General features: G+C 43.2%; 5 protein-coding genes and 2 long non-coding RNA genes across 15 annotated transcripts; 2 read left to right on the top strand and 5 right to left on the bottom strand.

Annotated features, from left to right (window-relative positions):
* Positions 1-51673: 51673 nt before the first annotated feature.
* Positions 51674-93040, bottom strand: LOC309615464 (protein POLR1D-like). The gene is made up of 3 exons (XM_082365143.1): positions 92907-93040; positions 67023-67097; positions 51674-52076 (listed from the first exon to the last, which is right to left on the bottom strand). The coding sequence occupies exons 1-3, from the start codon at positions 92930-92932 to the stop codon at positions 51809-51811; spliced, it is 369 nt and encodes a 122-aa protein (XP_082221269.1). The 5' UTR covers positions 92933-93040; the 3' UTR covers positions 51674-51808.
* Positions 91432-93040, bottom strand: POLR1D (RNA polymerase I and III subunit D). Its single transcript, XM_082365146.1, has 2 exons — positions 92907-93040; positions 91432-92004 (listed from the first exon to the last, which is right to left on the bottom strand). Exons 1-2 carry the CDS (start codon positions 92930-92932, stop codon positions 91629-91631), a joined length of 402 nt encoding a protein of 133 aa, XP_082221272.1. The 5' UTR covers positions 92933-93040; the 3' UTR covers positions 91432-91628.
* Positions 93041-94063: 1023 nt separating this feature from the next.
* LNX2 (ligand of numb-protein X 2) lies at positions 94064-181720 on the top strand. Of its 4 annotated transcripts, none has more exons than XM_082365055.1 (12): positions 94064-94554; positions 96107-96267; positions 131921-132027; positions 137372-137893; positions 149026-149252; positions 150409-150608; positions 155310-155678; positions 159422-159559; positions 163030-163207; positions 167962-168193; positions 177567-177725; positions 179479-181720. In XM_082365055.1, exons 4-12 carry the CDS (start codon positions 137487-137489, stop codon positions 179612-179614), a joined length of 2046 nt encoding a protein of 681 aa, XP_082221181.1. In that variant the 5' UTR covers positions 94064-94554; positions 96107-96267; positions 131921-132027; positions 137372-137486; the 3' UTR covers positions 179615-181720. The 4 variants fall into 4 exon arrangements, with proteins under 4 accessions (XP_082221181.1, XP_082221180.1, XP_082221178.1 ...); XM_082365054.1 differs by lacking the exon at positions 131921-132027 and adding an exon at positions 96828-96994; XM_082365052.1 differs by lacking the exon at positions 131921-132027.
* LOC309615472 lies at positions 156812-236969 on the bottom strand. 2 transcript variants are annotated; one of them, XR_014236844.1, is made up of 8 exons: positions 236686-236969; positions 235630-235719; positions 223362-223589; positions 222853-223181; positions 206454-206562; positions 205872-206262; positions 182072-182170; positions 156812-157143 (listed from the first exon to the last, which is right to left on the bottom strand). It is a non-coding gene; the product is annotated as an uncharacterized lncRNA (long non-coding RNA). The 2 variants fall into 2 exon arrangements; XR_014236845.1 differs by lacking the exons at positions 205872-206262; positions 206454-206562; positions 235630-235719; positions 236686-236969 and adding an exon at positions 235557-235613.
* Positions 236301-250189, top strand: MTIF3 (mitochondrial translational initiation factor 3). Of its 3 annotated transcripts, none has more exons than XM_082365130.1 (5): positions 236301-236645; positions 246390-246591; positions 246669-247153; positions 248448-248605; positions 249938-250189. In XM_082365130.1, the coding sequence occupies exons 3-5, from the start codon at positions 246694-246696 to the stop codon at positions 250154-250156; spliced, it is 837 nt and encodes a 278-aa protein (XP_082221256.1). In that variant the 5' UTR covers positions 236301-236645; positions 246390-246591; positions 246669-246693; the 3' UTR covers positions 250157-250189. The 3 variants fall into 3 exon arrangements, with proteins under 3 accessions (XP_082221256.1, XP_082221257.1, XP_082221255.1); XM_082365129.1 differs by having other exon boundaries at positions 236302-236645; positions 246693-247153; XM_082365131.1 differs by having other exon boundaries at positions 236301-236657; positions 246390-247153.
* On the bottom strand, positions 244061-246383 carry LOC309615473. Of its 3 annotated transcripts, none has more exons than XR_014236847.1 (5): positions 246001-246383; positions 245608-245713; positions 245367-245477; positions 244862-245003; positions 244061-244609 (listed from the first exon to the last, which is right to left on the bottom strand). It is a non-coding gene; the product is annotated as an uncharacterized lncRNA (long non-coding RNA). The 3 variants fall into 3 exon arrangements; XR_014236848.1 differs by having other exon boundaries at positions 245367-245474; XR_014236846.1 differs by having other exon boundaries at positions 245367-245713.
* GTF3A (general transcription factor IIIA) lies at positions 250141-265995 on the bottom strand (the record flags this gene model as incomplete). The annotated part of the gene is made up of 11 exons (XM_082365769.1): positions 250141-250408; positions 251021-251080; positions 252117-252346; positions 252912-252992; positions 254572-254645; positions 255635-255723; positions 256095-256191; positions 259107-259207; positions 260788-261060; positions 261203-261212; positions 265979-265995. The coding sequence occupies 11 exons, from the start codon at positions 265993-265995 to the stop codon at positions 250277-250279; spliced, it is 1164 nt and encodes a 387-aa protein (XP_082221895.1). The 3' UTR covers positions 250141-250276.
* Between the last annotated feature and the right edge of the window lie 22363 nt (positions 265996-288358).

The raw sequence follows: 288358 nt of genomic DNA, 5'->3' as shown, positions 1-288358 counted from the left end.
TGGGTGGGGCCTCAGTGCTGGTCAGTGAAAGTGTCCTTGTGAGGACACCCAGACATCCTTCCAGGCGAAAGAAGGGACCGTTGATAGCACCTTACAATCTCCTCCGAGTCTCTCTTCTCCCGAGGAAACCTGAATTACGTCTCTGGAGCTCCCCTGCAAGCCCCCTTGGGTTGGACCCGCGCTCACCTGGCGGCCCCCTAGACAGTGCCTTAAGGAAGCTCAGGACACCTAGCCAGGCTGCGTGCGATGCAGCTGAGATGCGAAGGGCGGTTGGAGTTACTTGTAGAACCATTGGCAGAGCCCATTTTTCAGTCCTGGCTGCATCAGACACAAAGTCCAGCGTGTGCAAACAAGTTCTAAAGAAAGTGGAATGTTCCTTCAAATCAGAGGACAGGGTTGACTTAGGCTGATCACATTTGCTGGCAGCCCAGCCCAGCTCCCGCAGCTCTGGAAGGGCGTTTGCAACGAGGGGCAAAGGGCCAAGTACTTGGCAAGAGCCCCCAGCCCTTGGTGGAAGCCACGAGGGATCCAAACGCGACGCTCTTTTTCCGGAGGTGCAAGGCTAGCTCCCAGAGAGGAGGATTTGAGTGTGGCTAAAACACACCTCTGCTTCAGGGAACGTTACAAAGTCCCAAGTCACCTGGGTTCCAACGTCACCAATGACTCTAGCAAGATACTTGGCAAAATGTGGAGAGAAGCAGAAACTTTCATGTTATAGTTCTGAAATTGCATCCAAACACTTCAGAAGAAAACTGTGGCCCGCATGTTCGGGTTAAGAAGCTGCTGACATCAGTGGGGGAAGATACTGAAAGCAGAGAGCCTGGCGAATAGGCCCAGATGGAGCGAGTAACGGCAGGGAGCGTGCGCGGTCGAAGGCTGGGGGGAGGCTCAGATCACGTGAGAGCAGGCCTGAATTCTTGCTGTTAATAAAGCCAGTTCTGGAGGAGGAGGACGAGAAGGAGGAGAAAAAGGAGGAGACATTTTTCTACAAGCCTGTAGAAAAACATAAGGCCACTGAATTAGCAGCTCGATCCCTGTGTCTTGCTTTGGTGGCAGATGCCACGACACGGAGCCAGTGTCTGCCGGCCCTAAGAGATTGGGAGCGGCCACGTCCCAGCCCCCAAACTGTGTGTCTCTCAGCCAAAGTGGCAGGGTCCAGCAGAACATGCTGGTCCGGTATTTTGCTCTGTATTGAAAGTTGGGCTGGGTCTCCAAGGAAGCACGTCTGAGTCCCCAGAACCCAACATTTTGCATAAGGAGAGATGGGGAGTGACCCTAGGGCTTTAGGAGAAGCCACCCTTGGCCTTGCAGGAACTGACTCCACTTAGATGGGCAATCTGACTCTTGCCCAGGAGCAGGAAGGGTGCCAGATCAATGCAGGGGGAGGCCAACGTAGGAGGATGAACCTACTTTGTAGTCATAAGAGATAAGAACTCACTAAAATGGAGTCAGGTTTTTCTAAGGTCACCCCTGGTTCTACTTGTAAATTCAAGACCTGGAAAGGCCAGTCCCCTGGAGCATGGGGTCTCACACCACCAAACCGTTTTCCATCGCAGCAGAACCATTTTACATTCTCACCAGCAATGTACAAGGGTTACAATTTCTTCATATCCTTGTCAACACTTGTTATTTTCCTTTTTTAAAAAAATTGTAGCCATCCTAGTGGGTGTGAAGTGGTACCCCACTGAGGTTTTTATTTGCATTTCCCTAATGACTAACAATGTTGAACATCTTCTCGTGTGCTTTTTGGCCATTTGTATATCTTTTTTTGGAGAAATGTCTATTCAAATCCTTTGCCCACATTTTAATCAGGTTATTTGTTTTTTTATTGTTGAGTTGTAAGAATTCTTTACATATTCTGGATACAAGTCCCTTATCATATAAGTATATAACTAGTAAATATTTTTCTCCCATTATATAGATTGTCTTTTTATTTTCTCGATAATGTCCTTTGATGCACAGAAGTTTTAAATTTTGATGAAGTCCAATTTGTCTGCTTTTTCTTTTGCTGCATGTGCTTTTGTGTCATATCTAAGAATCCATTGCCAAATCCAAGGCCATGAGATTTAGCCCTATGTTTTCTTCTAAGAGTGACAGCTGACTTTGACTAGAGGACTGAGAGCTTTTCCAAACCTTCCTTAGACTCCAGAGCAGTCTAGGATGCGTCCATTGCATCCTACCTTTCTTCCTCTCTCCTCCACTCGGGGTCAGATCTGCATCAAGTCTGACAGCCCTCCCGCCTTCCCCGGATAACTGCCTAGTTTCTCTCACTTCCCTTAATAATATTCTTGGCACAGTGAATCCTGTCTTGGTACTTGCTTCTCAGAGAATCCAGACTAATAAAACAAGATGGAGAGATGTGTCTATTTAAATACTGGGAAATATTTCAAAATTTGTCAGTATTTACCGAGAGAGTATTATTACTTCAGTTTCTAGGATCCTGTCTTCAGAAAAAAACTGGGGAACAGATGCAAACAAAACTGAAGCTTATAGAGAAGATTGCTCCAAATAACCCTAAATTGGGGATGAGAGTCCGGCATTCTGCTGAGCATCTAGGTGAGGCTGGTGTCTTCACCCTTCCCCCACATATATTTTGCACAAGTTGATGTAGGGGGAGGGGTAGTAACTCTTGGAGGTTTGGGTGCTTAGGTCTGGGCCAGGGGCTGATGGCAGGGGTTGTGCAGGAAGATGTGCTCTCCCTTTCTTCATGGAATGTGTAGCCCTGGTCTCTCGCACTGAAGGCTGGAGGGGACCGTTGCCACTTCCAGCAGTGGGCACCTTGACAGCACCAAGACATGGTGACTTTGGCGGGGGTCGGCTGTCACAGGGACACCAGCAGCAGTGGTCGTGCCGAAGCCCCTCCCTTAAAGGACCTGTGAATAAACAGACACCCATCAGGAAGATGAAAAAGGGGAAAAGCTTGCCGACGTCCCCACACACATGTAAACCACCCCCTCGAATCTCCCAGGAGAAGACTTTGAAGAGAGGTTCAAGGATGAGGACCAGCTGATAGGAACTGTTGAGCCTCCAGAATGAGGTTGCTCTGTTGGTTAGCGCACTTCTGGCTGCAAAGAACAGAAAACCTATTTCCAGCTGGCTCGACATTAAGGACTTTGAATATGGGACTCAGAGAAGTGCAGAGGTGGAGCAGCTCCTGCTGAGACACGTCAAGGCCTCAGCGTGGATTCTCCCCGATTCTCCGGGCTCTGTCTCCCTGTCTGTGCTTGAGGCTGAAGGCCCAGAAAGAGATCCCTTTTCTGGATGTTGTCATGCCCTGGATGAAAAAAAGAAGCCACTCTTTTTCTAAGAGCTGGAAAGCTTTTCCCAGAAGCTCCAGCTGATGTTGCCCCACATTCTGTTGGCCAGAACCATATCTCAAGGTACAGTCCAGGACCCTCCCCATTGGTTTGCTCAGACTACTCAGGGTCTGCTCTGAAGCTGACGGTGGGATTTACTTCCACTTAATTGTGTAGGGAAGTGGAGAATTGTTGAATAAAAATAGGGATCTCTTGGGTAAAGGGAAAATTGGATTTGGGGTAGACTATCCATAGAGTTCATTAAATGACAAATTTTGGTGTTATCGCTTGGAGCTTGGAAATACGAGTTACATTCAGGACAGCCAAACATCCAAAACAGCCTCAATGTGTGCTAGGATGGTTGCAGTAGCTTCCCTGAAGTGGTCCCTGTCTTCCACTTTTGCACCCCTACCATCTATTTGCTCTCCACAAGGCAACCAGGGTCATGCTTATAAAACGTAAACGAGATCCCTTCCCTTCACTGCTCACAGCCTTCCAGTGGCCTTCCATCCCCTGGGAATCATATCAGTAATGCAAATAGCACTGACGCTAACAGCTAACACACTTCGCTGACTCGTCCTGCACGGCCTGGCTCCAGTCTCCTCTCTGACCTACAGTTGCCGCCTCCCTTACTGGCCTTTGTGTTGTTCCCTGAAAACATCAAGCTCATTCCCATCTCAGGATGTTCACGGTGGGTCTTCTCTGCCTGGGTCCCACTCCTGCCCAACCTCCTTTGCATTGCTTGATCCTTCATTTCACGGCAGTCTCTGCTCAGCTGTCACTCCCTCCCAGAAGCCTTCCCGGACCAGCCTCTTCTCCATCATGCTTCCAATCCCTAACCCTACTTCATTTCTCTCTTTAAGTATTTTTAATTGAGAAATATAGCACACATAGGGAAGTGTATACATGTATGTTTACCATTAAAACAACACTATTAAGTGAGTACCAAGGTGCCCTTCACTAAGGAGCAGAGAATTGCCAGGACCTTGGGTTCTTTCCCAGTCGCGTGCTTCTCTCTCCTTCCCAGACTTACGCATACCCATACTTACGCATAACTTTTAGGTTAATCATTCCCTTGCTTTTCTGATGCTGTGTATGTATCCCCACTTGTATATCGGTTTAGTTTTGAAAAACCGAGTAGCAAGCCCCAAATTAGTTTTGCAAGAAAAGGGCAATATTGTCAGTGTTAGATGAAGGTGCCAAGGGGGAGAGAGTGGTGTAGCTTCCCCATGAGTTTACAGGAGCCCAACTCCTCCTCCAGGGCACCTGACAGGGCTGTCATGTGGGCCAGGTCCTGGGTATCCAGCAGGGATTGGACTGCTCTGTGTTTCCTGCTCTGGTCCACCTCCATCTCACAAGGGTAGATCGAAGCAGAATACTTCCATCTGATGGAATGGATGTCTTCAGCTGATCCAGAGAGCAGGGCATGGAAAGGCATAGAAGGAAGAATGACAATTCCCCAATTTTTGTCTCTGGCCTGGACTTCTCCCTTATACTCCAGACTTGGATCCATCTGCCTAATGACATTTCTGCCTGAATGTGTAATAGGCGTGTCAAATGCTACAGGTCCCAAGCCATGTTCCAGTCTTCATTCTTTCTTCTCTTGGCGTCATCCATAACTCGCCATTAATTCCCCTCTTTCATATTCTGCATGGAAATTGTCAGCCGATCCTATTAGTGCCACCCCAAGATTACAGCAGAATCTGACCTCCTCTCACCGTTCCCTGCCTTCATCCTGCCCAACCTGCCAGTAAATCCCTCCTGGGTATTTCAAAGCCTTTACACTCATGAGGGCAAGGCTTTTGTCAGTTTTGTTTACTGTTTTATCCTCAGATAAATTTGTAGAATTCCTCTCTTCCTGGTGTCTGTTTCATTCCAAACGACTTTCCTATTTTGGGGGGTTGTTGGGTGTCTCTTAGTCCTTGATGTCTGCAAGTGATTTAGAGTTGAGTCTGAGAAGCTCTTTGGAAGCTCTGGCTGTGAGTGGACTCGTTGACTTTGAGTTTCACTCTACAGCGGTCTTGGTGGATCTGTTGCTGAAGAACCTCCAATGTCAGGATCTTTATTTTAGACTCTTGGGCTAAAAGATTTCCCAGTCTCCTGTCTGGAGGGTCAGAGTCTGGCCAGATGGGAGAATGTAACTGGTAAGGGTTGGGGGTGGGCAGTGGAGCAGGGTGGAGTGTGAATGCTGAAACTTTAGCATTTGGCATTCATTAAGCACAAGCTTCCCTAATCCTCCTGTTCTTAGAATCGCACTGTCTCACATTCTTTCGTCCAGAGTTACTCTTCACACTGCAAACATCTAGTCTTTTACGACGGGTTAGGGGCAGATGCCAAGTGGAGTGGGATGAGAGTGGGGCTCTTGGGAAAGAGCCGCTTCTTAAATGGCTTCACCTGTCCTCTTTATTTTAATTTCTCTCCTTCACGCCCAGTTCCAGAGATACCCGGTGCTTCTAGCCCCTGTGCCTCTTGAGAGTTCTGTGATACAACTTGAGTAGATGTGGGGATTCAGCTTGCTTAGTTTTCCAACATTGGGTACTATTTGTCTCTCCAATTTACAACTTCTTTGGTTTTTTGTTTGTTTGTTTGTTTGTTTTTGGCCATTCTGCGAGGCATGCGGGATCTTAGTTCCCCAACCAGGGATTGAACACGAGCCCCCTGCAGTGGAAGCGCGGAGCCTTAACCACTGGACCGCCAGGGAAGTCCCCAATTTACAACTTCTAAATTTCACTTTTGTTCGTCTCCTGTTCTCCTGGATTCTACAGGGTTATGTCTCACAAAAGCCACTTTACGTGGTTTTAGTGGTGTTTCCAGAGGGGTTAAATTGGATGCATGTGTTTAATCCATTATATTAACCTAGAGCTCCCTGCTTCATCTTTTTTTATATAACGGTCATAACTTGACACCCTGTTATATATTTACTCTTTTTTTTTTTAACATCTTTATTGGAGTATAATTGCTTTACAATGGTGTGTTAGTTTCTGCTGTATAACAAAGTGAATCAGTTATACATATACATATGTTACCATATCTCTTCCCTCTTGCGTCTCCCTTCCTCCCACCCTCCCTATCCCACCCCTCTAAACACCCTGTTATATATTTAATTGCTTATTTATTCAGATTTTTTAAAAAATTAATTTAATTTAATTTATTTATTTTTGGCTGTGTTGGGTCTTCGCTGCTACGTGCAGGCTTTTCTCTAGTTATGGCGAGCAGGGGCCACTCCTCATTGTGGTGTGCGGGCTTCTCATTGCGGTGGCTTCTCTTGTTGCAGAGCATGGGCTCTAGGCACGCAGGCTTCAGTAGTTGTGGCTCATGGGCTCCAGAGCACAGGCTCAGCAGCCGTGGCGCATGGGCTTTGTTGCTCTGCGGCATGTGGGATCTTCCTGGACCAGGGCTCGAACCCGTGGCTCCTGCATTGGCAGGTGGACTCCTAAACACTGTGCCACCAGGGAAGCCCTAATTGCTTATTTAAAAAATTTCCCCCATTGGAATGGTAACTCTTGGAGGACAAAGACTTGATCTGTCATGTTACTGCTAGTACCTAATATATAGAAGATGCTCAACAAATATATTTAAATAAATGAATGTCCTAAAGGGGAATTATTATATATATAATGATACATATATGGGGTGGGAAATTATGCAGTCATTAAAAATGTGTCTGATGAATTTTTAACAATGAGGGAAAACATCATAATATAATGCTGAGTGAAAATCACACTTTATAATTCCAAGATATGGGACGATTCCAATTTTATTAGGCAGATAGATAGATAGATGACAGCATTTAAATAGAGTGAATTTTAACAGTGGTTCTCTCAGTCTTATGGGATTATAGCTAAATTTTTTTTCTCTGCAATATTTTCCTACATTAAAATAGTTTCTACAAAGGATAAATTTATGATCAGAATAAAATAAATGAATAATATTTTGGTTGCTTCCATGTCTTGGCTGTTGTGAATAGTGCTGCAGTGAACATAGGAGTGCATATGTCTTTTTGAATTATGGTTTTCTCCGGATATATGCCCAGGAGTGGGATTGCTGGATCTATGGTAGTTCTATTTTTAGTTTTTTAAGGAACTTGCGTACTGTTCTCCACAGTGGTGGTACCAATTTACATTCCCACCAACAGTGTAGGAGGGTTCCTGCAAAGACGCTTGTATCACTCAAGAAATTCCAAGGATTTAGAAGTCATTCACCAGGAACCAGGGACAAAGGCCACATTCTTTATTATATACCGTGAACATAGTACGTAAAAAATTCTTAGGGTTTTTATGTCATCAGTATGAGTCTGCAGTGTTTTATGGCAGCCAAAAAAGATAACAATAACCAAAACAAAAATTCATGGTGCCCTGCAACATTGGAATCGTAGTATATTCCTTTGCTAAATCTGCCATAACAAAGTAGCACAAACTGGGTGGCTTAAACAACAGAAATTTCCTTGCTCACAGCTCTGGAGGCTGGAAGGGTGAGATCAAGGTGATGGCAAGGTCGCTGTCTTCTGAGGCCTCTCTCCTTGACTTGTAGGTGGTCGTCTTCTCTCTGACTCTTCACATGGTTTTCCCTCCGTGTGGGTCTGTGTCCAAATTTCCCTGACTTATAAGGACACCCATGTGGTTGCATTAGACCTCATCCTAGTGACCTTATTTTAACTAAATTATCTTTTAAGAGACCCTCTCTCCAAAATACAGGTACATTCTGGGGTACTGGAGGTTAAGACTTCAACATATCAATTGGGAGGGGACACAGTTCAGCCTATAACTCTCTGCCCTCTGGTCCCCCAAGTTCATATCCGCTTTGCATGTAAATCCATTCACCCCATCCCAACAGCCCCCAGATCAACGCATGCCTGCATCAACTCTAAGTCCAAAATCTCATCTAATTATTATCTAAATCAGGTATGAGTGAGACTCAAGGTATGATTCATCCTGGGGTAAAATTTCTCTCTAGCTGTGAAACTGGACAGTAAGCTATGTGCTTCCAAAATACAATAGTGGGACGGGCATAGGATAGACATTCCTGTTCCAAAAGGGAACAATCAGAAAGAAGAAAGGGGTCATGGGTCCCGAGGGAGTCCAAAGCCAAGCAGGGCAAATTCTACTAGATTTTAAGGCTCAAGAATTTTCCTCTTGGGCTCCACGCTCTGTCCTCCAGACCCCCTGGGATGGTCTTTGGGCCCCACCAGGGAGGCGGCCTGACCCCTCTGGAACTGAGGAGGAGACGGCCCTGGCCCTGGGTTTCTTAAATTAGTGATGAACAAAAACAATGGTAACTCTTTTTTTTTTTTAATGGTAACTCTTTTAATTCAGCCACAGGAAAGGAAGAAATTGCCTGTTTTGTTTTTCTTTTGGCCGCACTGCGCGGCACGTGGGATCTTAGTTCCCCGACCAGGGATCGAACCCACATCCCTGCACTGGAAGTGCGGAGTCTTAACTGCTGGACCACCAGGGAAGTCCCAGAAATTGCCTTTTTAACACAAGGCCGTATGCCTACCATGGAGGGTAAAAGACGAAGATCCAGAGGTCCCTAAGCTCCAGTGTCCTCATCTGCAAAAGATCGATATTGAACTCGAAACTCTGTTCCAGAAAAAGTATGATCTGTGGAAAAAATATAAAGAAAGGCAGTAACTTTCCAGGCGTGTTAAATATCATTATAGGTTTTGTCCTAAGAGGGGGTGAAGAGACCACAATCCTCAGGTAGGCAGAGCAAAATAGCCTGAGGGGAGCATGGGACGGTGGCCGTGATCATGCCCCTCGTGGTTCACGCCACCACCCTCTGTTCTAGTCTTCGGGACCATGCTCTGGGGATTTGTACATGGGTGCGATTTCCCTGAGGATAAGCTGAGCGAACACTTCACTTTCTTGGTCTACTTTCCTGACTTCTGTTATTTATATCTGTCCCAAGAGATATATTTATTCTCTTTTAAAAGATAGTCTCAGGAAAATATCTCTTATCTTACGGCAGTAACCCCCAATCAATGCTTAGTAATACTTAATTTAATATATCTTTTCATAGCTCTCAGCCAAACTCACAGATTCGTAAGAAGAGGTGACTGGAAGATTTTTACACAAAGTTTCCCTCAGAGGGTGGGCTTTGTGATCACACAGATCTGGGTTATATTCGTCTATCTCTTTGCTGTGTGACCTTGGAAAGTTACTTGACCTTTGAGTCTCAATTCTCCCCTTTATCGAGCAAGGATGAGAATATCTCCTTCAACAAAGATGCTGTATCATTATACTGTCATCGCCCCTGGCAACAGTTAGAAGTGAACTTTCTGGGCACAGAAATGAGTCTCCGTGACTTTCGAGAACTCTGTCCTGGAAGGTTTGTGATTTCTAACAAGCATTTTCATTCACCCCCTGGGCTTCTTGACTCCTTCTTGGTTTTTGACATGGAGCCTCAGTGTCCACTTGGTTCTGCTTTCTCGGGTACATCATTTCCTCGAGGTTCAGACTCCTCCACTCCATGTCACTGGTGTGTCTGGTATCTTCTCTCCTGGCCCTACTGTGTTGATGGAATTAGTTGGAAAAAAAATCTCCAGAATTTAGCAAGTGGTATCAACAGTTGGATTATGTTATCTTTCTATAAAGAAATGGGTGGATGGTTTTTCTTTTCTTTTTTTTTAAGAACTTTTTATTTATTTTTGGCTGCGTTGGATCTTCGTTGCTGTGCGTGGGCTTTCATTAGTTGCGGCGAGCGGGGGCTACTCTTCGTTGCGGCGCACGGGTTTCTCATTGCGGTGGCTTCTCTTGTTGCGGAGCTCGGGCTCTAGGTGTGCGGGCTTCAGTAGTTGTGGCATGTGGGCTCAGTAGTTGTGGCTTGCGGGCTCTAGAGTGCAGGCTCAGTAGTTGTGGTGCACGGGCTTAGTTGCTCCGCGATATGTGGGATCTTCCCGGACCAGGGCTCGAACCCGTGTCCCCTGCATTGGCAGGCGGATTCTTAACCACTGCGCCACCAGGGAAGTCCCGGTTTTTCTACTTTTAATTGGAAAGTGCAGGAGAATGATGAAGGCTAAAAATGGGAGAGAGAGGGAGAAACGGTGGGCTAAGGTGGACTTGCAGCTGAAGGGCACTTTTCTATTTTTTTTAATTGAAAATTCCTTTTCTTCCCTCGCCTCCCTCCACCTCCCACCGGTACCCCTCCCCACTTTAAATGAGCACTGTTTGTGGCCATTTTTGCCATAAAAACACTCACAAGAAAAAGATAGGGCTTTGAAATGCTGACATGCCTCAAAACGTCCAAAAGAAAATTTAAGCTCATTTTAAGTCCAAAAGTGCATATTGACTAAAAGAATGTTAATTCACTCAAGAGAGTTCTGAGCAGGAACAGAGACCCCAGGACAGAGCAGTGCAGAGCAGAGCCTTGCAAGGCTGCTGTATAAGGTGAACAAAACTACCTCTTCGGGAAGAAAATCAAGTTCAAGACAATAGCTTCCTTCAACCTTAGCATTTGTTTCATCCTTGTGTAAAATGAAACACAAACCCCAACTCTTCTCCAAAAACCTTGTCTAGCTGCAAGCCAGACTTCAAACAGCCCTAAAATGTCCTTTGCCTTCACACCAGAGAGTTCAAGGAAGCCGAAGAGTGACCAGGAGAAGATTTTTGTATGGGAACTTTAACTTCCCATTCCATTTGACTTTTGGTCTTTAAAATACAGGTCAAATCAATGAATTTAATGAAGGCCGTTGAACACAATGGCTTTGCCTTGCATTTTGACCCACATAAAGGGGAGGCAGTCCAGGTCACAAAGCTTTAGCAGAACTTTAAGTGGTTAGTACACAAATGTGACAGAACGTTTAGAATCTCAGACTTGCAAGACCTATTGACAAGCAGTTAGAAGTATTTGAAGTAGCTGCATGAATGAACTTTGATAAGGTAGCACTATTGTCTGCCATTGTCTCTTTCTCTTCATATGAAGACTCCCAAAAAAGAACAAGAGTCAATGAATGTGAAATGTTGTGTCCGTTTTACTGGACTCTGGACGCCTTTCAGCCCTGTGGACTTTTTGTGGGGAGTTCATGCTATTTAAAAGTATTCTTCCCTCTGAGTTTCAACTCTTGCAAATGGCGACTTTTCAGTCCACTACCCACCCAAGTCTTTTCCAACGGCTTTCACGCCCTGAAGAGCTCTTTAAGTTAAAAGAAGTGAAGATTAATTTCAGTAGTTTTGCTTCTTCTCAACACTTGGAATTTTCGAGAGGGAATGCATCTTTCCTGACCCTGTGGCGATGGAGGGGTGGAGGTGGGGGAAACACGGGGCGGGGGGGATGAGCCATGTTCTTCTGAAGCCTAAAGATGGTGCCCCTCGTGCCAAAGGCATGGACGGGAAGCTCCCTTCTGGAAAACTGCCCATCACCTTGAAACCCGGGAGAGATCAGGAGACTCAAGGAAAATCCAAGAGTCAGATTTTTAAGTGTGTAGCGAAGTGGACGTTATGGGGTTGGGAGGTCTTTTCTACCTAAAACAGCTCAGGAGTTAGTGTAAGCAAGGCCCTCCATTCCAAGAAAGGCTTGTTTCCCAAGATCGTCGATACCTGTCTTTATATAGTTTTTATCAGCAAACATCCATTTTTTCCAGGCTGTGTCTAAACTGTCCGTTCCCCAGAGGGCTCTGCCATTGTTTGAAAACACCCTCGTCTGTTGGCAGGTTGCGTGGAAACAGTGCTGGGATGCCGCAAGTCTACAAAGACCCCGTCTGAAGAGCCATGTGTTGGTTTCACAGGGTTTCATAGTACTAAGGTTTGCTAAGTATGCTTTGGGGGGTTTTCTCAGTAAATCTCTATGGATAGATTTTATTGTATTTTACCCTTTTGTCTGTTTTTTGTGTGTGTGTTTGAAATTTCTCCCTTGTTCATTGACCAGTAACTTTCTGTCACCCATCTTTGACTTTTCTCCTTACATCTGCATTTAAGCTGTCATTTACTTCTGCTGTTCCCTCCTCTCAATATCTGACAGCCAAAGCCTTCATGCGCTTTTATCCCTTTGTGTTTGCATTATGACATAACCTGTGCAAAGTGGCCCAGCTCCCCAATTCTTGTGTGTAAAATTTGCAACATTTTTTGAGACGGGTCAGTGCTCATTTTTGGGATCCTTTCTTTATCTGAGTACCGTGTTAAAACTTTTTGCAGATGTGGCCTATTCAGGAGCAGGCTGTGGCTGCATGCAGAGATGGGGAAAAGAAGAAAAGGCCTTCCCATTTTGTGATTGCCATAGTAACTCAAACATTGCCAGTGTGTGTGCTGGTCCGGTCAGCCGCAGCCTGTGAGCTTGATTTCCTGTGCAATCAAGCCCTCTACCGGAGATCATGGCTTGTGTGACACCGGGCTACACAGAGGACAGTGTGCTTGTTAGGCCTGAAATTAAGCATTTCACTTTAAAATAATACCCATTTGTATCCATTTTGTTCAACATAACAACAGCTGCTGTCCCTGGAATGACAGACTTGCCTTTTTAACCAAAGCTTCATATGACATTTATGAATGAGGCCGGTTCCATTCACTTGCAGTTTGAATTCACAGTAGTTATTTTTGCCGGTTTTTTTCCTTCCCCAGCATATGGGTGAAATTCAACGTGATTCAAGTAATTATATACACAGTTCGTGGGGAGGAAAAAGCCTGTTTTGTTTGTATCATCTCTTTTAAACTAGTTAGTGGGCTTTAGTTTTGTTTTGTTTTTTCTCTAAGAAGGCAAAATATAGAAGACGAATTGATGGTAACTTTTAAGATGTTGATTGCCTCGAAATAGTAAGCGATAAAGAAAGAAAAGGCAATGTGGTCACTAGGTTTTGTTTATTCGCTTTTGGATAAACAACTAAAAACATCAATCCAAGTTTCTCAGTGGGAAAGGGGCAGAGAAATCCTGGGCAGAACACTCCTGCTGAAGTTATTAAAAAACTACAGCTCCGAATTCTTGTTTTGCCTGCCAAATGCTTAGGGCCCAGAAAAATGAACAAAATGACAGGGCATTACCCAGGTGAAAATTCCTGATTTGGCACAAAAGACCAAATAGAAATTCTCTCAGAATATTCTGTAGTTTCACAATTGTTAATATTAAGAAAAATAATCAATGTTGTCATCAGGTTAACCAATAAATGCAGCATAATGGGGATGAACAACAGCTATATTGGTAGCTCTTCTGCTCTTTCTCCTCCTCTTCTTTCCCCTTCTCCTTCTTCCTCTCCTTCTTCCTCACCACCACCACCATCATCCTCACCATCATCATCCTCCTCCTCACCATCGTCACCATCATCATCATCCTCACCATCCTAACCATCATCCTCCTCCTCACCATCCTCACCATCATCCTCACCATCATCATCCTCCTCCTCACCATCCTCACCATCATCCTCACCATCATCCTCACCATCATCACCATCATCATCATCCTCACCATCCTCACCATCATCCTCACCATCACCGTCATCATCACCGTCATCATCCTCACCATCATCACCATCATCATCATCGTCACCACCACCACCACCACCACCACCATCATCATCATCATCACATCATCACCTTCATCAGATAAACCCAAGTCTGGCAGAAGACACCACCTTTTATATCATATCACTGAAAGCCTTCTCTCCCAACCTGAGGATTGGAGAAGCAATAAGAAATCAATTTGAGCCTAATTCTCAATCTGTAAACCATTCAGCTCACAATAAAACTTGACCCTATGAATTCCACATCACTTAACAATGCTCCCCAACCTGAAAATAAGAACCTGCAAGGGTGATTTTCATAATTAGGAAATTTTCATCTGTCTCAACATGGAAAAACATTTAGAAAATGAAAACGTTTACCTCTAGTCACAAAGTTTGAACAAGTTATCCTGTCCTTCCTCCATAGCCCCGATTTATAGAAAATAAGATCGAAAAGCAGCTTTCATAGGAGCAATTTCAATGGAAAGCATCTTTCTTCGAGACCCACAGCATTTGTTTCTCAGATCTTTTGACGTTCCCTATTTCATAGAAAAAATCACATCCATACAAGCTATAAATTTAGACAGGAAAACTTCTCCAACTCACATGATGGTTTTGATTTTTGTAAGAAATTGATTAAGTGTATTAATATATTTAAGCAACAATAAATAATGAAGGTTCCTCTCATCAGAAGATGTGGGTGTGTGTGTGTGTGTGTGTGTGTGTGCGTGCGCGTGCTCACGCACAATATATCCAGACTGCTGTAAGTCAAATATAAAGTCTGGCGTAGAAAATATTCTATATGTAAAGTGCTTAGAGATGAGTTTGACACATGGCAAGCACCATAATGTGCTTGTTTTTTTAAATTATCCTAGTAATTTTATCCATCCATTTAAAATTCACTTGAAACCAAAATGGGAAGGGAAACACTTGGAAAAAGTAAACTCTCCAATAACTTCTGTACTTAAGAACCAATGGAAAACTATAAGACACTGATGAAAGAAATTGAAGATGATACAAACAGTTGGAGAGATATACCATGTTCTTGGATTGGAAGAATCAACGTTGTGAAAATGACTATACTACCCAAAGCAATCTACAGATTCATTGCAATCCTTATCAAACTACCAATGGCATTTTTCACAGAACTAGAACAAAAAATGTCACAATTTGTATGGAAACACAAAAGACCCTGAATAGCCAAAGCAATCTTGAGAAAGAAAAACGGAGCTGGAGGAATCAGGCTCCCGGACTTCAGACTATACTACAAATCTACAGTAATCAAGACAGTATGGTACTGGCACAAAAACAGAAATCTAGATCAATGGAACAGGATAGAAAGCCCAGAGATAAACCCATGCACATATGGTCACCTTATCTTTGATAAAGGAGGCAAGAATATACAATGGAGAAAAGACAGCTTCTTCAATAAGTGGTGCTGAGAAAACTGGACAGCTACCTGTAAAAGAATGAAATTAGAACACTCTCTAACACCATACACAAAAATAAACTCAAAATGGATTAAAGACCTAAATATAAGGCCAGACACTATAAAACTCTTAGAGGAAAGCATAGGCAGAACACTCCATGACATAAATCACAGCACATCCTTTTTGACCCACCTCCTAGAGAAATGGAAATAAAAACAAAAATAAACAAATGGGACCTAATGAAACTTAAAAGTTTTTGCACAGAAAAGGAAACCATAAACAAGACGAAAAGACAACCCTCAGAATGGGAGAAAATATTTGCAAATGAAGCAACTGACAAAGGATTAATCTCCAAAATTTACAAGCAGCTCATGCAGCTCAATATCAAAAAAACAAACAACCCAATCCAAAAATGGGCAGAAGACCTAAATAGACATTTCTCCAAAGAAGATATACAGATTGCCAACAAACATATGAAAGAATGCTCAACATCACTAATCATTAGAGAAATGCAAATCAAAACTACAGTGGGGTATCACCTCAAACTAGTCAGAATGGCCATCATCAAAAAATCTACAAACAATAAATGCTGGAGAGGGTGTGGAGAAAAGGGAACACTCTTGCACTGTTGGTGGGAATGTAAATTGATACAGCCACTATGGAGAACAGTATGGAGGTTCCTTAAAGAACTAAAAATAGAACTACCATATGACCCAGCAATCCCACTACTGGGCATATACCCTGAGAAAACCATAATTCAAAAAGAGTCACGTACCACAATGTTCATTGCAGCTCTATTTACAATAGCCAGGACATGGAAGCAACCTAAGTGTCCATCAACAGATGAATGGATAAAGAAGATGTGGCACATATATACAGTGGAATATTACTCAGCCATAAAAAGAAACGAAATTGAGTTATTTGTAGTGAGGTGGATGGCCCTAGAGTCTGTCATTCAGAGTGAAGTAAGTCAGAAAAAGAAAAACAAATACTGTATGCTAACACATATATATGGAATCTAAAAAAAAAAAAAGTATATATATATATATATATATATATATATGGTTCTGAAGAACCTAGGAGCAGGACAGGAATAAAGACACAGATGTAGAGAATGGACTTGAGGACATGGGGAGGGGGAAGGGTAAGCTGGGACGAAGTGAGAGAGTGGCATGGACTTAATATATACACTACCAAATGTAAAATAGATAGCTAGTGGGAAGCAGCTGCATAGCACAGGAAGATCAGCTGGGTGCTTTGTGACCACCTAGAGGGGTGGGATAGGGAAGGTGGGAGGGAGACACAAGAGGGAGGAGATATGGGGATATATGTATATGTATAGCTGATTCACTTTGTTATAAAGCAGAAACTTAACACACCATTGTAAAGCAATTATACTCTGATAAAAATGTTAAAAAAACAAAACAAAACTTCATGAAATGGCAGGATATGAAGTATCATGAGAAAAAGGTAGCATGATCTTGTTGTTGTTTGACTTTTTATTCACTTGTTATTTATTTGTTTTTCCTGAATAAACTCAGACAACTACTCACAAAAAAATAAAAAGAACCAATGGGATTGTTAAGTTAATTTTTAGCTATGTACACCTTAACTAATAGATATTTATGCATTCACTTGTTCATGTATGCAGAAACTTTATAGACTAAATGTAGCACAGTGCTGGGCCCTGAGGCTAAAAGATAAAAATAGCCCAGAGACTCACGGAGCATATACTGCAGTGGGGAGACAGCAAAACAAAAAGGCCCTTCACAGCAGCGTGGCACCCGTGAATGGAGTGCGTTCAAGGGCAGAGGGAGCGCCTGATGGTGACGGTGGGAAGAACATCACTCAGCTGAAACTGGAGGCTGATTGTAGTTTAGAATTTGGATCGTGGAGGAGGAAGAGAGGACAGGAATGATAGAGAAAGAATTCTAAATAGATGAAACCAAATGCACAAAAGCTTGGAGGTCTGAGAGAATAGAAGACCTTTCGGAAATATAGAATTCAGGATAGCTGGCGTATTCCTTAGTTTTCCCCACAAATTTCTGAGTAAGTAAAATCACTTATTTAATTTATGCAGCAAAGATTTTAAAAAATTTTTTAATCTTATTGAAGTGTAGTTGATTTACAATGTTGTGTTACTTTCTGCTCTACAGCAAAATGACTCACTTATACATATGTATATATTCTTTTTCATATTCTTTTCCATTATCGTTTATCAGAGGATATTGAATATAGTTCCCTGTGCTCTACAGTAGGACCTTGTTATTTATCCATTCTATATATAATAGTTAGCATCTACTAATCCCAAACTCCCAATCCACTCCTGCACCTACCCTCCCCCTTGGTAACCACAAGTCTGTTCTCTATGTCTGTGAGTCCGTTTGTGTTTCATAGGTATGTTCATTTGTGTCGTATTTTAGATTCCCCATATAAGCAATATCATATGGTATTTTTCTCAGTCTGACTTACTTCACTTACTATGATAATCTCTAGGTCCATCCACGTTTCTGAAAATGGCATTATTTCATTCTTTTTAATGGCTGAGTAATAGTCCATTGTATATATATATACCACATCTTCTTTATCCATTCATCTATCAATGGACATTTAGGTTGTTTCCATGTTTTGGCTATTGTGAATAGTGCTGCTATTAACATTGGGGTGCATGTATATTTTCGAATTATAGTTTTATCCAGGTATATGCCCAGGAGTGGGATTGCTGGATCATAGGGCGACTCTATTTTTCATTGTTTTGAGGAACCTCCATACTGTTTTCCATAGTGGCTGCAACAATTTACATTCCCACCAACAGTGTAGGAGTGTTCGCTTTTCTCCACACCCTCTCCAGCATTTATTATTTGTAGACTTTTTAACGATCTACATTCTGACCCGTGTGAGGTGGTACCTCATTGTAGTTTTGATTTGCATTTCTGTAATAGTTATGCAGCAAAGATTAATGCAGCACTCCTATTATAAGCAAGTTACTTTTTTACTAGAATAAAAAATCAATCATAGTCTCTGCTCTCAAAAGACTCCCAATCTGCCATGATAAGTCTAATAAAGAAAAAATTGCAATCCAAAACGAAATAGAAAATGCCTCTGGATTTTCTACAGCCTGGCTTTTCTGTACACATTTAAATGATTGAGGATTAACTATGGTCACTCCTAAGCTCGGACTCTCGTTTACTCTCTATCTTCATTTTGAAAATATGTCGTGTCCCTGTGAGCCATCCATCCCATCTATGTGATGTGTGCGTCCTCTGTGAGTGTAGGAGCATCTTTCAGATGGAGTTTTGGGGAAGAGCTTTGGGCAGGACTGCATTTCTGTGGCTAATGAGGAAGCTTCAAACAGCAGTGGGACAGAGCAGTGCCAAAGCCAAGGCCACGGGAGGGGAAAGAACAGCAGGGGTGGAGGCAGGGAGTCCAGCTTTCCTCTCCTCTTCCTTCTCTGTCAGCTCTCCTCATCCATCCTGTCCTCCCAGGTCCCTCCCCAACGCACACACACGCACACACGCACACACATACGCACACACATACATACGCACACACACACGCACGCACACATACGCACACACGCACACACACATGCACACACACACACACACACACACACACACCCCTCATTTCTCCCGCAGAGCCTCTTTGGTGCCTACAGAGCCTCTTTGGTGCACATGGATTTAGCATAAGCAATATTGTTCCCAACTCGTGTTGCTTTGTGATGGCTTTTGTTAGTTCACATTCACTTGGGTTAACCCAGCTGGTCAGTCCAACTCTTCAGGGCTCTGTCTGCAGGTATCATTTCACACGGTTTTAATATTGTTTCACCAAAAGCCTTCTTTCCCAACTTGACAATTGGAGAAGCAATAAGAAATCAACCTATTTGAGCCTAATTCTCAATGTGGAAATTCACTTCAGCTAACAATAAGATTTGGCCCCATGAGTTCAATGTCATGTAATACGTCCTACTCTGTGCTCAGAATGAGTCCAGGTTACGGGATGGAGGGCTGGACAGGGACTCAGGGGGTGTAGACCCAACCCTGTGACACTCTTGCACAACAGCCTGTACAGCACTTACTGAAATTGTCATTTAAATAATGATTGGGGTCACTGCTTGTGTCATATCTGTGTCCCTTGCTAGAACATAGCTCTAGGAGGGAAGATTTCTGTTCTCTGCTGTATCTTCAGGGCTGAGCGAAGTGCCAGTAAAATAGCAGTCACTCAGCACTTATTCACGGAATGAAAAAGGGAATGAATCCAATACCACTGTTTCAAACTCTCTGGAATCCATCATGGCAGCCATAACACCACCTCTTATCCCCACTGAGAACCCCTCTGGACATAACAGACACTCACCCAGGTCTTTCTTGTGCCACCCACGGTGCCTACTATAACAAAGAGGCAACATCCATCTCCATTTCCCATCCGAATCCGAAAGATACCTGGTTTTCCCCTTTCTGCATACTGTACACACCCCTCTGCCCCTCTGCACCCAGCTGTCCTAAGTTGTGACAGCCCCACTGCTGTGACATCTAAGGTAAAAGCACTGTATACATTTAGACAATTCTTACTCAGCTGCATTATCTCTCGACCAGTGGTTCTCAGCCCTGGGGGAGCTTTAACAAATGCCTGATACCAAGGGTATAACCCAGCTGATCAAATCAGAATCTCTGGAGCTGGACCCAGGACTCAATATTTTTTAATGTCCTGTAGATGATTCCAGCATGTAGCAAAGGTTGAGAACCCCTTCCCGGAAGGGTTGTCATAAACTCCGAGTTTGGGGTTCTAAGAATTCCGTGATCAGGAGCCCTCAGTGAGTTGGGATGGGAGGGCTCATTCGGTGTGTATCTTCCCCACACCACCTCCCCAAAGAACCATGAGTTGGGCCTGTTCTTCCCAATCTGGATTGGCCGTGGGAAGCAAATGCTTGTATCTTGTAAAGCTCCGAGCCACTTCTTTGGGATAGTAGCTGGACATTTCCGAGGACATGGGAGGGGAAGAAGCAAATGAAGAATGTGGGTACAAAGGGTAAATTTACGGGGGAGGTGGAGGATACAGCCAGAGAGGCAATGAGACAAGCAGTCCCAAGAGAAAGGCTGTCCAGGAGACCAGGACGCGGAGCTCATTGAGCAGAGGCAGCTGTAGTTGTAACCTGACCTTCCTAGGCTGTGGGTAGTAATGAGGCCACTATAAGAGGATATGGCGTCAAAGGCTCCTTGCTTCTGCCTGCTGACAGGGGTGTCTGGGCATCAAGCCTGGGAGAGTCTAGCCTGGGCTCACAGGTCAGTCTACTCTTCCTGGGGCACCTGCTCTGCCAGGTCCACCTGTCTCACCCACCATGCTGCCTGTTCCCCATGGCGCCCTCACCAGTATGCTGCCCCTTTACGTGTCAGAGCTGCAGGATGGTCATGGCAAAGGCGAGGGTGGGGACCTTAGCAGAGGGCAGTGTTTTTCAACTTTGCGGAGGGGCCTCAGGACCCACTGCAGTTGGGGGGACCCCAGGCTGCCAGTTAACAGGGCACCACACATCGCCCCTGCTGCCCTTCAGGGGTGCCCTGCTCAGAGCAGAAGGGTGGCAAAGTTGGCTCTGGCCTGACTACCCTGATGGGAGGATCCCATAGAATTCACTTGTAGAAGCAGAGTTAAAAAAAAAAAAAAAATCTAAAACTATCACAACTAGATAAGGAAATGAGAGTGATTCTGTCCCAACTCATCCCCTTTTCTTTTCTTTTTCTTCTTCGCCTCTGCAAAAAGCCACAAAAGGGTTAAATACTTTGCCACGAGGTGGGATAAACTTCTCAGATCTGTGCTGTGCCTGATTGTCCTGGCACCGCACTGGGTGAGGGGTGCCCCGTCCTTTGTTGATTATAATGGTACATCTTCGTTATCGTCCTAATACTCCTTTAAAAAAACACCCTAATCTTTCTCTGGTGCCAGTGACGGCCACCATGCGGGATGTTTTCTTTCTCTCCCCTCTGTCCTTTCCCTTCACCCCCTATTGTTGCCATAGTCACGACGGGGCGATAGCACGGGTGCAGGGCTGTTTCTGTACTGTACCGCCCCGAGCTGATTGTTTAAATCTGTATTATTCCACTGTTCTGAAGATTTACATTTTTAATGGCTCATTTATGTAATCCCATAAATAAAGTAGCAAAAAAAGCATCCCACACAAATGAGTGAATTGGAGTTTGAAAAAGGCTCCTGAGGCAGGTCAGCCAGGGTCTCAGCTGCGGGGCCTTGATTGGTGTGGCCAGTGTAGCCAGGATGGCAGTGGGCTTAAGACCACCCAGTCAGTGCCAAAATGGGGCATTACCACGGAATAGCGGGATGGTGCTGGAGTTCAAGCTCCCCTATTTATCAGAGAACACAGTTCTACTGCAAAATCCACTTTAGTCTGAGACTCATTTACCTTACTGCTTTGACAGCTGCACCTCTCCCCGGCAGAGAAGTTTCTGCAATTAGCTTTTTCCTTCCTAGCAGCTGATGCTGTGTGTTTCCCCCCCGCCCCTCCTTTCTTCTTCTTAACCAGTATATTCCTGGGGCTGCTAAAGTCTCTCTAAAGAGCCTGTGAATTCGAGCACCTGCCTCAAGAATGTATTTGACACACTGAACAGAGATATAGTTGGAACAATTCACTGTTAGGCTTCCCTCCACCAGTTTCTCTCTTCATGCTCCCTCCCCTGCAAATGAAAGTTTGTACTAATTAGGCACAGATGAAGAAAATGGCTAAAATGGAACCGAATCAGCACATGTCCGACAATCTTTCCAGGTCCCTGCCCGGCTTAGATGCGAAACCACAAGTCACTGCGTCCCCACTTGGTAGATATCCTGGCTCTGGAATCCTTGATTGACACTCACTATTTAATGCTCTCACTTGAAACAGTTTTGCTTTCGGATATTATAGCAAAGCGTGACCCCGGATCAGAGTCCTCTGTCTCTGTCTGTCTCTAGTTTCCCTGTATCTCTGCAGGGGCCTCTGCTGAGACCTGGACTTCTGTGGGCATGACTGTCTCTCAGAAACGCACAGCGGAAGTTTTGTGAGCGTCGGGGACCCAGGCCGTAGAAAAACAGAGGGATTGTTAAGTGCTCTAAATTCACATAAATCTCATATTGTAGCCAAATGTAATCAGAATTAAATTGACTAAGACGGCAATCCCAAAGCAAGAAAGCATGTAAGTCCCAACTTTCCCATTTCCCTGCCATCGAAAAATGACTTTTAAACTTTGCAAAATCAAGATTTTAATCTGTCATCCCCATTTCGGGCATTTGTGGGAAAGACAAATGCACTTTTAAAAAAATTTACTTTATTCAAATGTGGTGGATTTACAATGTTGTGTTAATTTCTGCCGTATGGCAAAGTGATTCAGTTACACATATATACATTCTTTTTCATATTCTTTTCCGTTATGGTTTATCACAGGATGTTGAATATAATTCTGTGCTATACAGTAGGACCCTGTTGCTTATCCATTCTCTATATAATAGTTTGCATCTACTGATCCCTCCTCCATCTCCCTCTCCCTTGGCAACCACAAGTCTGTTCTCTACGTCTGAGAGTCCATTTCTGTTTTCATAGATAAGTTCATTTGTGTCATATTTTAGATTCCACATATAAGTGATATCATATGGTATTTGTCCTATTCTCTTTCTGGTATACTTCACTTAGTATGATAATCTCTAGGTCCATTCATGTTGCTGCAAATGGCATTATTTCATTCTTTTTTATGGCTGAGTAGTATTCCATGGTATATATGTACATCTTCTTTATCCATTCATCTGTCGATGGACATTCAGGTTGTTTCCATGTCTTGGCTATTGTGAATAGTGCTGCTATGAACATAGGGGTGCATGTATCTTTTCAAATTATAGTTTTGTCCAGTTGTATGCCCAGGAGTGGGATTGCTGGATCACATGGCAACTCTATTTTTAGTCTTCTGAGGACCATCCATAGTGTTTTCCATAGTGGCTGCATCAATTTACATTCCCACCAACAGTGGAGGAGGGCTCCCTTTTCTCCACACCCTCTCCAGCATTTGTTATTTGTACGCATTTAATGATGGCCATTTTGACTGGTATGAGGTGGTACCTCATTGTAGTTTTGATTTGGAGAAATGCATTTTTTTCTTCCATCTTCAGAAAGGGAAAAACACTATGTAAGTCAAAGAAGAATCATAGGATTTGCTGTCCGTTTTCCCCAAGAAGAAGAAGGGCAGGAAGGCAGGAGGGAGGAACACTGGAATTAGAGCTGGAACTGGGGCGGCGGGGGGGGCTCCGTCTGGCCGGAGCGTGTACTTGCTGGGGCACCTGCGGCGAGTCCTCCCTCCGGAGCACAGGTCCCGAGGAGTGAGCAGGAACTGCCCCGGGTTCACCAACTCAACCGCCCTGCTCAGGATGACGCCTAGCGGGGGTCACGCAGAGCCACTGGCTGATGGAAGAACCTATCCGAGCCTCACTTCAGTCATCTGTGTAGCCCGTCTCTGAGTGTGGTCAAGAAAACAGCAGGAAACGATGCATGTGAATGCCCGGTACGTACATCCATGTGCAGCCTAAAGAGGACGACCGCAGTGTGAGTCATTATTTACAGTGATGGATGCCTCCAGTGGAACGGGCAGAAGCTAGTCTTGTCATTAGGCTTTTTGTCTTTTACAGTATTTCCTGTGGGAAACCTTTAAGCATCACTCATGAGGTTATCGTTCCTTAACAGAGAGAAGGACATTCCATAATATCCTGCCTTTCATATGGAAAGGTGATGCTATATCTTTAAAAATTTCATTATTGGGGATGGATTTGCCCCGAATCATCTATTAGTCCTGTTGGTCCTCTTCGTGACCAGGACCCAATGATGAGCTGAGATAACTGTGGCTAAAAGGAGTTTCAGGCCACGTCACGCAGTTGTGTCACTTTTAAAAATCTTATATTTATGGAGATTGAATTAACATTCATGATCTCCTTACAGAGAGTTCTGACTAGTAGAACTAAAATACCAAACTAGGCCATACCAAATTACCATTAGCAAAACCTTGAATTTAGTAGCAAGCTATTAAAATGAATCAGTGTATCTATGCTGCTGCGATTCCTGGATATTTATCTCTTTAATTAATCACGATGAAGTCGGGCTGAGCATTTTCTTTCTTTCTTTTTTGGCTGCATTGGGTCTTCGTTGCTGTGCGTGGGCTTTCTCTGGTTGCGGAGAGCGGGGGCTACTCTTCGTTGTGGTGCGCGGGCTTCTCATTGCGGTGGCTTCTCTTGTTGCGGAGCACAGGCTCTAGAGCGCACGCTCAGTAGTTGTGGCACACTGGCTCAGTAGTTGTGGCGCACGGGCTTAGTTGCTCCACAGTACATGGGATCTTCCCGGACCAGGGCTCGAACCCGTGTCCCCTGCATTGGCAGGTGGATTCTTAACCACTGCAGCACCAGGGAAGCCCAAGCTGAGCATTTCTTGAGGCTTCTGTGTCTCCAAGGCCCCAGATTATATCACTTTCAGTTTTGACATTAACTCCTCTTGATGACGATTTCTTGGACCAAGCAAATCTATGCCAGCCTCCCTCCACCTGAACAAAAACCCTCCAGGACACAGCTGGGCTCGTGCTCCCAGCACAGCTGCGTGAGCTGCAAAACAGGCAGCCTCCACCCGCACAACAGCTTAGATGCCAGGAGCCTTTCTGTCGCCTCTTGCTGGTGCCACTCAGTCATATACTAAAATTGTCACACGAACTTGGGCCCAGGTGAGAGACAGGCCCCAGCCAGGCCACCAGAACCTGGGGCTTCAGGACTCCATCTCCCTTACAGATCACCAGCATTATTCCCATCATGCCTCACTTCTCTTATTATTTCCAGGCCACCCAGGTCACCCATCACCATAAAGATTCTTATCCTCATAGGGTTCTATAGTCACTGAATGCCATGGCTTTCAAATTTGTTTGACTCCAACCTACAGTAAGGAATACATGTTACACCTATAGCTAGTACACACATAACACATGCACACGCACAGACACACACACCACATGCACTCACATACACACATTTTTAGAAATTTACGGAACAATGCTTATCTAAAGTTGATCAGATATGGTCTTATATTTTCCACTCTATTATATATAAGTATTCTCTTTCAATTTTTTAAAAGCTCAATCATCTCACACTAAATCGATTCATAATGTGTTAAGTCGCCTTTTTGCTGTAATTGAAACCTGGCTTCCTCCCAAGGATGCTGCTTCCACTGTTTCTCCTGGACGCCGTCTCTTCTCCTCTTTGGTCCTTCCATGACTTTTCCTCCATCTTCCTTCCAACCTCCCAGCTCCTTAGACTTGCATGCCATCAGCCTCTGTCCCCAACTACAATCTCCTGGTACTTCGCCTCATTTGTTGAAGACTCTGGCCCTCGGGACACTGTTCATCTCCTCAGAAGCACCCGTGCACCAGCAGCCAAGTTGATGCTGCAGTCAGCACTGCGAACTCTCAGCTGCCCGGCGTCTCCTCTGCTGTGATCTCCCCTCGTCCTCACTGAGAACTGCACCCCCTGCCAAGCCACGTTTCCCACTCGCTACCCCTCCCCCTCCAGCTGGCCATTGACTCTAATGCCCCCCAACATTTTCAACCCCAGGAGGACCTCAATACTTCACTTCTTCCCTGTCAGTCACTCCTACTTGTCCTCTTGCAGGGCAGATTCTGTGGGATAGACTCTTTTTTTAAAAAGTTTTTATTTATTTATTTTTGGCTGCCGTTGGGTCTTTGTTGCCGTGTGTGGGCTTTCCCTAGTTGCGGCGAGCGGGGGCTACTCTTCGTTGCGGTGCGCGGGCTTCTCATTGCAGTGGCTTCTCTTGTTGCGGAGCCCGGGCTCTAGGCGCGCGGGCTCAGTAGTTGTGGCTCATGGGCTTTGTTGCTCCACGGCATGTGGGATGTTCCCCAGCAAGGGCTCGAACCCATGTCCCCTGCATTGGCAGGAGGACTCCTAACCACTGCACCACCAGGGAAGTCTCTGTGGGATAGACTCTTGACTTCTTTCTCCTCCGTTATAATTGTCTGTATTATTGGGAGGAAAAAAGCAAACTCAGCCCCAGCTTTCTGTCTTCTCTGGACAGGCACCTGAGCAGCTGAATGAGTCTTCAGAAGAGCACATGCCACGCAGACAGGTCGCACTTCAAATTCATGACCACGAATGGCGCCATGCAGCTGTCTCACTCCATGTCTTTATCAAATTGGACTTCTGCTCTCCAAAGGGACTGTTCCACACACCATCCTCTCTTGCCTCAGACCTCCAATCCCCCCCACCCACCCAGATATTGACCTAGCCCTGTGTTTCCATTGCTTCATTGAAAAACAAAAGCAGATAAAAAAGACCTCATCTTCCCATGACCATCCCTTTCAGCCAACTCCTATCTCTGCCTGTATCCACTGCCTTTCCTCAACTCCTAAAGCCGATACCTCCACTTGCACAGAATTCCACTCCCTCTCATTTTTTTGAGGTCTTGGCTCTTAAACTTCCCACTTTCTCTCTTGCAGCATCAGTTTCTCTTTGTCCACTGGGCCATTCCCTTTAACCTACAAAGACACTGTGATATCTTCCACCTTAAAAAAATTTGACTCCATGCTTTTTTCCAACTACACCAATATTTTGGTTTTCCTTCATAGCGGTTCTCAAATTTCCTATACTCAGTGTCCTTACTTCCTTATCTCCTATTTTCTCTTTACTCCAATCAGGCTTTTGTCTTCACCTTTCCACTGATAATGCTCTCATCAAATTTGTCAATGACCTCCATCTTGCACAAATCAATGATCTATTCTGTCTTCTAAAGAACAGATTTTTCAGATAGCAGGTACTCAATAAATATCTGTGGAATGAGTGAATGAATATAACTCCCATCCCATTAGTTTACTGAATTCATGGTTGTGCATTACAAAAATAGATGAAGTTCAATTTTATACCAGGCTAATGAATTTTCATGTACTTATTCACTTCTTATAAGGTTTTGTGTATATTTAATCCGTGTCAGCTTTTTCCATGTGAATTTCCAGAGCTATGATTTCTGACCTTGCAAAATTTCAAAAACATTTTTTAACATAAATGCTAAAATTTCAGGATAAAGGAGAACTGATTGGACACATATTCATGTATAATTTTATATTGGACCTCAGGTACACAGTATTGGACTAATCATAATTCAGAGTTTGAGATAATTCTCATTATTGTCCATGCATGGCCTTCTTTAATTAATTAATCACGTTTTAATGATGTAGTAATCATTCATGAACCCAACACCCAACGTGAAGGTTATCTCGTGCTAATTTGACATATAAATTGTTCCAGTCATGGATTATAAGGAGGAGGAAAGAAGGAAGGAACTAATATTGCCTTTGTACTTTGTATCAGACTCTATGCCAGATACTTTATCTGCATTATTTAATCCTCACAATAACTCTGAGAAGTAAGCATTATTATGCTCATTTTCCAGATTAGAAAACTGGTTCAGAAATAGCATTTGTCTAACTGCTCATAGGAAGTATTAAAGCTGGAATTCAGAGCTAGGTCTGTCCAGCTTCAAAGCACAGGCTCTTTCTGTGTTAGCACACTGGCCCTGTGGGAGAGCAGTAATACACAGAAGATAGTTGACCTGGCATGTTTGGGACCCAGCCTGTTCCGTGTCACTAGCCTGGCTGGGATTTAGGTATCTTAACTCCAAAGAAACAGGAAGATTTTAAAAAGTATTCCTTATAAGATATGATATGTAATATAGCTCATAAGATGTAGGAAATTAATGTTTTAAAAGTACATACATCTTAGAAATCTCATAAATAATTATTTGAAGAAATAACAGCTGTTTTGCTTCATTCACAAGCATTGGGGGATATCTGAAAATGAAAAAAAAATGAACACAAACCTCATATTTTTAGTGCCATAAAATATTTTGAATATCAGTTTTCATACCAAAATATCTGAATTTTCAGGGAACATTCATTTCCTTTAAATTGCCCACTATGAAAGAATTTGATGCAGTAGAAAATGAAATAAAACAAAACCAAAACTATAAAGGCTGTATATGACATCTTTTATTTACAGGAGAATTTTTTTTATTAAAGTATTGTTGAGAGGCTTCCCTGGTGGCACAGTGGTTAAGAATCTGCCTGCCAATGCAGGGGACACGGGTTCGAGCCCTGGTCTGGGAAGATCCCACATGCCGCAGAGCAACTAAGCCCGTGCACCGCAACTACTGAGCCTGCACTCTAGAGCCCGCGAGCCACAACTACTAAGCCCGCGTGCCTAGAGCCGGTGCTCTGCAACAAGAGATGCCACCGCAATGAAGAGTAGCCCCTGCTCACCGCAACTAGAGAAAGCCCACGTGCAGCAACAATGACCCAACACAGCCAAAAATAAATAAATTAATTAATTTTTAAAAAACCAAGTATAGTTGATTTACAATGTTATGTTAATTTTTTCTGTACAGCAAAGTGATTCAGATATACATATATATACTTAAAAAAGAATGTGCTCTACAGTATATTCTGGGTGCTCTACAGTAGGACCTTGTTGTTTATCCATTCTCTATATATCAGTTTGCATCTACTGATCCCAAACTCCCAATCCACCCACCCCCTCCCCTGCTGGCAACCACAAGTCTGTTCTCTATGTCTGTGAGTCTGTTTCTGTTTCGTAGGTAAGTTCATTTGTGTCATATTTTAGATTCCACATATAAGTGATGCCATATGGTATTTGTCTTTCTCTGTCTGACTTACTTCACTTAGTATGATAATCTCTAGGTCCATTCATGATGCTGCAAATGGCATTATTTCATTCTTTTTTTATGGCTGAACAGTATTCCATTGTATATATGTACCACATCTTCTTTATCCATCCATCTGTCAGTGGGCATTTAGGTTCCTTCCATGTCTTGGCTATTGTGGATAATGCTGCTATTACAGGAGAATGTTCATCCTTACATAGTGTGGTAACCTCACTCCACTCCAGGATTGACTGTCACAGCATCCATGGGGCTGGTGGAGGGGGGGGACAGGGAAAACTCCTCTGATGTCCCCACCTGTGTGCATCTTTTCTTTCTACTTTCCTGCTCAGCCTGTGTATTGCCAAATACACAGTATTCAGTAGTCCATGACTTTTGTTCTATAAAATTCATAGGTTTGTACTACACGAAATTGCCTCTGACAAATCATTTTTGTTCTGCCCTTTTTGATCCGTACACCTCTGTCTGAATTCCATGCACTGGGTCATGTCATAAACTGATGTTGTAGGCCAGTCTCCGAACCTCTCTGACTTTGTGTCCCCTCTATAAGATGCAGATGATCATTTCCACAGTGAATTGCATTTAGTCGTCTTGTCTATTTGGTCATCTTTAATCAGGAACTACCCAACCAATCATTGTCTTTCGTGACACCCAGGTATTTTGTAGAACATTCCCCAGTTTGGATGTTTCTGATGTTTCTCCATGATCAGATTCAGTTGCACACTTGTGGTAGGACAACCGGAGAATTGCTGCATGTCCTTGGAGGCACACGTGTTGCTTTGTTCCCTGGTTGGTAAAGTTAACCTTGACCTTCGGTTCAGGTGGTGGTGTTACCGAACTCAGGTTCAGCTGCTCACAGCTAAAAATCCAATAATTCGAGAGACAAGTGTCAACAGAAAGGAAAGGTGCTTTAATCAGAAAAGGCGGCAATCTGGGGAGAAGGTGGACTCATGTCCCGAGATCAACTCCAAAGTTTCTGCTCAGCTGTGACAATTTTTAAAGGGAAAAAGGAGGGAAGAATCTCAGTGAGTCATCAAGGCAGGAGGTTGGGTTCTGCATCCTTCTCCATTGTGTGCAGGCTGGCTGACTCTACCTTCAGATGTTATCTTGCCCATGTGATCTGCCCGCAGGATTGCTAAGGGGCGCTGATGGGGGTAGAGAGCTAGTCATTCTTTAACTACTTCATTCTTTATTCTTCATTCGTACTTCTTTTTATCTAGAAAATGAATTAAGTAGGTTCTTTCAAGGTTAGAGGGGAACTGAAATGGGCAAACAGGAAAGGGGAAAAAGAGCTGCTTTCAGTGAGGCCAGGCTTCTCCACTGGAATTTAACTATTTTCCCCCTTTGTAATTAATACATATCCAGTGGGGGATATATGTTGAAACCATGCAAATATCTTTTTTCTCACGTTGCTTTTGCCCACCAATTTTTGCAGCCACTGATGATCCTTAACTGAAACAATTCCTGCCAAACGGTGATTTTCTAATTCTAGCATTCTTCCTACATCTGGATATTTTCCAAATAAAGCAGTATCCCCCCCCCCCAAAATTTTTAATACAATTTTTTTTTGGCTGCACCATGCAGCATGCGGGATCCTAGTTCCCCAACCAGGGATCAAACCTGTGCCCCCTGCAGTGGAAGCGTGGATTCTTAACCACTGGACCACCAGGGAAGTCCCCAATTTTTAAATGACAAAGTTAATCAATTATTTAAGTTCCTCCTGAATATATTTGAGTATATCCAGCTTTACCAGCCTCTTGGACATCATAGCACGTGTGAGTCAATTCAACAATTAAAGGGCTCCCTGAGCCCATCTTCTCCCAAGCCCAGCTAGGAAGCATCTTCTCACCCAGCATCCAATTGTTGTTTGATATTGTTGTCATTGTTTGGGGAGGGAGGGACTGTTGAACAGGAATTATCAAAATGAAGGAAAAGTCCAGCTTAATTTAGAGTGAGCCAAGTTTTATTCCTTCTGTAGTTTAAGTATTAAACTCAGCCAAAGAATGATATCATCACAAAGAATAAACTTAATAGAGTCAAAGAATTTACAAAAGAGATAGAACACAGGGTGTAGAGATTCTCCCAGCTAAGTAACTTATTTGATATTTATATTGCAAAGTCAATGATTTAATATTAATTAGTAAGGCATTAGGTAGATGTCACTAATAATTTTAAAAGATGTTTTCCTTTCTAATCTTGCCCTGTTCTTTTCCTCTTTATTTCATGCAGAGACATTTACGAATACAACCTTCAAGAAAGTTACAAACAAGGAAAAAAATCTACATTTTTCTTGCATAAAAGGGTTTTAGAAGAAGTGTAATTGTATTTTTGACACATTTTCATTCATATTCTAGACATTTCTTGTTCATTAAACAAACACATTTTTAAAAGGTTTGTACTGAGAAGTGGCTATTTAGTTCCCACTATTTAAAATAGCTAGCCTCTTAAAGCCATTATTTGGCTGACCATGTAGTGAAGTCATTTGAATGATTACTGTAAAACAGGATTTAAGAGGAAAATAAATGAAAGGGGAAAAGTAATTTTGTGATCATTTCAAAGCTCTAAACACACGGGGCCGGGTGCCATGACAATTATTCTCTCTTGCCTGTAGGCACAGGAAAAGTGGAGGGATTTCCTTTGAAAAAGGAGCTCCTTCTAAATCAACAGTCAGTGGTCAAAGTAAACACCACTGAAGATTATGTTTGAGAAACTGCTTACAACTACTGCAAAGGCATTAACAAAACAAGGAGCTGGGGTGCAAATGCAGTGGAAGGCCTGAAGGAGTGTGTTGAAAAACATCCTGTAAGTCAGGCCATCCATGGCCAGGATCCAGACTCTTCTGCAAGGATGTCCTGCACCTTATCTATTTTGTGGTTCTCCTGAAAAATAATTATTAGGAGCTACCCGGATAGAATAAACTAAACAATGTAATCGGTAACTAGCTTGCAGACAAACACACACAAAAACCGATTCTGTTTGTTGGGAAAAACGCAACCCCCTCCTGCTACATTATTCCATTGATGGAAAAACATTTACATCTCTTTTGTTAACTAGTTTTCTGTAGAAATTTTATAATCGCCGGGCAACTCTATTTCACTGCTCTCTTAGAGGAGACTGAGCAGCTAGACCCATGTTTTTATTCCACGGCCAAAAAGAAAAAAAAAATTTTTTTTCTGGGCTTTTTTTTTTGCAAACTTTCGTCTATCATACATCAAACCTGTCAAGCTTTTTCATTAAAGTTCATGGTTTTTAAGTTCATTGTAAATAACTCAAACCGATTTTACAAAAGAGAAAAAAAAAGTCTTGCCCTGATGTTGGGCATTACAAACTGTAATAATATCCCTTGTCAAATGGGATTTCTCAAGTGGCTTTGTAAAGGGTGGGGGGGGGGTGGGGGGGAGGATTTAGCTAAAGAAAAATAATTTGAGGTTAATGTTATACTTGGATTGTGGGTTGACTTCTTTTATTTTCTTAAAAGTCTAGAATTTTTGCAAAATGTTAAAAGGAAATCCAGTAGCTATGTTTATCATAAGTATGTGTCAGATTTCATTTTGAGGTCCTTAAGAGTTACCTCGTGGGAGAAAATTCCAACAATAAGGAACATTCACTGATTTGCTGAGAGCTCTGTAAATTTTTAAAGTAAGCTAATCTCTTGGATGTTTCTTTTCCAAAGTAATGAAAAAGGCCTTCCCCCACCCCCCCCCGTCAATCAGACCGGGTCATTGCCGCAGGCCAAGCTGTATCGCTCAGGGTTCATTCCAGGAAGCAGAGCCGTGACAAGTGATACATAATAGAGGACTTTTGTGGGCATTGGGCTTTTTACAGCTGTGAGAGCTGGTGAAGTGTCCATGGGAAGCTTGCCTCTGTTGTCCGGTGGTGGGCATAACCTTGCTGTAGGTCAGCAGGGCTGGCCGTCCGGGAAGAACCCAGACGTGAAACAGGACAGAGCAAGATAAGCCAGACCTGCAAGAACCAAGCAGAACCCGCGAAGACAAACTGGAACCTGTGTCGCTGGTCCCTCCCCTGCAGGGCCTGGGCTACCTACAGAAGAAGCCGGCCCTCTCCTTAGTGAGCTGCACGTGGACCTGGTCCGGAACTCAGAGGAGCTGTGGGAGCTGTGGGCCCAGCCGCTGCCCCACACAGAGAAGGAGGCTGGCACGTCAGCGGCCACGGGCAGACGCTGCGGCAACATCTGTATCTTTGCCCCGATCCTGGGCTTCGAGGATGCTGCTTCACTTCCCCCTTTCAAGTCAGGCAGAAGTTTTCCTGCAGCCACCCTTCACCTGGAACCATACAGGGAGGGAATTCTGGGAAACTCAGCTCCAGCTTAGCTAAGGTGGTCCTGCACAAGACCACCCCCGCCATCTCCTTCCCATCTTGCCAATCCCCTGTTGGCTCTCTTCTCCTTTTTCCCTGAGATGTTCCTCATGCTGGGCTGTCAAGAGGCAGCTCCAGGTCAGTGCAGCTGAGGAAATCATCTTGACATTCTTCCTGTGATAACACTATCTGGACAGGCCCCAAGTTTTGGGTACTTCTCAGTTTGCAAGAATACATAGTCAACCTTATTCTAGAAAATGCAAATTAATCTATAGTTATAGAAAGGGTATCAGTGGTGCCTGTGGACAGAGGGTGTGGAAGAGGGTAGAATGATGGATTAAAAGGTGCATGAGAATACTCTGATTGTGATAGATAGGTTCATTATCTTGATGATGGCTGTAAGTTTTACTGGTGTAAATATATGCCAAAGCATATCAAATTATACCTTAAAACATATGCAGTTTAACATATATCAATGATATCTCAATAAAGCTAAAAATATCAACTATGTAAAGGCTCTGAAGAGTGAACCACAGCAACAAAAAAATCATTCAATCTGAAAAGGAACCCCTCCCCCCTCAAAAAAAAATGTTATCAGAACTTCAGAGACTATCGCCCAATACAAAAAAGTCTGACATACGTGGACTTGGAATCTCCAAAGGAGAGAACAAAGAGAATGAAGCACGAGAAATATTTGAGGAAACAATGGGAAAAAACTTTCCAAATCTGTGGAAATACATAAATTCATAGTCATGAGAGGTTCAGCATACCCCAGACAATAAATACATAAAGGAAGCTACATTTAGGCACATCATCTTAATATTATAAGTAAAAAAATAAGTAGTTTGAATACTTGCCTTTTTGTACAAGTTTGCAATAAAATTGTAAGTAACCTTGAAGACTTATTTTTATGCAGGTATATAAAAGCGTAGCATGGGAATGGTGCTTATGAGTTCTTAAATTCACTGTTGAATTGTGATTTTTCTTCACGGAAGGGGGAAAAAGACATTAAGCAAAAGGTAAAAACCTCAATAAGATTTTTCTGAAGAGTATTATTTTGGTAATAATATTAGTACATATTCATTTTTTATCTCAGTGATACAGATTTATACCTATTTATCCTCAAGGAAACTTATACATCACTATTCAAGGAAAAGTATAAGTGTTTTTATTGAAAGTTACAAGATTATTACGAGGAAAATAAAACTTAGGAGGTGCTTGAAAACAGTTAATTATGGAAATGATTAGTTACTTGAGGTATTATTCATTTACAGAAAATAAAAGTTAGAGTATGTGTGATAAAATAAAGAATATGTGGCATGCTTTTCACTGAAAAAGTCCTCTGGGTCCTGGAAATGGACAAGTGTTTCAGAGATCTTTTCAGCTTTTCCCATGACCCAGATGACTCGACATCTTAGCAAGAAGATCAGCTTACCAAAATTTCCATCAACAGAAATTGGAAAACTTTGTACTGCACCACTTTTTTGAGATATTTCAAGCATCCCTCCTCTGTGACTGCTCTGAAACAAGTCATAAAGAAGTGGTGACCTATTGTCATTTTTATCACACATAGAATATTTCAAACAGAGGAAATGGGCCGCGTAAGGAACATCCACAGAGCCACCACCCAGCTTTATCAAACTTTAACGTTATGCCATATTTATTTCCACATTACACTTAAACAATTGTCTTCGTTTTTCTTTTTTTACTACTGATGTCTTTTTCTTATTGATTTTTACATATTCCTTATAAATTCTGAAAACAAATCCTTTCTTGGTTTTGTTTCAAATAACCTCTCCTAGTCTGTGATTTGTCTTTTTTTTACAAATGGATTTAAATTTTTCATTTTGGGGTAATTACAGATTCATATGCAGTTGTAAGATATCGTACAGAGAGGTTCCATGTCCCCTTTACCCGGTTTCTCCCAATGGTAACATCTTGCAAAACTTCTAGGACAATATCACCACTAGGACATTGGCATTGATACAGTGAAGACACAGAACATTTCCATCACCACAGCGATATCTCATGGCGCGCTTTTATCCTTTTCATTCTCACTCTTTCCTTAAAGTCTCTGGCAACCACTAATCTGTTCTCCATTTCTGTCATTTCAAGAATGTTACATAAGTGGAATAATATAATATGCAACCTTTTAGGACTGGATTTTCCATTCAGCATAATTCCCTGGAGATTCAAGCAGGTTGTTGTGTGTGTGTGTCTGTAGTGTGTTCCTTTTCACTGCTGGGTAGTGTTGCGTGGTGTGGATGGACCACATTTTGTTTAACCCTCACTCACTGAAGGACATCTGGTCCTGTTGTTGGTTATTATGAATAAAGCTGCTATAAATATTTTTGTACAGGTTTTTACGAGAACAGAAGTTTTCATTTCTCTGGGATAATGCCTGGAAGTGCGATCACTGGGTTATATGGTAGTTGCATGTAGTTTTTTTTTTTTTTAATGCCAGATCATTTTTCATTCCCACCAGCAATATGTTGGTGATTCATTTCTTTACCTCAGAATTCTCCCTGTTGTCCAGTTTGGGTAATTTGTATTGTTCTATCTTCCAGCTCACTGATGCTTTCATCTGGCTCCTCCACTCTGTAGAGTCCGTGTGTTTTTTTTAATTTGGTTATTGTAATTTCTGTTTGGTTCTTATTTAGACCTTCTGTTTCTTTGCTGAGATGCTCTATTTTTTTATTCATTTTGAGAGTGCTTAGAATTGTTGAGGCATTTTTATGATGTTTGCTTTCAATCTTAGTAAGAATTCTAACGCCTATGTTATCTTGATGTTGATACCTATGGATTGCCTTTTTACATTCAGTTTGAGATCTTCCTGGTTCTTGATATAATAAGCAATTTATTATTGCAACCTGGAAATTTGTGGTTTTATATTATGAGATTTTTGTAGTTATTTAAGTCTTATGTGTTCGCTGTCTTCATCTCATACCACCCCAGAACTGGAAGGAGGGGGCTTCCTCACTACCAGGTAGGAATAGAAGTCCAAGCGTTACCGACCCTTTCAAGTCGGGCCCCAGCAAGGGTCCTCCTGCTTGGTGTCACTGTGCCAATAGAATGAGACTGAGTTGGGTTCAGAAGCAAAGGAAAGCTTTATTCCCTGATCAAAGAACGGAGAGGTGTAAGCTCCCGCCCTAGAGCACACGCTCTCGTGATAGGCTGTGGGCGGGGCTGCTTTATAGGGTTCTCGCCGTAGGGAGGGGGCGGGGTTGTCCGGCGCAGGCGCAGCGCAGCCGCTCACACTCCACATCCAGAGCCGGGCGCGGCGTCTCTGCACGCGGCCCCTGACCTGAGCGTCCTGCAGCCCTTCCGCTGGAGGAACTCCGGTCTGAAGTGTCTGGTGCGAGGCCTCCGCATGTGAGTCGGTGCAACTAGACTCAGCACAAAGGAAAAGAAAAAAAAAGGTTAGACTTTATTTTATTACCCAGATTCTATTTTTATTTTCCGGGAGTTGTGAATGGGCTTTGCTGGTGACGATTCCCTCCTCTGCCTTTTGTCCTGCTCCTCATTGTCGAGGCCACTGAGGGTCTCGGGTCCGTCTTCTGTAACTGCTTCCTGCTGAGTGTGGGCATTGGTGTCCTGCAGCCACCGTGAGGTCTGTTTGGTGGCCCCCAGTCTTCGGCCCTGACCATCTCCCTGAGCGATCCCCGTTTGTCTAACCTCTTGGAAACAAAGGACCCCGGAGAGTTTAAGATACGTGCCCAAATATCAGCAAGAGAATAATGGTCACCTGTCAAATTTTCCTGACAAGGCAGGGCTCCAGGTCTTTGGCCCCGGTGCCGAGGCTCACTGCCAGGCCTGAGTGTCCGTGGTCGAACTTTGGTTGTTTTTCAGGAAAGAAGCTGCAGGTCAGAGAGTGGTTCGCACGAGTAGTCAAGGGGGCTGTGGCCCCAGGTTTCCTCTCCAGAGGTTGGGTCTCGGGGGCCTCTTCCCTCGAGTGCAGTGTCCCCACGGAGTGACCCCTGCTACTTCTGGGCAGAGCAGGTGGTGAGGGTCACCAAGCAGGGTCCGTTCCACTTAGGGGTGAGCTGGACTTGCAGGCTGCCAGTTTTCCAGGTTTTTAGATGCACTCAGGCTCCTGGCTGGAAGGGGTTGGGGGCCGGGTCAGTGGGTGCAGGCAGCACCTGGTCCCCATATTCCGTGAGAGCTTTCCCAGTTTCTCCTGCCTGGAGGGCACACTTGGGCTGTTCCATTTTAGGGGGGCTAAGGTGTCCCTTCTCTTCAGCTTGGGGAATGGGTCTACCATACAGGAATTCAGGGGCACTTAACTTATCCTTGGGGCCAACCTCACGTGGTGCAGGGCAGTCGGAGTTCCCTGACATAGCTTGGCTAAGACCCATTTGAAGGTCTGATTGGATCTATTTTCTCCATTGATTGGGGTCTCCAGGCTGCATGCAGGGTCCATTTTATGCCCAGGGCACTTGAGACATTATCACGTTGTACGACTCCTGGGAGCCCAGACCTGGGGATTATTTCTTTTCAGTTCTGGAAGGGAATGCTTCTGTCTAACCCAGAAAATGTGTTTACTAGCACCAAGAGACACCTGAAGTAGCCAGCTGCCCCCAGCATGACAGTGAAATCAATGTGCCAGTCTTCTCCAGGATATGTCCCTCTGGTCTGAATGGTCCTTATCTGGGGGCTTTGGTCGGGGCGATCAGGTGTTAGGGTTGTTCATTGTGCAGATGGGACCTGTCTCAACTATCCGACTGATTATACTGTTCATGCCAGGAGTTACCATGACCCCAACTAACCAATTATATAGGGCTTCCCTCGTGTAGTGAGTTCTTTGATGAGCCTCCCTAATGGCTTGACAAGCTGCAGTTGGGGAAAGAAGCACTGCCCGTGTTCATTAACTAGCCCTCCATGGCTTCCTAGATCTCTGTTGAAGTAGCTAAATCTGGGAGGGTCAGGACAGGGGCCTGAAGTAATTGCTTTTGTAATTCTTGAAATGCCTCTCCCTATTCTTAATTCCATTCAAAAGGATCATCATCCTTCCCTTTCAACATTTCATGTAGAGGCCCAGCTATTAGACTATGGCTAGGGATCCAGATGCAGCAAAACCCAGCCACCCCTGGGAAACCCCTAAGCTGTCCTCTAGTTCTAGGAGGGGCGAGGCTGCAAATGCTTCTTCCCTTTCCTGGGGTAGGCTTCCCTGACCTTCTGTGAGAATGAAGCCCAGGTAGGTGACTCTAGCTTGTGAAATTTGAGCCCTTTTCTTGGACGCTTTATACCCTTTATTGGCTAGGTGGCTCAGGGTGGTTACAGTATTTTTTCAGAGGCCTCCTTAGTAGGCCTGGTGATCAGAATGGCGGGTTCCCTCCTCCAGATGTAGATCTTTTAGGCCTTTAGCTATTTCCCCAAAGATGATGGGGGAATTTTTGAATTCTTGGTGCAGGACTGTCCAGAAGTATTGTTTTTGTTGCACGTTTGGGTCCTGCCGCTCAAAAGCAAAAATTCCTTGTGGCTTTGGGCTAATGGAATACAGAAGAAGGTGTCTTTTAAAGCTAATACAGAATATTAGGTCCTGGTGGACATAGAGTAGCTAGCCAGCAGGGTGTAGGGTTTAGGGACCACTGGATGTGTATCCTCTGTGGCTTCATTACTGCCCTGAGGTCCTGTACCATCCGGTATTCCCCACTGGGTTTCTTTATGGGGAGAGAGGGGTATTACAGGCTGACTGGATCAACTAATAATGCCCTGGTCAGTTAGGTCCTGTATCACAGGGGCAATGCCCAACAAGGCCTCCTGATGGAGAGGGTACTGTTTTCTATTGGGCCATGTATGTCCGGGTTTTAGATGCACTGTCACGGGACTGGCTCCTACAGTTCATCCCACCCGTCCCTGGGCCCAGACCTCAGGATTTACTGTCCAGGGAGGTTTGTCCTCAGCCATTAACATCATCCTCTTGTGCCCTTTGTCTACAGGGACACCAACCTCCAGTTTGTCTCCCGTTAGGTGGACAGCAGCCCCCAATTTGTTAGATATCTCTTCCCAGCAGGGGTACAGGACATTCGGGGACATACTGGAAGGAATGGGTGAGCATGTGTTGGTCCAATTTACATTCTGGTGGCTCTAAGAATGCCCGTTCTTGGGCCTTCCCTGATACCCCCATAATTTTACAACTCTTGGGACCCACTTTGCCTGATCTGGTGATCAGATCTGAGTAAGTGGCACTGGTGTCGACTAAGAATATATTTATAGCTTTTGTTATATTAACCTTCGTACGTGTCATTTTAGGTTCTCTTGATTTGTTCTTAAGAATTCAGGTTACTATCTGGGGTTGTTTTAGTTCCATATAGCTTTGTGCCCACTCACCTCCTCTACATTGTTATTGGCAAAATCATTACGTTTCTATATGTTACAAGACCAACAATCACTGTATAACATACAGTTTTATACACTTGCTTTTCAAATAATTTAAGAGGAGAAAGGAGAATAAAGATGTATTTTTACTGTATTTTATAATTACATAGTTGCCTTTACCAGTGCTCTTGGTTTTTTCATGTGAATTCAAATTACCCTCTGGGGTCAGTTCTTTTAGCCTGAAAAAATTAAGGTGTGTGTGCTAGAAACAAACTCTCTCATTTTTTTAATCTGATAATGTCTTTGTTTTGTCTTCATTTTTTAAAGATAGCTTTGCTGGATATCAGATTCTTGATTGACAGTTATTTTCTTCTTTGCACTTTGAATATGTTATCCCACTGCTTTCTGGCCTCCACTGTTTCTGATAAGAAGTAAATTGCTAATCTTATTGGATTTCTTACAAGTGGCAAGTCTTTTTTTTTTTTGTTTGGTCACTTTCAAGATTTTCTCCTTGTTTTTGGCTTTCAGCTCTTTTACTGTGTTATGTCTATTTGTGGATCTCTTTGTGGAATTTGTTGTGCTTCCTAGATGTATAGATTAGTGTTTTTCAATAAATTAGGAACGTTTTCAACCATTATTTCTTTAAATATTTTTTCTTTCTCCCTCTTCTCTTCTGGTACTTCTATTACATGTATGTTGGTGTACTTAATGGTATTCCACATTTCCTGAGGCTCTGTTCATTTTTCTTCATTCTTTTATTTTCTTTGTTCTTTGGATTGCATAATCTCTATTAACCTATCTTCAAGTTTGTTAATTCTTTCTTCTGCAAGAAGTTGGGCAAGAAGTTCTCTAGTTAATTTTTCATTTCAATTATACTTTTCAACTCCAGAACTTTTACTTGGTTCTTTTAAAAATTTTATATCTCTTTATTGATACTAGCTATTTGATGTAACATTGTCAGCATACCTTCCTTTATTTTGTAAATCATGGTTTTCACTAGTTCTTTGAATATACTTATAACTACTTTGAAGTCTTCATCTGTTAAATCCAACATCTGGTCACTCTCACAGGGAATTTCTGTTGCTTTTGTCCCCCAGTGTATGAGCCGTATTTTCCTATTTCATTGTATATCTCTTACATTTTGTTGGAAATTGGACATTTTAGATAATTTATAATAGCAATTCTGGGTTCTGGTCCCCCCCAACCACCACCATTTGCTTGATTACTTGTTTAGTGACTAGCTTTTATTTCAGTGAAGTCTATTTTACACACACACACACACACACACACACACACACACACAGTGTTAAGCCTTTGGTGTTGCTTCTCAACCAAGGGTGTGCAGCCTTGGGTTTGCCCACAGCCACCTTGGATGGCAGTGCTTTGGCAGGGCTCTTTTTAGCTCTCTTTTCCCCCATCATACCCTGCTGTTAAATGCCACAAATTGTGGGATAATTGCTCTATTGTCTTCAACAATGCCCTGCGGCATCAATTGTTCCAGAGACTAAACCAATCAAATTCTAGCTTCTTTGAAGGAATAGTTCCTGAAGTCAGTGTTTGATATTTGTTATTATCCTAGGAGAGCTACTCCCAGCTTCCCCTCCCCCCCAATTCTCTCCTGCAAACTAGCAGTCTTCAATTTAGCCTGTATCGTCAACAAATCTACCAGTATCCTCTCAATTATCTTTCACCACAATCTCCACTGTTTTTGAGTGCATCATTAGGCTTGAACTTCTCCATGTTCTGTTGCAAAGAAAGTCAGGTTCTTTGGTAAGAGATTAGGAGGTATCTATTTTATGTCCTGCTTCTTCCTCCAGGAAAAGTCTCTGAGCCCAGTGTGCAAGGAGGGGGCATGGTGGGTGGTTCTCTGACAGTGAGGATGAGGATGTGGGCAAGGGTCTTTCATTTTTGAAAGATTTTAACTGGGTAAAAAATTCTAGGCTGATGATTGTTTTCTTTCTGTATTTTGAATATATTTTTTCACTGTCTTGTAGCTTCCATTGTTGAGATCTGATTTGAATCTTATCTTTGTTTCTCTGAATATGCTGTCTCATTTCTTTGGCTGCCTTTAATACAGTTTGTCTGTCTGTTTAAAGCAATGTGATTTTGATGTGCTTTAGTGTGGTTTTCTTCATTTTTTTTAATGTTTGAAACTCATTGAGTTTCTTATGTCCATGCATTTATACTTTCCATTACATCTGGAAAACTTATGGTCATTATTTCTACAAATATTTTTCTCTATCCATCACTGTCTTCGAGAATTCCGATTATATTTGGTCACTTGAATTTGTCTCAGAGCTCAATGATGCTTTATTCCTTTTCTAAAAAATCATATTTCCCATCGTAGTTCATTTTGAACAGTTTCTATCGCTATGTCTTAAAGTTCATTAGTATTTTGTTTTACAGTGTCTAATCTGCCACTAATCTCATCTGATATATTTTTCATCTCAGACATTATAGTTCCATCTCTACTTGATTTGGGTCTTTTTTATATCTTCTATGCCTCTGCTTAACATGTTCAATCTTTTCTCTAGCTTCATAAACATATGAAATAATATTTATTGCCTTTAGCTATTCTGTCATCTCTGATAGAATCTCTGAATCATTTTCTGGTGATTTATTTTTCTCCTAATGATGGCTTATATTTTTCTGCTTCTTTGCATGTCTGCTAATTTTTGATTGGGTACCAGACATTGTGAATTTTGCCTGGTGGGGCTATTTATTTTGTAGTCCTGTAATCATTCTTAAACTTTGTTCTAGAGTGCAGTCAAATTGCTTGGAAACCAGCATCTGTTGTCTCTTGTATTCATTCATTCATTTATTTATGGATGCAGTGGGTCTTCGTTGCTGTGAGCGGGCTTTCTCTAGTTGTGGTCAGCGGGGACCACTCTTCATTGCGGTGCATGGGCTTCTCATTGTGGTGGCTTCTTTTGTTGCAGAGCACTGGCTCTAGGCACGCGGGCTTCAGTAGTTGTGGCACGTGGGCTCAGTAGTTGTGGCTCATGGGCTCTAGAGCACAGACTCAGTAGTTGTGGCACATGGGCTTAGTTGCTCCACGGCATGTGGTATCTTCCCGGACCAGGGCTCGAACCTGTGTCCCCTGCATTGGCAGGCGGATTCTTAATCACTGCGCCACCAGGGTAGCCCATCTCTTGTATTCTTGATGATAGCCATTCTTACAGGTGTGAAGTAATATTTCATTGTGGTTTGGATTTGCATTTCCCTGATGCTTAGTGATGTTGAGCATCTTTTCATGTAGGAGTTTTATAATATCAGGTCTTATGTCTTATGGTCTTATGGTCTTTGATACAGTTCAAGTTCATTTTTGTGAGTGGCAGGGGTCCAGTTTCATCGCTCTGCATATGTCTATCCAGTTTTTCCAACACCATTTGTTGAAGAGACTCTCCTTTCCCCTTTTGGCTCCCTTGTCAAATATTAGTTGGCTATGAGCAGGGGTTCAATTCTAGGCTCTCTATTCTGTTCCATTGATCTATGTGTCTATTTTGTGCCATTACCATACTGTTTTGATTACTGTAGCTTTATAGTATAGTTTGAAACCAGGAGGTGTGATACCTATAGCTTTGTTCTTGTCCCTTAGGACTGCTTTGCTATTCAGGGATTTTTGTTGTTCCATACAAATTTTAGGATTTTTTTTTCTTATTTCTGTAAAGAATTCCATTGGTATTTTGATGGTATTGAACCCATAGATGGCTATGGTTAGTATGGACATTTTAACAATATCAACTCCATAACAATATCCATAAACACAGGATGTCTTTCCATTTGTTTTCTTCAATTTCTTTCACTGAAGTCTTGTAGTTTTTAATGTACAGATCTTTCACTTCCTTGATTAAATTTATTCTTAACTATTTTATTATTTTTCATGCTATTGTAAGTGGGATAGTTTTCTTTATTTCTTTTTCAGATGTTTCATCCTGAGTGTATAGAAATACACTCTAATTTCTGTATGTTGTCTCTGTATCCTGCAACTTATCCAAAATTTTTTATTCGTTCCAACAGTTTTTTGGTTGAGCCTTTGGGATTTTCTATATACAGAATAATATCATCTGCAAATAGCAACAGTTTTACTTCTCCCTTTCTGATTTGGTTTCATTTTATTTCTTTGTCTTGCTTAATTGCTCTAGCTAGGACTTCAAGTACTATTTTGAATAAGAATGGTGATAGTGGGCATTCTTGTCTTGTTCCTGATCTTAGAGGAAAAGGTTTCCATTTTTCTCCATTGAATATGATGTTTACTGCTGTCAGTTTGATAGGTATAGTTCCAGATGGTTTTCTAGGTACATAAGCTAACACACACACACACACACAGTCTCTCTCTCTCAAGAGTAACACACAAATGGGATCATATTTTGCTTAAAGTGCTGCAGCTTGCTTTTTTCACATAACATTTTATCATTTCCATAACGATGCATATATATCTACTTAATTCCTTTATTTAAAATTATTTTCAAAATAACGTACATGGTTTGAATTTCAAAAAGGTACAGTAAAAAAGGAGGCCTGCCTTCTACTCCAGTCCCCCCACTCTGCTTACAGTTTCTTGAGTACGGTCATGTCCAAAGATATTCTATGCCTATGTAATGATGTTCCATTTTCTTACACAAACCATAACATACTACACACCATTCTGTATTTTGCTATTTTTCACTTAATCTATCTAGGAGCTTCTTATTCTTTTATTTTAACACTTGCATAGTTGTATTAGCTAAGGTTCTTTGGTTGCAAGCAGTAGAAACTTACACAATGAATTAAAACACAAAGGGAATTTATTGGAAGGACAGTGGCAAACAGGTTCAGAGCCAGACTTTGGGAAAGATAGGATGAGGGTTCTTTGGGGAGCTTGGAAGCAGGAACACAGGACCATCCAATGACTTTAGCTCCACCTGCCCTCTCTCTGTAGGTTTCTGTTCAGAATCTATTAGCCTAGTCTGCACCTTCTTTGGTCAGGTCCCCTGCTTGGATGAATCTTTTTTTGGCTTCAGAGTTGAAGTAGTCTGTTTGACTGGCACAGCCTGGCTCATGTGACCACCCCAATTTGGGGGTGCATGTATCTTTTTGAATTAGCGTTTTCGTCTTTTCAGATATATGCCCAGGAGTGGGATTGCTGGATCATATGGTAAATCTATTTTTAGTTTTTAAAGGAACCTCCATACTGTGGCTGCACCAATTTACATTCCCACCAACAGCGTAGGAGGGTTCCCTATTCTCCACACCCTCTCCAGCATTTATTATTTGTAGACTTTTTTATGATGGCCATTCTGACCAGTGTGAGGTGATACCTCATTGTAGTTTTGATTTGCATTTCTCTAATAATTTTGCCAATTGTTTTTTATTATTAATTTATTTTATTGAAGTATAGGTGATTTACAGTGTTGTGTTAATTTCTGCTGTACAGCAAAGTATTTCAGTTATATATATATATATATATATATATATATTCTTTTTCATATTCTTTTCCATTGTGGTTTATCACAGGATATTGAATATAGCTCCCTGTACTATACAGTATGACCTTGTTGTTTATCCATTCTCTATATATTAATTTGCATCTGCTAATCCCTAACTCCCAATCCATCCCTCCCCCACCTCCCCTCCCCCTTGGCAACCACCAAGTCTGTTCTCCATGTCTGTGAGTCTGTTTGGTTAGATAAGTTCATTTGTGTCATATGTTAGATTCCACATAGAAGTGATATCATGTGGTATTTGTCTTTCTCTTTCTGACTTAATTCACTTAGTATGATCATCTCTAGGTCCATCCACGTTGCTGCAAATGGCATTATTTCATTCTTTTTTATGGCTGAGTAGTATTCCATTGTATGTATGTACCACATCTTCTTTATCCATTCATCTGTCAATGGACATTTAGGTTGTTTCCATGTCTTGGCTATTGTGAATAGTGCTGCTATGAACATAGGGGTGCATGTATCTTTTCGAATTATAGTTTTGTCCGGATGTACGCCCAGGAGTGGGATTGCTGGATCATAGGGCAGCTCTGTTTTTCATTTTTTGAGGAACCTCCATACTGTTTTCCATAGTCGCTGCACTAATTTACATTCCCACCAACAGTTGTAGGAGGGTTCCCTTTTCTTCACACCTTCTCCAGCATTTATTATTTGTAGACTTTTTGATGATAGCCATTCTGACCGGTATGAGGTGGTACCTCATTGTAGTTTTGATTTGCATTTCTCTAATTTGCTAATTGTTTTTTGAGAGTATTTGTATCACCATACTTGTCAGCAGAATTACTTAAAAAAAAAAAAAACCCTGCTAATTTAAAAGGTGAAAAAAATCATTTTAATTTGCATTTTTGTTTGTTTTTTAGATGATCTTTTTTGTATATTCATTGGATGTTTGTATTTTCTGTGACTATTTCATCTTTTGCCAAAATTTTATTGTGTTCCTAGTGTGTTTCTAATAGTTTTACATGAGCTGATTTATATATATATATATATATATATATATATATATATATATCTATAAATATATTTTTGAAACACATACATATTTTAAAGATTCATTAGATATATACATATTTTTAGAACTTAACAAAATGGAAAACTTTTCCTAAAAAATGAAAATGAAAGCATCTATGCTGTTTTGTGCTGATGAACAACCACCAATGCTTCCCATATGGAAGATTGAAATACGGGCATGGCCAAGATATTTTTGAGAAGTAAATCTCGTGCTGCACAAATACTCTACACCCTTGAATTTGGAAGACATGAACGTGGCCCAGTAGAGTTTGAGGACAGGAGTTAAACTGCTCCAGTCTGGGCCCAGCATGTGCTTGTCATATGCGCTTGGTTCTCTTAGTGTTTACTGAATGAGTGAGTGAGTGAGTGAGTGATGGTTTGTTTTTTATGTAGGATATAGGATTAAAAACCTGAGACTCCCCTGGTAGTGCAATGGTTAAGAATCTGCCTGCCAATGCAGGGGACACGGGTTCGAGCCCTGGTCCGGGAAGATCCCACATGCCACGGAGCAACTAAGCCCGTGCGCCACAACTACTGAGCCTGCGCTCTAGAGCCTGAGAGCCACAACTACTGAGCCTGTGTGCCTGGAGCCCATGCTCCACAACAAGAGAAGCCACCGCAACGAGAAGCCTGCGCACCACAATGAAGAGCAGCCTCCGCTTGCCACAACTAGAGAAAGCCTGCGCGCAGCAACGAAGACCAAACGCAGCCAATAAATAAATAAATAAATAAATAAAATTTTTTTAAAAAGCCTATAGGATAGGGACTTCCCTGGTGGTCCAGTGGTTAAGACTCTGGGCTCCCAATGCAGGGGGCCTGGGTTAGATCCCACATGCCGCAACTAAATATCCCGCATGCTGCAACTAAAAAAAAGATCCTGCATGCCGCAACGAAGATTCCGCTCGCGGCACTGAAGATCCTGTGTGGGGCAACTAAGACCCAGGGTAGGTAGGTGGGTAGATAGATAGATAGATAAATAAATATTAAAAAAAAAAACCCTGTAGGATTGAAAACCAGTCTTGCTGTTTTTCCTTTGTAAACTGACATCGAACTTTGAAAGACTACCCATCCGACTGATGGATCTATAATTTGGAGTAAATAGAGGTTCATAATTGGACAGTGTATACTAGTTTATTTTGAGAGGACTATGCCTGAGGAATTAATGAGAAAAAACAATTCGGGAGAGACAGGGGACCACCGCTGTGGGCAGGCTGTACATTCACCTGGTGGAGAAACATCTTCCTCCAGTATTTTATAAAAGATGTTCTATCTGGAGCATATGTCTCACTTAGGAAATTTTTATAAGTTATATAAGCCAGTGGTGAAAATACAAGGCTAAATAGATGGGAGAAATTGCTCATGTAATCAACTATTAATAATGCTCTTAAATCTATGTTTATTATTGGGCCTTTTCATAATGCCCAGGGCCTCCTACTGAGATTTATGGCATGGCAACCCAAATAAAAATTATTTCTTTATAAAATCCCTCTGAATTCTACTTGCTATGTTGTCGTGCCAGTTTAATGTACATTAATTAATTAACTTACTTTTTTAAATGTGTTCCTGTGTGTGTGAGTGCCTGTTTCTTGGCATTGTTTTCCACGCTGAGAACAAGAGTTTCCATTCGGCAGACTCTCCTTCTCATTCTCTATACTCGGATGAGCCACGTGGCAGGGCTCAATCTATGATCTGTAGACATGCCTTTCCAAGGCCAAAGGTGGAGGCAGAGGTAGTGGACCATAGGATGCTGTTTATAGTACCACAGAGACCTTGACTCTAAGACTTTTTTATTTATTTATTTTTTTAATTTATTTTTGGCTGTGTTGGGTCTTCGTTGCTGCATGTGGGCTTTCTCTAGTTGCGGTGGGCGGGGGCTACTCTTCGTTGCAGTGCGTGGGCTTCTCATTGCAGTGGCTTCTCTTGTTGCAGAGCACGGGCTGTAGGCTCACGGGCTTCAGTAGTTGTGGCACGCGGGCTCAGTAGTTGTGGCTCGCAGGCTCTAGAGCGCAGGCTCAGTAGTTGTGGCGCACGGGCTTAGTTGCTCCGCGGCATGTGGGATATTCCCGGACCAGGGCTTGAACCCGTGTCCCCTGCATTGGCAGGCGGATTCTTAACCACTGCGCCACCAGGGAAGCCCCTCTAAGACTTTTTAACTCCCAAATCTTGCTATTCTTGTGGGTGGAAAAAAGACAAGGTTAAATGTGAAGTAACCTAAAATATGTGCTTCACATGGAGAGTTTAGTGTCCCCTCGTTATAGTCTGTCGGCTGCTGTTTAACCGCGGAAGCACGGAAGGGTAAGAGTTTTTCTCTGGGATTAAGCGGCTGTCTAAACTGGCCCACGGAGATGCTGCTGCAGCGCAAATGTCCCCTGCACAGGGCTTCTGCATTCAGATCTCCTCGGGAGTAAATTTTAACCAGTGAAATGCGTTGGTTATAAAAGTTCTTTAGGCTCTTAAACTGGGAATCCTTGGGACATAAGTGCATTGAGACATCCCAGTCCTGTGTTTTGAGGGAGCTGAGTTTGGATCAAGTTCAGCATAAGGTAGAAGACAGAATATAGGTTTTTGATTCAGACAGTCCTGGCTTCCAATAGGATTTCTGCCACTTCCATGACCTTGGGCAAACTTTAAACCTCTCCTCGGTTTCCTTATTTGTAATGGGAGTGACGGCATCTTCTTCATAGGGTTGTAAGATAACCACGTGGACACGGGGTTTTAAAAGGCGTATCTTAACTTTCTCACCGTGCACACACAGAATGGTAACTCAGGTAATGACTGTGTTAAGCAACCTTATTGTGGTAATCACTTTGCAATATGTACTTCTATCAAATCATCATATTGTATACCTTAAATGTACACAGTGTTATATGTCAGATACTGGATATCTCAATCAAGCTGGGGAAAAAGGGCCTCGCAATGTTTGCCCATAGGTGACAGACAATGAATGTTTTTGTCCACGCAGGTTCCCGTATAGCCTGCAATACCTTGTGGGTTTAATACTCCTTAGGAAAGTGGCGAGGCTTCACTTTATCTGAGGTTCACCTCAGGTAATGTCTATTCAACAAGCACTGATTACCTACCAGATATTCTTTATGATCCAAAGACAGTGGCAAGACTTCTAGCAGTGACAGATATTATGTAATAATATAAACATGTAAGTGCCACGTTAAGTCACATCGATAATCAATGACAGAATGGTAAATTCCACCTTGTAGATCTGAGGCAGATCTATGCACCCCTCGCCCCCCACCCCCCAAAAAAATCACAGAGAAATTAAAAACTCCCTGGCCACCTGCCAGAATCAGGCCTGAGGAGACGTCCTCAGTGCGTAGCCTAGTCTCGGGAAAACTACCCACCCTGGCCCCCTCTCCCTCCACGTGTGGGCTGTTCAGAAAGACCGGCCACCAGCAGGTGACGGGACATGGCAGAGACCGTGGCTTCTCATTTACTTTCTTGGAGATGATGTTTTCTAAAATGAGGTAAAACGGAAAACGAATTCTGCTAGGTTGCACTTAGGTTTAACTCCTGCCGCTTTCTAGTGGAAGCGTGCAATGCAGTTCCTAAGCTTAGGGCCAAACGTGCACTTCTGTCTCTACTTGTTTCAAAACCAGAGATTCAGCGCAGACATCGTTTTTTTTTTTTTTTTTACTTTTTTATTTTTGGCCGTACCGTGTGGCATGTGGAATCTCAGTTCCCCGACCAGGGATCGAACCTGGGCCCCCTGCAGTGGAAGTGGAGTCCTAACCACTGGACCGCCCGGGAAGTCCCAGTGCAGACATCCTAGTTTGCAGATGAGGAGGGTGCCGTGCAGAGAAGTGGCCCAGGTGAGGCCCCACAGTGAGCCAAGGGCAGAGGGGGGCTGAGATTCAACCCCCTCCACCTCCTGTCCCGGGCTGGATGATCTCTTAGTACGGTGCTGCCACGCCCGTGTGTTCCCCGCAGAAGCAGGAGGTGGCTGGGTTTGCATCTCAGGACCAGCCCCTCCCTGATATCTACTGTATACATATGGAACACAGATGGATAATTTGCTCTTGACATTTAAACACAGGAAACCATGGCTGCTTGTGATGAAAGTTTTAAAGATTCTAATAAAAATTTCACAAGTGGGACAGTGGTTTTTAAAGGGAAAATGGTTTTGTGGAACACTTGTCCTTTAACACAATTGTCTGAGAAAGTAAGTGTCATGAGGCTAAAGCGCTTCCTTTACTTCTGAGTGGAAGAATGTGCTTATTATAATCATCCCCTTTTTTTAAGAATAATGAGCTTGCCAGTTTGCTCTAAATACAGAGCACATAGACAAATGACACAGTCCAGTTTTATTTTACTTAATTAGAAAAAGAATGTTTAAAAACCACAACTCTGTGCTGTTTCTGATAGATATTTAAATACAAAACATTTCAAATTTAGCACAAGTGATATAGGCTAATGCGTAACTGGATTTGGATTAAAGTCATATGAGCCAAATGATTCCTCTTGAATGTTTGAAAGGAAAGGGTGTTTGTATGAAGTCATGGGGTGAGGCCGGGGTCTGGGGGAGAAGGGTGCAGAGTGGGCAGGCTCTGGGCTTGTGCCCCTGAGCTTTCGGCTCCGAGCAGACTGAGCAGGTGTGGCAGAGCAGCTCGGCGGGGGGGAGCAGTACGCGTCCGTCCAACACCCCAAAGCTGGCTTTGCGGACGTGCTCCTTTCTAGCGCTTAGACGGGGTTTTTTCTCGGCTGCCAGGAAGCAGGGAGTGGGGCTGCGTTGAGTGATTATCTGGGAGCGGCCAGGCATAAGCTCAGATGCTTTGGAAGACTGGGGGGGGGGGGTGGGTATGGACAGAGAGATTCTTCTCAGATTCTTCTTCCTTTTGTGGATGGGGGAAGAGGGTGCTTGGTGACATTTTCTTGAGAATGCAAGGAAGAATACAGGTTTGAAAGGTTTATAATTGTATGTTAGAACAGAGCTACACCGATATTGAAAAAACAAAAAAAGGCATGGTAAACACACTTTTATTTAAAATTCAGATTTCTGAAACAACCGTACTAAGAGTGGCATCATAGGTCTTTAGCTAAATAAGACATAGCACGAAAATAACGTTCACTTTAACTTTTGAAGGTTTTTTAAAAAGCACCACTTAAAACGTACATATCCCCCCAAAAATTAAATGTAGAAAAACTGTTCTTTCTCAGGAATGAGTTTGAGAACGCACAGGGAAACCACAGAGACAATTTTTTAACCTCTGGTTATTGATAGGGAGCACTAAATTCAAGAGGATTTGGAGATTTTCCTACACTGTTCACTTAAAGGACCACAGGTGCAGCGCTATCAGAGTTTCTTGGTAAATTTCTAGCCCTTTTCACAAATATGGTTACTGGCCAGATTTCTAAAACTTAAATTTGTCACCCAAAAAAGTAAAGTATAGGATTTACAAGTATTTTATTTTTTGAGAAATTTTGAGAAAGGACCACAAGCGCAGCACACCAAAAAATAAGTGGAACCAGTTTTAATAATCTCTGAAAACTTTTAAGTTCTAGATTTATTTTGAAACCAACTTCCAAACAAGACAGAATAAAATCAATACATATGTATACTACACCGCTGAAGCAGCTTCAACTTGCCAAGACATCTTCAGAGCGCTCCCTCTGAACTCTTTCCTTGGAGCCTCGGGTGATCTTCCGCTGTCACAACAGCGGCCCTGCTGGAAGATCCCTCTTGGGTGTTTGCTCTGCCAGCGCGGGCCGTCCTCAGCCCCATCTCTGCACCAGCCCAGGCCCGGGTGCTGGGACAGTCGCGCTCACCCTGCGTCCCTGCCTCACCGCTTGCTGGACCGCTTCTGGGACTTCTCCGGGCTGCCCCGCTTCCCCGGCGGGGAATGACGGGCAGGGCCTCGAGCGTGGCCGCTGTGCTTGTATGGGTGGGTTCTGTGCTTCTGCCGGCTTTCCTCCTTCTGGTCCTGGCTTGTTGCAGGTTCCTTACTGACCTCTTTTTGTTCGTGGTCTTGGTCTTTCTGGGAGGGCAGTGTGTTCTTAATTGTGTTAATTAGAAATCTTTTATTTGTACCAACCAGAGGACACTTCATCCTGGGGGAAAAAAAACAATCACAAATCAAACAAGGACTCCAAAGCGGAACCCTCCGATCGTGGCAAGCTCCAAAGAACTCTGCTTCCACAGAATCGAGTCTCTGAGTTTGTTCAGCTTTCCTTGCATGCCACCTAGTGTAAACTCTGAGCACAGAGGAGAAAACCCAAGACACTTAGAATTCTGGAGACAGACTGGCTGGACCTTATCTGAAGACTTTTTTTTTTTTTTTTTTTTTTTTTTTAATCTTTTTTTTTTTTTTTATCTTTTTTTTTTTTTTTTTTATCTGAAGACTTTAACCCTTTCTTCCTTGTTGGGACTAACTTTCCCAACAAGTACCGCAATGTTACGTATAGGCGTTGGCCACAACCCAAATTACCTGAGTCATTTAATAGTATCTCCTTATACCACAAATGCCTGATTTGACTAGAATCTGCATTTTTAGTTAAATTTATGGTGGCTTGTTTTTAAATATCAAAGAAGAAGGATCAGTCCCTCCCTGAGGAACAAAAAAAGTATACCTTGCTATATCGTGAATACTGGAGCTACATGATCTACTCTAGAAATAAAAAAATATCTAAAGAATCTATTAAATGCGATAATCACCTTTTACCCTCTAAAAAACTTAAAGTTTCTATTTCAGGACTTTCTGTTTCAGAGTCTGTGCTCTGTCCCGGAGCACTGTTCCCACGTCTACCCTCTGGGTGACTTTCTGTGCAGTGTACATTTCAGGGGCTTCTGAGTCAAGTTCACCCAGGAGGAAGGATGTAACTGGTTAAATCGTTAATTTACATGTTTAGGTATATTTATATACTCAGTATTTGTTTTATTTTTCAGGTGTAGTAAACCTTTCATTTTAGAAAAGAAAACCCCACACAGATGAAAACCTGAATACTTCTCTTGGCCTTGAGCCAGGGAGGAAACCGATCCGTCCTAATCGTGTTACTCAGGGTGGCTGGTAGTAAACAAAAATGAATGTAGTATTCCATAATCTCCATCTTTGTATCAAACTTTAATTCAAGGAGAATCCCACGCAATACCTCAAAAGCAACCCACCAGCAGCCCCACTGCAGTGATTTTCTCGCGGAAGAGAAATGTAAGGGGTCACCAGCCAAGTGTCCCTGTTATGGCGGTCAGGCCACCTCAGGCAGCCAGAATGGCACTGAATCTGTGAGTAAAAGGAGGAGGAAAAAAAGAGAAGAAAATGGCTCCTGCTGCGAATAAGCAGCTCTTGCGCCTGCCTGGAGAGAAAGTACCCGCGAGGTCTCGGGAGCGGTGTGTGCGCCCCTGTGCCGGTGTGCTTCGTGCTCAGGCTGGGAAGACTAACGGGGAACGAGCAGCAGTGAGGAGAAGGACTCAGGGAGGCAAGGACGCAGGGAGCCGCAGAAGCGGTCGGAACGCTGGGTGGGGACGGCACTGGAGGTTTGCTTTTCTTTCATTGCTGAAGTTCAGAAGCCACGGTGATGAGGAGCAAAGAAGAAAGGCAACCACAGAGAGCAAAGAAAACCCACGGGTCTGCGTGTGAGACTGGGGGAGGCTGAGCTTCCAGAAAAGCACGCCAGCGTGACGCTCCTCAGGGGCCCCAAGGCATAGCCATGTGTACCTCCCAGAGGTACAGGATCGGGACACCTGTGCAGTTAGGAGGGACGGCCAGGCTCTGACCTCAGTGACTTTACAGGATTATCACCGCATCCAGGCACTGACTGGCTGACGACACCTGGACCACCGCAGTCGCAAGCTCAGCAGAGATTCAGAAGAGCACGACACACGCGTGTGTTACAGAGCAGCACGACTCCGCCAGCCTGCGGGAAGGGACTGCCCTTCAGTGCGGAACACAAGGAGCCCAGGGGCCCCTCTTTGCCAGCTGTGGCCAGGGCTTACTGCAGGAGCTGATCATGTTCGTGAGCAGCGGAGCGCCCATCTCTCGTGGATGGGGCAGACTAGGAACGGCTGGTGCAGAACAGCCAGCTACAGAGGAATCCTGGGGCCTTTTCAGTGCAGTGGGTCGTCAGCGCTGGTAAAACTGGTCAGTTCTTGTCTGGATTCAACAAAGAAGGAAGGTGATTATTGCCAGATAGGACAATAACCCAAGATACTAAGACCTTTGGAAACTGCTGGCGCCTTCAGCTGCATTTTGCCGTCTTCCACGTGAGGTCATCTCCAGCACCATGTGCCTGCCTGAGATGGACAAAGCTCCTCCTGGGCTAGAGACCGGCAGGGGTCATGCTGTGAGTGGGGACCACGTCGGAGGAGGCATCCCTAGCTCCCCGCAGCTCGTGTAACCCGCCGACTCAACACAGGGACCAAAGAGCTAGCGTAGAATGAGGTGGTTTTCTGGAACAAAGTCCACAAGAAAACTGGCCTTTACATCACTTTTTCACATCAAAGATGCGATTTTTAATGCTGGTTGTGCCTGGTTTGTGTCCACCTTCGAGGTGAAAAGTCAAGCATGGCTTGGAGAGAACTTGGTTTACTTGGGTGGGGGGAGGAGTCGGGGGGGGGTATGAAAGCGACTCCCCCAGATACGCCAGGACACATTTTAGAAATGGTGACAAGTGCTCACCCACACTCCACTGATAAATGAGGCAGGACAACGAGATTGGGGGGCCGGGGTGGGGGAGCAGTTGAGGGCAGATGTGAAGGGACACGTGGTAAATGATTCCACATAAAGAAAGTATAAAATCTGCACTGAACATATTGAAGCATAAGGAGAATAACATCAATGCTGAATGTGAGGAAGTCCCTGGCAGAGAGCGGCTCTGGCCTGTAATGTGGCCATTAATGTTGCGGAATCTCACCGCCAGTTGTCCTACGGCTACAAAGTCATACAACACAGTATACACATGGGCTCTGGAATCATACCGTCTCTTAGGCCAGACCTTGGGCATGTTAAATAATCTCCCTGTTGTCTCTCATCTATTAAATGGGGACAACAGTGACTATTTTAGGGGACCGGACGCAGATCACAGGAGTGAGGATGTGCTCAGAACGACGCCTGATACGCAACAAGCACTTAGTAAAGGCTAGCTCGGTGCGCAGCCTCGTCCCCCGACTCGATTCGCTTTGTGACCATGGGAAAGTTACTTAACGCCTCTGTGCCTCACTTTTCTATTTGTAAATGGAAGCGATAGAAGTATCCACCTATTGCAAGGGTCTAATGAGATAATGCATAAAGCACTTAGCACAGGGCCTGGCATATGGTAAATCTTCAATAAATGTTACCTATGGGGCTAGGATTTCTTATGCATAATTCCAAAATTTGAAAACCAAGTTCTTTTTCTGATACGACAACTCATTTGGCAGCCAGACCTGGCCTAACCTGATGCTGGGCACTTCTTTCTACTCTGTATCCCGTTTGAGGGAAGCGTTCATATGCTTTGCTGAGGAAATGATCATGTGTTGAACAAGTACCATTGGGGTATTTGTTGTGCACACTGTCTGGGCTATAGTACCTATCTAAAATGTGAAAATATCTAAATTTAGCAACTTACCTGGATCCGAGGGCTTTACACAAGGGATTGTGGACCCATATTATTACTATTCACTCTCCCTTCATGAAAAAGAATATATATAGCACTCAAGTTAATATATCAGGGATTTGTCCATGATGGAAACTCAAGACAGCTAAGTCTCAAATCACCTGGGATAATAAGTTAATCAAGAACAGAGAAGAATGTCTGACGTTTCTCCATGAAAAAAAAAATGATTGAAAAATGAAAAGAACCTGAGCCATCAAGGAAAAACGAAAAAGATGTTTTACAGAAATGTTCATAAAAATGGTTACAGTTTTAAAGTTTTGGTACTTCAGATGGTTAAACTTCTGTATCTGCAAGTTTCACTTTCCAGGATATCTCAATTCTCCATTGATACCAGAGTCAGTGGGCTACTGGGTAGTACCTCTGAGCTTATAATTTGCATTTCCTAACGGTCTGTAGACTCTGTTTGTAGATGGTCCTCAGGTATAAATAACACTGGAGGCTGGAGTAAGTGGGTGATCTCGAAGGTCCTTCCACTTTTGCGTTTCTCCACGCATGTTCTGTATGTTGGCCCTTCAGAACGTGACCCTCCTCTCCTTCATCACATTAGGAAATTATTTCATTGCTCTGTCTCCTTGTTTCTCAGCTCTCTTAGTGCCCTGTTTTTCTGTATTTGAGATGACACAGTAAGCTAGCGTTAGATCCTCAGCCGTCCTAAAGCCTTCTTTATATCAGCATCGCGGCAAAAGCCTGAGCCCTGCGGCACGGGCACAGGCCTGGCTGCTGGGCGGGTCTGTACCGGCTTCGTCCCTGGCTGCGCCCAAGGATGTGGGGTGGGGACCACAGGAGGCCACAGGATGAGCAGCTGCTTTCCTGTGGAACTCTGACCCCAACTCTGTTGACTTTCTCACGCTGGCTAGTTACTTTTGTTTTGGGTTCATTTTTGATTTTAGAAAGTTATACTAGCTCATGTGGGAAGAGCCAGATTTAAGGTGCTAACAACATAAATGGATATAAAACTCTAAATGGAATGAGACTGGTTAAAACTGCTCTAGAAAGTACCCATGACAGCACCGTCAGACTCAAGAGCCGGCATCCTATCCACGTTAAACCTGACAAGCGAAGCGAGTCCCTTCACTTTCAAAGCTGTGAACCCAGAGGCTGAGAGGAAGGGCTCCGCCTGCTACGGGAGAGATTAAGATGGGCTGAGGCCAGGGCTGTAAGTTTCAGCCTTCTTTCCCTTTTTCTCAAGTAGGCACACTGTGTAACACTGTGTAACGTCATTTGCAAAAATGAGGCTCTTTCTCCCCGCAGGAATCATACTCAACTTATGAAAACCAGTAAATTATAAAACAAATCTAGAGAACAGAAGGGGAAAGATAAATGCAGTTTCTTTTTCTTTCTGATTTTCATACTTCTGTCTCTCTGCTGCTGAAGGACAGAGGCAGTAACAGCTAACATTCTGCAGATACAGACCTGCCACGTTTGTGTCTAAAGTAGTTTCATGAATGTGACCCCTCCAATAGTGACACATGACCGCTAGCCAATAGGAACGACGACAGCGGTGTTGCTGACACTGACGGCGAGCAGTTCCCTGTGCCCTTGCGTTGCCAACGCCTCACTTCATCTCTCCGCCGTCTCCCCTCTTACAGATGCACAAGAGCCAAAGCACCTTATCCAGGCTCCCAAGTTGGAAGGACGTGGAGCTGGGATTGGGACCGGAGTCCGCCTTCCCAGCACCATCCCAGCTGGGACAGAAGGAGCAGATGAGAGAAAGGCACCTGCGGAGTAAGCAGATGGCCCAGAGCAGGCAGGGAAGGAAACCGCAGGTGAAAAGCTGTCAGCGCGCTGGCCGCCGGGGCTGCTCCGTTCGGGACGGACTCCTAGAAGCAGATCTAAGTCGGCTAAGAGCTCCGGCCATGCAGGAGCCCAGGTGAATCTGACACAGACAAGGACAAAGGCACAGAACTCCCTGCACACACGTGACTTGGAGATTTGTGAAGTACATCAGGCTGTGGGAAACTAGGGTCCCTCTTCTTCTGTTTAGGGAAATAGAGCCTCGGGATCGTGGAAGCCGGGTTCAGTGCATTGCGCCCCGATTCATTCTATGGCCAGAGCCCTTTCCACGCCAGCAAACGGCATTTTATCTTCCATTCTGCACGTTGCTTTGCATGATCACGGATGTACGTCTAAAAGTAACAGCCACAGAAAGCAGCACAACTACCCTTCCAGCGCCCCAAGGAACCAGGTAATACTCTTGACCTGATGCTGTGGTTGGTTACAGCTTACCTCGTTCAACACGCCGCAGTCACCGTAACCACCCACGGCGCCACGGGTTATACTTTGGCAATCAAGTGCCTTAGTCATCTGAGAAGGTCTTTTATAGTGTTTTAATCCCCACAGCAACACCGTTAATCCTTAATTACACTGCATACTGAGGCCTGAGGCAGGTTTTCAATATGCTCCGTCTCCACCACTACGCCCAAAAGTAATGAAAAATCGTTGACATACGTGTACATATATATCTGCAGTATTTATTTTTAAAAATCTGAGAATCTTTCATACGTAAGGCACTATGCTAGGTCCTGCAGCAAAAATACATACCAGGCTACCTGTCTGTGTTGACGCTGTTTAGGAGACGGCCAGGAGGAACAGGAGGTGTGGCCAGGCGAGGGTCAGAGGCGGGGGTGTGAGTAGCGGGGCCCTGGGATGCACAGGGCACGATCCCGGCCCCCTCCTCCCTCAGTAGGACAGGTCGTTTCCGCAGCCGCGTAAGCCAACGGGAGCGCATTCAGGGCTCCCTGATCCACTTTCATAACCAGACAGGAAGGGGATGGGAACGTGGGAAGCAGGGGCAGGACGCACGGCGCTCTGCGTGCTGACAGTAGCCACAGAAGGAAGGCTCTAGACAAGAGGGATCCGTGCTGGTCCCATCAGCAGTTAACCAGGACTTGGGAAACCTCTTTGGGCTCCATGTTCTTTAACTGGAAAGTCAAGGCTCTGGGTCTCCGCGGCCCTGAAATACTGCCAGGAGCCTCACCCACGAGTCAGTCTGAGACTCGAGCCCTCCCTGCCCTCCCCGCTGGTCCCAGCCTGTGGTCTGGCGCTCAGCGGCGGGCTTGTCCGCGTCCACCTGTGCGTGAGCAGCTTCGAGGCCGGGACAGTCAGGCTTCTGAACCGCTGCCTGCGCCTGGCCTCTTAATGTACCGACCGGTACTGAGCAAATCTTCAAACTAGTAGAAACACCACGTGCCTCAGTGGAGACTGGGGCAATGATTTGCTTCCCAGTAATCGAAAACTGATTACGTAAAATGGAAGAAAACGTAGGTGGTGCTCCCCCTTATCACCAGGTTGACCCCCAGCCAAACAGGGGAGCACCCAAAACGTTATTCCCCTTACAACAACTGGGTAAAGAAAACTGAAAAATCATTTTCTCTCAAATTCAATCTTTGGAAGTTTTTGTACCAAAACGTAAGCCTCTCCAACGTATAAGGCTGAAATCGTACAGGCAGTAGACTCAAGCATTATCCTGGGCAAAGATCAGCTGACGTGAATGTGACCAGAATAAAAACAGCTTTGTAGACAATGAAGCTGAGCAAATTTCTGAAATTTGTGCTTATAAATTCCTCTATGTTGACTGAAAGGAAGTCACATGGGCCAATATTTCAGCTTCTCTGAGGCTTCTGTCAAGAACAGCTTCTCAAGAGATACTTTTGCTGAAATACATCCAAGGAAGTATATAGCACCAAATGGTTTCTTTCTTTACACTACAAAAAATGGCATCCCAGTTGCATTTTCTTTAGTTCAGCAATCTCTTTCTGGCAACGGCTCAACTACCTCACTTAAGATCTCTCTCATGCAATATCCAAGAGGAGAAAATAATGTCACTCACTCTAGTTCTGTTTCAAATTCTAAAGCCAATGTGAAGATCTTCTAGATGCTTAGAAACGCAGACCATTGCCCACTAGTAACTGACCGACTGTCTGCTCCTTTTGGATATCTGTCCACTTGACAGGGATGGGTCTTGGGACTCCTGTGGCTGGCCACCTGGCCACCTGTCTGCTCCTGGGAGGAGTGTGGGAATGCTCTCAATTCTGCAGAGCAGGTTGGTATCATTCTTTTTAATAAATAGGGATTAGCATAGTGTTTTTCACATTTGTGTGCACTTTAGAATCAACTGGGTATCTTTTTAAAACCCCAAAGCTCAGGCCATACCCCTAACTAATAATCTTTGATGGTGGGAAACAGATACTTGTATTTTTGGAAGCTCCTCAGATGATTTCAAATGTGTGGGTAAATTTGGGAACCACTGGATTAGTGGTTAAAAGTTTTATTTACACACATACACACACGCACTTATTTAAACAGATGTAGAACCAGGTGTTCCCCTGGAATGAGCAGGATGGGAAAGGTGTTCTTTGTCCCAGCACCGTGGGCAGAAGCAAGTCATGGTTTTCCTTGGACCAGACCTCCCTTCACAGCCCATCCCTGTTAGGTGTGCTGGACCAAAAGCTGCCTCAAGGAAAAGTTCTGTGAGACTGTTTGAGCTGCAAGGTGACCTAGCTGGGTATTCAGATGTAAGTGAGCCGTCACTTAAAAGAAAACAACTAACAGTATTCACTGCTGACGATAAAGCTGAAGCTTTCAAATGAAAGAAAATTAGACTTTTGGAAAACAGTGAACTTGACAGTTTCCCAACACTTAAACGACTTTTCTGATGAGATGAGTGGTGATATTAACAAATGTGTTTTAAAAGTATTATATAATGAAATGTGTCAACATTTGGAGGAGCTTCATAACTCAGCGAACCAATATTTTCCAGATGACCAGTTCATGATATTACGAAACCATGCATAAGTGGAAGATCCAGTAAAAGTGCAAGGTAGACCAAGGGATTTTATTGTAACAGCATATGAAAAGTCCACACTATTAAAAAGAATGTGAAGAAACTACCACTTGTTGAGGTTACTTGCAAGTAGTGATGCAGTATAAAAGAATGCCACAATTTTCTGAAAATGCTATTGAAGTACTTCTTCCTTTTCCAAATACGTATCTGTGTGAGATCAGAGTCTCTTCATATACTTCAACCAAAATAACATATCACAACAGATTGACTGCAGAGGCAGATAGGAAAATCCAGGTGTCTTTGATAAGCCAGACATTAAAGAGGTTCGCAAAAATATTAAACAGTGCCACTCTACTGAATAGGTAAATTTTTGCAAACATAGCTATTTTTATAAAAAATATATTATCTACACATGTGACATGTTTATTATTTTTTAAAATAAATCAATAAATACTTTAAAATTGCTCAGTTTTAATTTCTAATACAGTAAATACCGATAGATATAACCCATGTAAAAAGTTCTGTGGGGTCCTCAATAATTTTCAAGAGTGTAAAGGATCCTAAAGACCCCAAAATTTGAGAACCACTGTTAATGAGAGTTGAAAAAAAATAGCAGTGTCAACAGGAATGCTTGTCTTGTCACCTCATGGGAGAGTGTGAGTTTCCCATCCTGTTCTCCCAGGATCCACCTCTTATAAATCTGGAGCGTCTTACTTTGTCTGCCATTTTTTACTCTCTTTTCAACATCCTTCTCCCGCCCTTCTTGGGAAGAGGCTGCTAGTTGCCCCCCCAATATCCATTCTTCCTTTCTTCTATAGTAAAAGAACCTCAGATTTTATCTGGCACATGACTGACTGGGAAAAAAAGACTGAGTTCCTGGCCTTGTAGCTGGTGTAGACATGAGACTAAATTCTGGCCAATGGGGTCCATGTAGAAATGGCACAGACGACTCCTGGGAAGTGTGCTTGAAGGGGCCGGGGGCATGCCTCTTCCTCTTCTTCCTTTCTGCTAACTAAAATGTGGAAAAGACTCACACCCTTTGGTTGGGAGATTTGGAAAACTGTAAGGAGCCCGGGTCCTCCATAACTCTGGAACAGCCCATCTAACTGATGTGATACCCAGAGAGGAGGTCAGTCAGTACCCGACAAATCTCAAGCTGTCCTGTGCATATGGCAACTCTGCTCAGGAAAAGCAGAGGTGATGTTGACAGACTAGTTCTTTGACCCTCAGAAAGTTCTACCAAGCCAGTAAGTGGCACTAAGGTTGTCAGGATAAATGACTTCCATCAGGAGAGCTGCCTAGTAACAAGTGATCCCCTTCAACACTCCTCATCTGGCAAGAACCCTGACTGATATTTTCTCATCCACTTGTCAAGTCATCTGAATTTATGATTTAGCTTTAGGCTGATTCTTTCACAAAAGGTATTAAAATGGACCAGTGACTACTGTCAGCCTGATCAAGGTCCTGCCTTACACCAAAAACCAAAGCAGCCTGCCCCTACCAAAGTTTGCACGAATCTAATTCATATTAGTAGAGGCACCTTATCTCTCCTCTCTTAAGGACAGAGGGCTGGAAAGAAGATAAGAGAAGTAAGAAATAACATGTATTGGTGAAGATGTGAAGAAAATGGGACACTTGTGCACTGTTGGTGGGAATGTAAATTGGTGCAGCCACTACGGAAAGCAGTATGGAGCTTCCTCAGAAAATTAAAAAATAGAACTACCGTATGATCCAGCAATTCTGCTTCTGGGTATTTACCTGAAGAAAAAGAAAACACTAACTCGAAAAGATATCTGCACCCACGTGTTCATTGCAGCTTTATTTACAACAGCCAAGATATGGAAACAAGCTAAGTGTCCACTGATGGGTGAATGGATAAATTGTGGTATACACATACAATGGAATACTATTCAGGCATAAAAAAAGAATGAAATCTTGCCACGTGTGGCAACATGGATGGACCTTGAGGACGTTACGCTAAGTGAAGTAAGTCCAACAGAGAAAGACAGATACCGTATGATCTCACTTACATGTGGAATCTTAAAAAAAAAAAAAAAAAATCAAGCTCATAGATAACAGAGAGCAGATTGGTGGTCACCAGAGGCAGGGGTAGGGGAGTCAAGGGGTCAAAAGGTAAAATGAAAAAAGCCAACCACATAGGTGGTTATATACACCAAGTCAGGAGATCTGACGAATCAACAATTAACTGGAGCAGTCAACCATTTAAATTTATGTTCCTCCTTAGTTCCAACTAGAAAAAAAAAGGGATATGCTCATTCTTGTAAATACAACTTCTAATTTTTAAGGAATTATAATTCTGTCACTGACAAATGAGATTTGTAACTGCAATTTAAAAATAGCAATGTCATATCTAAAAATCTTGCGGGATATTTAAAAATATGGCATTTAAGTTTATACATGAAAAAAACTGTATTTGAGGAAACATTCATAGAAATGGTAGAAAACGTTGACCATTCAATGAGTATCCTTTGTCTGAAATTGGCATTGAAACTGATATTCACTCCACCTGGCCTGGTACATCTAGAATATTTATTTTAGTCCAGACCAGTTAGATGGCACTTTATATGGCAATAAAAAATCCAAACAAACGAAAAAAGAAGTTAAGAGCAGATTTAACTAACATTTAGTAACTGACTGCTCCATGCCGGGAACTATGCTGAGTGTTTCCACATACATTATCTCACCAAATTTTTACCGTATCCTTCTAGGAGGTCGCTATTTCATTGAAATCTAAAATGATTACAAATGTTACACAAAGATTGACTCACATTGGATCATTTCATCTTATTATACCACTGCATCCATAAATACATCAGAATGAACTTCTACAAGATAATAGCTTTTAAAAAATAAAATAACAGCAATACTATTATCACACCTAAAAAAAAAATCAACATCAATTCCTTAATATCATCAAATACCCTTGTTTCAATTAGTTTGGATAAGGATCCAAACAAGGTATACACGTAGATGTGTCCCAAATCTATTAAGTCATAGGATACTTCTCCTCCTTTTCTCCTTGCAATTCATTTGTTAAAGAAACTGGTTTGTCTGTCCTGTAGAATTCCCCACATTTTCATAATTTTATCTCTATAATGTCATTTAGTATGTTCCTCTGACCTCTATTTCCTGCAAACTAGTAGTTCTAACTAGAGACTTGATCAGATTCACATTCAAGTTCTTTACAAGGATGTCTCATAAGTGGTGGTACCCTCTTCCTATTGCATCTTCTCGTGGTATAAAGATTGATGGATGAGTCCAGGTGTCGTCAGCCTGACCCACTCATCAGAAAGTTCCCCATCAGCTTCTCATCTGATAGATTTAGCAACCATTGATGATCTTTGACTAGATCCAGTGTATCATTAGGGATTGTAGAATAACGACATTCTTTTTATATTTAGATAAGGTTTACTGAGGTATGGTTTATACAAACTAAAATTTATCCTTTTAAGTAAATAGTGTGATGAGTTTTGACAAATGTGTGTAGTCATGTGATCATCACAAGCGTCAAGATATAGAGCATTCCCAGCACCCAGAAAAGTTCTGCAGTAAATTCAGTCCTTCAGCCCCTACCTCCTGGCAACCGATGAGGGGTTTTCTGTCCCTATGGTTTTGGCTTTTCTAGAAGGTGATATAAATGGAATCTTATAATGTGTAATGTTTTGAGTCTGGCTTCTTTCATGAGCATAATGCTTCTGAGATTCATCCATGCAGTGTGTATCAGTAATTCTGTTCCTTTTCGTTACTGATGAGCATGGGACATGTGGATGTTACAACTGTGTATCCACTCATCAGCTGATGGTCATATGTGTTGTTTCCAGTTTTGAGCTATCATGAATAAAACTGCTATGGACGTTACTGGACAGATTTTTGTGTGGGCTTACATTGTCAGCTCTCTGATAGGTGGTTAGAAGAAGAATTCTGTATGGTGAGTGCATATGTATAAGAAACTGCCATTTGTTTTTCAGAGCGGCTGTATGATTTTACATTTCCACCAACAATATGTGAGCACTCTCATTGTTCCAAATCCTCCTCCTTATTTGATGCTGTCAGTCTTTTTTTATTTTGGCCAATCTAGTGCATGTGTAGTGAATAAGTAACTGTGGTTTTAATTTGCATTTTCCTGATAACTAATGATTTGAGCATCTTTTCAAATGCTTATCGGCCAATTTGATATCATTTTTGGTGAAGTGTTTATTCAAATCTTTTGTCCATTTTTAAATTAGATAGTCTGTCTTGTAATTGAGTTGTTATTCAAGTGATGATAATCTTATTCTATAGTCCTACATTTAACAGTTGCAATTCTATAAGGAAGTTTTCTTTCATCAATTATTTTGTAACTTTGAAGTATCACTTGTACAAGGAACAGGATAAATGCTTGGCTCTTCCTCACTATTTACCAGTTTTACAATAATTTGGCCCCTTAGCCTCATCCAAAAGTTTCTTGATGTGATTTTTATTATGACCTTATGGATTTTAACATATTTTAGGTTATCTCAATCATTATTGCTTTATTCTTTGATGATTAAATTATCCCATCTTTGACTAGTGGGAGGCCTTTCAAGTTGGTTCCTGTGTCTTTCTGACATGACTACACTAGTCTTTGACAGTTTTACTGTCTGATCTGATAAGATTTTCTGGCTCTTCTTATACATTTCCTATCTATGTAGTAAACAGTTTGGTCTTGCCCACAGAGAGGTCTGGCCTTTGCCCTGGCTTCTGGGAGGTAATATCAATTCTGGGAGGCAATGTCATACCTGATAGAAACGTCTTTGTTTAGGGTGGAGCTGGCCACAACTGACAGTCTTACAGGAAGGGCTGGCCATGCCAGAGACAAACCACGTGATTGAGGGTGGGAATTTGGGGTACTGTGGTATTGGTCAAACTGGAGACTGAGATCAACCATGTGAGCAATCAATCAATCATACCTAAGTAATGGAACCCCAATAAAAACTTTGGGCACCAAGGCTCAGGTGCGCTTCCTTGGTTGTCAGTACGCCAAGTGCATTGTCACATGTTGGTGCTGGGAGGGTGATGTGTGGGTCCTGACCCCACGGAGTGGACAACAGCAGCTTTGCGTCTGGAACCTTTCCAGACTGTGCCCTTTGCAGCCCTTATTTTGGCTGATTTTAATCTGTATCCTTTCCCTGTAATAAACTGTAACCATAAGTGTAATAGCTTTCTGTGAATTGTGTGTGGTCTAGCAAATTACTGAAGCTGAGGATAGTTTCGGGAGCTCCCGGAACTTGCAGTTGGCATAAGAAGTGAGGGCAGTGCTGGAGGCTGTGACAGCTAGCTTGCAGTTGGGCTAACTCCAGGCTGACAGCGTCAGATCGGCAGCCAGTTATTTCTCGAGGCATCTGTCTTCTTTCAGTGAGAAATGGCATTACATATACCGCAGTAGAATTTATACACCACCCCTGGGTGCCAAGGATACTCACTGCTACTGAGTGGCTGGTCATTGTTTCCAGGACTTTTCTGTGAACGGAGCTAGAAAAGCTTTTCTCTCTCTCTTTTAAAGAGAAAATCTAGCACAACTTCATACTGATATTTCCAATTAAAATTTAGGAGTACAGATTTTTATATCTTTGATTTTATATTTGTATCTTTTACACTGAAAATCTTGGTATCTATAACAAATATTTACTTATTTGCTTTATCCTACTATACAATATTTTCAGAATAACAATATCAACATTATTACCAACAACGTGATAACTGGAAACAATTTAAGATTTCTTTCTAGTTCTTTTTTGTCTTTGGAAATACAGTCAAATTTCGGATCACCTGAAACAGTTCCTCCATGTGTGGCTAAGCCATCTACTAAATGGCTTATTGAGGTCCATTTATTTTATGTGGCTTGATGTTTAGGAATTGCCTTTTCCCTCTTATTTCTTTAACTTTGACTGAACCTTGTTTTATATTTGACATAAACCCTGTGCTTGGTTCTAAGAGTCAAATCCACAGAGATCTAGCTTCTACTCCTGTCCCATTTTTACATTTTACACGTTTTAACCGCCCACAGTACTCCATTATAGTGAATTTTAAATTGTGGATAAAAGACCTAAGCCAGCATATTTATTGGATGCGAATGCTATTGCTAAAGTAATGCTTAGAAGGGTAGACTTGATTCTTAAGGTTAAATTCTTCCTTTGTCTATATCATTAAGTTTTAATAAGCTCTGTTTTGTATAGAAACTGCAAAGGTAAACTTTAGTTCTACACAGCTGAACTGTCACAAAATCAAAATACTTAAAATTATAAATTTTAATTTACTGAGGACTATAATTAAGATAGAAGTTCTTAAACAACGAACACTGACATAATATTACTCTCACTCAGGTGGCCTTAGGCACAGCAGCGTCATCATATCTCTTGGGGACTTGTGGACCAAAGGGTGACAACACCATGACAAGTGTTCTCTGTCCACACCCCTCTGCCCACTTCCATGGCTGCAGCCCTCAGCAGTGTCCCTGCTCTACCACTTGCCTCTGAGTGAGTTCCTCTACGTCCACGGTTCTACATTCCCTGTATATGCTAAGGAAAACTTTTCTCTTTAATATATACATGAGTTTAAATTTTAAGGAAGATGACTCAAGAACTTACCAGCCCATAGGTCCCATTGTTTCTGCTCTTGTTTTCCCACGTTTTGCCTCTTTAAGCAGTTCTTCTATTGCTTTCCTGGTGGGAAAAATGAAGAAATTTGAGAGAATTTAGTCACCCCATTAAATTCTGAAAATCAGTTTGTTCCACATATGTGATCCTGGGAAAGAAAGAGCTTTTGAAGCATTAAACTTCAAAATTGGGGGAGAAACTTTAAAAATGTTCTAAAATGGTTGATAGTTTTGAATACATAAAAATTAAAAAGAAACCTTTTCCATATAGGGGAAGAACACTGAAGAGAAAATTAAAGGCCAGATGATGAACTATATCCATATTAAAAATGTTCAAACGCACTATTATTCTAAGAAATACTAATTAACCCAACAATGATGAATCTGTTTCTGCCCATCAGTTAGTGAGGGAGTGGAGAAATGGATATTCTTTTCTCTACCAGTAGGGACTAAAGCTGATATAACATTTCTGGAGAACAACTGGAAACATGATAAAGAGCCTTAAAAATAAAACATACATGTTGACCTAAAAATTCCACCTTATTCTAAGAAAAATCCAACTAAGTATGCAAAACTATATGTACAAGGATACTCATTCAAAAACTTAACAGCTAAAGAAAAAGAATAGAAAGCTTAAATGGTTACTAAAAAGGGACTGTTTAAATAAATCATGGCATATCCACATAGCAGAAGATTAGGCAGTCATTAAAAATGAAGACAAATGCTTGGCACAGAAAGACATTCATAACATGTTAAGTGTATAAATCTGGGAACAAAAGAGTGTGTATAGGATAATTTTATTTTAAATTTATTTACATGTACCTATTGCACAGGGAAACATTTGGAGGGATGTTACCAAAATGATAAGTTTGGGGGAGATTTTTAGTTTTTTGTTTGCTTCTCTGCATTTTCTATTTTTTCTAGAGTGAATCTGTATTATTCGTGTAATTTTTAGAAAGAGGTTTTTTAAAAGCCTAGAAGACATATTTATCAACCATACTCTGAGACTACTACGTATAAGATACTGTGCAAGGTGTCATGGGTAGTAAGATAGGACCATGGTCATCCCTGACTTTAATATTACCTATGATATAGCAATAATAAAGTTAAGAAAAAGAGAGGTATAATGTTGCAAACAGCGATAGTCCAAAGACAGAACTATAATTCTAATCACAAAATTTGAAACTGGATAACTATATATTGATTCTATATAAAAACATTTAATTACACTCTTATAGTACTACTCTAGGTACAATTCACATAGTCCTCAATGATATTACCATTCTGTTAGTTTATAAGAATGTTTTATTTTGTATTGATTTTTATTTTATCAAAGCATGCATATAGCTTAAAGAGAAAAATATTATTTAAAGACTTATAATGAAATACAGCAGTCTTCTGCATCAGCCTTCCCTACCCACCAAAAAAACCAATTTCAACTCCTTTTTATCTGTTTCTCCTGGTATTCACCTCCATATTTCTAATAGTATTCTTTCAAACTATTTCACCACCCTCTTAATCCTCAACAGATATATCTGGCTATTTTTCTATAAGTTACACAAGTTTTAATAAACTCCTGTTAATAGTGAGATCTTTAAAAAAATGCCATTTCAGCTAACTCAGCAGCTGGACACTTTCTAATCCATCCTGGGAGGGCCCACTGATGGGCTGATGAAAAACTGAATCACTGACCAGCTTGTCTGCTTCTTACCCCCGGACTCAATCAGATCAGGTGTCATAGCCCAGCCTCCTGGTGCCGGGAATACTAAGTGCATGTGACACCACATAGCCTTCTTCCATCTCTTTAAAATAATAATACATCCTACGGACGTGATCTGAGGGCTTTGTCTCATAGAGTATTTCAGGGAAACTTTATCCTATCTGGCTCCAAAACAGAGATCCTTCTTCACCCTTATAGATGTAAGCAAAAAAAAATCAAAGGGTAAAAATATGCCAAATACACCCCCGCCTTCCCATCAATTAGAGGGGTAGCTTTCAAAAAACAAAAAAACCAACCAGGAGATCAATCATCCTTGGATCCACCCATATGTCCTCTCTCCTGACAACAGATACAGTTAAAAATCATCAGTGAAAGAACTTGCTTGGGCAGTTCCCCAATTATGAACAAACTGTGTATCAGTTACAGATGAACTAGAATGCATTTTCCCATAAAAACTATTAAAACGTTTGCCCAGCTTTCTGGACATGCCTACAAAAGCCAGTTTGTGTCACGATACAGTTGGAATGCTGTACATCTGCAGGAAACAATACTCGGTCAAGAACCATGCCGAGATCCTGAAGGCCTAGTCTAGGCACCTTCCAGAGTGTGAAGTTGGACGGGGATTCTTCTGTAGTTGTGATTTCACTGAACACTGTCTCCAGTGCTGTTCTTAACTTTCTCCGCCGTGATTAAGGATACCTTCTGACTTACAACGACAGCCCAAGAGAAAAGAAGGTGTAAGTACGAGAAAGACTGCCTGGGGTGAACCAGTCTGCCAGTGATGAAAGGCGGTGACAGGTCGGGAGCAGACAGGGCAGAACCCAGGTCCAGCAGACTGCCTGCGACTGAGGCGTTTGTTACTGTTTGGACAACTCATGTTGGCACGAGCTTTACGGTTTACAAAGCACTGTCCCATCTGAACATGACAACGTAGTCTTCACGACCAGTGTTCAGATGAGGAAGGAGGTACTGGGGACACTGAGAGCTGGGGGGAGGAACAAAACAAAAGGACCCGTGCGTTTAAGGCTACCTGCCCTCCATCTTCCTATCATACTTCCCGTCTCCTCCACAAACATCTGCACGGCAAGTCCTGCAGGAGCCGTTTTCTCGTTATCGTTAAAAGGCAAAAAATAAAGTAAATGCAAAAGGAAAAAAAAAAAAAAAAAGCGCTGACAGAGCTGCCGCTGCTTCCGCACTCATTCAAGGAGAACTGGAGAGGCAGAGGAACGGAGGGCAGCTCAGACTTCGTCCTAAGAATGTGGAGCAGGAAACCATAAACAAGACCAAAAGACAACCATCAGAATGGGAGAAAATATTTGCAAATGAAGCAACTGACAAAGGATTAATCTCCAAGATTTACAAGCAGCTCATGCAGCTCAATAACAAAAAAACGAACAACCCAATCCAAAAATGGGCAGAAGACCTAAACAGACATTTCTCCAAAGAAGATATACAGATGGCCTACAGAAACATGAAAGAATGCTCAACATCATTAATCATTAGAGAAATGCAAATCAAAACTACAATGAGATATCATCTCACACTGGTCAGAGTGGCCATCATCAAAAAATCTAGAAACAATAAATGCTGGAGAGGGTGTGGAGAAAAGGGAACACTCTTGCACTGTTGGTGGGAATGTAAATTGATACAGCCACTATGGAGAACAGTATGGAGGTTCCTTAAAAAACTACAAATAGAACTACCATACGACCCAGCAATCCCACTACTGGGCATATACCCTGAGAAAACCATAGGTCAAAAAGAGTCATGTACCAAAATGTTCATTGCAGCTCTATCTACAATAGCCAGGACATGGAAGCAACCTAAATGTCCATTGACAGATGAATGGATAAAGAAGATGTGGCACATATATACAATGGAATATTACTCAGCCATAAAAAGAAATGAAATGGAGGTATTTGTAATGAGGTGGATGGAGTTAGAGTCTGTCATACAGAGTGAAGTAAGTCAGAAAGAGAAAAACAAATACAGTATGCTAACACATATATACGGAATCTAAGGAAAAAAAAAAAAGGCCATGAAGAACCTAGTGGCAAGACGGGAATAAAGACACAGACCTACTAGAGAATGGACGTGAGGATAGGGGGAGGGGGAGGGGTGAGATGTGACAGGGTAAGAGAGTGGCATGGACATATATACACTACCAAATGTAAAATAGATAGCTAGTGGGAAGCAGCCGCATAGCACAGGGAGATCAGCTCGGTGCTTTGTGACCACCTAGAGGAGTGGGATAGGGAGGGTGGGAGGGAGGGAGATGCAAGAGGGAGGAGATATGGGAACATATTGTATATGTATAACTGATTCACTTTGTTATAAAGCAGAAGCTAACACACCATTGTAAGGCAATTATACTTCAATAAAGATGTTTAAAAAATAAAAAAAATAAAATAAAGGTAAAAAGTAGTAAAAAAAAAAAAAAAGAATGTGGAGCATTCGCTGCGTCCCACCCACACTCTGCACGAGCTCCTTCTGCAGGGCTTTCCTTCCAAATAGCAAAACAACTTCTAGCAATCACGTGCTTTGTCCTTGAAATAACAACGTCACCTTCAAAATCAACAGGAAAAAAAAATTAGAAAGTCAGGTAGTTTTCCTCACTCCTGTAGCCTCTGTTGTTTTTTCTGGAACTCTCGCTAATGAATTCTGGGCAAGGAAATAACAAAGTCAGTTTCTACCACACATTACCACAGAGGCTAGGTACTTAAATTATCAAAGATTATGAAACATCGGCATCATGAAACAAGATAGTTTTTAATGAGGTTGTGAAACAGAAGTGTAAACTGCAATTAAAAAATACAGGAAAAGCAAACAGTAGGAGAATATATAAGAACTAAGTACAACAAGGACTTGAACAATTAAATTTCAGACACAAATTTAAGTACCATAATTTTTATGCTTAGATCCTTTAAGCATCTTAAAGGTTTCTTTGTAAAACAAATCCATTGTATTAGAATAGACAGTCCGGTGCAAACAAGAAGTCCCAGAAAGCCAGGTCGTTAAGCAGACAGTTTCCTGGGCACAGGCACAAGCTACAATCGATTTTCAATGATCCATGTGTGTATTATCCACAGCCAATTTTACATCCTAGCTCAGCTTCTTCAGGCCTGCCTGTTCACCCCATTAGCCAGCTGGTACATGCTTGTAGAACGTAAACTGATCATAATAGCAGCTTAAATAAAACCTGAGTGGGATCTGGTGCAAAATCGCCTTATAATCCAAAGTCAAACAAATTAGTTTTGAGTTATCTGGGTCTGTGGTCCTTTATACTCACATAAATCAACTGAGAGTTAACTATATCAGTATAGCGACAGGGTAGCAAGATATTTAAGGCAACTAAGATGAAACAACAGAAATTAAATAATGAAGAACACAAGAAAATGAGATTTTTAAAGAAATAATATCAGAGAAGCTAAATATCAAGTAATTGCTCAAAAAAGACCTCAACATATACTTTCTTGAGAAATGGTGAAGGAAAGTGCTATGGACTCAATGTTTGTGTCCCTCCCTCCCCAAACTTAGATGTTGAAATCCTAGCTCTGATGTAATGGTATTAGGAGGTGGGGCCTTTGGGAGGTGATTGGTGCCCTTATAAAGGAGACCCCAGAGAGCTCCTTCCTCCCTTCTGCCTCGTGGGGACACAGGGAGAAGATGGGCCCTCACCAGACACCGAATCTGCTGGCAACCAGCACCGAATCTGCCCGCCTCCAGAACTGTTAGAAATAAATGTTTGCTGTTTAAACCACTTAGTCTGTGGTCTTTTTATTACAGCAGCCAGACAGCACGTTCGCGGGCCTTAGCTTTGCTAGTCCAGAAGCCCAGTTTGGCCAGGACAGCGGCTGGACGGCAGCACCGATCTGCCGTCATGTGCGTGGTGAGCTCTGCCTGGGCTCTCCCTGCGGCCACGTCCTCGCCACCGGACGCTCAGCTCAGAGGTCACCTTCTCCACCAGCCCTTCCTCATCTCCCCGCCGGTGCCTCATCAGTAGATATTACAAAACCACCCTTTTCTCTCAGGCCCGTGTACCATACTTCTAAATATTTAAGTTACATTTAAAAACCATTAAATAAAATATACTCATTCCTCCTACCATGACAAATATACCTTCATTACAATAAAAATTTAAATGTGTAAACTCTGTATGGTGATAGATGGTAACTAGACTTGTCGTGGCCATCACTTTGTAATGTATAAAAATATAGAATCACTATGTTGTACACCTGAAGCTAATATAAAATTGTAAGTCAGTTGTACTTCAAAAAAATGTGTAAAGCTATGATTTTTAAAATTTTCAGTTAGCAAAATATGAGAGAATAGAATTAACTCCCTGCACACATTGATTATTCTCTTAATGGGTTGGTAATATTTAGATGAATACATAAAGACACACAAAATTTATATATATCTTTATTCCATAAAGTTTATTTTCTTGCCTTTATTTCAGCAAAATCACTAATCATATTGTTATGATCAAGATTTTCATATAAAGTAAGTTCTATGGACTGTAATAATCTAAAGTATTAAAAAACAAAATGTAACTGTATTCAACATGGACCAAATTTTAATATATTGTCAAAATGTAAATTAACATAAATGTAAAAAACTGAAAACCTAAATTTTGAATGTTTTAAGGTTTCCCTGTAGATTAATGAATCAGTAACAAACTTCCTGTATGTTCTCTAAGACCTACACATATACAAATGTATGAGTAATCTTATTGAACATTAAATGTTAGTCTCCAAGTATAGCTATTCCTCATACTGAACTAAGTCATGAGAACCTCCAGAACATTGAACTGAAATCCTAAGACAAGCAAAGGGAAGCTTAGCTCTACTGGGAAACAATATTTCCTTATGGCACAACCTCCTGCACTCACGCTGAAAAGAAGGTTTTGACAAGTTAATGTGTCTTTTTTCTTCCGAACACTGCGTGGCTCACATCCTTCCTGGACTCTGAAGCAGTGTGCGCTCTGACGTCAACAGGGCACAGCCCCCCATCGCCACGGACCCCACAGTTTCCTTTCATTCAGGGACGCAGGTCAAAACAAGAGAAGGGTGTTTCCTGGGCTAGGAACTGCACTGACGGAAGATCTGCACGTGTTTGTGACACGTGGGGCTGCCCAGGTTCAAGGAAACTCTCCTTTGAATATCGACACAATAAGCACTTAATATGCACCACTGGGGATATGATGAAAAATAATGATGGCAGCAGTACCTATGTGCCATGTACCTTACACTTAATCCTCACAACTCCTCGAGGTAACTACTATGTCATTGATAAGGAGAAAATAAGAAAGAGTGAAGAAACTGGGGCTGGGATGTGAACCTGGGCAGTTGACTTTTAACTGACCCTGACGCTACAGTTCTGGTGAAGGTGAGACCCCAGCCTCGACACAGCCGAGCCCCGTGAGAGGAAGGCAGCGGGAGGGCTGGCGGCACATTTTACTGTGATTATTTGCAGTCACGACAAGACCGCTGTGGTGAAGGCAGAACTCCCGTCGCTTCACCTGGACTTGGACAGTCTCAAATGTCCACAGCTACCCATCCTGCGTGACCTCTGAGGGTGGGTTGTTATTACAGCGAGATGACTTCTTCAGGTAGTACGTGGGCTGACTTCTATTAGTTTAGCTCTTAGAGGGAAACTTTATCTCTCAGGTCATAAAACACCTCACCTGAGGAATGACCTCATAATGAAGTCACCTCATTGTCAAAGTAGTAAGTATTTCTACAAATATTTATTCTTAAATCCCAATTAAGAAGCCACACACAGAAAATACGGTGATTCATTTTCAGTTCATATTATAAGACCTAGGTAAATGTGCCACGGTAAATTGTGTATTGTGAAGACAAGCAACTCTTACTGAAAAAACTTTGTGCAGATGGGGTGGGGATGGCAGAGAACTACCTTAGAAGATAGTAAACTCTAAATAGAAAAGCCTGTGAATTATACCATTGCCAGGAACAACGTGTCTGTCTGATAGGTCAATTAAGTTTAAAAGTATCTAAAGTATATAATAGATGCCTTACTAAAAGATCACTTGGGAGAAGTAAACTCACTCAAAGAATATAAGGTCAAAATAATTATTGAGGTCTCTTACTCCGTGAAAGCATTTTGTTATCTCTTTATAAAATTCAAACTCTCACCAAATAGCTGTTCGAAATGCAAAAAGGAAAAAAATCACAACGATTGAACAAAAGGAAACATTGCGATAGAAAGCCTCTAAGGTTCGCCTCCTCAGCCTTCTTCAATGAGGGCTGACGCCTGGTGCACTGCCCTTTGGTAAACACACCACACACCAGAAAAGCCACCTCGCCCATAGCATGGTCTGTAAATCACTCTCTTAATCCTAAAAGAGCTTTACTTTATACCAGAGATCTGCGGGTTTCTGCAGACTGCCCTAAAGGACCCTTCAGAGCTCTTGGATCGCAGCCCCAGGGACGCCCTATTCAGCAGAAGGCCTGGTCAGCCCGCTGAAGGCGTTTCCTTCAGCTGTGTCAAGGCTGCAGCAGTCTGCTGAAAACAAGCCATCCACCCCATGTACATCTCAGTGTCTGATTCATCAAATGATTATAAACTATACTTGGAGCTAAGAGCCAAGGAATGGGGAAAATATAGAATATTCCAGAATGTGTAGGATTTCCTAATCAATTCATGCTCTTTAAAAAGTGTTTTCCTTTCAACTGCATTAAGCAATGTTGAACCCAGGAAGAAAACATACTGGTGCTTCTAATTCTTAGAAGAAAAAATTCTACATTTCTATAATGTAGTTAATGGAATTGAGCAGTTCGACACACACACACAGACTTGGGGAGTAGTGTCTCTTTGAGGAAAATGTTTATAAAAGTTCAAAGTTCTACTGAACTTAGATGGCTCACGGAACAAGTCAGCCAAAACTGCACAACTGTGCAAGCGAGGTTTTACATTTACTTATAAAGACCCGAGATGCTTCCCTCGTAGCTAGCAGAAGTCATAGACTCTGTTGCAATGCAAACATCCTTACAGATGCTGAATTCAGCAGCACAGAGAGACCGCTAGAAAGGCTGCAGAGATGGCCAAAGGGTAGGAACCAGCACATGGGGACTAATCACTACAGGAGGAAAGCCCAAAGCGTGGAAAATTCCATTACTGATTAATCCAGTCTTTAGGTTTATATCATACCATGCAAACAATACATCAACTGCCAAAAGAAAGAATCCAGAGAGAATAATAACAATTGGTGGTTTTGGCATCAGAAACCAGCTGCAAGACAGTCAAGAACTAGTGAACTCTGAAGTCCCACTTCATTATTCAGACTTGTAAATTACTTACAAGTGGTGGTGTTAGCCAAGAAGGGAAATATGAAAGCATGTTCTGGAGCAGATGTTTCACTGTACATTTTACAAAAGATCAAAACACTTAACACAGTCCTCTCCTGTCCCTTTTTACTGCTATGCTCTAAGTAGCTGCACGTATTAGAATCAGCTTGTCTACTACTGAAATACCGTCCATCCTTAGGGATGGAACAGCACCTGCACTTTAACTGGATGGAGCAGTGCTAATGAAGAGTTTAAAACTGTGTTAAAAACGGAACAGGTACCCAACTGAGACTGCAGGGAAAATTCTGAGAGACAGATCGTGCTGATTATACAAACGGCATCATCTGGCCTGCTCCCAGGGTGTGATAATATGCTTACAAAAAAAGGGCGCTGCGTTTTCAATACAAATGTTCAGGACCACACTTTCACAGCTCTTCTGAAATATCAACCCCCTAAATTCACAATTCCCCCTTAGCATTTGCTTGATAGAAATCGGGCCATATGCTAAACTTCTGTATTAATTCCTACACATTCAGTGTTCCCAGAAAGGCCTCAAATCCAAGTATTTACAAGGCTCTTTTTACTATAATAGTTAAGGAAAGAAACCAAAATGAATTAAAATGTTCAGGTAAAGATCCATTAAATATAATACTATATTATGAAAATGTAAGGGAAGTTTCCTGTTAGAGGTCATCGAATTTAACATTATCATGTAAAGCCAAGGAAATTATGGTTTAGAGAGGTTAATAACTTGCCTAAAACTAGTTACCTGACTTTTTTTTTCTGGGCAGGGGGAACATTTAATTCACAATTATATTTCTTCTTCCCCCCTCAGAACCTGGATGGCATGTTTCAGTCATCCTGGGGAGAAATTAGGAGGGGATAGACCATAATTATGATACTTCAGCCCAAGATCATTACCTTTGGAGTATAACACTGCAAGGACCAGCACTACCGTTTTGTCTACAGCTGTGTCAGGAATCACACTAGAAGACCCCGCCCAGTGATGGTTTACGGGAAACTGGGTCCTGGCTGCATTCAGGGGTAGTGTGACTGAAACTCACTCAGCCTGGAAAATGTTACTTGAAGTAATTTGCTGTGATTGCTTAATCATGTAAAAATGAAAACCTATATAAAAGTACCTAAATTATTAACTTCAAAGCAGGATAGATCCAAAGCTTTTACTATGGAAACTGTGTTTTATGTTGGAGAACAGTGTGGGACAGTGGGAGCCAGCTCCACTAGCCACCTGGGTGCTCTGGGCAAGTTCAGTACCTTCTCTGAGTATGTTTCCTCTCCGTAAAATGAGACTGAGCCCCGGCTCACAGATGCACGGCGAGGACTGAAAAAGATGAGCAGTGTAGAGGGCTTTCTTTGCATCGATGTTTCTTGGGAGGGACAAGGGTTCATTTAGGTATCTGAATTTGCCAAAACAAAACTTTTTTTAATCTCAGTATCTCCTCCTTTCATTTATACTATAAAGAAAAACTTGTAGAATGTTCATTTTTATCTGTTGCATAATTGTTTTGATGAAAAGCTGAGGGATTATTTATCAGTGCAAATAATATAAAGGAAATTCTATCTTCCTATGGTTAAGTCAGAGGAAATTTCCTGTATATCATGTACCTGATATCAAAATAATCAGCCTGCTTGACAGAGCTTACCAAATCCTCTGATGAAACTGAGTGAGATTTTAAGGAGCTAACAGGGAGATGGGCAGAGACCCAGTCAGAACAGAATTGCCTCACACTGCCATGACCTATGAAATACATGATCAGAAACAAATTATATGAAAGCATCCTATCTCATATGCACAAAAAGAAAGCCAGTGGTCCTGGCTGTTTGGCTTTTCAAACAGTTGTGTTCATTCGGGAACTAGGTCTGCTCCGTGCAAAGTCGGCAGCTGGGCAACTTCCTGGTGGATGTGACCAGTACAGGGACAAGCTCTGGAAAGTTCAAGCTTCAGAGCAGAATCTCTCACCTGAAAAGTTCAGACTGAGTAGAATTACCTGATACTTGTTCTACTCTTATACATTCTCTACCACATCTCTTGATGCTCTTAGAAGAGGGATCCAGCAGTTGCCACTTCCTAGGTTTGAACCAAGGACATGTTCAAGTCACCTTAGGAAAATGAGGAAGCGGCCACAGTGCAGTGGAGAGAGGAGGATCCCAGTTCTGCCCTTGCTGACTCTGTGATTTTTCTTGTCATCTTGGTTACACCATCTATAAAATGAAGATATTTCTACTACCCTTTCAGAGTTTGTATGGGGATCAAACACAGTCATATATATAATTACTTTGTAGCTATAAAGCACTGAACAAATGTATTATCTTAAAAATTTTAAATGGGTCTATAGTATCGGTTGTTATATTGTTAACACACAAAAATACCGTATAATAGTATGTGTCGTGTGCACAGTGATTAAGAGCAGAACATACGATCTCGCTGACCCTCAGAAGGACCTTTTCAGTCATCGTCTCCTTTGTATGTGTTAGACCACTAAGGCTTAGGGAGGCTGCCTCGTCCAGGGGCAAGCCGTCAGGGGACAACCTGATCTGACCTGGACATCTCTTGAGTCCTCTCAGCTCACACACACCCTTACTTTATCCCGTCCGGGAAGATGTCTTCTACATTTTGAGGATGATCAAGTGCTGCTTTGGCATAACATCGATTAAAAAGTTAATGTATTTAAAGATGATGCCAATGAAGTTTAATAATATGGAAAATGATATTTTCATGAAGCGACTATTAGTAAGCCTATATCTAGGTTCTTGACCAGATAGTCTGTAACTCAGTGACTCTTTTCATGGTTAAGTTTTATAGAAAACAGTCCCATTTCCAACATGTTTCAGCCTGAATTTAGAACTAAACAAGGATTACTGGTCAATAGTTTCGTCTCTCAAACTGAACTCTCTGGCGCACACGCTCTGGCAAAGCTTTCCTGTCTTCCTGCAGTGGGTAACACAGGCAACATCATGGACATAGAAAGCCGAACCTCAGGGGTCAGGCTGTCTTGGGTTCATGTCCACTCACTAGCCGTACAGCCTCAGGGCGGTTACTTAACTTCTCCAGGCCTCAGTTTCTTTCTCTATCAATGGGAAAAACATCATCTGCCTTGAAGGAGGTGTAAACTGGTTTGTCCACCCGGCTGGTCTTCTTACTTCCCAGTCTCAGTTGCGCGTCTGCGTCTGGCTAGCAATAAGCCCAGCAACCAGCCCAGCTGGATTCTTCATGTCCGGGCTTGTTCTGAAGCGCACTGCTCTCAGCTGGCGACCAGCTTATTACAACACGAAAACAGACAGGGAACCTTTGGCGTGCTTGCTGCAAGTCTGGGCAGCAGGCAGTGACGCACCTGCAGGCTGATACTCCCAAAGACTGACATTTTCAGCAGAATAGTTTCTTTCTTTTCTCGTCCAGTTTTATTGGGATATAACTGACACACAGCACTATATAAGTGTAAGATGTGCAGCATAATGATTTGACTCACATACATCATGAAGTGATGAGCACAGTAAATTCAGGGAACATCCATCCTCTCATATAGACGCAACATTAAAGAAATAGAGAAAAAAATTTTCCCTTGTGATGAGAACTCTTTAGGATTTACCCTCTTACCAACTTTCATATATAACGTACCGCAGCGTTAACTGTATTGATCGTGTTGTACGTCACATCCCTAGTTCTTATTTATCTTATAACTACAAGTTTGTACCTTGACTACCTTCATCCAGTTCCCCCTCCCCTCACCTCCTGCCTCTGGAAACCACAAATCGGATCACTTTTTCTATGAGTTTGTTTGTTTTTGAAGTATAATTGACCTACAACACTATGTTATTTCCTGGCATAAACACAGTGATTTGATATTTTTATACATTTCAAAATGATCACCATGATGTCTAGTTGTCGCCTGTCACCATACAAAGATATTACATAATTATTGATTATATTCCCCACACTGTACATTTCATACCTGACCCATTTATTTTGTAACTAAAAGTTTGTACCTCTTAATCTCCCTCACCTATTTCTCTCCTTTCCCCAGCTCCCTCCTCTCTGGCCACTATCTGTTTTTTCTATCTATGACTCTGTTTCTGTTGAGTTATATTTGTTCATTTGTTCTGTTTTTTAGATTCCACATAAGTGATTTCACACAGTATATGTCTTTCTCTGTCTGACTTATTTCATATTACCTTCTGGGTCCATCCACGTTGTTGCAAATGGCAAGATTTCATTCTTTTTTATGGCTGAGTCATGTTCCGTCGCGTACACATACACCCATCTTCTTTATCTGTTCATCAATCGCTGGGCACTTAGGTTGCTTCTATATCTTGGCTATTGTAAATAATGCTGCAATGAAATAGGGGTGCATGTATCTTTTTGAATTAGTGTTTTTGTTTTCTTTGGATAAATACCCAGGAGTGGAATTGCTGGGCTGATGGTAGTTCTATTTTTAATTTTTTGAAGAAACTTCATACTGTTTTCCACGGTGGCTGCACCAATTGACATTCCCACCAACAGTGTGGGAGGGTTCCCTTTCTCCACACCCTCACCAGCGCTTGTTATTTCTTGTCTTTTTATAACAGCCATTCTGACAGGTGTGAGGTGATATCTCATTGTGGTTTTAATTTGCATTTCCCTGATATGTGTTGTTGAGCATCTTTTCATGTGCCAGCAGCAGAATAGTTTCTAATCATAAGGCTCTAGAATCCCCATTTTTTTCCCATCCATTTAATGACAAAGTACAGCCTTTGCCATGAAAACAAATAAACAAAAAACAGGAAAACAACTGTAGAGCCAAGTCCTGAAGGCTTAGATTACAAGCTCTGATGGAGAACATAAATCCAACTCTTTTACTTTGATAGACACTGAACTTGATGATTATACTCTTTTTTCTTCATCTTCAGGGAATGAGATGATAATTGACACTTATATCCGCAATTAAATATTAATCACTTTAAAATAAAAACCCTGTTAAGTATTCTAAACACCAGGATTTATGCTTAAGTATGCAGAACAGAGTAAGCAAGCAAATCAGGATCTGAAATAACTTTAGATGAGGAATCTCAATGATACGTAATCCTTATCTTGAAATCTAAGCTCCAATTAAAATTCATTATGAAATCCCATATAATTTACCAAGTATGGTGGTGAGAAATTAGAGTTGTGGACCAAATCCTCTGAGGATCCAAGAGAAAACCGAAGAGTCTGTGCATCTTATTGTGGAGCTAATGTGATAAAAATGGCATAACAGATGTCAAATTATAGAATGCTTCATTTAATTCTCTGTTTGGTCTTAATGATATGCTGACTTATAGTAAGAAATATATGTTTGGTTTTCCTCCCATTCCTGACACAGAGCTCCTAAAACAATGGGAATTTCCTAATTGATGAGAGCTATAAAGCTGTCTTTTGTTATGTTGATGAGGTGACTTTAGGGAAAGCTCTGGGTAACCTAAGGATGGGGGCTGGTCGCCAGGATAACCAACCGCGTGATTAGAGAGTTGGAACTTTCAGTCCCATCCGCAGACCTCTGGGGAGGAGAAAGGGGCTAGAGATTGAGTTCCACCACCAATGGCAATGATTTAATCAATTATGCCTGTGTAATGAAGCCTCCATAAAACCCCAAAAGGACAGGGTACAGAGAACCTCCGGGCTGGTGAGTGCGTGGAGATTTGAGGAGAGGTGGTTGCCCAGAAAAGGCATGGAAACTTTACACCCCCTCCCACAGACCTTGCCCATGCACCTCTTCATCTGGCTGTTCATCTATATCCTTTATAATAAACTGATAAAAAGTAAGTAAAAAGTAAGTAAATGTTTCTCTGAATTCTCTAACAAATTAACTGGGCCCAGGGATGAGGTCATGAGAACTTCCAATTTATAGCCAGTAGGTCAGAAGCACAGGTAAAATAACCTGGATTTGCAGCTGGCATCTGAAGTGGGGTTGGGTAGGTGCAGTCTTGTGGGACTGAGTGAGCTCTGATACTATCTCCAGGCAGACAGTGTCAGAATTGAATTGCTTGACGGATTGCTTGATGGTGTTGGAAAACGCACACTGGAGACCTTTATGTGCTATCAGGCCATATACAGACTGGGATTTCTGATAATTTCCAACCAAAACAAAGTTCATTTTCAATGGCAAAATAAAACTATGCGACTCTACATCAGTTCACCCTATTAGATTTTATTTTTTGAAATATTATTGTCCAGTGAACTCCCCAAATCTGAAACCATGCAGTAGGTATGTAAAGTAGAGCAGGTGCTCACAAAATCAACAGCGGCTGCCTTGGGGGTCAGTGCTTATGACCATGAGATGCACTCAATGGGAACCACTTCTGGCCTTTCAGATCCAAATAAAACAACATAGCCAACTTTTCTCAGCTCAGGTGACTTCTCTGGACTCCCCTACCACCTGGTCGATACATGTGTAAGATCTGAGTGGTTCCTACTGTGCGGGATACTTGGTTGGGACTCCATCTCTGCCTGCTCTGGTCATGACCACCTTTTGCCTAGTGAACTCCTCCCTGTGGGTCCCAGCATGTTGTCATCTCCATGTGGACGGAGTATGCAGCTAAAGACATACAACTAACTACAAACTTGTGGTTTTCAACCCCAAAGCTTACAGAATAGTTATTTCAGCATTCCAAATTCAAATTCAGCTATTAGGATATTCAATTAAAAAATACAGAGTGTCCATCTTCTATTCATTCATGTGATAAATATTTTTTGAACACCTACTATGCTTCAGGCACTGCTCCAGCGGCTATAGAGACATCGGTGAACACACAGACAAAAGTCTCTGCCCTCATGGAGCTTATGTTATAGTATGTGTGTGTGGCAGGGGTGGGGGAGGAATAGATAATACAGAATAAATGCAATAAATAGGTGAATTCAGTAAGGGCTGTATTTAAAAAAATACTGCAGGGTAAGGGTGTTGGGGGAGGGGCTATGGTTTTGAACAAGGTGGACGAGTGAGAAGAAATGACACCTTTCCTTTAGTTCCGAAATACACAGCTCTTTGGTCTACCCTGGTTGCAAACTCTGTGAAGGCAGGAACCAAAGGAGATTCATCTTTGTATCCCAGGTGTACCTGGTCCATGGCAGGACTTTAGAATAACTGCTGAAAAAAAAATACATATATTCTGTATTTTTCCAAAGCAAGGCTACTTGTAATAAATGGTATAGATTTATCAGACAGCTGGCCAGGAAATGGATGTAGTATTTGGCATTGACAAAACAGCATGCCTTAGAATCAAATCCTTGGAATTCCACCTCGTGGTACCCCAAATAATAATTCTACAATGTTTGTTCCACTAGAGTTCTGTGGGGACAAGATCCCCAGGATAATCCAGATCACCCTTCCATATAGTTGTTACTGCAAAATCAAAATGTCCTTTGATCACGCTTAAGTGGGAGACGTGCTGCCTTTTATTTTAGACCAATAGGAGAAAAGATAACAAATGTTGCATGGGATAGAGGTGGTAAGGGATGTCAGTATCCAAGGCTCTTGGCAATACAGAGAAGACACCAGTGAGATGGATTATAAGGTATAGCCACCTTCACTGAGGCGCTCCGTGACGCTCATCACCTCAGCTATTCCTCCCACTGAAGCCACAGGACAGGCATGCTTCCTTGCCCCACTCAAGAAGCCCTTTCCTTCTTGGAGCTTATTACTGTGGTGGCTGAGTATGCAAGTGTCAGCTGATAAGTGCACAAAATAATGTCAGTGCAACTGCAGTTCTCCTTCCCTGCCGTGGCAGTCATTCTCAGACACTGACACTCAATCACACACACGCGGTCATTCATTCATTCATCAACTAAGGACTGACGAAAGCCTACTGCATGCCTGGCATGGTTTTAAGTGCTGGGGATACAAAAGCAAACAAGGACAAAGTCCTTGCCCTCTGAAAGGCTACATTCAAGTGGAGTTAGACAATAAATGGATAAATACATAATATAACGTCAGTTAACAGTGAGGACTATGGAGGAATGAAGCCAAGTCAGGGGACAGAAAGCGATGGAGGTCTGGCTGTAGGCGCACGTGTTATCTTGGGTTAGGCAGTCTCTGAGGTGGTCCTAAGGATTCCCCACCTCCTGGCATTCCTGCCCTTGTGCAGCCCCCTCCCTTCACTTCTAACAGACACAGCAGGGCAGACGTGATGGACTGTCATTGCTGAGATGAGGGTGTAGAGAGACTGAGCTTCCATCTTGCGTTCTCCCTCTTCCCTGGATCTCTTGCTCTGGGGAAAGCCAGAAGCCATGGCGTGAGGCCATCCCACGTGAGCAAGCTTGGAAGCCCATCACCCCCATTCAGGCCTTGAGACAGCTGCAGCCCAGGTGACACCTTGACTGCAGCCTTGTGAGAGGTCCTGAGTCAGATTCCTCCAGCTCAGCTCCAACCAGATTCCTGACCCACAGAAACTGTGAGAAATGTTTTTTGCTTTCAGCTGCTCAGTTTTAGTACAATTTGCTATACAGGAATGGGTAACTGACACAGTGGTCAAGGATGGCCTCTGAGTAAGTACCTTGGAAAGAGACAGCCATGTGAAGATCCGGGGGAAGAGGGGCTGGGGATGTCAAGGGCAAGTGCCAAGGCCCTGAAACGGGAACAAGCTGGGCAAGTCTGAAAGAAGCGCGAAGGCCAGTGCGATGCGGAAAGAAGAGACAGGCAGAGACCCCCACGGATAGAGAAGCACCCAGTCCTAGAAGGCTGCTGCTCTAGCCACCACTAACTGCCTTAAACAAGCGCCAACATGACAATAACAGTAAGAGCTAATGTTTGAGTACTTAAGTGTACTAGGAATCATGCTAAGTGCTTTATTGCGTTTATTCTTCACAGTAACCCTATAAAGTAGGTATTATTATCAGCTCAGTTTTATAGATAAGGAAACTGAGGCTCAGAAAGGCTGAGTGGCTCTCCCACATTTTCAAGTTAGGAAGCAGTAAAGCGGACATTCAAACCAGGCCCTCTGCCTTCTGAGTCCTTACACTTCACCTCTACACAGTACCGTCGAAAGAGTCCCCTAGAAAGAAAGCCTCTTTCACCCTTAAAAAAGGAAAACCAAAAACCAAAAAAAACCGTCCAAACCCCAAAGTGTTGTTAAGCCAACTGGTCCAGCCGCTGTCTGATTAGATGCTCTGGGCAGCTTGATTTTCTCTAGGAGCCCTTTTGAGAGAACTGGTTTGAGGCTTTATCTACAATTGCTCTGAGGTCTGACCCAAGTCAGCATGGTAAACTTAGAAAAGCACACAGGTAGCTTTTCTTTTCTTTTCTTTTTTTTTAAACTTTGGGTTTGTTTTTTTGTTTGTTTGTTTGTTTGTTTATTGCTTTATTTATTTATGGCTGTGTTGGGTCCTCGCCCCTGTGCAAGGGCCCCCCCGAGTTGCGGCAAGTGGGGGCCACTCTTCATCGCGGTGCGCGGGGCCTCTCATTATCGCGGCCTCTCTTGTTGCGGAGCACAGGCTCCAGACGCACAGGCTCAGTAATTGTGGCTCACGGGCCTAGTTGCTCCGCGGCATGTGGGATCCTCCCGGACCAGGGCTCGAACCCGTGTCCCCCTGCATTGGCAGGCAGACTCTCAACCACTGCGCCACCAGGGAAGCCCCCAGCTTTTCTTTTTGACATTTATTAAGAGCCTTACATAACAAATCTGGAGGTTACTGAGAATCAGTAGGTAAAATACCAATATATTCTACTTAATGCAATTTTATGCTTAGCTGACATAGCTTGAGCCCTGACCTCCTATCAATAATTCAGATACCTGGTACCCAACCAGGTATCCATCTGCTATAGAACTTGCTTTTCCTTCCTGCTTAACTTTTGTCTTGAAGCTTGAGGAAGACTATAAATATTCCATCAGAATCTTAATCTCTTTGTGAAAAGAGGAGAAACAATCCATTTATCTTTGATTTTTATCTATATTCAGTTACATTAGGAATGCTATTTTAAACTATCTTTTTTTAAAAGCAGTGGCTTTAGCAGACTGATAACCTTCCATACAGGGGTCCATAAATTTATATTATAGTGCTGCATTGAGCCAGAGGAAACAAACAAAAAACATAACAGAGGGCACTAAGGTTTTTGTTTTCAAGTTTTCACCTAGAAGAAATATGAATGAAACCAGCTTGTTCGACACAATTAAGGATATTATAGTAATAACATTAGTAGCTAACTCTGATTGAGAGCATGCTATATGGGCCTGATACTGTCCTAAGCACTTTGACTATATTGTCTAAATTAATAGTTATAACATCCCTATATGGTAAGTATTATTGTTATCCCAATCTTACAGATGAAGAATCTCAGGCACAAAGAGGTCAAACAGCTAGTCCAAGGTCACATAGCTAAAAAGTCTAGCGCCAAGACCAAGACTCATGCAGTGTGATTCCGACAGTGCAAGCTCTTAACTCCTACACGATACTGCCTCGCAGTTATCAGTTATTTAGCCTGAAAAGATGTGCAGGACCCCAGGCACAACCACTTCTGCTTCTAAGAAAGATATGCTTCTTTCAAAAATACCAAAAACAAAAGTAAGATCAACTCTCCTAATACACATACATCTATTAGCCAATCCCAAACTCCTACAATATGCTACTGCCCTGCGCAATAACTCAAAATCCTTTATTATAATTATTAGGTAAGAACATATACGGATTAAAGACACATGCTATGAATTTAGGCACTAATAAAAACTACACGCACATACAAAGCTGAAAGTTTATTCCTTTAAAAAGGTTCATCATTTTGCTTTTTTTGTTGCTCAGTAATCTCAGTTTATCTTCTAGAAAATTCTTAGCATGTTCTCATTTTGCCTCGGTCTCTCTTTTCTCTGCTCACATGTCACCTCCTCAGAAAAGCCCTCCTCAACTAATCAAACTCTCCGTGCCTTCTCAAACCCCATGATTCTTTTACTTCCTGTTTACATCACTACCTTAATTACATTATATATTTATACACTTGTTTGTTTTCTACTCCTGCTGTTAGAAAATAGACTGCACGTGGGGCAACTTGTTCCCTGCTGTCCCCCTAGTACCTAAACCGTGCCCGCATCTAGCGTGTGCTCAGTGATTTTGCCGAACAAACGAATGAATGAATTCGATGCTCCCTTTGAGGAGAGCCACTTGGTACAGGCAGAGGGCAGCAAGGGCCGGTCAGCTCACTGCCCCATCTCCTCTCCCCACCCCCAATTTCCACATCTGTAGTCCTGGAGTCTCGACCTTGTTAAAGATGTGGATTCTCACCAGGTAGGGGAAGGTGGTAAGGGTGGACTCCTATTATCAAGGACAGGTCTAGGAGAGGAGATGGTAAATCCTGCCTTACTGGTTTTGGTTGCAAGGGAGTGGTAGGAAAACAAAGGGCTGTGAAAGGCATGGATGTGGGGTCCTGCTCGACCTCTCTCACCTGTACCCCTAGAGAATCTGCCTCCAAGTTATTTTTTTCCAGCAGGTTTCTGGTATCCATCCTTTTACCTCCACGCCTACAACTGTGCCCCCTTACATTACACCTGGACTGTTACAAATGCCCCCTAACTCCCAGCTATCTTCCAGCGTTTCCTTCCACTCATTCATTCTGCACAGTTGTAGGACAAAAAAGCGAAACCTTTATGGCATTCCCTAGCTTGAGAATCTCGAATGGTTTCTTTACACTGGGAAAAAGGAAACCATTTATCCTGGAACACTATTTCTTTTACAAGTTTGCCTACTTCAGTACTCCATGAATTACTGGAAGGCAGGCTGCCTGATGGTTTTCTCTCTCCAGCGCCCAGGACAGTGGCTGGCAGAGTGGGTGCGCGTGAAACAATCTTTGCTACAAGAGTGTCCCTCGCCAATTCCATTCTGTGTTCAGCAGATAATACCCTACACTGCACATCAGGGCACTTGGTCGTAAATGCAATCTGATACATTTTTCATGTGTACAGCTCTTGTCTGCCCTCTCCAAAAGCAGAGGGTTTTTTAGGACAGACTCATATTCTCTTATGTCCACCATTTCTCAGGACTGTTACACTCCTAGGTACATATTTGCTGTATAGAGATCCAAAAATCTAGATTTGGAAGGAATTTCATTATGAAAAAAAAATACAGACCACACAGTAATTGTAGCTTATAAATTTTCAAATGGCAAAAGAAAAACCAATGTTAAGAATCTGAGCACAAAAGGGCTGGATTTGGGGTCTTTATAAGTACTTGAAAGCAGACCGGTGGATCTGGGCAAATTTCCTAATAGCCCAGTTTGAAGGATAGTACAAAGACGGTCTCTGACTTTGAATTTTCCTAACCAGAAAAGATGACCTTTGTCTACCTATCCTATAGTCTTAATAACATGTTTAAGGGAAACAAGAAGGGTGGGGAATGGTGGGCCGTAGAATTTGGTGTGCTTTCGTATTTCCGGAAATGCAAGACACTCTTCGGTTCAGAATGACACTGACAGGACTACTTTCTATGTAGACACCTTTTCATCTCCACAGAGATTTTGTAGGCCCCTATGCATTATAACAACTAATTAGAACACTTAGATGTCGCAGCTATATGCAATTTATAAATAGTTTGTAAAGTGCTTTGAAAATGGAAAGTGCTAGGCAAGTACTCAAATGATTATATATTAAAAGCCTTTGGCATATAATCATTTTATTTAATAACTGGCTCTTTAGAAGGCACAGTACTTTATAGCTAAACAGAATTTCTGAGCTTGAACCACTGATATTTTATTTAGAGTGAAATGCTGTTAGCAAATCAGATACTGATCAAGTTTTTTTCAGTTTATATAAATAAATGTATGATTCATATCTATCTCCCTCACTTTTTCATCGACCAATTCTGCCTTCCCTTAGGTTCCTACAGACTTTTTGCAAAGATTCCTCCCACACCTCAGTGACTCACGGTTATCCTGCCTGCCCTGCCCTGTTTTTTCCTTTCACATGTCTGCCTTGTCAAGGCATTTTGTATGTTCCTGAGTTTACGACTACCCTAAACGGATTCAAGACTGCATGCAACATCATCAGTGACAATAAATCCTTTTAGGAGCAATGAAGCCATGAGATGTGGCAGGTGGCCACCAGTGGGTTCATCTCCACCAGTGGGTGTCCTGTTATTGATAGACTTCAGTCTACTATCACCATTCCACACTGCTATGTCCACTAATTAAACCTGGCTTTCATCTCCTGACAGGTCTTGGTTCATAGGCATTAAACTTCATTTAAATAATCGTGTTTACTATGACCACAGAACTACTCATAGGCAGAATTGTAGAAGAGGCAAACAAGTGTTTGATTGTTTACCACTATGCCTTTAGGACTTCCTTACATCTTCAAGTGCTAATGTCCTCACACTGACATTGGCTTTCTCTTACTATTACCCTGGGAAAATACTCCCTGTCCCTGCCCCATAACTTTGATCTTTCCCCATCCATTCCTGCTCCCACTTAATTTAGCCTCCAACGTCCTACAGTATATTTTCATTATTGGAAAACCCAAACTAAGCCATTCTTCTTGTACGAGTGTTAATGCTTAGCCTTTTTAGGCCCTAAACTAATGCTGCCAGCTGCCCATCGACCTCCCCGTTAATTCCAACCCATATCTTTCTGTCCTCATGTGACTCATTCATCATTCTCCCCTCTCTGAAAGTCTTGGCTTCCACAACTTGACTGTCTACAGACTTTCCCACCACGTCATTGGTTGCTCTTTTGCCCAACCTTTAAATACTGAGCTTGTCCAAGGCTTGGCTTGGGCCCTCTTCTTTATTTATTTAAAAAAATTTTTTTAATTCTTTGGCCTTGCCACAGGGCACGTGGGATCTTAGTTCCCCGATCAGGGATCCAACCCTCATCCCCTGCAGTGGAAGTGCAGAGTCTTAACTACTGGACCACCAGGGAAAAGGCCCAAGCCCTCTTCTTAATCACACTCCAGTTTCTATGGATTTACCTCATCTTTGTGGCAAGAACTCACAAAGTTTATCTCTACTTAAATCTCTTTCATGGCCTCCAACTCCTGTCTACAGATGACCTCATTCAACAGGGAACATTTGATTCCAGTCACCTTCTCTACCTCCCAATCAACCCCCCCCACCCCCAAGCTTCCCGTGTCAGTAATTTCGCCCCATACCTCGATAGGAGTCACCCTTCTCTTTCCTCACCTTCCACATCCAATTCCTGAGGTCTACCAATTCTGTGCCAGTTTGGCTCTCAAACGTATCTCAAATCCACAATCTTTTCTCCATCACTAGCTTATGGCCCTTCCAGGCCACTTCAGCGCTTACAGTTTATTTGCTTCTACCCTGGCCTCTCTACAATCCATTCCGACACACTGTGATCAGTTACTCAGATGTCTTCCCATTGTACTTCCCAAAGTCCTTTCCACGCCAGAGCTCTTCCCATGGAGTCTATCGTAGGCCCTTCTCCTCCTTGCTGGCCCTGCTATAGATCCGCACATCTTCTTTCAAGACCTTTATTTCCTCAAACCACCAGTGTTCTGCTTCAGGACTTTTGCAAGTGCTATTCCCCCAGAATGCTTTTTCTTTTTTCACAGCCAGCTCCTTCTCTTCCTGTAATCTCTGGAAGATCCTCTCTGCTTCCATACCTAAATCAGATTCCCCTCTCAGAGTACTGGGGGGTGGGGTGCTCAGGTTCAAAGGTTGACAGATATTTAGGGTGAATTAAGAGTCAAGTTGGGGTAGGACAGGTATGAGACACAAGGCTGAAGAGGTAAATAGGGCAGCTCTTAAGTGTGATTTACGAATATTTTAGGTTTTCCAAAAAAATCATTTTCCCCACATGCAAGTTTCCTCTTCCCTGTCCTTACTTTCTCTCAAATACTGTTCCTTTTAATGTAACCCTGGGCTATAATGAGATACCTACCCAAGGACTGAAAATGTTATCTGGTCATCCCAGTTTTCTCCTTCTTTAATATATTAGCATCCTGAAATTAGAGCACTGAACTGGTATCTGTCCTATAAATGCTACCATAAAGATGGAGCCTGACACCACCTAACATTCTCACGTGAAACCAGAATTCTCACAATTCTTTCAAATTATTTCCCACCCTTGCCCAATCTACCAATCATGGCAAAGGATGCAGTTGTCTCATGAATTACTAAAAACATCTAGGAAGAGGCCAAGTCCTCCCTTCACTCCCACCTTTCTTTTCTAGACTATCCACAGCCTATCTGGGGTCATGCTCTATTGCATCTCTCCCTCGCCCCCAATCACAGGTGTGCATACACATTCCTTTCAATTCCCTTGATCAAAGTCCTTGTCTAGGCCTCTGATTATCTCACAGTTTCCTCACTTTCAATGTTGGTTCAATTAAAAGAAAAAAAAAAAACCACAAAAACCTAAAATAGTCAACCTCGAGGACAAAGGAAAAAGAACCACTCAAATCAGTTTAAATAAAAGAGGGAATTTATTAGAAGAATACAGTTTCTTGCAGGGACTCCAACAGCTGAAATGGGTTAAGAGCTAGAAGCAGGGCTTTCTGCAGGACAGATCATGTTATAATCACAAACATTTACTTCTGGGTTTTGCAAGAGCACGAAAAGAATATCCTAGCGGTCAGTCCTCCCTGTATAGTGCGTAAGGCACTAGAATGTGGCTTCATTTCTGCTGGCTTTTTGATCCTTATATTCCTTTATGCTGGCCTCAAACTTGTCAAGCACATGCTGGCAGACATTCATGAGCTCAGTCAGGCCTCTCTGAAAGGGCTCAACAGCTGGAAGGGCACCTCGAGTCTGTATGCGCAAATTAATTTTGCTCTCTGAAGGATGGGTTGTAGTGTAACCACAAAATTCCACTTCCGGGTTCTTCATGATCATGTAACGAAGAGAATTTCCTAGGGTATGGTCCTCCTCGTGCAATACAAATGTCACACAGTGTCTATCTGTCCCAGCTGCCTGGACCATTTCCAGGGCTGTCTTCCTCTCGCCTTCAGCCATTGGGGTCTTCAATCCAGATATTTTTCTACACACATATTTTTTATAAAAATGAGATCACACTGAATACGGTTTTGTAACTAGCTTTTTTTCATCTACTATATCACAATTGCAACACGTTATTACTCTAATGCACTCCAATGACACAGAACGATTAGCACTAGCCCTTATTATTTTCCTGCCTCCACGTATTCTACCAATCAATAATTTATTGCCTCCAATTTCTCCCTTTTCCATTTGGCCGTCCACATGGCCACAAGGGGAGTGTCCTTAAAACAAAAAAGTTTGCTAAAATTTTCTTTTGGTAGGCTCACAAGAAAGGGATAGGATTAGAATAGGGTGGGCTCTGCTAAAGGATGAAAAGGAAGTTGAAAGGCGTGGAAAAACGCAGGTTATCGTAAAAATAGAAACTAAAGATCATCAACGTGCAGGGCCAACTAGGGCTTCCGTTTGCAGGAGGTAAGGAAACCAGAATGGAAAGTCTGAGAAGAGCACCAAGCAGGAGGGAGAAAGCACTCAGCGCACCGAGTGGATCAATTAGCGCTCGGCACAGAGGAGGGACTTGGGCCCGACCAACACACCACCCCCATCGCTCGGGGAACAGTGGCCTGGTGCACGTTAGCTTTATTTACTCTTCCTGTTCCAAATGGGGGTGGGCAGTTAGGGAGCTTAACTCTGGCCTCACAACTCGTGTTCCCTCCTTGATATCGAGTGTACTGAGCGTCTCCACGCAAGCAACCCAGGTGTCCCCCCCTCCCTTCCCGATCGGGGCCCCTCTCCCCGCCCTGGCGCCCACTGCTCCCTCCTCGCCTGTCCTCCCAGCCAGGCCCTCGCTGCCAGGCCGGGCCGCGGAGGCTAAGGCCTCGGTCGGCCGCGGGCTCCCGGTGCAGGGCGCGGCCAGCTCCTCCCGCCCCCCTCCTCGGCCGTTACCTCTCCAGCTCCTGGTCGTCTTCCATGGCGGGGGCGACTTCCGGGATCCTCAGGTGGTGCTGGCGGGCCGGAGGCGCTGTCCCATACCTCGAAGCGAGCAGGCGCCGCAGGAAGGAAGGACTGACGGGAGGAGCGCGGACGGAAGGAGGGAGGAGGAGCCGCAGCGGCGCGGCAGGGCCCGGCCACTGGGCGGGGCGTGGAGGCTCCGCCGCGGAGCCTCGCCCACGGGCCCCGCCCCCGGCGCGCGGAGGGCGGCGGCCAGGCCTGAGCCGTTCACCTGCGCTCCTGAGCGAGTCGGCCCGCAGAGCTAGCCGGGAGACTGGTGCGGTCGGGCTCCTGCCCCGCCCCGAGGCCGAGACCGGCCAGTGGGCGCCGGAGCTCAGCCCTTGGCACCTTCCCTCCCGGTGATGGCGAAGGGGGCGGGGCCTTACCTGCCGCCCCCAGATCACCTTCCTTCTTGGAGCCAGGATCGGGCCTTTTTCTGACTTGCTGCTGGCCCGGTGGGGGACGGGATTAATCCCAGGAGGGACCACACCTCCCGGGGACGGGGGCGTTCATGGCACGACAGACTTACACTATAGTTGAGCAACACACTTTGAAGAATTTCACCACAGAATAGCATGGGTGTAACACAGTATTTGTCTCATCTGGGATCTTGCAGCTGCACAGCTCAACTGGGTCAAAGGACGAGCGTTTGTTTTTTATCTTTGGGGGAGAGGGGAGGAGTGAGAGTTTGGAAGGAAACTGTCCCCACTCCCCATCCTTTCTCTTCTAGGATCTTTTTCTACCCCGGAGTACGTCCTGCCTGGCTTTGGACGTCCTTTTCCCTTTTGGCCTCTTAAGCCTCCTCACCTGCGGAACCTCTCGCTCACCTTTGTTCCCAGGTGCCCCTGCCCCCGCCTCGGCAACCTTTCACCACCCAGACTCGCTCTCCGCCCTCCTTCTCCCTTCGTACCTCTCCGCTCTCCGTCCCCTCAGGTGTTCTTCGCCAATAACCCTCTCCCCTCCTGGCGGTCCTGCTCCCCTCGCCCCCATCACCCCGGCCAGCCCCGGTCCCTACCCCCCGACCCCCGCTGTCCTCCCGCCCGACACGCCCACAGTTGTTTTCCGGCGCCACCTCTTCTTACCCCACCCCCGATCCCCTAGATGTTCACCACCTGCCCCAGCTGTTCCCCTTTCCTCGCGCTGTCGGCGGTGAGCGCAAGAGGCACTTCCCGAGCGCGGGGAAATCAGGCGGGCTGCGTGGACAGCCGAGGGGTGGGGGAGGGCAGGCGGCGAGGGGCGGTGCGAGCTCACTCTAACTCCTAGTGACGGCCCCGGCCTGGCCCGCCCCCCGAGCTCTCGGATAGGTGGGGCCGCCTTCTGGCCTCCCCCCTCCCGCCCTATGCTGTCGCCGATTGGCCCGGGTGCGGGTCGGGTTGCGCGGCCCGGCCCTGGCGTTCGCCCGCGGGAAGGCAGCAGGGGCGGTTGAGAAGTGAAGTCTTGGCCAGAGTTTGCTTCTTGCCAGGAAATCGGCGGCGGCGACGGCGATTCCCGGCGGAGCGGAGGCCGGCTGGCCCCGCGCTCCCTCAGCGGGCCGCGGAAGTGGAGCCGACTCTGGGCTGCGACGCCGGGAGCCGGGACGTGCCCGGGCAGGCGCGCTCCCCCGGTGAGTAACTTTGCCCTGCCCGCCTCGCTCTGCGCCGGCTCGCGGGTCCGGCCGCGCCTCAGGTGCGGGCGGCGTGGGGTGTGGGGCGGCCGGCGCCCTGGAGGCGGCCGGAGCGGCGCCGCGGCGTCTTCCGCGCTCTCCTCGCCCGGCCGGGCTGCGGGGACGCGGACCGGTGTGGGGCCGCCGCGCTGGTCCGGGGCGGAGGGCGCGGGCTGCCGGCGCCGGGGGCCCGCCGCTGTTACCGTTTGGTGGTTCCGGCCACCGTCTCGCTGGTCTTTGCGTCGCTTGCTCCAATTTTAGGGAGGAGAGAGTTGGGGATGAGTTTTCTGTTTCCTGCGTGTATGTTGTCGTGAATGAGAGTGCCGCCAGATGCCTTACCTCGGTCTTGTTCCCTGCAAAGGAGTGGGGAGAGATGATCCCCTCGGTCCCAGCCTGCTGCCTGTGAATTCTCACCCTTCCCTTTAGACTGGAGAGGGTGGGAGAGAGATTTGACATCTTCGAGGGAGTAATTTCAAAATTCGGATCTTGATTTGGAAGCAGTCGCACCCAGAGCACCATTCAGGAAAGACATCACTCGCTTTTCAGAGCTTCATGCCCTGTTTTAGACGAAGGACTTTCCACTTAGATGTAGTGTTTCTTCTGATGTTTCTGTGTACATTTAAGGTTATGAATCAGGACGTTCGTATCTGCCAGGAGCTACAGTACACTCATGCGTGGCCTTAACTGTGTAGCTGTTTTCTTTTTAAATCACAGAAACGAAATTGAATGAAAAGCAGCGGCGGTTCAGGAGGAGGAAACAATTGTGAGCTCTGGTTGACTGGACCTGTCTTCACTTTAAGAATTTCACATTCTTGCAGCAGTGGTACTTATTTGTAGATTGGCCTTGTCCCAGGACAGATTTTGATTTTTATTTATTTATTTTTTATCTTGCTTGTACTGTGACGCAGCACTGATGAAGTTGAGCTCAGTAGGTCAATTTTATTTCCTTGGATAGATTTGATTCCCATCTCCACACCCCTTTAGAAAATGGACTTTGATCTTGTATCCTTTTTGGCCTGTCAGGGCTTTCTTGAGCCACGAATAACACAAGTTTTGCCTTTTTTAGCTTGTCCAAGTCCCACACATGAGTTTTCCCGTAGGGGTAAAATGTAGGCCAACTCGGAACCAAAGTAGAGTAACACTACTTTTTTTTTTTTTTTAATTAATTAATTTATGGCTGTGTTGGGTCTTCGTTTCTGTGCGAGGGCTTTCTCCAATTGCGGCAAGCGGGGGCCACTCTTCATCGCGGTGCGCGGGCCTCTCACTGTCGCGGCCTCTCTTGTTGCGGAGCACAGGCTCCAGACGCGCAGGCTCAGTAGTTGTGGCTCACGGGCCCAGCTGCTCCGCGGCACGTGGGATCTTCCCAGACCAGGGCTCGAACCCGTGTCCCCTGCATTGGCAGGCAGATTCTCAACCACTGTGCCACCAGGGAAGCCCACACTACTTTTAATTTGTCCCACCTGTGTGTTAGCAGTCATAATTCTGTAATTTGTTCCTCTCTTTTTCTCATCAGGTTATACATTTTTCATTATTTATTCATCTAGCAAATGGGTGTCTTCTGTGTGCCGGGCATGGATGGCAGAGGTCAGCTCTTGCCCTGAACTGGCTCGTGGTGTTGTTTGGAAGCTGATCCATACCTGTCTTCTACCAGCTACCTGAAAGCAGTTTGAACAGGTGCTGTGGGAACTTAAAAGTGGGAGCATTTCTGCCTGGAGCTTGTTAAGGAAGGGCTCACACAGACGCTTCAAATTGCTGAGAGATTTTCTTTCTAGGCAAAGGGACTAGCGTGTACGGTGTTGCTTTATGAGAGCTGCATATAGTTCCTCTGGCTGAAGGACACAGTGTCTGGGGTTGGAGTCGTGGCCAGGGCCTGGTGTATTATTCATTTCCGAGCACTTAGCACTTTGCCTTGCTTACAGTGGGCGCTCAAATATTTATTGAACTGACTTGAACAGAAGCATGAAGGATTTTGTATGCCGCATTAAGAAATTTGGACTTTATCCAGTCAGTGATACAGAGCTGCTAATTTTAAGCAGGAGAATGTCATGATAACATGTGCATTCCAGAAGGATAACTGCGGCAGTCTGGAGGATGGTGAGGGTCCAGATGGGAAGTAGGGAGACAGAGCAGGAGCTGTTACACTGTAGGGTTTAAGTGCTCAGCACTTTTCGATTCACGTTATCTGAGTTTGAATCTGGCTCTGTCGCTCATTATGTAACCTCTTTCTTCCTTAGGTTCTTCATTTCATAGGGTTTGGGGGATAAAACTTGAAAAACATGTATGCTACTTAGAATAGTGCTTGGCACATAGGAGGACTTGGTAGATGCTCGTTGTTATTCTGCGTGAAGGCAGTGGAAGTAGAGATGGTGCGGCCCTTGGGAGGTGTAATTGGTTGGACTAGGTAAGTGACTGCACATGATTAATGAGAGAGGGGTGATTCCTAGGTGTTCTGACTTGAGGGCGTTGGAGTATACTGGTTAAGCTGGCTGTGGAGTCAGAACAGGGGTTGAATTCTCTCACTTACCCTTAGAATTACTGTTCTCACTGAACTTCTCCTTGCTGATCGCGCCCCCAAAATCCAAGTACTTTTTAATTTTGTTATGCAGAGCCATTTAACTTTTCCTGTTTATGGGGCTAAAGTTCACTCTAGGCCCACCTTCCTATGTCAAAATCCAAGGTTTCTAGAAGAATCAAAGTTCTCATTTCATAGGTTTACTTAGGAAGTAATGTTGGTTCTAAAAAAAAAAAAAATATATATATATATATATATATATATAAAAAGATACGTTATGTATATCTGTGTATATCTTAATGTAAAATTATAGTTGTAGAAGACTTAGCCAGGCCTAAAATGACCCTGTTAAGGGGCCTGGGAGATTTACAAAATAAATCCCCTTTAGCTTTCCTGTCATGTCTCTTTTCCTCAGAAAGTACAAAAGAGTAGAAAAATCTGTGATTATGTAAGTTTTTTGGTTGGTTGGGTAGAAGAAATGGCTATTTTGTGTATTAACTGATGAGAAGTTGTTAAGAGGAGTTTTTTAAGAAGCAAATGTTCATGATATACATTCTGGTGATAATTGCATCTAGTTAGTATGTTTTTAAAGAGGCAGGTATTGTAGGCTCTGTCCTTCAGAATGTGTGCTTCATAAGAGCAGGGATCCTGATTTGCTCACCGAAGGAGAGTCCCCAAGTACTAGAACCATAAATATTAATGTATGCATGAATAAATGAATTGGATCCATTGGCTTTGATCTGTCTTGGCCCACAGACTTATTGAAATCTTTGGAGCAATCACTGGTCAGAGGGAAAACAGAAAAGGGATTTGAGCCAGCAAAGAAGCTTAAAGTACTTCATGTTCTTGTAGGAAGATACCGGAACTATAACAGAATTTATGGCTATTAGGATTCAGTGATTTTAGTGCCAGCTGCTATAGTTATTTGCATGATTCCCTCCTTTTTCCCCCTTTACTGTGAAAGTTGTGGGGTGTAGTAGGGAGGAACAGACTTACGTAGGGATATTGCTTTGTTCAGAGTTAAACTGATGACAGCTGTGTCATAACTTTGTCCTCTTATTAGCAAAACTCCAGAGCAGATAAGAGATTGATAAAAGCTGAAAAGATAGGAATAGAAGAAGTGGTGTGGGCAGAGAGGGTCGAGCATAGTTTATACCTTTATCCTCCCAGCCTCGAGATTTAATACTACTACTTTTGATAATCAGGATCCCTCGGTGGAGAAATTATGTAGGGGAAATTTTTTTTTTCTCAAAATTGGACTGGGAAGGAGAAATGAGAAATAGAAACAAGTGTAGAAAATAAGCAATAGGCAAATAAAACTTTATGTACTATATATATACAAGTATACTGTAAGAATTACATACATCGTGTGTTTCTGTGCTTATTTATATAGATGAGTATATTATAAACTATCATGTGTCCACTTAAAAAGCGTACCACTTTTATGTAAACAAATGATGTTTTAATTTTTTCCTCTATTGAAAGAGTAATCTTAGAGTTCTTTTAAATAACAAATTGCCCTAAAGTGTATAATGGGGGCCATTGTAAAAAATGTTCATAACCAAGTTATGAGGATATATATGTTATGTAAAACAAGGTGTACTTGGCTTTAGTAAAGCTTCCAAAGGCTCTGTTGGTTATTACTTTGTTTTATAGGTAAAATAAAGTGAGTCTGGTGTGTATTTATACCCCTTCCCCCACTCACCCCGCAAAGTTGGGATTTTGGCTACCAATATTAAAAATTAATCCTTCATCAGAGTTCTTAATCCTGTTCAGTTAAACTACATAGTTATTGAACCAGTAAATTGGAGTCCTTCGCTTATATCTTACTTTTTTCATTGTTTTATTGTGACCATTTCCACTTTTCTTCCACATGATTTTAATGTTTGCAGTTTGACTTTCAATTTAATTGTATTCAGCAAGCAGCATACGTGATGTGATCAACACTGGGCTGTATGGGACACAAAAGATTCTCTGCCCTTGGAGAACTTAAAATCTTAAAAGACATTCAGTCGTGGAGTTAATCATTCTGAGGCAAGAGGTGGATGGGCCCCAGGTTAGACATTTACGACTAGTCTCCTGTTTACGCTTTGAGACAAAGATAATAACAGGAACAGGGTAAGCGACTGGACTTTGTCTCCTGTGGACCCTTCGAGATAACGGTAATGGCAGGAGCAAAGAGGGACTAAGCCCTGCTTAGGGAAGGAGGCCACATATTTCTCATTCTTGGGGTCAAGGCGACCTCCCAGACTACACATGCACAGAAGGGGTCCTCAGGGGAGGGGACAGTAGCCCATAATCTGTCCTGCCAACCTCCTGGAGACCCTCACTCTGGAATCCATCTTGGCTAAAAGATACACGTGCACATGGGGGAGGGCCCTGAGTCAGACCAAGTATGGGATGGAAGCAAGATGATTGGCCAGAGGAAAACAAAGACCTGGAAAACTGCCCCTATATAAGCAGTTTAAGCCACCCCAAAAGCATGTGACTCTCTGAGCCTGCCCATGTGTCTGCTTTTCTAATAAACACTTACCTGTTTCACTATTTTCTGTCTCTTTGCTAAAATTCTTTTTACAAAGGAGACAAGAGCCAGGGCCCTGCTTCTAGCCACTAGTGCCTGGTGGTCGAATGGTTAGGATTTGGCACTTTCACTATCCAGGTCGGGGTTTGATTCCCGCTCAGGGAACTGAGATCCTGCTTCAAGCTGCCGCCCACTGTGGCCACCCCACATCAATTCAAAGCAGGTTGACGAATACCTCTGACTTCTAATACCTTGGCTCCTCAACTCCGTGACCTTCACTTCCACTGTATTTTGACATTCTGCCCTGTTTTCCACATTAGAGACCTTAAATTTATATACCCTGTTCTCTGACTGCAGCCTCCTAGCCTATCCTTCCAGCTCCCTCACACCCACAATTGCTCCTTCGGTGCCCTTCCTCTGGGCAGAGATGGTTTGCCAATCCCTTTATTCCACCCCACCTCCCACTCTCTGTTGTATTAACATCTGTGGAATCTATATGCTTTCACTGGCACCTTTGCTTCTCTTGAAGTTGCTTTTGTTCAGTGCCTGCCAGATGACGACCCTGCTGGATTAACTGCTTCTCCCTGAGTTGCCTTGGCAACCCTGTTAGAAGGCCAGGCCCTCAGTGCAGGGCATCACCTCTCAAACAACCCCTCCTCCCCTGCACTCCCCTCAGTCAATTATGTTTATTTGGCATCTACTGAGTGCTCTGACACTGAGCTAAGAATTCGGCAGGCAGAGGTATCCTCAGAGAGCTTACATTCTAGAGGAGATAGACATTCATCAAATAATAGCACACATTATAGTTATAAAGTACGGTAAGTGCTTTGAAGAAATAGTATAGGGCTGTGCTGTAGTCACCTGCACTTGTGGCTCTTGAAATGTGCGTGGTCTGAATTGAGATGCGCTGATTTTGAAGACTTAGTATCAAAAAGGGTAAAATAGCTCAATAGTTTTTGTATATGGATTACATGTTGAAATGGTGATATCCTGGATATGTTGGATTAAATAAAATATTAAAAATAGTTCATTCACTTGGCTACTAGAACATTTAAAATGGTGCGTGTGGTTGACATTCTGTTTCTGTTGGGTAGCAGTGGCACGGGATGTTGTCTGGGGTATAACAAAGGGAACTAACCTAGTCTCTGGGGAGCTGGGTGTCACTGAACCCGCCCTGAGGAAGTTGTCTTTGAAACAAGTATCTGGTTGAGTAGATGTTATACAGGTAAACCTTCTCAGGCGAAGCAGTCAGAGGTGGGGATGGCACTTTGCAGGAGGGTGAAGAGGTGGGTGGGAGAGAGCTGGGGAAGAGTGGTGTGAGATTGGGCCTGGGAGGTAGGCAGGGCCGGTCATGTGGGCCTTGTTGGCCCTAATCAGGATTTGTTCTTGTCTCGCTTATGGATTATTCTAGACCATCGTCATTCACAAACTCTTTATCAATCCCCCACTTCTACAGCCTGCAGATAATCTGGTCAGTTCATGAGGATCTGATTTGATTTAGCAGATTTCTGTCCCTCCCCTTCCCAGCTTGTCTACGTAAGTCTCAGGTCTGTTAAAGGCTCATTTTTCCACATGTGCCCTTGATCCCATCCTTCAGAGTCTCTTTTAGGAGAGCTTCATCAGTTAACTGCCTTCTGTATTTAATCTGTCTCCCTGCTGGCTTTTTCACCTGTAAATATGCTCCAGTCCCAAACTCGTAAAACAAAGCTCCGTTGACCCTGCAGCCCCTCTAGTTACTGTTCTTAAAGCATGACAAAGTATTTTAAAGTTGAATATTTTATTGAAAGCAGTATATTCAAAATGTATTAATAGGTAGTCAATACAAAATTATTAACAAGACATTTGACTTTTTTCATATTACATGTTTGAAATCTGGTTATACAGTCGACTGACCCTTGAACAACGTGGGGATTAAGGACACTGACCCTCCCAGGCAGTTGAAAGTCCACAGAAACTTACAGTCGGCCCTGCCTGTCCACAATTCCTCTCTATCTGGTCATTCAACCAAATGCAGACCATGTAGTACCGTAGTACTTACTATTGAAAACAATCTGTGTATAAGCGGACCCACGCAGTTCAAACATGTGTTGTTTAAGGCTCAACTGTATTTTACACGTGTAGCCTATCTCAGTGCAGATGCTACATTTTCATTGGGTAAAGTAAAAGGAATCTTATCAAAATAATAATAATAATTTAACAAAAATATTTTATACTGCTTCAGTTTTTATTGTGGTAAAAAACATATCACATAAAATTTACCATCTTAACCACTTCTAAGTGCATAGTTAAGTAGTATTAAGTATATTCACATTGTTGTATAACAGATCTCCAGAACTTTTTCATCTTGCAAAACTAAAACTCTGTACCCGTAACAACAGCTCCCCATTTTCCCCTCCCCTTTGCCTCTGGTAACCATCATTCTATTTTCTGTTTATGTGGATTTGGTTACTTTACATACCTCATATAATTAGAACCATATAGTACTTGTCTTTTTGTGGCTGGCTTATTTCACTTAGTATAGTATAATGCTTCTACCTCTTGGCTATTGTGAATAGTGCTGCAGTGAATGTGAGTGTGCAGATATCTCTTTGAAGGTCTGCTTTCACTTCTTCTGGATCCGAGGTCTTTCAATCCCAGAAGTGGGATTGCTGGATCATGTGGTAGTTCTACTCTTAATTTCTTTAGAAAACCCCTATACTGTTTTCCATAGCTGCTGCACCATTTTACAGTACTCAAGGGTTCCAGTTTCTCTGCCTCCTCACCAACCTTGTTATTCCCTCTTTTTTGATAGTAGCCATCTTACCAGGTATGTAGTGATATCTTATTGTGGTTTTGATTTGCGTTTCTCTGGTGATTAGTGATGTTGAGCATCTTCTCATTATGCTTGTTGACCACTTGTATATCATCTTTGGGTTCTATTCAAGTCTTTGGCCCATTTTTAAACTGGGTTATTTGATTTTTGTTGTTGTTATATGCATTCTTTATATATTCTGGATATTATCCCTTTATCAGATATATTATTTGCAAATATTTTCTCCCATTCCTTAGGTTGCCTTTTCATTTCATTGTGTCCTTTGATGTGCAGAAGTTTTTAAGTTTGATATAGTGCCATTTGTCTATTTTTGCTTTTGTTGCCTGTGCTTTTGGTCTCCTATTCAAGAAATCTCTGCCAAATCCAATGTCATGAAACTTTCTCCCTATGTTTTGTTCTAGGAGTTTTATAGTTTCTTAAATGCATTTGAGTCAAATTTTAGATATGGTGTAAGTAAGGGTCCAAACAAAATATTTTGAACATATTTCTGAGACCTTATGTAAATAAGAGGGAAAGTTCTGAAATACATGGAATAGTTTTAATTTGGGGGGGTGGATGACATGGCTTAAGGACACAGTTCTCAAATGGTGCTTTATTACAGGTGATCCTTGAACAACCGGGGTTTGAACTCTGTGGGCCCACTTATGTATGGATTTTCCTTTTCGATAAATAGTGCTACAGTACTACTCGGCCTGCGGTTAGGGAACCACAGATACCCAGGGCCCACCTCAAAGTGTAACGGATTTTCAACTGCAGCGGTGGGGAGAGCATTGACACCCCAGCCCGCTCATTATTCAGGGGTCAACTGTAGCATATTCTAGTGTGAATTTCTCTTCCCTTTTTGTTTCTTATAGTTGTGAGACACCAATATGGAGACAATCAGTAACCTAGGGCTAGCTGAAGCTAAAAAATAAGATGACTGGGGAGAAGCCAGGTATCAGACTGCATATGATTGCATCCTGTGTCTTTCCTACTAAATACGTAATGCGTGTGGTCAGTAGTCTGCCTTTTAAGACCATTCTGTCAGGGCCATTTAGTAAGATTTCAGAAATATCCATAGCAATTAGATCTCATATGAAATATTTATCAATCTCATTAATTTCTCTAATTTTAGGCTCTGTGCTTTCGTTATAGATGAGACACATTAATTGATACTTCAATAGACTAATTTCAGAGTTTGTTAAAAATAGATGTAATTCTTCTGGGCCTCTGACTTGTTCTTTTTCCAGGTGTATGGAGCATATTTGTCAGCATATTTGAACGATTTGTCCACCTTTGAAGGTATATTAATAAAGCGTTCAGGATTTTTTCTGAGTGTGGATGGTGAGCACTAACCTTTTTTTTAATGAATCCATTTTGTAGGATACAGAAGGATGATACAATCTCAGCTGTCAACTAACTTTTGAAAGTTTTCAATTCACTTTTTTGTTTTTGTTTTTTGGCTGCGTTGGCTCTTTGTTGCTGTGCGCGGGCTTTCTCTAGTTGTGGTGAGAGGGGGCAGCTCTTCGTTGTGGTGCGCAGGCTTCTCATTGCAGTGGCTTCTGTTGTTGTGGAGCACGGGCTCTAGGCGCGCGGGCTTCAGTAGTTGTGGCACGTGAGCTCAGTAGTTGTGGCGCACGGGCTTACTTGCTCCACGGCATGTGGGATCTTCCCAGACTAAGGCTCGAACCCATGTCCCCTGCATTGGCAGGCAGATTCTTAACCACTGTGCCACCAGGGAAGTCCCTTAACTTTTTTTCTTATAAAAGGTTTACATGTTATAAAGTTGCTCAGTGTGATTTTAGTCTTTCTAACTGTGACAATGTGACTTAATTTTCTTTATTTATAGTTTGGATTCACAGGCAGTAAATCAAACCTGGTCCTGGAGGAAATCAAAGTAGACCATTAAGTAGCTCTTAAAATGCTTAGGCATAGTACAGCATTCTTTACATGTCCATAAAGAATTACTCTGTTGGTTACTTGAACCTTTTGAAAACAAAATTGCTCTGTTAATAAAAAACAAAGAAATTGCTCTCAAAGTATACTAGGATTTATGGAAAGATATCTATCTGGGAGATAAAGCTTAATATTCTTAGTAATATTTCTAATTCAGTTTTTTTTTTTTTTTTAGAAATTCACGTTCTTTTATTTATTTATTTATTTATGACTGTGTTGGGTCTTCGTTTCTGTGCGAGGGCTTTCTCTAGTTGCGGCAAGTGGGGACCACTCTTCATCGCGGTGCGCGGGCCTCTTCACTATCGCGGCCTCTCTTGTTGCGGAGCACAGGCTCCAGACGCGCAGGCTCAGTAATTGTGGCTCACGGGCCCAGTTGCTCCGTGGCATGTGGGATCTTCCCAGACCAGGGCTCGAACCCGTGTCCCCTGCATTGGCAGGCAGATTCTCAACCACTGCGCCACCAGGGAAGCCCTCTAATTCAGTTTTAAAGTAGTGACATCTTCATCTTAAAGAATATCTTTCTATTTTTTTAATAGAAAATTGAAAAAATCAGAAATTGAGATAAATCGGATTACAGTTACTATATTTTGATGCAAATATGATATTTAAATGGTAAAGCATAAGCATAGAGAGTTTTGTGGCAAGGCAAAAGTTAATAATTATTATTATAAATTGTAGATAAAGAGGAGTCTCAAGAGAAAAGAAATTTCCACAGTTTTGCTATTGTGCCGGTCCGAGATAGCTAAGTAATAATTATGTGTCTTTTCTCCCGCTGGATATTTATTGAATGTCTGTTAGACGCCAGGCACTGTTCTAGATGGTGAGACTCTTCAGTGAACAAGACAAGTGGGATCCCTGTTCTTGTGGAGTTTACATGCTGGTGGGGGCAGGCGAGCAGATAATTGAGAAGGATAATGGCAAATGCTAGGAAGAAAATAAGACAGTGTGGTCAGATCTCAGCGATCTGTTTACCGATGACTAAAATCTACAGCTGGTCCTCAGATTCAGCTATTAGCTTGTCTTCTTCACCAGGAAAACTTTTAGCTAACACTGCCAGAAAGACACAAATAGTGCCATCTCTGTTTCTTGCCCTTTCATACCCTCTCCTGGAGATTTCTCACTCAATGAAATGACTAAATAGCAAAAGTAGGAAGGAAGGAAGAGAAGCGAGGCATCCAGAAAATCATTTCTCAGATAATTTGGCTTTGCATGAAGCTGAGACTTTGTACCTGTCAGTATCTCAACAGTACTTACTACTCATATGTTCTGAATTAAGAAAAACAAAGACCTACCAGTTATTAGAAGAACGACCAAGGGAAAACGATTTTATCAATCCTTGCAGTTTTATTTTAAATTTTCTCACGTCTTTTCAAAAAACTTTCATCTATCTCACCTTATGAAGTACTCTTGATTTGTAACTCAGCTGATTAGACAGTCTTTACAATTGATGTGTAAGACTCTTGTACCCTGCTTTCTTTGGTAGGTAAGAATTTGGAGTGTGACCCATGACTCATCAGTTGACGTTGTAGTGCATTTTTAGAAACAGAATGCAATAGCAGATTTCCCTTGAGCAACGGTAATGAAAGTATATACAAGAAAACACAAATTTGTCTGTATCTGCTGGTGTTATTACAGCTGTATGTTAAATTGATTCTTAGAAAAGTGTTCCAACCCTGGACATTTCAAAGAGTATGAATAGAATAGGTATAAACTATGTTATATGTCCTGAAAAAAGATTCTTATTATGTAGCAGTAACTGCATTTCTCCATTTTTTAGGGTATGAAGTCACTTTGTAGATAAATATGATCTTAATATTTAGGCTTGTGTTTTACCTAATTATTTTTGGAACAGATGAAGCAGTGAAGAAAAAGCATTGTCTTGGGCATACTGCTTTATTTCTAGTGCTCCACAAAATTGTTTTTATTTTTGATGTGGACATCTTGTTTGTTCGCTTAGCTTTTTAATTTCATGTATGTGAGAACCAAGCTTGGCTGCTAGAATTTCTACCTCCTATTTTATTTCCTTTTGTATGTGCTTCCACTATGGTATACCCCCGTACACATAAAAGTCAGTCTGTACAAATAGATACTTAATGAAAGTGAGACCTGCACTCCCTTTTTCTAGCCACCCAGCTCCTCCAGAGTTGACCACCATGAGGAGCTGTTTGTATATCCTTCTAGGCATGCTTTGTGCATATAAACTCATGTATGTTTCTGTATAGACAGATATTTTTAAACCATACTGTTCTGTACCTTGATTTAAATTAGCTCAAAACTTGTGTTAAGTTGCTAGTCTTTTTGAAATTTGACTTAGTCGTCTTTTGTTTGCTGGTTTATATTACCTTAAAAAAATTGTTTCTCTTGAAGAACATGTAAATATTACCACACAGAGGTTTTCTCTGCTGAATATGATTATAGAAAAAAAAAAGATTATTTGAACTTTTTTTTAAACTATAACTCATGACTCTGTTGCTTATTCCTTTTTAAAGGGAATGCTGAACATAATAAAAATTTAGTCATCTTTATGATGACTTAAGAGAAAATGGAGCATTTTCTCATTTCCTTTGATCTGGCAAATATAGTACAACCATGGAAGAATAGCTGTTTGTTACATTTCACATTTTGCTAAAAAACTTGGTTATTAGGGAATATTATAGTAAAAATTATGCTGAATTAAAAATTACTTGTTTAACAAATCTGCTTGCTGATTTGAAATGTCTTGGTGCATTTTACAGTGTTCATCAATTCTGTAGGTTGTATCTTTACAGTATTAATGTGTATAGTGGGCACTCTTAGAGTATCTTTCATTTTTTTTTTTTTTTTTAAATAAATTTATTTATTTATTTATTTATTTTTGGGTGTGTTGCGTCTTCGTTTCTGTGCGAGGGCTTTCTCTAGTTGCGGCGAGCGGGGGCCACTCTTCATCGCGGTGCGCGGGCCTCTCACTGTCGCGGCCTCTCTTGTTGCGGAGCACAGGCTCCAGATGCGCAGGCTCAGTAGTTGTGGCTCACGGGCGTAGTCGCTTCGTGGCATGTGGGATCTTCCCGGACCAGGGCTCGAACCCGTGTCCCCTGCATTGGCAGGCAGATCCTCAACCAGTGCGCCACCAGGGAAGCTCCCGAGTATCTTTCATTTTGAAGAGTGTTGAGTGCATCAATTTTATTCTAAAAAGGGGAGGGGGAAAGGTAGTCTTTTCCTTGAATTCAGTTAGAATACAATGTTAGATGGAGAGGGGAAGAAAGTAAATTGTTTTTAGTAAGTTAAGACTATCACTCTAGAGGGCTTTAATATTTTCACTGTACACTGCCTTCCTTTTGGTTGTGAAATGTAAGGTGCAGAATTGTAGAACTGCGAATATGAATCATTGTAATAACTGCCATTTGAGTGACGACTCTGGCTGTCACTCTACTAGGAGCTTGAAGCATCCTACAGCGAGACGCCCACCTAGTGTGCATCACCCAGTATGTATAACCCTTGCTTCAGGGCTGTTTTTCTTACTGAGTGGTTCTACAGTTAGGCTTCCATGACTCTTATGTCACTATGTAATGGTTATCTGCTAATTAGATGGTCAGTTCTTCGAGGGAAGGACTGTCTTACTCTGTCAGATATACTTTTAATCCTCATGTAGATATGGATACCTGTATCTCTGCTGTCCATTGTAATAGCCACTAGCCTTATGTGGTTTTTGAGCATTTGAAGTGTGGCTAGTCTTAACTGAGATGTGCTGTAAGTATAAAATGCACACTGGATTTCAAAGACTTAGTATGGAAAAAGACTGTAATACACCTCATTAATTTTAAAAATATTAATTACGTGGTGATAAAATATTGGATCTATTGGATTAAATAATATATATTATTAAAATGAATATCACCTGTTTCCTTTTTCTTAAGGTGGTTCCTAGAAATTTTAAGGTATATATGCTGCACATTGTATTTCCATTGGACAGTGCTGATCTAGACCCTTGATCCCTTTTTTTTTCTTTGTCAACCAAGCCCCTCCTGTCTCAACCTAGGCAGTCAGTGTGACATTGGGCTTGAGAGCTCAAGACTTGGAGTTAGAGACTTAGCCTAAATTCTTTCTCTCCTTCCTATATACTGGGTAATTTATCAGTGGTTTAGAATTAATGATTCATTTTAAAGTGTTATTTATCGCCCTCTGTGTGCCAAGCAGTGTGCTTAGTGCACAGGCTGTAATGCTGAGCAGAGCACAGGCCCAGGACTCACAGAGTGTCCAATCCAGTGGGGAAGACATGTTAAATAATCATGCAAATAAATGATTACTATGATAAGTACTAAGAGGGAAATGTATAGGGTGTTACAAGACCATAAAGCAGGAGACCTATCAGAGTCTTGGGTGCCAGACAGATTTTTTTTTTTTTTTTTTTTTTTAAGAAATCACATTTTGAAAGACAAGAAAGAGTTATTTAGGAGAGGAGAGTGGAAAAGAGTATTCCAGGCAGGTGGAATATTTGCAAAAGTCTTGAGTCAAAATAGCGCATTATACTTTAAAGGAGCCAATAGAAAATCTATGGATTGGAGAAGTGAAATCAATGAGGATTGTGGTAAAAACTACAAGTTGGAGAGTTAAGTCAGAACACAATTATGCAGAGTGAAATTGGTAGGACTTTGTAATGGACAGATGTGGGAGGTGAGGGAGAGGGCAGTGCCACAGATGACCTCTGAGTGTCTGGCTCCCATGCCTACGTGGCCAGTGCTGGTGAGCCCGTTCACTAGAGGGGGACTGAGTTTTGGTAGAAATGATCTTGGGTTTGATTTTGAACATGTCATGGTATCTCTGAAACACCCAGGTGTATATTTTGTTTTCTCAAACTGTGAAGGAAGACACCTTCCCCCACATGGTTTTCTTTTGTGACTCTTTTACGTTATCTTACTTGTAAGTATAATATAATTTAAGTCTTGTAAGTATAATATAATTTAGGAATCTCTGTGGTTCTTATCTTCCTGATAATCATTCTGATCCTGTTTCTCTAGCAAAGTATTTAGATGGGCAAGTTTAATAAGGTCAAGATCAATTATATTCTTTTATGTTGCTCTTGAGCTATACTTAACAATCCACATTGAATGTTTGTTACAAAATACAAGTCAGAATATGAAACCGAGAAGTATTGATGTTTACTGGTCCTTATCCCTTTTCTCACTCTATACTCTGTCCCTAGATGACCTCATACCTACTTTTCATAGCCTCAGTGCCTCCTTATACTAAAAGCTCCCGAACATATCTCCCTTGTGCAGACCTGTCCTCTCATGACCAGGCCTGGATACCCCTATCTGGATGGACGTCTCTTACAGGCACATCACATTCAATATGTCATGATCTCTCCTCCACCAGAACCTAGCGAATGGCACTGCTGCTTTCTGTTTTAAAAGCCTGGGAGTTACCTGGATGTTTTTTTCTCTCACCCTGACTCCCCCACAATATCTTAACTCATCTGTCTAACCTTCTAAATCTCTCCAATCTCTCCAGTCTCTCCCTCCACACTCCCACCATCCTAGTTCAAGTTATCTTTTTTCCCTTGGACTACTCTACTGGCTTTTTAACTGCACTCCCCTGTTCTTTCAAGCTTCTCTTTAATTCTTAACTCAGTATATCCAGAATAAGTTTTTGAAATACAGATCTCATCTTGTCAGTCTCCTTCATAAAACCCTTCAGTTGCTGCTTTTTGTTTTTAGAATAAAGACCCAAGTCCTTAACATTGTCCATGGCGCTTTGTGAGTTAATCGCAGCCCTGCAGACTTCCCAGCTTTCATCAAGCCCTCTGATGAGCTTTCTTTCTGTTTCCTGTTTCTGTGTCACTGGCTACTTAGTGTCTTTGTACTAGACAAGCTCTGTGAGGGCTCCACAGTGACCCAGCCCCCTAGCACGGTGCCTGGCACGCAGCATGATTGACAAATATTCGTTGAATGAATTGTGAATTTTCTGGTGCTTAATGTATGTACCTGTTATGTGCCGTGTTTAGTAAACTGAAAGGGGTCAACAAGATGAATCGGGGTTTTTTTAAAATACATTATGTTTTACTACTAGGTTTTCTTCCTTTAGATGGTTTCCACGGAAACAGCAATCAAAAGATTGCCTGGGTTGCTGTAATAGTCTCTGGGTGATATTTGCTGCCATTGTTAACTGAGACCCAGAAATTTAAATTTTTAGATCTATGTTTCTCAAGTTCGAGATCCCAAGTGTAAAATTTAATTTAATTTGAGGGAAAGTTGTTAACTATTCACTTTTTTCTGTTTTTCTTTTGAAGCCCATTCTTTCTATTAAAATAGTTTGCTGGGGAGCAAAATAGTTGCTAAAGCATGATAAGGGCTGTTCTATTTCTACTAGACACCTTTGTTGTTTACTTTCATTTGTGTTGTCTGTCATTTATTTTCTTTCCTAATGAATGCTTTGTAAATATTGCTGACTGACCTTTACATTGTTAAAACATAATTATATTGTCTGTAACAAAAGTGAACTTCTCTTACTAGGAATCCTAAGTTCAGATTGCACTGAGGATGCTAGTAGGGATAGAGGCAGTTGTATCCCAAATTATATAACCCAGAGCCATTGGCAAAAAACACACAAACAAAAAGGTGGGAATACAGATCTTGACACATTAATATACAAGGCAGTAGTAGATGGCCTTGGATGGCAGTGTTGTTGCAATGAAGAAGCATGAAGTCTCCTTTTGTACCTTGAAGGCTTAGGAAGAAAGCTTTAAACATAGTTAAAACATTTGTACAGTAGTCTCTCAGTGTCTGCAGAGGATTGGTTCCAGGACCCCTGAGGATACCAAAATCTAGGGATGCTCAAGTCCCTTATATAAAGTGGCATAGTATTTGCATATAACCTATGCAGATCTTCCCATGTACTTCAAATCATCTCGAGATTACTTATAATACCTAATACAAGGTAAATGCTGTATAAACAGTTGTAAATACAATGTAAATGCTATGTAAATAGTCTGTTTGCAGCAAATTCAAATTCTGCTTTTTGGAACTTTCTGGAATTTTTTTTCCTGGATATTTTCACCCATTGTTGGTTAGTTTCAGTCCAAATCTGCAGATGCGGAACCTGCCTATACAGAGGGCTGACTGGATACTCTTTTATATAAGAAGTTGCATTCAGAGCTTTGTAAAAATTTTGTGCCCCATGGCAAATATAAGTGAACGTTTTCCAAGAAGTTTTTAGAGAGATTGATGGACAGCTCAAAAATTGAGATGCTGTATGGTTTTATGTTTATTCAAATTGATTTTGATATCTGAATGCAGAAGCACAAAGTTATTTGAATTTTGTGGATGTAAAAAAGAATGCTATTTCTTTTTTTTTTTTTGGCCGCGCCGCTCGGCTTCTGGGATCTTAGTTCCCCGACCAGGGATCGAACCTGTGCCCTTGGCAGTGAGAGCACGGAGTCCTGACCACTGGACCGCCGGGGAATTTCTGGAATGTCAATTTTTAAGGCTTCATTTTATCACAGTAAAAATTAAAATGAAAATACAAATTGTGGGAAATAACTATGAGATTAAGAAATTAGGTCCATCTAAGCATTTTGGCCCTTCTATAAATAGCAATATGTGTTTTCTTCTGGAAATTAGCCTCCCTGATGCTAACAACAGAAGATAAATTATTTTCCTATGGGTCTATCATCCATTTATTTGTATGAACATATGTATTTGTGCGTATACATGTATGTTTGTGTGTATACCTGAATATGTATATATATATACGTACATGTGCATATTTTGGTGTGTACAATCTTTACACATTTACTTTAGGCACTTAAGTACGGTATGTACTTTAAAAATTATAGCTCTGGAGTCAGAGTGCCTGATTTGAATCATGGTTCCATCAATTACTAGCTTTGGGCTCTTGGGCAATTTACTTAATGTTTCTTATTTCCAGTTTCCTCATCTGAAAAATGGGGATGCTGATGATATCAAACTCAGGATTATCATGAGGATTAAATCTGTTAATTTCCCAGTTTAGTTAATACCATGCCTGATATATAGTAAGCAGTCAATAAATATTAGCTATTATAATTATCTCCTGAAACCCAATCCTTTTAGATGTCAAAATTGTCCTCATTTAGACTATTTGTCTTTTTATGACATCAATCATATCCCCTTTTGTCTAATAACAAACATCCCAATATTCTGTGCCATCACATATTCTGTTCCTTTCACTTGTTCTCATTTTAGTCTCCTGCGTCGCAGTCTTTTTCTGACTTCACTGTATTTTCCTTTAGGTTATTGGGCATTGATGTTTCAGGCAGGTGTGGGCCTTAGGTCCATAGGCGGTGACCATGATTGTTGCCTTTTGGTTTTAAACAATGGTGAGACTCCTCCCCTCTAAATACCCCCACCCCTTACTGTGCTGCTTCCAGAGACGTTCGCACTGGACGAAGCTTTACGGATCGTCTAGCCCAGAGCCCTAGTTGTTCAAAGCAGAAGGTCAGGGCTCCGACTACAACTCCTCCTGAGGATGGACTTTTTTTTGTAAATCTTGAAAGACATTTTATTTCTTAACAGGGTATAATTCACAGACTAAAATATCAAATGGGCTGGTAAATTGGGGAAATACCAGGAAATTCTTATGTTTATGACTGAGAAACTAATCTTGAATTACAGGGAATGTAGGTATATTTTGATGGGAAATATGAGAAAAGTTCACTTGCAGGACTTTTTTCTTGGATATGTCTGTGATGGTTTTGGAATGCTAACTAACTCCTTCTTTTACCCTCTTGTCCCTCTTTAATGTCTACGTCCTAAAATGTTGCTCAAATTCACTCTTCTTCTTTGGACTGTTTCTAGACATTATACCTTAGTTCAAGTTCTCATTACTATTCATCTTGACCATTGTAATAATTTCCTGTTTTGTCTTCCTTCCTTATTGCCGTACCCCCCTTACGTAGTTTTCTACGTAGTTTTCTTACAGAGTTTTCTCCCATGACACGCAGACCTGCGCACATCAAGTCATGACTCAGAACTCTCCAGTGGCTTAGCCGTCCCTCTAGCCTTCTCTCTGTACCATAGTCCATCCCTCTGTCCCCCCACTCCCTCACATGCATACACCCACACGTGGTGCTCCAACTCTCCCCAGGACACCTTCTCTCTTTTAAAGCTCTTGTCCCTTGGCCCCCATACCTCCCATGGAGAACCCCTCTTGTTTCTGAGCCAGAGCACTTCTCTAAGAAACTTTTCCAAATGATCACAATAGAAATGCCTCTTTTTTCCCTTCTACTTGCATAACCCTTTGTTCCTCTTCTAGTTCACCTAACCCTGACACCCTTATGTTGAAGGTCTGCCTCTCCGTGTGTGTGATAGCAGTGCCTGTAAGCGACCATCTTTCTTAGAGTATTGACCTGGCTGGGTGCCTTACTTTATCATGAAATTAGGAAGATGTGGTTTTAGGGACGTTGGCCATCCATAAACGGGACAGATAGATTTCTGATAATCAGGCCTTACAGGTTTTTCCCTCTAGCAATAATCTAATGATAGAGAATTTTATGATTGAGAATGGAAAAAACAGGAAGGCTGACTGAAGCCTGATTATTTTTGAGGGGAAAATGCCTATTTAGGGAGGAAGGTACCTTCAGAGAATCACATTCATGCAGGCGCGTTAAACTTGACAAAGGCATCTGTCTATATATTATACTAGGTGTTTGCTGGGAAGTCTCCCTATTAAGTCAGCTCCATTCAGATGTTTTTCTTTGACAGTATCTTAAATTAATTAAAGATTCATTCCTTTAATGTGTCTTCTGTTATATACAAATGTCCTTAGAAGAAGGTAGTATATTAATTTTCATAAATCGTACACCAAACACTTGATTGAGATTTATTTCCTTAAAGAGGTTTTGTTTGAAAAGGAAATAGGTAAGGGTAGAGAAGGTAATATTGAAATGGAGGAAGGAAGGGACATAGAAAAGGGAAAAATGATTTAGAAAACAAAATGTATGAGACACAGTTGATCTAGGGCTGGCCCTACATGTATGTTTAATGTACCTTCATAGGATTTCCTTCACCATCTTTTCCTTGAGAATTTGTTTTTAGAAATAAAGTTGATTTAGCTTTGTTAAAAGTACTATAGAAAGTTTGTAATGATAAATCATGAATCTGTAAACTCTGTGTACTAGAATTTCAATAATCTTGTAGATTAAAAGGCATCCTCACAATTTATAAGTAGAAATAAATATATAAATAATATTTAATTGAAAATATTTATTTTTATGTAATGGATTTCTGACCTTTGCTTTAAGATTGTTCTCTAAGCCAAAGGTTTTCTTTTTATAGCCATTTTAACTTGAACATCTGTCTGCTTTCCCTACTCCAACAAAATGAATTAAAATGAAAAGGGTGTACATTGAAAACATTTCATCTGCCAAGAGCCACAAATAAAACTGAAAGTTTTCTTTTGTTATTTCTAATTTTGATCAATTCTGTTAGTTCTCTTGAAAACTATTGTGAAACATACATAATATGTTGAAATTGGAGACTTAAATCTGTTCAATTAATAGAATTGTGGATAGGTACTCAATTTTATTTGCTAAGTACCCAGCCTAGCACATAGTGGGCACTCAGTAAATGTTTGTTAGGTGCAATTTAATTGACTACATTATAATATCAGTGGCCAAGAAATGCTAGATCTGTTCAGAAGCAATATCCTGAGATAATATTTTGAAAGACTAATAAATTTCTCAGAAGCCAGAAAGTTCCTTCTTGTTTCTGTATATGGGTAGATTTATTTAACTTGGAATAAAATAGACAGCCACCATTTTAACACCTTTAACTTGGAAAACCTGGTTTTCTCATGCTTAACAGAAGCTCTCATTGGTAGCGTTATATATATATATACACTTTAATATATATTTTTAATAGAAGTAATTAGGCAACATTATTTGAAATGTGGGAATTGTGACGAGGGTGCAAATTAATTACGGGTCATTGGACCGTTGGTACGAGTAGATTGGGATGAGTGCTAGATGGACTGGAGTGGTCCAAGAATAGTAACAGTAGGTGGTTGAAGTTATGTCAGAGCAATGTAAAGAGGCTAAAAAGTTAGTGTTTGGAGTATAACATCATAGGGGTATAGGATAACTGGGCTTAACCATTTTGAGTTGATCAAAGATGTTCTCTTGACTATTAGACTTTTCATTGGCATGGAGAGGGTCAAAATAGAACGCTTAGGTCTTAGAGACTTCTTCACAGATAGAACTCCACAGACCTGGTGAGTCTCTCTTATGTAAAAAGATTACATACAACTGAATGAACTCTTTTAGCACTAATCTTGGGTGTTTGGCCTAATTCTGGACCTGCACAGTTATTTATCCTGGGGAGGTGTGGAAGGATAAGTTCTGGTCAGAGTCACGTGCCTGGCTGCGTGGGACGGAGTTCTCTGAGCGTGTGACTTCTGGAAAAATCGTTTATGGAGACAGGGAGCTTCCTGTAGTAGGAAATTGCCATTTTCTTTGATTTCCTTCCTCTGGAATCTTCTTTGTGTTCTAACCAATCCCCTTATAACACCTCATGTGATATGTTACTGAAATCTACCACTTTTGAGAAAATTTAAGTACAGACATTTTCTGTTTGGCATATGAAGGAAATAATCATGCCAAAGAGATCATGAAGATGTGTCTACTCCAGCCACGTTGTGCTCCCACCATTGAATTGTAGGATGCCTGCAAACTTGCTAAGAAGCTAGGGACACCTGTCTACATGTGCCCCATCCCTGTGTAGGTGTTCTTATTTTCTTTCTTTCCCTTCTTCATTTACCAGTTGCACGCATTATTTTATTAATTTGGAGAGTATATATTGCTTAAATAAACAAGCTTGATTTTTATTATATGCATGGCCATTTTAGAAAACCTTGAAAGTATGTACAGGTAAACATAAGAAAGTAAGTCACCTGTGATGCGCACCCCAGTCAGTACTGTTTTTAATGTTCTACATACTAAGTTTTAAATTACAGAAAGAATATACTAAGGTCTAATGTAGTTCATTTTTTTATTTGACTAGTTGGCCAATGATTTATAATTAACTGATGTAAATGGGTATAATATATGGCTTTAAAATCTTTAAGTAAACATTTTTAAATGATAAACATAATCATTCCCCACCCCACCCCCCAAAAAAGAGGCAATTGCCTGGGTAGATGATAGTTAGAAGATGATAGTGTTTGAGGGAAAATGTTCTAAAAAAATCAATAATTCACTTATTTTAACTCCTTTTCTGTCAGAAGATAATATACTCAGTAATATCATTTTTATATCTTTTTATTGTCTCCTTTAACTTTGAAATTTGATATTTGTAGTCTGAGGTATTTGTGAATATGTAAAATATATATATGTAAATATAAAGACTGACTCATCTCCTGCCCTTTTCAATTATTAAGCACACTACAGCTGATATTTTCTATTTACATTTGAGTAGTTAATAGCATTTCATCTACTTTAAAAATAGTATACATATCCTTAGCATAATTGTGCTAAGCCTAACTATAAGTTGTTATATGATTAAATAATGTTTTGCATATTGTACACTTCACTTCCCCACATCCATCCAGCGATACATACATCCACCACATAATGCTTTTTCATGTGTATTTTTGTACTTCTCCAACCACTGCAAAATATAGCTAGAAGGACACGGTAGGCATCTAGAAAAGTAGTAAGCATATGGTATTGAGCCATTTATAACACATATTAGGATGTGCTTAACAACAAGAAATGATGTGACTGTAAGATAGTTTGTAATATGAAATAAGTGTTTATGTGACTCCATTGTTTAATTATTTTAAGGAAAGTATAATTTTAAAATTTCTATATTTAAGTAAAGACCTAGGAAATATGGATATTTTTTGTTTTTCCTAAACTAGGTTTCCTGCTGGTCAAGACTGTAGACATTCTTTTTTTTTTTTTTAAACATCTTTATTGGAGTATAATTACTTTACAATGGTGTGTTAGTTTCTGCTGTATAACAAAGTGAGTCAGCTATACATATACCTATATCCCCATATCCCCTCCCTCTTGCATCTCCCTCCCAGCCTGCCTATCCCACCCCTCTAGGTGGTCACAAAGCACCGAGCTGATCTCCTTGTGCTATGTGGCTGCTTCCCACTAGCTACCAGCTTACCCTTCCTCCTCCTCATGTCCTCAAGTACATTCTCTACGTCTGTGTCTTTATTCCTGTCTTGCCCCTAGGTTCATCAGAACCTTTTTTTTTCTCTTTTTTTTTAGATTCCATATATATGTGTTAGCATACGATATTTGTTTTTCTTTTTCTGACTTCACTTCACTCTGTATGACGGACTCTGGGTCCATCCACCTCCCTACATATAACTCAATTTCGTTTCTTTTTATGGCTGAGTAATATTCCATTGTATATATGTGCCACATCTTCTTTATCCATTCATCTGTTGATGGACACTTAGGTTGCTTCCATGTCCTGGCTATTGTAAATGGTGCTGCAGTGAACATTGGGGTACATGACTCTTTTTGAATTATGGTTTTCTCATAGAATATGCCCAGGAGTGGGATTGCTGGGTCGTATGGTAGTTCTATTTTTAGTTTTTTTAAGGAACCTCCATACTGTTCTCCATAGTGGCTATATCAATTTACATTCCCATCAACAGTGCAAGAGGGTTGCCTTTTCTCCACACCCTCTCCAGCATTTATTATTTGTAGATTTTTTGGTGATGGCCATTCTGAAAGGTGTGAGGTGATACCTCATTGTAGTTTTGATTTGCATTTCTCTAATGATTAGTGATGTTGAGCATCCTTTCATGCGTTTGTTGTCAATCTGTATATCTTCTTTGGAGAAATGTCTATTTAGGTCTTCTGCCCATTTTTGGATTGGGTTGTTTGTTTTTTTGATATTGAGCTGCATGAGCTGCTTATATATTTTGGAGATTAATTCTTTGTCAGTTGCTTCACTTGCAAATATTTTCTCCCATTCTGAGGGTTGTCTTTTCATCTTGTTTATGGTTTCCTTTTCTGTGCAAAACCTTTTAAGTTTCATTAGGTCCCATTTATTTATTTTTGTTTTTATTTCCATTTCTCTAGGAGGTGGGTCAAAGAGGATCTTGCTGTGACAGATGCCAAAGAGTGGTCTGCCTATGTTTTCCTCTAAGAGTTTTATAGTGTCTGGCCTTACATTTAGGTCTTTAATCCATTTTGAGTTTATTTTTGTATACGGTGTTAGGGAGTGTTCTAATTTCATTCTTTTACATGTAGCTGTCCAGTTTTCCCAGCACCACTTATTGAAGAGACTGTCTTTTCTCCATTGTATATCCTTGCCTCCTCTATCAAAGATGAGGTGACCATATGTGTGTGGGTTTATCTCTGTGCTTTGTATCCTGTTCCATTGATCTGTATTTCTGTATTTGTGCCAGTACCATACTGTCTTGATTACTGTAGCTTTGTAGTCTAGTCTGAAGTCCAGGAGCCTGATTCCTCCAGCTCCATTTTTCTTTCTCAAGATTACTTTGGCTATTCGGGGTCTTTTGTGTTTCCATACAAATTGTGCAATTTTTTGTTCTAGTTCTCTGAAAAATACCGTTGGTAGTTTGGTAGGGATTGCATTAAATCTGTACATTGCTTTGGGTAGTATAGTCATTTTCACAATTTTGATTCTTCCAATCCAAGAACATGGTATATCTCTGCATCTCTTTGTATCATCTTTAATTTCTTTCATCAGTGTCTTATAGTTTTCTGTATACAGGTCTTTTGTCTCCTTAGGTAGGTTTATTCCTAGGTATTTTATTCTTTTTGTTGCAGTGGTAAACTGGGAGTATTTCCTTCATTTCTCTTTCAGATTTTTCATCATTAGTGTATAGGAATGCAAGAGATTTCTGTGCATTAATTTTGTATCCTGCTACTTTACCAAATTCATTGATTAGCTCTAGTAGTTTTCTGGTAGCCTCTATAGGATTCTCTATGTATAGTATCATGTCATCTGCAAACAGTGACAGTTTTACTTCTTATCCGATTTGGATTCCTTTTATTTCTTTTTCTTCTCTGATTGCTGTGGCTAAAATGTCTAAAATTATGTTGAATAATAGTGGTGAGAGTGGGCAACCTTTTCTTGTTCCTGATCTTAGTGGGATTGGTTTTAGTTTTTCACCATTGAGAACGATGTTGGCTGTGGGTTTGTCATATATATATCAACCCTTTATTATGTTGAGGTAAGTTCCCTCTATGCCTACTTTCATAAATGGAGGGTTTTTATCATAAATGGGTGTTGAATTTTGTTGAAAGCTTTTTCTGCATCTATTGAGATGATCATATGGTTTTTCTCCTTCAATTTGTTAATATGGTTTATCACATTGATTAAGTTGCGTATATTGAAGAATCCTTGCATTCCTGGGATAAACACCACTTGATCATGGTGTATGATCCTTTTAATGTGCTGCTGGATTCTGTTTGCTAGTATTTTGTTGAGGATTTTTGCATCTATGTTCATCAGTGATATTGGCCTGTAGTTTTCTTTTTTTGTGACATCTTTTCTGGTTTTGGTATCAGGGTGATGGTGGCCTCATAGAATGAGTTTGGGAGTGTTCCTCCCTCTGCTCTATTTTGGAAGAGTTTGAGAAGGATAGGTGTTAGCTCTTCTCTAAATGTTTGATAGAATTTGCCTGTGAAGCCATCTGGTCCTGGGCTTTTGTTTGTTGGAAGATTTTTTTTTTATATATAAATTTATTTATTTTTAGCTCTGTTGGGTCTTCGTTTCTGTGCGAGGGCTTTCTCTAGTTGTGGCGAGCAGGGGCCACTCTTCATTGTGGTACCCAGGCCTCTCACTATCGCGGCCTCTCTTGTTGCGGAACACAGGCTCCAGACGCGCAGGCTCAGTAGTTGTGGCTCACGGGCTTAGTTGCTCCGCGGCATGTGGGATCTTCCCAGACCAGGGCACAAACCCGTGTCCCCTGCATTGGCAGGCAGATTCTCAACCACTGCGCCACCAGGGAAGCCCTGTTGGAAGATTTTTAATCACGGTTTCAATTTCAGTGCTTGTGATTGGTTTGTTTATATATTCTATTTCTTCCTGGTTCAGTCTCGGAAGGTTGTGCTTTTCTAAGAATTTGTCCGTTTCTTCCAGGTTGTCCATTTTATTGGCGTATAGTTGCTTGTAGTAACCTCTCATGATCCTTTGTATTTCTGCAGTGTCAGTTGTTACTTCTTTTTCATTTCTAATTCTTTTGATTTGAGTCTTTTCCCTTTTTTTCTTGATGAGTCTGGCTCATGGTTTATCAATTTTGTTTATCTTCTCAAAGAACCATCTTTTAGTTTTATTGATTTTTGCTGTCATTTCCTTCATTTCTTTTTCATTTATTTCTGATCTGATCTTCATGATTTCTTTCCTTCTGCTAACTTTGGGGTTTTTTTGTTCTTCTTTCTCTAATTGCTTTAGGTGTAAGGTTAGGTTGTTAATTTGAGATTTTTCTTGTTTCTTGAGGTAGGATTGTATTGCTATAAACTTCCCTCTTAGAACTGCTTTTGCTGCATCCCATAGGTTTTGGGTCGTCATGTTTTCGTTGTCATTTGTTTCTAGGTATTTTTTGATTTCCTCTTTGATTTCTTCAGTGATCTCTTGTTTATTTAGTAGTGTATTGTTTAGCCTCCATGTGTTTGTATTTTTTACAGTTTTTTTTTTCCTGTAATTGACATCTAGTCTTATAGCGTTGTGGTCGGAAAAGATACTTGATACGATTTCAATTTTCTTAAATTTCCCAAGGCTTGATTTGTGACCGAAGATATGATCTATCCTGGAGAATGTTCCATGAGCACTTGAGAAGAAAGTGTATTCTGTTGTTTTTGGATGGAATGTCCTAAAAATGTCAATTAAGTCCATCTTGTTTAATGTGTCATTTAAAGCTTGTGTTTCCTTATTTATTTTCGTTTTGGATGATCTGTCCATTGGTGAAAGTGGGGTGTTAAAAGTCCCCTACTATGATTGTGTTACTGTTGATTTCCCCTTTTATGGCTGTTGGCATTTGACTTATGTATTGAGGCACTCCTATGTTGGGTGCATAAATATTTACAATTGTTATATCTTCTTGGATTGAGTCCTTGATCATTATGTAGTGTCCTTCTTTGTGTCTTGTAATAGTCTTCATTTTAAAGTCTATTTTGTCTGATGTGAGAATTTTTACTCCAGCTTTCTTTTGATTTCCATTTGCATGGAATATCTTTTTCCATCCCCTCACTTTCAGTCTGTATGTGTCCCTAGGTCTGAAGTGGGTCTCTTGTAGACAGCATATATACGGGTCTTGTTTTTGTATCCATTCAGAAGACTATAGGCATTCTTAAGAGTGAAGACACATTTCTAAGGTGTTAGGATGAACTCTGAATATATAATATTTAGTACATCAAGGGAAATGATATAAGGTTCGAGTAATTGTGGGAAAATGTTGTTCTGCTTAATTTATTTTGTACTAGCTTATGTTGAACATCTATCCTAATTTATAGGTTTTTTTTCCTAAAGTGTTAAGGTTTGTGTTTGTGTCTATGTAATCGTTTATAGATTAATCCAGATTAAATCACATTGTTTCTAGAACCAGAACAGTTTCTCATATTGGACTCCTAAGCAACGGATATTTTAAAGTAAAAAAGTCCTAACTCAGCTCTCTAAATTTGAAGAAGCAATGATATATAAATTTTGGAGGAGTAGAATGTGACTCTGTCAGATAGTAGCTGTTTTATGTATACAATTTAATTCTGAAATTTTAAGAAGTGTTCTTTCAACAAGACCATTAGGTTTTATGTTTTATTTAGATCTAGGATATAGGAACAGTTAAGAATTGTGAAATCTCTTGTTTTTTAGATTGTCCTCACTTAAGTATCTCAATATTAGTGATAAAACCACTGAAATATCTAATGATAATTACTACCACTTCTTAAGAGCTTCTCATAATAATTTATCTGTAGCTGGAGGCCCCTATCAGGACAACAAAGCACAATATTTAAGGACAGGTTCAAGAACTGTCAGTCTTTGAGAAACCTAACAAGAATCTACATCGTATATTTTAAAATAGATGTTCAGGAAAATTTTCCAGAAGTAACCCTTTTCTACAGTATGATTTGAAGATAGTTTCCTCTTCCCATAATTCTCTCCTTATGTTGTATCTGAAAATGGTAAATCTCATAGGTAAGATTTACAGGTAAAACTAGCCTGTAAATTTGTAAAGTATAAAATGCTGTAAAAGTAAGTTTAGGCGATGAATGTTGATTCTACAAAGGACCATCAAAAGGATATAGATATAATCCAGAGTAGGGGGTTCACCAACAAGTGAGCATCTGATTTCTTTCATCTTGTCCATTTGGCACTTATACGTCTCACAATAAATTTAAAAGTTGGCATTTTGGTCTATGAATGACCCACTTATGCACTTGGATGGAGTGATGGAAAAGACTGTTGAGTGAATGGGGAGGGACAGAGTAGGTGAAAGGAGGGGAAGTAAGGGAGAGACAGGAGGGAGCCATAGCAGGAAGATACTCTCCTGGTCACAGAGACTAGCTCACCGCTTTGGGGAACATCAAGGTATGCGGCTCGTGATCAAATGGTTTGGAGCAGCGTCCAGCTCAAGCACAGCGTGTGGGGTGTGGGGTGGGAATGATAGAGACAGACAGGTCCTGTTAAGAAGCCTGGTCTCTCTCCTAGAACCAGATTTTTCTTCTGGAGGGAAATGACAGAATCATAGTTGTTTGTTAAGAGATCACCTTTTGCGATGGAGAGGTGAAAGGACAGACAGGAGATAAATAATCAAGAAGTAACAGGAACCTGAATTAGGACAGAGGCAGTGGGAATAAAAATTCTAGGGATAGAGTCAGGATTTGGTGAGGCAGGTGAAATTTGAGGAAATTTGTTCATTCATTCCTTCTTTGATTGTTGAGATTAACCACAAACTGTGTCAGACATGCTCCAAATGCTAAGGTTATAGAGATGAGGTTCGATTCTTGTCTTTTTTTTTTTTTTTAATTTTTATTTTATATTGGAGCATAGTTGTTTAACAATGCTATGTTAGCTTTGGGTGTACAGCAAAGTGACTCAGTTTTATATATTCTTTTTCAAATTCTTTTCCCATTTAGGTTGTTACGGGATATTGAGCAGAGTTCCCTGTGCTATACAGTAGGTCCTTGTTGGTTATCTATTTTAAATATAGCAGTGTGTACATGTCTGATTCCTGTCTTTAAAGGGGTATTCAGTCTGCAGGGAAGACCCATGCAAACAAGTGATTGCTGACCACAGCAGTGAGGAACACATTGACTGTAATAATAACACAGTGATGTAAGGGACAGAATGAGTAATTATGTTTGGGTGGATCAGGAAGAGCTTCGTAGCCGCTGGCCATTAAATGGATGGGCGGTCTGCAGACCAGCAAGGTAGGAAAGGACGTTCCAGGCAGAGGGAAGAGCATGCTGAGGTCAGAAGTTGTAAGTAGTTTGGTTTAGCCAAAGCAGGGAATGTGTAGAATTGTGTCAGGAAATGAAACTAAAGGAGCCAGATCTGGGAGACTTAAGTGCCAGCTTGAGACTTTGGCTTTCATTTTGTAGAAACAGTTGAGGGCTACAGAAGAGTATTCAGCAGGGAAAATAATATCACTGGTGCTTGGATGCCAGTGTTGTAAAGGACAGACAGGAGAAGAAGATGGGAAAACCTTTTGAGTGATGGCTAAATGAGCAAGTGTAATAAATAACGGAGTAGTGGTAGGGAGAGAGGAAAGAGGAAAGAGGAGGCATAAGTAACATATTCCGGAGGTAGAATCAATAGGAACCTGGTGACCGGGTGTGGAAAATGAGGCTCAGGGTGAGAGAGACACAGGATTCTCTGGCTCTAGTTATAGCATACGGGGAGTATAGAAGGGCCATTAGCAACTACAGTAATAGGATCATTTAGAGGGCAGTAATGACATGGTTTTTGTCATTACACTCATAGTGTGAGTTAGATGTACTGGAATTAGGACAATTATTAACTACTGGGAGAGAAAGATCTATTCTCATACTGCATTCCAGTCAGAATAGAGTGTAATCATTTTTTTTTAAAACTATGCAAATGAAGAATACAGAGGCAAATCTTCATCTCATCTTGTTGTGGAGGAGGGGATAAGAGTAGTGGAAGAATTTTTAAAGGGAAAATGAATGTATTCAATTACATGAAAATTGACAACTTCTTTATGCCAGTAGACAACTAAAAGGCAAACAGGAGGAAAAGTAATTATAATAATGTGATAAAGGATTGTTATCGTAATATATTAAGTTCATATCAATTAAGAAAAACACTACTATTCAGTAGGAAAAAAGTGAGGCCAAGGATCTAGAGGCACTTCACAAGAGTAAGGATAATAATAAATTTAATTTAGCTAGAATCAAAGAGATGCAAATTAAAGAAAAAAATGAGATGTTATTTTTGTATTTTCAACTGTCAGATTTATAAATATTTAAAAAGAATAAAATTAACCAGGATTAGAACAGTTTGGGAGAAGTTAGCATACTAGCATTGCTAGTAGGAATCAAAATTTTGTTCACCGTTTTGGAGAGCAGTTTAATGAAGTGAATCAGAAGACTTCTTTTCACTTGGCCCAACAACTTAAATTTTTTAGAGTTTGCCTAAAGGAAAAAATTGGACAGCTATCACAAAAGAGTGGTAAATAGTATGAGAACCAGAGCAGAGTGGTATAATTAAGGCAAGGGAGCAAAGAGTTTCAAGGCAAGAGGAGTCGGTGACGTTGCAGAGAGATCAAGCAGGGTTTGGAACTGAGACGTGACCATTAGATTTGGCAGCCAGTCACGACGACCATGACCACAGTAGAACCAGGCTCAGTGGCTGGTAGAGGTAGAAAGAAGCCCTTTTGGTCAGGAATCGGAGACTGCAAGCATGGTCTTATATTTCAGAAATATTGGAGGTGAAATGAAGGTGGGGGAAAGGGTAACAACTGTAGGAGAATATTTTGTTTTCATTGTTGTTGAAACATGAACTTTTTTATGCGGAAGGGAAAAGGTTAGAGGTTAAAGAAAGATGAGATAAATGACAAAGGTTGCCAAAGGAATGGAATATTGAGTCCAGGTGGAGGAGAAATTAGCCTTGAGACAGCAGAGGGAGAGGTCTGACGCAAGAAGAAAGGAATTAAGGATGTGTATAGATGCAAATGATAAACTTGTACATCTTTGCCTTTGTTAAATGTTGGGGGGATCACTATTAGAGTCTCAATTCCTCCCAGAATACAAAATTTCCCCCTTCCCATATTGCATAGTTTCTCAAAAGAATTGTTCATGCTCTAATTCCTGTCTCCTGAACTCTTTCCCAGGAAGCATTTGCTCTCACCAGTCCACCAAACTCTGTGTCAAGGTCACTGGTGAGTGTCGTGTTGCTAAATCCAATGCTTAATTCTCAGTCCTAATCTTATTTCACTTGCCTGCCGGATCTGACACAGCTAATCATTCCCTCCTCGTTGAAATACTTTCTGTATTTGGTTTTTCCACACCACACTCTCCTGATCTGCTTCTTGCATGCTGACCACTCCTGCTCAGTTTGGTTCCTCCTTATCTCCCAGACCTTGTAATATTGAAATGCCCCAAGGCCCAGTCCTCAGCCCACTTCTCTTCTACTAACACTCATCCACTCTCCTTTGGTGATCTTTCCCAATCGAATGGCTTTCTATTCTATACACCAGTGCTTCCTGAATTTATATCATCAGCTCAGTCCTCTCCCTTGAACTGGACTTGTATACTTAGCTGCCTGCCTACTCCGTGTGTCTACTTAGACGTCTAATAGGCATTTCAAATATAACCTGTTTGAACTTGGCCATACCCATTAAACCTACTCTCTTACAGACTATCACACCTCAAATATATTAATTCTATCTTTCTAATTCAGACTAAAAACCTTGGTGTCGTCCTTGGCTTCTCCCACCACCAGCAGCCCGTGCACAGATTTTATTCATCAGCAAATCATACCAGTCTGCCTTCAAAATAGATGCAGAATTGAGTCACTATCTCAACTGTGTCCACCCTGGTTCAATCCACCATCATCTCTTGCTTATAATATTTCAGTAGGCTCTTGATTGCTTCTGCCTTTGACCCCTTAAGATTATTCTCAGTGTAGCAGCCAGAGCGATCCTGTTAGGATTCTTACACAGAGTAAACGCCAAAGTTCTATAGGGTTTAGTTAGCCCCCGTTACTGGTCTGATCCATTTCCTTCTCTCTGCTTTTTCATTTCATCCACGCGGGCCTCCTGACTATTCATTGAACATACCAGGCACGTTGTCAGCTCAGGGCCTTTATACTTATTATTTAATTTGTCTATAATAAACATTTTACACCAAATAACCGTGTGGATTTCTAGTTATGTCCTTTTGGCGTTAACTCAAGTGCCACCTTGATAGTGCGTTTTCCCCTGATCACCCTATTTAAAAAGCTAACCTCCCAGTATTTTATTTATTTTGTGTGTGTGTTGTCTATCTTCTCCCCCAGAATGTAAGCTTCACAAGGGGAGAGATTTTTGGTTTTGTTCAGGGCTGAACTCCTAGCCCTAGAACAGCGCCTGGCACATAGGAGATTCTCAGTTACACAGACGGATGGATGGATGGAAAAGAGGGAGGATAGGAGATTGAAAAGGAGGTCAGGTTTGAAGGTTAGGGAGATGAGTAATTAGTTTGCTCTTGAATATTTTGTTGGTAAAAGTTTCCTAGTGGAAATGTTAAAAAGGCAGGTAATAACTACATAACATGTAAAACCTGGGATTTTGTTTGACTCGGTTTCGGAAACATGGGAAACTAATATAATTTAGGGTACGTTGTTGATCATCCTAATGATTTAACATAGTACAGCCCCTTATAATTTCTGGCTTTATAGTACATTTTATTTCCTGTCATGTAACATAGGCATTTATATTTTAAAGGGTTGTTTTATCTGTGATGTATCTGAATCTGGATAATGAGTTACATTATATGAGGATTTCTCTTTTAATTTTTCTCAGTATTAGAACTGTATTTAACTCAAACAACTCATTTTTAATAAATTAGAAGGACCTCTGGCAACACACTAGAATCATTCTGGATAAATACCAAGGCTAACAAGGCTTTGGTCCCTACCCCTGACACTGTTGCCTGTTAGGCTGGTCTTGAGAAAGCACAAGGTCTGGCAATTCGGTGATGGTCCTTTGAGTCTGGTCCAGAGTCATTCTTGAGCTGATCATTTTTATATACATTAAAAAATTGAGCATCTTAAATAATATCTGTTCTTTTAATTATCGGTGTCCCTAATTAGCTTGGAAAGCTGCAGCATTTAAATTTCTTATACCTTACTGATAGTTAAGATAATGAAGTCTGGCAATCTTAATTATTAGTAATACCACCACCATAAAACCTTTCCTGACTGTGGTTTAGTTCCACTTCATTTATTTTATTGTGTGGGCTTGATCACAGAGTAGCAGTGTCCTGCTGATTTCTTTGCAGTTATTGAAGGAAGTAAGACTGAAAAGTTTGTTCTTTTTCTGTAGCTTTAGATGTTTCTTGAATGGAAAAATATAAGTTTGAGTCTGGAGCAAAATCTGCCATCTAAAACATCTATTTATACTACTGACAATTACCTATGCTTGCCTTTAAAAAAAAGCAGACAAACTAACCATATTAGTCCTTCAAATAGATGTAGCAGCATCTCCTAAATAGCACTTTAGGAGAACCAGTAAGAAAAGTAATTTTTGTCTTATAGCACTATAGTATCGTACGTTGTCCCACCGTAATAAAAATATGGAGATGTTCAGTTATATATCTAGCCCTCCTCTCTTGTCCATACACTTGTCTGCAAAAAGAGAAATTTTCAGGTCGGGAACTTAAAAGAGTGTCCAGTACTATGAAGATCAAACAAATGAACAAAATCAAAAAACAAAAAAGAAACACACAAAAACCTCTCCTGATAAGCTTTGGATTTAGATCATTTTTATAGTTAATACAATGCTGGATAATAGTAAAGAAAAATGTTCTGTTTTGGGGGAAAAAATGTGTGCTCAAAGCACATTTCTAGAATCATGGAATTGGGGGTCTATAAGTAACTTAAGAGTTTATCTGGTTTGGCCCACTGGTCTGTAGGTTCAGAGAGTGGAGTCTAGAGTGGGGAAGGGCTGAGCTGGTTGCTGGTCTCAGAGCCAAGAATCAGACACAGGCCTCCCGTGACCAGTCTTGTGAAAGGAGCTCGGGCCACCGATTAGCCCAGCTGTCTGTTCTTATCTACATCGTCCTTTACAGTAATAATCTAGTCGTAAGTTTGTGTTTTAATGCCTTGTGGTTTGTAAGAGGTTTTTCTGGCAGTGTAACATTTTTAGCTTCATAGTAATCCTGTGCCATAAGCAAGATACTATTTCTAACATGAGGAAATTGAGATTTATAAACTTCTAATTGCTATGCCGCGTTGTGGTGTCACATTGCTAGTGAGTGCGTGGCAGAGCCAAATTTTGAACCCACGGCCAGTGCTCTTTTTGATGCCCTTTACTTCCTTGGATAACTGGGAGTTAGCAGAGGGATTTTGATCCACAGTTATAGAAATTAGAAATTGAAAAGACCTTGAAAATAAGAATTTATCAATCTCTTGAAAACAGATGTTTTCTAAATTTACTGTGCAAGAAGTTAAATGTTTGAAAGGTTTCATCCTTTAGAAGAAAACAGATTATTTATTTAAATCAGAACCCTTGCCTTTGAATGTCATATAAAGAAGTATTAAAATTATATCCAGCAGGTGAACATGGCATGCAATAAAACTAAACCAATGAAAACTACTTCCCCTCACAACCCACCCAGCATTGTTAATGTATTGTGCAACTCTTATGAATTTGTGACATTCTTTAAGATGTTAGAAATTGCCCCATCTCGGCTGGCTGGTGAGGAGTGCTGCTGAGAAGAGGTCACGTGCTGTGGGAGTGTGTCCTTCCTGGAAGACCCCTTCCCACAGAAGCCTTTTCTTATTGGTGGAGGTCTGTCTGGGTATTCAGCTGTATGGAAATGTTTAGCATTCCATATGGTGTATTTCCTTTTTGAAATAGTTTTATATCAATTCTGGGTTTGTTTTTTTTTTAATTTATTTATTTTTGGCTGTGTTGGGTCTTCGTTTTTTTTTTTTTTTTTTAAGATTTTCTTGATGTGGACCATTTTTTAATTTATTTATTTATTTATTTTTGGCTGTGTTGGGTCTTCGTTTCTGTGCAAGGGCTTTCTCCAGTTGCGGCGAGCGGGGGCCACTCTTCATCGCCGTGCGTGGGCCTCTCACTATCGCGGCCTCTCTTGTTGCGGAGCACAGGCTCCAGACGCGCAGGCTCAGTAGTTGTGGCTCACGGGTCCAGTTGCTCTGCGGCATGTGGGATCTTCCCAGACCAGGGCTCGAACCCGTGTCCCCTGCATTGGCAGGCAGATTCTCAACCACTGCGCCACCAGGGAAGCCCCATCAATTCTATTTTTAAATTACTATAAGGTAACATAATTTAGTATTATTTTTAGAAGTATAACTCTAGTATAACTCTCTGAGCCTGCAGGAATTGGGTAGGTAATCCACTTTGGTTTTTGCATTAAAAAAAAAAAAGTTTTCATCATAGATTAGTGGTTCAAAATTAGAAAAACTAAAGTAGAAGGACATTTGAAATTTGTAAATTCTCTGCCAGCCACAATTTAACCTCCTTTTTATAAAATATTTAGGAGATTATTAAAGTTATCAAAAAACAATAACAAATGTCAGGACTAAAACGTAAATATAACATATCAGTAAATATTTTATTGTGTATAAAAAGATATAAAATCATGAGAATTTTGGAGCTAGATTTAAACTGTGTGTGTGTGTATGATGTGTGGTTTATTACTATTTAAGCAAAGCTGATAGTGTGTAGACAGGAAGCCTAGGCACCAGAATATCTATATAATACCAGCACCTCGTAGACACTGGATAAACATGTGGTGAATGAAAATGAATTGTGTAGTGACCTAGTTACCCAGCTGGCATGGAGCTCAGAGCCTAAGTTTCATAGCTTCTAGCATTTTTTTGCTTAGCTTACTAATTTTCTAGATTATTAAATAGGGTACATCTAACTACAAGTAGCATCTTACGAATTTTTAAATGGTTTTTCAGATATTTCTACTTGATAAAAGGGAATAGAAGACAAATTGCTAAGTGTGCTGAATTACACTTTTATGTAGACAGTGAGAGAATTATAAATAATAGATGTGGAATTGTTGGAAAACTGGTATTTGATCATTTTCCTCATGACATGCAATAGGAAATAAGTTTTGATTAATTTAAGAATAGAATTTATGTAAGGGTCTCATTTAATATGCTTAATATTCCTGTACAGTGAAATATCCAGATATGCTTCTTCAGTGGGAGAAGGAGCTTCTGGAGAAAGAGCTTCATTCCAGGAAAGACAGATTCTTCCAGTATGCGCTCACCTCCACATTTTGCCTTTTTCAGTTTTTGTCTTTTTTAAAAGTCTTGTTGGTTACTGACTGGTACTTCTTCTTGTGGAAGAGGGGTGTCAGAACCCTTCAGTGCTCTGTACTACTTGTCCACGGGTGACCCAGGACCCTGTGTTTTCATTGGGTCCACAAGGTCAAAATTATTTTCCCAGTAACACTAAGACTTTACCTACCCTTTTCACCCTCATTCTCTCATGAGTGTTCAGTAGAGTTTTCCAGAGGAAACTTGACATGTGATCTCACAAAAGGTTGAAAGCAGAAACAGATTTGAGACTCCAGATTTGGAAAATACATTCTACATCAACAATGTTTCTCTCCGCACTATATATATTTTTATTTTGAAAAAGGGTATTTTTCATAAAAATGTTAACATGTAATGGGTTTATCTTTTATTAACAAATAAATAAGCATTTTAATTCATTTACTTAATTGCATTGTCATTTCAAGAATGTTATATACATGGAAAATATAATATGCAACCTTTTAGGATCGGCTTTCTCGCTCAGCATAATTCTTTGAGGTCCACCCAGGCTGGTGTGCACATCAGTAGTTCGTTCTTTTTTATTGCTGAGCCGTGTGGTGTGGATGTGCCATCATTTGTTTAACTGTTCACTTGTTGAAGGACAGTTGGGTTGTTTCTGGTTTGAGGCCATTACAAATAAAGCTGTACCGGTTTTTGTGCGAACGTTTTTATTTCTTTGGGATAAATGCCGGGGAGTGCAGTTGCTGGATTGTATGGTAGTTTTTTTTGTTTTTTGTTTTGTTTTTTTAAGAAACAGCCAAACTTGTCCAGGGTGGATAAAGGGATCCTTAGATGTAAAAGTTTGACAACCACTGCTTTATACAAAGGTAGCTATGAAAGCTGATATGTAACATATACAATAAGAAAATTTTCTTGTGTTGACATCATTAAACAAAAAAAACCCTTTTTTTTCCCCTCAGACTTTTGAAGATTAAAGGAAGTAATATCTTATTCCTAGTTAGTCTATAATCATAGCAATCAACCAGTATGTTGATTGCTTTGCAGTGCCACAAATTAATGTGCAAGGTTTTCTCGTATATTTTACGTAGTTATATAATACATCTCAGGACTCTTATACATTTCAGGTTCCAGTATGAGCCTGAGAACTTTTTTTTTTAATTGCACAATATGTGCCAAGACCTGGGAATACAAGAAATAAAGAAGATACTGTCTTTACCGTAACCTCCAAGAGGTAAGGAGACAAATAAGCAAGCACGCAAATGTGGTAACTGATGAGATGAAGGCGTGTGTAAAAAGCAGCAGGAACAGAAGGGAAAGAGGGGGCGAACCGGGAGCGGGAAGGAGGCTGATGGGATCTGACAGAGGGGGTGGAGGTGGAGCTAAGACTTAAGGCGTGAGTAGGATTTTGCTGGGATGCATGGGGAGAGGTATCCTCGGACTCAGCACTGATGTGTCAGAGGAACCAGAGATGATCCCCATCTAACCATACTTTGGTGGTAACCCTTAGCTCATCTTCTTTTATCCGGGGCTGGATCTCCTAGTTTAGGGCCAGTGAGGACTCTTTCAGCCTGAGTCAAAAGTAACATTAAGAGAAATGATCTGGGCTTCCCTGGTGGTGCAGTGGTTGAGAGTCTGCCTGCCAATGCAGGGGACACGAGTTCGAGCCCTGGTCTGGGAAGATCCCACATGCCACGGAGCAACTAGGTCCGTGAGCCACAACTACTGAGCCTGCGCGTCTGGAGCCTGTGCTCCGCAACAAGAGAGGCCGTGATAGTGAGAGGCCCGCGCACCGCGATGAAGAGTGACCCCCACTTGCCACAACTAGAGAAAGCCCTCGCACAGAAACGAAGACCCAACACAGCCATAAATAAATAAATAAATACATACATAAATTAGAAATTCCTCACAAAATCTACCTCTAAAAAAAAAAAAAGAGAGAAATGATCTGAATAACATAGTTTGGGAGTGTGCAAATTAACTGTGAAAAACCGTAGCTCCTTCTGAGAGTCTTCAAGATGTAGCAGGATAGTCTTGTCTCATAGACCAGGAAAAGCAAGCATGTTAGTCATAACTGGAGTTAGGTAGTAAACAGTCTTACAACTCCCTCTCCACTGCGCTGATTATCTTTCAAGATGTTATCTTAAATGTGTTGTAATATTCCCAGCCAATTTATTTATTTTTTAAATGAGAGAAAGTATGAGACAACTGATTATTTACCTATCTATCTATCTATTTTGGCTGCGCCACGCAACTCAGGATCTTAGTCCCCAGATTCAGGGATCGAACCCCGGGCCCTCGGTGGTGAAAGTGCAGAGTCCTAACCACTGGACCACCAGGGAATTCCCTCCCAGCCGATTTGATAGCATCCATCTGTTTACCGTTCCTGTTATATTACTGTTATATTAGGTACACGGATAATATAGCTTGTAAAGATACACATGATGCTACATTTTATCTTTATATTTTGGAAAATATTTAAGACTGTTATTTAACTTGTATTTTAGTATTTCAAATTGTGTTAATAGAATGTCTGAAATCAAAATTAAACATGAGGACTTCCCTGGTGGCGCAGTGGTTGAGAATCTGCCTGCCAATGCAGGGGACACGGGTTCGAGCCCTGGTCTGGGAGGATCCCACATGCCGCGGAGCAACTAGGCCCGTGAGCCACAACTACTGAGCCTGCGCATCTGGAGCCTGTGCTCCGCAACAAGAGAGGCTGCGATAGTGAGAGGCCCGCACACCGCGATGAAGAGTGGCCCCCGCTTGCCACAACTAGAGAAAGCCCTTGCACAGAAACGAAGACCCAACACAGCCATAAATAAATTAAATAAATAAATAAATAAATTTTTTTAAAAAATTAAACATGGTTATATCCTCCTGTGTACATGAATGTATTTCTGGCCACCTAACTTTGGTCACCCAGTTGGTCATTCAGCATTTATTGAGCTTCTCCCCTGCTGGAGGTCCACCTCTTAAGGAGCTCACAGCTTCGGGGGAGGGACAGTAGTGTAAGAAGCCTTGTGAGCCGTTAGGAGTGGGCTTGCTCACAAAGTGGAAATCAAGTCACCTGCCGGAGCTGGGAGGAGAGGAGTGGGCTTGGGGATTGGAAAACAGGCTCAGGCTGCCTTCGTCTTTAAAAAATCCATACACTCAGGCTTTCATGAAACACTGTTCCTCTTTCCTATAATTACTTAATTTACTATCAGGTTATTTTGAAACAAGAAAGAACTGGATTTATCTTCCTTCTCTCTTACTGAGTAATTATAAGTTGTGCAGCTTTGGGCAAATCATAAAATCTGTCTGAACATTTGTTTCTTTATCTTTAGTAATAGTAGTAATAGCTAACATTTATTCAGCACCTGTTAATGTGCCTGTTTATTCTCTGTATCACCCCTCTGAGATCGGCACTGTTACTACCCCCACTTTACACGTGAGGAGGAAACAGCCACAGAGAAATTCAGTCAGGCCACAGGGCTGGTAAGTGACTGAACAAGGACTTGAACCCTCACAGACTGGCTTCAGGGTGTGTGCTCTTAACTACTTAGACTGTATGGTCTTGAAACTGTTTAATCAATATTTATATGCACGTGTTAGTGATCTACCCGTGATAAATTTTCATTTAATGTTTGTGTCATGGTAACACAGAGGCATTTCGGGGCTGTTGATAATGCGGTTGTTATTTGGTATTTTAAATGGGAACGTGTTCTTTTTCCTCATGAAAATATTTTGTGATAGGAAAATAATCAAAATTATTTAGAGATTCAGAAAATAGCTAAAATATAATAGTCTTAGGAGAAATGCTTCCTTAGTCATTATGTGGGAGGCCAGAATTGCAGTGTATATTCTTGAGAAAAAAATTAGGATAAATACTATCACAAACAAAGAAGAGCAAGGGATATATGAATTTTCTTACTAGTTGAGTAGGAAACAAGAGTCTGTGGACATTCTGTATTAAAATACCTAGAGATTGAAGTGGTCCATTTGCCTGAGGTAAATGATGTTTATCTCCATAATCTCACATACCTTGGACTGACAAAAGCTATGGTGCTCAGAGAGTGTAAGCCCCATGAGTTACAAAGTACAGGAAGTGTCTGCTGTCTTAATGCTGTACTGATAGTTTAGATCACAAGCTGCTATTACTATTTTATTAAGTTGTTTTTAAAAACACAGTTTATCTGACTCAGCCATGCCATCTGAATCTTGTCCCACCCCCTCATAATTCATGGCAGAATTGTTAAATCTCTTAAAATGTTAATATTGTTTTTCTGATAAATACTCCAAGTAAATAAAATAGCAAATATATATATACATATATATATATGATCAGAAGAGAATTTTATCACTGAAACAAATGCTAGCAGCATTAACATGGTGTCTGCCCTTTCTGATCTGGTACAGGACCCCGGTTTCAGAATCCCCCCGCTCTGAGTTCATTTTCTTGCCTCAGATGTTTCACCGGCTCACATTCCCGAATGTGCTGTGCACACTCAGGACGTGAAGAGGCCCTTGTCCGTGTTCCTCTCTGGCCAGGGCTTCCTGTCACAGCCCAGCAGCCGTGTTGTGTCCCCTCTTGAAAGTATTTCTGGCTACAAAGCCAAACTGAGTCAGATGCCAGCTCTCCTCCTCTTTCTCTGCGTTCACACAGCATCCGGTGCACAACTTTCTTAGAATATTTAGTTCATTGAGTTTTCACAATGGGCATTCTTTTTTTTTTCTTTTTTTTTATTGGAGTATAGTTGATTTACGATGTTGTGTTAGTTTCAGGAGAAAATGTTTGCAAATAAAGCAACTGACAAGGGATTAATCTCTAAAATATACAAACAGCTCATGCAGCTCAGTATCAAAAAAACAAACAACCCAAGCAAAAAATGGGTCGAAGACCTAAATAGACATTTCTTCAAAGACAGACAGATGGCCAAAAAGCACATGAAAAGCTGCTCAACATCACTAATTATCAGGGAAATGCAAATCAAAACTACAATGAGGTATCACCTCACACGGTCAGAATGGCCATCATCAAAAAATCTACAAACAATAAATGCTGCAGAGGGTGTGGAGAAAAGGGAATGCTCTTGCAATGTTGGCGGGAATATAAATTGATACAGCCACTATGGAGAACAGTATGGAGGTTCCTTAAAAAGCTAAAAATAGAACTACCATATGACCCAACAATGGGCTCTCTTAACTGTCCTCTCCCCACCTCCCTTATCTCCCTGTTCAGTGTTTGACACATACCAGAGACTGTAAGTATTCAGAATGAACATAGCTGCTGCCTTTGGAGGTGATTTTTTAACCCCTGGTGCTGCAGCAGCAGGAGGTATGGAAACCGTTATGTGAGGGGAGCAGTCCTTGCTAGCCCTGCACCAAACTGGAGCAGGCTGCTGTCTTAGAGGAGGCACGCACGCGCGCACACACACACACACACACACTCACACGTGCACTCTGCTGCTCTGAGTAAGCCAGAAGCAATGGGAGTGTGGAATAATGTGAGCTGGGATGGACATTTATAACATGCCTTATCTGTTTAATTGAATTATAGTGGGTTTCTTTTTTTTTTATTGAGAATACTTCTTTTTATTATACAGATTTCATATACACAGTTATTTAGGGAACATTTATAGGCAAGGAGTTCAATTCCAAAACTCCGTTTTCACCCACACACACTGTACTTCACACTCATCTTCGGGGTCAGCCCAACAGGAATAAGCTAAGACAAAGTTATTGCTTTGTGAACAGACAGCTTCAATTAAATAAGAGTCTTCCAGAGTCGAGAACAGCACTCAGGATCCTCTTGACTCTTAATACCCTGATGTACATATGAATAAAGCCTAAAGATGTGTCTTAGATTACCCTGTCACCTTTAAAAGTTAATATTAAAATTGAATCAGTGGGTTTTTTCTCTTAATGGCATAAAATAGTATTGAAGTTTGTGGAGTTTGCAGAGATGTTATTTATATATGCTGTGCAGATCTATCTTTCTGCAATCTGTATTATAGAGAGAGAATATTCAAGTCATACATATATATTTTGAAATCCAGTTTCTCCCAAACAGTATAGAGCAAAGGTCATTTTTTTAAGACACTGAATTATCCTTGAGACTACATTTCAAAGACACAATCTTTGGGATGGCACTATAAATGTGTAACATCAGTCAGAAGCAGGGAACCATGACTGGGATGGCAAATGCAAATGTATTGCATTATATACCTCAAATTGCATTATTAGCATACTACGTAGATTAACTGGCGTTGAAACTACCATTAAGCAGTGAAGTATTGGGGGATTTCAGTCAGTAGAACAAATTGTTTCCTGTGTCACACCACATATTAATATGACATCTTCGCTTTTAATCCTAAGTTCTTTTTTCACCAAGAACTTGGCAAGGTAAGTCATCCTTAGCCAACAAGCAAATCAGTTAATGTCATTTTTATGTTTTTACGACTAATTTATTCTCTGATGTAAATTTTAATTTTTTACTAAAAAAGAAGTCAACATAGTAATATTATGTTGATTCTTTTAGCCTATATTGATTGATAGTAATTACTTTTCTGGTTGTTTTGTTTTGTTTTGTCTAGTCTAGAAAAACAGACCTGGGTTTTAGTCAAATACATCACTGTCTTTTAAAGGAAATCAAACCTTTAATGGAAGTCTAATGTATGAAGATACAGAAACTGCTTCCGTTGATTCAAAATGGGAACGACAAACGATGAGATGGTGCCTGTGGAGCAGACCTCCTCCTCCTCCTTCAATCCTCTGTGTTTTGAATGCGGCCAGCAGCACTGGACACGAGAAAACCACTTATACAATTACCAGGACGAAGTGGATGACGACCTGGTCTGCCACATTTGCCTTCAGCCTCTGCTGCAGCCACTAGACACCCCCTGTGGACATACCTTCTGCTGCAAGTGCCTCAGAAACTTCCTGCAAGAGAAGGATTTCTGTCCATTGGACCGGAAGAGACTCCACTTTAAGTTGTGTAAGAAGTCTAGCATTCTAGTTCATAAACTTCTGGACAAATTATTAGTTTTATGTCCGTTCTCTTCAGTGTGCCAAGATGTAGTGCAGCGCTGCGACCTGGAGGCACATCTTAAAAACAGGTGAGAGAGAGAGAGAGAAGCAACTCTAGGCTATAAAGAGGTGGCTCAAACAAATAAACCCGATACAAATGCCAAGGCATCAGTAAGTAAACAGACAAATCCCGCACAGGAGATACAACAAACAAGTTGCATGCAACCGTCATTTAATATTATTATTTATCAAAAACATGCATGTAAAAACTACAGTCAGGAAGTACCGCTTTACACTTATCAATGTGAGGTTGTTATAGTCACATGGTAGCAGGATATAATGATAGACTCTTTTTGCAAGGCAGTTTCTCAGTTTGTTTCAAAAACTGTAAATGTCAGTATCCTCTTATCTAGCTTATTATCCTAAGGAAATAGTCCAAAAGAAGGGAAAATTGTATATAAAGATGTTTGCTGCAACATTGTGCAGAGTTCAGTAAACTGGGGTCAATCTGATTACTTAACAGTAGGGGAAAGGTTAAAAATACAATAGTACATCAGTGCATCGGGATATCATGCAGCTGTTAAAAATTATAATATTGTTGCAACATGGAAATGGGTACAGGCACACCTCAGAGATGTTGCAGGTTCGGTTCCAGACCACCGCAGTAAAGTGAATATCAAATAGCGCAATACAGCAGGTCACACGAATTTTTTGGTTTCCCGGTGCATATGAAAGTTCTGTTTACGCTGTACTGTAGTCTAGTAAGGGTGCGATAGCATTAGGTCTAAAAATTTACATATCTTGATTGAAAAATACTTTATTGCTAGGAAATGCTAACCATCATCTGATGACACACAGGGTTGCCACAAACCTTCAATTTGTAAAAAATGCAGTCTGTGAAGGGCAATAAAGGGAAGTGCAATAAAATGAGGTCTGCCTGTATCTGTGATTTTATTCGCTAAGATCTTGTAAAATTCTGTGTTCAAGAAATTGACTGAACAAGAACTAGGGGTTGGAAACTTTAAAACATTTAGTGGGGATTTTTATTCTACTGACAAAAGCTTTTTGAAAGGTTAAGTAATCTATTTGGCTGATTGTTTAGTGAGTTTTATCGTTTGACTTTGATAAAAGACTTGATCTTTAAAATTGTTTCTACCCTTAAGAAGGGTTAAAATTCATCTCTTTTGGAGATAGAATCACATAAAATGACCAAAATAAATGTGTTGATTTCTAAATTGTATAGGTCACTTGTGCAGTGTAAATCTGCAGTAATCTTGATTGCTGTGAAAAACAATGCGTAGCACAATATATTGGACTTAGAAATAATAGTGTAAGTCTGGTATAGAACAGCTTGTCATTATACGCACACATGAAATCATGAATTGAATCTAATCTTATCCCCTCACTTTACGAATCAGGAAACTGAGTCACAAAGATTTGGAGATAGGTAATGGCATGGTTAGACTTAAACTTCAGTATTCCTGCTTACCGTTCTAACATAACATGCTGACCTTACCCAGGGTGAATCATGTTCTCTGCTGTTATGTGGTAGTAAAAGTTTCATATACACGCGGGTATACGTGTTCATTCTGTTCCTAAATATCAGTGTTATAAAGTGAGTGTACTCATTAGAAATCATTTAGATTTATGAGATAGAATGAGATGTTATTAAAATGTCAGAAACGTGAAGATTTATAGAGAAATTGCTTAAACTTAAGCTGCACTGTCTAAAAATAAGAGCTAAGACAAAAGAGTGGGATAGATGTATAGACTTTTGAAAATGCAAGAGTCTTAAGTTTTTGTGTGTCTTTGGTCAGCAGCAGGCATAGAATCTGAACACGATAACAGAGACTTCCTGGAGATTGACACCAAACTCCTGAATCTACTATCTGGGTCAGGCCTACTTGTGGCTGAGGTTGAAGAAGATTTTAGGCTTTTCCTACTTCTTTCAGTAGAACTAGTCTTTTTCAGAGATAAGTTTCTTTTGTGACTCTTTTATGAACATCGGTTTTGGGGTATTATAGGAAGTGAACAAAGTCTCAATTCAGTTAAGTATTTTGATAGCAGTGAGATAAAAATTACACAATTATTTTAGGAATATTTACTTAACTAAAATACATATAAGAACTTAATATGTAGTCGAAGTATCAGTAGTATTTTCTATCAAGCTGTTTATGTTGATGATATAAAAACTTGGGAATTGCAGACTATCCCTTCTTTTATAGTTTGATAAAAGCTAAGCAATTATGTCCAGTTGAAAGTTCTATTTTCCAAGTGTGCTTATTAATATTTGAGCTACTAATTTAATCATTTCCAAAGTGTCTTAGGCCTGTGTTGTGAAAGATACATTGAAAAAGGTGAATGATTTGAAAAGGTGAGGTGACTTGCTTGGTGTAAGCAGCTAAGAGTGACTATTGATTATAAAGATTAGAAAGTTGACACTCTTCTAATGTTTGTTCAATTTAATTGTTAATGTATGTTCTGGTTATCTATTGCTGAGAAACCAACCACTCCAAATATAGTGACATAAAACAGTGAGTGCTTGATTCTGCTCATGGATTCTGTGAGTCAGGGATTCAGACAGGGCACAGCAGGGGTGGCTCATCTCTGTTCTGTCCAATCTGGGCCACAGCTGGCAAGAACGAAAGCCCAGGACTGCAGCAATTGCAACTGAAGAATTTACTTCCAAGACGGCAGCTTCATTCACATGTCTGGCACCTTGATGGAGGTCCACTAGAGGCATGGGCTCAGCCAGGACTTGTCCACAGGAGAGCCTATGGGTGGCCTCTCCAGCACAGTGGCCTCAGGGTAGTTTAAGTTCTTACATGGGTTCCAGTAAATAAGGCAAGAAGCTGCATGGCCTTGTATGCTCTAGCCTTAAAGTCACATAGCATCCCTTATGCTGTAGTCACATAACTGCCCAGATTCAAGGAGAGGGGAACTAAGCTTTACTTTGTGGGAAGAGGACAAAAATTTGTAGCCAGGTAAAAGCAACACAAACTAGCAATACGAGTGATGTCATGAGATACAGAATTAGGATTATTTTAATTATTAGTAGAAATACAGCATTAGGAATAGTTTGTTAAATCTGGTAATTTTGAGTTTAAATTACCTTCCCTATTTGAACTTAAGAAATCTGCTTCAGTATGAGAACAGCTGACGTTTTCTCCTATGGCTAAAAGTAAAACATTTATGAAAGATGACTGTGTTTTAAAATAAAATGACTAGTTATTAACTGATTATATATTAGGAAAACAATGAAGAATTTTGAAAGATGTGGGAAAGTGCTCATCTTTGAAAGGAGAACTAAAGCCCTTAAGAAATATTCTATATATTGTATGACTCCTGGAACATTGTAGTAATTGCTTTCAGAAATTTTGCCAAGCAGCATCAACTATAAAGCATTCCTCCTCCCTCTCTACCCCTCATGCCTGCCTCATCCTCAGCAATCTAACATCTTATGCTAATTGTAAGTCATAATTTTGGGTTTGTTTTTTTTTTTTTGTCGTTGTTGTTAAATTGAGCATTTGTGCCCTGGTTTATGGCAAAATTCAGAACCATTTTTCTTTTCCTCTTAAAACTTAGAGTTTAACAGTATTCTAAAAAGTTTGTACAATATAGAGAAAACCTTTAAAGAAGTTTTTTTCTATGCTGAGAGCTTTTGTAGTTCATCAAATGGTTTTGAAGCCTTTAAGGGTCAGGGTAGGCTGAGACAAGATTGCTCTTTCAAATTCACATTTTAACTTGGAGAGAAGTTTGTGTTTGACACATTCTCACCAGCGTTTTTTTCTCCCATATAATGTAAAAAGCAGATATATATTTGTAAATCATGTATCCGGTAAGAGTCTAGTATCCAGAATATATAAAGAATTCCTACAACTCAACAAAAAGTCAAGTAATCCAATTTAGGTGGTCAAAGGATTTGGATAGATATTTCTCCAAAGAAGATATTTAAATGGCCCGTAAGCACATGAACAAATGCTTAACATCATTAGTCCATTTTTAAAATGGAGTGTTTGTCTTTTTCTAAGTTGTAAGCAGTCTCTCTATATTTTGGCCCTTATTAAATATATGATTTGCAAATATTTTTTCTTGTTCTATCAGTTGTCTTTTCATTTTCCTGTGCCCTTTGAAGGACAAACAAATTTAATTTTTATGAAGTCCATTTTATCTATTTTTTTCTTTGCTTGTGCTTTTGGTGTCATAGCTAAAAAAACCACTGCCTAATCCAAGGTCATGAAGCTTTACATCTATGTTTCCTTCTAAGACCTTTATGCTTTTACCTCTTACATTTGGGTCTTTGATCCATTTTGAATTAATTGTTATTGGAGAACATGCGTACAATTTAATACTTTAAAATTTTATTGAGGCTTTAAAAAATATTAATTAATTAATTAATGATTTTGGCCATGCCGAGCAGAATGCGGGGTCTTAGTTCCCCGACCAGGGGTGGAACCCGGGCCCCCACAGTGGGAGCGCGGAGTCCTGACCGCTGGGCCGCCGGGGAAGTCAGTCACTACTGAGGCTTGTTTTTAATGGCCTAGCACACAGTCTATCTTGGAAAATACTCCATTTTGTACACAAGAAGAATGCGTGTTCTGCTATTGATGGGTGGAATGTTCTATAGATTTCTGTTAGGTCTAGTTGATTTATAATATTGTTAAGAGTCTCTTTGCTTGTCCTTATGTCTAGTTGTTCTATCCATTATTGAAAGTGGGATATTGAAGGCTTAGACTATTAGTTTTGAATTGTCTATCCTCCCTCTAATTCTGTCATTTTTGGCTTCATGTACTTTGAGGGCCTGCCGTTAATTGTGTTTATGTTTATAATTGTTATAGTTTTGTGGTAAATCAAACCTTTTCATTATGGTAGAATGTTCTTTGTCACTAGAAACAATTTTTGTCTTCAAGTCTATTTGTCTGAAATTAGTATACCCATTCAGCTCTCTTCTATGTTAATGTTTGCATAGTATATCTTTTTCCTCTCCTTTTAATTTTGACCTATTGGTGTCTTTGAAATGTGTCTCTTGCAGACAGCATATAGTTGGATCCTGTTTGTCTTTTTCATCCATTCTGCCAGTCACTGGCTTTTGATTGGAGTGTTTAATTCATTTATATTTGATGTAATTACTGATAAGGTAGAATTTATGTCTGCCATTTTGTTATTTGTTTCCATATGTCTTTTTTGTTTCTCTAAAAGGTTAATCCATTTCTTCCCTTTTTTTCTTTTTTTGTTAAATAGATATTTTCAAGTATGCCATTTTAATTCCTTTGTCATTATTAATTATTTTCTTAGTAGTTGCCTTGGGGATTGCAATTAACATATTAATTTTCAACAGTCTAGTTCAGATTAATACTGACTTGATTTCACCAGTACACACAAAATTAGCTCATATATACCTTCATTCCTTTCCACATCCTTTGTGCTGTTATTGTCATACAAATTACATCTTTACTCATTACATGCCCATCTAAACAGAATTATAATTATTGCTTTGCGCAGGGTTGTCTTTTAAACCAAATAGGACCAAAAAGGAGTTATAAACCAAAAAGCACTTTAATGCTGTCTTATATTTATCTATGTAGTTACCTTTACCAGTGGTCTTTATTTCTTTATGTGGATTTGAGTTACTGTCTAAGGTCCTTTCATGTCAGCCTAAAGGATTTCTTTTAGTATTTCTTACAGGGCAAGTCTGCTAGCAACAGACTCTTTGTTTTCATTTATCTGGGAATGTCTTAATTTCTCCTGTTTTTGAAGGATAGTTTTGCTAGATATAGACTTCTTGGTTGACAGTCTTTTTTCAGCACTCTGAGTATATGCTATCCACAGCCTCCTGTTCTCCATAGCTTCTGAAGAGAAGTCAGGCGGCAGTCTTACTGAGGGTCACTTCTTTGTGATGAGGTACTTCACTCTTGCTGTTTTCAGCATTCATCAAACTTGAAAAGATTTTGGTCAGTATGTCTTCAAATATTCTTTCTGCCCTAATGTCTCTGTCTCCTTATGGGACTCCCATTCTGCGTATGTTAATACTCTTGATGGTGTCTCACAGGACCTAGAGGCTTTATCCTTTCTGTTCATTCTTTTTCTTTCTATTCCTCAGACTGGATAATCTCAGTTGACCTACCTTTAAGTTCACTGATCCTTTCTTTTACCTGTTCAAATCTCCTGTGAATTCTTCTAGTGAATTCTTCATTTCATTTATTGTACTTATAGTAAATGTACTTATTGTACTTATTTTTAAATCCAGAATGTTTATTTGGCTCTTTAATATAACTTATATTTCTTTATTTGTATTTTTATTTGGTGAGATATCATTCTCATATTTTCCTTTAGTTCTTTAGACATGGAGTCCTCTGTTCTTTGAACATATTTATAATACTCGATTTAAGTCATTGTCTCGTAAGGCCGATGTCTGGGCTTCCTCAGGGACAGTTTCTGTTAACTCCTTTTTTTCCCATGTATGGGCCATACTTACTTATTTCTTTGCATGTCTCTTAATTTTGTATTGAACACTGGACATTTTAAATAATGTGGCAAGTCTGGAAATCAGATTCTTCTTTCTCTTCAGGATTTATTATTGCTGTTTGTTACTGTTTGTTCAGTGATTTTTCTAATCAGCTGATGATTGAACAGAGAATTTCTTAAATGCCTGTAACCAGTGAATCTCCCACTCTTCCCAAGGGGCTCTGTGCGCACGGTGGGCACACCTTCAGCACTCAGGCAGTCGGCAGCTCCTCCTTAGCCTTTGTTTCCTGCCTTCCCATAGCTTCCGTGTTAGCCAGGAGTGAGAGTTTAGGGCCTTCTCAGTTCTTTCTTGTGCATGCACGTAGCCCTGGACATTTCATTCCCTAGCTTTTCCTTTTAAACTTTTTGATTAGCCTTTTGTTTGTCTACCTCAGGCAGCCACAGTCTTATACAATTGCCTTTTTCTTTTCCCCCCAACAAATGCCTTTGCACTGGGTGAGCCCCAAGTCAGGTCAGATAAAGACAGCCTTGCGAGTGAGGTCTTCCAGGGAACCAACAGGTCAGTCAATGACAGTTCTCTACAAATGGGGCTTTGCAGGTGCTCCAGTCTGCTCTTCCCGTGGCTGCCAGACTCCTGATTCCACTGTGATTGTGGGCCATGGCTATCCCAGGCTACTGGGGGAGGTGGAGATGGGAATAGGGCAAGTTCAAATACTACAGAGCTCACTGGTCTACTAAGACTCAGCCATTTTTCTCAAATAAATGCACTCCGGATTGCTACAGAACCTTGGCTTATTTCCAGAGCTCAGAAATTTTTCTGACAATTTTTGCCAGTGTTCGCATTGCTTTGTGGAAGAGAGGCTTTTCAGATACCCTTAATCTAACATTTTCACTGATATCACTTAAGGTGATGTTTGCATATTGTAATCCGTAACTCTATTTATCATTTTTCTTGGTTCTAAGATGCTCACGCTCTTTGAGTTGCATTAAGTACCTGGCATTGTGTTGGCACTTGTGCCCCATTTGATTTTACCTCTACTATTACTGCTGCCACCACCACCACTAAGCCTAGTACTGCTACCAGTAATACAGTTTGCTCTGTTACACTGTGTGTTTCCTAATGTGAATCATCGTTATTCAGGGAATGATGCCACCATGCCATAAATCAAGCTAGTTTATATGTGATTTTCCTCCATAAGGAGAGCCAGAATAGTGGAATGAAATTATAAGCTTCAGCAGGAGAGGAAAAGTCCCTCAGTTTGGCTGTAGCTGCTGCAAGAGCCTTTGGGCTTTACTTAGGAAAAATGTAAAGACACACCTGCATGTAGAGAAGCCTGCCTGGGGGGGCACAGCCCTCAGCCTGTGGCAGGTCACACTGCCTCCAGTGCCCTTGTTAAGGGCAGCCTACTGTCTCAGGGCTCCACTTCCACCTGCATCGTCTGAGCCCATGCCTACCCTGATCTCATTCAGTGGTGCAGGCACTTCTTTTCTGCTGCTTTTAATCATGTGTAATAGCCTCCAAACTAGCCTCCTGCTACACTCAGTTACCTGCTGGAATGATCCCAGTTATATCCCCCTATGCCAATTGCGGTTTGTGTTGTTATTGTTAAATGCTCCATTTAAAAAGATGCACAGGTTTTTGTTGCTGTTTGTGATTTCCGTTTGTGTTTTCATGATCACCAAAGCCTTTCTCACGCTAACATTCTATGACTGTGTTTCTAGCTACAAGTTTGTGGAACAAATTCAGTTTATGTTTTCTTGAGGCCTAGGAAAAGAACCCCATAAGTTTAGTATGATCCAGTGTGAAGAGCAGGCACCTTTAAATCAGATCTGAGTTGGCTTGAATTTTGGCTCCATAACTTAATAGCTGTGTGATGCTGGCATAGTGAGTTGTTTTAACTTTCCCATTTGTGAAATGGGGATGATAGAGCAGTTGTGAGGATTCAGTGAAATACTGTACATAAAGTCTACACAGTGACTGGCCCTAATTAGACACCCAGCAAATTCTGGTTTCTTCCTTTCTCTTTCAGTTCCAAATGTTTACAAATTTGAGGGATGCTGGCTGTGGGCTGTCTGTGGTCAGGAGCTTTTCTCTGTCCAAGCCTGCTCTGATCTACTCATTCCCTATTCACCTTTTGTTTAAAAATTAGTTTTATTGACATATATTTTACCTACCATAAACTTCACCTATTTTTAAAGTATACAATTCAGTGGTTTTTAGTATATTCACAGAATTGTGTAACCATCATCACAATCTAATTTTTTTTTTAATAAATTTATTTATGTATGTATTTATTTATTTATTTAGGCTGCATTGGGTCTTCGTTGCTGCGTGCGGGCTTTCTCTAGTTGTGGCGAGCGGGGGCTACTGTTCGTTGTAGGTTGCAGAGCACGGGCTCTAGGCGAGCGAGCTCAGTAGTTGTGGCTTGCGGCCTCTAGAGCGCAGGCTCAGTAGTTGTGGTGCACGGGCTTAGTTGCTCCGCGGCATGTGGGATCTTCCCGGACCAGGGATCAAACCCGTGTCCCCTGCATTGGCAGGTGGATTCTTAACCACTGCACCACGAGGGAAGTCCCCACAATCTAATTTTTAGAACATTTCAACACCCCAAAAAGAAGCCCTGTACCCATTAGCAGCCATTCTCCATCCCCAGATGCCCCAGTGTTGAATGGTCTATCCCGGTCCTCTTTCCGCCTAAGCTCTGTAAGTTTTGGTGTGCAGTTTTGTGGAATGCATGTATTTTGTTAACAGAACTGCTTGTGTTACAGTCTGGGCTTTTGCCCTCATCACTGAAAGTGTTCTTTCTAAGGTCACCATGACCTTTTAATTTCCAAATCAAACCAGTGCTTTGGCCCTTATCTTATTTGCCCCCTTTATGGCATTTGCACAGTTGGCCGCTTTTTCTTTGTTGACACTGTTGTCTGGTTGTTCTATCTCAGTCTACTCAGCTGCTCCATCATGTTTAAACATGGGTGTTCCCGAAGGTTCCCTCTGTAACCTTCCTCTATTCCTGGGTAGGATTGTTCTTCCATATTTTTACATAGTATCATTTTTAATATCTTTAATTCCTGTTAACGATTTGCTGCCCTACTGGAAACATAAGTATACCTGTTTCTTCACCTCTCTAACAATCTTAAGTTTTGCTTTTTAAATTTGTTTTTCCATGTTTAATAACTATATCTTAGCCTTTATGGTTATTTAGTTTGTAGGATTTTTTTAGTTGTTTGTTAGGCTAATTCCCAGGTGTTCACATTGTTTGTATTTCCTCTTCAATTCCTGTTCCTAGTGCTTTTATTCCATTAAAGACTAGCTATTGGCCGTGTAGATACTTGTGTATGATACGTATTTTGAGAACTAAATCATTACCTGTCTTCTTAGTCAAAAGTATTTTTTCTGATTCAGTTTTTAGTGTCAATTCTTTGTTGAATAAAATATTTTAAAATGCATTTCTAATTAAATATGCTTACTTGACAAAAGTAATTTTTTCAGTGACATAAGTTTCAAACATAGTTGCCAGGCCCTTGCAGAAACACTCCCTGGAAGAAAATAAGTGGACCCCCTTCTTAGCAAGGTGAAGAGAAAGCATGTCTGGAGAGAGTGTTGAATAAAGAAATTTCATAATGATCCTTTTCAAGAACTTGAAATCCAGGACCTAAAATAAATCTTCAGTTCATGAGGGAAATTTTATTACTCTTATCATTAAGGAATAGCTTTCAATTTTAATTGAATTCTGTCCTTAATTTTGATTGAAATTTTAGATTTTTAAGAATACTGTTATTGAATGAAGGTCTGCAGCCCTAGCCACAAGACTGTCGCCCATCCTGCCCACCCTTTCCTAAACTTCTTACCCCAACAGGAGAGTAGGTGGGGTCTGAGAGTCGTGTCAGGGTCTAGGAGCGTGTGCCTGGCGCTCCTGTACAAATCCCCGGTTCTTCCACCCGCTCCTCAAACTGGGCATTATTCATCACTTTGTCCAGTCGGGGTGTCAGGTGGGAAAGAACTGGCACCTTGCAGCACTTCTAACATCTGTGTATAAAGACTTTCTTTAAATGTTTAAACAAACATACATCTGCCCCTTTTGTTGGCCTAAGTAAGTAAAAACAAGCAAGTTAACAGCCCTTATTTCTTGGTGCTTATGTAAGTTTCCCCAGTACTTAGAAATATATTCTTCAAGTTTCATAGCATATCTGTAATTCCACAGTTGCAATTCTGTTTTTACAAACCAGGAGATATGTTTTCCTCTCCTCCCATGCCTGTCATAAATGTGAGCCTTTGCTGTGCCTTCCTGCAAGTGGTAAAGCTTCAGATGTATTTCCACCCACTAACAGGTGATGTGCAGTTTTGGGTGCGAGAGCAGAGAGGCGCAGGGGTACTCAGGGTCTAAGGCAGGACGCAGGGGGCTTGTGGAGGAAGGTGCTGGTTGCCACTCCTGTGGTCCAGCCGTTTAACCTGTAAAAGGGGTTATGAAATCAGAACCTCAGGATGATTCTCACAGTGCAGGGGGATCTGTACTGGTGTACTACACTGTGTATGTATTTCTGGTACTAATAGGTTCCTGAGTACATGTTTATGCAAATGCCTTGTTTTAAATTTGCTCCGTGGAGTGGTAAGTACTTCGTTTTAGTGGAAATGCTTGTGGGTACTTCTAGGTGCTTTTTGCATAGAAGCCATTGCCATTGTTTTGTTGTGGTACAAACTGTTAATCACTTTTTTTTTCCTTTCAAATCATCTGGAAACCACCTGATGCTCTCTTTCTAGATGCCCTGGAGCTTCTCATCAGAGAGTTGCCCTGGAGAGACGGAAAACTAGTAAAACTCAGACGGAGATCGAGAATGAAAATGGAACCACGGTCATAGATCTTCCAGCTACTTTATCACCCGAAGCGGACTGTTCAGGGCCGACCCTGACATCGGTGTCCCTTCCCGCCTGGACGGAGGAGCCTGGCCTGGACAACCCCGTCTTTGAGGAGAGCCCCGCCGGGGACAGTACGTGTCCGCCGCCTGTGTTCCTCGCCTCTTCTCAAACCGGGCGTTGCCTTCCTCCCCACCACTCCCTGCTGCTCTCCCAACATGCGTTTTCTTTCCTCTTTAAAAAATTAATTTTGAGATATAATCCACATAGCACATAACTCACCCTTTTAAGTGCACAAGTCTGACAGTTTGCAGTTTAGAAGCAGAGCTCGGAACTTACTCTGAGGAAGGTGACCCTTCCCTCCCTCTTCTGTTTAGTCCATGATTCACTGGTTGTTGACCTGCTTCTTACTGGGTGTTTGTGTGCAAACGCTTGTTGCTTCTTGACTAAGAAAACAACAACATCAAGAGCAACAAAAATAATACCGCAAATTATGTGCTGCCTGTGTCACGCGTGTGCCAGACCCTTCCCATCCGTTAGCTGACTAAATGCCGCTGACGGTGCTGTGAAGTGGTTTGTGACAGGAGAGGCCTGAATCTTGAGGGACGAATTGGTCAGCTTGTGCCGCCAGGGAAGGGCTGGGTGTATATCTGACCCCACGGCCACGCCTGTGACTATTGCTCTGCTCTGGTGGCCGCTATGAATCTGACTGTACAGCCACTAGGAGTGAACAGAAGGCCTGTAGTCATGGATCTTGGGCACGTCTTGATGGTTGGCCCTAGGTATTTATTTTTAAATATACTTTTCTTGAACAAATTCCAAATTTTACTACAAATTCAAATTTTCCCTGCCCCAGCCATAACCCTTTTCCAAGAGCCACCCCTTCTTAGAGCCTTTGTGACTCCTCTCTCACCCCATGGTGATCACATGCCACAGAGTCGTCTTTATGCTGCTTTGCATTATTTACACGTGTTCCACCGACCAAACCTTCTCTCGTCAGTTAGGTCGAGATGACATTCTCTTAATATTGCTTCATCAGATCACTGTGTCGCCCCTCGTGATCTGATACGTAGTGGCTATTTGTGATAATTCACTGATCACCTTTGGAAGAGGAAATGTTTAGATAATCTTAACAGATATTTTTTGCCATTCTGCTTTCCTTATCCAGCGGTATTGCATAGTTCTTTGCCATCTACTAATGTAAGATGACTTATTTACCTGAAGATGATAACCAAAATATAAACTGTTTCTCTTTCCGTCTATTTCTCTCTCTCATTTCTAACTTGGCAGCCACACAGCAGCCACTTAGCTTACCAGAAGGCGAAATCACCACAATTGAAATTCACCGGTCTAATCCTTATATTCAGCTAGGAATTAGCATTGTGGGTGGCAATGAAACGCCACTGATTAACATTGTTATCCAGGAAGTCTATCGGGATGGGATCATCGCCAGAGATGGGAGACTCCTTGCTGGAGACCAGATTCTTCAGGTATCTGTTTTAATTACTGTGTTAACTTGCACTCTTTTGTTCTTATTCATAAGTTTAATACAGAACGTTGTGGTACTGTGGAACTTGAATTGTATAGAGGTTAGGTTTACTGTCATTATATGCAAAACAAGTCAGAATTTATCTGTAATTTCTCCTGTTGCCCATGTACGCGGAATGTATTTTTTCTCCTTACTTCACTTCCAATCCCGCATGTGACTCTGCTTGCAGTGCTTGGGCCCTTGCGGCCGGCTGGGCTCTTCCCGGCCTGGTCTGCAGGGCTGGCTAGTTCGGGGCCATCCCACCCATGCTGACATCCTCTTATCCCAAGCCCAGTTTTCTCATCCACCCATCACCTGCATTGTCTAGTTTATCTTCCTCTACTACACTGATTACTACCATCTGGAAAAGACAGAACGTGCAGCACTGGTTAGTTACAATTTATACCATGGGATTGAAGCTGGAATTCAGAAACGATAGCCGTCTCTTGTCGGCTCCCTAGTGCATTCCACTCATTAACCCTTGGTGCCACCCTCACCTTCTCTGTCAGAAGATGATATTTAAGAAAAAATAGCTATTCCCCAAAAAGAACTAGCTTGGGACAAGGTGTTGTTTTCTTAGAGGGCACATGGGACTGAGGGGAGGGGAGGGGAGGATTCTTCTGTATGGGATGGGAGTTCTGCGGCTACTGGCCTGGGTATTTGAGTCATACACGTGTAGATGATAGTTGAAGCTAAAAGAAATAATAACCTCCAGAAGGAGAGAGAAGAAATATTCATAACAAGGAAAACTATCTTCTAGGAACCCAAGCTCCAGGACTCCTCCCTCCTTCGTTGTTTGGTCCTCACCGTGATGTGTTGACACCCACCCCTCACTCCCCCTTTCCCTGCTCCCTCTTCAGTCCAGGCCCCCACTGCTGTGTCTAACTCTGTACACACCCCCAGCAGACGTCCCTGCCGCCCAGCTCTCCACTCTTCAATCCGACAAAATCACTGCCAGGTTAATATATCTGTAACTCTGCTCTCCTTGGGAAAATGTGATTAGAGCGTCACACCCAGACTGATTAATATTCACGGTCCTCTGTGGTCTCTTGCACAGCCTGTCATCTTCATCGTAACCCTTCCTTTTTGCTTCACGCATAGCAGCTGTAATGTTCTAGGCACTGTACTAGCCACTGAGAATACAGCTAAGAGCAAGGTACTCCCCCAGTCCTCGTGGAATTTATAATCCAGTGGAAAAGCCAGACATGACGCTCTTCTTGCTGCCACCTCACTCCCAATTCCAGCCTGTCCCATCGTGCTGGCTTGTCTACCTTCATCCTTAAAGCCTTGCTCAGCCCTTCTCGCCCGTTCTGACCTCTCCTTACTTGAATTACTGACAACATTCACTGCTTTACTCTTCATCTCTTGGTGTATGATCACAGTGAACTATTTAAATGGGCTTGGCTTTCTATGGTGATTGCAGCCACCCTAACGGTACCAGTTGTGATACAGATTTCTCATAGTGCTGTGTGTGTCATAAGCACAGGAAATACTTGCTGAATCAGTAAAAGAGTGGACTTGGATATAACATCCTGTCAGGAATAGCCATCTCCTTTATTAAAACAAAACTTAGACCCACTGGGAATTTTTCCACTCCCACTTATACGCTGCCCCTCACAGTGTGTTATTCCCACTTTAACACACTCGGGCCCCAAACCCTTCCTTCATTGCCCTTAGCAAGGCTGACACAGACTGAACTTTCTAGCAGTGTTTTGTTTCTTACTAAATACTAAGAAATAGGGGGTACAGGAAGCGTAACCAGTCCCGCTTATATAAAATCAGCTTCCTGCTCAGACCGTAGCTAGCTCTTCACTGGGTTTACTAGTAAAAGATAGCTATTTACTGTATGCTGTAGTTGCTGTCATTTTATGACATTAGCACTCTAGCTGCACCAGGCTGGCAAAACCTTCCCTTTGTTCCCGACTTCCCAGCTCGCAGTCTGAGTCTGCTGGCTGCCCTGGCATTTTTGACGCCCGGGCGGTCCAGATCAGGAGAGCCCACATGCCCCCGTCTGCAGCTCACACAGCGTTCTTTCTCTCTCCCATTTTCTCCGACTTCCAGCCTATTAATGTGTACATTCATTTTTGTATTTTCTTTTTTGCTACCAGTGATGTACTAGCATTGGGTATTAACATTTGTATATATTACTCATTCTTTTTCTAAATTCTAAAGGTAAAAACAAATGCTTTGTTTTTATCTGCATTTCTTTGAATACCATTGAGGTTAAATAGTTTTTCAGGCTTTATTTGCTAATATATTTCAGCAGCGGGCCTTTTACTCTTCTATTTTAGAGAATTGTGTTTAGTAACATAACTGAATCCTTACAACTCAAAATTATAGTTATCTGAAATTACTGACTACATTTTTGGAAATTAACTCATAGCTGTAAATTTACATTGTAGAAATTCCAAGGCACTATTATTGTTTATGGAGGCACACATATTAATATCTCTAGTAATGATCATCTTAATAAGTCCAGTTTAATGATTCAAATTGATAAGAAAAGTAAGAACACATAACCTGGTTAATGGATTCAAAAGGATCTCTCCTACTGTGGGCCCTAACTTCTGCTCAGTTTCTGACTGGTATGCTGGAGCCAGTAAGTAAAGCCACACCCCTTGCCCAAATGTGGAGTATTTATGGTCATTCAAAAGTAAACACTGGGAAAGAAGGCTGCTTGGAATTTTTTTTACTACCTGGTTTACTACCTGGCCCAACTCTGTATAAGATACATAAAGAACACAGCGAGCCAATCTGAAAATCCCCAAGAGTGGTCAAGATGGTTTATTATAGAGCAAAGAGCTGCCAAGCTGCCTGTGCTTTTATTTTAGCAAACTATATGCAGTGACGGGGTGTGGCTTTGGTTTTCCCGCATTAAACACACACACACACACACACACACACACACACACACACACACACACACCTTATTCTACTAAATAGCCTCTTTGAAGAGGAGACCCATATAACCTTCAAGGCCTTTTGTGATGCAGCCTTTTGTGAACAGTTTGAAGAAAAAAAATATTGTTATAAATTACATCAGTGTCACTATTAAAGATAACTTGTAAAGCATTATGAAGAATGGGTATTTTCAGTCTGATCTATCATCAGTGATTGAGGCATGTTCAGTTTTGAGGGAAAGTAATTCCGGCCATGTGTTGACTGCATCGGTACAAAGCACATTTAGCCAACGCGGCAGAGTTGACTATTGCTGGTGCTATTTTTACGAAGCCTGGAGACGGTATTTTATCTGGTCTCTGCTTTCTCTGCATTTTGCCAGCCACTACACATTCATGAAGGAAAAAATCTTCTTCCAGCTGTGGGATATTCCACACCTACTTCACAAGGATACTGTGAGGCTGCGTGCTTGCACACGGCTATGGCCGGATTTCAGCCAGATATTTCGTAAAGTCATTTGTGATATACCTGAATATAAGGAAAACTGTGAGCCTAGAGATAGGTAGCTCTTAGCTGAGTAGCCAGAAATGATGGTTTTTGATTAATGGATTCATGTCAGGCTAGTTTTTTTAGAAACTGCCTTAATTTTCTACTTGACCCTGTATTCAGTGTTTTTATTGAGGGCTTGGATGGCTACCAAATGCACAGATGTTGCAGACTTGGGAGAATAGCAACTTTGTGTATGACATCTATGAATTTGATGACTGAATTTTTAAAGATGCCAACAGGCCAAAATCAACAAAATTCAAGTTAACAGTGTTCAAAACTATCAACCCTAGATTAACAGAAAGGGGGGAGGTCTTGCTTCACGTACATTTCATGTGAAAAAAATTTAAGGAGTTTAGGTGATCACACCTCACCCAGAGCCTGTCACATAACCGATGTTCAGAGCGCTGGTTCCCCCTCACTTTCACCTCAGGCTGATTCAGAGGAACTCTCACTGTGATAAATACTAAGAACTGTGCTAATCTCTTCCTCTAACTAGGTAAATAACTGAAGGTGGGTATATTTTGTCAGTGATGTTACAGGTCCAAGGATCAGTCACTGTACTTATTTCAAGGTTATAAAGTTTAATAAGTAAATGTTCTGTATTAAATTATGTTACACTTGTGTGCCAAAGAATTAGAGTGGAATTATGATTATCGGCTTTTCTTTAAAGTAAAAGTCACTCATCTAAAATAAGGCTGTATACTTGAGATGCACCACTTTCCTTAAAATAAAACTCAGTTTATTTTCTCTAGCTTAAGTGTATTTCATTTTGGAAAAGTAAATTTGTAATCCAGTAGAACTTCAGTTTCTGTTCCACAAGAACTAGTCTTTCATGAGCACTTGCCATATCTGATGTTGTCTAGTCGTGCACTTCCTGACCCTATGAAGTGGATGGTAAACACGTTTTACAGGTGAGGAAGCAAGTTCTGTAATTTGCCCGAGGTTATCCAGTTACAGGGCAGAACCAAGGACCCTCATTCAAGACTATCATTAAAGCCTGTGATCTTGACGACTATTCTCTAGTTAATGCTAGTCACTGTAAGTTAATTTTAGGAACTCTGTACATTTTAAAATGCCTTTGGAGTGCTTGTCTTTGTAAGTAATGATTGTGTATCATTTTCACAATGTCAGTTTCCTTCAGAACCGTTACATGAACATTGCTACAAGTTGGGAAGATGAAAGATGGTCACACTTCGGTCATCACCCTTTTTTCCAGGTCAACCACCACAACATCAGCAGCGTGTCCCACAACCACGCCCGCGCCGTGCTGTCGCAGCCCTGCAGCACGCTGCACCTCACCGTGCTCCGCGAGAGACGCTGCGGCAGCCGCGCCCACAACCGCCCCGAGGTCTGCTCGCCCCGGGAAGAGGTCTTCCAGGTGGTTCTTCACAAACGGGACTCTGCCGAACAGCTCGGCATCAAACTTGTCCGCAGGACCGACGAGCCGGGCGTCTTCGTCCTCGACCTGCTGGAAGGGGGGCTGGCGGCGCAGGACGGCAGGCTGAGCGGCAACGACCGGGTGCTGGCCATCAACGGCCACGACCTGAAGCACGGGACGCCCGAGCTGGCCGCCCACATCATCCAGGTGAGCCCCACCTCGCGCCCACTCCAGACCCTCAGCCTCCCTGCCGTCGCTCAGCCTTGGTTCTCACTAGCAGGCAACACAGGGATCCAGGGGGGTGCTTGAGACTTCGTTGGACAGTCAAGCACAGCTACCTAAATTCTGCACAGTCCACACCAGTCTAACCTCAGCCCAGGTGACTCCCTTCTGGTCTGCACAGCCATGAACTTCTAGGCGGGCTGTTTCTGGAGGAAAGGCCCTGCAGTTTCACGTGGCAGACAGCAGTGTCCACACTTCACAAGGGAGAAGGTGAGACCCCAAGAGCTGTGGTCACCTGGTCTCTTCACTCACCTCTCACCTTTACTGCACAATCCATAAAGACGAGGGGAAAATCACTTTTTATTCAGAGCAACTTCTCTCTGTAGTGCTGGTTTTTTGGTAAAGGAATTCAGAGCATTTCAAACACATAACATTGTCCTCACAGTATCTCTGGAGGTAGTCATGATTAGAGAAGAAACACGTTTTCAGTAAGAGCATCAAAGCAGATACATTAAAAACCGTCCGAGAAGATCTTCAGGCTCTGCAGCGTGCCGTGGCATGTAACGTGGCTGTCTCCTGCAGCCTTGGAGGAGGGCGAAGCAGAACGGGAGTGTTTCAGCGAGCACAACACACGCTACCAGTGGAAGCCAAGCATTAGTTAATATAACCGAACTTTTGGAATTAAGGTCAGTTGATAGTCACAAAATAGGTATATATATACATAGAATCAAATAACAGTGAGATTTTAACACTAAGAAAACCCAAGTCTCACTCCCCTTTAACCTACTCCCTTTTCTCCCACTTTTTGGTTCAATATAGCCTTAAGGAAACACACACACATGCTTACACATACACACACACACACACGCTCACAGCCATATTGCATTGAGAGGTGGTTCAGGTATTGGTCTTATTTCATAGACTTGACGCTTAAAAAAATTGAATGCCTTGAAATTCCCTCAAATCAGAAGCAGCATTCGGGGCACCAGGAGCTTTACCTGTGGATCACGCCAGCTGCTGCACTGCTGAGAACAACTTCATCTTGGGGCGGGGGGAGAAGAAGAAAGTTAATCCATTTTGGGGATTTGTTAAGAGAAATAGACGAGTCGAGTGGACTTTTTTTTTTTTTTTTTTTTTTTATTTATTTATTTATTTATTTATGGCTGCATTGGGTCTTTGTTTCTGTGCGAGGGCTTTCTCCAGTTGCGGCGAGCGGGGGCCACTCCTCATCGCGGTGCACGGGCCTCTCACTATCGCGGCCTCTCTCGTTGCGGAGCACAGGCTCCAGACGCGCAGGCTCAGCAGTTGTGGCTCACGGGCCTAGTCGCTCCACGGCATGTGGGATCTTCCCAGACCAGGGCTCGAACCCGTGTCCCCTGCATCGGCAGGCAGACTCTCAACCACTGCGCCACCAGCGAAGCCCTCGAGTGGACTTTCTGAAGTGAGAAGTCTGAGCAGTAACATGGAAAGGAAGAGAGAAATATATTGCCTGTATATATTTCAGGCAGTGTTAAAGTACGCTAATTCCTAAACAGATGGTCCTTACTAAATTTCTAACCAAAATGTAGAAAATATAGTTACACAGGTGGAAAACACATTTAAAATTTTTCATAATATATTTTATTTGGATTTTTATAATGCAAATAGTTGCATCATATTTTGTGCTGTGATTTTTCCCAGACTATAGAAAACTCAAGTTGCTCAACTTCTTTTTGAAAAAAAAATGAATAGTCTTATTGAGGATTATAAAAATAACACGTATTCCATGTCTAAAAAGGAGTACACTGAAGATAAAATACTGAAAATAAGTTAAATTCAGTCTAAACACCCCAAGCTATATCAATGTTAAGTGTTTGGAGGACATCCTTACGAACTTTTGAGTGTGTATGTCCACAGACAGATACAGATTTACACAGTACTTACACACGTGCTTATCTTGTAAATTCTGAGTTTGCAACTTTTTCTGTCAGCAGTGTGTTGTGAACTTCTTACCATGAAAGTTAAGTGTAGAACCCCATCATGATCTTTACTAGCTGATTCACTCAGTGTTCCCCTATGGACAGACTTTCATGTTTTGTTTTCATTTTAAGACATTTTGCTAAACTTCCCTCCAGAAAGATCAGATCATACCAATTTATACTCCCAGCACCAGAGTGTACCACTCAACTATGACTTAAGGGTATTGTTATTTGAATATCTTGCATTTTTAAAAATCTTGAATTTAACAGAACTTTTTTTGCTGTGTTTGAAACCCTGACATATTAGACGTGCATTCTGTTTAAAGTCAGCCTAAACCCAAATGTTGGTCCATCATTTAAGTCCTAAATGCCCACTTCCATCACATGCACAGAATTTTGTCTCTCAAAAAATCTAGAAAGATCAAGGATTTGTTTCTATTAATAATAGGTTTTGCATAAGCAGGGGTTTTCCAGTAAAAGTTGAAATACTAATTACAGAATTTGGTGGTTATGAGGTAGTAAGCAGTAATGAAACTAATTCTGTACATTGAAGTAAAGTCACAGATGGAGCGTCTCACCACTTCACACCATGCAATCGAATGATGTGAAGTATCAGAATTTTCAACATCAGGATTCTACTTTTGTATTTACCCCTTAGATCAAGTACCCAGACTCTGTGCTTTGGGAATCTGGCCACGTATTAAGTGTTTTTCTTTCAGTTATTTTGAGGAACTTGTTTGAAATTTAGTTGAAGAAAATGCTTGAATAAGCAAATGTTTTTTAGGTGGACATAAAAATTAACACTTACTCTCCAGTTTAAAAACTAAAAATAATACAGTGATGTATGTCAGTTTATCTCAATACTTGGGGAAAGAACTGAAAATAGTGATTTCTTAACATTACTGACTATAATCATGAGGGAGGTCCCCACTTTCTACCACAATTCCTTGAAAGCAGGCCATCATAATTTCCCATAGGAGTAATAATGCAATTGGGAATTGTGGTCATGACCAAGAGTCACCCTCAGATATATCAGGCCTGTACTTTAAAAGCAAAGATAAAATAACTTTTAAAAGTAGATGTACATCTACGTTTAAAATATATATGGATATAGATAATGGGCCTCTAAATTTAAAATGATAGTCACAAACCTGTAAGATAATTAACGTAACAGGTGTGTGTGCAATACACACACTATATATATTTATATAAATACAATCTTATACAGGATCTCTAGAATCATTCTTTCCAGGATTATTTAAGCTGATGTCCTATTTTTGACTCAAACTTATAGCAAACAGAAACAAAGCTGTGCATACTTTCGCTGATTATTACTTCCAAAATAGCCACCATGGAATTTATTTTTAAAGTCACAGTGGATTTTAATCAGGTTTCGAATCAGTTCTTCCTATTACATTCTTTCCTTTGCTCTCTCCCTCACAACGCCAAGGCCAACCTTGAAGGGGCAGAGAAGTATCAGAAGAAAGTTACCCTTCAGGAAATCATGGGGAGAGAAGAACACGGGCAGTTTGCTTTGCCTGGGTTGTGTGGAGGTGGGCCTGGGGAGAGTCTGTCCAAGAGCCGTGCACGTGCGTCTCAGCTGCAGACGTCTTAAAACATGAGCTCACAAGACGAGCTCCCTTCTCCGACCACCGGGTGCCTGTGGTCCCCCCCAGGCAAGGCACTGGCTCGGTGAGGAGGAGTGCCTGTGCTTTGTGAAATGAGAAGCATCGTTAATGAGTGGCAGTCGTGTCTGTGTGTTTTCTCCAGGCTAGTGGAGAGACGGTGAATTTAACAATTGCTAGACCAGGGAAACCCCAGCCGGGAAACGCTGTCCGAGAAGCAGGAACTCAGAGCAGCCAGCACCACGCACAGCCGCTGCCTTACAACAGACCCAGCTCACATAAGGTAAGGTGCCTTGTTTGTGGTTCTTAATTCATCCACCCTCAAAGGATGATCGTTACAAGCTGGTAAGATTTATGAGGGCTGTTAACTCTGTTGAGAAGGTGCACGTAGGTGTTCGGGATGCGCAATGTGTTTTGCTGCCTTGGAGAGTGACTGCATTGTCTCAGTCCCTCAGCCAGTAGAGCTTCTTGGTGGGGAAGGACCCTCTGCCAGGTGATTGATGAGAAATGTTTGATTGTCCAGAAAAAATCTCCGGTTTTAGTTCTGCTTGAAAGTGGGGTTTATCTTGGCTTACTCATTTAAATGTGACAGTTGGTTGTGTAATTGAAAAAGCATAGTGAAGACAGTGATTGACAGCCTGTACTTAGCAACTGGGTAGCTTGCCTACAGCAGAGTTAGATATGTGCATATTAAACATATAACTCATAAATTTCGATAGCTACATGTATAGCATATTTTTTTTTGTTATATGAATAGTATAGGAAGACTGCCCTAAATCTTTTAAAATTCTTGTATGTTGAGGTTCTTCCCTGCTTCTTCAATATTTCACCGGTTTTATAATATATACCAAGGTCATTTACCTGTGCTGAGAATCTTGATACTGTCTCACTTTAGTTGCAGAAATTTAAAAAGGGTGGTAGTTTATTCTTTTTTTTTTTGGTAGTTCATTCTTGATATTGTTTCCTTCATTTGAATTCACTTTCTGGTAGGCTGGGATTTTTTATTTTTTTATTTTTTTCCCCCTTGTTTTTCGGCTGAGCATGTGGGATCAAACCCGTGCCCCCTGCAGTGGAAGCACAGAGTCTTAACCACTGGACTGCCATGGAAGTCCCAGGCTGGGATTTTTTAAATGATGTTTACTCAACTGTGTGAAAATATAAGCTAAATATGAGCTTCCAAAGTCACTCTAAGTAAAATTACAAATTACTAAACAAAAACATCTGTTGGTCTGCTTAAAACCACAGGAAGTTCCCTGTGTGCTAAAATGACTTCTTAATGTAAGTACAGTATTTGAGAGAGTACTTAACCTTTGGAATGTCACAGGTACCCTAAGAAAGCATCCCTTAAAGGCACAAGTACTTTTGGCCCATCAGGTTTATCTGGTTTTCTGAGCTCAAGTACAGACTTGTCACTGGTCTTTGGTTTAGTTAATACTTTTAAGAAATTGTAACCACAGACTTGTTCTCATTTCTGAACTGAAACTGAAATGTATGAAGGAAACCTATAATATTGCCTTCATGACAATGACTATGAAAAAGGAGTTACTGTTTTAGAGTTTTGAATAGTTTCATATGGCTTGTCCTTACTTTATGCATTACATATATATTCCTAAAATTACAATATAAGGCAAAAATTGATTATTGAACCTTTTATGTCATTGAATTTTACAATAATTTGAGATACGAGTGTCTATGACATGATTTTAAGACAATTTTTAAAACTACTTAGTCATTCCAACATTCATATAGAGAACTCTGCTTATTTGTTTGGGGCACATATTTTTCTCTCAACTCTGCTGCTAACTCTTATTGTCTTTAATTTTCTGTGACAATGTTTTAAATAGTAATGCTGAATTTACTCTTATTCTGTGTACTCTGCAACTATTATTGGTTAGAACAGCCACATGTAATGTACTTTTAAGTGTTAGCTATTTGCTACTAATATACTGCATTTGTTATATAAAATCCTGATTTAGAAAAATAAGGGTCTCCTAGGGAAAATAAACAGATTCACAAGAAAACCTATTCAGATGATTATAATCATCATTAAAAATTGCAGTATACATTAGCCTGCTGCTAGGCCTCTTAAGTAGCTGCTTAGATAAACATTTGTATGATTTAGAACTTTCCTTGAAGTATTCTGAGTATAATCTTTTAAGTTTGGTTTGGTTCCTGAGGAAAAAAAAATGTATATATATCTGAGCCATCTAGAGGAATAAAAGAAGCACCTTTAATTGATTAAATACTTGCAAGCCAAAAGTGCTTATAAATATACTCAAGACTGAGTTTACATGAGTTGTCTTCATAATAAAGTGGGTTTTGCCCAATTTTGAAGGATACTAAGATAGATTTTATACCTTTAAACAGGAGACTGCCTTAAGACATTTCCAGGTTTTCTACTAGGTCATAACGTTTTCTAGGAACACTTGGCTGTTATTGCAGGTAGTTCCCTTAATAAAATTTCAAGAGTACATGGATTCCAGGACCAGAGAAAGGGAGATGGGCCTGCAGTTCCAGGGCCTGATTCACAGATTTGTCAACACTTTCAAATAATGTCACTAAAGGAATGTTATAATTCTGTAAATGTAACTCATATTTCTATTGTTGATATTGTTAATAATGTTAATTATTATCTGTATTTTCTCAGAGTTGATAAATGTTGGAAACCTTTTGAGACATTAGCTTCCACTGTTACATTTAACAGGACAGTAATCATGTGGTGTGGGTACATATAAACAATATGTATACATATTATGTGCACGTATGCAAAGCATATGTTTATATATTTGCATCTGCTCAAATCCCTATGCAGGAACTTACAGTTGTTATGATTTGGGGCAAGCTACATGACCTCTCTAAGTTGTTTCTCCATCCATAAAATGGGGCCAATAATAGTACTTACTTTTCAGGACCACTGTGAAGATTAATGAAATGATGCATGTAAAGCTGTGAGCTTTTTTGCACATAGTTAAGCCTTCGATAAATGTTATTTTAATATTCGTATTGCATATGTACACCTTGATTTTATTGAATGCTAATTCAAAAGAAAAGTATTTTAGATTCTCCTTTTCTTACTTCCAGGAGTATCTCAGTAATAGGTAACAGTAACAAATGTCAATAAAAATAGCTTTTCCCTGAGAATATAGTTTGTTGGGGATTGATTTCCCTGTTATTAACTTCAAAAATTCAATTATTTCATATCCTTTTAGCTTTTCACAAATTTTGAAGGTAGATTTGCACCTGCTTCATGATTGAGTGCTCTGATAACCCTTGTTAGTCAGAATCAGAAGACAGCTCTGTAGCTTTTTTCTGGCAGTTAGTAAAATCCACACTTTTATACTATGTCAACTTTTCTCTCAAAGAATATAGGAGAAAAATGGAAGTAAAATTAATTGGCTTCTCTTCAGAATCTTAAAATTCAAATGCATTATTTACTTTTTTAGAACTGATCATATCTGGGAGCTGAAGGTAATTATACAAATCATATGCTTATCTTACTTTGACTTCCCCTATGTCAACAGTCCTGAGTTTTTCCGTTCCATATATAGTCCTGTGAAAATACAGTAGTCCAAAGTTTGCCATTGTGATCCACAGGGCTCATGTGCCTCTGAAGAACTGTGTATTGCTTTCAGTTCTATAGTGATTTTTTTTTTAATGACGACTTTATAATTGCCACGTTATGTTTTGACTTTAGCTGTCATTACTTCAACTATATATATTAATTACCCAATAAATTTTTCCTCTCATGTTCAGGATCTTGCCCAGTGTGTTACATGCCAAGAAAAACACATTACTGTAAAGAAGGAACCACACGAGTCCCTTGGAATGACAGTAGCTGGGGGCCGAGGAAGTAAAAGTGGGGAACTGCCCATCTTTGTGACCAGCGTGCCACCTCATGGCTGCCTTGCACGTGACGGCAGAATCAGGAGAGGTAAGCTAGGCTCTTGTGCAGTTTCACCAAATCTCCAGCAGTCAACTTACATTTTTAAAAGTAAAAAATGTCTATAAAGTTTTCTATTAAACATGGCTTTTTAAAATCCTTTAAAATGTCTTGTACATACTGGAAGCATAAAGCCTCTCTATAAGGTTAGAAAAATGCCTAACGTAAAGGGAAATTGCTGAAGCTTAATAATCTTTCTAACAGTTACTCTGTTGGATTATTTTATGTTGGAAAAGACCCTCTAAGAGATTTATGCTTCCAGCATTATGGTAGACCAGATACTTTGAAGGAGCATCTCACTGAAATACACTTGTTGCCTAGTAAAAAGGTGTCTAGGTGGGAGGAGGATCACAGAAGAGGTGGAGCAGAGACAAACTTAATAAAAAGGAGTGGTGTTTAGGGATTAATTCATTCACAATTTCACAGCCCCCATTGATTGATACTATATAATCTGTATGGGCGGGGGTGGTAGTGGTAAATAGCATTCTCCATACACTTGGTTTGTTCATATGGAAAAGTGAGTCTTGAAAGCTGTTTCTCCAAAAATGAAGTTGGAGCCCTGCCTCACACCATACACAAAAATTGACTGATCCAAGACCTAAATGTAAGAGCTAAAACTTTTAGAAGAAAATCAAGTGTAAACCCTCATGGCCTTGGATTATGCAACAGATTAATCAATGGTTATCATAGATATGACACCAAAAACACAAGCAATAAAAACAACAGAAACGATCAATGAAACTAAAAGCTGGTTCTTTGAAAAGATGAACAAAATTGATAAACCTTTAGCCAGACTCGAGAAAAAAAGGGAGAGGGTCTAAATCAATAAAATTAGAAATGAAAAGAGGAGCAGCTACAACCACCAATGCAACAGAAATATAAAGGACCATAGAGACTACTACAAGCAACTCTATGGCAATAAGGGACAAGCTAGAAGAAATGGACAAATTCTTAGGAAAGGTACAATCTCCCAAGACTGAACCAGGAAGATATAAAAAATATGAACCGATGAATTACAAGTACTGAAATTGTATCTGTCATTAAAAAACTCCCAATAAACAAAAGTCCAGGACCAGATGGCTTCATAGGAGCATTCTATCAAACATTTAGAGAAGAGCTAACGCCTATCCTTCCAAAACTATTACAAAAAATTGCAGGAGGAGGAGCACTTCCAAACTCATTCTATGAAGCCACCATCACCCTGATACCAAAATCAGACAAAGATACCACAAAAAAGGAAAATTACAGGCCAATATCACTGATGATGAACATAGACTCAAAAATCCTCAACAAAATACTAGCAAACTGAATCCAACAGTACAATAAAAGGATCATACACCATGATCAAGTGGGATTTATCCCAGGGGTGGAAGGATTTTTCAATATCCACAAATCAATCAGTGTGATACACCACGTTAACAAATTGAAGGATAAAAACCATATGATCATCTCAATAGATGCAGAAAAAGCTTTTGACAGAATTCAACATCCATTTATGATAAAAACTCGCCAGAAAGTGGGCATGGAGGGAACCTACCTCAACATCATAAAGGCCATATATGACAAACCCACAGCTAACATCATACTCAATGGTGAAAAGCTGAAAGCATTTCCTCTAAGATCAGGAACAAGACAAGGATGTCCACTCTCGCCACTTTTATTCAACATAGTTTTGAAAGTCCTAGCCACAGCAATCGAGAGGAGAAAAGGAAATAAAAGGAATCCAAATTGGAAAAGAAGTGAAACTCATTGTTTGCAGATGACATGACACTATATACAGAAAATCCTAAACACGCTACCAGAATACTACTACAACTCACCAATGAATTCGATAAAGTAGCAGCATACAAAATTAATATACAGAAATCTGTTGCATTTCTATACACTAACAATGAAAGATCAAAAAGAGTATTAAGGAAACAATCCCAATTGCCATTGCATCAAAAAGAATAAAATTACCCAAGAATAAACCTACCTAAGGAGGCAAAAGACCTGTACTCTGAAAACTATAGTAAGACACTGATGAAAGAAATCAAGGATGAGACAGATGGAAAGATATGAAAGAAATCAAGGATGAGACAGATGGAAAGATATATACCATGTTCTTGGATTGGAAGAATCAATATTGTCAAAATGACTGTACTACCCAAGGCAATCAGCAGATTCAGTGCAATTCCTATCAGATTACCAATGGCATTTTTCACAGATTCAGTGCAATTCCTATCAGATTACCAATGGCATTTTTCACAGAACAGTAAATTTTAAAATTTGTATGAAAACACAAAATGCCCCGAATAGCTAAAGCAATCTTGAGAAAGAAAAATGGAGCTGGAGGAAACAGGCTCCCTGACCTCAAACTATACTACACTGCTACAGTAATCAACAGAAATATAGATCAATGGAACAGGATAGCCCAGAAATAAATACACGCACTTATGGTCTATTAATCTACAGATGGCCGAAAGGCATGTGAAAAGATGCTCAACATCACTAATTACTAGAGAAATGTAATCAAAACTACAATGAGGTATCACCTCACACCAGTCAGAATGCCCATCATCAAAACGTCTACAAATAATAAATGCTGGAGAGGGTGTGGAGAAAAAGGAACCCTCCCTACAATGCTGGTGGGAATGTAAATTGGTGCAGCCACTATGGAGAACAGTATGGAGGTTCCTTTAAAAACTAAAAATAGAGCTACCATATGATCCTGCAATCCCATTCCTGGGCCTGTATTTGGAGATCATCATGATTTGAAAAGATATGTGCACCCCGATATTCACATCAGCACTATTTACAATAGCCAAGACATGGAAGCAACCTAGGTGGTCCGTCAACAGATGGATGGATAAAGAAGATGTGGTACATATTACAATGGAATATTACTCAGCCATTAAAAAAAAGAAGAAGAAATATTGCCAGTTGCAGCAACATGGATGGACCTAGAGATTATCATCGTAAGTGAAGTAAGTCAGACAGAGAAAGGTTAATATCATATGATATCAACTTATATATGGAATCTAGATACAAATCAACTTATTTACAAAACAGAAACAGACTCATGGACTTTGAAAACAAACTTATAGTTACTGAAGGGGAAACGTGGTGGGGAGGGATAAATTAGGAGTTTGGGATTACAGAACCCTTGTAACTCAGTAATAAAAGACAAATAACCCGATTTAAAAATGGGCAACTGATCTGAATAGACATTTCTCCTAAGAAAATACACAATGGCCAATAATCACTTGAAAAGGTAGTGACATTAGTTATTGGGAAATGCAAATTCATCATTAGGATGAATATAGGGAAAAAAAAAAAGACAATAACGTTGGCAAGGATGTAAAGAAATCGAAACTCTCATATATTTGCCAGAGAGAATGTAAAACGGTACAACTGTTTTGTAAAACAGTTTAGCAGTTCTTCAAAAAGTTAAACAGTTGTCATATGACCCAGTAATTCCATTCCTAGAGAAATGAAAACACGTTCACAAAAACTTGTACGTGAAGGTTGATAGCAATATTTTCCATAATAGCCAAAAAGTAAAAACATCCCAAATGTCCATTTACTGGTGAATGGATGAAGAGACTGTGATTTATCCATACAATGGAATATTATTTGGCCATAAAAAGAAATGAAGTATTGATACATTCTACAATATAAATGAATCTTGTAAACATGCTAAGTAAAAGAAGCCAGTCACAAAAGACCACATGATTCCATTTATATGAAATATCCAGAAAAGGCAAATCTATAGAGATGGAAAGTAGATTCGTAGTTGCTTAGAACTCAGGGAAGGGAACTGATTACTGATGGGTACAGGGTTTTGGGGGTGGTGATAAAAATTTTCTAAAAATGACATGATGGTTGTACAATACAACTCTGTGACTATAAAACCATAAAATTACAGACTTTAATTGAATGGTATATGAATTATATCTTTAGGACAAATGACTTTAAAAAAGCCTTCTATGTGGAATTTGAGGTAATTTTATTTCCTTGTTATTTTATGTTTTCGAAGTTTTCTACAAAGAGAATGTTTTGCTTTAATAATCTGAAAAATGAAGAATTGGGGAGCAGGATTTTCTGTGGGCTTTCTTAGTACAAACGTTTGTGCTTCCTATAAAAACTAATCCTTTCCTTCCTAACCTTTTGGTTATGAGCCTCATTGCTCTTTTTTATTATATTACTTGGCAGAGCAACAAAGACTATTTTTCTTCTTCAAGCAGGACATGTTCAAATCACAAGTTTCATTTCTTTGTGTAGGCCCAAGGGTATCTTCTCTACATACTGAAATGATTGCACTGAGTGAACTATGTAGGGCTGTCTAGATGTATAAAACTGTATCAATATAAAGTAGAATATATTAAAAATTCCTTTCTAAGAGCAAAAGATCAAATCGTTTTCTAATTGGAAGGAAGCGTAAGAAGAGAAATGAAGGTGCCCAGGGCCCGTCCACAGCTATACCAGGGCTGATTGATGTGGACCCCAACTAAATTCCAGAGCCTCGAGCCAAACCTTTTCCTATATATTATTACATTATTTAAAATTTTTGAATTGTTTTGGAGTGTTGTCCATGAATTGGATTTTTCCTCAGTATTCTAAGAATTATAAAGAGAAAAACGGTCTTTTACCTTATGTCATCTGAGTTTTTGGAACTAACCTTTGTTGATTAGTTTACAGATAACAGGATTTACAGGGAAGTAATCACTTGGTGGCTCAGTTTTCTTGCTCCCTTATTTGAACAGGTGACATCTTGTTGAATATCAATGGCATCGATTTGACCAGTTTAAGTCACAGTGAGGCTGTGGCTATGCTGAAGGCCAGCGCCACGTCGCCCACGGTGGCCCTGACAGCACTGGAGGTGCAGGTTGTGGAGGAGGCCGCCCACGGCCCAGATGAGCAGCCCAGCACCGTCAGCGAGAATGAGTACGATGCCAGCTGGTCCCCGTCGTGGGTCATGTGGCTTGGGCTGCCCAGGTACTGCAGCTTCTCTGTTGTTTTACAGAAAATCACAATTGCAACCTTCATCAGGGTATAGCACAGCAAATTCACTCATTGAGGAGGAAAAAAGGCTTTAGTTAGATAAAAGCAGCAATATCAAATCAGGGTTTTTCTTAGGTTATTATATTTAAAAAGGTAAATTTGATAATAAGAACAAAGCTGAAAAGACTTACCTGTTTATAAAAATAAAGCTATTCTGTTGATTCCTACAAAAGGCTCCCAAGTGGGCCAGCTATGAGATTGGGTGGTCAGTCTCTTGCTTAGAACAGCTGTCCTTTATGAACATTCACTCTGATACATGCTTAGACTTACGTGCATTTTTCACCGGAAAAACCAGGTCAAAGTGTGGGGCCTTTCCCTATCCTAGAAGTATTTCTAAAAGCCCTACTCTTCCTACAAAGGAGTGTAAAACTGAGTTTTTATTGGACATAAGAGTCTTTAGGCCAAACCATTGGTGTTCAAGCGTTACTGCTCTTGACCCCCTTTAGGAGGAGGTCACAGCTCATGACCGGCTCACCAGCCAGGACATCCTGTAGTTGGTCGGTGTCTGGTTGTGAGACATTTTGGAAGCTCCAGGTGGTAGTTGTGTAATGTGGTATTGAGGTAGAGAGGATGTGAATTACCATCTTCATTCATTTCCAACTCAGTTAAGATTCTTATTGTACAGAAGAATTCTGAAACTAATATTTTGACTTTTAACCTGGTACGAAAATGACTGATTCTTTAAAATAAGCAATGAGAATATGCCTGTTTCTGAGCCATCTAGCTTCATTTGGAATAAATTTATAATAATTAGCATTTATACAGTGCAATATGGTTTATAAGGTACTTTCACATAAAGAATAACACAAAAAGCAAGGATATTATTGGATTTCATTAATTTTTTTTTTTTATTTTTTAATTTATCTATTTATGGCTGTGTTGGGTCTTTCGTTTCTGTGCAAGGGCTTTCTCTAGTTGTGGCAAGTGGGGGCCACTCTTCATCGCGGTGCACGGTCCTTTCACTGTCGCAGCCTCTCTTGTTGCGGAGCACAGGCTCCAGACGCGCAGGCTCAGTAATTGTGGCTCACGGGCCCAGTTGCCCCGCGGCATGTGGGATCTTCCCAGACCAGGGCTCGAACCCGTGTCCCCTGCATTGGCAGGCAGATTCTCAACCACTGCGCCACTGGGGAAGCCCCTCATTTATTAATTTAACTTGCTGACTTGTCCTCTCAGTTAAAAGAAGGAAAAAAACAAGTAAGAGGGCATAAAACTGTAATAGAATAACTGTTTCAGGGAACTCGAGGGCCTTTGTGGAGAGAGATTTTTCATGACAGAGATGATTAACTGCTTCATATGTTTATTCCATGCACCAAAACTGATATTTTTCCCCATTAAAAAGTCAACATAGATTTAAATGGTTCCCGTTCAATTCCTGCAGACATGCCATCTAAGTTGTGAGGTGTCAGCCATCAGAAGGAACCTAACTGATCTTATTAAACACTCAGCCCAGAACTTTGTGTGTGAAGTTGTGCCCTCATGCTGAGCAGTTCTGCCCAAGTGCCCACCTCTGCTGCTGCACAGGCGGAGACCAACGGCATCCTGGAGAAACCCCCATGCTTCTTGTAGCTTTCCTTATCTGTTATTCCAGGCTAGTTTTGGGGTCAGTACCTCTTCCTTTGTTCAGAGCATTTTCTGATGTGCCAGGAATAGTAACAAGGATTTTAGATGAGAAATGCACAGGATAGTACAAGGCAATCTACAGAGTCGATGCAATCCCTATCAAATTACCAATGGCATTTTTCACAGAACTGAAACAAAAAATTAAAAAATTTGTATGGAAACACAGAAGACCCCAAATAGCCAAAGCAATCCTGAGAAGGAAAAATGGATAAGCGATCAAGATGGCGAAGTAGTAAGATGTGAAGCTCACCTTCTCCCACAAATACATCTACATGTGGAACAGTTCTCACAGAGTATCTACTGAATGCTGGCAGAAGACCTCAGACTGCTGAAAGGGCAAGAAAATAGTCACATAACCAGGTAGGACAAAAGAAAAAAGAGAAAAAAAAAGAAAGAAAGGAATCAGGATGGGACCTGTGCCCCTGGGAGGGAGCTGTGAAAGAGGAAAGGTTTCTGCACCCTGGGAGGCCCCCTCACCAGTGGGGAGATCAGCCAGGACAGAAGGGGAGCTTCAGAACCTCAGAGGAGAATGCAGCAGCTGGTTTTATGGCAGCCACAGCAGTGGGAAGACTGCACAGATGGTCAGTACCACCACCCTGCACTCCCCAGCCTGAGACACATGTCCGCCAGTGCAGGTGGGTGCTGGAACTTGGCCTTTGGAGATCAGACCTGGGGAAAGGACTGGGGTTGGCTGTGCAGAAACAGCCTGGGCTGAAATCTACTGCGACTGCACCTGAGGGTGTACATGGAGGAAGCCTTAGAGGCCAGGCACCATTGTTTGGGGGATGCACAAGGGGAGGGGCAGGACCTTCCATTGTAGCCTTCTTCCCTGTGTGTGCGCTCAGAGGTCAGGACACTGCCTGCACAGGCTCCAGGAGCAGTAGCAAGCCACCTCCTGCCCAGACGCCAGGAGCAGTCACAAAAGCCACTACCACCTCCCTCCTGGACTACAGGAGTGGTCGTGAGCTACCTCCGCTCCCATCATGTGTTCCAGGGGTGAGCCTGAGCTGCCACCACCAGCAGGAATCCCAGGACCAGGAATCAGCACACCCCCTATCAAGGGGATAATGACCAGCACATGCTGAGGAAAGAGGCGACATGCATCCATACTAAAAACAACCGTCACACCAAATATATTAAACCCACACAAGCTACACAGGGACGCCCCTGAGTATAAACAGCCCTCCAAGACCACAGAGTAACAGATACATAACTAAATATTAGAAATACAAGGAAATATAAGAAATATAAGGGAAATGAAGAAGCAGAGGAACCACTCCCAATTAAATGACCAGGAGAATTCCCCAGAAAGAACAAACAATGAAACAGACCTCTTCAGTATTTTCATTATCTCCTTGTCAAAATGGTGTCTATTAGACTGAAGGAATTAAGAAAGGCTATGGACAGAAATGCAGAGTACTGTAAAAATGAGCTAGAAACTACAAAGAGGAACCAAGAAAAATAAGAAAACTCATTTGCAGAGATGAAAGCTGAGCTAAAGGCAATGAACAGCAGAATGAATAAGGCAGAAAAACGAATAAGTGACCTGGAAGGTAGAATAATGGAAATCACCCAATCAGGACAGCAGACGGAAAGCCAAACGAAAAATAATGAAAGCAATATGAGACCTATGGGATAAAGTGTGCCAATCTACTTATAATAGGAATTCCAGAAGGGGAAGAAAGAGAAAAGGGAACCAAAATGTATTTGAAAAAATTGTGGCTGAAAAATTCCCAAACCTAAAGAAGGAAACATATCCAGGTACAGGATAAACAAGATAAACCCAAATAGACCTACACCAAGACATATTATAATAAAAATGGCAAAAGTTAAAGAGAAGATTCTAAAGGCAGCAAGAGAAAAAGAGTTAATAATAAAGGAACCCCCCATCATAAGGCTATGATTTCTCTACAGAAACGTTGCAGGCCAAAAGGGAGTAGCGAGATATATTCAAAGTCCTGAAAGGGAAAAATATGCAACCTAGGATACTCTACCCAGCAAGATTATCATTTAGAATAGGAGGAGAGAGAAAGAATTTCTCAGACAAGCAAAAACTAAAAGAATACAGTAATACTAAACCTATCCCAAAGGAAATATTGAAAGGTCTTCTCCAAATAAAAAACAATCTATAGAAAAGAGAAAGTCACAAGTGGAAAAGTAAATCACTTAAATAAGCCAGTACACAGATTAAAAAAAAAAAAAAATTCTGTGAAAGTGATGGTAACCACAATGAACAGCGAAAGGATGAACATGAAGATGTGAGAGAGGACACCAAAATCATACAATGGGGGGAGGAGAGGAAGAAAATGGAGACTTTTTTTTTCCCTAGAATGTGTTTGGCAGTTGTAATATAGGCTCAATCTAAGGCAAACAGATATAGGAAGGGGGTAACATACTTGAAAAACAGGGTTAACCACAAATCAAAAGCATACAGTAGATTCACAGAAACCAAAAAGAAGAGGACATAAGTATAATACAAAAGGAAATCATCAAACCACTAAAGAGAAGAGAAAAAGGGACAAAGAAGAAATATAAAACCAATGAGAAAACAAGGTTTAAAATGGCAGTAAATACGTATCTATCAATAATTACCTTAAATGTCAATGATTAAATGCTCCAATCAAAAGACACAGAGTAGCAGATTGGATTAAAAAAAAAAAAAAAAAAAAAAACAAGAGCCCACAATATGCTGCCTACAAGAGACCTACTTTAGGGCAAAGGACACATACATTGAAAGTGAGGGAATGGAAAAAGATATTTCATGCAAATGGAAATGACAAGAAAGCAGGGGTTGTAATACTCAGACAAACTAGACTTTAAAACAAAGGCCATAAAGAAAGATAAAGGACACTATATAATGATAAAAGGATCAGTACAAGAAGAGGATTTTACACTCATCAACATATATGTATGTACCTATTGTAGGAGCACCCAAATACATAAATACTAACAAACATAAAGGGAGAAATGGACAGGAATACAATAATAGTAGGAGACTTTAACACCCCACTCATATCAATGGACAGATCTTCTAGACAGAAAATCAGTAAAGCAATAAAGATCCTAACTGACAGAACAGAACAGTTAGACTTCATTTATATATATTCAGGACATTACATCCAAAAAAACCCAGAATACACAATTCTTTTCAAGTGCACATGGAACATTCTCTAGGATTGACCACATAGTAGGGCAAAATACAAGCCTCATCAAATTTAAGAGTATAGAGATTATCTGAAGCATCTTTTCTGACCACAATGGCATGAAACTAGGAATTAACCACAGAAAAAGAAATAAGGGAGAAAAAAAATGGTTACATGGAGACTAAATATGCTACTAAAAAACCAGTGGGTCAACAAGGAAATCAAAGAGGAAATTTAAAAATACCTTGAGATAAATGACAATGAAAACACAACCATACAATATCTATGGGATGCAGCAAAAGCAGTTCTTAGAAGTTCATAGCAATACAGGCCTTCATCTCAAATAAACAACCTAATAAAAGAAGAAGAAGGACAAACAAAACCTAAAATCAGCAGGAGGAGGACATAATAAAGATCAGAGGGGAAATCAATAAAATAGAGATTAGAAGAATAGAAAAATAATCAGTAAAACCAAGAGCTGGTTCTTTGAAAGGACAAACAAAATTGACAAACCTCTGGCCAGGCTCACCAAGAAGAAGAGAAAGAACCCAAATATACAAAATAAGAAATGAAAAAGGAGACATAACAATCAATAGCACAGAAATACAAAAAACCATAACGGAATACTATGAACAATTATATGCCAACAAATTCAACAACCTAGAAGAAATGGACAAGTTTCTAGAAACAAATAGCCCACCAAAACTGAATCAAGAAGAAATAGGTAATTTGAACAGAGCAGTCACTAGAAGTGAAATAGAATCTGCAATTTTAAAGTTCCCTATGAACAAAAAGTCCAGGACCCAGATGACTTCACAGGCGAATTCTACCAAACATACAAAAAGGAACTTATACCGATACTTCTCAAACTCTTCCAGAAAACTGAAGAGGAGGGAACACTCCCAAAGACATTCTGTAAAGCCACCATCACCCTGATACCAAAACCAGACAAAGACACGACCGAAAAAGAAAACTACAGGCCAATATCTTTGATGAATATAGATGCAGAAATTCTCAATAACACATAAGATCATACACTATGACCAAGTGGGACTCACCCCAAGTTCGCAAGGATGGTTCAACATATGCAAATCAATCAATGTGATATACCACATCAACAAAAGACAAAAACCACGTAATCATCTCAATAGATGGAGAAAAAGCATTTGACAAAATTCAACATCCATTCATCATTTAAAAAAAAAAAACTCTTACAAAAGTGGGTATAGAGGGAACATATCTCAATACAGTAAAAGCTATTTATGACAGACCCACAGCCAATATAATACTAAATGGTGAAAAGCTGAAAGCCTTCCTGCTAAAATCTGGAACAAGACAAGGATGCCCACTCATGTCTCCTATTCAACATGGTATTGGAAGTCCCGGCCTCAACAATCAGACAAGAAATAAAAGGTATCCAAATTGGAAAGGAAGAGGTGAAACTGTCATTATATGCAGATGATATACTATATGAGAAAAACTCCACACAAAAACTACTAGAACTGATCAACGAATTCAGCAAGGTAGCAGTATACAAGATTAACATTCAGAAATCAGTTGCATTTCTTTACACCAACAATGAACTATCAGAAAGGGAATGTAAAAAACAATACCTTTTAAAATTGCACCCCCCAAAATAAAATACTTAGGAATGAACCTGACCAAGGAGGTGACAGACTTATATGCTGAGAACTATAAAACATGAATAAAGAAACTGAAGATGACTCAAAGAAATGGAAAGATATCGATTGGAAGAATATTGTTAAAATGGCCATACTACCCAAAGCAATCTACATATTTAATGCAATCCCTATCAAATGACATTTTTCACAGCACTAGAATAATCTAAAATTCATATGGAACCGTAAAAGACCCAGAATTGCCAAAGTAATCCTGAAGAAAAAGACAAAGCATAAGGCATAACCCTCCCAGACTTCACAGTACTACAAAGCTACAGTAATTAAAACAGGGTGGTACTGGCACAAAAACAGACATATGGATCAATGCAACAGAATAGAGAGCCCAGAAATAAACCCATACACCTACAGTCAATTAATCTTTGACAAAGGAGGCAAGAATACACAATGGAAAAAGGGAGTCTCTTTAGCAAGTGGTGTTGGGCAAGTTGGACAGCCACATGTAAATCAGTGAAGATACACCATACACAGGTCTCACCATACACAAAAATAAACTCAAAATGGCTTCAAGACTTAAACATAAGACATGACACCATAAAACTCCTAGAAGAGAACGTATGCAAAACTTTCTCTGATGTAAATCATACCAGTGTTTTCTTAGGTCAGTCTCCCAAGGCAATAGAAATAAAAACAAAAAACAAATGGGAACTAATCAAACTTACAAACTTTTGCACAGCAAAGGAAACCATAAACAAAACAAAAAGACAACCTACAGAATGGGAGAAAATATTTGCAAATGATGTGACCTACAAGGGCTTAATTTCCAAAATATATAAGCAGCTCACAAGTCAACAACAAAAAAAAACAAAGAACCCAATTAAAAAATGGACAGAAGATCTAAATAGACATTTCTCCAAAGATGACATACAGATAAGCCAATAGGCACACGAAAAGGTGCTCAACATCGCTAATTATTAGAGAAATGCAAATCAAAATGACAGTGATAAACCCACGCACATATGGTCACCTTATTTTTGATAAAGGAGGCAAGAATATACAAGGGAGAAAAGACAGCCTCCTCAATAAGTGGTGCTGGGAAAACCGGACAGGTACATGTAAAATAATGAAATTAGAACATTCTCTAACACCATACACAAAAATAAACTCAAAATGGATTAAAGACCTAAATGTAAGGCTAGATACTTTAAAACTCTAAGGGGAAAACATAGGCAGAATACTCTGACATAAATCACAGCAATATCTTTTTGGATCCACCTCCTAGAGTAATGAACATAAAAACAAAAATAAATGGGACCTAATTAAACATAAAAGCTTTTGCACAACAAAGGAAACTATAAACAAAATGAAAAGACAACCCACAGAACGGGAGAAAATATTTGCAAACGATGCGACTGACAAGGGATTAATCTCCAAAATATACAAATAGTTTATGCAGCTCTATATTAAAAAAAACAACCCAATCAAAAAATGGGCAGATCTAAACAGACATTTCTCCAAAGAAGACATACAGATGGCCAAATAGCACATGAAAATAGGCTCAGAATTGCTAATTATTAGAAAAATGCAAATCAAAATTACAATGAGGTATCACCTCACACCAGTCAGACAGCCATCATTAAAAAGTCTACAAACAATAAATGCTGGAAAGGGTGTGGAGAAAAGGGAACCCAACTACACTGTTGGTGGGAATGTAATTGGTACAACCACTATGGAGAACAGTATGGAGGTTCCTTAGAGAACTAAAAACAGCTACCATATGACCCAGCAGTCCCACTCCTGGGCATATCTCCAGAGAAAACCATAATTCGAAAAAATACAGGCACCCCAATGTTCACTGCAGCTCTATTTACAATAGCTAAGACATGGAAACAACCTAAACGTCCATCGACAGAGGAACAAATAAAGATGTGGTACATATATACAATGGAACACTACTCAACCATAAAAAAAGAGTGAAATAATGCCATTTGCAGCAACATGGATGGACCTAGAGATTATCATACTAAGTGAAGTCAGACAGACAAAGACAATTATCATATATCACTTATATGTGGAATCTAAAAAAAATGATACAAATCAACTTATTTACAAAACAGAAACAGACTCATGGACTTCGAAAACACACTTCCAGTTACCAAAGGGAAACATGGTAGTAAGGGATAAATTAGGAGTTTGGGGTTAACATAAACACACTACTATATATAAAAGAGATAACCAACAAAGACCTACTGTATAGCACAGGGAACTCTCTGCAATATTCTGTAATAACCTAGATGTGAAAAGAATCTGAAAAAGAATGGATATATATATATGTATAACTGAATCACTTAGCTGTACACCTGAAACACATTGTAAATCAACTATATTCCAATATAAAATTAAAAAACAGAAAAATACACAGGATAGTAAAAACCTATTTTTGAGCCCACCTATGTCAAAAGGATACCTGTCAATAAACAGCCACTGTTCTGTGGATTCTCGGAGGTCTCTATTGTATGCAAACCCGTATTCAACAACTGAGGGTCAGAGGGGCTGCCCCCTAGGGTAGCAGCTCTGGTTTTCCTAAGAGGGAGGCTCTTCCACTATGATTTGCTGGGTGTACCAGACAACTGCTCATTTGTGTTTTGTTTTTTTGCAGAAGATTCAGAATAATGAGAATAACCTGCACTGTCCTAAAATGTCAGGCCACTGTGGGACTCTTCTCCATCCCAGGAGCCTTTTTAAATGCTGATCACTGAGCTAAGAAAGTAGACCAGATGAGAAGTTCTAGCATGTTACTGCTCCCCAACAATGGTGCACGTAACATGGTGTGGAGTTATAACAAAGATGAACAGGCTATGAAAAGCCTTCACACTAATTTTTCTTGATTTCTGTTTTTGTTTATAGTGCCCTTCACAGCTGCCATGATATAGTTTTGAGAAGAAGTTACTTGGGAAGCTGGGGCTTCAGTATCGTTGGTGGATATGAAGAAAACCACACCAATCAGCCTTTCTTCATTAAAACCATTGTCTTGGGAACTCCTGCTTATTACGATGGAAGATTAAAGTGAGTCTTGTTATGTTTAATGATGTACTTTGTGCTTATTGTGATGGACACGATCTAGACTGGGGTCAGCTCCCAATCCAGCCTGATGTCTGTTCTTATAAAGTTTTATTGGAACATGCCCACGCTCACTCGTTTGCATATCACCCATGGCTGCTTCCGAGCCACGATGGCAGAGCCGAGTGGCTGTGACAGGGACCAGTGATTTGCAGAGCCTGAGATATTTATCTACCATCTGGCCCTTTACAGGAACAGTTTGCCAGCCCTGATCTAGAGTGAAGCATCACCTTTACCATCTTGGCACTCATAGGTTCAGTGCCTGTTATTAGATTAACAAAATAAAGCTGAGTCATTTGGACACACTGTGACGTGACAACTTGCTCTGAACACTTGGGTCCAGTCCTGTCATTAGGTAACTTTTTCTCTGCAGCACTTATGTCAGCCTAACATTCAATTTATGCAAGTCCACGTGGGAGGGATTTTGTTGCATTCTTGTTGTACCCCTGGCAGCCGTCACAGGGCCTTGCATGTGTAGTAAAGTCTTCGTCAGGACTGGACGGACGCTGTGTGCGCCAGGCACAGGACTAGGTGCTGGGCACGGGTTACTGAATCTTCTTAGCAACCTGTGAGGTAAGTGCTGCTGTGGTTCCTATTTTATACGCAAGACAGCTGAGGCTTCGACAGGTTAAAAACCTGCCCACAATCGAACAGCTGGGAGTAGCTGACAGTGATTTAAACCAGGACGGTGTGGCTCAGAGCCTTTGCCATTCAGCCCCGCTGCTGTCACCACGGGGCAAAAAGTACTCTCTCAGTCTCTGTGCCGCCTCTTTTTCAAAGCTCAGGCACGGTGAGAAGAAAGAGGTGTCATATCAAGAGATTACACAAACAGAGGAGACGGGTGACTAAGTTCTTAGTGCCTAGTGTTGGATGAAAGAAACGGTTCTTGAAAAGTGGGTGCCGACAGCCTAGTCAGAGGGCTGCACAAATGGGGAATCTACGCTGTTTGCAGACGCAAAGTGACGGCTCGAGAACACTGGGACAAGTCCATCGGGGTTAGCTTGCTCCGGACCAGTCTCATCCTGACACAGATGGAAAAATCATTATTTTAGGAGGAAAGAGGAGTGGGGGGATGACTTCACCGTTCTCCTGGCCAAGTTACTCAACCAGTCTGGGTCTCATGCAGATTAGAAACTAACTTCCACTTACTTCCAAAAAGAAACTGAAGTAGCTCACAATAAAGTAGCATATTTGTATTCAAACTAAAGACTGAAAATCATAAAGGACAGAAAGGTCTTCAGATTCATCATCCGTTGGTGGTAATTCGGCTTGGAGGACGGTGAGCATCCGTAGCTGAAAGAGGAGGTGTGGGTCTTAGTCTCAATTAATTGAGCCCTCGAATGTATGAGCTGTTAAGAATGAACAGTGAAAATCAGCAACACCATCCAAATGTATCATCTGGTATTTTTAAGAGGCAGCAGATTTATTCTCTTAACTATATGTTGCTTAAGCTTATATGAAAATTATTCTGCTTGCCCTTAAAATCATCTACCAGTTAGAGGAGAGGCTGGCAAGGGGTGTCCTTGATTGGCAAGGGAAAGCCAACATAGGCTTAAAAATCACCCCAGATCTCTCTCGAAGTAAACAGCGTAGCTTAGTCATTGACAGTGGTTAAGTGCGGTTTTCCTGCGAAGCAAGTCCCGGGATAACAGTTTCAGAATCATGGAAACAGTGACTATCTCTGTCTGTCGTTGTGCAGGTGTGGAGACATGATCGTGGCCGTAAACGGCCTGTCGACCGTGGGCATGAGCCACTCGGCGTTGGTCCCCATGCTGAAGGGGCAGAGGAGCAAAGTCACGCTGACAGTGGTCTGCTGGCCTGGCAGCCTGGTGTAGATTCTGAAGTTGGTTTTAAGTCAAACATCTTCCTTTTTTTAGGGCTTGGAAAGAAAACCCTTTGGTTTTGTCGAGTTTCTGTTTGTTAGGGGCTGCTGACACAGCTGGGTATACGCAGGGTCAAAACCACGAGGCTCGTCCTTTGTTATTTAAATGGTTTCCTTCCGTTTGCCAGCTCAGTGCCCAGTGCCCATCTTCCACTAACCCTTGTGAGACCACATTTTCAGAATTCAGATTCTCAGCTGTCAAAATGTGAGCTATAATAATGAATGAAGTCTGCCCAAACTGTGAGCCAGCCGGCTGGGTCAGACGACTTCTGGTGGCTCTGTTTTCAATAACTGAGTCATAAAATGAGTTCCACGTGCCCAAGACGGGCAGCGTGTGCTGCCCCTGGGGCGGCAGTGCTGGGAATGGATGCGTACTGAGTTTGGATAAGCCTTTCCCAGTTTACACCGGTGCCACATTTCAAAACTTCATACTGCTTATAAGGTGATTTTTCTGGCTTATTTTATTTCTACTTTAATCTCAGTACTCATAGATGAAGACATTAAGGTCTGAGACCCCATAAAGAGATTTTTTAAAAATAATGTACCATTATTAGAATAGTAGAGAATAAAAGATAACACTATCCAGTGACAAAGGAATTTGGGAGATAATTATAGTTTAGAGCTGGAGATGGTAAAAGCTGCATTTACTTGGATGGTCCAAAAGCATTAAAGATTCATTTCCAAAAGAATGTTTTGTTATGTAGGAAAATTTTGAAGCAGTTTTTGCTAAAAATCGTTTTCTAGAGTTTGTATTATACTCCTGTCAGCAAACTTGGCTGGAAATGTTTCTGTGATTCATGTATTAAATTAGATGATAAAAATGAAACCATATTGCTGTTAAATGCACATTCATATATATCACAGCTAAGTAAAGACACACCTTTTTTATTTTATTCTCTTGAGTGTTTTAGAAACCCTTATTTTTCCCCATTATTTCTTTACTTAGTTATTTCAGGAAAAATTCTGAAAGATACTAACATCTGAAACCTGCTATGCCAGATTTTAAAAAAACTTTTCAATCAGTCCTTGGTCACTAGACTAGCTCATGTTTTTTGAAAAGTTTTTGAAAACTGACCAGCCCATTTTGTTTGTCCTTTAACCATCATGGTTGTCCATTGGAAGCCCACATAAAGAAGTGAATACGAGGAAAGTCTTTACCTTATGAATATTATGCATACTTGAAAAAAGTTTCATTTAGAAATCTAGTTCAGAATCTGAGCTAATTTACAAGTGACCTCTAATAAACGGTGTTGATCAGAGAATGTATTTCAGAATACTACAGTATATTATGAAGCATGACCACTTCATTTCAAAACTTAGCAGTTGCCTTGCTGGGGTTTATTGTTTCTGTAGCGTGTCACAGATTATTCCAGTGAGTTTTTTAACGATGTTTTTTAAACATATCTCTTGACTAAATAAGAAATGGCAACAATAATCGTTACTGACTTGTTCAAGCCCTTAGCGACACTGTATGATCAGCAGTTAACCAAGATACAGTGGGATGCCCTGTGCAGTATATTACTGTTATGTGATGACTGGCTTTTGAAGCAATTTGATATTGAAATGCTTTGTTATTCTAATTGACATGGAACAAGTTTTCTTTCCTGCTCCCCAAATAGAATTTTGTAGCCTACTTTGCTATTTTTTAAAACATTTTGTAAGAACGCATCATTCCTGGGGAGTGATCACCCATCAACAAATATCTTAACTGCCACTTTGTTATAAATAAAATGCTTACAGCAAACCTGGTGATAAAATGAATATTTTGAAAGATGGCTTTTTTCCAATATTATTTTTATCGTGGAAATCTTGAAATCAGTTTAAGCTAATTTGGTTTTATTATAAAAGACTATAGCTTTTGGTCAGAATGATATTTGGTGATGGAAACTTGTTCATAATTTATTGATACTGTCGAAATATTTAAATTCTCTCATTTTAAGCTTAGATATTTTGATTTGTTCTGTGCCTTCAGTTTACATTACTTCAGGATTTTTCAGATGTGTTTAAATAATGGTGTGATAATCATTTAGGATGGAAATAAAAATCATCCTTTCCGTAAGAGCGACACTGTCTCTTTCTTGCACAGCAGATGCTGACTCATGGGTGGTCCTTGTTTTTGTTCGTGGCGTCACGTCATCACGACGATATCCCAAGCCTGAAGACTTGGGATCACGAATCCATCTCCTAATTCTCACTGCTGTAGGCAGAACACAGGCGATCCCTACTGACACTCGGGATGTCAGCCTGTACAGGACCTCTAGACGGTGGCCACTGAGCACAAGAAATGTGACTAGTGCCACGTGTTGACATGCTAATACCTTGGCTGTATTGGGTTGTATAAAGTTATTAATTTGACCAGTTGTTTACCTGACTGTGGTTACTAGGAAGCTATCTCACCGCCGTGGCTCACCTGGCGTTTCTGTTGGACGGCAGCCCCGGTTTCCTCACCCGCACCTACCAGGCGGTCCTGACACTGGGAGTTCTGTTCTTGGAGAGCTTTGCTCACTCCCTGCATTAAAAAAAAAAAAAAAGTTTTAGTTGAAAGTTAGCTCCCAATTTCCTAGTAAGTTAAGCTCAAACCAAGGCCTCTGGTCCAACCCCAATCAGGATTTCCACAGCTCCAGAGCCCCATTCACCTCCACACACACTGGTGGCGTCCCCTCCCGTGTCCCTGGGGTGCTCTCCCTTCTCTGCACGTTCGCAGGGTCCCGTATGTGGAGGCATAGCTTGCACGCCGCCCCCTCTTGCCTCCACGCCCCACTTTCAAGAGAATGATCCTCCTTATGATGAATCTCAGCATGCCTTTATACTGGACTTTATTTTGGCTCTGGTCACCTACTTACTGTCATAGTTTTAAGTACCGTCTTTGATTGCCACCTTGCCATTCTGAATACCACTGATGCCCTGGGTCTGTAGCTCCCACAGTCTGTAGACTAAGCATCCTATTGCTTTAGGGCCCCTACATCTCAGTCCTGCAAAACTGAAATGTTTTCCCAAGCCTCTGCCTACTTCCACTCTTTCAATCCAGACTCTCATGACAGCAGAGTAACTCTCCTAAACCCCAAGCGGATTATCACTGACCGTATCCCTGCCCTGTGTGCAGGTCTTCAGCGGTTCCGCGTCGTCTGCACAGCAGCTCAGCACCGCGTGGAAGGCCCCTCACGACCTGGTCCCACCCCCCCCGCCTCTCTTCTAAACCACCACCCGCGCCCTGCCCTCCTGGGTCTCCGTGGCTGGCTTGGCTCAAGTGACATCACCTCCTTGAGAAATCATTATCGACCTCTCAGGGCAAACACCTTTTTCCTCCTAAAAGATTTTATTATATTGCATTTTTATGGTCTCGATGTGTGCTAGGAAAACTTGTCAGGTAGATGCTTGAATACCACTGTTTCAAACAGTTTTTAAAACTAGACATTAAATATCAGATTCTGCACCTTCTGAAGAACCCAAGGTATTCCAGAGAGAGAAGCTAGGCCTCCTGTGCTTTTCTGTTCCAGGGTCACATCCACGACACGTGACCACCAGTTGTCACATCTCCTTAGGTCTTCCTTGGCTGTGAGGCCACTTTCTCAGACTTTCCTTGTTTATGAGGATCTTGACAGTGTTGAAGAGGACGGACGGGGACACTGCAGGACGCGCTCTATCGGCGTTTGTCTACTGTTCCTCACGATTAGCCTGGGATCATGGGTTTGGGGGAGGAAGAGCGCCATTTTCCTCTTGTCGTATCGAGGGTACGTACTGTCAACAGGATTTATGACTACTGATGCTGCCCCTGACCACCTGGCCCAAGTGGGTCCGGCTTCTCCACAGTGAAGTGCTCTTCCGTCTGACCCTCCCTCTCCACCCAAAAGCTCTGTCCCCTCTGCACTGTCGACTCTGGCCACCCCTGCAGTCTAACGTGACCACCAGTATTGTGGTTCCTCCTTGTCGTCTTCTCCAATTAGTCATTATTATGATTGTTCTAAACAGTCAAGATTTGTTTAGATTTAGTTTCTGAACTATGTGAATACAGAAAAACTGACACCAGCACAGTTTGTAGTCGTTCTTACTACAATAATATCCCACAAGGAACATGTGGAGAAGAGTTACTGACACCCCATGTTCATTGCAGCATTGTTCACAATAGCAAAGATCTGGAAATAACCTACATGTCCATCAATGGATAAAAACATGGTGTATGTAAACAATGGAATACTATTTAGCCATAAGAAATAAATCCTGCCATATGGGACAACATGGATGGACCTGGAGGGCAACATGCTAAATTAGATAAGTCACAGAGAAGGACAAATACCAAACCATCTCGTATGTGGAATCTTAAAACAGACTGCTGGTTTCCCAGAGGTGCAGGGGGCAGGGGGTGGCATAGGTGAAGGGGATCAAAAGGTACAAACTTCCAGGTATAAAATAAGTCATGAGGATGTAAAGTACAGCGTGGGGACTATAGTTGATACTGCATTGCATATTTGAAAGTTGCTAAGGAGTAGATCTTAAAAGTTATCACAAGAAAAAAAAACATTCTAACTGTATGGTGACGATGTTAGCAAGACTTATTGTGGTCATTCTGCAATGTATGCAAATATCAAATCTCACACACCTGAAGCTAATGTTGTAAGTCAATTATACCTTTAAAAAAACGTGTGGGAAACAGGCCAGAGTGGGATTAAAGGCAACTTATTGACCTAAACGACCTGGGAGCTGGTGCTGCAGCCCAGATGTCAGGGGAAGTTTCATAAAAGCCTGGGGTGCAGCGCCGTCCCCACCATCCTGCTGTCAGTTTCCAAGCTGTCTGGACTCACGAAAGCAGTTTTTCATTTTCCAGAGGGGAAAAAAGGCAGTTGCAGAGATCACTGTCAGCAACTTATCCAGAGCAAACACAGCTGTGTTAAACCCAGAGAAAGCTCCCATAGGAAGAGCTGGGAGGCGGAGCTGGGGGGTTCGTTTTCTCAGGACACTGCGCCACGTGAGCTGGTTTTCAGACAGCGCGGCCCTCCCTCCCTCACAGCTGTTGCACTTTTCTCCCTACAAGACCACGGCGTCTCAATTCTATTGCTACAACTTCCTCATTTCCGTTCTTTTGCGTATTAAAGTGGGCTGCTGCTTTATTGCTCAAATACTTGAGGCTTTATTTAGTCAGATAAATGGATGGTTAAAGTTAAATGTGAAGTTAACCAACCTGGATAGCTTCTAAGTTTACCTCACCCGTTCATCATGCCTGAAGGTCTCGTCAGACCGTAGAGTAAAAACCCCACTCGTTGATAGTTTTTTTTTTTTTTCTTTTTTGGCTGCACCACAGGGCATGTGGGATCTTGGTTCCCCAGCCAGGGATGGAAGTGCGGAGTCCTAACGACTGGACCGCCAGGGAAGTCCCTCCCCATTCGTTCAGATTTAACTCACTTGCAGTATTAAAGCTAAGAGCTGAAGTAAGATATTCTTAAAGTGCCAAGTGAAGTCAAGGTATTAACTAAACGGAGGGTGGGGTGCTTAGGCTGCATGCTGATGTATACTGTTTAAGTTGCCTTTAAATACCCAAGCACGTTCAAGTGATCGACGTGCTTCTTTACCATGTGGTCGTTTAAACAAAAACTTATCCAGCACCTCCTGTGTGCACAAGACACAGATGGGCTCTGGATCACTGCTTTATAACACCTGACTTTGCCTGTCATAACCCAGACTCCCCTGAGTTTGTCCACACTTGGTGATAAATGAACCAGTATAGATGCCAGCGGCCTGGTGACCTGCTGCCCAGTTAGGGGCTGGGAATTCAGAAAGAGAGCCTTTTCTCTTCAGTCTCTCTGCCTGCTGAAGGGGAGGTTTCAACTCCTCTGGGTCCTTATTAGAAAGCTCTTTTGCCATTTTAGTGTAAATCTAAGCCAACTGGTTTCTCTGGCAACACGGAAGCTCTCTAGAAGTGATATACCGACGCCCTGCGCCCACTGTCTGTAAAGTGCTAAGTAAGAGACGCGGAATCTTCACCAGCAAAGGAGCAGGCGACCAGCCCGTGGGGACCCTGCGGCCACCAGCCTGCGGCCACCTGCCCACGACCCAGAGCAGGCGTCCCACTCGGGAGGGCGGCTGCAGCCCCCGCGCCACCTGCGAACCCAGAGACTCCTCCCGGCTCTGTTCACTTGCTCACCTGCAAGTCATGCTTTGAGGATGGGCTCTTTACGAACTTCTACCAGTTCTCACCTGCTTCCTCGAGAAGTTTCTGTTTAAGGGTAAATCCAACTACCACCCTTCTTGGACCACCCGCAGACCTACCACTAGTTCTAGAGAGATCTGGAAAGATCTACTGCTTAGACTCTGATGGAAGAGAAGTGACAATTATCCAACGTGGACGTTCTGGGGGTGAAGGCAGCTGTTAAAAACACAGTTTTCCTTTACTTTGCCGATTCTATGAAAAAGCCCTCTGTCGCCCACGACTCAGAACCAATCAATCCCAGAGTGTCTGAGGTCATGGGACGCGTTGAGTCGCACACCCCTGCCTCTCCCAGGGTGGTCTGTGCAGATGCACGCGCTCCCCGGGCCTGGGCTGGCCTCCTGCTCCTGGGGCCCCCGCCTGCCGACAGTGGTGGGTGCTCAGGGCAGCAAAGCTTGTCCTGCGGACAACCAGTAAATGCCTGAGGAAAAAGAGTTCTTGTCTCACCTTGTTACGGAAGGAACCAGGTCCATTTGCCCGCCGCGTCAGGAGCCCCAACACGGGGGACGCCAACGTCTGCAGCAAAAGGAGGGCTTACTCGCCAGCCAGCCAAACGCAGAAGCTGCAGCACAAGCCACAGACCCACTCGCGGGAAGGCGAGGGGCGGGGGTACTTAAGGGATGAGGGACGAAGACGCAGGCGCCCCGGGCGCGCGCGGCGTGGGGGGCGGGGAAAGGGGATCGGGAGAAGGTGCGTCGTCGCGCTTCTGCGCAGGCGTAACTAGACGGCAGGCCTCAGCGCTCCAAGCCGGAGGCCCGGGGCACGAGCTCGGGGCGGGGCTTTGGGACCTCTCACTTCCAAAAGCCTTGGAGCCTGTAACCCTCACGCACGCCCCCTTGGAGGGTCGGTGGTGCTATCCAGTCTTAACAGGCTCCGCGTGAATTAGACACAGCTGACTCCAAGATCCTGGAAAACATCTTGTTTAGGCTCCGTGCCGCCTGGAGGACACGCAGGTCCTTTGTAACAATTCAAACGACCTTGATTGGTGAAGGCAGGTTACAGGTGAAATGGGTTTGACTAACGGTTACCCGCGGTTTCACTCTCATCCAGAGCCGTTCCAAAGACTATGATGTCCTTGTGTCAACCAGGTCCCCACACCCTATACACTAAAGTCTTTCCCCCTCACTGACCCCAAATCATGGAACCTTAGAATTGGAAGGTCCTTATCCATGTTCCTGGTATGGGAACCACTTCTATAAAATGGTCATCTAATTCCTGATTGAATGCTCCCCTGACAGGGACCTCACTACTTCATTTCTAAGTGTAAGTGATTGCTTTTTCAGTAGAGTTTGTCCCTGTCCCTCTTCACAGCTACAGTGTGGAAATTTGGGCAGGGCGAGGGGGAGTCTCTTCATTTGTTACTTTTAATATCTAAATGACTTAGGCAGGTACAACAGGCAAAACACTTACTGATTCGTCTTCACCCAGCAAATACTGAGCATCTACTGTGTGCCAGGTATTTACTCAGAATCCATCAGTTACCAAGACAAAGCTACTTCCTGAGCTTACATTCTACAGAGGGGAATAATAAACAAATGAAGAAATAACATAATTTTAGATGGCAATAAATGCTATGAAGAAAATAAAGCCAGGTACATGGCGAACATGTGATGCAGTGAACAGGGTGGGAGAGACAGTCAGGGAAGGCCTCTCTAAGGAGGCACAAGAGGCAGGACACGGGGTCGCTGTTGCAGGTCAGATTGTGTGTGTGTGTCGACTGTTTACCAACTACCAGAAGCTTCCATCCCATTCACTGGGGATCTCACTCTAGGACGACGGTGCCAATACGGTGGGCTCCAGGCTCGTGGCACGCTCGCTGGACCCCTACTCCTTTTCTCGGGCTCTGTAACAGGAGCACTGAGAGAGGCTGGTACCCACACGACACTAATCTAGAGGGAGGCCAGCTGCTCCACACAGGGGATGGAACCAGAGAGGCCTGGATCTGCTGCGGCCACTGACCAGCCTAGAAGACCAGGGGCCTAGAAGACCCTAGAAGCCTAGAAGACCAGGGACAGTCCATTTAACCTCGGACCTCAGCCTCTCACCTGTAAAAGGAGAATACTACTTACCTCGCTAGATGGCTGCCAGCTCTAGAGATGGTGCATATGAGGTGGCCGACACATTGTGCAAAGAGGTGACGGCTGCAGGTGCGTGCGGACACCAAGAGACGCCGGCTCCCCCAGCTCACCCCTGGGAATTACCAAGAAATCGCGCTTCAAGCGAGTTGTCTGCTTTAGAGGTTCCTCTGAACTCAAGCTTTTGTTGACGCTCAGCATTGTGCATGTTTCCTAAACGCGATGCACTAATCGGCAGGTTCTCTCACACACCTTCGTCTCAGACCTGCGTCCCCTTCCCCAGACGTGGCGCTGAGCTTTCCCGCGGCCAGGCTCTCTGCTCACGCCGATCCCTCCAGGAGCGCCCAGACCAGCCTCTCAAGCCCTGCTGAGGCTTCCAGCCCAGCCCCAGGGCCGGCTGCAGCCAGCCTCCCAGCACTGCTCGTCCTGGTTCCGACTCCCCCACGGCAGCCCCGTCTGCCCCTCGGCTGGGCTTGCGCGTCCCTCAGGCGCCCTCTGACCGCAGGCTCCTCCTCGGGCTGAGCCCCCGGCGGCTGTGAGCGCCTTCAGGTCTGGGGGTCAGCCGCCACACCTGACGGTGCCTGGCTCAGCGGTCTCCATCCAACAGTGTCGGAAGCTGAGGATGAGACTGTGAAATGGTCTCCGGATGACGTCCTCGGTGATTCTTAAGAAAACAGGCGGGCTTCCCTGGTGGCGCAGTGGTTGAGAATCTGCCTGCCAGTGCAGGGGACACGGGTTCGAGCCCTGGTCTGGGAAGATCCCACATGCCGCGGAGCAGCTGGGCCCGTGAGCCACAACTACTGAGCCTGCGCGTCTGGAGCCTGTGCTCCGCAACGAGAGAGGCCGCGATGGTGAGAGGCCCGCGCACCGCGATGAAGAGTGGCCCCCGCTTGCCACAACTAGAGAAAGCCCTTGCACAGAAACGAAGACCCAACACAGCCATAAATAAATAAATAAATAAATAAAAGAAAAATATTAAGAAAACAGGCTCCATGGCGGGGTGGGGCTGGGAAGAGCGGTGCCGAGGGTGAGGGAGTGTATGGAGGCCGCCGAGAAAGCTGCTCTTGCAAGACGTTTGGCAGACATGCAAGCATTCGTGGATGAAAGGACAACGTCTGGGATCCTCCAGCAAACAAAGAGGGACAAATGGGAACAAGGGAATAGAAGGGAGTAAGGGGATGTTTGAAATTTTCCATAATAGAAATAGCACAATAGCAGAAACCAACCAACAGAAAAGTCTGGAGGTGAGAAAAAAAAGCTGTTGTTGGTCAGACCCCTGTGGTTTGAAATCAGTACAATGAACCCGTACAAGGAACACAAGAGTGTGATTAATTTATTTTTGCTTACCTATTTGGGCATCGTTTCTAGGCAAATTTCGCTAGTTTTTGTCTTCCCACATGTTCAAGGGCAACCGACCGATGACTAACATCATAACCCCGCACATCTGTCCACAACATCCCATACAATCAACAGCTTTACTCTCACACTTTGTGCGTTCACTACAAATTTTCCTTTTGATTCTCATAATAACCTTAGGAGGTCTGTTCAGTATAGATTATTCCCATTTGATAAGTGAAGAAAACTGAGGTTAAGTGGCTTACTTGCACAAAAGTGGCAAATGGAAAAATACGCACCAGAATCCAGAGGCCCCACTGTCCCTGCCCACCACCTGCTACAGACTCTACCTCAGTGCATTGTATTAGCATCTTGAAAATAGGAGGAAGAATTGCTCTCCACCTCTTCACATCCGCCTTCCCCATGAGGAGTGCTTCGGGGTGGTCACCATTCGTTTAACAAACATGAGGATGAGGAGGACAGCCTTGCACTGTGGGACCTTCACAGGGGAAGGAGCCAAGTCAGAAGAAATGTTAAAACATTATCGCATTCTGCCGGACCTCGGAGAGGCCAGGAGTTAAAAGCTCTGCCGAGTAGGAACGCTGCAAGGTTGCATACTATGCTAAATCTATGTTCTGATTTACGCTTACCCTTGACTTTGAAAAAGATTGGCGTTCTTGGTTCATAATGTCAAACCAGCTGAGTTCAGCCCATCCCCTGTATCTGAGCTCTTTGCTTTCAAACTTTTCCATTTTAATTTCTAAACAGGAGAACGCCCTTGGAGGCCTCTTCTTCACTCCTTCTCCTGGTGCTGTTACATGTCTTGGCAAAAAGCCTCAAGTGTACTTCAGAACTCCGAGATGCACGCGTTAAGAACTTGACACTGAAATTCAGTAAGAGATCTGGAGAACTGCAGAAATGCAACATGCAAACTGCAAAACATTTTCCGCTGAGCACCCGTGGGGGGTGAGTGTCTCCTCCCACCTCCCGGGCTGCACGGTGGTAAACTGCCCCCTCCTACCCATCCAGCCATGGTGACAGCCAAGGCCAGGCTGGACCCGGTCAATCACCCCCCAGCTCGAACACCGCTGCTGGGTCCTCAGGCCACTGAATAAAGTCCAGCTTCCCCAGCCTGACTTAGGTTACCGGGGACCCATCCCCTGGGGGCCCCGAGCCGCCTGTGGGGCTTGACGCCCGGCCCACCCCAGCTCCGCCTGGAGGGCTCAGAGAGCCCTCTCAACCGCGCGGGGCGGAGCGGACGATTCGCGGGCCTGGGCGCCCACGGCACGTGCGTCACCCCCATCCGGAGGGAGGGCTGAGTGGGCGCGGGGCTGGCACCCCTGCTGCGCGGGGGCCCCCCCCCCGCCTCGTTATCTCTGCGGCCCCCTTGCTGCGCAGCTCGCCTGGAGGGTGTGTTTGTAAATCGCACTTCAGTTTTGAACGAAAGCCGACGTCTCTCCCGCACGCGGCTTCTCCCCACCCCCAGGCCCCCATGGGAGTCGTGGTGGCGAGGTGGCTGCTGCGGGCACTTCCCTGCCTTCTTAGTGTCCTTCCTCCTTCGGGGAAGGGGAGGGGGAGCTCTGTCCTCATGGAGTCGCGACCAACGGATGACAGCCCTGCCCAGACACGTGCGACCCAGGAGTAGCCTGGACGCAGGAAGCCGTGGAGGGGTCGGCAGCTGGGCCGCCGGCCGGCCGCTCCCGCAGAGACGCTCTGGCGCCCTCTGGTGGCCGCGCGGAGCGCCCTCCCGCCCTCGCGCGCCCCGGGCCCGAGCCCCGCCCCGCCCCGCGCAAGGGGTGCGAGGGAGGCTGCAGCCCCGGGGGCAGGCTCTCTGGGGCTACAGAAATCTTACATTTCGGACGAGAGCGCCATATTCCGCCCCCCCCCCATGCGGTATGAAGAGCTCCCGTCTTTGGAGTAAAATAGAAAAGCAAGGTGGGCAAACACTGCCGACCTTCCCCGTGGGCGTTTCTCCATCACGAGTAACTAAGACGGCAATTTGCCTTGTTCCCCGCATGCGAGTTCCCCGCATCTATGGTTTGGGCTCTTTGAATGTCAGTGTCGTTGAGGTTTTCATAATTATGTACCTTCAAAAGATGTTCAATGTAACTCTGATCATACTCCTCTAAAAATGCCTCAGATTAAAAGCTTTTGCTGCCTCTTTAGACCGTGGGCCTGCAATTACAGAAAATGAACTGCATTTTAGCTTTCCATTGAAATTAATAACAGCGGTTCCCCAGTTGACTCTGTGAATAGTTAATGGAACAAACAGGGTACTTCAGTACAATGTGGGCTGGGAAGCCATTTGAGCGAGATTCTGGGTTTCAAATGGGAAAATAATTCATGCAATGCAAACCTTTCTCATATATGCTCTGTGCAGTCGGTGTTTCTCCAAAATAAAAACTCATCTATTTAACAAGTGATTAACCATGCCTCAGTCTGCGTGTTACTCTGATGGACGACGCAGGTAAATCACCTTGCACGTTGTCATTTGACAGTGAGGAAACTCAAGTTCAGTGGGGTTGAATTCTCTACAGGCCCTAAACTGGAAAGGAACAGACATAAAAGTGGTATTCAGTCTACTGACCCAGAGCAAAGGGAACGCTGCAAGTATTATCTTTCCCATTTGACAGATGTAGAATCAAGTCAAGTAACTTGACCTTGTAGCTCTGTGGCCTGGCCAGCCAAGTGGCCCGACCCCTTAAGAGACACCGGAATGGAACTTCCAGGTTCCTGATGAGGGTGTCCCCACCCTTGCCCCACCAGCTGTCACTCCCACCCCTGTTCCCAAGCCCCTGGGTCTGTCTCCCTGCTGGGAGGGCGGCTTCAGGAACACTGTGGTTGAGGATTTCACTTTTGACTTCTCCACCAAATCCAAATTGCTCACTTTTCGGGGGGATTTTATCTTTATAGGGTCTGGGCATAAGGGAGGAATTTCAAAATTAGGTTAGACAAGGCACTGGTGGTTAAAAGAAAGCTAAGAGGGATAAAGAGTTAAAGGATGTAAGTAATGCTGAGACAGAGGCGTAAGAGGAGAAAACTCTCCCCTCCTCTCCTCAAGAAGCTCAGTCATATGAGCCACCTTCCTTGTGTCTTTTCACATGCATTCACCCCAAATTTCACTCGTCCATGTGACACTAGGAAGAGGATAAGTGACACAGAAACAGTACACCTAGAACACAGTAGAAGATTCTGGAGAAATTAGTGAGAGGGGGTTATGAATTTCCCCAAGGTCTGACTGTAGTGGGCATTTGGTACAGTGCCGATGCTTTAATAAGAATAGCCCTCCTTACAGATGGCCAACAGGTACGTGAAAATACGCCCAAGATCCCTAATCATTAGGAAAATCCAAATCCAAATCACAAAGCGAGAGTACCTCACACCTATCAGAATGGCTAATACCAAAAAGACAAGAAATCGGTGTTGGTGAAGATGTGGAGAAAAGGAACCCTTGTGAACTGCTGGTGGGACTGTAAATTGGTGCAACCAATTAACTGTCCATTACTGGATGAATGGATAAAGAAATTGTGGCAACCACAGGGACACACAGCCCACCCATTGAGGACAACCTGCGATTCAGGCAAAGCACGCTGGTAAGTGGAAGCTGAGGCAAGTCACGGACATGTCCTCATATCCCACGCCACCTCCTCCAGGAAGCCCTCCACCTCTTCCCTCCAAGTACAAGTTATCGCTCCCTCCTCTGTAACTGCATGAAACTCTTAAGACATACCTGCGGGACTTCCCTGGTGGCGCAGTGGTTAAGAATCTGCCTGCCAGTGCAGGGGACATGGGTTCGAGCCCTGGTCTGGGAAGATCCCACATGCCGCGGAGCAACTAAGCCTGTGTGCCACAACTACCGAGGCTGCGCTCTAGAGCCGCAAGCCACAGCTACTGAGCCCGTGTGCCACAGCTACTGAGCCCGCATGCTGCAACCACTGAAGCTCACGACCCTAGAGCCCATGCTCCACAATAAGAGAAGCCACCGCAATGAGAGCACGTGCACCACAACAAAGAGTAGCCCCTGCTCGCCGCAAATAGAGAAAGCCCTGAGGGGTAAGCAAAGGTCACGCCATCATCCGCCTGTGTTCCAAAAAGATCATCTCTGCCTCTGTTGGATATTTCCCTAGCGAAGCAGTGTCCTCTCCACCCTACGAGCCCCTTGAGTGCAGAGCTGTATCCCTCCCCCCTTGGCATCCCCAGGGCACTCACCATTCTTAGTGAAGGCTTGTTGGGAGGCTGAATAGCATTTTCACGTGCATCCACCCACCCTGCCCTCTAGACACACTAAGATCAGCCGTCTTTTCTACATTCTTGGCATCAGTTCCAGCTGAGAAGACATGTGGATATTCCATAATCTCCCAAAGCCTTCCAAAGATTCCATTTTCCTCTAGAAACACTAGAGTTTAAAAAAAAAAGCCCTGTCATCATGAATTTTGGCAACATGCTTGCTCTGTCTGTTGCTTGTTTTTTTTAACCTATCTTTAAATTTGAAACAAATTGGTAACATTTAATAGATACAAAATAATGCACATGATAACATGAGACAAAAAATAATAAATGAACATCATGAACCTACCTGACCTGAAAACCAGAATGTCTCCAAGGTCACTAAAAGCACTTGAGTGTCCCTCCCTGAACCCATACCCCTCTCTCATCCTCAACCCTGGAGTAACTACCGTCCTACAGTTTTCTAATATGAAGTTGAATTTTGCTTGATTTTGAACTTCATGAAATATTATACCATATGTTGTCTCATCTGAGACTTTTTTTTGATTCAACATTGTTTCTAAAGTTCATCCTTATTTTTGCATATTGTTGACAGTCATCCATTTTTGCTGCTGTATAATATTCCACTGGGTGATTTACTTATCCATTCTCCTATCAATGGACATTTTGGTTGTTTCTAGTTTTTGTCTATTATGGGCAATGCTGCTGTGAACACCCTTTCAGTTGCCTCTTGGTGTCCAAGTGCAAAAGCAAGAGCAACTCTAGGGCATGTACTCAGAAAAGGAATTGCTGGGCCTGCAGCTTATTCACTGAGTGGCTGTACCATTTTACATTCCCACCAGCAGTTTATAAGAGGACTGCTGAGATGAGATGGCACTGTAGCATTAATTGACAGTTGTCTGCTTATTAAGATGAGATTGTCAGATGTGGTACATATACACAATGGAATATTACTCAACCATAAAAAGGAACGAAATTGGGTCATTTGTAGAGATGTGCATGGACCTAGAGATTGTCATACACAGTGAAGTAAGTCAGAAAGAGAAAAATAAATATTATATATTAATGCATATATGTGGAATCTAGAAAAATGGTACAGATGACCGGTTTGCAAGCCAGAAATAGAGACACAGATGTAGAGAATAAACGTATGGACACCAAGGGGGGAAGGGAGGGGATGACTTGGGAGACTGGGATTGACATGTATACATTAATATGTATAAAATAGATAACTAATAGAACCTGCTGTATAGCACAGGGAACTCCACTTCGCTGTACAGTAGAAACTAACACATTGTAGAACGACTATACCCCGATACAAAAAAAATTTTTTTTAAAAGATGAGATTGTCATCTTGCCTTAAGTTTATTTACTGTTTACTTTTCCTCTTCTGAAAAACATCTTTTCTTGACTTTTGCCCATTTTATTGTTGGGTGGTATGACTTTTTCTTATTGATTTTTTTGTGATTCTTTAAAATTACTTTTTTACTGATTACATATATCATAAACATCGAATCCCAGGTTGTGAATAAACTTTTTATTTTAAAATAATTTAGATTTGCAGAAGACTTGCAGAGGAATTACCATCTACTCCTCTCCCAATTTCCCCTAATTGGGGAACATTACCAAGGAGCATTCGTCACAACAAAGAAACCAACATCGGTATATGTTACTATATACTAAACTCTAGACTTCATTCAGATTTCACCACTCTTCCCAGCAATGTCCTTTTGCCATTTCAAGAGCTGAGCCAGGATGCCACTGTGAATTTCATATAAATTTCCTTTATGTTGTCTTTTGATGAATGGAGGTCTTAATTTTAATGTAGTTGCACTTACCAGTCTTTTCATTTATAATTAGTACTTTGGGGAACTTTTGGAAGGAATTCTTCCTTATGCCTATGTTACGATGATCCACTCATTTATTTAGGTTTTGCCTCTCACGTTTTAAGTCTTTCCTTGTCAGAAGTGATCTTTGTGCATGGTGTCAGATACAAATGCAATTTCATTTTTGTTCCTATGATAATAGCTATATAATGAGACATTATATTTGATCTGAAAGTCCCTCCGTTTTCTTCTTCTTCAGGAATTCTATGTCTATTCTTGGTTCTTTACTCCTACGTAAAATTTTAGATGCAGCTTGCTCAGTTCCTTGAAAAAGACTGCTGTGATTTTGACTGGCACTGCATTGAGCTCACTCAGAGAGAACTGACATCTTTACAATATTACATTTACAGTATTGGTATTTTCTGCCCATGAACTTCATTTTTTCTCCATTTGTTCTGGTCTTTTAAAATATGTTCCAAGTCTTTCTTTTTGTGGCCATCGCTGAAGTGCCAGCTGCCTCTCCCTTAAAGTCAGGAACAAGACAAGGGTGTTTTTAGGGCCCCGTCTCTCACGAGGCCGCATATCACTATGCCTCCTGTGACCATAGTCATCTCTTCAGGATAGGACATGTGACCCAAGCCAGGTCCTTCCTCCATGGGATCTGTCAAACCGAATCTGGGGGAGAACAACCCCTTCTGTCGTCTTTAATTGGAAAACGGTAAAGATTTCTCAGAAATAACAACTCCAGGACTTCCCTGGTGGCGCAGTGGTTAAGAATCCGCCTGCCAGTGCAGGGGACACGGGGTCGATCCCTGGTCTGGGAAGATTCCACATGCCACGGAGCAACTAAGCCCGTGCACCGCAACTACTGAGCCCACGAGCCACAACTACTGAGCCTGCGCTCTAGAGCCCGCGTGCCACAACTACTGAGCCCGTGAGCCACAACTACTGAAGCCCGCGCACCTAGAGCCCGAGCTCCGCAACGAGAGAAGCCACCGCAATGAGAAGCCTGCGCACCACAACGAAGAGTAGCCCCCGCTCGCCGCAACTAGAGAAAGCCCGCGCACAGCAACAAAGAACCAATACAGCCCAAAATAAATAAATAAATAAATAAAATTTTAAAATATTCATAATAAATTTACATTAAAAAAGAAAACCCATACTAAAAAAAGAAAAAAAAGAAATAACAACTCTATGTCCCCTGCAGGGTGAAGAGGCCTGTTCGCAGAAACAGCAAATATACGGCTGCTTCCTCCTCACTGACCGACTAAGCCTCAGGTTTTTTTGCTGGGAAAACTGGAATAATTCTTACTTCATGGGTTGCTATGAATATATATATATATATATATATATATATTAATATTTATTTATTTATTTTGGCTGCGCTGGGTCTTAGTTACAGCCTGCAGGATCTTTTAGTTGCAGCGGCATGTGGGATCTAGTTCCCTGGACCAGGGATCGAACCCGGGCCCCCTGCATTGGGAGCATGGAGTCTTACCCACTGGACCACCAGGGAAGTCCCGGTTGCTATGAATATTGAATAAAATGATGATTTCAAAATGTTTAGCACAAAGAGTCATTAAGGGCTACCTGTTGGTGTCACCGTTATTAATGTTATAAACACGATTATTCTACACTTGCAGCTTCTCACCCTCCTTTCTCTCACCTGGTACCCCTCCCTCCACCTCCACCCCGGTGCAGGTCATGAAAGGACTTTCCCCCCAGCCTGCTAACTTAAGGAAGGAACAAATATGATTCCTTTTATTACATACCAGGAGATATTAAACATGCACAATTAAACATTTGTTCGTGGACTTGAGCCCTATATTTTTTTTTTGATGCATAGCATGTGTTTCATTGCACTAACTCCCATCTGCTAAGGATGTGGTTCCAGAATGCCAACTCCAGCTTGCATGATTTTTTTTTAAGAATTATTTTTTTAATTGTGATAAAATACACATAACAAAATTTCCCCTCGTGACCATTTTTAAGTGCGCAGTTCAGTGGCCTTAAGTACATTCACACTGTTGTAAAACCAACACACCATCCACCTCCAGAATGTTTTTCATCTTGCAAAAGTGAAACTCTGTCCCCGTTAAACACAACTCCCCATTCCCCCCTCCCCAGCCCCTGGCAACCACAACTCTACTTTCCACCTCTATGAATCTGATGACTCTGGGTACCTCATATAAGTGGAATCACACAGAATTCATCTTTTGTGACTGGCTTATTTCACTGAGCATAATGTCCTCAGGGTTCATCCATATTTTTGCATGTGTCAGAATCTCTTTCCTTTTCAAAGCTGAACAACATTCCACCGTATGGATGGACCACATCTCGTTTATCCATCATCCATGGACACTTGAGTTCTTCCACTTCTTGATTAACTGTGAATAATGCTGCTCTGAATGTCAGGTACAAATATTTCTGAGACTCTGCTTTTAATTCTTTTGGGTATCTACCCAGCAGCTTATGTGATTTTCAAGAAAGAAAGAAGTTCCAGAGTTCCAGCACAAGTCCTCCCTAGCTATTATTACCCCCATGACTCAGAGAAGATGGCAATTTGCCCAGAGTGTCTCACACAAGTCACGAGAGGAGATATATCTACAGTCTGGCTCTTCTGCTCCAAAGCCCATGTTCTACCCACTATAATTTGCTATCTCCCCCACCAAACAGAAGACTATTGGAGATAATCAATAGGTTCCCAAAAGTGACATGCTATGACAGAAATCCACCACAATCAATGACTTTCTAATACATGGGAGATAAACAGAAGGCATAGTAAATGAGGCAATCCCATTCACAAAAGCTTTATTCTTTATATGCTTGGAAATTAACCTGGTGTGGTGATTTCAAGATCTGTTGAAAGAAAATTATAAAATTCTTGTGGGAGAAATAAAGGAAGTTTTAAAAAGTTGGGTGCTGGGTTCTGTTTCAGGCTATGAAGATCTGACACAGTAAAGATCAAAAAACTCCTGTAGTTAGTTATAAATAAAGTTCAAACTACTGGGTGTAAGATAGGCTCAGGGATGTATTGTACATATATTCCATGGGGAATATAGCCAATATATTGTAATAACTGTAAATGGAAAGTAACTTTAAATTGTATTAAAAATTAATTAATTAAAAATTATACAGTTCAAAAACTAATTAGAAATTTCCACAGGAATTATACTAAGAATCCAACTGGAAAAATAAGTAGGCAAGAACACTGCATTGGGGAAGGAAAATACAAGCGGAATCAGGAGAACTCACTCAAATATATTACCAAATGACAATTAATAGGACAGTATGACATTGGCTTAAGAACAGAAAAAAGTAACCAACAAAACAAAGCATAGATTCCAAATATATGCCTAAACCTTATGAGAGCTGTTACTAGGACCAACCTGGAATAAGAAAACAAAAGGAAAGGAAGCAACTTTTAATAAAAGCCATTGAAGAAACTGAGTGACAATAATAGTTACTATTTAATAAGTATTAACTTACTTATTGCCAGGGGTTATTCTAAAAGTGCAATAACTTGTTTAACCCTATTTACAACTTCAAGAGGCATGTTCTATTACTTTCCCTATTTATGGATGAAGAAACTGCGTCACCAAGAGGGTGTATGAACTGGCCCAAAACCACACAGCAGCTCTGGTGTCAGGTGGGATTCACGCCCGGAGCATCGGTCCACACCCAGTGTCTTGACCTCACACTGCTCTGCTCACCCTGCAGTGAGGACAGAGCTTCAACCCAGTTGTTCAAACAGTTATGCTTCAAAAGCCCTGCTAAAACCCACAGGCATAGAAAACAAACTGATGGTCACCGAAGGGGAAGGGTGGGGGGAGGGATAAATTAGGAGGATGGGATTGACATATACACACTACTATATTATAAAATAGATAAGCGAGGACCTACTGTAGAGCACAGGGAACTCTACTCAATATTTTGTAATAACCTATAAGAGAAAAGAATATGAAAAAGAATATACATATATATATATATATATATATCTGAATCACTGTGCTGCACACCTGAAACTAACACATTGTAAATCAACTACACTTAATTTTTTCTAAAAAGCCTTGCTTTAAAAAAAAACTTTAAAAAAATTAAATTCCTATCTCAAATGCAGAAGGAGGTGAAGTCTGACATTCAATAAACAGAAGAAATTGCGACAAACAAATTTTTAAATATCAGTATAAAAATAAAATTTTGGTACAAAGAAAAATTGAAATCAGGGAAAAGATCATGAAAAAGCTATGTGCAATCACCAGAATGAATGAAGTCAAAAGACTGACAATGTCAAGCATAGATGAGGCTAGGAAACACCTGAGTCTCTCGCACATTGTTTGGCGGCAGTGTGAATTCATTCAAGCACTTTGAAAAGCTGGCATTACCTGCTAATCCTGTACATATGCGTACAAGATGGCCCAGCAGTTCCACTCAAAGGCACAGACACAGGAGAAATGAGAACACAAGAGGAGCATTCCTCAAAAGACGTGTATAAGATACTTACAGCATCTCTATTTGCAAGAGCCGAGAATGTCTGTAACAGCTTTAATCACAATAGCCAAAAACTGGAAACAGCCCAAATGTCCATCAACAAGAGAATGGCTAAATGAACCGCGGTTATTCACGCAATGGGATACTCCTCGGCAATGAGAAGGGATGAATCACTGACACACACAGCAGTGAAGATGAATCTCCCAAATACTGGGTTGAATGCAAGAAGTCAGGTACTGAAGAGCAGGTACCCTGTGGGTCCATTTATATGCACTCAAGAACAGGCAAAGCAATCGAGGGTGAAAAAATAAAAGCAGGGGTTACTTTGGGGAGTGGGCATTTGACTGGTAAGGAACCCAAAGGAACTTTTCAAGGGCTAGAAATGTTCTGTCTTGATCTGGACAGATGGTTACCCAGGTGTAAACATATTTAAAAATCCATTGATCTGTACACTTAAGATGTGTGTACTTTATGTAAGGTGTAGCTCTAAAAAAATTAAAACCGGTAAATCAACAAAATGTTATACTAAATATGAGTGACAAAACATTTTTTAATTCATTCAACAAACATCTCTAGAATAACTATTACGTACAGGACGCTGAAAACACCTCACTGACTAAATGGGACCACCATCTAGGAACTCAACATCCTGTGGGGGATGCAGGTAAACAAATAAATACAGAACCTCATAAAGCATAATTGAGCTGGGGACAGGTGTCAGGGGTGCACCCGGGAGGCTCACTCTGTCTGAAGAAGTTGGGAGAATTCTGGCAGTAGAGAAGCGGTTTAACCTAGGTCTTAAAAGATGAGTCGAACCACGGTGAGATACCACCTCATCCCCATTAGGATGGCTGCCATCAATAAACCAAGATAACAAGTATTGGTGAGGATGCGGAGAAATGAGAACCCTTGTGCCCTGTTGGTGGGGATGCACAATGGTGCAGCCATTATGAAAAACAGTGTGGAGGTTCCTCAAAAAATTAAAGATAGAATTACAGTACGATCCAGCAGTCCCACTTACGAGTATACGCCCAGAAGAATTGAAAGCAGGGCCTTGAAGAGATCACTGTACCCCCACGTGCTCAACAGCATTGTTCACAACAATCAAGAGGTGGAAGCAGACCAAGCGTCCATCGAGGAATGAATGGGTAAGCAAACTGTGCCGTGAACACACAGTGGAATATTATTCAGCCTCAAAAAGGAAGGAAATTTGGACACAGGCTACACCATGGATGAGGCTTGAGGACATTATGCTCAGTGAAATAAGCAGACACCAAAGAACAAATGCTGCATGATTACGCTCGTATGAGGTCCCTGGAGTAGTCAAGTTCGTAGAAGCAGAAAGCAGAATAGCAGGTGCCAGGGGCTGGGCAGGAAGGGAACAGGGAGTTGCAGGGTTTGGGTTTTGCAGGATGAAAAGTGTGCAGGAGGCTGGCCGCATGCACTGAGAACGCCCCCCCAGCGGCAGCCCCCCGGGGGCACCTGTGCCTGCGTGTACCTCCACCAGGGCGGGGCTCTGCACGTGGACACTGTCGTACGCAGGTGGCCAGCACGTCCCCTGTCGTGCAGGACCTCCCCTCTGTGCAGGCCAAACAAACCCCGAGGCCCAAGGGCCTCTGTGCTGGGCAGACCTGAGTTTAGAGTCCTACCCGTGTCATCAGTTACCAGGCATCAGATTAGCACAAATTCCTGCACCTTCTTAAGTCTCATTCTCTATAAAATAGGGCAACACGACCAAATTCAAACACGTGCGGTGGACAGTAAGATGCCTGTGTGTTTGATGAAGGAGAGCTGCACGGACCTGTGTGCATGTCCAGCGGAGGGTGATGGGCATAACCAGACCGTATCCACTGGGACTCCACGTTCACGGCACACTCAGGCCCCTCGTTCCTCACTAGATCCCGGGACTCTAAGAGCTGGCCGTTGTCAACCCTACAGATGCCGAGAAAACTGGGCTTAAAGACGGTCACTGACTTGCCCCTGGCTCCACACCCAATCAGAGGCCAAGCTGGGCCAGGGGATTTTGTGTTTCCCTCCATACGTAATCACACCTTTAATAAAAACCTTCTTTCCTTCCAGCAATAGTTTTCGGAATAGAGCTAGATCCTATTGGACAAAAAGGCTTCTGAATGTCTGTGCAGGTTCCAGGGCACACGGATGTGCCTAGACTCCTCGGGGCCTCCAGGCCAACTGGGCTCCTGCATAAGCTCCCTGCGCTGGGGGACAGTCCCCTCTTCCAGCATGACGCCCGTCCCCCCAGTGGACACAAAGCTGCTGAGACAGGAGCCTGTGTTTCGTCTTGTATCCCAGCACACTGTAGCTGCTTAATAAATCCCGAGTGAGGAAATGCTTTCTGGGTTTCTTAAAAATAACCCAGAGACTTTACTCTCTTCTCATACTGCATCTGCAGAAAATCTTCTAATCTTGTCTTCCAAGCCTGGGACCACCTTTGTTAGCAATTTGTCTTCTCTTTTTTCTCACTGGATTTAGTAAAGGTCATAATCATTTGTGGTTCAATCATCAGATATTTCTGAGCAGCCTCTACGTGCCAGGCTCCGTGCTAAGTGTTGGAGGTGTGGCCCTTGGAGGGCGGCAGAGCACGGTTGTGTAGGCTGTCTACTGCACAATCCCAGGGTACGGCCTTCACAGCACAGCCTTTCCCTAAGGCATCTCCAAGGGCTCCAAGCCTGAGGACAGAGGAGCAGATCAGACCTCCCCCTCTCCAGGGAAACGTTCAATTCCATCCAGCCTGGTGCTTGGGAGACTTACTTAGGTGAAGGAAGGGGGCAAGGCTCAAGTCTCTCCAGCATCTTGGCTCCTAAACCACCCAACACTGGCTTTTGGGTACCAGGACACTCCCTGGGGAGATTCTTTCCCCTTAGTTCCCCACCGGGCTCTAACTTTTCAGCACCAGCCAAATTTTCCCAGATGGATTTCTAACCGTTGAAATGGAGGTTTCTAATGGAAATCCCTGCAGCCCTTTACTTAGAGCCGCTCTGGTGGACACTACTCTAATTATTCAATTGCCTAATTCCATTTATCTTTCATGATCCATTATGCACTGCTGACAGGCTGTGTCTTCCTCAGCAGATACATAACCTAGTCTAATGGACTCTGGGTGAAACCAACCACATTGACTAAGGAATTTAGCTGGTACCTAATTCCCCTAAACTATTATTTTATAAATGAACAAGGCAGACAGACACATTTTCTGCTTTAGGATAAATATTGCATGAATTGCCCCTCTGAGACATCACATTATTAGTACATTATCCTTCATTCCTCCCCAAGGTTTGCAGGGCCTGGGCATACATACACTCAAGAGTACATTTGGGTGATTTTACTGAACAGGCTGATTTCAAAATCTGTTTGTATCCATGGAGAAAAGAAATAATTTTGTCTCATGGACAGGAAAAGTTCTTTAAATGTGGATTTGCTATTTCAGCGTGAAAGTCATCATTTTGGGGACTTTTGGTTTGACAGATGTGTCCAGGGTCTCATTTTTAAAATTCAATGCCCCTTCTTCCCTTGGCGCTCCCAACGGAACCACGAATCCTGGGATGAGTTTTGCACAGATACAGGAAGGAGCATCTCCCTTATGCTGAGAACCAAGCATCCTAAGAAAGCCAATCTTTCTGTTTGGTGAAGTTCCCTTTTTTAAAAGATGTAGCTTATAATAGAAAAGCCTATTTCTCACCAAACATGCTCATGTTTTCACTGTACCCACATGGGCATTTCAACCTGGGGTGGGTCACGGCACTCAGGCTAAGAAATAATGTCTATTCTGCCCAGGTTGTAAAAAGAAACCCACTTCAAGTGGCAGTGGCCTTTCTCTTGTCCTGGATAAATAGTGCACACTTTTTTTTCCATGTTAGCCATAACACGTATATTATTAAACTGATAAAAAGCTCTAATTGGACTATTGCTTGAGAGCCTTCACATCATGACACAAAAGAAGAGGACATACACTTAGAAAATGCTGAGGGACAGAAGCAGCTGATTTTGTGGTCTTTCCCAGTCAATGGGGGAAATACAAAGATCTGGAACTAAGAGCGAACAAACTAAATCGTAGGAGTTTTTCCGATGATAAATAGCCTTCGCATTTGTTCCAGATGTTACGTCAACATATCTGCTTACAGAAATTAAATCAGTCGTAACATTTCTTAGGGATTAATTAGAATCGAATTGTTAGGGAACACTGCCTGTTCACCTTTGCTAAAATGCCCCAGGAAGTTGAAACAGGAGTGATGTGGAAGGGAGGAAGGAGGAGGTGTGGTTAATGCATTTACACCTTCTTAGATTCTCCCTTGAGTATATTTTACCTTTGCCATAAAATGAAAACATTTAAATTTCTTTAAAATTACATTTGACTTAATTACACCCAGGCCCTGATACCAGTAAGCCCCCCATTTCTGCCTGTTTTTCTGTCATAAAGAGCGACCAGGCTCATCATTTCATAAAGAGTTGTTTTCTATGGGATGTTCGCTATGTGCAGAATGTTAATAGCTGGCTGAATATGAATAGGCTCTGTGGCTCCACTTGAAATATAGAAAAATGGCCCAGACATTAAAAAAGATAAAAGGGAAAAGGGCAGTAATGAATTTAGAGGAAAATGAACATTAATGGTACTAGCATTACTCATGTTCCGCATAACAAATTATTGGAAATCTGTCAAGTACACCAAATTATCTACTCGTCGGCTGCTGTGGGGTCCTCTGCAGCCATCCAAAACCAGCAAAAGCAAGACAATTTAAGCTAATTTTACTATTTATAACAATAGAACAGGCCATTAAGATAAATTAATGTCATTATCAAGTTTCTATGAAAATGACAAATACCACTATTTCGAGCAGCTTAGAGGCTGTTGACTATAATGAAATCCGCTGCACAGGTACTAAAGAGATACACTCCAAGTAATTATTTTCTAGTAGCCTGTTTGTTTCCTGACCATTCATTTGCTTTCACCACAATTAGTTCTGTACACAATATGGTGGTAACTAAACAGTCAACACCGCACAGCATTAGGACTAATTGGGCCATTAGGATGCAGTTTCCAGCCTTTTCCTCCCTAAAGAGAGCTGGGAGTAAACAGACCAGAGGCAACAATGAGAGAACCGTGCTGGCATGGATTGTCTTCATTTAAAGGAGCTCCAAACAAGACAATAAAGCACACAGTGAAAAGCTCTGCAGAGAACACCCTCGAAAGAGCTGGACAATCACCAAGTAGATGGCACTGGAGTGCACTCCGGTCCACCCCCCCTCCCCGGGGACGCCAGCCCGCAGAGCCTTCTGCAGCGGCATCCTTGGGCTCGGAGGAGTGCCAGCCAGAGGTGTTAACAACAGCTTGTTGGTCTGAACCTGGGAATTCTTCTTCCACTGCTCGGATCTGTGATTTCTGAGTTGCCCAAAGCCACACCATGGAAGGCCCATCTCCCTAACACAGCTATGTCATTGATTGCTTCTGGGTCATTGTTTTAGGACCAAATTCCTCCAAGGCTGTCCACAGCCCAGGGCTGCTTTCCCTACATCAGACATCCATGGGATAGAACGTCCCTGACAGTTGCGGTGAGTGATTTATTAAGAAGACACAGTCACACAACCGGGCTCTCTTGAGCCCCTCATTGCCTGAGGCAAGTTGCACGCTTTGCATCGGGCAGAGGCCCGGCCGCGAGCCGCGTACCCTCAGTTACTAAACAGGAGGGGATTCATGAGGCCTCTCAGGGTAGCAGACGGTGTTCCCGCGGCTATGCTGCCTTCTGTTACCGGGGTCGTTAGCAGACCGCTCTGCGGACACCACTCAAAAACCGCCCGCTGGCTAGGCCCACCTGCCTGCCCCTCTTCCAGCTGAGACGAGCGTGCGGTCCTTCAGGATCCTAACATATGAGACACAAACACACTGCCACATTTCTGAAGAACTCGGAGCACGTGAGGCTTTCAAGCAACAACAGAACGATTAAGAAAAGGCAGGGAAGAGGACCCAAAAAGGAAGAGGAACAGCGCGCATGGCAAACCACATTACATAAGACTTGCGAGTGCATTCGCTTCAAAACGTGATACCTGCCAAGGTGCGTAAAATGTGGAATCAGGCAGAGGGGACCTGGGAGACGAACTCTTCCGATGGTCAGATGAGAAGCACGATCCACGTCGCAGAGGTGAGAGCCGATCGCTGGTGTCTTGATTCGCTCGTACGTATCCTTCCCACTGGACCACTTTGCGGCTCCACACCTGCGCAGGTACGCAGGGTGCGTGCGCATGCGTGCGAGTGTGCGTGCGTGCGCGTGCGTGCGCGTGCGTGATCCCATCTGCCTCTCCCCGCGCGCGTCCCCCGCCTGCCTGTGTTTGCTAACTTCAAACCATGGTCACTGGTAGACTTCTTCAGCATCGGGACTGCAAAACTGGGGCCCCTCTAAGAAAAGGCATAACTCCTGCCTCAGGGGGCCACTGAGACCTTGAAAGCGAGGAAAGACGGTCTGAGCATCCCCTTCAAACCCGCATGCTAGTCTCCACAGTGACCCTCCCGTCTCTCATCCGTGCTGCTCCCCCATCTCCCACCCCAAATGGTGTGCTTCTTCCCCCTCTGTGACCACAGCCATAACCGACCATATGAAAGACAGAGAGAATGTCTCATTTCCCTTTTACCTAGAACAGAGTTAGCATTCAATAAATAAATGCTCTTTCAAAGGATATCAAAATGGGTTTTCCAACGGCAGTGATTTCGGAAGAGGTAAAATGCAGGTGGGCCACGGACCTGGAAGGAGGAGAGAAAGGGACTTTCTGCGGGTGCAGTTGCCATCCGGCTTTGGCAACTTAAGAAGAGCGATTTTGAGACAGGATCCTGCTTTGATTTGAAGTCTGTGCTGCTGTGGTTTTACTGACTGGGGCGAAGGGCCCTCAGGAAGGAAAGTTGTCCCCACTCCCCTTTGGAATGCTCAGAGACACCAGTCCAGGACCCCCGGGACTTGCTTCAAGAGTCCGCTGCTGGCTGCTGACCAGGATGGGGCCATCCAATTTGTAAAGTTACAAATAATGTTTTTCAAAGACATGGTTCCTGGGCAAAGTATATGGTGAGTTAATTATATCTGCTATCCCAATGGTGATAATCTTCATGATAAACCATAACCCCCAAGAGTTCAAAGCACTCTAAACAATTAGATTAATTACACTCAAAGTTTCCCCAAAGGGTGGGCCACTTCATGACCTCTGCTTCCAGATGAGGAAGCCGGGAGATCCAAAGGCAAAAGTCCAGGAAATGGGCTGGAAGCTGCTCCATGGAAGGTCCACCCACGGGGGGTGGTGTTTGCAAGGAGCTGTAATGCTGGAAGGTGAGAGCAGCTGGGGGCGACAGGGGGCCCGCCCAGCTGGTATGTGGAGGGGCCGGGAGAGTCCTGGCGTCGCCAGGCACCCCCTTCTATCTGGGCGGGGCCTCCCCAAGTGCGGAAGTGGCAGCACACTGCAGGCCTCCTGCACCTGTGCCTGTCCCTGTGCTGAGCAGACTGAGGTCCCCTCCATGTCGCTATGCTAAGGGCAGCAGGGGCAGCTCTGAGGTCAAGACCCAGGAGCAGGGCTAAGCAGGCTGGCGCATTTTCTGTTTTAACCTTCCCCGCTGCCCCACAAGGCAAGGCTACTTATATGAGGAAACTGAGGTCCCACAAGTCAAGAATGTGCCCAAGGTCACCTGGCCAGTGGGTGCAGAGGCGGGATTCGAACCCGGGCTGTCTCGATTGGGAGGAAGCTTTTCCTCTCTCAGGCTGCTCCATTCCCAATGCCAGGGAGCACAATCCCGGGGTCCTGAGCCTCAGCTTCCCCATCCATAAAATGGGGTTGATCCTAACCCCACCCAGTGACAGTGAATATTCAGATAAATCCGTTCACATTCCACACCAGGCACAGAGCCTTGCTCCCGGCTCCCACTCTCAGGCACACAGCCCTGCTTTGACCCCGTCTGCTTGATTTCAGGGCTTCTGGTGCTGCCCGAGCCGATTACTCGCTGCAATAACCTCATTCTGCAAAAATCACACTGGCTTTTACAGGTCTTTACGGGAAGGAAATAGGCTAATGCACTGTTTTCTCGTGTGTGTCAGTAGCCCAATCTCTCTCTAATGGGCTCAAATTACAGTTTTAAAACCTAAACTATGAACTTAAACTCTCCTACAGACATGCCCAGGACAGGCGTCCTCACTCCTTATGACTTCCAGTGAAAATTAGAGAAAAACACTGGGTCCTGTCTTCCTCTGAATAGCCAGGTTCAGACACAGGAGTAAGCGTGACCTTGGCGGAGTTTTTCTGCCCAAAGGTGAACAAGACGGAAAAGTCAGGAAAGCTTTCTGATTTCAGAACTCACAGTAGCTTCCAACACAGGCCCCTCTCCTGATGTCCCGTGCACTCCCAGTCCGTGGTCTCAGGAAACGCAAAACAGAGGCAGCTGTGGGGTCTGGGTCCACCCCTCCGTTTGCTGCAGCCATTGGCCTGCCTGCCCTTCCTGCCTAAGACCAGTCTTAGTTTTTGAACTCTGCTGCCATATTCTCCCGATAGCCTCCCAGGCCCTCTATCTGCCTAGATTGTTGTTACTGTTAATCAAATAAACTGAATTGCCCTCAACAAACTAAATTTCCAGCCAAGAACTCTTGGCAAGCCAACAGCTAACATTTCCTATGTGCCAGGCACCGCGCCTGGCACTGGGCACCAGCGCAGGCATCGACCCGTCCGAGGCCGAGCGCTAGACTCAATTCTACCTCCGAGGAAGCAGGCTCAGACATGCGCAGCTGACCCGCCCAAGGTCGCGCAGCTGGTGAGGGACAGGGACCAGACTGTAACCTGGGTGCTCTGAGTCTGTAAGCCACCCTTGGTCTCTCTGCCGCTTAGAGCCTGTGGCCTGGCTGGATCCCTGGTCCCGGTCTCGGCAAGACTGACCTGTCCCCTTAGCACCCAAGAGCCACCGTAACAAAGCGCTGGGTGTACTGACCAGACGAGGCAAACGGGACCTTATAACTTAATCAGTTTACCGTGGAGATTACCGTTTGACTTGCTCTCCACCCCTGGACCGCAAGCTCCGTGAGGTCAGGAAACGCTTCCCCATTCCTCACTGTCTTATCCCCAGCGCTAGCGCCTGGTGGAAAGAAAGCGGTCAGATGTGTTGAATAAGGGAATGAATTATGGAAAGGACAAAGATCACCCACTGGGCACCCCGCGCAGCTGTGTACAGAGTCCACGCTGTTTCCGTGGTATTTGAACGCAGCCCAGGCGTGGAAGGGCAATGGTCTCCCTCTCTCAGCGCTCACGCGGGCGGGGGGGCTGTGCAGAACAGACCACCAAGCATGTGACACAGTCCCGGCCAAGAGGCTGCGTGTCAGTGGTCCCTGCTTTCTCATAGCAGAGAAGACCGGGGCGCATCTGGCTCTAGTCCGAGGGTCCGGGGGGCAGCGAGGAGGGGTTATGGACCCCTGGCCCTTCACACACTCTCTCTTCTAATTCTTGGCAAGAATTTCCTTAGCACTGTTTTTTTAAGTGTTCCACTCCCAATAACCAGTGTCACAGAAGGGAGTCAGGCATGCGTCTCTCTTCTCCGCTCACACATGAAATGAGACGCGGATCGTTACTTTCCTGCCGTCCCAGGATCCAGGCGTTGGGAGGGCAGCTGCAGCGGACACACAAACTACATCTGGCTAAGCCACGGGGGGCCCCTGCGTGGCCATGCTAGTTTCTTCACTTTGCTAAATGTGCTGCTCTTGTCTAAATGTAGCAACCTCTTGACTTCAAAGGCTAGACTCTGGCCAGGCCTGGAGCGATGAGGCCAGTGCATTAAGGGCCAGGCCCCAGAAGTGTGCGCACCGCAGGGCCGGCGAGAGAAAAGCAAGCGGGCAGCCTCGGCCCCCCTCCCGGGTCAGGGAGACCCTGCGTTCCTCCGGAGGTTGGGAGCTGGGTCTGGGCCTCTTTCTGCTCTATCCAGCTGGCTTGGAGCAAGTATCACAACCCCTCCAGGCCGCCTCTTCTCGTCCGGGCTGTGAACACTTGATAATCCCAAATTCCATTTCGGTTCTTAAAAAAAACCCTTTGATTCCAGGACCATACGAATTCTGTGATTGTCCCAGATTTTTGTGCTGGATTCAGAGTCTATTTATCAGAATATAACGTCTTATTGCCTTAGTTCACTACTCACTGTGGGCTGAGGGGGGAAAAAGAATCCCACCTCATGTCCATAAAAGTGTCCCCAGAATGTAATGCTTTACCTCCCTTTCAGGGGATGTCAAAGATGGGCAGGTGGGGTCCATTCAGAGGAGTTCACAGCCCTTCCAAGTCATCTTCTGAACATCGTCCCAGGTTTATGGGGCACACGATGGTGACTAAGTGTCTCCGGTGAGTGTGGGAAACACCCAGTGAAGTAGGAGTTGGTCCAGGTGCAAACAGGTTATCTTTGTCCAAAGCAACGGCAATGATCGTCCAGCAGTTTCCCATTTTGATTCTTAAAACGCCAAATCACAAGCCAAGTCATTTCCATTTAACTGGGTTTTCCAATTAATTTGAGTCTCGCTCACAGAGGATTTGTTAAACAGATTTTATCGTCGAGATAATGGTGGCAATGAATTCTGACTTCTTGTAATTTTTCAAGTTTATTGATCCAGAGCAGTTGAATTGTACTGTAGTTGTGACTTCCCAGTGGCGTGTCCAAGAAAGTGCTCAATAAATCCTGAGGAGACAGCCACTTTCCAAAGCCTGGAAACACACTTTCAAATCGGAGCCCAGGTTTGCCTGACTGTGAAGCCTGAAGGCAAACCTGATCCAGAGGGTTAATTAAAAGAAGAGAGGAGGGCTTCCCTGGTGGCGCAGTGGTTAAGAATCACCTGCCAATGCAGGGGACACGGGGTCGAGCCCTGGTCCGGGAAGATCCCACATGCCACGGAGCAACTGGGCCCGTGCGCCACAACTACTGAGCCTGCGCTCTGGAGCCCGCGAGAAACAACAACTGAGCCCTTGTGCCACAACTACTGAAGCCCACACCTAGAGCCCATGCTCCGCAACAAGAGAAGCCACCGCAATGAGAAGCCCACGCACCGCAACGAAGAGTAGCCCCCGCTCGCTGCAACTAGAGAAAGCCTGTGCACAGCAACAAAGACCCAACGCAGCCAAAAAAAATAAATAAAAATTTTAAAAAAAAAGAAGAAGAGAGGAATTCATTTCTTCTCTCAGTGCCCTGTCCTTACCGGTGTTTTTAAATGTCTGTAACCAACTACTAGCAAATGATTTCTTAAGGAAATGGTGGCTTTGGAGTGTCACATATCCTGGAAGGCATCTTTTCTAAAAGTGTCTTGATCTCGCCTGGACCACATTCTGACCATTTATGGTATTCAGAGAAATAGGAGATAAAGACCCCTGGGCTGGCCTAGGGGTTAGAGACCAGGAGAGAAAGCCCACAAAGTGGGGGATGTCCAGCCCAGCCCCCCAGGAAGAAGAGAGGAGTGTCTCCCTCTTCAAGACAACAGGAGCAACACAAAGCCTTAGGACACGATGGAGGTGGGAGCAGGATGGGTTCTCAGCCCAGGAGAGACGAATAATACATTGGAAAGCAAACATCAGCATGATTTCCCTTCTAATCAGGATCATGAAGCTTTTTACAAATTAACCACTTTCCTCCGACACTTACCATGTTGAGTGGCTCTAGGTAGACCATCAGGGCAGACTCTGCCATCTGCATTTAGAAAATTGCCTATACATTTATTACAGTGAAATTCACCCATTAATTAATGTTGTTCTCCCTGAAGACTCTCATTAACACATTGAGCTAATTACTGAAACCACAGGCCCAAGGATTGGATTGTGGTGGGGCTTTTTCCTATTACAGTAAAATTTGCTCCTGCCTTACCTTAATAGGATTTAAAAAGAGAAAATGGCAGAGTCAGAAGGACCCTCGGACGCAGGAATTGAGTAAACTTTCAGGCTGCTTTCAGGCTGGCGGTCTTGTCCTTCTCTGTGGGAGGCACGTGCAACTGCTATTTTAGCAAGAAATACTTCCAGTGTGAGAGAGGTCCAAGCGTCCAGCCAACATTGCAGGCTTCTAATAGCTCAGCTGCCGGGCTGGGATGAGTTAGGAAATAAATTTAGAATGAAACGCAGTCTCGCGTCCGTTCATGGTTTCCTCTGATACATTGATTTTCTCTTCTCTTCCCCACCATCCACATGGCTCCTACATGTCCTTTTCATCCAGCAGGAAGCAAAGGGATTGCAAAGAATCAGCAAGGGTTAGACATATTATATTTCTAAAGCTTTCCACTGAAAGTGTCGACTGACACTGGGTATTAGGTACCTTAAGTGAGTTAGTGTATTTTATTATCTCCAAGCAGAACCATACTCCAAGCCTCTGCTTGCCCCTGTGTAGAATGGGGATATTTCTGTAATTCTCCCTTATATAATTTGTAAGAGTAAAATGAGATAACATCCATCAGACCTCTAGCTCGTAGCACATGGTGACTATTCAGGGGGCTATATGTCCCCCTCCATCTCCTGGAGCGCTTTCCTTTAATACCTCGGGCGAAGCCTCCGGTGCCCCCTGCGTGAGGCCCAGCCCAGCCGCCAGCAGCGCATCCTGCTGGGAATCCAGAAGCCCCTGCAGGCTCCCCTCGGACAGCAGTGCCTTATTCAGCGTGCAACAGTAGCGTCCTGAGTGCTTGCCTGGTGTGGGGAGAAAACTAGACATGATACTTGCCTCACCAGGCAGGCGTTTTGCTGGGGAAGATAGATATTTTTAAAGCAATAATCATGACTGCTGTATACGAGTAGTGAAAGCGCCAAGGTGTGCGATAGGGGGCTTCTGCAACCCTCCGCAAGCAACTCCAAATACACCTGTGATCTAAGTATAAACTACTACTGTTTTAGACAAGGCCCCCAAGCCCTGTTCTGGATAGAAATTCTGAAGCTCCCCCAGTGATGACAGGGACAGAGAGCACGAAACAGAACATCTACCCAGGCTGGGAGAGGAGAAGCTTCTAGGAGGCTCTTTTGCCTTCTTGCTTGGGGCCATTGCCTCTCAGTAAATACCGAATATTTGCACATTTGCAGCAAACTCTTCCAGAGTTGGATCTCAAATGCATTTTTCCAAGGAGACAATGTTACATGTTGTGACTTATAGGCCACCATCTTTTGTAACTGATCTAGAAACTTCACCACTCAGGAGAAATTCATCAAAAAATCCAAACAGTTGACAAATAAATCTCTGGAGTACAATCCATTTATAAACTGGGTTCTGCCTACAATATGCTTATTTTTTGAAACGTCTATAGCCTGTTTCAATGATAATTTATCGGTTTAACTCTCCTGTTAACTCATTCATTTATTCATTCACCAAACATCTGGTGAGCGCCCCTCTGGCAGGGCTCGGGGTCGGGCGCACGGAGGAGCCAGCATCTCTGCTTCAAGTTGTCCACAGGTTGCAAATTGCAAAGGCAGAGTTCAGGGTGAGTTGGAGGCTGAGTCTGCACCCTGGCCTCTGCCCCGTGACCCAGACGCTCACAGTTAGAACACCAGGCTCCTGTCCCGTGATGCCAGAGGCAGCGAAGGGCTGCTGGCCTGGCTCTTTTCCCAGACAAGCCTCAGAGAGAGGAAATGCAAACTAAAGACCCAGTTGGAGTGAAGGAAATAGGAAAAAATACTTAAAATTTTCAAAAACTCAACATATAAAATGAACAGAATAAAGATGATGACCCGCGTGTTCCTGTCGACCAGCTCCAACAATGGGCAGCATTCTGCCATTCTTGTTTCATTTGTACACATCTCTACCCACCCCTGGCACTCAGAGACTGCGGTGAAATGCACATCTGTTGGGATGAACACAGTTTGTAACCCACACCGCCCCGCCCCCGCCCCCCCCCCCGGTTTTTGGAAGCTTTTTTAATCCTATTTCTATTCTAACAAACATATATGAACGTGTATTTTTCATCAATGTCAAGAATTAAACAATCTGTATATAACTCCTCCAAGTTCACAAAAAGTGCAATATTTAGCATACTTTTACTCTTTTCTACCTCTCTGGGTTGAAATACCTCTGTTGAAGTCATCTAAATGTTTGAGTTTATGTTATTATTAATTTTTACTTTATCCCTCTTTTATTTTAAGAATGCTTAAAAGAATCTACTGAACTTAACAACCTTGTTATCAATAATGATTTAAACTTAATTATAGCTTTTATTGTTTAACACTGTTTCTTACCTTCATTCTTTCCTGAATTATTTATTTTGGTGCATTTTCACTTACTCCCTGGAGGTTGTTTAGTTTCTGCGTTTTGTTTTGTTTTGTTTTTTACTGAGGTATAATTGACAATTACCATCGTATTAGTTTCAGATGTACAACATAATGATTTGGTATTTGTATATATTGCAAAATGATCACCACAATAAATCTAGTTAACATCTGTCAGCAGACATAGTTACATTTCTTTTCTTGTGAAGAGAACTTTTAAACTTTTAAGAACTTTAAAGAGCTTTAAGAGAACTCTCTTAATAACTGTGTTTGGCTGTCAGCACAGGAGAGGTGTGGGTGGTCCACCGACCGGGACTCTTTTGCCCTCACACGTGAAAGGCCAAGCTGGGTGGCTATGGATTCGACCCCACAGTTCTTTCTCTCAGGGCCCTGGGAATATTGTTTCACTCTCTTCTAGTGCTTGACGTTGTAGGTAAGTCTGATTCTCTTTTCTATGAGGGTAATTGGTTTTTGGGGTGGAGGGTTCTGTCTTATAAATTTTTCTGTTTGACCTTGGAATTAAGAGATTTCATCAGACGACATCCAGGTGTTTGGTTTTTCAAAAAATTATTCCTACTTGGCATCAATGGCCCCTTTCCACTCAGAAAAAAATTAATGATATTTTCATTGTTTTTTCTTCTATTCTTTTCTCTCTCCTCATGAAAGTCCTAATATTCAAGTACTGGTTACTCTGGATTCAAATTTTATCCCTTCTTATGGTTTCCATTGCTTTTCCTCTAATTCACTGATGCAGTTTTCAGGTGAATTACAAGTCAGGGTGTCTATTCAGGTGGGGTTTTGTTTGTTTGTTTGTTTTCTTTTTGAGAGAGGTGTCCATTCATATTGATTTTACATCCTTTTTAAAAATTGCTGTATCATAGTCACACAATAAAATACACACTTTAAAATTTCATTTTTAACTTTTTAAGGGTACAGTTCAACTTCAACAAATGCTTACCTATAACCCATAAGCCACTCAATCAAGACATAAAAGCCCTTCCAGCACCTCAGAAAGTTCCTTACACCTCTTCCCAGTCAATTCAAAGCCCCTCCTCAGAAATCACTAGTGACTTCTATGACCATAGCTTATTGTTGCATGTTTTAGAGTTTCACATAAATTAAACCATAGACTGTGTACTCTTTCGTGTCTGGTTTCTTTAGCTCAACACACAGTAAGAAAGCTGTGACATCAGTGACACTGTCCTACAGGACCATGGCCCTCCCTTCTGCCCTGTCACCGTGTCTCTTCCCAAACCTCAGGTACTGAGCTCAGGTGCTACTTCTCCGAGGCTTTCATTCATTAATTCCTCTGAAAATGTTGCCTGATGATTACTTAATTAACCAGTGTCAAGGGTACTTTTATAGAAGAAATAAAATGTTTATTTTTTTCTGATTACAAAAGTAATATAGATTCCCATAGCCATTCTGAAAAAATATGGGAAAGAAACTAAATTCCAACTACCCAGAGATAATCCTTTTTAACACTATGGTGATAGTCTGCAGTCTTTTTTTTTTCCTGCATGTGTGCACAAGCTGTGTGTGTGTGTGTGTGTGTGTGTGTGTGTGTTTTCATAGCTGAGATTCTATCTGGTATGTGGTTCTGTACCCTCACTTTCATTACTTTAGAAACAAAGGCTCTCCAAAATCAGAAAATCCCTACTTCCCCCCTCAGAGCATGAAATTAATTCTATTTAAGGCATGTTGATTGAGTGTCCCACGTCTGCCTACCAAGTGCTGGGATTGTATTGGTACAAAGAACGAATAGATTTGGAGACAGGTTGATGGGCACCGCATACAGAATCCAAAAGAGTGGCCCATGTGTGCATACAAATCGAGTGACAAACTGTGAAAAGGTGGCGTTTGGGGGAAGCGGGCGGCAGCAGAAGAGGGCTGTGGGGTACCCATCCCTCGTCCCCCTCCACCTGACCTGGCAGAGAAATAAAAGATGCTCTCCCAGAAGAGAGGGTGGTGGTGGAAACCACCCCTCCAGCCCTCTCCAACTGCAGCAAACCCTCCATCTGGAAGAGACGGGTCCTCAGTGATAAGTGTCTTTTGCAGTGAGCACATCTCCTGCACAGTTTACCTTTTCGTGCTATCTAGTATCTGGCCCAGCACCGGGATAACAAGCATAGCATCGTGTAGAGCATGCCACAGAGAGAATTCAGATCTCCCTTGAGATTCTGGGGCTTTTTAACCTAGGAGTAGTTAATCTCAGCTTTATTTTGTCCTTTTTTCCCCATATTCCTTTCAATTATGGATTATTACAGGATATTGAATATAGTTCCCTGTGCTCTACAGTAGGACCTTGTTGCTTATCCATTCTATATGCAATAGTTTACATCTGCTGACCCCAAACTCCCACTCCATCCCTCCCCCACCCCGCTTCCCCTTGGCAACCACAAGTCTGTTCTCTATATCTGTAAATCTGTTTATTTTGTTCTTTACTGAAAAAATAAAGTTTCTTGGATGTGGATATAGCATATAATAATATATAGCAGCCAGAGGAGACAGAATAAAAACTCTACCTCCTTCACAAAGATGCAGTATTTCCCCCACCCCTTCTGAGCTTTTCTTCCCTGTGAAATGTTTCAGAGGAGAGCGGCTAGGGTGATGGCCCAGGAGAGACTATGTTAATGAAAAGCAGGATAAATGCTCAAAATGATTTGCACAGAAGGAACTTGACCGGCTGATATTTGTAGAGGAAATCCCAGAGGAGATGCCCCACATAACTAGCCTTCCTTTGTCAACCCTGAATCTGATAGAAGTGTCTGAATCTAGAAAAACAAGTGCACGGTTCCTCCCTCACCCGCCAACGCTTGCAAGCTCCATACCAGCGTTTCCAGTCGCAGCCATCATTCTGCCGTCGCCTGTGCGTCTGTATCGAGACTAGTGTTTGCTCTTGTAGTGCCAGTAACCCCCCAGGGCACTGCTCTCCATGGAGCCCGGTGCCACGAGCTGGGGGCTTGCGGATGGGCTGGGCTCCCAGTTCAGCCTCCAGAGAACAGCGCCGGGGAGACCAGGAATGGATGTCCCCAAACCTCTGGTGACTTCTCACCATCACACAGGCCTTTCTCATCGCGGGAGTCGTGCAAGGGCCAAGTTACCGAATTCTCGGGAGGACTTCCAGCTGCTGCGCCATCCTCTGTCTCTGCACGCTTGCTCCCGTTAACGTCAGCATCTGTGGCTGAGAATAAGGTCAGGAGGGGGGCTGCTAATGCAGGGGTGGGGGTGAAGGTTCAGGGTTGCAAAGGCATGAGGTGCCCAGAACCTCAGAACCTCCCCACCACCCTTCTCTCCCTGGGAAGCACCACCCCACGTGGGAGACGGGATGACTTGGGGCACTTACAGGAGCAAACGTGCTCTGACCCTAGCAGAGTGCCAGGCGCACGTGCACGGAAGCATTATAGAATGATGGTCAAAAGCTCTGGGGTCAGACTTGGATGTAAATCCACTTCCATCACTTCTAGCTGTGAGGTCTTCGGCAAGCACTAATAAGAGGTATCATTACTATTAGAGGTTATTGGGGGAGGGATCCTAGCTACGTGTACATGCTAACAGGGGCTCCTTGCTTTCGAGAGGGTCTTGAGGACAGTAGTCGTAAACCACAATGCACTTACAGAGCTCCGAGTTGCCAAAGCAGGGCCACAGGAAACTTAATCTAAAGGAGCAGACATCTCCAGTAGTAGCAGTTTACGCAGACAAGCCTGCTTCAGATAAGATCAAAAGCTCCTTTCACCCAGTAATCTCAGTGTCTTATGATAAGACTGTTTTGGCTCTTGGGTTCTGTGCCCACAAAGCCGGTCTCCTGGGGTAAGTCTCGGAGCGGCCACTTCAAGGAGGATGGTGTGGCTTCCAGTAAACAGGGCAGTGTTAAAATCCAGGGCCTCCTGCACCCATGGGGCGGCTGTCCACAGGGACGCCCAGTGGCTAACGCCATCTGGTCATCGGGCCCCATGGAGACGGGCGCTCTGGACGGTCAAGGAACACCTTGGGGGATGCTGGTCCAGCCCACGTCCGCAGGCTCTGCTTTGCTCCAGGTGAGTCCTCAGCAGAGAGTCTCACACTTCACACAGATTCTGATCCTGCAGGTCTGGGATCCCTGCGTTTCCAACAAGCCCCCCAGGGGTGCTGATGCTCCTGGACCCAGGAATCTCACCTGAGAGGTCTGCTCTTCCTTGAGAATCCCAGGGCGCCCAAGACGGTCCAGGAGGCCCCTGGAGTTCCCTCCGCCACAATGCAGAGACCATGCCAAGAGTCCTGGCCCAGCCTTCAAGTTCTCCGTGGTGCTTCAGTCACACTCAGGATGCTCAGCTCTCTGTATCCAGACAGGTATCTCTCTCTCGGTCCCTATGCTGGTGGCGGCGGGTCGGTAGCTGAACTCAGATCTGTGTTATTCCACAGAGTAGGGTGGCCTGCCGTCTAAACCCGACTGTCTCATCTTCTTTTCTGAACTGTTTCCTCTTATTGTTGATTAATTATTTTGATTGAGAACTTCATATGTCATACATATATGACACAGACATATAAATAATAAGCACAGAAGATTCTAACCCATCATTAAAACATTGATTTGGCTAATTTCACTCGAACTCCACACTGTTGGATTTTTTTTAATAGACGATTTTTAGAGCACTTTTAGGTTCACAACACAACTGAGCAGAAAGTACCGAGAATTCCCGTGCCCACCCTACTTCACTGACCAACTAACCTTACTAAGGAAGTCAGGAACCACGGTGAAACAGCAGGTGCCAGCTGGCCCGACCTTGAGACACTCATTCCCTTCAAGCTTCAGCTTCCTTGCCTGTAAATGCAGGGTGGGGCCGCTGACAGGCCTCTGTGCCCTGTGCCCAGCTTCTAGAACAGCGTTTGGCACGTAGTGGGTGCCCGGGAATTGAGCGTTGAATGAATTTTATTTTCACTACTTGGCTTAAAGGTAGTGATTTACCCAAACATTAAAAAAATTATCTTGAAACATAAAAATACCCTCCAACGTCAAACTAAAAGTTCTGTCCTGACCATCCTTATTTTATCGCAAAGATGATCCAGACTCTATCAAAAAGTATTAAAAAATACAATGCATCACCCGGAATAATTCCTGTGATTAATCAGATGTCAGAAAGGGACGTAACGTTTGTGTAGGGGATACTGAAGCATTACACTTTACAAATGCAGAAAACTGGGGGAAAAGGCATTGCTCCCTAAAGAAATCTCTCCACATTGATGCTTCACAAAAAGATTCACTAAGGAAACAATCTCCAGGACCTTCATGACGTCATTGCCTAAGGTTCTAACAGACCTGTGAGCACCATTCTCCCATGGCTCTGCCCTGAAGTCCTCCACGTCCTCAGCTCTGATGAATTGAACGTAGATGAGGTCTGATGAACTGGACGTAGATGTTCCCGACCTCAAGGACATTCTTACTCTGCCAGTCGCTGGAACTGGGTCACTGAGAGACGCTGTCACAGACGCTGTCCACATGATTACCTTTTTACTTATTTTTGCCATCATATACATGCATTTAAAAACAATTTCTTACCACTAGAGATGCTCCTTTGTGCTGTTATGTACGATGCTTATGCACTGCTCACACTTACAGCAGAGGCCTCTTTCAGGCCCTCCACTTAAGCAGCATTGCGGCGGGCTGAGGTCCACGCACAAGCCCACAGTGGGGTCAGCGGCCGGGCTCTTCGGCCCTCCCCGGGATGGTCCTCTGACCCAGAGGCAGTTGGCTTATCCTCAAATCTGTTCTTGCCAGTCATACCTGATACCATCATTACATAATTGAATTAAATATTACATAAACAACTGATATGTGAATGCAGATTAAAAAAACCAAGCTGCAAATCTCCAAAAGAGCGAGTCCATAAAAATAAAAGCTGTTGAAATAGATGTAGGCAGCAGACTCATACTCAAAAAAAAGGCTGAGGCTCTACAGCAAAAGGTCAGCAAATAAATGTAACTATGTAGTCTTTAAGCAGAAATAAACATTTCAAATATGTATGCCTTTTTTTTTTATCATCAGTTCCAACTGAGTTGTACCAGGGATGCTATTGTATCATTTTAGAAAGCAGATTAACATCCCCTTGTATTGATGTATCATACTGTAGTAAACCTGTCATTAATTTTTGCTGCATTACATTATTTGTAAGTTTTTTTTAAAATAATGCTACAGTGAACACATTTCAGGCACACAGTTTTTTGCTTGTTGAATAATTTTTTTAGGATATTAGAGGAGTAGGATTTCTGCTTCAAAGGATATAAATAGCTTTTTAGATTTCGATAACTATTTCCTTTTGGCTTTCCAAAAAGAGTAGTATTTCTGCTTCCTTAATATTAGTCTAACCCCATAATCTTAGTGGCTTCAAATGACCAGCCTTTCACAATTTCTCATGGTTCTGAGGGTTGATCAGGGCTCAGCTGGATGGTTCCTACACTGATCTTACTTGGGGTCTCTCATTCGGCCACGGTCAGGGAGCAGCTGAGCATGTCCTGATAACTGATATTAAATCTCCAGGTTTCTGGCAAATAAACTGCGGAGCAAGGCGTGGGAGGAAGGCAGAGGGTTCAGGAGCGCGAGAAGAAAAGACTGCTTAAAGATCCAACATTTCCATCTATGTCTTCCCCCCAGTTATGTGAGAAGGATGAGGGATAAAAGTCATTGTATGGACCCGAAAACTCAAGACATGATGGGTTTCGAGGGCATGAAAGTCCTTACTGAATTTATTCCAAGAACCTTGCTTTAGCTAGAGATGAAGAGGACTCCAGCTCCCGTGCCCCCCACCCCTGCCCAGAGCAGTGGAAGTAGATGCTTATGTGAAAGCTTTTGTTCTGAGTACAAAGTTAGTAATTACTAATTTCTTTTTTAAACACTACTTCAGCAAAGCTAGAGTGTCCCAGCCCAGGAGGCAACTCTGAAACAGAGACCAAAATGTATAAACAGTCCCTCTGAAAGCACCCCAAAGGCTGAGCTGTGACCTCCCAGAGGAATCAATATTTCAAATGAGCCTCAGGGCTTCTGGAAACATGATTCGATCTTCTCAGCCAGCCCCGGTCCCTCCCGCCTCCCCCCCCCCCCTGTTTCCTCCACACTGCACACCTCCCCCCCGACCAGCTTCCACCCGCTTCCCACCTCCAAACAGAAGGGCAGCCCACCACTGCATGCCAAACCACGGCTCCCAGCTGCAAACTTCTAGAAGGAACAGGGGACTTAGCAGAGGGCTGTGGCACCAGCCCTACGTTTAAGAAGGTGGCAAAGGCTTAAGAATGCCATCCGGAGGATTCCAGGTGACCAACTGATCAAAAATCCACCTCCCAGGACACTGACCTGAAATTCTCTCTGGGTGTAGAAGTGTAGAGAGAGGAGAAGATGGTGGAGGAGAATGACAGGGGAACACAGCATTAAGATGGGGAGAGGCAGCGACAGGGACCCCAGGTGCGAACGCACCTCCCTCTCAGCCTCGCCACTGTCCCCCACCCATCGCACCCTCACTCCCGGGCTGCCGTCGGGCAGACTCAAGGTTAACGGTTCTGCTGGAGTGGTTTGACATCACCAGCTTATGGAAACCCTGATCCCGTCCATCCTACAGCACTTCATGTAATCCTAAAGCAGCAGTAGCAATAATATTGCTGCACTTAATATACATGAGACACTCCAGCTACCAACTGAAATCACCATCCTCATTTCTCAAAGGAGTAAGAAAAACAGAGAAGGTCAGCAATTTGCCCAAGGTGACAGCACGCAAATGACAAGGTCAGGGTCTAAGCCCTGTTTCACCCACTGGCGAAGCCCACGCTCTACTCCCACTTTGTCAGGCGGCTTGCCTTCTGATGGGAAAACACACAGTAGAGACCCCCCGGGGAGAAATGCAAGGAGTCTCCCCTTCTAGCACCGAGATTACACCCTCTCATTTGAATTTGTCCATGTCTCAGGGGACAGCGGCAGACACTGCAGCCACTTACAGAGCAAGTAGGTGTGAAAAGAGCCTGCTGTCAAAACTGCGCTCTCTCGAAGCCGTGTTCTGAAAGGACGCTGTTTATCCCGCTTTCCTGGCTCTGTGCCCCAGATTCCCTACGTCCAGCAATCACAGGGGTGGACATCAACTTCGGTTAACGACTATTATCAATCCTCAGGAGGGTCAGGACGGGCTGGGGGTAGCAGGGTTGAAGCTGCACCGCAGCCGGAGGTCCCCACGTGTGCTGTGTAGGCTGCTCCAGGGGAACTGATCCTACACAGATGAGGCCGCCGGTGTAGACGGTCACTTCCCCATCCCCCCAGGGAGGCCTGGGTGGAGTCCCTTCTCCACCTGGACTTGGAACGGCTCCTATCTGGGGCCATCCCTTCATCACCCTGCCCTCTCCTGGGCCACTGCTCTCCTGACCTGCCCTCTGAGCCTTGCAACCCTGGTAAAGCACTGTCGCCTGGCTTAGTCAGGGGCACTGGGTGCTACGTCTTTCCACTGGATTGGGAGCTGCCCGAGGGCAGGATCACTCAGTGCAGCAACCACAGTGCCTTTTATGTAGCAGGTGCAAAAGAAACAGTGACTGAATTTGATTAAATTTGCAGGTCATTTCAAGAGTCGGGCTTTGAAAAGTCCCTTCCACACCAAAGACAAAATCATCCTGTTTGCACAACAGGTGAATAGAGGTGACGCCTTACAAAGAAAAAAGGCAAACGCCCACCCCCCGCACCCCCAGTCCCCTCTCCCTCACTTCGCTCCTGTCTTCCCTAGTGGATGTTAGCAAGCTCTGGAGATCTATAAATTTAAAATGTACACTTCTAGTTTAGGGGAAAACCAGACATAAAACAGCTCACCTTACGACCCGAGTGAGGCCCGGTGGAGGCACACAGGAGATGCAGAGGGATTCACAGTGACTGCCCGCACGGAGGGCGGGGAGGCTTCCCGTGAGCGGCCCTTGAAGGAGGGAAGGCTTCACGGGCAGAGACCAGCGGGCACAGGAGCACAGAGGCCACACAGAACACAGGGCGGACGGTTGGGAAGAGCAATTCGCAGGGACAGGTCTCCAGGTGGGAGGACAGGTGTGGGAGCGCTGGTGAAGACGCAGGCGGCGCCAGTGTGGCCACAAAGAGTCAGTCTACATGCCATGGGCTGTGGGGTCCTCCAGGGGGCTCTTGAACAGCATCTTGAAGGATGAGAAGGGGTTCATTAAGAAGGAGCTACTCTCCTTGAGGAGAGCATCTGTGTCTTTTCCTCCCGGGAGAGCCACCGGCCCCTTCTAGAGATACTCCATAAATATGTGCTGAAGAATGAATAAAACCCTCCAAGACAGTGCTGCCCAAACCTTTGCATGCATCAAAATCACCTGGAGAGACTGTTAAGCACGGCTGCTGGGCTCCGTGCCTGCAGTCAGTACTGATCAGTAGCTCTGAGAACACACCGAGAAATGACGTTTCTAACAAGCTTCCAGGGGCCGCTGGAGCTGCTGGTGCACAGACCACACTTCGAGTCGCAGTGGTTTGTGTAGCTTTCCTCCTCTTCGGTTTATGCGTAGAAGTCTGAAAATTCTCAGAGATAAGTATTTCGAGGGGACCTGGGATCAGGAGATGAATAATATCTTACCTTTCCATATTGCTTTATAGTTTCCAAAATATTTTATCATGCTTGATCCTTGTGCTTCTGTGACAATATTATCCCATTTTAAGGATGAAGAAGCAAGGGTCCAGAGAGCCAAAGCTAATTGCTCCAGGAACTATAAGTGGTAAAAGATGCAGTTAGCAAATATGTATCTCACAATGGAGCTCTGTCCTCCACACGGAAAACAAAGAATTCTGAAAATAAAATATAAACTAATTATAAATATTCCTCTCTAGCAGATGATTTTCAATATCACCTCCCTACAGCGTTTTTGGGAAGTGAAAGAAGTTCTGGGATTATAACTCACTTTAAGTAAGACCTAGGTATCTATTCAAATTGATGCTAATAATAATGTCACTATTATTATTATTGCATAAATAACATATCACAATATTATTTTAACTCTCATTTGTAGTACATTAGGTAAGAGCATGAACTCTGGACACAGACCTCCTAGGTTCTAATCCCGGCTCTGCTGTTAATGAGCTGTGTGACCTTGGGCAAGTTACTCTCTTGTCTCAGCATCCTTATTTATGAAAGAATATATAAGAACAAGAATAGTCATTAATCAGAGAGTTTTTATGAGAGCTAAATGAGTCAACAGATGTAACACGCTTAGAAGAGTGTCTAGAGCACACGGTAAGCTGTATACATACGTACATGTGTATACGTATCATATATTATATCATTATTAGTAATAGTGCCCTGAAGCTGTTCAGCCTTCAGGCCCGGGCCAGGTGGGATCTGCAGGAGGCCTTAATTCAGACCAGGACTCCTGGGTGTCAAGGCTCAGTTTTCTGACCCAGAATTCTCTTTCTCAAAAACAAAACAGAATCCCTCCCTCACTTAGACCAGCGAGGAGGCATCCTCGAAAAAGAATGTCAGGGAAGGATTTGCAGAGCATCCCGGACCCAGCCCTGTCTCGGAGGCAGGAAAAGCCACGGTCCCTGGGGGCAGCACCCCAGGAGAGCCAGGAAGAGCAGGATGGGAAACGCCTGGCAGTTCTTGCTGGCTGAGCCCCCAGCTTGCTGGCACTCACGCCCCACCCGGATTTGTGCACGAGTTCCAAGAAGGAGCTGAAACCGCAAGTTAGAAGGCTAGTGAATTCAGCACCACGTCCAGGGCCGCCCCGACGGCGTCCCCTGGTCTGGCACTAACTCCAGGTGCTGGACTTTGGGAAGTTGCTTCCCAGGGTTGTTTGACCCCTGTGTACTCCCCTTGTCTGGGGCCTTCCTCTGACTGCTGGTGCTTGGCTGACAAATCCTTTCTGTGGTCAAAGACCCTCCTGCACAGACGGCTCGCGTGCAGCTTTGCTAGTGGTTGTGTGTGCTGCCCCCTCAGGAAGCCCATGGGTCGTCTGTCATGGAATCAGGGACACAATTCACCAAACTGAGCTCCTGTTCTCAGGGGCCTGACTCCCTTTCCGCATGGCGTCCTAGGGCACGTGAGAATGATTCAACACGAACACCGTGAGGGAGACCCTCCAACCAGCGAGACAAGACTTTCCCTAAAGAGTCTAATGACAGAATAGAAATTCTTGTGGAATCTGCAGGACTAATGTCCAGATCCAGCTTCTACAGAGCACCTTAGGCACTCAGACTCTTTGTATATGAAGGGTCAGCTCTAGCGCAGTCTCCTTTCATGAGAATATTTTAGACAATTGTTGGTAAAAATAAGAAATCTATACTCTTGTGGAAGAATAAGCATTACCATTTATCCAGGTTAATTTATAAAAGAAATTCTATTTGCACACAGGCTGAATTTATAAAATCTCTCTCACTGAAACTGATTCAAGACCTAATGCAGGGCTTCCCTGGTGGCGCAGTGGTTGAGAGTCTGCCTGCCAATGCAGGGGACACGGGTTCGAGCCCTGGTCTGGGAAGATCCCACATGCCGCGGAGCAACTGGGCCCGTGAGCCACAACTACTGAGCCTGCACGTCTGGAGCTTGTGCTCCGCAACAAGAGAGGCCGCGATAGTGAGAGGCCTGTGCACCGCGATGAAGAGTGGCCCCAGCTTGCCGCAACTAGAGAAAGCCCTCGCACAGAAACGAAGAGCCAACACAGCCATAAATAAATAAATAAATAAATAAAAGATCTCTGGACTTTAAAAAAAAAAAAAAAAGACCTAATGCAAAATGTAGCTGTATTTTAATTTTCATTTCACATAATAAAGTATTTTCTGTCAGCAGTAACCCAATGATACTTTCAAATTATGATAGTTTTTAAACATAAACTTTATCAAAATTCTACAACTATATGTTGTAATTGTTAAGGCAAAAGTATAAAATCTGAGCACCCTCAATTCCATGGAATACTGACTCACTGGGGAAAATAAATTTATTCCTATCTAATACCACATAAATTGAAATAAATACAAGCTGCTTTTTTTGCATAATAATAATTTTAGGAAAATAAAAATGCAGTTCATATTTAACATCCCAATGGGCATTTTACAGGTCATTGAGATAAAACAGATGCAATACTAAGAATAGAAATTTGGTAAAATGATGATCTTTTTATATAATAAGATTTTCCTAGAAGTGTTTTAATTATTATTAAAATAACGTTTCCTTTGGCTTTTTACAAGTAGCCTTATTGATATATAATATCAATACACACTAGAAAATTTACATACTATACAATCAACCCATTTTAAGTGTACAATTCAATGAGTCTTAGTAAATTTATAGAGTTGTGCAACCATCGCCACCATCTAATTTTAGAACACTTCCATCACCCTAAAAAACAAAACAAAAACCTCTTTTCTATCTACAATCATTCCCCATTGCCACGCCCTGCTCTAAGCAACCATTATCTACTTTTTGTCTCCATATAGTTGTCATTTTTGGATATTTCTTATAAATGGAAGAACAATACATGTTCTTTTGTGACTGGCTTCTTTCACTTACCGTAATGTTTCTGAGGTTCCGGAGGAACCCAACCAGCTCACCTGCCACCTGCCCCCAGGTCTGCCCTCCTGCTGCTCAGCCGCTTGGCCCAGCCTGCCACGGGGTTCTCCAGACCCCCTACCCACATGGAATCCCCACCGTCCTGTGCTTTCTTCTCTGACTCTGTCACGTTCACAGTATGAACGTGTCTCTCAGTCTGGTTGTGTCTTTTCACCCATGCCAGCGCCTTTGCCTGGGAAAGCAAGTGTCACTCTCTGGGACAGCCCCACACACGTGTGACAAAGCCCCCATGTGAGCCCCCTGGCTACACTCGGGGTGTCCAGAGAGAGGTGAGGGCCTGGTCTAACCAGGTTTGGGGTAAAATGCAGCCCCCGTTGCACCAACCGTAACTCAGCAGCAATCTCTCCCAGACTCAAGAAAGCAAGTGAGCTGGATGCCAATTACAAAAGGAGAAACTTCAAATCCATTCTAATTTGTAAACAATAAAGTAAAATCGGTGGCAACTTTTATGACTTAAACTATTATTAGTGTAAAAGACTAACCCATACGAGTGGGTGCTGACATGACGGTTCAGTGTGAAAGGGGGCACTAGAAATCGTCAAAGGCCGTCAATTACAGCCTGTAAATGATGCATGGGACATGTGAGGAGCACATACTCTTCACTAGTCCCCATTATTCTGTCGCACGTCCTCACAGTGGTAATTTAAAGATGCAGTTATAGTTACACATGGATCCGCTGTATGATGTCTGTTTTCTACTGCGAGCGTTAATACCGAAACATTTGACCACGTCAGATGCAAAAAATCCACCAATCACGTACAGAAAATTAAAGAAGTGGTTAGACTGGGTCTTCTACTTCGTTGTGAACTTTCTGTTTGAGAGGCAGCAAGGTCAGCCCAATGGTATACAAGTGTGATCATTCAATAACCCTTTGACAATTCTTATGATGATGATATGGAATGTCGGTTGCAGTTATAGAGTCCATAGTATGGTAATTAACACAAGGAAATCCAAAGACCGAGTTGTAACTCCTTTATAGACACCGACTTTCCCTGTGATTTTTTTTCATAAATTGTTTAGACTTTCTGTGCTTCTAATTCAGCAACTGTAAATTACTACAGTAGTAGGCACGCTACTTAGCACTGAAGTTTGTTTCAACAAAAGATGCCCACCTCAGAGAGCTTCCCAAGTGGTTTAGAAAGGTTCCTCCTAAAACTGTAATTCAACACCTAGTGGTATCCTATTAAGTACTGTCAACTCCAAGCCAGCAGAGGAAAAGAGAAGCCTCTAGAAGACATGAAATCCTGCACCAAAGCTCCTACAGTTTATTCAGAGACCATTTGAAAAGGCTTAGTTGTGTGTTTCACAGCCCACAACAAATACCTAATGTGCATTAAAGAAATGCAGGCCCTAGGCTGACCTCTCTGCACAACACAAGGAGCAAAGGCCCCTGCCTTTGAGGCTCTGACACTGCAGAGGGGGGGCTATGCCAACATATACGTAACTACGTTAGGAGACAGAGAAAAATAAACGGCACAGAATAAGCACACGTAAAATGACAGGGTCCGAAGAAGGGAGAAACTAAGGGAAGCCTTCGTGAAGAGGGGACACTTGGTCTGGATTCCAGGCAGAGGGTGGGGCATGAATGGGCAGAGGCAGAAAAGCACAAACACAGGGAAGAGCAAGTAGTCGTCTGGCCGCTCAGCAGAGGTGGGCGAAGAGGGTTAAAGCTGTAAAGATGTCTGGTTTCAGTCAACAGACAGTTACCGTAAGAAAATCCACTTAAGAGTTATCTGAAGACAGGCAGTGAATCCCAGTGTGCTCCAGGGGGACTGGAGTTGGAAGGTTAGAAATGAAGGCTCCTACCCCATTCCTCACAGGGCCCCGCAGTCTGGCCTCTGTGCATGTCTAGTTCCTGGTCCTGCTTCTCTCCGTAGACCGACTCATCCGCGTGAACTCCAGGTGTGTGTGGCATTCAGCTGCAGTATAAAAGCTTGTTAGTTTCTCTCTCACAGTCAGGAATGCAGAGGCACGGGGTTCCGCAGTGTCAGGACCCGAGCTCCACCGGGAGCCCTCTTGCTCCAGGAGGCCATGCAAGCTCCAGCTGTCATGTGCACCTTTGAGCCAGCAGAAAGGAGGAAGGGGACAAGAGCACACTTCTCCTGAGAGAACTTTCTGGAAGTTGCACATAACATATCTGCTTATTTAGGGTAACCATGTCATATGCCATCTAAACTGGAACACTTGTGAGAGTGAAAGAGGATGCTATTAATAATCACACCAGGGACTTCCCTGGTGGCGCAGTGGTTAAGAATCCACCTACCAATGCAGGGGGCACGGGTTCGATTCCTGGTCCGGGAAGATCCCACATGCCGCAGGGCAACTAAGCCCGTGTGCCACAACTACTGAGCCTGAGCTCTAGAGCAAGTGTGCCACAACTACTGAAGCCCACGTGCTCTAGGGCCCATGCTCCGCAACAAGAGAAGCCACCACAATGAGAAGCTCACGCACCGCAACAAGAGTAGCCCCCGCTCACCGCAACTAGAGAAAGCCCGCGCGCAGCAACGAAGACCCAATGCAGCCAAAAATAAATAAAATTTAAAACAAAAAATCATACCAGGATAACAGGCATAAACTAGGACATTCCCAGGACTTATGGGGGATAAATATATATATATTAAATATATATATATTCCACTGGCCAGAACGTAGTCAAATGGTCACACCTGTCTGTAAGGGAGGCTACACATACTGTCTTTACTCTGGGCAGCTATGTGCTCAGCTAAAACCTGGGAAAGAGGAGAAAGAGTATCTCTGCCCCAGGTGCCCTTTGACACCCAACAGATCTCCCAGTTTGACTGTGTAAGTTGTCACCGTGTATAGACTGGTCTCCCGTAGGTCAGGCTCCTGCCCTGGTCCAATCAGCTATGAATGGGAGAGGGCATGAGGGCGGGACTTTTGGACTATAAGTCTCCCCTCTCAGGGGTGGTGTCCAGGAGCAGAGACTGAGACAGGAGCCTGGGCAGAGCAGGCAAATTGACTGACTTGTCAACTACAATCGGCTATAGATCCACTGCAGAGGACAATAAACGCTGGAGTGGACAATCACACTCCAGTTCAGCAGGCGGGCGGTGGAGAATCACCAGCAGCTTTTCTAGCAAGGCACTGGTGTGAACGGAGCTTTACTGAAGCAAGGTTATCCTGGCCACAGTGTGTGGGCCGATTCGGAATAAGGTAGGATGGAGAGCTACAGGTTCCCTTAAGTAACTCCTGCATTAGGCCAGGTGAGGTTGAACTTGACCTTGAGCAGAACATTAGGAGGCAGGGAGAACTGTTAAAGCTAGGTAGGCACTTAGAGCAACAAGGAGTAGCTGGCAGTATAATGGCAAGAACAGAGTAAGAAAATCTATAAAAAGGAGAATCACAAATTCAAAATCTTGACAGTTTGGGCCACGTAGTGTAGTGCACTGAGTACAACGTGACTGTCTTATATACCACTGTATGATGATGTGTAGTCATAATGGTACTCCCATTCTTGAAAACGATATTCATTATACCACGTTTCAGAAAGCAATAAAGTTTGTAATACAGTATATAAGATACTTTCATTCAAAATGGTAAGAAGTTTTGTGTTCTTTTGAGAGGTAAGCTTAGGTATCTGGAAGATTCTTGTATACAAAACATCTTATTTCCAAAATAATAATTAAGTGAATCCTCACCATACCTGAAACTGTCATGCCGTCAAATGCATATTACAGGACAGCACTTGGACGTGTAGATTATGTTTATCCTGCTGAACATCACATAGAAAGCATGGCTCTGGAGACCCAAGTTGAACATTTTAAAACCTCAGCTAGGGACTTCCCGGGCGGTCCAGTGGTTAAGACTCTGCCCTCCCAGTGCAGGTGGCATGGGTTCGATTCCTGATCAGGGAACTAAGATCCTGCATGCCACACAGCGCGGCCCCCCAAAACAAAAACAAAACCTCAGCTAAATAAATATATAAGACTCATTCAAAGAAAGTCAAGCCTCTCGTCTATGGCAGAAATGCAGCTAATACACAACGCCTTCGTATGACACAGGACACTCATCGTCAGTCCTGGGTAATCATACCTATTGAAAGGTGTGGGTTTCCGATTGAAAAGCTAGAGTTTACATGACTCTCCTCTGAAGGACCAATTTCTGGACCCTTTCAGTCCTCGATCAGAAAATGTGGATTAACAGAATGATAGGAACACAGAGGGCAGGTACAGAAATTTGTGGCCATCTCTTCTGCCCACACAGAAATACAATAAACAACTAGTTCTTCTCAGTACGATGCTCTAAATTTAAAGAAATACATGTATGGAAAGTTCAGAGGAGGCCTCTTTGGTAATTTTGAATAACAACTGGGAAAACTGTCCTAGAATGGATGAAAGCAAAATACACACAAAGAAGCTTCTAGAAACCTGAGCCTCTGCATCTGATTTCTGAAGCAGTCCTCCATTTCCAATAGGGATTTTTTTAAACATCCCTCACAGATTATTTTTGACTTAGCCAAGCAGGGAGTCTATTTTAAAGCTCCCAATTTGAAAGTCATGGAAGCTTTATAAAGTTCACCTGCATCTCTTTTTAGGAACAGTCCTTTATCCTCTAAAGGATGAAAACCTCTAGCATATAAAAACTTTGTTAAGCTGTCACTATCAATAGGATAAAAAAAAAAATAACGGCTGACAAAGAAGAAACAAAATGCATCTTCGAATAAGTTTTCTTGAAGCTCTTGTTAAAAGCTATAACCTCTGATGTTAACTAAACTTAACCTATTCTGACCCTGGTGGTGGCCCTTAACCTTTTCTTTCTTCTGCTTCCTGTGACTGCTGAAGAATACTGGCCCAGTCCTTGGAAAAGCGTTCTCTGCAGCACACAAAGGCCCAGGCTTCCTGCTCCCCCATCAGGATGCCCCGGATCGACCGAGGGGTCAGCACCTGTGCGGAGAAGCAGGTGACAGTGGCCCAGTCCTTGGAAAAGTGTTCTCTGTAGCACACAAAGGCCCAGGCTTCCTGCTCCCCCATCAGGATGCCCCGGATCGACCGAGGGGTCAGCACCTGTGCAGAGAAGCAGGTGACAGTGGCCTAGTCCTTGGAAAAGCGTTCTCTGTAGCACACAAAGGCCCAGGCTTCCTGCTCCCCTCTCAGGATGCCCCAGATCGACTGAGGGGTCAGCACCTGTGCGGAGAAGCAGGTGACAGTGGTCCAGTCCTTGGAAAAGCATTCTCTGTAGCACACAAAGGCCAGGCTTCCTGCTCCCCTGTCAGGATGCCCCAGATCGACTGAGGGAGGGGTCAGCACCTGTGCGGAGAAGCAGGTGACAGTGGCCTAGAGCAAGTTGTAAGCATGTCTGCCCTTCAACTATCACGCTGCAGCTTCAGGCATTCAAGCCAGTGAAGTTCAGGTTTTCTTTGTGAATGCAGACTTTAAACAAATTCTTCTATTGCTGTTCAACTGACTGTAAAATTGGTAGATTTACTGTTGCGAAAAAAAAAAAAGAAGAAAAACTGAAAGCTTTCACTTCCACTTTGGTAAGGTCATGGATACGTCCCAGGCTGCCAGCAAAACAGCCTTTAAAATCTTTGCAGTGGAAGCTAGCAACTTCCAGGGGGCGAAAGCAGCCAAACAATGACGGAAATGTCCAGCGGAAAGTCCTCCCTATAGAGTAAACGTGTGAAACTCCACATCTGAGAACTTTCCAAGATGTAATGGTTTGCTTTTAATTCCATTTCCCTCAAAGATGGGAAACAGTGAGAGCACAAATGTGTTTCATCACTAACATTATATTTACTGTTAGTTCTGCTTCCTTACATAGCCTTGTAACTAGATCTCATGTGGCTGTTTAAACGCATTGTTGGGTTTTCTTTATAATGCAGAACACTAATAATTTGGTCCTGCTTTGCTTTGATTTACACAGTAGGAAACAGTGCACCTTTCATAAAGTTTCCTGTACTAGCTCTTTGTATTTCTGCATGACGTCTTACGATGGTAAAGGAAATTATTTTCATTAAGTGTTTCAAAATGACTAAAGTTAACCTACTCACTCCTAAACTTAACATCTTTGAAATGGAAACATATGGCCCTGTTGTTTTTCCAAAGGAGACTTTTGAACCTATTTATTTTCTGCTTCATTCAGTTGCACAAGAGATTTTTCACAGAAGATAAATGGCCCTTCCATACATAAATATTCTTTTACTTAGTAGACATGAGAGCTTTTTAAAAAAATTCATCACAGTGTTATTCATTTTAGACAAACTTGTTTTGCTCATTCCTAACCACCGTCATGTTTTAATCATTGGTGCCATCCCTTTTGATAAATGATTAATCTGGAGTCTAATGTTATGGGAAATTTTACACATGATAAAGAAATTTATTCTGGGGCTTCCCTGGTGACGCAATGGTTAAGAATCCGCCTGCCAATGCAGGGGACACGGGTTCGAGCCCTGGTCCAGGAAGATCCCACATGCCACGGAGCAACTAAGCCTGTGCGCCACAACTACTGAGCCTGCGCTCTAGAGCCCGCAAGCCACAACTACTGAGCCCGCGTGTCACAACTACTGAGGCCCGCGCACCTAGAGCCTGTGCTACACAACAAGAGAGGCCACCACAATGAGAAGCCCGCGCACCGCAACTAAGAGTAGCCCCCGCTCGCTGCAACTAGAGAAAGCCCGAGCGCAGCAATGAAGACCCAACCCAGCCAAAAATAAATAAATAAATAAATTTTTTTTAAAAAGAAATTTTTTCTGAATCTAATAATAGTTTGAGAGTATGTGAAGGGTTTTAACACAGATGTGGTCACCAGATGTTCCAGCTCTTCTGAGGAACCAGCGGAAGTAGCTGCATGATGGATTTAGGTTACTTAAAGGAAGATTTCCTCAGTCCTTTAAAACAATGAAATGAGCTACTGAGGGAGGGCTGAATCTCCTTGTTTGCAGTTTTGTTTTTTGTTTGTTTGTTTTTTTAAGTGTACAGATGTTTACATGTTTAGAACGCATTAATCACACTTCTGCCTGTGGATAATGGTACAGATTCTGTAAGAAGGCTTCCAGCTTTCATGTATTATGAGAATAGACACATAGTATTGGGCTGCGAGCATCTTCCGGAGGTTTTGAAGTCACCCCACATCAGCCAAAGTCCTGTGCACACCTTGCTTTCTCTGTCCCTTTCGACAAGTTTGTAAACACGTACCCAGGAGAGCAGAGCGCGGACCCTCTCGGTTTTTAAATGGCACTATGAGAAAGTGGCTGCCACTTAAGACAACACTCTTACTGGATATAGTCTGCACTGCACAGGCTCTCACATGTAATAGACTCCCATTCTTTTGTTTTAGCAAAATGCCCTGGCAGGAGTTTACAGTGTAATGGAGGGAGGGAAGGGAGCACAGAAACTACCTGCAATCCATTAACAACTACCTGTTGAAGAATATGCAGAGTATTGGACCTCACGCAGGCTCTGCCACATCCACAGACCTTCAGAACAAACGCAGGACTATTAGCAGAGTAGCTTCTCAATTTGTTGCAGTCACTGTGGCATCACGAAGACACAGCCTAGTGTTAACAACTTTGAAAGAAATAACCCACAGAGTAACGACTCTGTGGGACAGGTATCTTGAACCTCAATGACCTGCGCTGAGCAACTGTGTTTCACACACCTCCGTCTGCACCAGTGGGAGGGAGGGGACTTTGAAAGCTAACAGGCAAGGAGAGGGTCAGAGTATTTCCTTTAATCCTTCGTCAGAGCAAAAACATCAATACCTGCCCTGTGTGAGGAAACGCGTCGCTCAGGGACCAACCAGGAAAAGTATCATGGAAATTACCCTGTGGTGGAAAATGTAGAAGTTTTAGAATAGCCAGGATTTGAGTCATATTATGGAGTTACACTTCTACATTCTGGGCTTTGCTTTTTTGGTAAATTACGGGTAGAAACAACAATTTGGAAAGCTCTATACACTTCTGAGAGTCCTATTCTCCGCATATACTGAATGAGACGGCTTACAGGGGCTTTGTGGTGTAGTCATATTCCGTCCCCAAACCAAGAAGGGTGCCTTAGCAAGCAGAGGCCATAAACACAGGGAGGGGTCCTGAAAGACCCAGTTGCCTGCTTTACTATCATTCTTCAAGGGTCTTCAAAGTCACCCCCACTGGAGCTGAGCCCAAGACTCTCAATGATTCTTTAGAAGCTGCCCGGTCCCATTTCAGCTGGAGGTCAGAGCAGAGTTCAAAAGAAGAGCTAAAAAGAACCTGCTTCTCTCTCTGAGGGCATGTCTGTAACACCCACCCTTTTCTGCTCATCTCCTTCCAGGAACACCAAAGCCCCTCTCTTGTTGAGATATCTCACAATGGCAGTCTAGAAAACTCCCCAAATCATCTATTCTGGCCACTCATACCTTCAAAGAGGGGCTGCAAGATAAAAGGGTTGCTGACAGGTAGCTCCAGTTACCAAGGACAACTTGGCGTGAATTTATTCGAATCATAATCTCACCAAACTTTAAGCCCTTAGTTTGGGTATTAAACTCTTCAACCAATTTCACTTAGTATCTTCCCAGACTTGTAACCCCACTGACTCACTCATTTCATAAGGGACATTCAGCATGAAGAACACCAACTCTGGTACCAGGCTGCCTGGGTTTTTTTTTATTCTTGAATCTGCTACTTGCTGCATGACCTTGGGCAAATTACTTACTTTCTTCAGGCTTCAGTTCCCTCATCTGTGAAATGAGGTACTTACGTTTTCCTGAGGATTAAACAACTTGAGAGAAGTCAAGCACTTGTGTAACACTGCCCGGCACGTACATAGGTAAACGCTGTAAATGCGGGCATTTACAGGTGACAAGCACCCACCATTTCCCGAGTTTTGTGCTGGTCACTCCATCCCCAGATCTACACTAAACAAACACATCTTGCTATTAAAGAATATTTTTGGTAGGATAAAATGAATCTTTAATTCTTCATGTTCAACTTGGAAAAGACCAACATGCAAATACTAACCTTGGCCTTTGGGCCACACATAGTTTTTCTGGGTTTACCACTTCACTGTTTTCAACAAAAATTCAGTACCTACTATGCCCGACGACGCCGTGGATTTGATGAGGAAACGGAAACTTGCTCTTTGCTCTCAAGGAACTGTTTAAGGCTGCACTAGTTTCCTCATCTGAAACGAAAAAGGTAATGCGAGACTTGAGCTGTTTAATGAGAATAAAGCGACATGTCCTGCTGGACTACACGTATCCAGTAGAAGCAGTGTGCTCTCATATAAATCAAAATAGCCTCTAACTAGGTGGCTTCAGGGAGTCACGGCCACTGAGGAATTCCCACTTTGCCACGGAGGAATTTCCTACTGGAGAAGAGGCGAGAGGCGCAGGGGCTGGCACGGCGGTCTGCAGGCTCGCGGACCCCAGAGCAAGCAGGCAAGAGACCGGGTGCACGGTCCGCTCCCAGGGTTAGAACTGCTCCAGAGCCTGGACACCGCACGCACGCACCACGCCCGTGCGGTCCTCGGCCAAACACTGACGGCTCCGAGCTCTCCGGGTTACGGCGCCACACGGGCCTTCCCCGCCCGGCCCGGCGCTCGCAGGCCGCCAGTGCCGCTTACCTGGGAACCGACGGGAGCCTCTGCTTCCCGAGTCTGCCTGCTCACCTGCAAATGCAGACAGTGCTCCCGAACTCACAATAATTATAAAGACGTTTATGAAATAGTTTATTAAGCATTCTATCAAAATAGTATTTTATTAAACAAAAAAGACGTGTACGAAAGCTCTAAGCCTAGCGGGAATACAGCCACACCGTGGTCGGCGCCAACGTAATGGACCGAGGGGATGGGAAGCTCCGATCGCCGCACCACCTGCGGCGCCAGGAGCCAGGTGAACGGCAACTTCCCGCACGCACCTCCCCTCGCCCTCCGCATTTTCTGTCGGAGGACTTTAGGCCGCCGGCCGGAAAAGCGCTCCTCCTAACGTCACCTTTCCTTTAAAGACGCAGGCCGAAGCCCCGCCCACTACGGAAGGTGAAAGGGTCTCGCGGCGGAGCCCGTTTGCGGACTCCTTCTGCCAAACCTTACCAATCGGCGGCCCGGAACAGGTAAAGCTAAAGGCAAGGGGCGCTGCGCGGGTGAGGGGACCTGCGGCGGGAGGATGGGGTCGTAGGGACGTGCCTGCGGAGGACGCGGCCTTGCGCTCGGCCGCGTCCCTGTCCCTGGAAGCTCAGTGCCGCCCACCCGCCAGCGGACAAGCCCTGCAGACCGTGCCGCGGGTTCGGGGATTCGGCCGGGCTGTAAAGCCGTCTTCGAGCCCAAGCCGCTGTCCGCGCACCCCGGAGCCGCAGCACCTAGACACGCCGCCCCCGGTCCTTCAGGCCCCTGGACCTTCTGCCCAGCTATCCCGGTGCACGTACGGGCACGCACGCAGGCCGTACGTCGCTACGGCCCGCTCCAGCCCAGGCGCGCCGCGGGGGCGGGGCTCGGGTGGGCGTGGCCGCCGCAGGTGCACGTGACCGGTCTGTTTGGCGTGCGGGGCTCCCCCAACCCCCCAGTCCCTGGCTCAGCGCGGAGCAGGGGAGGGCGTGTGAGCTCTTTGCACTCTGCGGCCAGAGAAGGCGGCGTAGTGGGGAAGGTCGCTGAGTGATCTGGGCTTTCTCGTTTTCCCATTTACCATTTACTAGGCTTCACGGCAAAAGACTCCTGAAAGAAGTAAATACATTTTCTTACTGAAGAGCCGCAGTTCCAAGTACAGGTTATGAGAGGCTTCAGTGTCAGGAAGTGCAGAGTGGAGGGCTCTGGAAAATCAGCCACTGTTGACCGTGCCCGGCGCGATGCAGGGAAGGGTAAACCAGATGCGTTCCCTGCTTCACAGAACCTACCGTCTGAGAGAAACAGTAACAAGATAATCACAAAAGTATAATCGTGGAGAGATGAGCTGTTCTGTGGACGCACTTAACGCTGAGCTCAACAAGCAAATAGCGGGGACCGGGGAGGCGGGGGTTGGCCAGGGGAGAGCTGGCCTAGTCTGGGAGGTAATCAGAGGAACGCCCTGAGAAGGACCGCGCTAGGCAGGAATGGGGTTTCCTAAACCAAAGGGAAGAGCGCTTCAAGATCGGGAAGGCCAGGGTGGCTTAGGCATAAAGGAAGTTTGGAATGGAGTGAGGCCGGGAAGGTGCGAAGGACCTTTTGGCCTCCTGAAAGCTCTTGGTCTTTAATCTTAAGGCAGTTTTAAGGTGGGCGGGCTCTGGGTGCGGGGACACCACCAGCGTTGCAGAGGGGAGAACTGATTGCAGAGCTCATGGTGTAACAGCCTAGTTAGGAGACCGATGGGAATCCAAAGGAGAGATGGACGATGTCTTAAACTAGGGTGGTGGCAGTGGATATGGAGAGAAGTGGGTGGATTTATGGTGTTCGGAGGTAAGACTGAGGAGCCTTGGTGCTGGATTAGCTGTGAGAGCGCGGGAGAGCAGAAGTGGACAAGACGAGCTGGCTCTGGACGGACTGAGGTGCTGGTCACTGAGATAGGGAGTTCTGGAAGGTGAGATGACCGTTTAGAAAATTAATATACAGGAATAAGTACAACTTTTAATATTGAGTCTTGAGCTCAGGATTTAAGAGCTTTTCAAAAAATGTTTTCTGGATGGTTAACTTATTACAATAAAATAACTAAAAAATAAAATAAATTTAAAATTTTATGGCTAAAGCAATGTGGTTAAGTAATTGGCCAAGATATATGTTAGCTTTTTCCAGTGTTTTAATCAGTGTTCTAGCTCGTTAACAGCTCGTCAGTGTGGAGGGTACTTTGTACAAAACCAGGGCCAGCAGACAGCAACCTGAAGGCCTGGTGAGTGCAGTGCTCACCCCGGGCTGCAATGGGGCAGGTGGGGCAATGGGCAGGCCTGCCGGCAGAAGGACTTAGTGAAACTCCTTTGGAAGGCATGAGAGAGGATTCTTAAAGTCATCGGAATTGGCAAAATTAATTTCACAAATACTTAGTCCACTAGAATCCATGTACCTTTTGATTCAACCTCCCTGGAAAGCATAGGTATCAATATACAATGTCAGCTATGTAGGAAAGAAAAGCAGGGAGTGAACAAATAATAGAAGTTATTTTCATCTCTTTAGTTGATAGGAGTTTGGTAACAAAGGTGTTGTCAAATTATGTGTGTAAGATTTGTACATTTCATTGTATGTAAATTTTGCCTCAAAATGAAAAGAATTGTAAATGATTATTGAACTCTAGTTAATGATATGCATGCTGAAGTGTTTGAGGATGAAGTGTACGAGTGTCTGCAGCTTACTTTGAAATGTATCAAACCATAAATAAAATGGATGGAAAGAGGAAAAAATAGATGGATAGATAAACCAAGGAGAGCAACCATGGAATCTGGGTGAATGAGTATTGGGGTGTTGACTGTACAATCTTTCAACTTTTCTGAACATTTAAACATTTTCATGATAAAAGTTGGGGAAAGTAGTCCTATAATAGGGAAGAACCTTTGTATTCTAGTTAATCACTAAAGGGATGTTGCCTATAAGCTTAAATTATACATAATGGCCCATCTCTGGGAATCCTGCCTCCCAGGTGAAGCTAAAATACCTCTGTTCAGATCACAGAAAATATCCGGACCAGGCCCACCTGTGAATGGCTGCAGGCAGGAAGAATAACACATCCCCTCTGGAGTCTGGCCGGAACCAGGACTTTACTTCCTCCCCTTTTAGTGTAAAAGAAGGCTGAATTCTAACTCGGGGAAGGTGGTTCTTTGGGACATGGGTCCACCATCTTTTCGGTCTGCTGCTTTCCAAATAAAGTCACTGTTCCTTGTCCCAACGACTCGTCTCTCGATTTATTGGCCTGTCATGTGGCGAGCAGTACGAGCTGGACTTGGTAACTGTCCTCAAAGGATGTGGTTCCTTTCAGACAACTGAAGACTAATGTGAAAATACAAAGGATGCAGCCCTAAGCTCACGTGAAACCCACAGCATATGGAAGTACCACATATTTATTTCAGAATTGCCCACTTTATGGCTTAATGTTTAAATTATTTCCAGTTTTTACTGTAATATGTGGGTCAAACACTAAAATTACTCTGTTGTGTACACCTGGAATCATGTAATTGACATTTTTTTCTTACATCATCCTGGGACAGCTAGGGATGATGCTGAAGAGGTCCAAGAAGGGGCGTGGGGATGCAAAGTAGCAGGAGTTGCAGGAGAGGAACCACAGCCCAGAGGGGAGAGGGACTCTGGGGACATTTGTCAGTTTGTCCTCCAGTGCTTAGAGGATGTGGAGTTTTTCAGTGATCCAATCTCAAGTAAGTAAAGAACAACGAAGAAAAAGAAATCCTGTGTTTCTTTCTAGAATATGGAGTTAGCTACTGAACTAAAACGACCAATAGATGCAGCTCATACAGCACAGTGTGAAATCACTGTGTGATTTCAATAAGGTCTGAGTAATCATGGAATCAAATGGATATCTCATATTATTAAACTGTGCATTTTAAGTAACTGACTTTAAGATAACTGGCTTTTAAAATATTTTTGGATGTCTCAGAAACGACAGTTGTGGAGGTAAGGGTAGGAACACTCATGTATTTTGTCAGCTCACTTGTTATTTAAACTGTACAGAAGCTGTGAGTTGGATATTAAGTGAAGAGGCTTGCTTTTCATGATTCCTAGTAAGTGCTTATTTTGACTTAGATTTGGTTCATTCGGTCTGTTATATATTTGACAGAGGTTATCAAAGACATCTCATCAGAGAAACTGGCTCCCTATTTTGCATCAGCCTGGAAAGGTTAAGGGTAACCCCAGACATCCCAGCTTAAATGACTTGAACCCACTTACATTATAATGTTTTATTACTCATTTTCTTAACGTCATCTTTTTCTGGGGGGTCCCAGCCCAGTGGTTGTTAACAGGAGCGGGGTGAGGAAACACCTTGTATTTTGAAAAAGCATCCCCAGCTGATGCTGGTAGGCTCCCATTTTCTGAGAACCACTTCTCTAAAATAGAGGACTTGTGTTAACTTTTAGCTGTTTCGGTTAACAACAAATTGTTCACATAGTACCTTAAACTGAAACCATCACCATTTATGATGGTAAAACACTTTTAGACTTGATTTGATGAAAACCAGATGGAGAAAAAAAGGCAATTTGCATTAAAAAAAAATCAGCCATTAAGTTTGTGAAGTTCCTTGCACATAGGCTCCACTTAGACACAGACTTACAACTAATGAAGGGAATTTTTTTTTTTAAGATATATAAAGCCAGAGTGCCCGTTTATTAAATTACAGTAAATGTACAACTTACACAGACTGGGATAGTCATATTGGCATGACTAGTGAACTTTTTCCTCCTTGTAGGTTGTTGATTCTTTTTAAAAAACACCTTTTTAATTATGAAAAAAATTTAAACATACAGAAAAGTTGAAAGATTAATAAGTAAACACTCATATAACCATAACCTAGAGTCTGCGGATTTTGCCATAATTGCATTTATATTTTCTGCCGAACCATTTCAAAGTAAGCTGCAGATGTCATGACACGCTCCCTAAGGAGTTCCTAAGAATGCCATTTCCACAGTTGAGAAAATTAACAATACTTCTCTGATAGTATCTAATCCATCACGAATCTAGCCCATATGCAGATATTTCTCCCTTTACCCCCATATGTCTTTTTGGTTGCTTTTTTCTCAAACACACTGAATTTTATGATTATGTCTCCACAGTCTTTTAATTTTTTTAAAAAATTTATTAATTTATTTTTGGCCGCTGTTGGTTCTTCGTTGCTGCACGTGGGCTGCTGCGCGTGGGCTTTCTCTAGTTGCGGTGAGCAGGGGCTGCTCTTTGTTGCGGTGCGTGGGCTTCTCATTACAGTGGCTTCTCTTGTTGCAGAGCACAGGCTCCAGTAGTTGTGGCTTGTGGGCTCAGTAATTGTTGCATGTGGGCTCAGTAGTTGTGGCTCATGGGCTTTAGAGCACAGGCTCAGTAGTTGTGGCACATGGGCTTAGTTGCTCCGCGGCATGTGGGATCCTCCTGGACCAGGGCTCGAACCCGTGTCCCCTGCATTGGGAGGTGGATTCTTAACCACTGCGCCACCAGGGAAGTCCCATATGTCTCCATAGTGTTTTTTTTTTTTTTTAATTTATTTATTTTTGGCTGTGTTGGGTCTTCATTTCTGTGTGAGGGCTTTCTCTAGTTGCGGCAAGCGGGGGCCACTCTTCATCGCGGTGCGCGGGCCTCTCACTGTCGCGGCCTCTCCCGTTGCGGAGCACAGGCTCCAGACGCGCAGGCTCAGTAGTTGTGGCTCATGGGCCGAGTTGCTCCGCGGCACGTGGGATCTTCCCAGACCAGGGCTCGAACCCGTGTCCCCTGCATTGGCAGGCAGATTCTCAACCGCTGCGCCACCAGGGAAGCCCTCCATAGTCTTTTAATTCAAGTTCCCAGGGACACTGACTTTTCTTTTTTTAAGACTTGAGGGCAGTGGTTTTGTCCCACAGTCTGGACTTGTCAGACTGTTTCCTTGTAGTGTCATCTCATTCATTCCTCTCTAGTCTGGCCCTTGTATCCTTGGAAACTAGACGCTAAGTCTAGAGGCTTGACGCGGTTCAGGTTTAACCTTTCTGGCAGGACTGCTTCACGGAAGGACCATCCATCACGTGAAGAGGTGAGTGTTAGACTGTCAGGATGCTGAGTCTGACCTCTGTTACGGGGTGACAGCCAGAGCGCGCATTTCCCGCTTCAGTCTGGAAGTATTCTTTGGGTCACCCTTTGGCACCTCTTGAATACCTTGTTTCCTCATCAGCTTTTTACCTAATGATTTTTGCATCCATCCTTGCCTGAGTCAGTGATTTGATTGGAGGTGGCAAAATGGTGGTTTTCAAATTACTTTTACTTTTCTTCTCCATGTATTAGCTGGCATTCTCCTCTAAAGGACGCTTTTCTTCATCAACTAGGGGTGATGACAGTTCTTCTTAAAGAGGTAGGATAAACGCTTCGTTCTTTTTCAATGACCAGTTTCCAGAGTAAGGAGTCAGGGTAGCAGTCACATACAGTTGTGGCTGTTTCTTTTTCATAGATTTTTGCATATTCGGTGTGTTGAAATGAATTTCAGTCACTGATGTTTAAATTATCACACATTTGGCCCGTGGGAGTCTCTTCATATGATCAAAGCGTAAATAAAATGTAAACAAAATGGTAATACTATCAGGGAAACCTGAAGACTGGATATTTGAACATATAGAGGACTGATTATCAGTTGGGAATGTGTTATTGTGTTTATTCAAAATATACAAGAGTCCTCAGCTCTTACTGGAGTGTTTACTGATGACACAGGATTTACTCGGAAGTAGTTCACGGATGCTGGGGTCCCGGGAGTAGTTGCTGGTGGAGAGAAAGCCTGTTGGACCACATGCTGCGAATCAAGGAGCTGAGTGATGGGTGCTTAGACCTTTATTTTGCTGTTTTTTCTGTATATGCTTGAGAATTTTCCTAATAAGAAGTTTCTCAATTACTTGAATTTATGTTGATATTTCCAATTCAAATTTCATATCACAGGTTTTTCCCTAACTCTGTTATTTATATTTTTATCTATGAAGAGTTTATTTTGAAGAAACAGGTGTTATCTTCCTCTTTGCTGATCCAAAGCCAAAATTTAGCTAGTGTTGAAGCATAATTGCTGTGTAAGTCAAGAAAATTTAAAGCCTTTTAAAATTTGAATAATAGCAAAGAACCTTTAAAAAAGTAAAGGTAAATAATAATCATTTTTAATTATTACATTAATAATTATATATTAATTATTATAATTATTATATAATTATATACTTATATAGTATAATATTATAATACATTTTATAATTTATTTTTATAAATTTTATAATTTATATAAATTATATAATGTATAATTTATACATTATATATCATAATATATAAAATATAATTATATAATAATTATATATTTATATATTATATTCAATTATTGTTATTATAATAATTTTTCTACTCTTTACCTTTTCCTCTTCTTGGAGAGTATTTTTAAAGCTTTAAAAAAAAACTACATTATCTTTCTGAAATAGTTTTTATTTTGTAAACAAACAGAATTTATTAGTATAAAAAATACTTCCTCCTTATAAAAAATTAGAGAAATAATGGTAATTAGGAAGAATAGGGGAAAGAAAATTACTGTGTCTTCAACCTTAAGGAAACCTCAGGGTTCTTAAATTTCTTTTCATCTTTCTCCTGTGCCTAGTTTATTCGCTTCCTTGTTTTACAAAATCCTACCTATTACAGTAGTATTTTCTGTGTAACGTGTTGATAACGCATTACACAGGGCACGCTAGCGTTCGTCTGTAACCGCTAGTTTCATCCTGACTCAGAGGGAAATCTGGGACTTGCTGCTGCTGCCCTTTTTCTGAGGATAAATGGAAGAGTCTTCTCCGGTGTCTTCAGACTTTTCTGTTTGGTTTGCCAGCTCCCGCCACGTGGCAACAAGTATCTGAGTGTCTGTTACTGAGCAGTAAGTATCTCAGCTATTTAAAACCCAGTTCAATCCCACTGTGGAGGCTTTACAGCATCTGCATCCCCAGTTAATGACCATCAGGTAGTCCATTCATTGTGGATGAAATGTCTGGCCGTAGATCTCACTGAGGTTGGTGGACGTTTAAAATGCCAGCTGGGAATTTTTTTTTTTTTTTTTTTTTGTAAAGCATGGATCATTTTATTCAAGGTTTATTCATAAATCTGACAATATCTTCTCACGATACTATAGAAAAGCACCAGAAGAAAACTGACACAGTGGTATGATTGAATACTCCTGGAAAAAAGGGCCCTAGCTTTTGAACAAAGGAAGAAAATATACGGAGGAAAGTTCAGTATCTCTAGAATAACAAGAGCGCTCTTACGGCGCATCTGCAGTGGGGGGCGCTGGTGTACCTGACGACCTGGAGACTTGCCTGCAGACGCCGCCTGCCTCCTGGCCGTTTCCTTGGGCTCACGCAGTCATTCGGCACATACGGTCAGCCCTCCGTATCCACAGGTTCCACATCCGTGGCTGCAACCATGACTGAAAATACTCGAAAGAGAAAAAATTGCCAGAAAGTTCCAAAAAGCAACTGTGCCAGGCAACTATTTATATATCATTTCCATTGTATTAGGTATTATAAGTAATCTAGAGATGATTCGAAGTGTACAGGAGGGTGTGCATAGGTTACGTGCAAACACTACAGCACTTTATATAAGGGACTTGAGCATCCTTGGATTTTGGTGTCCGTGCCAGGTGTCCTGGAACCAGTCCCACGTGGATACCGAGGACGGCTGTACGTACTGAGACAGGCTGTAGGCGCCAGTGTGAGGAGCACGGCGGCGAACGAAGTAGACACGTGACGTTTTCTCACGAAGCTTACGTTCCAGTGAGGAAAGACTGTTGAGTGTTCATGTGTAGATCAATGTATGTCGGCAGTGAATCTCTTTAAAAGGCAAGGTCGTGGGTTTGAAAGGATGGGATGTGCCGTTGACAGAGTGGACAGGGAAGGCCTCGCCGAGAAGTAAATGAGCTGGCATCGTCTGAGGGAGAGGATCCCACCTGGGGCGGGGGCTGGGGGGAGGGCGCGTCCGGCGTTCACAGGAACAGCAGGAGGCCCATGCGGTTGGCGCAGGGAGCGCAAGAAGCGGGGTGGGTGCTGTGGGCAGGGGTGGGTGGGGGCCTGGTCCCGGGGGCTCTGGAGGAGGTGGGGGCCGCGGAGGGCTGTGAGCAGAGGAGCGCCGCGGCCTGACTTCCACGTTTTAAGGGGCAGGAGCAGCAGCGGGGAGGGTGGTCAGGAGGCTGGGACCTGATCCCGGTGAGAGACGATGGCATTTCAGGGGCAGGCGATAGACAGCAAGGGAGAAGGCGAGGAGTGCTTAGATCCTGCTGATTTTTAGAGGGCGAACAATGGGATCTGCTGAAAAAGAAGGGTCAAGGATCACTCAGCTGTCTTGGGCCTGAGTGTCAGAGGGTGTATGCGAGGACAGCAGACGGGAGGACAGAGCGGGGAGCAGGGGCAGGTGGAATTCAGCTCTGGCCGTGCTGACCTGAGGGTGCCCGCTGGGCATCTGCGTGGAGGAGCTGGGTGGGCAGTTATCTCTGCAAGGGTGGCATTCGGGGCGGGGCTGGGGGGTTGGAGCCAGAGTGACAGACCTGCAGGGGAGGGAGGTGAGAATGTGCGCCTCCCATCACTTTCCATAGTTTGCTGTTCATCCCCCCCCCCCCATGTCACTGGTCGACAGTGGGCGTGGTCGGTGGTGATGGGTAGGAGGGGTGGGTTACCCAGCCCAGTGGGATCAAAGCTGGACCAGAGGGAGCTTCCAGTCTGAACAAACACCCCAGGTGATGCTCGAGCAGGTGCCCCAGGGAGCCTTGTCTGAGAAGCACCATCTAAGGCACCGCATCCTCTTCTCTCTCATTGACGAGCCGCACACACCTACCTCTCTGAGTTCTTGATTCTCTCGTGTTTCTCAGCAAACCCTAGATGAGATGAACGGGTCCTCTCATCACTCCCTCAGACACTTCTCAGGTCTACCTGTCGTGTGGATGGTAGGAGGGACACTTATTATGGTGGACAAGCAACTAAAACATCAGAATGCCCCTTCTAAGTGCAGCGTTCGTAGCCATGAAGTCAGACCACACGCGCCTGGCGCTTTAGCTCACCTTTGGCAGGGATGCAGCACCTGCCTTGTGAGTGATGGATGTAGTTTATGAGGCCCCTTTAATGTCGGGGCATTTCCTTTCTGAGAGTCCCAGTTCATTCTTCCAGGGGGTCCGCTGTCTTCCTGGAGGGTCCCCCTTCCCATAACAGTGTTCTTACCTTTTGTAGGCCATCAGATGTATTGATAAGTTGTTCATTACGTTCACGAAGAGGTGTCTGTGAGTCAGCAGGGATTCAAGATTCTGCATCATCCTAAATAAACCCTTAGGGTGACACCTGCTTTTGGAGCTGGCACTATGAGATCCATGGGGAACGGGGTCAACTAAGATAACTTTGACGTTTCCTGTGCACGGACCTGCAATGTTCACAGGTGAGGTTCCCACAGGCTCGCACAGGCCCTCCATGCTCCACAGCACCGGCCCACGGGAATGAGCGATCGGACTTCAGTGAGCTTTTCTCCCTGCTTTTTAGGATGGCTGCCCTTTTTCTAAAGAGGTTAACATTACAAACTATAAAAACGGAAAATACTTGCATTAGAAGATGTTTGGGTAAATACGTCGTACAAAAGACGGCACTGGCGGAGCCATCCCACATTGCCTCTGCCCCAAGACCGTCCTGCCTCATTCACGCAAAAGCTTTTAGTACTGAAGACACCCAGGACAAGAGAGAAAAGAAAAAAAAGAATGAAACAGCTTTTCGTAACGTTGGAAGAAAAATTAACGAGCGCATCATTCAGGTGCTGGACGAGAAGGGCAACGACCTGGGCCCCATGCACCGAGCGAACGTGATCAGGCTCATGGCCGAGCAGGACCTGCGGCTGGTGCCGAGGGACCCCAGCGCCGAGCCCCCGCGGTACCAGCTCATGACGGGCACGCAGATCTACCAGGAGCGGCTCCGGCGCAGAGGGATGGAGAGGGCCGAGCCCAAGCCTGGTAGGTACCTTGCTGTCTGCCCCCGAGCGCCTCACGACTGCAGATCCGCAGCTGAGGTCTGGCATTTGCCAGGGCCCCTATGACAACGGGGCAGTGAGAAACTGAGACGTCCTTTCACCACCGTTTCCAGTGTCTTTTTCGTCCACTTACTTCTATCCCTTTTTTCTTTTCCTTGCTACTCTTGTGTCCGTCATGTCGTCCTCTACACCTGTGTAAAATGAGGGGAAAACAAGGTGACCACGACCAAAGTAACGGGAACCCTTAACCCCCCCGTTAGCTGCGTGGCCTCCCAAAGCCGGGCCCGGCAGAGTGGCGCTCAGGCGTGACGGGCTCCTGGTCCTGTCCTGGGCCGCTCACCTGTCGGGGCACCCTCCTCCCCTGCTCCCGTCATCTCTAAGTGGGGGGGGGGGGGGGATGTGTGCAGTTAATCACACAGAGGCGCTCCCTAACTCTGAAGTGATTCCTGGAGCGTGCCCCATGCCCGTTTCGTCACAGTAAGGGTAGGAACGCTCACGTATTTGTCAGCTCACTTGTCATTTAAACCGTACAGAAGCCGTGAGTTGGATATTACGTGAAGAGGTTTGCTTTTCATGATTCCTAGTAAGCACTGATCATTATGGAAAACACACTGAGACAGAGGTCAGAAGGCTGGTTCCAGAGCTGCACGGTAAGGCCACGTGTCAATTTTCTGACACGACATTTAACAACAGGGATGTTGACTGGAAAACAAAAACTATCCAGAAGAGGCCAGCTAGGGTGATAAGGACATCAAACTATGTCACGTTTAAAAAACAAAAGGTGAACAGCCCGAGAAGCTTGGTTCAGAGACGGCTGAAGGGCTGACAGAGAACTCAGACCAGCTGGTAAGAGCTGTAAGGAAGCAAAGAGGTGTTAATAAAAGCACTCCTTTTCAGAAAAATTACTTCTATTTAAAGAAGAAAAAATATAATAAGAAAAGAAAGCCTAAAGAAAAAATATAATAAAAACACCTGTTACCCACCATCCAAAATAAGAATAAGGATTAACTGGTTCCTTTTAAAGGACCATTCCTTTGTTCTTTCATCAGATAATGGTAACGATAAACAGAAGCATTCCATATTGAAATACTCTTACTTGGCAGGTAAAAAATTGGTATTTTACCTGTGTCTGTCTCCTGTGTTTAAATGTTTACTGGCATGTGAGACCACCGGACAGGAGGACTTCTAGGGCCCGCGCAGCAATGCAGACTTAGGACGAGCACGTGATGCAGCACAGGCCTCACAGACTAGCACCAAGTCTCACTCTTTCAAACCAGGACCCACCCTGACAAAGGAACTGACTTTTTCTTCAAATATTGGACAACATGATTTGGACACAAAGAGTAAACAGATTCAGCAGTGGATCGAGAAAAAGTACAAAGTTCAAATTACAATAAAGAAAGGGAAGGATACAGAAGAGCCAGAAAACAGAATGGTAAGTAAAGCAGGTGAGACTGACTGCTTGTGTGTCTTTGTTTTCCTTCTGATCTTAAAAATACAACTGCAGAAAATCTGGGAAATGTAAAGGCAAAGAAAAGTAACTACTAATCCTACCCACTGACGGTAGTAGCTTTCCAATTTGTTTTTCAAAATGCAAAATGTACATGTTACTTTATCCATTGTAGCATAAATACTTCACCACTTGAAAACACTCTAGTTCACAGGGCTTCCCTGGTGGCGCAGTGGTTGAGAGTCTGCCTGCCAATGCAGGGGACACGGGTTCAAGCCCTGGTCCGGGAAGATCCCACATGCCATGGAGCAACTAAGCCCATGCGCCACAACTACTGATCCTGCGGTCTAGAGCCCTCGAGCCACAACTACTGAGCCCTGCGCTCTAGAGCCCGCGAGCCACAACTACTGAAGCCCACGCACCTAGAGCCCATGCTCTGCAACAAGAGAAGCCACCGCAATGAAGAGTAGCCCCCGCTCGCCGCAACTAGAGAAAGCCCGCGTGCAGCAGCAAAGACCCAATGCGGCCAAAAAAAATAAAATTTATAAAAAAAAAACTCGTTTATAACTTACAAGCTATATGCTATTCTATTTTACAAATTGTAGATTATCCAACACTTAAATAGGAAAGTTAGAAACTTTATGGGTTCATCTTTTAAAGTCTGTTTCCTCTTTATAAAGGCCTATAAGCAGCATTCCATATAAAGTCAAATTGTCTTCTAGAAAGTGTCTATCAGTTTACAGTCCCAGGATAAGTCTGTGGAGTATCTACTTTGCTTTTGGAGTTAGACAACTTGCAGCATCTAAAAGGCAGCATTTATTCCAGCGGTTTTCAACCCTAGTTCCACGTTAGAATGACTCAGGCCTAGGGCCTGGCCCAGCCCAGCTGATCCAGAATCTCTAGAACTGAGTTGTCTGTATTTTTCTAACCACCCCAATGACTCTGTGAATGAGTGCTGGGAACGGCACTGGGCTGACAACCTGGGGGAAAAGGAGGGGTTCTGCCAGTGCCCAAACCCACTGCTTTGCACTTTTTTCGAGAGGGTGGTCTGGGCCAAACATAGCCCCTCAGTGCCATGACGGGATTTAAAACTATCAAGCCTTTAGTGCATTAGCCTAGTTACATGGAGTTTGTATAACTACCTGCTTATTGTACAGGTTTCAGTCAGCTTAACCAGGTATGTACGATTCGATTCAGCAAATCCCTTAAATAGCAGCAATTCAAGCATGCTGGTTTTTATGCATATTAGAGCATTAACATGGGGAAGAATCAAAGATGTTGGTTTTAAATTAGTCTTTGGCTGTTTTCCTTTTCTAGGAGGAGATATGTAATCAAATACTCCAGACTATGCCTGGAATAGCTACCTTCTCATCCAGGCCACAGCCCATCAGAGGGGGAAAGGCTGTGATGTGTGTGCTTCGTCCCTTGAGCCAAAAGGAAGAGAACGCGTGCAGATCAGCTCAGGGGACCCAGAGAGGAGACGCTCTGAACAGAGAAAATGGAAACCACGGAGCATCCAATGCTCTGCACCAGTGATTTTAATAAAAACGTGCTTCTGAGAGAAAATAACTGAGCTGGCTGGTCTGCGGTCCTTCAAACAAAGCAGTCTGGTGTGTAGCTGGGGCCAGCGTCGCCACGGCGGAGGGCACCTTGCCTTTAGTGCAGTTCAGAAGGCAGTTCAGTCTCCCCGTTTCTGGGCAAAGACACACCCTGGTCCTGTGTCCTTTTAGGAGGAATGTACCCACTCAGCCGAGAGGCCAGACTCCGTTTTTCATGAGATGGTCTCACCTTTGGGAATAAGGAAGACAGATTACAGGCAGGCCTCTATATCTGCGGGTCAACCAACAGCTGATCAAAAATATTTTAGAAAAAGAAAAATCCAGAAAGTTCCAAAAAGCAAAATTTGAATTTACCGTGTGCTGACAACAATTTACATAGCATTTTCATTGTATTAGGTATGGTAAGTAACATGATTTAAGGTATATGGAGCATGCGTGGAGGTTATATGCAAATACAGCTGACCCTTGAACTTGGGGGGGGGGTTAGGCACGTGCACACCTGCGCAGTCGAAAATCCTCATATAACTTTACTTGGGCACCTGCGGATTTTGGTATCCTGGGGGTTCCTGGAACCAATTCCCCATGGATACCAAGGGACGACTGTAACTCGAATTCAAAATCAAAAACTACTGGAATCGTGTACCTATCAGGTGTACAACTACCGCAGTGTATACAACAACAGAAATACTGTCGTAAAGAAAGAAAGTGAAATCCACACAATTGCTTTGTATAGTAGTACAGCCTCACACAGTAACAAGTAGTTGAAAATATGCTAAACAGATTGCATCTAGTTTAAGCAATTCATGTTTTAAAATTAACAGCTTGCTAAGTCTCAACTTACTTTGAGCTTCATTTTCTTCTTGTCAGGGTCATGCACAACGGCATGCCTGCTGAGGCTCTGCTACAATGAAGGAAAAAGAAAAAGTTTTATTCGTAAAACACTGCCACTTGGTATTTGGTGTCTGCTAATATGAAAACCCCATAAGTCATTTAAATAAACGGACAGCCTTCTTTCTGTTACATTCTGTTGAGGGATCTGACTTCTACCACTGGAGCAGAGCTGTTCCTTAAATCCTGGACTAAAATCACTGCCTTTTCCAAGGACCCAGCTTAGGAATGTATACATTCTCACCACGTGTGCCTGTGGCTTCCTAGTTCTTTCATAGTAAGGGGTGTGGGGGTCCAGTTCTGAAAACCCTTCCGAGCTGAAGGAGGCTCTTCCAACTGAATCCGTGTCATCAGCATCGCCAAACACCAGTGGAAAACCTGACCCCCGTCCTGCTGTCCTTGGCACGAACACTGACCACCAGCAGGTCCGTGGTTTTCTCACGGCCTGGGCTGGGCTAAGCCAGCCTCACCCCCACTTCAGTCTCTACCATTGTTCCCACGAGCGCCTGTGAGGGCACCAACCGGGCGCGGGTCCTCGGAGCCGCACGGGCCCCTCCACCTGGAGTCACGGTCTCCAAGTCTAGACAAGTGTCCCGAAGCTCTAAGGTCCCCCATGTCCTTGTCTCTTGCTCCCCTTCTCAATCTCCAGATGATGGCAGCCCAAAAGGACACCCCAAATATCAGCAGACTCATAAATAATAAGCATATGGTACCAGAGGCCACTGGGTCTCAAATTCCATCATGTAAGAATCACCTGGAAAGTTCGTTAAAATACAAATGACTGGGCCCATCCCCACAACTTCCGATTCAGTGGGTCTGGAGCGGAGCCTGGATGTGCATTTCTCGCAAGTTCCCTGGCGATGCTGAGGGCCAGACTTTGAGCACGACTGGCAGGGGCGATCTGTCTGTTCGCCGAGTCTGGTGGAGAGCCGCTCCTGCTGGAGCAGGAGTGAAGGGCCGGAGTCCCCCCAGCCTCCCCACCTGCCGCCTGGGGCCAGGCTCCCTGGAGCCCAGCAGCCCCCAAGGACGGCGCCGGGCGGGGCGCTCACCTTCATGGCAAATGTCTTGCCGCAGCTGGCGTGCTCACACACGAACGGGCGCTGCTCCTCGTGGAACGAGAGGATGTGGCTCTGGAGGTTGAACACGGTGGTGTAGGTGCGGCCGCAGCCTTCCCTGGGGCACCGACACACGTCTCTCTCCGGGGCGTGAATCCTCATATGCTGCTTCAGGAAATCCTTGCGCTTAAACGTTTTCTGGCACACGTCACATGTTATGTCCTCTGGGGGAGCAGACAAGCAAACTGAGCCCACTTCCCAGGTGTTACCATGCTGGAAAAACTAATATGGAATATCAAGCGACGTACTCGATGCCCAAAACCTTATGACACATAAATCAGAAATCTGGGAGGAAACTAACTCCAGTTTTTACTGCTTGAAAGTGTGCCTCAATTCTTCCAAGTTCCTACATGACATGAAGTCCCTGTTTTCCTCTGCAAGCAGCAGGGGTTCTCCACCCGGGGGCGCAGCAAGGGGAGGGAGTTAAACGGACCAGTTTTCTTCCATGTCCCCCAACACACAGGGCACGCTTCCCACACTGCCCCGCAGACACCAGCCAGTGCCTCCCCGGGGGCCTCACTGGCCCGAGCCTTTAAAATGCGCACAGGCCTCGGCCCAGGACCACGGATCTCTGCTCACATGTCAAACAGCTGAGGTATGCAGCACTTACCAGACATACTATAGAAACTCTGTATTTTCAAGGGCATATTTAATGTTTCACCCTTTAAAAGCACTCAACCAGTTCCACAGGAGCAGATATTTATATCATGCCCCTCATGCCTGCCTTACCTTTATGGGCTTCTCTCACATGTTTCAGAAGCTCTGTCCATGTTTTTGCCACAAAAGAACATTCTTTTTGACATATATAGCCTATTTCAAAAAAAAAAAACAACAGATTGGTGCATTGCCTTTTGTGAATACTCGGCATAAACACCAATTATAATTAGATTGAAAAGAAAATAATTATCATAAAAAACAAGCAAATTATCAAAAATAAATTAGTCTGCAAGGAAACTTGCATGCCTATATAATTTTGCTCCTACTTCCCAATATCCTGTTAGTCTCAAGAGGTAGCTATGAAAACTAAAAAAAGTTTATTTTACAGTAAAACCAAACAACTGCATGTCAAGGTTCTTCATATAGGCTCTCCCTTCAGCAGGGCTGCACGAGGAGGCCCTCCCTCTCCTGTTGTCAGTGGGTTGGGTACACAGCCCACGGACTCCCGGCTGCTGTGATGCCCCCCCCATCCCCGCCTCCATGGCTCAAGGCCCCTTTCCCCTCCCCCTGCTTTACCTTTGCCTCTTTTTTTACTCAGCCCTTTGCCCTGGATAAACCACCAAGGATAACCGTGCCCACCCCCAGCTTCCTGTAGTGTCAATATCTTGTAAATTTCACGCTGCACAAAAGAACTAGGAAGAAGCAGCTAAGGGAGAAAAGAAAACAGAAGATTCCAGAGAAAAACTCTGTGAACAAAAATGGACACTGTGCAAAGCACTAGAACTGGATTAGTCAGTGTAACAGTCAGCCTGAGCTTCACCCAATTAAATACCAGATAGAAACTAAAAGACTCAACTACTAGTCTCTTGTCTTAAAAAAAAAAAAAAAGGGACTTCCCTGGTGATGCAGTGGTTAAGAATCCGCCTGCCAATACAGGAGACGCAGGTTTGAGCCCTGGTCCGGGAAGATCCACAGGCCGCAGAGCAACTAAGCCCGTGTGCTACAACTACTGAGCCTGCGCTCTAGAGCCCGCGAGGCAAAACTACTGAGCCCACGTGCCACAACTAACGACGCCCGCGCGCCTAGGGCCTGTGCTCCCCAACAAGAGAAGCCACCACAAGGAGAAGCCTGCGCACCGCAATGAAGAGTAGCCCCTGCTCGCCGCAACTAGAGAAAACCCGCGTGCAGCAACGAAGACACAACACAGCCAAAAATAAATAAATTAATTAATTAATTTTTTTAAAAAGTCATATAAATTCTAAGGCTTGGGAAACTGGAATATGTATCAAAAATCCTTCAGGGAAACAAAAGAGATTCAAGCTGTTGGCTTAATCAAGTCTTTCTGAAAAAAGTTACAATCTGATTACTCCAAAAACCTCAAACTATAATCCAAGTCCTTTGAATGCCAACAAGGAAAGAAAAGAGAAGAGGTTAAAAGCAGCTGAAGCAGCAAAGCCACGGCTGGAGTTCCAACCCTTTCACAAGTAAGAAGCGTAAGCAGGCACGGCTGTAAACAATAAACGTTAACTCTCAACAGCAACAACAGGGAGTGCAAGGGCAGACACGACACCCAGCACCTCTCTGGTCAAGAGCATAAAACCTGGACAAGCAGAGGGAGCCCCTGCCCATGCAGCTTCAGCTTCTCGGGATGACCACAGACTCGAGCAGTCAGAGAATTAAACACACACGCTCTACTGCTGGTGTGCCCGTCAGAGCGGGCACCAGTACCTACCCTCGTGGACCTTCCCGTGCCGCTTCAGACTGCTGGGGGAAGCAAAGTGTTTTCCACATCCTTCGTGGGTACACCTGGGTCAACAACACACGAGCATTAGCTGATCCTTTTTCAGACAGAACTGTACTTGAATAGCATGTTGTCCTCATCCTGCCAAAGTCTCCTCTTCCCACGACCAAACCAGTCATAAAAATGGGATTTCAAATTCAGACCTCGTTGTAGGTGAAACGCAAGTTACTTCACCAGCCTTGGGCAGAACAAACTGAGAGAAAAAAGTCATTACTTTTTTTTTTTTTGCTTATGTGATCAAATTAAACAGTTTTCATCTTTATACCTCTGAAAATATACCCTGTTTTCATGGCAACAGAAAGATGGCTCGGGTAAACAGCTAAGCCATCCTGAGTCATTTGTGTCTAGTTTTTCTAACGATGTTGCCATGGGATGGTGTGAAAAGAAAACACAGCAGCAGATGCACGGCCTCTGGGTGCTCCTTCTGCGCTCAGGCCACCAGCGGCACAGGAAGAGGCGGCAGAGCTGCAAGCAGGGACAGGCAACGTCACGGCAACAAGCCCCAGGCAGGGGACAGCCCAGCCGCGCACAGCGCCAGCCAGGGCTCGCAGGACGGCCATCAGCAGGTGCCCTTGGCACGTGTCTTCCAATGCGTCCAGTCACCTCTTCCTGTTCCTCCTGAAACCCTCTCTGATGCAGGCTAAGCCCACATACCTTTGTTCTACAGGAAAGGAATACTTAGCATCTTCATAAGGACATTTCACACCACTGAACAGGCTCTATTTGAATAGTTAAGACATAAGCCTTCCCTTCAAGCTTAACCACAATTGTACTAATTTCACAAATTATTCTGAAACACATTAAATCTTTCTTGTAGAGAAACAAAAGCACAAACTTTTGAAAGACCCCAAATACATAAATGGGCATACACTGTACAACTTAACAGGAAAATGTTGATTAAGAAACTGTTTCTGAGCATTGGTATGCAACCTATGCATTTTAATCTTATCCCCACCTGAACTTTAAGAGGTTTTCACCCACGTAAAGTACCTACTTGAACGGCGGTTCGTTGGTGTGCTGGCACTGATGAGTTTTCAGCTGCTGATGCTTCTTAAAGGTCTTCTTACAACCTTCAAAACTGCACTGTTTAAGTAAAGGTTTGTTAGCCTCAAAACAAAATCAAGAACAGTTCATAACAGAATCCTCTCAAGATAAAAGTATTGCAGAAATTACATACTTGCTACTTTCACCCATTTAGTTACTATAAAATTCAAGAAGCTTTGAAAAGTAACACATATGAAACAGCAAAAACGTTTCATTTGGGGTAGTCTACCAATAATATACTTTAATTAGCAAAAAAGTTTGCTTTCAAAATAAACCATTATTATGATAGCTAGTGTCAAACTAAATTCAGATATTTGACCGACAAAATTTGGTTGATGAAAATTTTAGACACACAGGCAGAAAACATAAAAAAAGTCAGAATTTAAGCATATAAAATCATTCATACTTACTACATATTGTCTTTGCTGGTTTTCATGTTTGCGTTCAAAATGTTTCTTCAAGTTTGATTTTGTGTTGAATTTCTGATCACAGCCACTAGCTGTACAACTGTTAGGAAATTGTGTAAACCAAAATATTAACAAACCAAGGGAAGAGAAATTTTAAGATGTGTACATCCTCCCACTTTATAAAAGCTAATTATTCCAAAGTATAATAAAAAATAGTCTTTAACAAATTCCAAAGTGTTAAGCCATACCACATAACGCCTCTCAATTTGACGTGATTATATGTAACAAGAGATGCATTTTCTTGTTAGGCTTCTGAAATTAAGCACAGTGCAGCAGACATTATACAGTGGGCAGAGGGAAGATGAAAAACACTAGTTCCAAAAGCCCAAACCCTGCTTAGACTTAAATCATGCTTAAGTTAAATTGTTCTCAGTTTAGAATCTGGTAACTTTAATTTTGCTTGAAATGTCTCTACAAACTACATTTCCAAAAAGACCTCAAACAAAACAAAACAAACAAAAAAACTGGTTTCAGCTTATCATTAGAGGTAAAAAACAGATATTTAGAGAACCATAAACCATTAGGCCCTGTGACACATCACCAAGCTGGTGTAGTTCGTTCCCTTAATGAGTGTTTCTATATCCTGACCTTGAATTATCTAAATTCTTTGTGATTTTTAACATGTGCTCTTTTTGTGATGAGTCTTCATAAGCCGGATGGATGAAGCAGGACTTCCTTTACAAGCCCTCATCGTAGCCATCATTCACCGATAAACCCCGAATAACGCTATCAGGCACCACGCTATCCGCAGGGACAGGCAGAGAAAGGTGGAGACCGACAGTGCAGAGTGACGTGGGAGAAATGCCCAGAGGCCCACTGGAAGGACACAAGAGGGGTGCTGTGGCAGAGACCACCCACCCCAAGTTCCAACACGTGCTATTTCTGACCTCAGGAACAAAATGCTGACTTTCAGCTGGGTTCACAGCCAACAGAAGTAGAGCTTCTTCCAGCCTCCCTTGTAATGAGGCGTGGTCCCACAGCTAAGTTCTGGCCCATCCTGCTCAGCTCCCACAAGGTGTCTAAAAAGGGGGCACACCTCTTTTGCCCCTCCCTCCATCCTGGTGGCAGGCATGCTTATGTGACAGCTGGAGCTCCGACAGCCATCTTGGACCATGAGGACTGCAGAGGAAGTTAGGAGGAGCCCCTATCCACCTCGGCCTTTCTGCATCTTAGTTATGCAAGAGAAACAGACACTATCCTGTTTAAGCCTCTATTGGGCTGAGTTTTCCGTCACTCTTGACTTCAATCCTGACACAGACATCTAACCCAACACCACTGTGGGACAGGACAGGGCCAGGAAAGTCCTGCCAGGAACCAAACAGCAGAGGCAGGGGGCGTGAGACGCCCTGGCAAAGTTGGGGGTGGGAGTGCTGCTGCCCAGTTAAGAAGAGCTGGACCCCCACTTCCTGTCAGAGTCCAGCAAACGGGGCAAGACCACCGAAGTGCCCAGGCCCAAAGGTCACTACGTAAGCAGCGCTCAAAACCACTGCCCAGTTTTAGGAAAGGAAGCAATCTGGAGGGTGATATGAGAGAGGGCCGGGGAAACAGCCTTCAAGTGAGGCGTGCAGGCCAGCGCCTGAACCGAGACACCGGCAGCTGGGGGAGGGGAGAGGCCCTGAGGGGTAAGGACAGCCCTTGCAGACCTCCTGCTGTGGAGGACAGGAGGGAAGAATGAGGAGTCCCGAGGGTCAGCAAGCAGGCAGTGATGCCGCCTGGCAAGAACGAGACCAAAGACAAAGCTTGTGGACTGTCAGGGACCCAGGCCCCATAGAACCAGGGAGACAGCCAAGTAACGCCGCCCAGCAAGCAGCTGGACTCGGGGATCTGGCGCTAAAGAGAGGGATCTGGGCTGGAGAGCGAGCCGGAAGAGACACTGCAGTCGTCCTGCTCCAGCAGGAGTAGCCCTCGCCGTTCTCTCCAACCCGCGCATCCGTATCCAGCCCCATTTTTATTTAAGACTTAGTTTTTTAAATAGTATACAGTCGCTTAGCTCAGAAACCAAAAGCATGGAAAGGGACACAGCTGCGTGGTTCCTTCCACCCCTGCCCCTACCCACCCAGGACTCCCACCACTCCCAAGACAGGCAACAATGTTCTTAAGTTTTGCTATGTAGCTTTTAGGATTTCTTTATACAAACAGAAGCAAATATAAATACAGGACTTCCTGTCTACCTCCCTTTTTACCTGCTCTTTTTTACACACAAACAAGTAGCCTGAAATACACCCTCTTCTGAACCTTGGTTTTTCAACTAATAAGCCCCAGAGATTTTCTTACAGTTTCACAGGGAACACCTGCATTCCTTTTTCCTGCTGTATAGTATTCCACGGTGTGGATATACTTTAACTGGTCCTTCCTGATGAGTAGGCGGGCTGCTCCCATCTGTGACTTAACAAGCCCTCCAAGTGATTTTGATGGACCCCAAATTTGAGATCCACTGCTTTAAAGTAGCTGATTTAAAAGAAAAGCAGTAATATTTATCCTTTCAGAGATAACGAGCAACTGTGTCAGAGAAGAATGAAATTAACACTGGCATGGCAGAGAAGTGGGGGCTTAATTGAAAGAAAGAGAAGATAAACTGTTAAAGCTCTACTTTCTCGTTATGTCTCTTATCCCAGCAGCTGATTGGTTCGTAAAGACCCTGACGATGCAGAGCCCAGAATCTGCCAGGGAACCATTTTCCATCTGGTCTGAACTTTTCGAGGTTGATTTCCCACTTAGGATACACTTTAAAGGGAGACGAGAGGATGCAAACTCAAGACAACTTCAGAAGAACGCGTCCCTGAAGTTATCACACGCAATGACCCACAAGACCCCGACGCTCTTCGCACATTCCAAACCCAGTCTCAGGAGATGCAGGCGAAAGCAGCTCCACTTTCTTCACCTTGAAGGTCATCAGCCAATTTTCTGTGCCAAACGCCACCCACTTCAGAGGCCTGAAGACAGTTCTCTACTTACACAAAGGGCTTCTCTCCGGTGTGAACCAGGGCGTGGCGGCTGAGGTGCCAGTCCCTGACGAAGGCCTTGCTGCACCCTTCATGGTCACAAACAAATGGTCTCTAGCAGGAAGGCAACAAAAAGCACGTCAATCCTGCCTGCGTCAGTGGCTCTGGTGTTACTTCAAGCCCTAAACTATCTGATGGGCAAAGCCATGGACTCTGTCTGTAGAGATGGTTTCCACCCAGTAAGTGCTAAGCACCTGCTACAGGAGGCCAGGCAAGGATCTCCCGCCTGGGGTTATGCGACAACCGAAATGCCACAGCTGCTCACAAAGTGCTGCAGCAGATTCTGTTCTAGGAATACCATGTGAAACCAGCGGGCAGCCTTCACAGGAAGCTGGGAGTGCCAATATCCTAAATACAGCCCACGAGTCTGAAAAGAAACGTAAGGTCTAATTTGGACATCCTGGTAACAGGGCCCAGAATTTAGAGGGGTTGAACGCGCGAGAGGAAAGAGAGGGAGGCGAAGCATAAAGCATGCCATGAAGGAAGCCAGTCACAGGGTAAGAAGCAGCCAAGAGGGCGGGGCACGTGGAGAACCTTGAGGGCGGGAGAGGAGCCAGGGGAAAGGGTCAGTGAGCTGGACAAGGTCCCGGGGAGGGAATGGTCAGCCTGCAAATGCTGCAGGGGGAAGGGGGATGGGCTGCGTGAGAACACACGGAGGGATGACCTGTAAGTCAGAAAAGTGCTAGGAGCAGAGGCAGGAGCTGCAGCACCCCGGTTAAGGGCCTCCAGCTGAGGCCCTGAGAAGCCAGACTCCGCCAAATCCCGGGAAACTGGGCCAATTCCTAGGCCTCCATGAGCCGCCCTTTGCTCACCTGTCACCTTCCAAAGGCTTCCTATTGCCCTCAAAACAAAACGCAAGCTCTAAACCCATCTGTACCCTGGCCTACAAATGATCCTCCAGACCTGCTCCTCAGGCTCCCCCACCCAATCACACTGGCCGGCGTCCACCCCCAGGACCACACGCTCCTTTGGCAGTTCTCTCTGCCCGGGCTGTTTCTCCCTCAAATGTCTGCAGGGCTGGGACCTTTCCTTCTCATTCAGGTCAAGAGAGAAGCCTCTCCCAACCACCCTCCTGCAGCCCTCTCTTCACTGCATCGCATTCCTACTTATTCTGTTGTCCTCCCGCTTAAAGCATAAGGTCCGTGACGGCAGAAGCCATGACTGTCCTATCTGCTGCTCTCCGGGCCAAGATGGTACTGAACTATGAATGAACGAACACATGTTGCTTGCAAACCTCCAGTACTCTAAAGTTCTCCATTCCGGTCCCAGGAGGCGGGGCCTTTTAAGGCAGGTTGGGGGTGGGCGTGGGAGTATTCCAACCTTGCAAATATTTACACGTATGGGGAGGTGGTGACTGGCCACCACTCAAGGTCAAAAAAGGGGAAAGTGTTGCTTAGTGAGCCCTGAGCCCACGGCAAGGATATCTTGGTCCTGGAGCTCCCTGTCTACCTCCCCAGCCCTTCCCTGACCTAAGGCATAGCTGGTTCGCTTGTGCGGTCCCGGGGGCCAAAGCTGAACGCGTCTGCGCACCCACGCGCGGGACCCTCGGGGCAGCGCCCACCTGGCGCGCACCGCACCACTAGTCCCCGGCCTGGACGCCACGCCCCCCGCGGCCACGCCTTCGGCCTCGTTACCTCCCCCGTATGCTTGCACAGGTGCGCGTCTAGTTTCCAGGCCTTGTTGTAATTGGCGCTGCAGTCGGGGAAAGAGCAGATGAACCTCTGAGGGGGCGCCGGGGGCGGCGGGGCTAGGCTCTCGCCAGCCGCGACGAACGCGTCAGCGATGGTCAGGGACGACACCGCCTCGGCGACAGAGGCCGGCGGCTCCAGGGTGCCCGGGGCCAGGCACTCGGCCACGTGCTGAGCCACGTGCCGCGAACCGAGGGCGACCGACCGGTCCGGGAGATCCTACGCGCGACCCGACTGCACTTCCGGTAGCGCGGCCCCGGCGGGGCGGGGCTGGAGCGCCGGCGCAGTCGCGCATGCTCCGAGAAGCTCCTCTCCGGCCCGCGTTCGCGCATGCTCTGAGAAGCCCCTCGCCGGCCCTCACCCCTCCCGTTCTGGGGCAGGAGCGGAAGGGCGGAAAGAGTGGCCAGGGCTTCATCCTCCGCCCCCCAGCAAAAGGTGCCCGCGAGTCGCAGGCCCTGTGATGGACTCCGAGGCGACTGTTAAATGTGTTCCCATCCGCCACCACCCTTTTCAAAGTACTACCCTTGCATGATCTAAACTATCCAGTTCTTACTACATTCTGGGTTTGTCTTCTTTATGGTTTCATTTCCTGCAAGCTCTCTGCATGCTCCCTCTGCAAGCCCCCTGGCAGTGCATCCTAAACTTGCTTAAAATCACGTAGAGACCTTTTAAAACTTCCAAGCCCAGAGCATATCCCGGACCAATTAAATCATAATTTCTGTCGGTGGGAAACGGGAATCCAGTCTGGAAATTCCCCAGGTGATTCCAACGTTCAGTCAAGTTTGGGGACCATTGCCCTGAGGCCTTGCTGCTCAGAGTGTGGTCTTCGGGTCAGCAGCATCGTTCGTTAGAAATGGGAACCTCGGACCTGCTTGAATCGGAGAGGTCTCCAGGTGATTTGACGCACATTGGAATTTGAGAAGCACTGTTCAGAGGCTTGAATGGTATGGGTATCTCTGTTTACGGGGACCACATGTTTAAAGGACATCCTTGGATGAGGATAACAGTGACAGGATGGTCTGATGTTCCCCCAGGTGTGTACTTTTCACAGACTGCATCACTGTGAATCATTTGGCAAGCCCCTGTCTGATGGTGATGAGCAGTCCCTGCAAAGAAGTGCAGTTGTGAAAACAAACCGGGACTCACTCCCACGAGGATAATGGCCTGTCTTGTCGCGTATCATGAGGACTGGGAGAGGGAGTCTGGGACACGCATCCACATGCTGCTTTTCTCCTTTGCTGGCCAACCCCTCTTCAGGGGACAGGTCCGCAGACATCCCTCCTACGACTCTGCACATCTTAAATGGTTTCCCTGGTGCTGGTTCCGGCTACCTCCTCCGCATTCCGCTGCCCCCTGGCCGTGGCGGGGTTGCGTGGTAAGCGTCTTCCTCTTCCGCCCTTCTCTTGGCCTCCCGACGCACACCGTGACCCGTGCCTCTGCTCCTGCCTTCCCAACTTCTCCCATCTCCTTAACCAACTGTTCTTCACACCTTCTTCTCCGTACCCACGTCTTCGTGCTCAGCCCTCTGATGTGAGGTATTGTAGCGGGGAGCACCGACTTTGAAGTCTAAGTCTACATTTACTAACTGTAGGACTTTGGATAAAGTTCTTTGAATCTCTTTTCTTACCTTTAAACTGGACCATTGGAGTCATTCTTGGAGTGAATGAGATTGTATTAACCGATAATTCCATTTATTATGTGCCACCTCCTGAGCCAAGCACATTTACCAGCAACTCTTAGTTCTCCCAACAACTCTGCACGTAAAGAAGCTGATACAATCCAGGCCGTGCCTTTTCTTTCTTTTTTTTTCTTTCCTATGAACTGATCCATCGTCCACCTCTATCCTCTCTGTAGTTTACTCTTCAATGTGTTTTCAACATCCCACATTTCTAAATGAGGAGTGGATGTTTTTTTTTTTTTACTAAAGTAAAAAACATCAAGCAGTCACCTCCAACTCAACATTATTTGCAAGTTAAACCATCTTAAATCTTACCATCTCCACCTGGTTACACCTCCCTCCCTCCCGCCTGCTCCCTGCCTCTTTCTTGCCATTGGCAGTGTGACCCTGTCTGCCACCCACGAAAATGTAGAACAGTGGTTCTCACCCTGGCAGCACATTGGAGTCACCAGGAGCTTCTGGGAAGGATGTCTCTTGGGCCCCACCCGCACCAGTGCAATCAGCCCTGTCCCTCCTCCTTCCTCGCCCATCCCTGGCCTGGCTGGCTTGTACACCTGCCTGTCCGTTCCCTCCCACCTGCTGCCCAGCTTTGCTTTGCTCTGAGCCTGGACACCTGAAACAGCCTCTCAACCGCTTTCCTACCTTAACACTCTCCTGCCTCTAATCTCTCCGTAAAACACCTGAGACTTTCCAGGTTGAAGTTTGCAAGACTGGCATTTGCAAAGCATTTTTATTCCTCTTAGCTATTTTTCCTACAATTCAGGTAAAAGCACTCAGGTGGGAAATGGGGTCCCCGGGCTCAGGCCCCCTCCAGGCCCCGAATGGGCTTGGTAGTTTGGCAACCCAACTCTGAATCCTGGCTCTACCATTTCCTATTTGGCCTCGAGAGAGTTATTTAATTCCTCTGAAGTGTGTGTTATCTGTACAATGGGGATAATGATATCTATGCCACAATGTTGCTGGGAGATTTATATGAGACAATTAATTCATGTGAGGTGCTTAGCTCAGGGCTCAACATAATACATAATCAAAAATTAGTAGCCTTGGGCTTCCCTGGTGGCGCAGTGGTTGAGAATCTGCCTGCTAATGCAGGGGACACGGGTTCGAGCCCTGATCTGGGAAGATCCCACATGCCGCGGAGCAACTAGGCCCGTGAGCCACAACTACTGAGCCTGCGCGTCTGGAGCCTGTGCTCCACAACAAGAGAGGCCGCGATAGTGAGAGGCCCGCGCACCGCGATGAAGAGTGGCCCCCGCTTGCCACAACTAGAGAAAGCCCTCGCACAGAAACGAAGACCCAACACAGCCAAAAATAAAAATTAATTAATTAATTAATTAAAGTTATAAAAAAAAATTAGTAGCCTTTATTTTTTTCCCCACTTGCTGCTGGCTTATGCCTTCTATTCTTACCCTTGAGTTGTGGTTGGCAGGCTGCTATGACGGCTCCCAGTGATCACTGCTTTCTGGTATTCACATCCTTGTGTGATTACCCCCTCCTTGGGGTAGACTGGACCCTGTGAATTGTTTCTAACTAATAGCATAAGGCAAAGGCGATGGGATGTGATTAGGTTACAAAACACTGGGACTTTCGTCTTCCTAACAGACCTTCATTCCCTTCTGGGCTTGTGCACTGTGACAAAATAGCAACCACACTGGAGGAGCCCACAGGGCAAAGAACTGAGGGTGGCCAACAGCCAACTAGGAACTGAGGCCCTCGGTCCAGCAGCCCTGGAGGAACTGAATCCTGCCGACGACCGTGTGAGCTTAGAAGCAGATCCTGTCCCAGCCAGACTTGGGATGAGACCCTAACCCTGGCTGACTCCTTCACCGCAGCCTGGGAGAGACCCTGAAGCAGAGAACCTGGGTAAGCCATGCCCAGATTCCTGACCTGCAGAAATTGTGAGATAATAAAGTGTGTTTGTTTACGCCACTAAATTTGGGGCTGATTTGTCATGCAGCATAACTAACACACAGTTACATTACACAGAATAACTCTAGGCCTGGCAGTCCTGAACTCACACTAAGGAGAGGGCATCTGAACAGAGAGGGTTCTGACAGGAGGGGGACTCTGACCCAGCATCCAACCATCACACAAATTTCTTCCTATCCAAAAATCACAGTGTGACAAGAACGCATGTAGTTATGCTGATAACTGGACAAAATAGCTTGAATGTGGACTGCCCTTCAGTATGTGGTCCCTTTAATCCCGATTTTATCCTTATCTTCTAATGTTTACTTCTCCCGGTTTGGTCCAGCACTGCCAAGGTGGTCAGCTAGGGCCACTGTCCTAGCAGATCAAGCAAAGCACCAGGACATCATCCCTGAAACCCACCTTTAACTTGAAGCTCTGTTCCTTCTTTTATAGGCACGCGGTAGAAAGACTTTTGGATTCAGCCCCAATTGCCACTAACTACTTGAGTATGACTTTGGGCAACTCTCCCCAGCCTGCTTTGCCTAGTCTATGAAATAGAGGAGACCCTGCCCTGCCTTCCTCTCACAGTTGTTATGGGCATCATATGGGAACCTGGCGAGTTAACTGACCTCTCTGAACCTCAGTTCTTCATCAGCCAATTGAGGACAATAGTACCTTCTTCACAGATTGTGAGGATTAACAAGAAAATACACGTAAAACACCTTTGCCAACCATGAAGTGCTAGCCATCTGTAAACTGTTACTGACACTAGGTTCTCAAATATTGGCTCAAACAAAAAGTGAATGAGCCAAGGTCAGCCCAAGGATGGCCAAGGTAGGATTGAGCAAGAGAGATTCCACCCCTTGGCCACATCCTCAATATAGCCCGTCTCCCCTGTCCCTCAGGGAGCCTCCGGGGTCACTGATCATCTAACCAGTCAGAAGAGGTCCCCCAGGCATCACCTGTACCTTTGTCCTTGCTCCTCTGTCAGCAGAGTCCTCGCCCTCTTGCAGCATCTGTTCTCGGACCACCTCCCACCCCCACCACGACTTCCCCTGGAACCATCAGTGGACAGTGGGAGACGCGGGACACCTCCCTTCTTGGTTGTCCGCTCATCATGCAATTCCAGCGTGGCTTCTCCAATTAGCCCTCCTCTCGCTTCAGTCTGATCATCGAATTTTCCTGCAGCTGTAATTGCCCCACCAGGGTACCGCCGCTGGCCTGTGCTTAATCACTCCCACCCACTTCAAACCCATCTGAGCCGGGAGCACCCAGATTCCATCTAGTAAGCGAGACCTAATTGCTCTCTGATTACCCACAGGGTCAGGTGCTTGAATGCTCACAGTTTCCATCCACAGCCCGTGCAAGATTTTTGCGTTTGATAATTTCCTCCATCAGCTTTTTTCACCGAGCCCCCAGAGACGCCCCCGGCAGAGCTGAGCGGGAGTCCTCGCCCCATTTATGGATGGCTCCTTGGTTTACCTTAGGGGTGGAATCCATCCATCTCCCTTTACTGCCTCATCTCTGTCCAGTCCGCCATCATCTCACCTGATCTCCAGGTACATCCTGCAGCCAGGGTCCCCCTCTCCAGTCCTTTCTCCACACGATGCTAAGGGATCCTTCCCAAATGCCAGGGATTTCAGTGGTGTCCTAGAGCCTTTAGGATAAAGCCCCGACTCCTTACTGTACCCCGACTGGCCTCAATTCGCACCCCTCCCACTTGGTCCAAGCTCCCCTCCCACTCGGTCCAACCCCGCTGAGCTTCCTTCATTACTCACACCTGCCCATCACCCACTTCCCCGCATACTCTCCTCTCAGTTTTGTATCACTCTCTCTTCTCTACGGAGCCTGTAGATTTCCCAACACTGCTATGAAGAAATAGGAGCCATCTCTTTTCAGATAGAGGGTTGTGTGGAGAGAGGATGGGAAGGGCAGGGGTCTCCTGGCTCCTTGGGGTGTCTGGGGCCGTGTTTCAGAACTTGCAGAATGTATCCTGGAAAACCACGGCTCTAATGCCTGTGATGATACAAACTTGCCCCGGAACCTTAAAAGGACCTCTATTAATATTCACTTACCTGTGGAGAAGAGAAATTATCTGGTCTCAAGTATTAGTCTTCTAGAAAAAGGAATTTGAGCGCATGTTGAAACAGCTGCTGCCTCTCCTGTGTAGGTCCCTGCCCCTATATAAAAAGAGGAAATGCCTTCATCTATTTGCAGCTGCGGAGGAATGAAATGGTTCTATTCCATTTTTCTCTTTTCCAGGCCTTTTGTCATTCTTTTACCCAGTGGATATGGGGATATATGTATATGTATAGCTGATTCACTTTGTTATAAAGCAGAAACTAACAAACCATTGTAAAGCAATTATACTCCAATAAAGATGTTAAAAAAAAAAACTGGTTTATATGGGTATTTCCTCTACCAAATGTAGAAAAAATATATACTCCACTGCACACCAAAAGCTCTTCCTTTGTCACCCTTAGAGCCCATCATTACAACTGGGGGGAGGGGGCGTCATCCCTAGGGTCCTCTCCTCAGAAAATACCCACACACATCTCAGCAGACAGATACTGCACACAATTTAATGGAGGGTGGACTCAGCTTAAGAATTCCTGCTCCAGAGGGTGAGTAGCAAAAGATTTTTCAAAAGTAACACTTGGGGCAGCTGAGACTAATGGAGCTGGCATGCTGGTTGGAATTTTAGATCTTTTGGTTGCTTTCTGTGGTACGATTTCAAGTCTGAGGTTTGTGACTGTTCCCAGTGGGGCTTGTCTTCAGCGCAGTGGCTCCTCCAGAATCCCAAAGGGTGTGCGGCCGGGGAGAGGCAGTACTGTCTTCCAGAAGCGAGTGTGCTCTTACAACACATTTCGTCCACAAGCAAGTGGCTGACGTCCTTGCCTCCACCCAGAGTCGTGACATTTGTGATGCTCTCAGTGATGGCACAGATCGACAAGGCAGGCAGACCTGAATGCAATGGCTCAAGGTTGGTTCTTGCAGCTGTTAATTGGGGATCTCTGTGTGAGATGCTGCGCCAGCCCCACGTGGTGCTCAGGGACTGCACCCCAGAGCCTCCGAGGCGACACCTCAAAGTCACCTGGGCCAGTGCCGGGTTAGCGGTTAAAAGTGTTACAGTGAGATCGCCCCTTGTCTGCAGCAAGGTTGGTGGAGAAAGATTTTATGTGGATTTTTTTTAAGACTTTTTTTGACGAATTCGTTACAGTATAGCTTCTGTTTTATGTCTTGGTTTTTTGGCCGCGAGGCACATGGGATCTTAGCTCCCCGACCAGGGATCGAATCTGCACCCCTGGCGTTGGAAGGCAAAGTCTTAACCACTGGACCACCAGGGAAGTCCCGATTTTACGTGTTTTAATCATGACATCACATACAAACTCTTCATTAAGCTTCTATTGAGCAATACATGAAAGTATGTAAATCTGGGAGAAAATGAACAGGACTGGCTTCTCTTTCAAAGTTACTTTGAGCATTAAAAATTTTTTTGTTGCTGGTCGTATTTGCAAAAAAGTGCTGTTTGAGTGTTATAATTGTATTAAAATGTGTACTAAAATTGTACTGAAATGTATTAAGTAAGCACTGTTGTTTTTATTTAATTGCACGGGGTGGGGCAGACCATATATAATGAGCATGCATTTCCCGAGCGGCAGCCATCCAGCATCAAGCCCCCAGCGCAAGGAGGAGCCAGCTGTCTGCGCCCCGTGATTCCAGGGGTTCAGGGAGAACTTGGCCCCGAATGGTCCTTTACTTCATGCTTGAAAGTACACACTGAGGTATTTGGGTACCTGAAAAGAAACCAGCAAATACTCCCAGGAAGGTGGGTGTGAAGACTCCAGGAGCCCTGGGGGGACGAGTTGGGTTTACTGCTCATCCCTGGAGTCTGGGAGAGTCTGGCTGGAGGTGCAAATTGGAGAGTTTTGAACTAGATTTTTAGGACCTTTAGCGATTTAAAAGCCACCTCCCAGATCATTTTACATTTCTGAGGCCTATCACCAGCCTTCTGGGCGCCAGCACCCAGCACACCCCCCGAGGCACGCCCCGGGGCTGCAAGGCCCCCCACCCGGCCTTGGCCTGGGGTAAGAGAGAGGCAGCCCAGCCTGCCGGGGCGGGAGCCTGACCCCGCCTCCCCCTCCCCCATCCCCCGTCCCCTACTAGTTCCCCTCGGAGCACTTCCTTCACAAATCCTGCCCACAGACCCAGCCTCAGGGTCTGCTCTGGCGAACCAAGATTCAAATCATTTTATAAGGTTTATTCCAAAAAACAACAGGCCTCTGCCAGCCCCACCCAGACTCTCTCCAACCTCTTGTTCTCCAGAAGCAACAATTTTACATTCATCTCAGCTTTTTTTCTTTTTTTGGTATGTTCCTTTACATCTCTAAATTTTCATAGTGCTACTTCTTGATTTTTCAGTTTTAGGCACTTTCTATTTATTTTTCCTTATGGGATATGAAGGTTAAGAAAGACACACACACACACACACACACACACACACACACACACACACTTTCTCCATTCTCCTAAATGGTTATGAAGTAATAATACTGCTAGGTTACTCTTATATAGAATTCGCCACATGCCAGGTATTGTTCTAAGCATTTCACATGTATTAATTCATCTACTATCCCCCCAAACCCTATGCAATAGGTTCTGTTATGATCCCCATTTTACAGATAAGGAAATTGAGTCAGAGTGAATGGCCTGCCCACCCACACAGCTCATAAGTGGATTATTATGATTGAGTGAAGATTTGAACCTAGTCAGTCTGGCCTCAGGGTCTGTGCTCTCAATCACGGCGTTATATGGCTGGGATTATGCCATAACTTTAGTTAGACCAGACTTCAGGGTTTTTACTAATATATCAGTGCTATCAACAGCTGATCCAGGTAGTAAACTGTGATTTCTCTTTCCTTCTTGCAAAGCTTTTTAATTTAGCCAGAGTTTAAAAGCTGTCTGGGTTTTTTTGTTGTCCTGGCTTACCTGGTCTTTCGTGTTTTTTGCACTTATCTCTAATTCAGCCTAACTCCCAAGAGTCATCTAAATCTTCTCTCAGCATGCTCCAACACATCAGGTATTCTATCAGCTTTATCTTCTTGGAGAAATTTCTCCTGGAGCACTTCTGACCTGTTCCCATCTGGACTGACTGCTCCCAGGACCTGCTACGGAAACTAGAAACTCTGAGGGTCCTCTCCTTCTCCTGGTGTCCTGACATCTCACAAGGATACACAGAGCTGTGTCTCGGTGTGGCCTGTTTTCACCATTGGGCTGGGTACAGAGTGGACTCTTGTAATCTGAAACCCATGCCCTGCATCTTTGGAGATTTTCTTGGATTACTTCTTAAACGATGCCCTTAATCCTCTAATGTTTTCATCTGTTCATTTCTACTTTTTTTTTTTTCTTTTTGATCTGTTTTCTGGAAGATTGCCCCAGCTTTATCCTCTAACCTTTCTATTGATTTTTTTCAAATATTCTATACTGTTTTTATGTTTTTATATTTTCTGCTATCATGTTTAAATTTTTAAAAATTTGCTCTCTTTTTTTTAAACATGTATGCTTTTTATTCATCAATTTATCAATTTATCTGTCTTTCATTGTATCCTATGCTCTGGCTTCTGCCCTTAGCACTCTCACGAAACATTTGCCCAAGTTTGTTTATTCGTTTGCTTGTTTGTTTGCTTCTTTCTTTCTTATTGAGGTATAATTGATTTACAATATTATGTAAGTTTCAGATGTATAACATAGTGATTCACAATTTTTAAGGATTATACTCCATTTATAGTTACTATAAAATGTTGGCTACATTCCTTGTGCTGTACAATATATCCTTAGAGTTTATTTATTTTATACATAGTAGTTTATACCTCTTAATCCCATAACACTATCTGGCCCCTCTCTACTTCCCTCTCCCCACTGGTAACCACTAGTTTGTTTTCTAGATCTGTGAGTCTGTTTCTTTTTTGTTATATCCACTGGTTCGTTTTCTTTTTTTAGATTCCACATATGAGTGATATCATACAGTCTTTGTCTTTCTCTGTCTGGCTAATTTCACTAAGCCTAACATTCTCTAGGCCCAGCCACGTTGCTGCAAATGGCATTACTACATTCTTTTTTGTGGCTGAGTAATATTCCATTGTATATATATTACATCTTCTTTATCCATTCCTCTGTTGATGGGCAGTTGGGTTGCTCCCATGTCTTGGCTATCGTAAATAATGCTTCTAGGAACACTGGGGTACATGTATATTTTCAAAACAGTGTTTTTGGGTATGTACCCAGGAGTGGAATTGATGGATTACTAATTATTAGAGAAATGCAAATCAAAACCACAGTGAGGTATCACCTCATACGTGTCAGAATGGCCATCATCAAAAGCCTACAAATAACAAATGTCGGCGAGGATGTGGAGAAAAGGGAGCCCTCCTGCACTGTTGGTGGGAATGTAAATTGATACAGTCACTATGGAGAACAGTATGGAGGGTCCTTAAAAAACTGACCGTCCAGTTTTGACTATACAATTGCAGCAAGCAGCAGGGCTTGCTGCGACTTCGCAAACGCAGATTTGCCAGGCGATCCCAGATTTCTTCTGAGAAGAAACCATACAGAGCCATCTTGTGGTGGAAAAACGATGCACAGGTTTCAGCCTAAAACTTGTATTAGATTCTATATGACACGAGCGGGTGTAAGTGCATCTGCATACTCTCATACCCTTGATTCCTCCCACACGGTCGGGAAGCATTTTAAAGTGGTCGGCAAATGTTGACAGCAATCTACACTTGTCCCGCTAACACATTTACCACAGGTAATTAACTTAACTACCTGATAAAAATGTTATTGGCGTGCTATAATGCTCACTGTTTTCAGAAGAGACCTTGACTGACAGTTACCCACACCGTGTCCTCGGTTATCTTTATAGGCACATAATCAAATCCAAATTCGGTCATTAGTTTGTGATTTGATCGAAGTAACAGCCTCATTGGATAGTCATGATCCCCAGAAGTTTATTATTTGCCCCAACTATGTGGTTTGGATTTTTATGTTGTGAAAAATAATAATAAATAAGATTGCTCTCCAAGGCTGTCGAAAGCTGTGCAGCCACATTCTGTGCCTAATTCATCAGAGATGAGACGAGATGCAGAACGTCCATTTGTAGGCGTCAGGACTCACGCTGTGGCTCCTGGGAGCAGTGGTCATTTCATGGGGGCCGTTTATGGGTGCAAACACCTCCATATGCTGCGTTCTCGAGGTCCGCAGAGGGAACCCCACCCCAAGTGCACACGGGGGGCGACTTTCAGAGTGCGGCTGCCACCTGAGCTCGGGCTGTCTGCTCCTTCAAGCACCCACGTCACCTGCGTCTGCAGGGCTGTCATAAACAGCTTTGCCAACACGTATCAGCTGTGACTGGTGATGCCTGTGTGCTTTTCTGCACACACACTTCGGCCCTCAAATAAGCAAACCTAAGCTGCCAACCTGAACTCTCGTTACGAGAGACGTTTCTTAAGAATGTGGTGTCTGATGCGGACGGCTGCCTGGAGAGTGAGGAGCCTTCAGTGGCCTCCACTGACGTGGCCCCTTCTCAGCAGCCGGCTTGGCGCTGACAGAGGAGGCCTTCTGGGCTGTGTTTAGGAGAGCCAAGCCTCAGGACCACAGGCCATGGAACCCTAAGAGTCTCAGATGGAGTAGATGTTTCCAGGCACGAAGGAACAATCGCAAGCCCAGATCAGGGGATAACCTGTCACAGATGGCTTTGGCCACACTCTTAAACTCAGCTAAGACAGAATTCAGTTCAATTTTTAAAATGAGCTGTTTTCCCCGTACCCGTAGGGCAACCCACACTGTGTCTCCTGCTCCTCCACACTGGTCCAGACCCAACCTGGGCCAACCTGCTCTTTGCCCAGCAGACGCGGAGGTGCCTGCCCGCCCGGCCTCAGCCCTGGGCCCACGAGGGCCTCTGAGCCCTCTGACTTCCTGCGGAGGCCTGTAGGCTGTGTCGGGGGTCGGCACCCAGCTCTGCCGGCCTCATTCGGTTGTCTCATCGTTTCCTGTGTGCCAGGTAACAGCCATGTCTCCCCAGGGGGATGGTAAATGCCACAAAAGCCATGGGCAGCCAGTGTGGAAGAGGTAATAGGATTCATTTGTTGGTCTAACAGATACTTACTGAGTGCCTGCTATGTGCCAGGCACTGCTCTGAGCATGGGAAGACCTCCCTGAACAAAGAGGTACATCACATTCTAGATGCCGAATCCAAGCATGGTCCAAGGTCACCCAGGAGCCTGCGGGCCGGAGACAGGAATAAAATCAGAGTCTTCAATGAAGAAAGTCAATCAGACTCCCCAGCTCCCGATTTCTCGTGCACCACGGGACACGGATGTACGTTTGCGGGTGGGATGTAAGCTCTGGGAACCTCGCGGCTCCTAGCATCTGAGGCACCCCAGCGTCCGATCCAGCGGTTCTCACAAAATATGCAGCATTTGTCCCGTGGCGGGGGGACTTGACGAAGAGCGGGTCTTGGACATGACAAGGCTGTTTCCAGCTGCCTCATAACACGTGGCAATGCTCACTTGACACAGAGGCCAGAAGCAGCAGGAAATCAGGGAGATGGTTTGTGTTGCCGATTTCAATTACCCTTAGCAAATACAGTTCACTTTATAGAGCAAACAGCACAGCCCAGTTAACGTATGGGGCAAAAGAGAAAGAACTCTACCCATCATTAATGTTTTACTACCTTTCTCAAAAAAGTGTAAACTTTAACCCCCAAGTCAACTCTCAACCGAGGCTGAGGCGGTCCGGCTGCTGGGTCAGTTCCGGGTGCCGGTTTGTCAGTGGACCAAAGCTGTTTCAATCAGGAGAAACAAATAAGCAGAAAGGTAAGCTCTTGAAAGCACACCACAAAGCAGACCCAGAATTTCCCAAGCAGAGATAACCGGCCACTTGGCCCTCATTTGGAGGGTAGAGGGCTGTCTGCCCAAGCACTCCCTCATCTCGGGTGGAGCTGGGCCTCTGTAGTGACCAGCGGTCAGGGAAGGCCTTCCACCTGGAGCAGAGTGGCCGGGTGCTGCCTGAGACATGCTGTGACTGACTTGGCCCCAGAGATGCTGTGATGACCACCAGAGGGATCTGACGTTTCCACAAAGATGCCACACTTACTGTCAGGAGCTGCCAGCACAGACCTGATTGCGCACAAGGACTCCAAGTCTGAGTCTGATTTGGAGGAGAGAGCGTTTACGTGTGAGATGTACAGGGTCCACACAACGCCCCAGAACCTGTGAGGTAGGGGCCATGACCCACCGCCCACCTGGAAAATGAGGCAAAATCCAGGTCCTTCCCTCCTTTCTCATGTATGAATGACAGGCCATTCCGACACTTTCGCTTTTATAGATGACTCATGCCTAATTATTTGTGACCCCACAGTGAGTCATTAGGAGTTAGCACAATGTATTATTCACAAACTGAAATTAGCACAGGACTGGATACACTGAGAGCCCCACTCAGGGTCCCCCCAACCCAGAGGTCTGGCTGCCACGAGGCCTGGCTCTGGGGCGCCTGCAGCATAGCTGGGATTCCTGCAAGTTTGGGGGAGGAACACTTTGTTATCAGGCGGTTGTGAGCTGGTTGTGCTTTACAATCGCCACTTTTCTGGCTTTTAAATTATAACTTACTGCTGGTTTAGCTTTGTTACCCTGCACTTAGTTTGGTGTGGGTTGTTTGATTAGCCCTGCGGTATGTAGGGGTACGTTAGCATCTGCCTATGCTTTCCCAGTCTTTACACGGTAACGCACCAATGCATTGCAGTTCCAATGTGAACCACCAATGCCCCTACTGCAAAGTCAGAAGTGTGCATAGGGACTTCCCTGGTGGCGCAGTGGATAAGAATCCGCCTGCCAATGCAGGGGACACGGGTTCGATCCCTGTTCTGGGAAGATCCCACACACTGCGGAGCAACTAAGCCTGTGCGCCACAACTATTGAGACTGTGCTCTAGAGCCCACGAGCCACAACTACTGAGCCCACGTGCCACAACTACTGAAGCCCACGCGCCTAGAGCCCGTGCTCTGCCACAAGAGAAGCCACCGCAAGGAGAAGCCCATGCACCGCAATGAAGAGTAGCCCTGCTTGCCGCAACTAGAGAAAGCCCGCGCACAGCAATGAAGACCCAACACAGCCAAAAATAAATAAAAATTAAATCTTAAAAAAAAAAGTGTGCATAATTCTGCCGAATGTATCCAAGGAGCTCTTTTCTATGTCATATGGAAACCAATGGAGGTAGGTAAGCCATAAGGGATTTAGCTTGTCAAATTGGGTTGCTAAGAGTTCTACAAGTCTGGCATTACGTTGCACTAGTGTGTACAATGATATGCAGTAGATATTAAGCAACCAGTTCTCAGGGGTAAAAATGTGTGTATGTTGTGTGTGTGTATATATAATGTATGTAATATATAGGTTTACTGTACATTATTATTGTATAATAATGTATAATATATAGGTTTATTTTATATTATTACTGCTGTAGATGTGTGACACAATTTACAAATTAAAAAAAATATGTAATACTCTTGATTGTAAATTCCACTTAGCTAGTTGATTCTCACAGAATGCTTTCAGTTGATTTTTGTTGCTTGTATCCACGGCCAATCTATATGTGCAGTTGATGAACAAACATAGTTCCAACGGAACTGTCAGTTGATATTTTTGTTTAACAGTAAAAGTAAAACAACAAAGACTATATCAAAACTTCAGTTATTTATCAATGATGTGTGTGAATTCTTTGCTTCATCAGATAATATTTTCATATACCGGAAGGACACATTTTGAGTTTTTCAGCTATTCACAATTTAACAGCTATACACATAATATACGTTTTCAGTTTAATCTGCAGTATTAACATTTTCTTCATCACTTTCTTAAGTCTAGACAATCAACAAAATAATAAATCAGGCCCTGATTTATAATCAAACCCTGATTGATTTAACAATGAATCAAGCATTTTGCCAGTTTCTATGGTAGACACAGTCCCACCAAGGCCAGTTTCTGTCTACTGACATAACATCACTGAACGTGGGGTTGGTAAGAGATGCCCAGTAATGCACCCTTACAGGGTTTCCACAATAACCCAAATAATCTCAAGAACATAGATGAGAGTAAAATGCAGTAAAAGACAAATAGTAAGTGATCAACTTTGAGTATTACCACCTTCTTTTCTTACATCATTTATTATTAAGAATGGCTATGTTTAATGACTGACTTGGAAGGCTCCTGAAGATTCTCGGGAGCCTGTACCAGCTGGCCTGGTACACCTTTGCGCGTGTGGCAGTGAAGGTAGCTGTGATTTAAGAGAAGCTCTTTATTCTTTCAGACACAGTGACTGTTTCCCATTTCGACTTCCTTCAGCTTATAATTTGGCTGCCCCTAGGCCTGGCCCACCCCCTTCAGTGTCAGCCCCTGCCCCTCATAACAGCCCTGTCCACCCCTGGGACCAGGACGGAGCTGTGGCTGCAGAGCCTGTCTACAGCGGATGAATGGGCAGGTCTGCACTTGCGGCCCCGCCGGAAGCACAGCCCCTGCCATAAAGAGGAAAAGCTAGAAGCAGTTTGAAAATTAGGAAGCAAGTGCCAGCCAGTGACTAAAAGCCTAGTGCAGCCATAAAAATCTGCCCCGGGTTACATCTTGAGAAACAAGGTGTTGGCTTTTAAAGTGTTTAATTTTCTCTCCATTAAAAACTTAACCCAAAACTTTACTTACAGGCAGATCATAAAACTCAGATCCCAATGTCAAAGGACATGTCCAAGGATACGTACGGATGATTCATACATCTGGCAGTGCTTTATCAAAGGACTAAAAATGTTCTTTTTCACCCTGGGTAGCTGCACTGGCCCTTTTATCAGTCAAGTGTGGAGATTTTTTAAGTTTTATTTTTTATAATAGCTAATCCTTAATGACAACAGGTCTTAATGTTTTTCACCAAGGGGCCATTCATTTAAAAATATAACCAGACAAAAACATTTTCTCCATCTCCCACTCGCACTTTTTTGTTGGAATGAGCTGGGATCCTTCAGAGAGGTCCTGCCGTCTTCCTGGTCTCCTTCCATCCAGACTCTTCCAGACCTGCTCTCAGCCTCTATTCTCACCACCTGCTTTTCCAGTAAGGAAGTACCATAGACTTTGAAACTATTCTCTTCTCAGAAGAACCCTCACCTCTGATCTTGGGAGAAAACGTTTTAAAAAACAAACAGGCAAATCATTAATTTGGAAGCCACCCTGGATTTGGGCACTCAAATCTGCCCTTTGAAAAGCACTACAGGAAAGATATATTTAAATAAGTACCTTCTGTTCATGGTAGATATTAAGTAATCGGTTGAACAAGAAAAATTAAATCACTTCTTCCTGACCTGAGAAGCCTGAAAAAGCAGCCAGCCTCATAACTTCCTTTCCCGTAGTCAGGGGAGACAGCAACCTTGAGATGCAGCAATTGGTTTCCAAGAGGGACTGGAGAGGTAAGGGTGCAGGTGGCACCGGCTGAAACACAACTGTCACCCACAGTTTGAACAACTTGAATGCTGACAGCATTTACGTACATTCAAATGGACCCTTTTCTTTGTGCCCAGATGGCGTATTGACATAACTGCCTTCGTGTAAAGATCTTTGGATGACAAATGCGTTTTAGTTTCTGGAGGAGGAAGCATTTCTTGCTGGGCTTAAGCAATGAGGTTTAAATGTCCCCTTTCTTCTCGTAGATCTAGCTCTCAGCTCATCTCACATTGTGAGTCTCGGGGTGCGGGAGCAATGGACTAAGTGTCTGGTTTTGCAGCTTGCCCACGTCTCCCAGGGGCCCCGGAACCATCCCCTCCGGGATCTGCTCCCTCTGTGCCCCCATCTGCTCCCCTGTTCGATGGGTATCCTAACCTAACACAGCAGTCGCTCCCCTTCTTTCCTGGGGAGGTTGTCAGCCCAGTAAGACAAGGGGTGTGCACGTGCTTGATCTGAACTTCCCCCAGCCCCAGTCCGGTGGGGGTGGAGTTTCCACAATCGACCAAGAATGTAAAACTGTCTGTTTGAACCACAGGCTCTTCTATGAGCTTATGCAGGTGTCCAGTGTTGGGCCACAGTCTGTACATTTGTCTGTAAACACCAGAAGTCCAAGTTCCCTTCTGAGGCTGGTGGATGAGGAGGAGGAGGGGTGAAGCTGGACCTCCTTCCCAGAATGAAGAACTGAGCAAATTGTTCTATTAGCAGCACCTTGGGGGGACTAGCCATGAATCCTAGAATGTTATTCGTTCACAAAAAGTTGTTGACTAAATGATACTTAACCTAAAGTAGAAAACAATCCTCTGATATATGCCTCAAATGACTATAGGCAAATAGCTATAGTTGGGATAAAATTCTTATTAAAATGTTTCCATCTATATTTTGGTCAGATTTCACTTCTCAGGATAAACTTATTATGGAAACAACAGCCTAAATTAATACAAACACAGGGAAAACTCTAATAGAAACTGGAAATTTCTGTAACTTCTGCCCAATCCAGAAATTTGGGAGATGTTAGATGAGACATCACCTATAGGACCAGGAATTGAGAGCATTTCCTAGGCATTAGTAATAGGTTTAGCTAAATAGGATTGATTTCCGGTCACCATTTTCAAAGACAATCACCCAAACTATAGGGACCAATGCACAATCAAAATGGACATTTAATGAACATTTAACAAATAAACATGTTTGATGCTAATGATAACAATAAGTGTTTTATATATTTGGATCAGTGTGGTAAAATACCCATAGGTCTGTATCAGCCATGAGATCACTGGTCTAAGGTCCAAAGAAAAAATAATACTTCACATGAATGTGCTTATGCATTACATGTAATTAGGGCTCTCACACTCTCTACATATGAGAGCATATGTCATACTTTGTGCTTTTAAGACTTTTTATTTATTTATTTATTTATTTTGGGGTGTGTTGGGTCTTCGTTTCTGTGCAAAGGCTTTCTCTAGTTGCGGCGACCGGGGGCCACTCTTCATCGCGGTGCGCGGGCCTCTCTTGTTGCGGAGCACAGGCTCCAGACGCGCAGGCTCAGTAGTTGTGGCTCACGGGCCTAGTTGCTCCGCGGCATGTGGGATCTTCCCAGACCACGGCTGGAACCTGTGGTCCCCTGCATTGGCAGGCAGATTCTCAACCACTGCGCCACCAGGGAAGCCCATACTTTGTGCTTTTAAAAAGCACAACCTCATATATTCGAACTTTACCCCAAAATTATAAGAAAGTGTGTTATACCAGTTTATAGATAAATAAATTAGAATATGGAAGTTTTTAAAAATGTTGAATGAATATAAGGGGGATGATCTGCCTTAAGTTACACAATTCTGTAGTTGAGAGAATTCTGAGCCAAAATGATACCCCAAGTGTCTAGGCTCGAGCTGCCCTCTGCAGAACCTTGGAGGGGCCTCCAGACACTCTACTGAGACCCTACACAGGCGGCAGGCCTGAAAGAAATGTGGTCCTTCCAACCCCCTTCTGACTGCTGACCCCCCATCCTTTGTCTGCTGTCCTGGGATTCTGAGATTTTATTTGAGGCAGCTCTTTCTTTGGCTTCCCCTAACTCCTTGATAAGGGAACTTGATAAGAGAAGCCTCAGGAGACGCGTTTTTTCAGGGAGGTGATGTTGATAATTGTAGGTGAGATGAAGAATTGTACCACTCTGATGACTGAGAATTATTGGCAAATGCTTGTGCGCACACATACATCATAAAGAATGGAGACGGAAACAGTGTGAGAAGAGGCAACAGGGAGAAAGAAGTGCTCGGAGGAGGGGGAAGATGGAGAGGAGAGACGAGGAAACAAAAACATCACTCGCTGCTCTCCAGACACTCAATGAGTAAAATTCTGATAACAACTCTTTCAACAAATATATTCATCCTTTCTAATACAGTCTTTAAAATTTTTTTTAATTGTGGTAAAATACATAGTTTACCATCCTAATTATTTTAGGCTGTATAGGTCAGGGGCAATAAATATTTTCAGATTGTTGTGCAAACATCACCACCATCCATCCCCAGAAATCTCTTCATCTTGCTGAAACCCCATATCCATTAAACAATGACTCCCCATTCCCACCCCCTCCTGCCCCTGGCAGCCTTTCTTCTATTTTCTGTCTCTATGGATTTGACTCATTTTAGATACCTCATATAGGAGGAATCATACAGTATTTTTCCTTTTGTGACCGGCTTATTTCATTTATCAGGATGTGCTCAAGGTTCATCCATGCTGTAGCATGTGTCAGAATTCCCTTTTAAAGGCTGAATAATAAGTATTCCATTGTATATAGACCACATTTTGTTTATCTGTTCATCTGTCAATGGACATTTGGGTTGCTTCCACCTTTTGGCTACTATGAATAACGCTGCTATGAACATGGGTGTAGCGATATCTGTTCAAGTCTGTGGTTTCAATTCTTTTGAGTATACATACCTAGAAGAAGAATTGCTGGATCACATGGTAATTCTATATTTAAAAGAATTTTAATTGTGGCTAAAATATCCCACATAAAAGTTATCATCATAACAATTTCCAAGTATATAGTTCAATAGTGTTAATCCATTTTTAACTTTTTCAGGAAGCACTATACTGTTTTCCACAGTCTCTAATACACTCTTATTTTCATCAGCAGCAAATGAGACAATAACAGTGACGCTCTTATAAGAGTAAATTTAAATTCAATATGTATTAACTGGGCTTCCCTGGTGACGCAGTGGTTAGGAGTCCGCCTGCCAAAGCAGGGGACACGGGTTCGAGCCCTGGTCCGGGAAGATCTCACATGCTGCGGAGCAACTAAGCCCGTGCGCCACAACTACTGAGCCTGCGCTCTAGAGCCCACGAGCCACAACTACTGAGCCTGCATGCTACAACTACTGGAGCCCGTGCGCCTAGAGCCCGTGCTCCGCAACAAGAGAAGCCACTGCAATGAGAAGCCCGCGCACCGCAACAAAGACCCAACAGGGCCAAAAACTAATTCATTAATTAATTTTTAAAAATGTATTAACTAACAATAACAACAGCAACGATAAAAATAGTAATAATGAGGGGAGTTGGGGAGGGATGGATTGGGAGATTGGAGTTAGCAGATGCAAACTATTATATATAGAATGGATAAACAACAAGGTCCTACTGTAGAGCACAGGGAACTATATTCAATATCCTGTGATAAACCATAATGGAAAAGAATGTGAAAAAATGTATACATATGTATAACTGAATCACTTTGCTGTACAGCAGAAATTAACACAACATTGTAAATCAACTACACTTCAATTTAAAAAACTAGTAATAATGCTGCAATTTGGTGACAACTTATGGGGGACTTGCTATTGTGGGACACTGAGCCAGGCCCTGCAGCTGATGTAAAAACCTATAGGACACTCTCTTTGCCTTCACCACGCTTATGATTTCCCTGGAGAGACAAACCTGTGCGCACCTAATGCATAATTAAGCAGAAGCAGCAGAAGTGCGTGCAGAGGTGCAGGAGCTGGGGCAGCGGTGGGCAAGAGCCTGTCGGATGCATCTCTTCTCAGCTCCAGTGGCAGTGACATCATGGTGGTGGCTTGAAGTCAGCCAGGGTGGGAGTGTTTACACCACGGCATCACAAACACTACAAATTAGGCTCATTTTCCCCCCCAAAGAGCTGGTTGTTAAACTTTACCAGCAGACCACTGAACACGCCTGAGATGAGAACCCCGAAAAGAGCATTTTGGGATGGAGGGTACCAAGGAATTTCACAGATGAGAAGATATTTGAACTGGGATTCGCAGGCAGAAGAAGAATGTCTGTGTCTGGGAAGCCTCTCCTCATGGGCTCTGCTCTCTTTTGCCATTTTTTTCTGTCAATCAGGGATTTGTTTCTCATCTCCAGGCTTCGGAGGAGAAATGACAGTGGGAGCAGATCCGTGAGGCACCCAGTACCCTTCTGCACATCCCTCTGAAATCACACCGGACGTGGCAGTGACGACCCTGTGCGCTAGGATCAAATCAAGTGAGCTCGACTCTGAGCGGACCGTCTTTCAAGTGAGAGGAGCACAGCAAGAACCTGATCAGATGCAGCACCACAGACAGAATTCTCCAATCCTGGATGTTTTCCTGTTCAGCCCAACCTAAAGTATCAAAATCACCACAACCAATCTTGTCCTTCAGAGACTATCGTATGTATTCATTTGCATTAAAAGAAAGTTTCAGGGGCAATATAGGGGTAGGGGAGTAAGAGGTATGAACAATTAGGTATAAAATAAGCTACATGGATATACTGCACAACACAGGGAATATAGCCAATATATAATAACTATAAATGGAGTATAACCTTTAAAACTTGTGAATCACTATATTGTATGCCTGTAACATATAATATTGTACAGCAAATATACTTCAATTTTAAAAATCATTTAAAATTTTTAAAAAGAAGTTTCTTGAAAACAATGTGGTTGTAAAGATCAAGTGAGCTAACTGTACATCAAAAAGTTTTGTAAATTGCAAAGTGCTATACAAAATCAGAAATGTAGTAATAAAATATTTGTAAAAAATTTCATATGAGGGTCCACATTCTCCATTAATTTCATTTTCTTTTTGTTATAATTACATAAATTGCCTTTAAAACAATTATTGAATCATTAAATGTTTATGAAAGACATTTGTTGTCCAAATAAGACACTATCGCTTCTTCTATGTACCTGAACAGTCTTACACATGAATACTAAGAAATCACAGCTACATCTGTAAAAACGGGAAAGGGGTGTATGCTTTTTGTGTGTCCTCTGAGAGAGGATTTCTAGCCAGCTGGAGCATCCGGTGAGATTACTAAAACTACCTATATTTGACTTTGGCACCTTTCTAAAAGTCAAAAGAGGCATTTGCAGGGAGCAGTAAAAAGCCATTACATATGCAGAACAATTGAAGCTCCTCAGCATCTGGGAAGGAAACACATCTGTCTTCTGTCTATTCCTTCCCTAACTGTCTCCCTGAATCAACTTTTATGGGGGTGGGGGAGGTAGGAGGGTGTCGTAAATATCCTGTTCTATTGGAACCCGAGCGTTCACAATACCCCTGTGATTATAAACACGAGATGCGCTTTCAGGAAAGAGGTGCACTCAAGTAAGCAGAGATCTTTGTGACAGTGGCCTCCGTGTGGGCCACAGGCCAGCTAATCACATTACCATGAGAGCCAAGAGGTGGCCCGCAGACAGTGAAATAAAGACGAGGGGAAAAGCAAGACTAATCTCATTAAAAGGAAAGCTAAGAGAGACGCTGCTTTTCCAGAGCTGCTGGAAACGCCCCATTTTCCCAGGACTGGGTCACCTGTGCATCGTGGGCCCTGGGGCTGGGTCAGGAGCTTTGTTCCGTCCCCCAAAAGCTGGCCCTCACTGAGACCTTGACTTCGAGTACTCTTTTTAAGAAAAAACAGACCTCGTTGCTCCTCCCCCCAAAAGCCTTCTGGAGACGCTGTTTCCCTTCATTATCCTGTTTTCAGTTTACTATTCCCTAAATTGTCTACAAGGACTAAGTCCTCCAAAGACTTGAACAAAAAGTCAAGCTTTGCATGTCTTCTGAAACCTTGAAGAAAGAACTTAAATGAAATCTGAGGAAATCCACTAGATCTGTAATTCTCAAAGTGGGTCTACAGATCCCTGGGGGGCCCAAGACACTTCCAGGGGGTCTCCCGGGTTCCCCTTTATTAACTGCGTATCTGTGGGAGGCTGTGCTTCACCTCAACCAACAGACTACAACAGATTGAAGCACACACGGGAACCCAGCCGTTAAAGGGATTCGCAAAAATGGAAAACAATGATACCATTCTCACTGTTTTGTTGTTTCAGAAAATATAATTCTTTTAAATAAAATATTTATGCTAACAGATAAAGGATTTATTACTGTTATTTTTAAGTGAATTAATAAAATATATTTTTTAATTTCTGCGTGTTTGTTTCAAATAGAGTAAACGTGGGTAGATATAACCCACATAAACAAAAGCTCTCTGGGGTCCTCAATAACTTTCAGGAATGTAAAGAGGTCCTGAGATCCAAAAGTTTCAGAACTGCTGCACTAGAAAGACATGAAAGCATTTAATTGTAAACACTGCTCTTTGCTCTAAGTCTTAATTTTGAAGACTGCAGGCTAACTTGAACGTTTGGATGACAATAGGGATTTTCCTCAAACTGTTCATGAAACCCTCTAAGGCCAAAGCCTTAAATCGGCCTTTGATTGAAGACACGTGATGTACAAAGAATGAAGAACTGTAGAAGTCCAGTGATTCCAGGGAAATGGCAAAGACGCAAGATAAGTCATTTTACCCAAGAAGGTGAGTCTCTGGAGATCCATCCAAGTTGTGCTGTGTATCAGCATTTTGCTCCTTTTCATTACAGAGGAATGTTTCATGGTGTGGATGGGCCCGAGTTTGTTTCACTCTTCACTCACTGAAGGACACTGAAGTTGGTGGCAGTTTAGGGCTGTTACAAATGAACATTTGTGTACAGGTTTTTGTGTGAATGTCAAGTCTTTATTGCTCTGGGATAAATGTCCAGGAGTGCAATTTCTGGGTCATGTGGTACATTTATGTTTCGTTTTTTAGGAAACTGCCGGACTGTTTCCAGAGTGGTGGTACCATTTTACATTCCCACCAGCAATGTATGTGTGATTGAGTTTCTCTGCAACTTCACCAGCACCTGGTGTTGGCACTGCTTTTTATTTTTGCCATCCTGGTAAGCGTGGAGTGTGATCTCATTGTGGTTTTATTTGCGTTTCCCTGATGGCTAATGATGTTGAACACATCTTCTTGGGCTTATTTCACACATGTATATCTTCTTCAGTGAAATGTTTTTTGCCCGTATTTTAATTAGTTATTTGCCTTTTTTTTTTTTTTTTTTTTACTGTTGAGTTTTAGGAGTTCTTTATATTCTAGATAGTAGTTTTTTGTTGTATATACGGTTTGTAAATATTTTCTCCCACTCTGTAGCTTGTCTTTTCATCCTCTTTACAGGGTCTTTCGTTGAGCAAAAGTTTTAAATTTTGAAGTCAAATTTATCAATTTGTCCTTTTATGGATCATGCTTTTGGTGTCAAGTCTAAGGACTTTGCCTAGTCCTAGATCCTGAAGATTTTCTCCCGTGTTTTTTCTAAAAGTTTCATAGTTTTACATTTTACATTTATAACTATTATCCATTTGAAGTTTATTTTTGTATAAGGTGTGAGAATCAGGTCAAGATCCCTTTTTTTGCTTATGCATGTGCAATTGCTCCAGCACCATATTTTGTAAAAGCTATTCTTCCTCCATTAAATTACTTTTACACCTTTTTCAAAAATTAGTTGACTGTATTTGTATAGGTCTATCTCTGTGTTCCCTATTTTATTCCATTGATCTACATAGCTATCCCCTCCACCAATACCACACTCTTTTTTTAAAAAAATAAATCATTTATTTATTTATTTATTTTTGGCTGTGTTCGGTCTTCGTTGCTGGGCGTGGGCTTTCTCTAATTGCGGTGAGCAGGGGCTACTCTTTCTTGCAGTGTGCCGGCTCTCATTGCGATGGCTTCTCTTGTTGCGGAGCATGGGCTCTAGGCCTGTGGGCTTCAGTAGTTGTGGCACACAGGCTCAGTAGTTGTGGCTCTCAAGCTCTAGAGCACAGGCTCAGTAGTTGTGGCGCACGGGCTTAGCTGCTCCACGGCATGTGGGATCTTCCCGGACCAGGGCTCGAACCCGTGTCTCCTGCATTGGCAGGTGGATTCTTAACCACTGCGCCACCAGGGAAGTCCCACACTCTCTTGATTACTATAACTATATAATAAGTCTTGAAGTCAGAAAGATTGCAATGGGTCACATTTTGAATATTTACTTACTTAAGCTGAGTGCTTAGTCTTCATATATAATAAATATATTAGATAAAGCATGTACATTTTCTTGATATCTTGTCTATTATTACAATTTAAGTTTTTTATTGAAATTCACACTTTCCCCAGGCGCTGCCGCTTATGTTGTGCAGGTTGGTTTACCACTCTGAATCCCAGTTTCCTCATCTGTGAAATGGGGAAGAACAGTCCATCCTTTGGAGTTTGTACCTGCTTTGCAGGAAGCACTGCCAGTAAGATTGCGTGAGATTACATGTAAAAGCGACTGGCACAGTACCAGACGTGCAATAAAGATCGGGTGCTCCCTCCTCGTTTCTCTTTGCTCAGAGTGGTTGTTACTTATGCTGATAACATGGAACTGTTTGTTGTATTTCTGCAACTGGGTCTCGTTTCTCAAACTCAGTACCATGTGAAATACGACATAGCTCTTTTGTAACAATCCACAATGCAGGGAATATGCATGTACTATATTAACCAATGTTAAAATCTAGAAAGGCATCCTAAACTGAGTTTCTGACTGGCTGATAGCTGTGATAATCTGATTCTTGAAAGGGCTCTGCTGGCTGCCTACCGCATGGCAAATCCGTAAGGGCCTCCAGAGGCTGCACTTGCAATATTAAAGTCACTTCCCCTCATTACTCAGAAGAGTCCCCTCTTCCCTGCCCTACAAACACATACCAAAGTGTAATAGAGGATTTTTATTCTAAGTAGAAAAAAAAGCAATATACTTCAGGTTTGCTGTTTTTTATTTTATTTTATTTTTATTTATTTATTTATTTATTTATTTATGGCTGTGTTGGGTCTTCGTTTCTGTGCGAGGGCTTTCTCCAGTTATGGCAAGTGGGGGCCACTCTTCATCGCGGTGCGCGGGCCTCTCACTATCGCGGCCTCTCCCGTTGCGGAGCACAGGCTCCAGACGCGCAGGCTCAGTAGTTGTGGCTCACGGGCCTAGTTGCTCCGCGGCAGGTGGGATCTTCCCAGACCAGGGCTCGAACCCGTGTCCCCCTGCATTGGCAGGCAGATTCTCAACCACTGCGCCACCAGGGAAGCCCGGTTTGCTGTTTTTTAAACCATCTCAATCTCCCCCTGTGAGCTACTATTTTCTCCATTTTATGTTTTCCCTTTACCAATCATTATTTAACCTAGACTCAGAGATGTGTATTTCCAAACTGTTAATTCAATGAAAATCACTGCTAATGACATATTTAGATGTTTTATTCCCTTATATATCTCTAATTTCTCCAACATTCTTTACATAAGTATGAGTTATATGATTCAGCAATTTAGTGACATTACAATTATGCACACAATGGCTGTTTTACAAGTGATATATATTTTTATAGACAATACAAAGGAAATTATGTTTCCCATAAATGTTTATTTTTTTAATATTTAATTTAAATATTTTATTTATTTATTTATTTTTGGCTGCATCGGGTCTTAGTTGCGCCAGGCGGGATTTTCGTTGAGGCGTGCGGGATCTTTCGTCACGGCGTGAGGGCTTCTCGCTAGTTGTGGCGTGCCGGTTTTCTCTCTCTAGTTGTGGCACGTGGGCTCTGTAATTTGAGGCACGCGGGCTCCCTGTTGAGGAGCATGAGCTCAGTAGTTGCGGCGCGTGGGCTTAGTTGCCCTGTGGCATTTGGGATATTAGTTGCCTGACCAGGGATCAAACCCGCGTCCCCTGCATTGGAAGGTGGATTCTCTACCACTGGACCACCAGGGAAATCCCTCCCATAAATGTTTAAAAGCCCTTTAATTAACTTTATTTTAAACTTTTTAATTGAGAAATATAAAACCTATCCAGCAAAGCATATAAATAAATGTCCAGTTTAATAAATAAGTCTACATCCTGTACCTGTGTGTTCACCAATCAGGCTGATAAATAGGACATTTCCAGAACCCCAGATGTTCCTATGTGTCCCTTCTCATTTATTTCTCCTTCCCACCAAGATAACCAGTATCCTGCATTCTATGATGATCCACCAACTGACTGTTGAGTTTAACATACTTATATTTGTCACTCTTCCTATTGTTGTTTTCTCTATTTTAACATTTATGTATGCATCCTTTAGCAACACAGTTTATAAACAATGTGTATGTATTCTTGTTTGTCTTTTTGTTGCACGCCTTTGTAATATTCATCCATGTTACTGAATGTAGCCATGGATAATTCCTCTTCGTTGCTGTATGATTATCCAGTGCATCAGTACTCAACTACATATTTATCTGTCTAGCTGCTGCTAAACACTTGTATTGTTTCCAATATTTGACTGTTGGGAACAGTCTTGTTGGCACATTCTTTTGTACTTGTGTGCAGGGGCACATGCATTTCTCTGAAGGGTATTTTAGGAGCTTGATATCTGGGTCATTTCTCTTTACCTTCAGTCAGAGAAGAATTGTTTTTCCAAGCAGTTATTTTGTCTTTTTTTATAAGTTTATTTATTTATTTATTTTTGGCTGGGTTGGGTCTTCGTTGCTGCGCTCCGGCTTTCTTGAGTTGCGGCGAGCGGGGGCTACTCTTTGTTGTGGTGCGCAGGCTTCTCATTGCAGTGGCTTCTCTTGTTGCGGAGCACGGGCTCTAGGTGCACAGGCTTCAGTAGTTGTGGCTCGTGGGCTCTAGAGTGCAGGCTCAGTAGTTGTGGCACACGGGCTTCAGTAGTTGTGGCTCGCGGGCTCTAGAGCTCTGGCTCAGTAGCTGTGGTGTACGGGCTTAGTTGCTCTGCGGCATGTGGGATCTTCCCGGACCAGGGCTCGTACTGGCAGGCGGATTCTTAACCACTGCGCCACCAGGGAAGTCCCCCAAGTAGTTTAACAGGAAATATATGTAGCCAGTACTGAATTTTTAAAAAATAAAGGGTATATATTTGTTTTCCTCCTCCCTCACCTCAACAACCCAGTTCTATCTGTATTTTTTCTCACACAGTCTCTTAAGTTTTAAAAAGGACTGCAAAAGTGCTAACTTCTGGGGGGCAGTCTTCAGATAATCAAGAGAGGGGATCAAGCTGCAGGATTGAGTGCTAGTTTTAAACCCTGAACAAAATTTACA

The sequence above is a fragment of the Balaenoptera borealis genome (assembly GCF_965194805.1).
Source record: "Balaenoptera borealis genome assembly, chromosome: 18".
Classification (NCBI taxonomy): domain Eukaryota; kingdom Metazoa; phylum Chordata; class Mammalia; order Artiodactyla; family Balaenopteridae; genus Balaenoptera; species Balaenoptera borealis.
This window is presented reverse-complemented; position numbering and strand designations above follow the sequence as displayed.

Coding starts and splice junctions, on each gene's coding strand:
- LOC309615464 (XM_082365143.1), bottom strand. CDS start 92,932: ATGGAAGACGACCAGGAGCTGGAGAG. Junction 67,098..92,906: donor GACGACCAGGAGCTGGAGAG/GTAACGGCCGAG, acceptor TTTTCCCACCAG/GAAAGCAATAGAAGAACTGC. Junction 52,077..67,022: donor ACAATGGGACCTATGGGCTG/GTAAGTTCTTGA, acceptor TTTTTCCCCCAG/GATGAAGTGTCCTCTGGTTG.
- POLR1D (XM_082365146.1), bottom strand. CDS start 92,932: ATGGAAGACGACCAGGAGCTGGAGAG. Junction 92,005..92,906: donor GACGACCAGGAGCTGGAGAG/GTAACGGCCGAG, acceptor ATATGTGTGTAG/AAAAATATCTGGATTGAAGA.
- LNX2 (XM_082365053.1), top strand. CDS start 137,487: ATGGGAACGACAAACGATGAGATGGTGCCTGTGGAGCAGACCTCCTCC. Junction 149,253..150,408: donor GGAGAGCCCCGCCGGGGACA/GTACGTGTCCGC, acceptor CTAACTTGGCAG/CCACACAGCAGCCACTTAGC. Junction 163,208..167,961: donor TGACGGCAGAATCAGGAGAG/GTAAGCTAGGCT, acceptor TTATTTGAACAG/GTGACATCTTGTTGAATATC.
- MTIF3 (XM_082365130.1), top strand. CDS start 246,694: ATGGCTGCCCTTTTTCTAAAGAGGTTAACATTACAAACTATAAAAACG. Junction 247,154..248,447: donor GAGGGCCGAGCCCAAGCCTG/GTAGGTACCTTG, acceptor CTTTCAAACCAG/GACCCACCCTGACAAAGGAA. Junction 248,606..249,937: donor AAGAGCCAGAAAACAGAATG/GTAAGTAAAGCA, acceptor TTCCTTTTCTAG/GAGGAGATATGTAATCAAAT.